This window comes from Cheilinus undulatus, linkage group 21 (assembly GCF_018320785.1).
Source record: "Cheilinus undulatus linkage group 21, ASM1832078v1, whole genome shotgun sequence".
NCBI lineage: Eukaryota > Metazoa > Chordata > Actinopteri > Labriformes > Labridae > Cheilinus > Cheilinus undulatus.
The window spans coordinates 3,942,030-4,228,397 of NC_054885.1; the positions used below are offsets into that span (position 1 = coordinate 3,942,030).

The 286,368-nt window shown below is 40.1% G+C and overlaps 6 protein-coding genes across 14 annotated transcripts; 4 read left to right on the forward strand and 2 right to left on the reverse strand.

The window, feature by feature from the left end:
* Positions 1 to 24,528: 24,528 nt before the first annotated feature.
* Positions 24,529 to 70,209, reverse strand: LOC121529520 (protein Wiz-like). 5 transcript variants are annotated; one of them, XM_041817440.1, is made up of 18 exons: positions 69,991 to 70,209; positions 64,561 to 64,732; positions 62,785 to 62,974; positions 62,492 to 62,567; positions 59,462 to 59,616; positions 58,630 to 59,358; positions 57,805 to 58,497; positions 54,764 to 55,192; positions 52,361 to 52,768; positions 43,877 to 43,990; positions 42,789 to 43,340; positions 41,963 to 42,424; positions 37,458 to 37,958; positions 36,668 to 37,234; positions 33,521 to 33,732; positions 28,757 to 28,991; positions 27,631 to 27,796; positions 24,529 to 26,685 (listed from the first exon to the last, which is right to left on the reverse strand). In XM_041817440.1, the coding sequence occupies exons 2-18, from the start codon at positions 64,660 to 64,662 to the stop codon at positions 26,340 to 26,342; spliced, it is 5,937 nt and encodes a 1,978-aa protein (XP_041673374.1). In that variant the 5' UTR covers positions 64,663 to 64,732; positions 69,991 to 70,209; the 3' UTR covers positions 24,529 to 26,339. The 5 variants fall into 5 exon arrangements, with proteins under 5 accessions (XP_041673374.1, XP_041673372.1, XP_041673370.1 ...); XM_041817438.1 differs by having other exon boundaries at positions 58,624 to 59,358; XM_041817436.1 differs by having other exon boundaries at positions 57,805 to 59,358.
* A 3,954-nt stretch (positions 70,210 to 74,163) lies between these two features.
* pglyrp6 (peptidoglycan recognition protein 6) lies at positions 74,164 to 80,441 on the reverse strand. The gene is made up of 5 exons (XM_041817442.1): positions 80,354 to 80,441; positions 75,832 to 76,659; positions 75,533 to 75,743; positions 74,332 to 74,626; positions 74,164 to 74,234 (listed from the first exon to the last, which is right to left on the reverse strand). The coding sequence occupies exons 1-5, from the start codon at positions 80,418 to 80,420 to the stop codon at positions 74,220 to 74,222; spliced, it is 1,416 nt and encodes a 471-aa protein (XP_041673376.1). The 5' UTR covers positions 80,421 to 80,441; the 3' UTR covers positions 74,164 to 74,219.
* Positions 80,442 to 85,278: 4,837 nt separating this feature from the next.
* Positions 85,279 to 95,054, forward strand: LOC121503822 (trafficking protein particle complex subunit 5-like). The gene is made up of 3 exons (XM_041778384.1): positions 85,279 to 85,344; positions 90,989 to 91,263; positions 92,146 to 95,054. Exons 2-3 carry the CDS (start codon positions 90,994 to 90,996, stop codon positions 92,440 to 92,442), a joined length of 567 nt encoding a protein of 188 aa, XP_041634318.1. The 5' UTR covers positions 85,279 to 85,344; positions 90,989 to 90,993; the 3' UTR covers positions 92,443 to 95,054.
* A 150-nt stretch (positions 95,055 to 95,204) lies between these two features.
* Positions 95,205 to 112,983, forward strand: mcoln1b (mucolipin TRP cation channel 1b). The gene is made up of 13 exons (XM_041777678.1): positions 95,205 to 95,394; positions 98,936 to 99,189; positions 99,283 to 99,444; positions 102,081 to 102,237; positions 102,854 to 102,935; positions 103,026 to 103,122; positions 105,638 to 105,737; positions 105,828 to 105,934; positions 106,014 to 106,163; positions 106,252 to 106,353; positions 106,441 to 106,563; positions 106,998 to 107,204; positions 108,399 to 112,983. The coding sequence occupies exons 1-13, from the start codon at positions 95,358 to 95,360 to the stop codon at positions 108,531 to 108,533; spliced, it is 1,713 nt and encodes a 570-aa protein (XP_041633612.1). The 5' UTR covers positions 95,205 to 95,357; the 3' UTR covers positions 108,534 to 112,983.
* A 17,788-nt stretch (positions 112,984 to 130,771) lies between these two features.
* Positions 130,772 to 188,051, forward strand: wu:fb95e10 (flocculation protein FLO11). Its single transcript, XM_041817535.1, has 5 exons — positions 130,772 to 131,081; positions 164,166 to 164,885; positions 165,259 to 165,337; positions 182,152 to 182,378; positions 184,058 to 188,051. Exons 2-5 carry the CDS (start codon positions 164,273 to 164,275, stop codon positions 186,937 to 186,939), a joined length of 3,801 nt encoding a protein of 1,266 aa, XP_041673469.1. The 5' UTR covers positions 130,772 to 131,081; positions 164,166 to 164,272; the 3' UTR covers positions 186,940 to 188,051.
* A 13,909-nt stretch (positions 188,052 to 201,960) lies between these two features.
* pkn1b (protein kinase N1b) lies at positions 201,961 to 276,340 on the forward strand. Of its 5 annotated transcripts, none has more exons than XM_041777669.1 (23): positions 201,961 to 202,242; positions 202,389 to 202,560; positions 252,247 to 252,547; positions 252,728 to 252,873; positions 254,457 to 254,577; positions 256,041 to 256,186; positions 258,271 to 258,484; positions 258,626 to 258,820; positions 259,017 to 259,126; positions 261,837 to 261,980; positions 262,153 to 262,228; positions 264,645 to 264,780; positions 265,394 to 265,484; positions 267,816 to 267,907; positions 268,349 to 268,421; positions 270,380 to 270,471; positions 270,579 to 270,755; positions 270,974 to 271,036; positions 271,258 to 271,334; positions 271,964 to 272,106; positions 272,494 to 272,601; positions 272,708 to 272,788; positions 275,356 to 276,340. In XM_041777669.1, the coding sequence occupies exons 2-23, from the start codon at positions 202,534 to 202,536 to the stop codon at positions 275,557 to 275,559; spliced, it is 2,817 nt and encodes a 938-aa protein (XP_041633603.1). In that variant the 5' UTR covers positions 201,961 to 202,242; positions 202,389 to 202,533; the 3' UTR covers positions 275,560 to 276,340. The 5 variants fall into 5 exon arrangements, with proteins under 5 accessions (XP_041633603.1, XP_041633605.1, XP_041633604.1 ...); XM_041777671.1 differs by having other exon boundaries at positions 202,394 to 202,560; XM_041777670.1 differs by having other exon boundaries at positions 201,961 to 202,560.
* The last annotated feature ends 10,028 nt before the right edge of the window (positions 276,341 to 286,368 follow it).

The following is a 286,368-nucleotide window of genomic DNA, read 5'->3' on the forward strand; positions in this document are numbered from 1 at the left end:
CTTTTATTTTAACCCTCATATCTAGATAGGTGTGATTCTTATCCACACTGATGATGGCAGATCCGTGCATCCTCAACTGGCCCCTTTCAGTGCAAATCAGCTCATCTTATCTCTATGGCTAAGCCTAGACCCCTACTGAAGAATCTTATTTGACTTCAGCCAGCAAGTCCTTGTGGGCCCCACATGGGTTACATGTGGGCTACAGTATGGGTCCCATGTGGAATTGTCCGAGGGTTCCATGGTGGCCTCAGCTGTGATTGCCCATGTGGACTGCAAGTGGGGGTCAGCCCATATGAGTCCCATCTCTAGAGATACAAGATAGATCCTACTTTTAGTAAACATGGGCAATTGCAAGGATCTCTAGATATGGCCTATATGGGTCTCTTATGGGCTCATCCACCCTTGTAGGTCACATGGGCAATCACTGGTGGAACCACCATGGGCAAACCCACATAGGACCCACATGGACATGCTGGCTTTGCCTCCTTTCTCAGCTCATGACGCTCACCCAAGAATTGGGATCAGAGCTCACCACAAACTTCTTTGGGGTTGGTTGTCACATTGTCTATGGGGTTGGCTGTCACATTCTCTATGGGGTTGGTCGTCATATTCTATTTGGGGTTGGTTGTCACATTGTCTATGGAGTTGGTTGTCACATTCTTGTTGGAATTGGTTGTCACATTTTCTATTGGGTTGGCTGTCACATTCTCTATTGGGTTTGCCATCATATTGTCTTTGGGATAAGTTGTCACATTCTCTATGCGGTTGGTCATCACATTCTTGTTGGTTTTCACATTGTCTGTGGGGTCAGCTGTCACACTCTCTTTGGGGTGGGGCGTCACATTCTCTATGGGGTTGGTTGTCACATTCTTGTTAGGGTTGGTCATCACATTGTCTGTGGTGTTGGTCGTCACATTCTTGTTGGGCTTGGTTGTCACATTGTCTATGAGGTCAGTCATCACATTCTCTTTGGGTTTGGTTGTCCCATTGTCTACGGGGTTGGTTGATACATTCTCTATGGGGTTGGTTATCACATTCTCTTTGGGGTTAGTTGTCACATACTTGTGGGGTTGGTTGGCACATTGTCTATGGGGTTGGTCATCACACTCCTGTTGGGGTTGGTTGTCACATTATCTATGAGGTTGGTCATCGCATTCTCTTTGGGGTTGGTTGTCACATACTTGTTGGGGTTGGTTGTCACATTGTCTATGGGGTTGGTTGTTACATTCTCTTTGGGGTTGGTCATGACATTCACGTGGGCTCATAAGCAGAACTGACAACCTGTGAACTGTGAAGAAAAAGAACTGTGACAACCTCTTAAAAATATGCAGATATAGAAACAATGTATCACCTTAAGAAATTCTAAGGCATAAATTTTGGCCCACATCCCCACCCCTACAGTCTCTACATGGGACAGCTTGTCGCTGTAGCTGTGGCTGGATGTTCCTCAGATGACAGTGAGGCTGCAGCAGCTAGAGAATAAACCGCTGCCCCTCCACGCGACGGGGGGGGGGGGCTTGAACTGCTTGAACCGCTTGAACTAGCACCACAGCATCTGCAAAAAGCGTTCAATTCTGAAGTCCCCTACCGGAAACTCTCCTCTAGAGACAGAGTCAGTCCCAAATTGCAGAAATCTTCCTATCTTCCAGTAAAATCTGATTTTAGACAGGAACCTTTCCGAGTTTGTTGGCAGTCAGCTGCTTTGCCGGTCCCATTCTATGGAGTTATGTAATCACTATTTAGATATTGATGTCTTTGATTTATCTACAGATGTCAGGAACAACAGCGACAGGAAATTTCACACCACAAACTTCATAACTGCGCCCAAAAGTAATCAGACAGTGTTACTCATATTACCATGCACTCTATTCATCAGACAGCCTCCTAACAGCTCTCTGCCGCTTCATTAACATTTCATCGTGTTTTCTCCTCTCCTCTTCTTAATGCATCCCGGAGCATCCAGACCGGTCGATTCCCGCTGCGGGGCTGAAAACTCATGTTGGCTGCAGGTCTGTAAATGACCATGTAATAAGTTTGGTCTCACTCATTTCTGCTGGATCAGCTCCAGTTTGAAGCGCTCTCTGGATAACAATACTGTACATTTAAATCTGTGTTTCAAGCATGATAAAGCTCGATAAATAAATCACTGAGAGTGAACCACAGAAAACCTGCTCATGATTTAAAGTTTCCAGTCCTGCGTCCAGAGGATCGGCCAGTACTTGGACACCTTCAGCCGTGTGTCGACATGAAAGAAAGGACCACTGAGTGACTCAGAGTTACGAGAAAGCCCAACGTCCCATGATGCTCTTTGTGGAAACAGGACATCAACAGATCCATTAACAACCAGAAGATGAGATACTAATGTGCTTCCTCCTCTTCTTCCTCCAGGGATCAGACTGTGGATCTGAAAAGTTGTTCAGATTTTACCTCTGCACATGTTTGTTATGTTCTCTAAAAATACCAGGAAAGGAAAGGAAAAGGGAGAATGTTCTTCTAAAGTTTACATGACCAAGCCTTTGACATGTAAACTGCTTAAATCCGCCTCTCTGATAACAGAGATTTACACTCATGCTCAGACAGTTCAAGCCAACTCTGAAGAAAGAGGAGGATGTGAGTGTGATGATGTTTTTGGATAACAAAGTCACGCTGCAAACTACTGGGCTGACATGTTTGCTACAGCAATTTTAGGCATTTTTACCAAGATGTGTGCATGGCAGCTGCACAATCTTGATTCAGATTCAGTGTTAACATTGTCAAAGTGGTGACCATGATACAACAACCGTTAGCCGGGTTTTTCACCAGTCAAAGCTTAAAGGGAGAGCCGCAAAGAGAAAGCGACTCATTAAATCTGGATTAGAGTTCACCAAAAGACATGTGGGAGACTCCATGGTCAAGTGAAAGAAAGTTTTTTTGAGCTTTTTGGTCATCAGACAAGACGCCAAACACTGCACATCACCACAAACACACAATCCCCACTGTGGCGTATGGAGGTGGAAGCATCATGCAGTGGGGATGCTTCTCAGCAGCTGGTCTGGAAGACTTGGAAAGGTAGAGGGTGAAATGAATAAAGCAGAATCCTGGAAGACAATCTTATTCAGTCTACAAGAGAACTACAGCTTGAGAAGATTTATCTTTCAGTAAGACAATGAGCTGAAGCATACAGAGAAAGCTACACATGGCTTGAGCACAACAAGGGGAATGTTCTGGAGTGTCCGAGTCAAAGCCCAGACCCCAATCCAGTAGAGAATTTGTGGCTGGACTTGAAAAGGGCTGTTCACACCCAATCACCACGCAACCTGACATAGCTTGAGCAGTGTAGCAAAGATGTATGGAGTAAAACTGCAGAATCCTACGGTGTCCCAGATATGACATGGTAAGAAAAAAAAAATCAAATTGTGGCCACAATAAAGCTATAATGTGTGCACGAAATTCTAATTCATAGCCACAAAATTCTAATTCGTGGCTACAAAAATACCACAAAATACCAATTTGTGGCCATGAATAAGTAGTGCACGTGAAATACTAATTTGTGGCCAAAAAACACTAATTCATGGCCACAAAATACCAATTTGTGGCCACAAAATAAGTATGAAGTGCACACAAAATACTAATTCGTGGCCACAAAATACCAATTTCTGGCCACCAATATGTATAGTGCACACGAAATACTTATTTGTGGCCAAAAAATACTAATTCGTGGCCAGAAATTACCAATTTGTGGCCACCAAATATGTATAAAGTGCACACAAAATACTTCTTTGTGGCCACGAAATACCAATATGTGGCCACGAAAAGTATAAATTGCACACAAAATACCAATTTGTGGCCACGAATAAGTATAAAGTGCATGTAAAATACTAATTTGTGGCCACAAAATATTAATTCATAGCCACAAAATAGCAATTTGTGGCCACGAATAACTATAAATTGCACACAAAATACCAATTTGTGGCCACAAAATAAGTATAAATTGTGGCCACAAGTAGGCATATTGTGTGCATGAAATACTAATTAATAATATTAATATCATTCCTTGGCAGTGTTTTCACTGGACAGGGATAGTATGATTGAATTTTATTTTAGGCTGGGAATGAGCTACAAACCAGCTACCACCGAGAGGCATTTAAACAGAATATTGAGAGCCAGGTTGCTTTACTGGTGGAGTAATGACTTGGACGCCGGGATAGGAAGGTGCGCTCGATTTGCTTACCCAGCTGTCCAGGAATGATATCAATATTATCAATCAGTATTACGAGCGCACGTTATACTTATTTCGTGGCCACAAATTAGTATTACTTGGCCACGAGTTAGTATTAACGAGTGTGGCCACAATTTAAATTTTTTTTTTTACCATGTCATGTCTGGGTCTCCGTAGAAACCAGACGTGCAAGCGTGAATGAGACCTATCCACACAGACTCAGTGCTGTGATTGCAGCCAAAGGTGCATCAGTCACTTATTTTATATCACACATTTTATTTAATTGATATTACTCTGCAGAAATCTGTTTTCACTTTGACATTAAAGAGTTTTGTTTTGTAATTCTTTTCTGTCAAAAAAGCCAAATCATATTGATTGTGATTGATTTATAAAATCAATAAAAGGGTAAAACATCCAAGAAGGTAAGAAACCTTTAATGTCATTGCACATCAGGTATACAATGAAATTGCAATACTTCCCTGGCCAGTGCAGCAGCGAGTAAATAAATAAGTACAATAAATAATAAAAGGGATAAAAGGATCCATAAAAGAACAATCAAGTAAGAATAAAGTGCAATATGGTTATACAGCACACTTTAGCACGTACACACTTTAGGACGCATTTAGGATTCTTACAGCCCAGGGAAAGAAGCTGTTTTTCAGACAGTTAGTCCTGCTTTTGAGACACCTGTACCTCCTACCTGAGGGCATGAGGTCAAACAGGTGCTGTGCTGGGTGTGTGGGATCTGCAGCAATCTGCCTCTCTCTCCTCGCTTGCTTGCAATGTTGTCCACGGAGGGTAAGGGACAGGCAGCGATCGTTTGGGCGTTTTTTTCGACCCTCTGAAGGCTTTTCTTGTCTGCCTCTAAGCAGTTAGCATATCAGGCCGTGATGCAATAGGTGAGGCCACTAGCAGCCTCTCCTCCATATGGTTCCTTCTCAGCACTCTTAGGAAGTGGAGTCTTTGTTGGGCCTTTTTTAACTACTGCAGCTGTATTGGCAGTCTAGGAGAGGTCCTCAGCTATACAGTCATGGACGAAAGTATTGGCACCCCTGGAGTTTTTCCAGAAAGTACACCATTTCTCCCAGAAATTGTTGCAATTACAAATGTTTTCAGTATATTCATGTTTATTTCCTTTATGTGCATTGAACCAACACAAAAAAACAGAAGAAAAATCAGCCTAAAATGACATAATTTTACAAAACTCAAAATGGGTCGGCAGCTGATCAGGGAGGGGCGTTTGACAGCCGTATCCTGAACATGAAGTATCTCTGAGCTTCACTTTAAAGAAATGTGTTAACTGAAACATTAAGAATTAAGAAGTTAAGTTCTTAATTCCACAGGGCAAAGCGCTGCATGCATGTATGTTATACCTGCACCTTAGAGCTCTTTAAACCTTGTTGCATCCTTTATGCACGTCCAAAGCTTCAAACACACTGCCTATTTTCTTTGAGCAGTTAGCTTACTTAGTTCATTCCCAGGAACAGAATTCATTGGTGGTTCTGTGTAACATAATTACATTTTTTAGTTTTTCGCTAGAAGTTGAGTCCCACCAAACATTTCCTGGGAGATTTCCTGATAACCGATTCTTTGGATGCGCAGACTCCTCAGAAATCTGATCGAGAGAACGTGAGAATTCAAAACAAAAAGAAGCCCTGCTGCAGATTCAGTCTTTTTATTTGCCATAAAGTCTGTTTTAGATTCCTAAAAATCCACCAACTAACCCCGAGAGACGTACAAGAAGATAGGCAGACTGCTCCTCTGTGGACACAAGAAGGCCTGGATTCAGGAGGAAGTCAGAGTTTATAAATACTAAAAACTAAACACAGACAGACACCAAGGAGACTCTTAGGATTTGAGCAGCCTGGTTCAGAGTTTCTTCTCCTTTAGGTCTTACTCTCTTTGCGTACATGTAAACTAGAATATTGTCAGAAATGTCAGCCTAAATGCCGGCTCAGACTACACAAATTCAGCCAGATTTAAGCCCGACTGCAACGCCACAGCTCATCGTCAAAACTCAGGCCCGATTTAAGCGGGGTACACACATAAAGATAATTGGGCTGTTTTTGTTCCGATTTTCCCCCTTCCTGACCAAGGACAGCAAACGCCTGATTATCTTAGGTCTTATAAGGTTATCCTATCAGATTATCCAGTGGTCTGAGGTGTGCTGAGAGGGAATTTGTCCCGATAATCAGCTCTGAAAACGGTTGGGGCTGACAATCGTAAAAATTAAACTTGTTCAATATTTACAACCAAAAATCTTCGTGTGTGGGGAAAGCCGACGACTCCCGAGTCATGACTCCGTGAATTGTGACGTGGAACGGAATGTAGCCAATCAAGAAGCGAGCTGACTGAGGAACAAGGAAGCAGGCGTAAATAAAAACAAGCATGGCTGACCTGCTGAAGCATCATAAAGTTCGGTGGACTTCTGAACAACAACAGTAGACTATAAAGTCCCAAGAACACCATCATTCCCTCCTCTTGTATGTCGTCTTCCATGTTGCATGTTGTGTTTTCCGGTTGTTGCTAGGTTTCTTCTTTTTCGTTTTATTTGATCACGTGTGATCAAGTGAGATTTCTGGCTTGGAGGACGAGATTCTGGATCAGTGGTGGGACAGAATCATGATGTGCGTGGTGTGCTGTGTTGAGATTATCGGAGCACACCACACACAGTACGATCAAAACTGTTCAGTGCCTGATTTTTTATCTTCATGTGGTCTCTAACGATAAAATCTCTTTTAAGATTCAGAAAATCCTTATGTGTGTACCCCGCTTTAGAGAGTCAGGAACGACTAACGGTTTTGTAGTGTGACATAATAAATGACGCATCCAAGACGCCCCACAACCACGATTCGACAAAACTAGCGTGTCAGAATTTTTCTCACATCGTCGTCTAGTTTGACACCCCGACCTGACGTTAAAGACGTGAATCCTGACGTCTACCAACAGGAGAGCATTTGCTCCTTATCTTTGCATCTTAATTTACAAGATTTACCACTTTTGATCCCCTTTTATTCCCTAAAACTAATTTGTAAATTTTATTTAATTTACATTATCACATGCTTACCTTAAGTTCTATCTGAAGGAGAGCCAGTCAACATTGTCCTCCTCTTGAGACATCCGTAACTGTTATCCACAATCAATCCATAATTGTGTCTTATTTTCCTTTTTTACGAGCAAAGACCGCTACAATCACTTAGCGCTTCTGTTGTAGAGTGACTGACACTCTTTGACCTACCTCCTTGTCAACCTGTGAACTTGCACTCAGTCACAGAGACAGAGGTGACATCAGCATACGGTGGGCGGTCAGAATCACTCTTGTAGTGTGGCCAGGTTGTCAACCAAGATTTTTGTTGCATAGTCTGACAACGAACGACCGCTGTGAACGACCAAAAAAATCATGTAGTCTGAGCGGACCTTAAGACATGAAGCAGGTTTTCACCTCAGGGCGCTCCCAGTCATCAGCTGGTCAGCTCATACAGACGTTTGGATGCAGTGTGAAAGCGTGCTAGCCGGTCTCCCACATAACCTGGGATGATGAATGACACCCTGGGGTGTTATGAAGAGAAACAGCGCCAGACGGACGAGACTTTTCTGTTCCATCTGAACTTCATCTGAGAAAGTGAAAACAGGAGCTGACAGATCAGGATAAAATGATGGCTGAAGACTAAAAATAGCTTTCCCTGTCACGCTTAGAGTCATAGTTTACCTGAAAGAACGTCACTGAATGGAACAACGGCTTCTGGTGCATTTTTTCCTCAGTTTTAATGCAAACTACGGCTGCAAGTAGCACTGAAGGGCCCTAGCACCCCAGTGCATTTCAGGATGTGTCACTACAGGAGTGTGGGAATTATTGGGTGTAAGCAACCCGTGCAGTGTTCTTCAGCAGAGCACAGGAAGCATGTCAGTCCTCCTTGGACTGTTATTTATTTATCATGTAAAAAGAGAAAAAAACAGGACATTTTTGGTGGAGATGCTTCTGCTTTATTACACTAGGCGATGCATCAGGAAAAACATGTAACACACATTTAAATGTGAAGATAGGCAGACCCCAATCATGGACATGAGATTTGATGGAAATCAGAGGTTTCATATAAGAGTTACAGTGACTTCCTGTGAAACAGCGAGATAATGAATTGCTTGCAGATAAAGCAATGGCCCAATTGTGACACTTCCTGTTGCAAGTAGGGGTGCCACATCAAAACAACGAACTTAACCTTTGAATGTGTAAAGGAGCAGATCTTGATCCTACATGTGAAATTTGAAGGCAAACTAATGTTTTGGATGAGAGTTACATATACTTACTGTCTAATTGGCGAGATATCAAATTGCACAATAAGAAGAATGAAGATATGACCCATTTTTGTCACTTCCTGTTGCCACTAGGTGGTGCTATGATGAGATGTTTGCATGTAGGTGTGTTCAGTGTGATACTGTTGTCTTGGAAGAAAGAGCAGAAGAACACAGAATATTGTGTACTAAAGTTATAATAGGTTGAATTCATTTGGCACCATCAAAAGTGCCTTATTTTGAAATTGAGATGAAGCTCGTAGACTTCCTGTTGGGATTTGGGCATGGGTCCAAGAGGCTTTTTTGTAGGTCTGATGATGGCCCATATGCAGACCAAAAATCATAAGCCTGGGCTGAATGGTGTGAGGGGGCTGAATATTTAAAGGAAATTTTCAAAAAATGAGGACAGAAATGTTCAATTGCCAGAAGGGGGCGCTGTGTCAAAGTAATGATATTGACAGATGAATGTGTGATCACTCCTGTGAAGTTTGGTGATTATTGACATAAGCAATAAAAAGTTATAAGGCATTGTTGGTGTGTTTTCACTGCAAAAGATGTGCAAAAATTACTTTTAAGTTTGGGCTCCTGTCATGACTCCAACCTATGGTGAAAACTCACAGTTTGTACAACTTAAGATCTCCAGGTTGTCTAGTATGAGCAAAAAAAATCTGGAGTCAATCGGATGAAGTCCCTCGGACGAGTTCATGAAGATATGAAACTTATGCATTGCCCAAAAATGCTCAAATTTGACCCTTAGCTTTTTGTAGTGCACTTCGTGTAGATTTTAGAGCATGGCCCCAAGAGACCTTTTTCCATCTCTTCTTGAAACATATGTATGTGTACCCATTTTAATGAATGTAGCTCTTACCCAGCCCCCTATCTCACATTTGGGGCCCCTGATTAGCAACTCTTCTGCCATAAAATGACACCTACAGATGCAGTAGGGTCCTTGTCAACCCTAGGTTGGTGCTTGGGCCCTAATAATACTAAATTAAAGGAAGCTAAGGTAGGACAACTGGCAGCTAGAACTAGTCTGATGTTCCTACCAATGCTGGCCTGCAAATCTGTGCAGGGAATTGGAAATAAACACAAGACTGTGAACGGAAAAGTACTCAGTGAAGAGACACCTAAACTCCAACATATTTATGGGACACTTAAGCTGCTCAAGCATCATCGCTGTCAACAAACCCAGGCTATATTCATGCATGCTGCAGGTAACTACCCTACCACATGTCCCCTATTAGCCCCTACAACTCAACTATGAAGATCCACTGGCAGCTGGAGCCAGGACATGACCAGGGGATATCAGGTGGGAAACGCCCCTCGTAAGCAGGCCGTTTCTTGCTATAAGCGGGCTACGCAAATGCATAGGGCCCCAAAAGCCACTAGCAGAAGGTTCGTTCTCATCTGAGGAGAATTTAAAGGGCATGTCTTTATCCCTAGTATGCCTAAAATGTCAGAATAAAATAAGCCGACATGATAAACTGAGGGTGTTGTTGTACAGATGTCTGCTATGTCTTAGATATTAGCTACTTAACATTACTTTAAGATTACTTAAGAGTACTTTACTAAGTTTATAGTGTATTTTAGAGGCCTAAAACAACTAAACTAGTTATTTATTAAGTGGCTAATAGATATTAGGGCCATTGTTGATTATTTTAGACTATTGTGGCATCAGCTGAGTTAGTTGCAGTCTCTCTCTTTGATTTGAATATTTATTGTGACAATACATTTTGCTAGTTTGAATAATCCAGTTAAATTTTGGACGTAGTATTTGTTTTTATTCAAAAATACCATAAAACCACAAACTTAAGTAGTGTATGTAAAGCATAATGTAAACTAAAAAACATACAGGTTAACAGCATAGATAATTTGAGAGGTTATCGTGACTGCAGTCTGTTTTGCTCATGAAGTGTAGCAGATTGTGGCATGTTCATGGGTTATCTAATGGATTAGGGATTTCTGCATCATAGTTTAGCAAACTAGGGCCCTCCAAACAGCATCTTGCACAGGGCCCTGACAAAGCTAGAAATGGCCCTGCTCGTAGGCGTTTCTTTGATTAGTCATAAGACAGGGACAGGGAGTTCAGGCATCCTGGAGCCATCCGCTACATACTTGCTCTCTCCAGCTGCCAAAGTCCTTCTTTATCTTGCAGTCCCTACCACATGGCCGAAGATTAATGAAGTTATAGCTCCTAAACCCTGATCAGTTAACCCTCAAATCCAAGTGAAGGTTAGTGCCAAATTTGACAAAAATCCCTCACTGGGTCACAGTGACCTTTGACCTTACACCCTACAAATGTGATCAGTTTTTCCTTGAGTCAGATTGAACATTCGTGCAAAGTTTCAAGAAAATCCCATAAATCTTTCATGAGTTATATCAGATAAGAAAATATCATGTTCACATCAAGAATGGTTCAGATGTCAAACAACCGGGAAACATAAAACCTCCAGCCCTGGTTATTGCTGGTGTGAAAAAAAACAAAACAATAAACACCGGTTATGAGACGGTGTGTTGGTGTATTTGTTTGGAAAATATTAAATGTCATCTCTTTTCTTCTGTAGAGGATAAATGGCATACATATTTCTGTGCTTTCTCCTTATTTTTGCTGCCAGCTAGCACACAGAGATGGAATAACTGAGCCGAAGTGGAACCGTCTTCTTATTTTCCCATAAATCCCTCAGTGTCCTCCATGTAGACTAAAGTGCAAACACATGGTGCACAAATGTTTCTGTCCAGACATACCAGATGACAACTCAACTCCCTGAAATGATTATTAAATAAGTAAGGGAAAGGAGCAGCACCAAATGACTCTCTCTTAAACCTCACTTCAGCAGATGCTTTGCAGTCAGGCCCATGCACAGAAGCTTTCAAAGTGGGTGGCCGGGTTCAAACCGGCCTCCTTCCCCTCCTATCATCCCCCTCTCTCTCCAGGTCTCTTCACTGTGGTCCGTCCACGTCTCTCTAACCCTTATCCATCACATCCACCTGTCAACAAACACCTGCCTGGACAGAGCTGAGGCTGAAGTGTTGTTTTGATGGATCCTTTAGTCACACAAGTTCAGATTTATGTCTTCTGTGCTCTGTAGAGAAAGTTCTCTCTGCAGGGAGATTATGGCATTCCCCTGTTTGTCCTCTCTGTAGAAAATTCGAACGCTCTCTCTCTTCTTGTGTGTTGTTTTTCAGGACTTTGAGTCCAGTTGAAACGTTCATGCAGCGCCTGCGGTGGTCCAAGGATCTGATCTCTGAGCAGAGATATGAACTCTTCCTGTCACTGCCCTCAGCCCCCTGTTGAAGTGACCTCTGAAAATTCAAAACAAATGTTCAAAGAGAAAGCGAGGAAGTATTCACATGAAGGAGGTTCAAAAGGAGAGCGTTTCCTTTATTTGATAAACTCAGCTATTAAAATCAGTCAGGACTTTTTATAACTTCAAAGAGGGTCGCTGATTTTCCCATAAATAGAGAGTAACACTCTTGTACCAAAAAATTAAAGCATTATATAGAAAAGTTTAAAAGTTTGCTACATCCATTCAAACTTTATTTTTCAAAATAACTTTTGCACATCCATAAATAACCAGAAATGTATTTGAAATATAAATAAAGTCATCCTGAAATCTACAGCACTGTGACTAACTTTTAGGCATATTTGTGCCAAAAGTTTAGGCTGGAGCACGCCAACAAAGTCCACACCTTCAACGGGGAGCAAAGGGTGGATGTGACGAGTAATCACGGCTTAGGGTAACTTATGGGTGGGTAGCAGAGTTGCCACAAGACCCTGGTTGTGCTGTAGATGTCCCAAAGACCCAAAAACCGCCGGCGTATTGTCAAGCCTGACCTTGGCTGCTGAGCAGTCAAGGCGAATGTGTCAGGCATAACTCCGCCCTCATTCAAAACCCCGATTTGTAATTGAATCCTTCGTGTCCCACGCTATACATGCAAAAACTTTCAACATAAGATAGCTAGCTATGTTGGTATGTTATCCATGTAGCCACTTTAGCTTTAGCTATGTTTACTAAAGCCAATATTTCTAAAGCTAACTAAGCTATATATAATGGAGCTATGGAGCATACATAGCTAAAGCTAAGCTCACAAAGCAGCTAAGTAGGGACATTATGTAGCAATTTTAGCTTTAGCTATGTTAGCTAGAGCTAACATAGCTGTAGATAATAAACTTTCTGAGCTAACGTAGCTAAAGCTAAATTCACAAAGCAGCTATGTAAGCTACAGAGGTACATTGCCAAAATAGCATTCTAAGTTTTAGAAAAGTTAGCCACAGCTAAATCAAGTATGGATAATGGAGCTACAGAGCTAACGTTGCTTCAGCTCGACCCACAAAGCAGCTTTTAACGCTCTGAAGATACATTTTCTGTGTAGCAATGTAAGCTTTGGCTAAGTTTGTTAAAACTCACTTTGCTAAAGCTAACTAAGCTATGGGTCACAGTTCACAGAGCAGCTATGTTTGCACATTATCTTTGTAGCACAATTAGCTTTAGATAGGTTGGCTAAAGTTGACATTGCTAAAGCTAACTCAGCTTTATATAACAGAGCCATGGAGCTTATGTAGTTAAAGCTAAGTTCAAACCACAGCTATGTAAACTATGCAAGTACATAATCTATGTAGCAAAGTTAGCTTGAACTATGTTAGCAAAAGCTGTGTTATCTAAAGGTAACATTGCTTCAACTAACTTAGCAATAGATAACAGTGCTAATGTTGAAAAGCTCACAAAGCAGCTATATACGCTATGTAGATACATTATCAATGTAGCAAAGTTATCTTGAGCTATGTCAGCTAAAACTGTGTTAGTTAAAGCTAACATTGCTAAAGCTAACTTAGCTATAGATAATGTTGTTATGGTCCTAATGTAGCAAATGCTAAGCTTACAAAGCAGCTATGTTAGCTAGGTAGATACATTATCTATGTAGCAGAATTAGCCTGAGCTATGTTAGCTAAGTCTAACATTGCTAAAGCTAACTTAGCTATAGATAATGTTGTTATGGTGCTAATGTAGGAAAAGCTTAGCTCACTAAGCGTCTATGTTAGCTACGTCGATACATTTTCTATGAATAGAATGATATATGTTAGCTAAAGCTCACATTGCTAAAGCTAACTTAGTTACACAGGCCTATATAGTAACATTAATTACGTAGCTAGCGTAGCTATGCTAGCTTTAGCTTAAGCCAACAGGGCTAAGGCTACCTTATTTACACAGACCCATATATTAAGTTAATTATGTAGCCAGTGTAGCTATGTCAGCTTTAGCTACAGCTAACACTGCTAAAGCTAACTTAGTTACACAGGCCTATATAGTAACATTAATTACGTAGCTAGCGTAGCTATGCTAGCTTTAGCTTAAGCCAACAGGGCTAAGGCTACCTTATTTACACAGACCCATATATTAAGTTAATTATGTAGCCAGTGTAGCTATGTCAGCTTTAGCTACAGCTAACACTGCTAAAGCTAACTTAGTTACACAGGCCTATATAGTAACATTAATTACGTAGCTAGCGTAGCTACGTTAGTTTTAGCTTTAGCTAACAGGGCTAAAGCCAACCACCATTCGTTCATTTACTTCTAAAACAGGTCTTTACATAATTTAATCCCAGGTTCGACCTCTGACCTTTTTCACCGTTTCATCTATGAGACTTTTTTTGTCCCTTATCTGCAGGCTTTGAAAGTTTAATATCCTGTTGATATTTGTTGTAATCACACATTTTTGCAGCAGTGAAAGAAGCTGAATGACTGAAAGCTTTTAGAGAAGAGAGACGTTTGTTTTGGCGTCATCAATCTCTGTAACATCTTAACAACGAACAGAAGACTGCGCTGTGAGCGGTCGATATAAATCTCCTGCAACAACAGATGAAAACAGACGGCAGGTGAGTTAAAGAGTGGAGGAAAACAGCTGTCAGTGTTCCTGTTACAGAGAAAGAGGCTGATCCAGAACAGCTGATAGCACAGCTGTAGGTGCAGGAAGATTTCTCCAGTCACAAGTTCGGCTTCATTTCAAACCTCTGAGTCAGCAGATATCAAACGCTGTTCTGTTCACTCAGAGTGGTTCTAGGATGCTGCCTGCTGGATATAAAACCATCTGGAGAGGCTTAGTCCTCCACACTTTGATTAACATCACAAAACAAACAGCTGCAGATCATTTAAACATGGAAAGTTTGAACATCCTCCGATTAGAGTTAGAGCATCTTTTTCATATTTGTTTGGATGATTTCGTGCCTGAGTCTCTGATTTTTTCCATTGCTGGTCGTAAATATGTCTGCAGAATGAACCAGTGACCCTGTGGATGATGGATGAGCTGATAATTCTCCCCAAAATAGTTTCTGTTTTTGTCTTTGTCACTGTGTCTGCATGTCTGAGGCACATGTCAGTGGTCAGAGGATAAATATTTGCTAAAATGTGTCTTCAGTTTCCATTTAAAAAGACTCGGGCAAAACATTTTTATTTCTGTTTTTGAGGGATAAAACAAAACACACATGCTCTGCAGAGTTTACCAGGTGTGTTTCAGTGGTTAGACTGGAGTTAGCATGGTGTTACTGAGACCTGAGGTCCTCTAAGTAACACTAGCTAAGTAAAATGTGGGCCTGGAAAAACTGCATCAAAAAGTCAGTGACATAAGGAAGCCCCCAGGGGTCAAAAATGTGTTTATCTTCCTAATTCAGTTGAGTTTTGTCCTAACTACACCAGTGAAGTTCTTGCTGCAGCCGTGTTTCTTATTTTAGATTCCTCCGCTACATTATTTGTGTGTTTTTAGATAGTTTGTGTTTTGGCAGGTCAGATCAACATCTGCAGCCGTCCCAGCGTGGTCCTCTCTCTCTCTTCTAGTCAGAGTCCAAACTAAATAATTGCTAACAGCGTGATTGACTCCTTTAATTCAAGAGTAAAGCAGATCCAGGCGTATTTCCCCAGGAGAACCATCCTGTCGTTTGTTCTACATCTGGTCTCAGTTATTCAGGACAATCTCAGAAGAGCTAATGGGGGTGTCACTGCGGTTGATCCCTAATGCTGCAGAGCAGAACACTCAAAAATGAACATGTGGCTTTTTTAACAATGAAAAAATGAAAGTTTAAAAGAAAAGGGAGAGAAAGTTTAATCTTTAAATACAGTGCTTGTGTTTCATGGATGTTTCACATGATGAGGGAGAAAAGCTGATGACTCTGGATGTTAGTTTAGTGTTGCCCGTTTCAAAAAGCTTCCAAAAATGGTAGAATTTTTTTTTTCTCGTTTTTAATGTTAATTTTGTGGAATAAATCATCTGGATGTAACGTCAGACTTCACAGCTAATGATCTGCTCAAAGTCAGGATGCTGGAAAACAAAGAAACTGAGTCAGCTGTAAGGAACGTTTGAACCCAACGTAACCTGTCCACAAACTTTCAGCTCCAGGAGGAGGTCACTCTACCGGTCACGGCCCAGAGCTCATGTGTGGTCTGGAGAAAGTTCAGCTGATAGATGGAGAACTTTGCCTTCAGTCTCAGCTCCCTCTTCACAACAACAATCTGGTACGATGCCTGCAAAACTGATGCTACACCAATCCACCGATCAATCTCACGCTCCACTCTTCTTCCCTCTCTCATGAACAAGACTCAGAAACGCTAGAACTTTTCACCCATTTCTTGCCACCTTTAAAAAATGTTAATTGATATTTTAATCCCATTTTTTCCCTTTTAAAGGTACAGTGTGTAGAATTTGGCTGCATTTCGCCGAACACAAACGGTGTAAACGGTATATAATGTTTATATATTAATGTGAAGTATATTAAAATAAGTGCACAATCATCCCCTTTAAACTTTAGTTTTCTTTTACAAAATTAGAAAAAAGCTTTTTAAATTTACATTACTGCGGGTCGCCCTCACGGAGGCCGACATAACGAACCGCCATGTTGTCTACGTCAACATTTTGGGGACAGAAAGAGCGAAATGCGAGTTTTAAATACGAACCTGCCCACCGGTCCTGAAAGCGACCTGGAAGGCAGGTGGAGAAGAAGACTTACCTATAAAAATAAAAATAATGGTTACAAAAATGAATGAATAAACCCTCACCTCGTCACTGCTGTAAATGATGTCCGGCTCACGATCCTTTTTGGTCCTCACAGGCTCTCGTCGCTTAGTGATGTGATGTTTTGATAACAGATCAGCTCATTCTAAAATCTGAACGCTAGATGTTGCTAAAATTCCCAGTTCTACATATTGTACCTTTAAGCCCATTTCTGTCACTTTTTAATCACTTTGCTAAGCTACTTTTTGTACATTTTGCCTCTTTGCAATTTTGCTGCATTTAACAATTTCTTGCCCATTTCCTGCCACTTTCTGTCTCTCTTTGCCTATTTCTTGCCATTTTTGTCTATTTTTTGCACCTTGTGTCTGTTTTTGACACTTTTTGTCCATTTTTACTACTTTTGTTCCATTTTTGCCCATTTCTTGTCAATTTTTGGGACCCTTTTGCCACTTTCCGCCAATTTTTTGCCACTTTTTGTCCTTTTTTGTCACTGCTTTCCCATTTCTTGCCACTTTTTGTTAGTTTTTTTAGGTCCTTGTGTCTCTTTTTAACACTTTTGCCCCTTTCTTGCCAATTTTTGGGACCCATTTGCCACTCTCGGCCAGTTTTTTGCCACTTTTTGTCCTTTCCCATTTCTTGCCACTTTTTGTTGGTTTTTTTTAGGTCCTTGTGTCTCTTTTTAACGCTTTTGCCCCTTTCTTGCCAATTTTTTGGACTCTTTTGCCACTTCTTGTCACCTTGGCCATTTTCTGTCCCTTTTTCTGCCTATTTCTTGCCATTTTTTTCTGTTTTTGCCCCTTGTGTCTTTTTTTACACTTTTTGCCCATTTCTTGCCAATTTTTTGGACCCGTTTGCCACTTCTTGTTATCTTGACCACTTTCCACTCCCATTTCTTGCCATTCTCTGTCCCTTTTTGCATTTTCTGTCCTTTTTTGCCTATTTATTGCCACTTCTTGTCCTTTTATGCCACTTTTTGCCCATTTCTTGCTACTTTGGTTCTATTTTGCCATCATACTTTAGTAACCCATTCTGCCTCTTTTCACACATTTTTGTGTCTTTTCACAATCATTTAATTTCTACCTTATTTTCTGGCCTCCTGACATTTGTGTACATCATGGCCTACATATAAAGTATGACGTACTTTTCTAGCATTCAGTGTCTATATACATTGTTAACTTGACTAATATGATAATTCTGCTTTAATGAAAGGCTTTATTGTAGTACAGCATAAATAAATGAAATTCATGTTTTGTTCTTTGATTAGAGTGGTTATTATTCAGGTTAAAAATAAAATATGGTAATTAAAGCTTCACTTAAAAATAGGATGATTTTGTTGACCCCCCTGAAAGCCCTTCCGTTATGGGCAACCTTAGTAATGAGTCAACATTGTTCAGTAACTCTGGACTGTACAGAAACATTGCTACATTGATACCGTGGGATTATAAAAAGCATTTCTAAGGTTGTGCCTCATTCTTGGATGCTGCAGCAGTGAATGGGACGTTCCGTCTTTGTTTCAGGTCTCATGGACCCTCCTCACCGCTTTGTCCGTTTCCCACCACTGAATGAACCAAAGGGAATTCAAACAAAGACCTCCTAACAGATGTTTGCAGCCATTGTGCTCTGGACGAGCTCAGGAGCTTCAGGTCCAAATAAAACAAAGAGGAAAGCTCTTAATGGGTCTCAGGACGGTTTCTATCTCAGGACTGGTCTACATGAACTGCTTCAGTTTTATCTGAACAGAACATACAAGGCCGCGTATCGATCAGCTACGCTCTTCCTCTGATGTTTATCAATACTGAGATATTAGGCTGTAGATTTGACTGCTTACGCACCATGCTGTCACTCTGCAGCCCCCCGCCCCCCCATCATTGATCCGGATTATTACTTTTTCTGAAGACATATGAGTCCAGCTAATGAGAATTGATCCGGAGAGAGGGATCGGGGAATTAGACTCATAAAACATGAAGTAAAGTCATTGAGGTGTCACTCCTCCTCTTCCAGAGTTTATGAGCAAACACTCTAACAGGAAGCTTCTTCTGCTGGTGTTAATGTCTGATTTAGATAGCTGTAATAGAGAATTATACTGTCTCAACTGTTAACATGTCATGTAGGGTTTATAACATGAATCTGTAGCTGCTATCATCTGTGCAGATCCGTGTTTTCACTCATATTTATCATTGATTTATATTCTCATGTTTGTAGCTATTACAGCGGTTTCCCTGATGTCAGCTCCTCTCTGATCCTCAGTGAGAATCTCCTCGTCTTGGAGCTTCAAACTCAGATTCTGACTGCAGCAACTGCATCTCATAATTTCAACTTTTCATACCATAATTTTGTTTTTTCATCTTATAATTATGACTTTTTATGTCATAATTTTGACTATGTATCTCATAAATATGGTTTTCTATCCCATAATTATGATTTTTTTGTCTCTCATAATTTCGACTTTTTATATCATAATTATACTTTATCTCATAAAAATGATTATTTTCAATTTTTCCCATAATTATAATTTTGTATCTCATTGTTCCAACTTTTTATCTCATAATTTCAACTTTTTACATTATAATTTGACATTTTATCTCATAGTGGCCTCAGATTTTTTTCAAGAACTACCTTACTCTCATAATTTTTCCTTTTTATGTAGCAGAAATGGGCCTCCATGTATTCTTCTATGATCTCTATTATTTCTATGAAAATCTTCTCAGTGATAGACCTTTTTCTGAAATGCAGAGGCAGTAGAATACCTCCCCCTAGTGGCTGAACTCTATCATTACAACAGATGCAGCACAAGCCCACCTCTGACAGTCTAAAAGCCATCTTGTGCTGGCAGAATAAAAGCTGAAAAATTAGAATAAAGACAAGTATTGAATGTCAGAAATTGAAATCACATTTATTGTTTGTTCTGGATTGATTCACCTAAAACTTAACCCTTTGTTTACAGTACGTTTCTGTCCCCAACTGCACCCTTTTCTTCGTTATCCTTATTGTCGTTTGTCTTTTTAAACACACTCACTCTCACACTCACACATTCACACACGGATCAGCCAGTTACACCAGCCGAGGCGTTCTCAGGTGGTCTTAAAAGGAGCTCTGGTGCACGCCGCCTGATTGGGTAACCCAGTCAGAGGCTGCGGCATCTTTAACCCCGGGTATACAGAGAGAGGATCAGCCACCGGTGTGCACAGAACTCTCCTCTAAGACCCATGTTTTAGAGTCCTTTGATACCAGGACGTGACAATCACATTAAAATGGTTTTCCTCGCTCTCAGCACCAAAGTTTCAGCTTGGAGAAACTAACAGATAAAAATAAAAAATACTCTAAGATTCACCTTGCAGGACTGCAAATACAGAAATGCACAGAGCAATAAAAAATACAGAGCATCAAAGGTTGAAATCAAATCACGATAGAGGAATTAAGATCACTTATTTTTTAACTACCTCTGCTAATAGAAGTGCTGATAGCTCTACTAGCATCAACAGTTTCTTAAGTACATGTAGTTATATATGTAGCTATACTCCGTAGAAGGGTGTGGGTACGCTTGGGTCGAACATGGAGACACTTTCAGAGGTCGTCGGCCTACGTGGACGACCCGCAAGTGCCTCAGATGTTCGTGGATATGAAGACAGTCAGACGCAGAAAGAAACAGCCGGAGTGTTTCCACATTCGGACTCAAAGTTCTCCCGTTTCGTTTGTGTTCTCGATAAATTGGAATAATCTACCCTACAGTAACAACACGAGTCCCGTGAAGCCGCTCCGGTCGTCCCGAGTCTTTCGAACTCTGCAGAGCGGCGCAGATCGCCGCCCGATCGGAGCGGGAGGTCGGTCGGGGAACTCGCTGATAGCTGTGCCGAGATCCCTCCACCGTCAGGTCCGATGTAAACAGCTTTAACAGAGGCAAGACGAGGAAGTAAACAGACTCTTTGGCACATCCTCACACTGAGGGATGCAGTAAAGTCCTACGCAGACGACACCAGGGTTTAGCTCTCTGAGCTACGGAGGCGTCTCCACATCAAGCAGTTTGACTTCTGTCTTTCTGGCTAAAAAGGGGAACAAATGCACGTTTCTATACACAGACATAAAAACTAACACTCACACAGCGTGCACCGACGACTGAGTGCACCCTGACCTATTAGCAAACATTCTACGTTAGCTTTAATATGACCTAGCTTACCACATTCAGATGCATTGTATAAATAAATTAGAGTTTGGGTTGAAAAAGGCAGGAGGATGGCAACGAGGTGAACAGAAAACACTGAAATGTTGAAGGTTTTATGGCCTCATTTCTCTAAAACAGAAGCTTCATGATGGCAAATCATTAATGGTGCTAGAATCTGAGTGTGTAGACTCTACATTAAAATGTAGAATCTGTAGGCAGGGAACAAGATTTAAGTTTGTAAAAGGCTTTTAGTCAACCAATCAGCAGGCTTTGGTGTTTGCAGGGAAAACAGTCCATAAGGAGAGCACTGATGGCATCTCAGCTCCTATCAGGGATCATCTGACGACAATATTTCAAATCTGTGTTTTTAAGATTTCTATCTACAGAGATACCTGCATGGAAGAACAGCCTGTGCTAAGTATTAATTTAAGTTACACTCATAACAGCCACACTGTTAGATATCCCTTATGTCCAGTAATGTCAGCAATGATCAGACTGATATCTGTTCAGCTCTTGTTTTGACATGGAGGCTTTTATTTTGAAAAGCTCACAATCCCCAATGGGTCACATGATTTCCTTTTTCCTCAAGTATTTCATTAAATGAAGAAAACAAAATAACGGAAATGGAAAAAAAAATTGGACCCATGTTTCAAAATGTCGGTATTTGTTTTTCCGTTTTTGTGACCAGAATGAAAAAAACTGAATAATGGCTCATTTTCCATTTTTTTCTTTTTGGTCAAAAACGAAAAACGGAGTAACAGGATGTTTCTCCCATTTTTTGAGTCTGGCTTCAACCAGGAAATGGATCTGCCAGAAAATACACAGACCCATTATCAGGGGACTGAAGTATAATCCGTTTTTCTGTCAAAACCAATAAACAAAAAAAAAAAAAAAAAAAAAAGAAAAATGGTGCCCTTTTTCATTTTCAACCAAGCACGAAAAAACATTTTTTATTTTTTTTCTGAACAAAAAAACGAAAAAACAAACAAACAAACAAAAAAAACAAAATCAAATAATACACCATTAGGCTCATTATGATAATTTCAAGAAATAAGAATTAAAAATATATAAAAATACATATATATATTGCGTGGCCACGAGATATATAAATACAGAGGGTTAAATCCTAGACTATGTGGTCCACAGTTAGGGTAAAATTTCTTGCACAGGTCTGGTGTATTTATTTATATTATGACCGATAGTCTATGAAATAGCATCAACCTGAGTGCCACACCACACCCATCGCGAAGGTGAATTAACTCGGAACCACGCATTAACTATCTCATGTCCGTGCATTATCTCATGGCTACGCATGTATTTCTAATTTCTATTTCCTGAAATTATCATAATGAGTCTAATGGTGTATATAATAAACACTGTAACATTGTTCAAAAATAAAAGCGCTATTTAATGTAACTTATCTTTTTAATATTATTAATTTATAAGTCCAAATTTATAAATCCAAAAACCAATATCGGGCCATTATTTAATTTTGGGTTTTGTTTTCATTTTTTGGTTGAAAATGAAAAAAGGAAAAAGTGCACCATTTTTCGTTTTTTCGTTTATTGGTTTTGACAGAAAAACGGAATTAACTTCGGTCCCCTGACCCCATTAGCCTCCAGTGATTTCTGTGAAAGCTGCTCCAGTGGTTAATACAAGCTCAGAAATATCTGCAGCATAATGGCTGTAGATGGGAACGTTTTATTCGCGTAGTTGAACAAGTTTTACATAAAAATAGGCCAAGAAGTTGTGTTTGCTCGCCTGTTGGCCGTGTCGAAAACGTACAAAGCACTTCATTTCTCCCCCCAAAAAATCCTGTGTCAGGCACTAATTTACGATGCAGCTTTAGGCGTTTTGTCTCCTTCCGCCGCACACTGATATCCTCTGATCAGCTGTGTGGGTCTGCGGGCTTCTACGGGGATAATAACACCACACCGAGCTAAAACAAAGATAATATAGTTATTTCGGCTCAAGTCATGATGATGTGCTGTTTACTGTGGATATGAGAGGATGTTTTTGTGAGCTGACTGAAAGAGAGAGCAGAGAAACTTCATTTGAAAGTTTTGAGCTGGAGAGATACTGAGTTACCTGGTAGTGTAGGCGTGGAAAATGTCAACCCATGCTTGGGGTTAAATGGGAAAAGAATGTACAGTTCTAATAATTATCTGTTTTTTTACAGTTCTAAAGTAATAAAAATGCCGTGTGCTGCAGCTCTGAGTAGTGGTCAACTTCTACAGTCCTAAGCATAGCTTGTGGTCAGTTTAAAAAGGCAGTTATAAAATATCCAAAAGCCCTCTATGATTATTTTACTTGTTTGTCTGCAGAGGAAAAGTTGTCTTAAAGCCAGCATTCCTGGGGAGAGCGTCCCCTCTTAAGGAAGGACTCTATTTGGCTTCAATTTTTTACTTTTTGAGAATCTGTTTCCAGAAAATGTTAGTTCAGAAAAAAAAAAAAAATTTCAAGTAAATCACAAGAAAATTAACGTCTTTTCCGGGTCCTTACTGTTGAAGTCAACCAGAGTGAAGCGTTAATGTAACTTACTATTTACAGTTAAACTGAGACACCAGGGGATGTTATGAGCCAAGAGATGACTGTGTTTATTTGCAGAAGCATCTGTTTGTTTCTGAGTTGCTAATTGGACGGTAACAAAGCACAAAAAAGAAAGTCTCCTCTGGAAGTCATTTACACTAAAACTACCCAAAGTTTGGTCATCGTTCAGGAGACGAATATCGTGGTCAGATGATCACTGATGGACTCAGAGATGGTTGGCGTTATAATTTGGGAAATTTGTGTGCAAATATAAGGTTATTAGGTGCTTTAGGCTACATTCAATCTAAATGTATATTTGGGGATAAAACTTGATTATTAAAACTGAACTAGGGGGAATTTCCCTTTTGGGTGTGCTTCCACTTCTTGCTCCTTTCATTGATCAGATTAGGCATCGTTAGATTCAGAAGTGCTCCGTGACTATGTCAACATTAAAAGTGCCCATTAATCACACTATGTGTTAACACGTTTAAGTCTCAACTAGAAGACTATCAGGATTATAAATGTCATTAATCTCAATCAGGACCTTCATGCACTGCAGAAACCCAGATTTTAGCAAGTGTGTAACTCTAATGTCTAGTCTAATTATAGTTTATCTAAGGCCAGGGTCAGACTACCTGTTATTATAATAGCTCAGTCTGACAGCCAAAGGTTTCAGGATGCAGAGGCCGTGAAAATGGATTATTTTGATCTGGTGTAGTGTTTTAGTGAACGACTATCAAGGCCACAACTAGGATGCTGGACAGAAATCCAACGTTTGATTTTTATCTTCTTATTTTATGATTTTTTCCATCAATCAGTGGCGCTGCCATTAGAGGCATAAGGCAAATTAAACTGTTTCCCATTTGTTCATTTCTAGGAAACTAAAAACAAGAAAATGAAAAATGAGATACAAACAAAAACGGTTTTCATTCAGAATTTTTAGGTTCTCAATTTAATGAACTGCCTGAAAGAACCAAGTGCATGACTTTTCCCCTGATTTGCTTCTCAGTTTGTTTACTGATTTTTATGAAAGCCCATTACCGCCACCTAAAAATGAAAAATGTGGAAGGGAGGCAATAGAAAAAAAAGGATATTGAAATCATGACTTTTTAATTGCATAATTTTAACTCATAACTATGACTTTATCTGATAATTTAAACTTTTTAATCCCATAATTTTGACTTTTTTAATCTCAAATTATGACATTATTGTCTCATAATTTTGACTTTTAATCTCATAATTTCAAACTCATTATTTCAGCTTTTTTATCTCAAAATTTTCGAATTTTTTATCTCTTGATTATGACTTTTAATCTCATAATTTTTATCTCATAATTTTCCAATTTTTTTAATCTCATAATTTCAGGATTTTAATCTCAAAATAGAGACTTTTATATCTCAAAATTATGACTTTTTTATCTCAAAATTTCGACTTTTTTATCTCAAAATTTCGACTTTTTTATCTCTGGATTATGACTTTCAATCCCATAATTTTTTTATCTCATAACTTCGAATTTTTTCCCAATAATTTTAAATTTGTTCATCCCATTATTTCAACTCTTTTATCTCATAATTATGACTTTTTTTATCTCATAATTTTAAACTACTAATTTTGACTTTTTATACAACAATTATGACTTTTTTATCTTATAATTTTGACTTTTTTTTTAAAGTCATAGTTATCAATTTTAATCTCACAATTATGACTTAGATTTTTTTCCAAGAATTACCTTACTTGTGCATTTTTTCCTTTATTTGGCGTAAATGGGCTTCTATAGATTTTGAATTTCTTGAATCAAAATAAAAAAACATTTTTTTGTAAAGTCATGATGGTCAGGGACCATTGTTTAGTCTGTCAAGTGGTTAAGACCAGCAAAAGTCACCACCATAGTGTAGTCAGACCTCAGCATAAGCCACATTCACCCAAAGAGTCCAGATAGAAGTTTTATTTCAAGGCATATGGAGAAAAAAATAAAGCCTTGGTTGCCATGAAGTATTTCTGAAAAAACACTGAGTTGTGATTATTTTGACTTACGCTTTGATTTTGATGATTTGTGACAAAATGCGACATTTTTACCATAATTCTCGTCTTAAATTAAAAGAAAAATTTTTTTGAAAGTGTACAAACAGCTGATGAGTACGTTACTTTGCAATTTCTGCAAAAACAAAGGGAGAGGGAGTTGCCTTTCACTGAATCATGGTAGTTGGAGTTAGTTTGGCTTACATCTGTGTTCCAAATGTGCATCGTCTCTGCTGCAAAATACTTACATCACCACCCCAGTTCCAAAAAAGTTAGGGCGCTGTGTAGCATGCAAATAAAAAGTAAGCAATGCAAATCTTATTCCTTTCAGCAAATGGATGAAATGGTAAAATTTCTCAGTTTTTATCACGTTATATTGTTAATAAAATATGGGTTTGTGAGATTTGCATTCAGTTTTTTTTTACATTTTACACAGCTCCCCAACTTTTTGGAATTTGGGTTGTAAAATGGTACTTTAAATTAATCTTTGCATCTCCTGCAATTTGAAAATTGCATTCAGGTCTTATTTTTTTTTCTCTTCATTCCTTGAAATAAGGGGTTTATCTTGGCTGGTCAGGTGAGTGAGCTTTAGATTAAGAGTGATGAGATATGTTAACAGATATGCCTGCTTAGACTGGAGTTTTTGCAGTGCGAGAGGCTAAAACCACAGCTACCAGTGTACTGACAGAAGTGGTCAGACTCTCTTTGGTCTAAGGAGGGTAAATAACGGGGGAACAAGGGGAGAGAGGGGGCATAAATGTAATAAAAATGGGGAGGAGGGTGTTTGATAAAGGGCTACATTAACGCTTGAATCAGCCAGTGAACTGTTCCCACAATCACCTGGACATTCAATCGAAACAAGGCAAAAAAAACAACAAATCATTGGTTCTTTTCGTCTCATAACCTTGGACTCTTCCCACAATCGTCTGTCCCTGGTGCACAGGTAAGCCAGGAGAGCTTGGTTCCCATGGTAACGGGACTTAGTAACAGTCTGGAAAGCTGCTTCAAAGGTGCTCAGAGGGCTCTTTGGAGGGCAAACACTCCTCCTCGACAACACTCTGCGAAGGCCGAAGGAAAGAAACAGATGGACGAGAAAGAAAAAAAAAAAAACTGAAGGAGGCGCGATGGAGGAACGACTCTGAGCTCACACCGTCTGGGCGGGGAGGGGGAGTGGAGCCGGAGACGGGGCGGGCTGCTCCTCAGAGACCTTTACAATCTTTGTGGCAGTGAAAGGCGGAGCAGACTCGGAAGGAGGCGTGGGGGAGCTGCTGTTAGGAGCTGAGGTGCGGGTCGGGGTGGAGGCGGTGCTGGAGGTAGAGGTGGAGGCCTGGACCGGGGCGGGGGCGTCTTCGGTCGAGGCGGGGGGGCCAGCGGAGGCTTCTTTAGGAGCAGCAGGCTTGTTGTAGTTCATGTTGAGGATGTGCTGCTGGAGGTGTCTGATCCAGTCCTCTTGCACCGACAGCGGGCCGTGAAACTCCACCTCGCAGAACCTGAAACAAAGAAAAAAATACTTATTTTACATTCATGAGTCACCAAAGCAGGTTCATGTTAGGGGTGTTTATGCAGGCCCCCCAAGTACGCGGGTGGCCTGGGTTCAGGTCTGGCCTGTGGCACCTTTCCTGCATGTTTCTCCCCCACTCTCTCATGCCTATTTCTGACTCTATCCACCGTCCTCCTCTATAAATAAAGGCCCAAACATTATTCTAAAAATGTAGAATCCTTTGCAACGAGCCTCGACTTGTGACACGCCCCACTTTCGTTGGGAGAGGAAAATCTGGCCTGAAATCATGTTGTGTGGCCAGCCTTAGCCTGATCCCACATAAGCAGAGCAAAGTGGATGGAAGGAGTACATCATGTTTAGCATTCTTTAATAAACAATGACAATTATTCCCATTTTCCAAAGCAAATTGTTCCAAGGGGAGAAAAGGACACATGCAAAAATATTCAATGTGGCTCCTGTGCATGGTGAAGTTAAGCTCTGCAGACCTAGAGTGATCAGTAATCTACTGAGCATGTCTTTGGACCCTGAGGGAACCCATGCATGCACAGGAAGAGTATGCAAGTTCACTCAGCGAGGTCCTTGAGGTTAAGGGTTGAACTCCCTTGCTATGCATTTTTTACATTGCAAAAAAAGGTGTTCTAAAAGATGCATGATGACAGTTTTCCTACTATGGTGCAGCTCTAATACCAACCGTTGATGCTAAACTGAGCAGTAGGCTCTGTTGTACTCTCACTCTGCAGTTATTTCTGTATTTCAGCCCTCATTCATGTTGCCAGAAAATCCCAAATGAGTCACTGTTCTCAATATAGAGCAGAAGCAACTAAAAGTGGAGTAAACCCAGCAGGGGGGCGGGGCTGGGGATTTCTGCTCAGGGCTTTAACAACTATTACAGATACATCTAGTAGCGTTAGCAGCCGTGAATATTTCCACTCACCGGCACTTCAGGGTGTAGAACTTCCCCACCAGTTTGACCAGCGGGTAGGACGGGGGTTTGGGCACCAGGGCGGGGACGGTGCTTGTGCGTGGAGGCTTCGGGGGGCCGCTGTCCCTCTCTGTTCCTTCAGAAAGAGACGGGTGCTTCAACGGCCGACGTTCAAAACCTGAAAAAGAGGACAGGGAGGCGAAGGAGAGGGTTGGTGCAAAGTAGAGCTGCACCAAAACACTACAGCAGGGATACTCAACGTGTGGCTCTGGAGCCTCATGTGGCTGTTTTGTGATGATTTGTGGCTCTTTTATGTCTTAATTTGAAATATCATTCCCCCACAAAACCTTAAAAAAGGGAAACCATAACCTCAGAAATTATCAATTGCAAGTCACATTAATCAGTCTGTTTTCCACACTGTTACACTAGGCTTTTTGTCTATACTTCTATTGACATTATCTGCAAATTTTTTCCCCTTTTTTCCATTTTTTTTTTTTGCCACTTTTAATGCATTTTTAATGCTTTAAGCCCACTTTTGACACGTCTTTTTTTTGCAACTTTTTGCAACTCTTTCCCCATTTCTGCCACTTTTCAAACATTTAAGCTGTCTTCCGCCATTAAATGCCACTTTTTACTTAATTTTTCGCCAATCTTTGCTGCTTTTTGCCCATTCTACCATATTTTGCCCATTGTAGTCACTTTTCACTCACTTTTTTGTCATGTTTTTGACACTTTTTGACCATTTTTGCCACCTGTAACTCTTTTGTTGTCACTTCTCACCCAAATTTGCCACTTTCTGCTCTTTTTGTCACTTTTTCTCCCCATTTTTGTCACCTTTCACCCAGTTTTTGACATTTTATGCCTACTTTTCACCCTTTTTTGCCGCTTTTTGACTATTTTTCCCCCTTTGACTTATTTTTATTACCACTTTAATCCATTTTTTCCACTTTTCATTACATAGATTTTTGGTCTTGCAAAGGTATTTTTCAACAATTGTCCTTTGGTTGAGCAGGGTTGAGTAACACTGCACTACAGCGTGAGCGTGTTAGACCAGGGGAATATTCTCCCTTTCACATTTGATTTTAAAACCACAACAGATTGAATGCTAAATAAAAACATATGCTGCATGATTGGGTACCTCTGGGCAGGCGGACGTTGAGCTCACTGCGTGCCACCTGTGCCTGCAGCGGGAGGCCACCGGCGAGCCGTGATGGACTGGGACTGCTGCCTCCAGATCTGATGGAAGAGCCCTGCAGGTTGTTATCAGCGTCATCCTCGGCCGTCTTGGAAGAGCTGTGGCTGACCTCACGACTCAGCGGCCGCACCAGACCGACAGCCAAAGATGAGGAGGACCAATGGGAGGAGGAGGACTTCTGTGATGACAACAAGAGAAAAATATCAGAAATTTAGAGACATTAAGGGCTGGAAGTCCTGCTGAAAAGCAGCATACTACTTTAGATAGGAAAAATGAAACCTCCAGTTCTGAGAAATTATCAACCAATGCAAAAGTCTTGCTGCAAAAGCCAAATAATCCATGTTAGGTCCAGTATTTAAACGTCCATTTACAGCAGAAATAAATGTTTACAGCCAGGGACAGGGAACATTTAACTGCATGATTAGAGGCCAGGTAAGGCTGACTAACAGGTACAGGACATTACTTACTCTGTATTCAGACCTCCTTCACCTTTTTCATCTTTGTTGTGTTGCAGCCTGATGCTATAGTCATTTAAATTCATTAACAAGCATTCAGACTCTTTACTCAGTCCTTAATTAAGGCATCTTTCCCTGCAATTACATTGTGAAGCCTCTTTGAATATGATGCAAGAAGCTTTGCACACCTGGATGCTGGGATCTTCTGCCATGTCTGAGATCCTGAGCGCTGCAGGACAGGTTTTTAATGAGGATATCTGTGCTTTGCTACATTCCCACAACCCTGACCAGTCTCCCAGTCCTTACTGCTGCAAAACACCCCCACAGCATGATGCTGCCACCATCATGCTTCACTGTAGGGATGGTACTGGGCAGGGATGAGCATGCCTGGTTTCTTCCAGACATAACGTTTAGAATTCAGGCCAAACAGTAAAACAATCTTGGTTTCATCAGACCAGAGAATCTTTTACTCACTGTCTGAGAGTCCATCGGGTGCTCTTATTCAAACTTCTAATGTATATTGTACTGAAAGAAGGCTTCTATCGAGCCACTCTGCAATAAAGCCAGATCAAGGGAGGGCTGCAGTGATGGTTGTCCTTCTGGAACTTAGGTACTTTCCTACGGAGGCCACTGTGCTCTAGGGTCACAACTAATGACAATTTGTTTCACACATCCATCTTCCACAGACAGCATTTGGGAAACGGCAGAGCCTTTGATTAAAAAAAAAAAAAAAAAAAAAAAAAAAAAAACTCGGAGGCTGATTGGATGAACATTCTGTCTGTCACATCTTTACAGGCCAATCAGAGCAACAAAACACGAGACGTCATAGCCCCAAACCGAGGTGCGCTGCAACTGACAAACTCCATAGAGAGTTGCATAACGTGAACCATGGCGACTGTAGACATGCCAGTACACGACTTTTGTCGTCTTTGAAAAGAAAACAACTCACTGCTGTTCTTTGTTCTTCTTTTAATGAAGCAATGTCGTCAAGTTCTGATAAAAGTGGCGCTTAAGCAGCATCCATGCTTATGTCCTTCGCCATAATTGCACTGGTCTCTTGTTGCTGCTTGCTTACGTCACGACTCTGCTGCACCCGAAAGTACTGCCCCTCGACGCTGATTGGTCCTTTCACTTTCTAACAGGGCCCAAAAGGGTTCGGATGGAAGATTTGCAAGATGGAATCGCCACGAAAAACACGGAAACAGGCGTATACATCTGCTTTGCAAGGTTACTAGTCAGGTGGAATTCCCCACATTTACTTGATCGCTGTTATACAGGTAATATGCCATGAAGACTCAAAATTATGCTTGCATTGCTGTCATGCTAGATGATCAGCAAGCTCCACTATACATGTATCGCAGATAATCTTTATGTTATAGAATCAAAGCTCTATTTTTTAACAGTTGAAGACGAGTGAGGAGCGACTGTCACACACATAACCTACATAAACAAGGATGAATGTCCCGTTTCAGCTGTGAGAGCGACAATAAAAGTCCCAACTTCTCCTGTGTCTGCTCCTTGCTTACAGCTAACAGTTGGCAACAACCCTGTAATCCCATTTCTACCCCTTAGCCCTTATCTTAGCCCTTCCCCTTGGTTTTGCGCATTCACGTCAGGTGAAGGGGTGTCCCAATTCTCTTTTGATTCAAGGGCTAAGAGCTACATAGCCCTTGAAATGAAGATTTTTCAGGACTGCACTTGAAAGCAAGGGGTATGATGAATTTCCCACCATGCACTGAGTTCACTTGCAAAATGGCACAGCAGACTACAAAGGAGGAGTGTAAATGTAAATATTTTCAGCACAATTCTTATGGAAAATATAACAGTTGTGTTTTCACATATATTCAATCTTTGGCTACTAGGGATGGGAGTTTAATGTATTTTTAGTATCTACACGTGTAAACGAGGGCTATTAACTGTAAATAAATAGAGAAGATGAACACAGAGATCCACAGTATGAACGAGATGGTCGAAACTTTAGTGTCACCTCTGATTTAGCACTGTTTATCGACAATGGCCGCGGTTACAAGATGTTTTTTTATTCAGAATTAAATAATTCGGAATTAAAGTATTCTCCTTCACGTTAACACGGAAATAGTAATTCTGAATTGAGGTTTACATGGAAAACACGTTTAATCGCCTTTATTCAATTCCACTTAAGGTCTGGGGGTTGTGAAGGATTCTGAATAGACAGGGGGCGGACATGACGTATTTACGTCTACCGGGAGAAAACAAGCTCCGTCTGCTTCCACCCAATAAATAAATAAATAGTCTCGGCTTGAGTCCAACGCTTGCTTTGGGCGGCCATCCTGGAATATGTGCCCGCTAGCACGGAATATGTGCCTCATCACGACAGGACAAGGGAACCAGCGTGCGCAGAACGACCAGAATAAATCTTAAGCGGAATGAACGTATACATGATCGAGGAATTATTCAATTTGGATTAAAAAACAGAATAAACCAGCCACTAACTTTGGATTTAAGTTCAATTTGGAATGGTAATTTTCATTTGGAATAAGGTGTTTACAAGGTCATTTTTAATCTTTTTAAAGAGGATTTAATTTTTATTCTGAATTAAAGGGAAATTAAAGCTCTCATGTAAACGTAGCCATTGTGTGATGATGATCAAGTGGCGCTCGTTTCTTAAGGGAAGGTTTTCACCCCTACCCCTTACTTCTCTGTTTCAATGGTGAAGGGGAAGGGTTAAGGGGTCCAAAGTCTCTGCTGTACTTCCTGACTTTTGTCAGGACTATGAAGCAGAAGTTTAACACCTTCATTTGCAGTGTTGAGCATAAACGCTTGTTGATGTTTATACATTTTGGGATGTGGCAATGATGCATCGGCCCCCTCCGTAAAGCTGTTTCGCGTCACAGTCGTTGATTTGCATGCAACTCCAAACAAATATTGCAAGGAGGTGAAATGGCTTACTGCATATCAATCTCCCCGCTGGAAAACAACGCAATAAATGCATTCAGCGGGAAAAAAATGCATCAAACAAATCATCAACAATGACATCTGTTGTCTACAAATGCTGACGATTTGTTGCATCTTTAGTGTGCATCAGAAATGTTTCTGTAGCCTTCCTCAGATCTGTGCCTGTCAACAATCCTGTCTCTGCAGCTCCTTCGACCTCACGCCAGGTGTGAGGTCTTCTACAGAGAGGTGTGTGCCTTTAAAATCATGTCCCATCAGGTTAATTTAGCACAGGTGGACTCCAGTCAATGTGTAGAAACATTTCAGCAAAGATCAGAGAAATGGGAGAAGCCTGAGCTACATTTACAGTGTAGCTGGAAAGGTTCTGAATACTTACATCAATGTAAAACAAATATCCAAAAAACTAATTATATATGCTTCTGTAATGGTCATTCAATTTCAAAGTGTAGAAGGACAAAAACATGGCTTAAAAGAAGTCCAAAGGCCAAAAACATTGAGTTAAAGCTCACTAAAGTCTAATAATAAATCATAATTTCCATTGAAAATAGAATAATGAGTCTTTAAAATGACAGATGACTCATTTTCCACTAATTGGCTGCATCATTGTTGGTCTCTAGCGTGAGTATACGTTCATTCGGGCTCTGATTCCTGCTCGGTTACAGACGTCAGAGAACAATAACTGCAGCTCAGTGAGATTCAGAGAAAAAATCCTTTTCAATATGATTACAAGGACGTTTAAATTCATTCTGTATGTGTGTCACACCTCTGCAGGGGAAAAGGTGTGACAGTGACGCAAATGCACCAGAAAGTAATTCAGCGGGGAGAAAAGAAAAAAAAAAAAAAAGTACATTTTCGTCTATCAACAGCTCGCCATAATTTATCTTTGTATGAAACATAAGCTGCCAGGCACCCCGGTTACTATGGCAACTATCAAGTCAATAGCTGAGCTGTTCTGGCATCTGTCCCCACAGTGATTTTTAGCTGGGTGTAAAGACACCGAATCTACAGTAATGCTCAAAGCTGTTAGACAACACGTCTGAAGCTTTCCAAGACACAAAATGTCTGTCGAGCCGCCAGCTGAGGCGTGTTAGATCTGCGAGCATGACGCCTGTTCAAAGACAGTGTGAGGAGAGTGAGCGTGTCAGCGAGGCAGCACACTGTGTTAGGATCCTGTATTATACCGTCTGCACTCAGGAAACTCCGCGCCGGCAACAAAAGACAGCGCCGCAGTGTCAGAGAGCAGAGATAAAGCCGGGTAATAACAGCGGCCGCTCTGACCCCAAGCATCGCACTCGCTCCAATTACTCTCTCTCCTCACCTTCTTCAGGGTGGAGCGGCTGCCCTGCATGTAGCTACGATGCATCTCCAACACCTTCTGAGGCCTGCTGCGCATCCAGGCGCTGAGCGTCTCGATGGGGGAGCCATTAACGCACCACTCGGTCACACCGAACTGCCTCAGGTGGGCTCGCGCGTGGCTGGCCAGAGCTTTACGGTTCTCGAAGAAGAAGCCGCACAGCTCACAGCTGGGATCTGAAAACACAGAGGAGGAGGATAAGAAGAGAAAAGTCATTTTAAGGAGTAATAAATGCACAGCAGAAGGGTGCCGGATAGCCTAAAGTAGTGGTTTGCAACCTTTTCAGCCCTCGACCCCCAAACTAAAGGTGACCACCACTGTACCTGAGGGTGCTTGAACACAGCCATGCATATTCAAGAACAGTCATGTGCAGACAAGGCTGTCCATTAGTGGGATAAAGGGGGAGGTTTCTGGGGCCCAGCGGGACTGGGGGTCCATATTAAGCTGTGATATCCATATTTTATATCTAAACTGAATAATACCCATTCTTATCATAGCAATATATATATCTTTATTTGTTAATTTGTGCCTAAGTATATAGCTTGCTTATAAATATAAATCCCTTTTCTTAAAAACAGAATTATAATGGTTTAAAAATGGCTAAAATGGGTAAAAATGGCTCAAATTGGTGCAAAGGTGGCGAAATTGGATAAATAAAGGTAGCAGAAATATATTAGAAGTGGCAAAAATTAGATAAAAGTGGCAAAAAAATAAGCAAAAATTGGTTAGAGCATCAAAAACAGGCATAGAGAGTGGTAAAAAGGGATTAAAAAGTAGCAGAAATAGGTGGGAAATTCAGTGAAATGGGATTTAAAAGTGGGGAAAAAATGGTTAACACTGGAAAATAATCATTGGCTGAGGCAGAAAAATAAGCAAAATGGGCAAAAAAAAGTGGTAAAGATGGGTCAACAGAGGCAACAGTTGGTGTAAAATGTCAAGAATTGGCTTAGAAATGGAAAAAATGGGCAGAAAAATATGTTGAAAAGGTTTAAAATGAACAAAAATGGGTTACAAGTAGCAAAAAATGATGGGAAATAGTGACAAAAACAGGTTAAAATTTGGCAAAATAGGTGTAAAGTGGCAAAAGTTGGTAAAAAAAAAGAGGCAAAAATGAGTCCACATAATACAGTATTGATAATAAGTGGAAAATAATAGTGTGTGGGAAAAGTGGTTAAAAATTGGCACAAGTAAATACTTTTCACATCAGAACCAAATAACAGTTTGATACACTTTTCAGCTCCAAAATGAGGGAACTGTTAGCCAGGATGCTAGCACCAATGCTACTGATAAAACACACACTTTAAAGCTTTTTTGAACACTACACCTCCTTAGTGAGGAATCTTGATCTAAATACCAGAATGTTTTCAACCACTCAAAATTAGTTCTGGGTGGAAAGTGACCCAATGATGAGTAAAAAGTGGCAAAAACATTGCAAAATGAGTGAAAAGTGACTTAAATGGGCAAAAATCAGAAAAAAAGGTGGGGGAAATGGACAAAAAAATGGTATTTAATAGCAAAAGGCAGCTTAAATGGGTGAGAAGTGTCAAAAAGGGGAGAAAAAGTGACACAAGTCAGTGGCAAAAATGGCCTTAAAGCAGCAAACACTGGAAAAAGGTGTCAAAAAAGGGCAGAAAGTGGTAAAAAAAAATGAGTGACAGGTAACAAAAATGGTCCAAAAGTGGCAAAAACATGGAGAAAAATTAGTGAAAAGTGACTAAAATGGTTAAAAATCAGAAAAAAGGTGGAGAAAATGGGTGGGAAGTGACCAAATAATGAGCTAAAATTGGCTTAAATGGGCAAAAAGATAAAAGGTTGGGAAAATGGGCAAAAAGTAGCATTTATTTGCAAAAGGCAGCTTGAATGGGAGAGAAGTGGCAAAAAGGGGCAAAAAATTGCAAAAAGCAGGATAAAAGTGTCAAAAAGGGGAGAAAAGTGACAAAAAGCAGTGGAAAAAAGGGCTTAAAGCGGCAAACACTGGAAAAAGGTGGCGAAAGAGGGCAGAAAGTGGCAAAAAAAAAGAGTTACGGGTGGTAAAAATGGTCCAAAAGTGGAAAAACATTGCAAAAAAATGAGTGAAAAGTCACTAAATTGGGCAAAAAGCAGAAAAAAGGCGTGAAAAATGGGCAAAAAGCATGGAAGAGTGGCTCTTAGTGGCACTTAATTGGAAAACACGGCTCAAATGGGCAAAAAGTGGGCAAAAAAATATCAAAAAGCTGGATAAAAATGTCAAAAATGGGCTGAAAGCAGTAAAAATTGAATAAAAGTGGCAAAAATTTGCAAATAAGGGCAATAGAAATATACAGAAAAAAATTAAAGGTTGACAATTAAAGCCTACTGTGTAAGTGTGGGAAACAAACTGTTACTTGCAATGGAGAATTTCTGAGGTAAAATTTCCCCTTTTAAGGTTTTCTAGGGGAATAATGTTTCAAATTAAGGCCAAAAAGAGCCCTGAATATCACAAATGAGCCACACATTGAGTATCACTGCTTTAACGCATTTCATAGAGACTGTGGTGTTTATGACAGACGTTCCAAGACAAACAATATCAAATTTGGTTAATCAAAAATATTACTGGTTTAGCAAGCTTGTCTTAAGTCACGGAAACACTGAGTTAACTGTCAAATGGAGCTCTGCTCATCTAAAAAGAGATCTTGGAGCCCCCCCCAAGCATATATTTAGCAAAAGTAGAGCCCCTTGAGATCCCATGCAAAATAACCCATACATATCTGTCAAAATTACAGATTTTTAAAATTCTATTGATAAGATTCCAACAGAAAATTTAGGTGAAGCAAATATAATTTTGACAACATCAAAAAGACGAGTCCTGGGCCACCCTTGAGATCATTGGTGCACATCCTATGGTAGCTACAGTGGTGGGAGGCTGCATTCTAGTTTAGTAAAGAGTATTTGACAGGGGTTGAGGGTCTGCACTAAAAAACAGTAAGTCTTAGGTTCATTAGTGATTCTGATGCAGACTACCAAGGACCGTTACTGTTAGCATCCCTAGTGTAAATGCTGCAAAAGAACATTCTTCTACATTTCCTTTCATTTCCTGGTTTATTGTAAAAAAAAAAAACCTTGAAAGAATAAAAACAAGCTCTCAGGACTCACCCTGGTGTCCGGGTTTATCCGGGGAGGGTTTCCTCTTGTAGGAGTAGTCATGCGGCACAGGTGAGAAAGTCTTCAGCTGATGTGTCGGAGACTGGCCGGTCCCTGCTGATTGGCTCTCCTCTGACAGCGGCCGTTTTCCCAGCGTCGACATCCTGGAGAAGAACTTCCCTCCAGATGCGCTAACAGACGTCAGACCCTGTTTGTGGAGTCGAGACCCCGACTGTAACAAACTCAGAGGAGATTTTCTGTATTTGGAGGACTGGAAGGCTGAAACGCTGTGACCCTCAGAGCTGCTGAAGCTCGCCGTGGTCTCCCACGGAGGACTGTTCGCTCCCTGGCTCGACTCCTTCTTCACCCCCTGGTCCGAGACGGAGGAGGGGCCGGCCCTTCTCTTGTGCATAACCTCTCTCAGGGTGTCGATGGGCGAGCCGTTGACGGACCACTCGGTGATGCCCATCTGACGGAGGTGGGAGCGGGCGTGGCTTGAGAGGCCTTTACGGTTCTCGAAGTACTCGCCACAGAACTCGCAGCGGATGTCCCGAGTCGGCTCCACGTCGTTGGACATGGCTGCAGAAAGAACGAAGAGTGAAGTTCTGTATGAAAAAAAAACACCTTATCCTACCTTATCTAAATTTACCTTAACTATATTTAACTTGTCATATCTCACTCTTAATCTATCTCTACTAATCTCAACTTAAGTTATCTAAACTGAACCTGTAGAAACTGATCCTTCCCCCTTACTCTCAAATACATAAAATATTGAAAATCCCTGACAAACAGTTGGACTGACCCAGGTTAAGAGGGAACACGCTGTCAGAGTTGCTCCAGCCGAGGGGTTCACTGGTGAGTCCTGCAGACTTCCCCACAGCTCCGGGCGCCGTGACCTCCAACTGCACCGGCTCGGGCTTCAGCTTCAGGATCAGTCCGCTGGACGCCGCCGGCGGGGCTGAGCTGGATTTAGAAGCGGCGGAAGGAGGAGGACTGGAAGGGCGTGCGAAGGCGAAGGGTAGACGACCAAGGAGGGAGGCAGAGGGGGAAGAGGAGGCTGACAGAGGGGAGCGAGGAGGTCCGGGGGAGGACGGAGGAGGAGTTTTTAGAGGTTTTAGAGGAAGAGCACAAGGCAGACCCCGTCTGGTGATGATTTCCCTCAGGGTGTCGATGGGAGAGCCGTTGACGGACCACTCGGTGATGCCCATCTGACGGAGGTGGGAGCGGGCGTGGCTGGAGAGGCCTTTACGGTTCTCGAAGTACTCGCCACAGAACTCACAGCCGATTTCCTTTGGAGGTTCATCTACGAGATCAGAGTTAAAGGCAAATAAAGCAAATGATAAACAGGAAAAGCAGAAACGCTTTTAGTGTCTTAATTCCCTCCAGAGCTAAAGAGAGGTTCTCTCAATTCTGATTAAGACCTCCTATCATCTGATTAAGATTTTTGAATCAAATGTTCAGATCTGTCTCAGGTTTTTCGCTGGTTCCATTCAGTTTCCCTTCATTCACATGGAAACACTCCAAAAACTGAGCATCATCTTCTTCATTATTAAAAAGGCTTTATTATTCATGTATTGACTGATTGATTCTGCTGTGTTGCAAAAAACTGCGAGAATTTGAAAGCGTTGTTTTTGGCTCGAATAAAACTACATAAATCACCGTCATTAACAGCAGGAAGTGATCTGATAACGGGCACCGTTTTCCCAGACAAACATGTTTGTTGCAAGTTCACTGCAAAACTCAAACCTTATCTTAGCAAGTCTCCTTCTCTGATTTCTGCACAAAAATATTTTGGTACATGTTTGAAAAGCCAGACTTATCTGACAGGCCTGAAAAACATCTTGTTTTAAGATCTTAATGCAAAAATACACGTTGAGATGTTTTAAGTAAGTAAACTTATTAGTCTTTTCAAGATACTCAAGTAAAATTTTATCATTACAGAAGATTTTTTTTATATATATAGAATTCAGGCTAATTTTTGCAATTTTACTATCTATTTCGAGCTACGTTGTTGTTTTTTCCTGCATTAAAGAATGACAAAGGACCATATTATGGGTATTTTTCTTTTGCTATTCAGACTTTGTTTTATCAGAGCTCAAGCTCCAAACAGGGTAGAACTGTACTGGTCTTATGCAAGTTTTTTAGTTGTATTGTAACTTTTCTGTTGAAAACAGATTGTGACTGATTGATTGTGCTAGAAACATGAAACCTGGCAGCGCAACTGGAAATCCCTCATTTTCCCTTCATAAGAAATATGAGTCCAAACGGTTAGATCGGGGTTGTCAAACTCCAGGCCCAGGGACCAAATCCGGCCCCTGGCACAGTTATAAACGGCCCACCAGATCATATATTTTTATTTTAACTGGCCCACCAGTATGAGGTCTGCAGATTTCCTGTCCTGAGTCAAGAGCAAAAATAATTTGATAAAAGTCAGGAATGTGGTAAAAAAAAAAAAAATTCTGTTTTCATTTTGTATTTTCTAATTTGCCTCTCACAATTAGGACCTAAAGTTGTTGTTTTAACTTTTTACATCATATTTTGACCTTTTCAAATCATAATTTTGACTTTTATCTCATATTTTGACCAATAAATTCACACTTTTAATTTTCAAGTCATATTTTGACATATTAAATTCATGAATTTGAATTTAATCTTACCTTTGACTTCAGTCTTCAGTGATTTTAGTGAGCGTTGCCCCTTTAAGAAGGACTTGCTAGTCGTACCGACAGTAAGCTAGTCTGTACAGTGTAACAGATGGGTACAGGTTCTCTGTGGTATTTAGAGTTTTAAGTAAAAATGGGCTAAGAAACAACATTGGCTCAAATCTATCCTTTATCAAAAAATCTTGTGTTTAATGTGTTTTTAATGTGTTTTAAGTGTTTAAATTTTCACCTAGAAAGCTTTTGTGTGGCATTATTTCTCAATGCATCATTTGACTATGTGTTCTTCCACCACAGCAAATTGTAATTTCCTGATCAGCTGTGCTGCTTGGCCATGCAGGCTTCAACAGAACTTTTTTTAAATAGAGCGTATGTTTGAGCCAAAGTTGCTTCATGCCCCATTTTTACTTAAAACTCGCAAAATTAAGCGGACAAACTGTACCCCTCTGTTATACTGTATAGACTAGCTTCCCTGTCAGCACAGCCAGTGAGTTCTTCTTAAAGGGGTATTGCTCTGAAGGCTAGTGCCACTGCTGATGCCAAGTCCCTCATATGAACCAACTTCAAAAATACCGAAACGTCCCTTTAATGTGGTTACTCATCACTTCAGTTGAGTAGTTGTACATCAGTATAAACCTCAACAGCCCACATATAACTTTACACCCATTTTCTTGTCCAAATCATCGCTATACAGTCTAGTCCTATGACCCGGTTATTGTTAAGTCTCTCATGTTTACGTCTGGCAGGGGGGCAGTGGAAAGCTCTGACAGGAAGGAAGTGGCTCTAGCTGAAGCTACAGTTGCTACTAGTTGTGGGGGGGGCTTCATTTGAGTGGGGTTTCAGGCCTGGATTTCAAAAATTGGAGATAAAAAGTTTAACGGGCTCTTAAAAGATTTAACATCCCAGTTTAACCAGCTACCCAGAGGCATCTCTAGTAGCGGGAGGTTAACAGTTGACCACGTTTAGCTCACTTACTCAAAAGTGGCATTTGACCAAGTGAGGTTTCCTGTGTTGAGCGCATTGGCTGGCTGTTTGTGAAATAATCTGTTAGTGTGGGCTGTGTTGGTCTTGCATACCACACACTCTAAAAACAAAACTGTTCAAACTGTTATAAACTCATCATGTATGGGCTCTCACATTTTCAAAATTGCATAAGATTTTCAAGATCTTTTAGCATGTGCCTGACTTAAATAGTCTTTTAAAGTCCCTGTAGAGTGAAATCCAAACTTTGTGTCTTAACACACTAGATATGTTGGAATACGGTATCTGCAAACATATGAAAACACTGTGTGACTGAATTTTTTATTTAGAAAGGTGTTTACCTCTTTCCTGGCTGGGTTTAATTTGAGCAGGGCAATTACAGTGACCCATGACATCACCAGTCTTGATGGGGGATGACCCCGCCCCACTCGGGCTTTAACGATATAAAAATCACAGAGCAGCTCATCTTAGTACAGTCGTTGTTAGCTGATGTCACTGCCTTTATTAAAAGATAACAGCCTGCTAAATGCTGTGTTTTTGTTCATTGTGAGGTAAATTTCCCAAATCTATCAGCTGCGGTGGCCTACAGGTCATCAAAAAATATCATAACAGAGAGAACTGTGCCAGAAAACAGTAAATCTAATCCCTGATTTCTGCCTCTGCTCCGGAGCTGAGCTCTGAGGACAGCGTTTCTCCTTAGTGGGCGTGGCTTCAGCTCCTCCAACAGACACGCCCACACCATTTACCGCAGATTTACCACCTTGTTTTAAATTATTTTAAAGCTTAATTTTACAAACTCAGAGATGTTTCTCCTGACTGAAATTTGGCCCGGTGGTTCAGATCACAGAGCCTTTCATAAAACAAACCTGAAATAAAGATTTTTTTTAATCACTTCACAGGGACTTTAAACAGGCACATCACAATGCACTCAAATCTGATGAACAGAAGACAATTGGCATAACTCTGAGTGTGCTATTATTGAAATGCATGTTTGGTTGTTCTCACTCTCACTTAAGACAGAATTAGATCCCCAGAAAGTAATGTTTTTCGACTTTGAGAGTTGTGAATCCCAGTCGCTGCTGTTTGCAACTTTAATGGCTGGCAACCACAACCTGCCAATTGCAGCTATTTTTGGATCTTTTGTATTTTTGTCAGTTACAAGAAGCAGATGCTGCAAATGAATATGCAAAGACAAATGTCACAATAAACTTGGTTCCAAAGTTTGGAAATATTTTGACACTTAGACATCAAAAAAGTCATTTTTTTGTGTTTGGCTTTCATTAAATAAAGGTTTTAGAGATAAATATTGTTTTTCAAGAGCCTTATGCTCTCAACTGGTGGGTCCAGACCCAAAAGTGAGTCACAAAGACATTTCCTACTGGTTGTAGAGGCGTCCAAATCTCTTTGTTGTGCCCACATTGTCCCCTTGGTTTGATTAGAAAGACTTGATTGGAAAATTTTAAGAAGTTTGGGTTGCGATTCATCTCTAAAGAGGCTGTGTTGGGTCCTGACTTTAAATCAGTTCAGAACCACTGGTATAAAGTATCTTTATAAACTAGAAATCTTTGCAAATTAAGTGTTTAGGGTCTAATTACTGCAGAAAAACTAACTTTATTTACTATATTTCTCATGCACTACAACACTATTGGTTCTAATCAGTACTCACTGTGTGGCAGGGCCATGAGCTCCCCGTTGCTCAGGCGGAAGACCCTCATGGAGGAAGATTTGGGACGCTTGGCGGGTGGGCCCAGTAACGCCGAGGCAGAGGAAGAGGTAGCTTTGGATGTGGACCCACCCCCCGCCGTGGTCACCTTATAGAGGAGGGAGGAAGAGGTGGAGGAAGAGGAGGAGAGGTTCAGCAGGGAGGAGTGCTTCGGGGAGGAGAGGGTGGAGGTGAGGCCGTGTGGTTCTGTGTGGTCATCAAGCGGCAGCGATCCCGCTTTGTGCTTGAAGTCATCGCTGTCCATGAGCTGGTGCAGGAGGTCGATGGGAGAGCCCTTGGATTCAGAGTACTCCACGCCGAAGTGCCGCAGGTGGGCTCGGGCGTGGCTGGATAAACCTTTACGAGTCTCAAACCAGGCACCGCACAGCTGGCACACGATGTCTTTGTTTGGGTCGACGTCCAGAGCTGTGGACAGAGGAGGAACTAGCAAAATGAGGCTCACATGAACGATGAACAATGCAGGTTTTTATACAAGTTAGCAGAAGCTTTTTTAACGCATGCACTATGCAAAATCTCAAGACACACTATGCAAAATAGCCTCTTCAGTACTTGTTATACTACACTGACAGTGTTCCTGTAGATTTAAGACAATCTGCAGAACTTTGTTCTGCAGTTTTTGTTCATTAAACAAGAAATAAGACAACAATGTCTAGTTTCCTTGCTGTGGTATCAAACAGGTATCAATACAGAACTTTTACCTGAATCGTATCAAAGATCAAACCTGGCATAATCAAAATCCCTATGCATGGATGCAGATGTGGACACTTACTGAGATTGAGAGGAGCATCGTCGTCCTCCGGGGCCCAGAGTGGCTTGGTCGTGATGGACGAAGAGAGACTGGCGGTCAAACTTTTCATTCCCCCAGCCTTGTGCTCCGGAGAGCGCAAGGGGGAAGACACGGGGAGCAGAGAGGAAATGGGGGCTTTCCTCACCACCGAGGGAGGTGACCCAGAGTGAGGCGGGGCCGGAGAGGCACCTGGAGAAGACGTTGGCGTGGACGAGGAAGAAGGGGGCGCAGACTTGGCGGCTTTGGCCAGGATGGAAAGGGGGATGGGCTTCTCGTCCACGTCCATGTCGTCTAACACCTCATCTTTCTGTGAAGCAGTCGGGGAGGAGTTCTTGGCTGACAGAGGCACAGATACCGGGCTGCTTCGGTTCTTGATGTTTTGCTCCTTGGCGATCTGGTGGAGAAGGGTGATGGCGGCTCCGCTGTTCTCTGAAACACCAATGCCAAGCCGGCGAAGGTGGTAGCGGGCGTGGATAGACAGTCCTCGCTTGGTCTCAAACCGAGCTCCACACACCTCACACTTCAAGCTGTGGACTACAAAAACACGAGAATGTGGATTATTTTAGTGCCACTTTAAATCTGTTTAAGAAAAAAAAAACATCTAGCACAAAAGATGGTGCTGCAGCCGTCACTGCTTCTATCCATCTACAGAGAGGTTTTAACGTGGCACGGCCTTAAACGTGATTCTACTGCCAACATTCCCCTTACATGTACTGCTCTTGCCTTTTCTTTCTAATTGAGCCAAGTGCCAAAGTTTTAAAAGCGACAGCAGGTGGCTGCACATCTCCCAGAGGACATTTCACCTCACTTAGCCTCCTGTCTTCACCCAATCTGCATCAACGCCATCGCAGCGTCGGACGAGCTCTCATCAACTCCCAAACACGTTGGTCTACCTTTCCCCAGGGGAGCGTCCCTCTCTGATGTGTGTCACCACGCCTCATCACCGCCCTCAGGTGGCTTTTATTTTTCAACAATTCTCCCCACTGACAGCTACGATAAGGCTCTGCTGTGACAAATCCAATCCCTTGTCAACACTCGGGGGGTCAGCACTCCCACGTTCTTCCTCTCACCCTTAGAGTCTGCATCCTCCCCAGGAGAGGGGCTGTCTGAGTCCACGCTGCACAGCGCTGCTTTCCCCGGGCTCACACCATCCTGCTCGTCTTCAGCTGTACCGTCCTCCTCACCTACAACAGAACAGAGACATTATAAATTATACATCAAGTTGTTAATTAAGATGCTATGACAGTACATCAGATTTAAGTTTCTGGACTTTCTGAGTAGGGTCGTCATGATACACCGTTAAAAAGTTTGATTCAATACTAGTAAAAGTCAAACAATATCAATATCATTTCTGATGCCAAGACAACAAAACAGAAGTTTTTGGAATCCAATATGGATCATTTTTTAAATTTTAATTACCAGAAATTGCAGGCAAACTCCTTCACACCGTCTAAACTAAACAAATGCATGGAATACATTTCAATGAATTCACGATAGCAAGCTTTGAACTTCAGTACGACACAAGTAAAAGATATTGATTCCTGTTACTGTGGTTAAAATCAATAAGACCTCATCATTTTCAGACAGAATGCAAGAAAAACAGCAAAGTGTTCAACACTTCAGTACTTAAAATGAATCTGAGTTATTTTAGTGGTTGGTAGTTTAAGGTCACATATTGTGCAAAAATCACATTTTCAGGCTTTTCTTACAAAAATGTGCCACCGGCCTGTCCAAAATCCCCACAAGAATCAGACAAATCCATCCAAACTGTTCTCAGATTTTCCCCTCATGATGTCATGTGGGAAGTTAGCCCCGCCCCTAGGTTAAGTTGGCCCTCCCCACTTGGAAGAAAGTCCCGCCCACCTCTCCTGATCCTCCTCTCAGCTGCCAGCTGAGAGGAAGATCAGGAGAGCCACATCCGTTTCCTGAAAGGGGTGGAGTCAGACAGCTCAGTAACATTTAAAGCCACAAACACAGAAACAGCTTGTTTCGAGCAGGGCTCAAACAGAGTTTACTTTCGTGATTTCAATAGTTTCTTAGCAGATGACGTCACACAGAAGTGAAGAACTGTAGGTGGGGGGCAAGCAGTTATTTCTGCATAGAGAAACTCTACTAAAAAGGCCATGTTTGAACTGTTTACAACTATGCTTAGCATTTAAAATGTGAAAATAAAAACATTCTTTATTCTAGCTAGCTAGCAGTAGTTCCCATTAAAGAGCCCCATGGACTCTTGTCTCCCTTCATCTAGCTAGACAACAATAGAAGCTCTGTAGGAATGAGTAATATTGTTTGCCTCCTTGCAGGTAAATCGCTTTTAGAAAATCATTTTTTTACAAAGTGTAGCAATTTTCCTCAATATATTTAGACATTTTCTGATGATAATAGCAGCGTACAGGTCCATTGAGAGCTGTAAAGTTCCTCCATTCTCATTCACTCCCCCACTTCCTGCCCCCATGAAGCATTCGTGCAACATCGGGATCATATGACTGCAAATCTATGCAAATCAAAATAATCTAGACCAGGGATTCTCAACTGGTTGGGCATCAGGACCCACCACCAAAACCTCGTGAGAATTTGAGACTCAAACTTAAATTTAAAAACTTCAATTAATTCATTAAAATATGTTGCAGTTTGGACCTTGGATGCAAATAAATATGACTAAACAGAGACAAATGTTTTAAAAGCACATTGTTACAGAAGGGCATGCATGCTTGCATTATGTTTTCTTTAACTGACCAAGATTGCAGGGAAATTTGGGTAATTTTACAAGAAATAACCTCATTATTTTGGGAAAACCAGTTTTGGTAACTCAAGAAAAGGAGATAAATCAGTTGAAGTCCTTTGAAAGGACAAAAATGTACCCATTATCACAGGAAAACTGAGTAAACTGAAATGTATGGATGTTTGTCCAAATAGGCACACTTTCACGACCCACTGGAGACAGCTCCGCGGCCCACTTTTGGGTCCTGACCCACCAGTTGAGAACCACTGATGTAAATGAAGACTCCAGCCATAATAGAGAAAACTTAGGATGGTAGCAGGAATCCAATACTGTGTATCCCTAGTTCTTTCAGTGGAGGTTAATTCTCCATTACTTATAATTGTGGTCTAATGGTGACCTATTAGCACACTGAACTTGGCACAGAGTGAGGGGGACCAGGATGCAGCTGAGGACCACTTCATACAGACTGGTGCCGCCATATCTCGTCCAATACAATAAAAAATATCTATACATCTATGAAACTACATTACATATAAAATAATTTTATTTTAAATCATGGAGTACATCTTCTCATTTAACTGACAAAATACAAGAAATCAGATTCTGCTTTTAAGTTTCACTGTCAGTTATTATTTCAGTATGCATCATTGATTAGAAATAATTCATTTAAAGCAATTTAATATGATCGTTTGAGCTTTTTATTCTGAACACTTGCACATTCCTTGTCTGCTTGTATTGCATTATGTAACGGACCTGCCTCTAGCAATATGGCAGCGTCATCGACGTCCGGCCAGGTAGCCAATCTCCTGTTGCATATTATGTCTTTGCTCGGTGATTCATGGATTTGGATCGATTCATTATTTATGTAATGTTATCTCTGTGCTTGTTAATCTGAACACTCATGTATTTTTCATCTACTTGTATTTCCTTATGTGGCAGACTTGCCTCTAGTAATATGGCAGCGACACACGGAGTAACCAACGAAGAAGACGTTCAGTTCAAGTGACTTCTGCTATTAGAATACAAGATATGGTGGCGATCGCCCGACTTCGGGTGTGAAGTGGAGGTCCTCGGCCATAGGTCACTACATTTGTACAAGGGCCAGTTTTTACTTAGAAGACACTGAAGGGGTCGGACGTCCCAAAAACTAAATTTAAGTAAATATTTTGGCCCAGTTAACATTATTATTAAGTTGTTTTTTTCCTTCAAAAATGTTCTTTTTTTGCCTAGCATCTCTGGGTTTGATGCTAAAATGTTGTGCTATGATTGGTGGGGAAACAGGAAATCAGTCTACTGAGGTGGCTCTCTGGCAGGAAAAATAAAACTCTCAAAGTACATAAAGTGGAGAGTTGGCATGCCGCTTGACTCAAGAACAAATTCATGAGTATGTTCTTATCATGCATCATATTCACTGATTATTACTGGTGTAAAATGGATCAAACATTAAGCCGACATTTAAAGGCTTTTGGTATTTTTTAACTAATACGCCAAATACCACCACATATTTTTCCTCTGCACATTTAGGCCGGCCACACACTACAGGATTTTTAAAATCTGAAATGATTTTAAAACCGTGGGAGACCACAGACTTCAGGATAATTTCCAAAGATTTTTCATCTTTAATCCTCTGAACGCACACACTAGACGACTCAGCCAGACTGTCAGATCACCGGAGACCACACACCTGCCGACCTGCCTATGGCCTCGTGTGATCACATGACTTCAGGAAAAAACAAAACAAAACACGGATGTCTTGCTGTCTCTCCACAACAGGCTGTCCTGGCATGCGTTAAAGGTGAAGCAAAACTCATAATACAAGGGAAAGACTCAGGATGAAATCGTGGCTGAAATTAAGTTAAAGTTGTGTTCATGGTTGTGAGCGGTGAAAGTACGTATGATCTGGCTTTGACGCTACCCTGTCTGCGCCCTCTCATTGGTTGTTGTGGGTACTCCGTCAGCGGCACTATGACCTAGAATCTGATATTTACGATTCGGGATTTTGGAGGCTACGACGCGATTTGGAGCAGTAAAAGAATCGTGTTGACACCACACACATGCAGACACCTCAGACAAACAGTCGTTTGCATGAAGGCTCCTCTCGGGATACGCGCCCACGATCGTCGGGGGAGGCAAATCTTGCCCCAAATCGGGCTTAAAATCCTGTAGTGTGCGGCCGGCCTTACTGATTTTAAAAATCTTCTTGGGGCCGCATTGGAAGATGTGGCGAGCCGCATGTGGTCCCCGGACCGCCAGTTGATGATCACTGTCCTAAGCTGCATCCAGATACTCTTGCAAAGAGTGATTCAAAGAGTCAAAACAGAAAAAATGAGGGGCCTCACTGCCCAGGGGCCTTTAATATTAATATATACTCATTGTTGTTGTTCTCCTGCTCATAACTAGCAGTTTAAAGCAAAAATTAACAGGATTAGTGTGATTACTAAAGTATTGAAATAAGATAATAATCTTGAAAACATGGCAATTTAATATCATGACAACCCTAAAATCATGAGGTGTGTTCAATTTAAACAACCTTATTCTGGAGGAGGGTCAGAGTTAAAATAAAAGAAGCAGAAAATACACTGAGCTTAAATCCATCTCTGCTTTTAATAAGAGCATTTTTGAACCTCCTCTGTGAGGAAATGCAGATAAAAATAATGCAGCGATGATGCCTGTCAAAGAAAAGTGATAATTGCCTGGTGTGTGAAACAAACATGGCAGTCTGAGCTCCCTGCAGTCAGGCATTCCTGGGACAAAAGTGCCATTTTCTGCGACAAATCGGTAAATCAAAGAGACGTGGAGACAGACAATGCTTTTTGTCTGGTGGGCGGCTCTGCGCTTGTCACTTCATCTCCTGACTGTAAAAGAGCGGAGATGTGACACCTCGAAGCGCAGCGTTATAACACCATCTATTATAGAGCAGACAATGCACAAATCAGCACTTTGATTGGCTTCAGACAAAGGCAAGAAAGCAGCAAGTTGACTTTAGTCCATCCAGGAGGAGGAACCCTGACCGAGCCGACTCTTCGGAGTAAAAGTGATACTTCGATGACTTGGTTGATCCGGATAAGTTGTAATAAGATTACAGACTATCTCTGCTCTCTGTCTGTAAAGTTAGCGTGTTTTCAGGAGCATTTTCGCTCCTGTTTTTGCCTCCAAACACGCAGAAATGCGCGCACTTGAAAGCACAGCGTGTCCTCTATCAAAAATCAAAGCTAAGTAAAATGGCGAGGATTGGGCAACTGTAGGTAATTTTAGAGATCCTGCAGCACTGAAATACTGGACGTCATCCCAGACAAGCACAATAAAAACCCCTCAGACATCAACCGGAGACTCCAACTATCGCTACTATTCCACTAAAGCGGATTAATCATTAGTATCGATCCAAGCGTGGCACACGGAAACGGCACAAACAGAACCAGTGACCCGCTTTATGAGCTCTGACATGCATGACATGAGCTACCTGCATTCATGCCCCTCATACAGTATTTAAGAGTTTTTAATGGCTGTAGTCTGCCTACAATGAGGAAGAAGATGCAGCGTGAGAGCGCGCAGAGCCACGCCGCCCGCCGTGTGATCTGAGGGCACGCAGCGCGCCGTACTCACCGCTCCGCAACCGCAGTGCATCGGACTCCCGGCAGCTCGGGCCAGACAGTTTTCTCCTTCTGCTATTGTTTGGGTCTACAGGGAGGTGGAAGCAGCCATTTTGCCCCCATATGCACCGCTAAGCTAAGGCGTGACCAATCGAGTGGAGGCGGAGGTTGGGATAAATGCACCGAGTGAGTGCCACATCAACCATGGGCATGAGGGACGGAGTCTCTCTCTTTCTCTCTCTTTAATACACTCACAAACACTCACTCCCTCTCTCTGTTAGACTGATTTACTGAGCAAACACAACCCTCATTCAGACTCTTCAAACAGCGCTCAAAAGGCACGGAAGGTACGGAAGAGGACAAGGGACAAGCGTGAGAAAGAAATACTGTCAGGAGGGAGGTTTTCAGTTTTCATGATCCACTTAGAGAATTAAAAAAGTCTGCCACTTCTGAGAACAGAGTCGATTAGTCAGAATATTCAGAATATGGAGAACTTTCAACATTAAAAGTCATTCTTAGGGTTAAAGGTTAAAGAATAAAGTTGAAATGTCAACAAAAAGTCAGGTAGTGGATAAAAAGTCAAAATGTTCTTTATAAAGGTTAAAACGTTAATTCAGAAGTAAGTTTAAATGTTGGTGGAAAAGGTAGAAATGTCTAAAAAAGACCTGTGATGTAAAAGAAAGTCAAAATATTGAGGGAAAAACAAAAATGTACAATTTCTGCAAAAGTCAAGAAAAAAACATTTACAAGAAAAACACCAAAGTGTTGAAAAAAACCCTCAAAATGTCAAAAATAATTTTGGATAAAGAATAAATCTGCACAATTAAGTAGAAATGTCAAAAACAGTTTGGAATTTGAGACGAGTCCAATTGTCTAGAATAAACTGAAATTTCATAAAGTAGCGAAAAAGTTAAAATCTCATAAATAAATCTAAATGTTGATAATAAAATAGATCTTCATTTTTGAGAATAAAGTAAGTCAGAACATCTGACAATTGTGTAACCTGCCAAGAGACAAAGTCATTCTATGAATAGAATATCTATATAAAAATATAAAAAGTAGAAATATCTAGAAACAGTACAAAAATGTCCAACATTGTGCACAATTCTGAAAGTCAGGGGGAAAAGTCAAAATGCTGAGAATAGAAAAATCAAAATGTTGGAAAAAATTTCAAGTTTTTGGCAATAAAGGTTAAAATACAATTTCATGGAAATGTTTCAAATATTGTTAGAAAAAGTAGAAACTTCTAGGAAAGACTTGTAATGCCAAAAAAGTCAAAATATTGAGAAAAAAAACCTACAAAAATATACACATTTTTGCAAAAGTCAAACTGTTGAGAAAATTCAAAATGTCAAGAATAGATTTGAAAAAAGAACAAATGTGTAGAATTTAGTAGAAATGACAAACCAGTTTGAAACCAGTAAAGAGTCAAAAGTCTAGAAAAGTCTTGAAATGTCAAAAAGTAGCAAAAAAAGTCGAAATATCTAGAATTATTTGTTTTTAAACATTTTTATGAATTAAGTCAAAATATTCTAAAGTTGGAGAAGTGTCAAGAGAAACTGTCCTCCTAAGTACAATTTCAGAAAATTAAAAAATCAAGGAAGTGAAGTTGAAATGTTAACTACAGTCAGGTAGAAGATAAAAAGTCAAAATGTTGGAAATAAAGTTTATATCAATCTTGCAACAAAACATTTCAAATATCTGTAGAAAGAGTAGAAACGTCTAAAAGACACCTGTAATGTCAAAATAGTGAAAATATTGAAAAACAACAGAAATGTCAACATTTTTGCAAAAGTCAGAAAAAGTGAAAATTTTGAGATCAATGTTAAAACACAGTTTTAAGAATAAAGTCAAAGTGTTGAGAAAACTCAAAATGTCAGGAATAAATTTGAATTCAAGCATAAATGTGTAGAATTAAGTGGAAATGTCAAAAAGTGGAATTTGGAAAGTCAAAATGTCTAAAAAAGGATTGGAAAGTCATAAAGTAACAAAAAAAGTCAAACAAAGGTTACAAAATAGAGAATAAAATAACATTTTCAAGAATAAAGTCAGTTTGTCGGAACATTATACATTTGGAGAACTGTCTAAAGAAAAAGTCATTCTAAGTACAAAGGTAAAAAATTTTGACTTGAAATGTCAAAATAAAGTCAAAATGTAAAGAAAAAACAGAAATGTTGAAATTTCATGAAATTCAAAAACTAAACATTTAAAAAAGTAGAACAAATTTAAAAAGTCGAGATTAATATTGAAATACAAGGTAAAAATATTTTCATCCATAAATACAGCAGTTGGAAAAATACACTTTAATAACAGCAGCTTCTTAACTCACATTAGAATTTTTTAAATTCCTTTTTTAAGTCCTCTACTCGGGCCCCAATGAACTGATATCACAATCAGACCCTCCACCATCGCCTCAGAAAACTCTGACCCAGACAAACCTAAACCCCTGGATCAAATCCTGACCCAGAAATCCCACCTCCGTCACACAGTGACCCTTAAATAAACATTTAAACCATGACTGGCAGAGTTTTCCTCAGGAACTTTCCAGGACTACCCATTTTAAAAAAAGACATCCTCTTTAATTTTGCTGATCAACACAGCTGTGAAGTACTGCAGCTTTAAACATCATTTATTCTGAAGGAAAGCAGCATGAGAGAAAATCAGACCATGAATGACTGCAGAAAACTGCAGAAAGTCTAAAATCGGCATCAAAATTGGGTAATTTACCTTTAAAAGTGGTAAAAAGCTGCAGGCAAACTGTTGCACAGTTTCCAAACTACAAACATTTCAGTACAGGGTTGTCACAAAACCAGATTTTAAAAATTCTACAAACTTAAAAATCTGAATTTCTACTGTATCAAAATTCATATGCAACCAATGTTGCACAAATTTATGTTTTAAATTCTTTAAACTGAAAGGAGACTTCTGCAAACTTTCTTTATTGCACACACTTCCTGTTCTGAAACATTGCCAACATGTTTGTGCAATTTAGACGGCACTCTCTGACTAGAAGTTTGATTGAAAATGTACAGTGTCTTTTAAACTTCAGAGCTTTTCAGTCCCACCAATCATTAAATTACAGATCTATTGATTTAAACCATGTTGTAGAAAAGTTCAGAATATTTTAACACCCTTTTATGTGCCGATATCATCACAGTCATTGAGAAACAACCCAGCAGCCAACTGAACAACCACACCATTAACAAGCAGCTTCATAGCAGGTCTAAAAAACTCAGACTTACCTTCAGGCTCTTCATCGACGTCTTCCTTCTTGCAGTGCTGAGGAGACGCTGAAGAACCTGCGTCATCATCATCATCATCAGCGCTCGGCGTCATTTCACTCATCTCCCCCTCCAACTTCACCTCGATGACTCCCCCCTCTTCCTCCTCTGCTTCCTTCTCCTCATCCTCCTCGTCCTCCCCCTCGTCCCCTTCCTCTTTCGGAGGATCCGTGGGGATGGCGAGGTCGGGCCGGCTTGAGAACAGCTCCCTCAGGATGTGAATGGGCGAGATGGTGACGTCCCAGTTGGTGATGCCGAAGTCACGGAGGTGGGCGCGGGCGTGGCTGGACAGGCCGGCCCGGGTGTCGAAGCCGGCGCTGCAGAACTCACAGTGCATGACGCTGAACGTGTCCGGGTCAAAATTAGCCACTGTGGAGAGACATACTTCAGATATGGTCCTGAGTGTGTATGTGATGTTCTACAGCTGGTGACCAATCCTCTCATTACGCCACACAGAGAATGAGCCCATGCTACAAAAGAGTCATCAAACAAACCAACATTTTAAAAGCCTTTCTGATCCTGGCATGTTCTGGAAGTAGAGCATGACTGATAACACAAAGCCTATTCAGGAAGTACAAGAAGGCCTTCCATCAAAAGCCCTGTCTTTTTGTCAAGAAAACTAGTTTCAGGATCTGGCCTGTTGTCCCTATCCTGCCCACAACTGGTGCCAAACGCTGAAGCTAGGAAACAAAATAATACCTGCCCAAAAACACTGCCAATGCTCTGAACGTCCCCCAGAGTTCAGTTAAATCTATCATCAAGAAATGAAGGAATATGTCACATGTGTAAATCTGCCTAAATCAGACCGTCCTCACAAACTGAATGAGCGTGCAAGAAGGAGACTAGAGAGAGAGGCCACCAAGACACCTATGACTACTCCGAAGGAGTTCCAAGCTTCAGCAGCTGAGATGGGAGAGACTCTGCAGACAACAACTGTTGGCCGGGTTCTTCACCAGTCAGAGCTTTATGGGAGAGTGGCAAAGAGAAAACTCAGATTAAATCTGGACTAGAGTTCACCAAAAGGCATGTGGGAGACTGCACATCACCACAAAGACACCATCCCCACTGAGGAGCACGGCGGTGGCAGCATCATGCTGTGGGGATGCTTCTCAGCAGCTGACCCTGGACGGCTTGTAAAGGTAGAGGGGGAAATGAATGCAACAAATAGAGGAAAATCCTTGAGGACAATCTTATCAAGCCTGCAGGGCTTGGGAGTAGATTTATTTTCCAGTCAGACGATGAGCTGAAGCATACAGCGAAAGCTACACAGAAATGGTTTAAAGACAGCAAGGGGAATGTTCTGGAGTGTCTCAATCCAATGGAGACTTTGTGACTGGACTTGAAAAGGGCTGTTGATGCCTGATTCCTGTGCAACCTGACAGAGTTTGAGCAGTTTTGGAAAGAAGAATGGTGGAAAATTGAAGGGGGTGAATATTTATTTTTATTTAATTGACAATACTTTGTAGAAATTTGTTTTCACTTTGATATTTAAGTGATTTTTTTGCAAATTTTTTTGTTAAAAAAAGCCAAATTATATTGATCTTGATTAATTTATAAAATCAATAAAAGGGTAAAACATTCAAGGCAATTAATACTTCTTTTAGGCTCTGTAGTTCTCAGTCTTTACGTGTTTAAAGCAACACTTTCCAGCACATACAGTGTGTTCAGATAACATTAAATTATTCTTCTCTGTTCTTAAGTTATATTTTTAAAAGATATATTTTTGGGCCTTTCATGCCTTTATTACACAGAGGAGGACAGTGGATAGAGTCAGAAACGAGAGAGAGAGTGGGGAAAGACATGCGGTAAAGGGCCACAGGCCGGATTCAAACTTGAGCTGCCCGTGTAGGCTACATGGGTAGCGCCTTAGACTGCTAGGCTATCTGTGCACCCATGAATTTGAAATATTTACATGCACTGCTGAATGGCCTGCATCCAAAATCTTCCCAAGTTATGCATGCACTTATCTGCTAAAAAGCAGGAATGTTGCCGTGTCGGTAAAAACCACATTTCTGTCACAGAGATCCCTCTAAAGTCGTCACTCATGGCTAAATAAGCTTGCTACACTTGTTAATCAGTTTTTGTTTTCACTGTAAGCTGTGGAGGATGAAAGAGTGAGTGGGTGTGTATCTTCCATCCCCACACTCCCTGTCTTGGAAATTCCAGACTGGATGCCTTTCAGCTGAAACTCCGGGGCTGAGATTCCCTTTAAATCATGAGAACGGCCTGCTCTAAAGAGGAAAATAAAGCTGAATTTGATCTGATTTGTTTATGGTTGGCTTTGACAGGCGTTTAAGTGAGTAATATTAAGATAAAGACAATAAATCTGTAGTACATGCAAGCTAAATTCAGTGAGCCTCTGACCTTTCTTCTTCTTCTTTTGATAGGAGAACTTCTTCTCGATTGCGTTGACTTCCTCAGGGGAAATGAAGTGACGTACGTTGTAGCTGACGCCCACTCGGTTCAGGTGTCCTCTCACGTGGTTGGCGAGCCCGATGCCGTTATGAAATCGATCAGGGCAGTAGGGGCATTTCCTCTCCACGCTCTTCATCGTCTCTGCTTCTTCATCCATGTCCTCGTCGTCTTCATCCAGGACGTCCTCTGAGAGGAAATGTCGCACGCTATCCTCGTCGATGTCGTCCTCGTCGTCATCGCTGTCGATCTCTATGGGAGCCTCAGGAACACGGTGTCTCCTCCTCAGGAAGAAAACTTTCCCGTCTTTCTTTACGTCCAGCTCGTCTTCCTTCTTCTCGCTCTTCTCAGGAGAAGCACTCTGCTCTGCAATGGATTCATCTATGGAGACAAAAAGTCGATGTTAAAATTAAATCTATACATACCATGTAAACATAGGTTATGCAAACACTTGAAAAAAGGCAGAAAAAAACTTTATTTGGCCTAATCAAAGTCAAGTTAATTACTGAATTGATGATGAATGTACTGTAGACTATGGTTTAGGATAATACCAAAAGAATCCATGTCATTATGGCTGCTGGTTATGAAACCAGTCATATTAGGGCGCAGATGGTGGAGCACAGTGGTTTTCAAATGGCCACAGTGTCGCACGCTGCCCATTTCATTGAGATCAGCTGATCTCATCAGCCCCATCAGCTGACTTCCAGCTGCTACAGCGCTGCTCTCTGTCCTTGATTTAATAAAGAAATATTGCCCAGTTCTTAAAAAGCTGCTGCTGTGGCTAAGTCTGAGCTAAACCCTCCACTAGCAACCATTGTAGGCAAGCACTCACACAAAAGCTAACCCTTTCCGCCCGTTACTCTAAGACAGTGGTTTTCAACTGGTCCAACCTCAAGACCCACCAGTCTGCCTTACGACAAATCACGTATTTTATCTTACGACTCAAGTTTCCAAAGCATTTACAACAATGCATGTTTACTTAATTGAATACGTTGCAGTTTGGAGCATGATTAGATGAAAATGCATGACATGAAAAAGACAAGGGGCAAAACAGACAAGTTTAATACAATGTTTCGCCACCATTATGTGTCAATTTTTTACCAATTTTCCAGAGATCTTGAGAATTTACTTCATTTTCGTGTGAAAAGTGGCTTTTCCATGGCAAGAATAGGAGATAAATTAATTGAAATATTGATCAAACATTTAGATTTACCCAATTTCACAGTAAAAGGGGTCAAATAAAAGGTATCGATGTATGTCCACTAAGGACTTAGGGACGTTTTGCAACCATTTTTTTCACAGACACTAAGTCGCGACCCACTGAAACCTGCACCGCAACTTACTTTTTGTCGCGACCCACCAGTTGAGAACCACTGCTCTAAGAAACTCATGGCAGAGCAGGTCGTCAGAGAAGCGAAAAAACCGCTTTCCCATCATGAGAAGCTTTTTTGTGTTTTTTTTCTTTTTTATTTCAAACAGAAACGTGGTCCAGTTCTAGTAGAACTGATGCTATGCTAAAGCTACATCCGAGCTACATCTCCTCAGCTGAAGTAGAGTGAACAGTGTTTCCTTCAGCATCAGCGTTGTGGATTTTTAAAGAGCTTTAAAAGATGGATTTTCCTTATGACAGAGATGTAGTCTGGCAAATCCATGTGCTTTGCAAGGTCAACAGAGCATGGCGTCAGCGGAGGTCCTTGTGCTCCATAAACCGCCATTAGATGTCGCTACATCTCTGCTGACGCAGCACTATGAATCTGAAAGTATCATCACTCACTCAGTTACCCAATCAGTCAGGGACATACAGACCCATGAGTGGGGCTGACCTCCTAACACCCCGTCTAACTCACTTTTACTTGAGCTTGTACATCACTTTTCTTGATGTCTGACTACTTTAAAGTGTCTCCAGCTGAGCCCCAGTTGCCTTGAACTGAATCAAAAGAGGGTTTTTTTAAGAGTAAATAACAAAACTATATCTTCAATATAGTTATATATAGGGCCCAATGATTTGCAAAGATAATCTAATTGCATTTTTTGTGATTGGGATTTAATATACAACTATTCTTAGGTCAAACTTATGTATTTTTTGACAACTTCAAGCAATAAGTAATTCCACAAATAAGACCATGTGCATTGAAATCAATGACATTATTTCTAAAGCAATTAATCCATAGTAGAATGAATCTGAATATGGGTGTGCCAAGCTTTAAGTGATAAAGGAGGCGGCTGGGGTGGAGGAGATGAAGCTGGCTATCAGCTGAGGTATGACTTTTGCAAAGTAGTGCTAGGCTTCATCAGTTTAGATAGAAAGAGCTAACTTTTTTTGCTCATGTTGCAAATGTGATGTCATTTGCTTAGTTAAAGGGCATTATCATTTTTATGTCACTCATTTTGATTTTGAAAAACATACATAAAACACGAAAAGGAGGATTTTTGTAGACCATTATTAAAAAATGACACTTGAATGTTTGCATAATGTGCATAAAATCTCTGCGGCTGCAAAAAATGATTTATTAAACTGGTATTTTGACACATTTCAATTTAAAGAAATATTGCAACTTCTGCGATTTGTAAATTGCAGCAGGCCATATTGGGATTTAATCTAATCTGCGATTAATTGCCCAGCTCTACACTGCTTGTCAGCAGTTTGCGATGACTGGAAATGAAAGCCTCTGTGATAAAGTTTGTTATCTCTTTACAGAAAAATAAATCCCGAGGAGCAGGTGGCCTAGGGGTTAAAGGAGCTCCCCATGTACGCGGGCGGCCCGGGCTCGAATCCAGCCTGAGGCCCTTTACTGCATGTCTCTCCCCACTCTTAACCCTGTTTCTGACTCTATCTACTGTCCTCTACTGTATCTAATAAAGGCACAAAAATGCCCAAAAATAAATCTAAAAATAAATAAATAAATAAATAAATCCCAAGTTACTCTGTGTATCCCTGTTCAGCTAATTAATATGAAGATATAATTTGAACCTCAGACAACTCTTCGCCTCACCATTGCTTAGTCGTGCTCTGTTGGACTGCTTCACCTCCGCAGGTGAGTTTGCTTCACGTTGGGAAGTCTCTGCAGTCTCATCTCTGTCCTGTTCCTTGTCTTCATCATTCCTGTGAACCCCTTCAGCATCCGCTGCATTTGGATGAAACTTGACCATACTGGTCCAGGTCTTCCCTCTGCGGCTGAACCTCCGGTTCCTCACGCACTTGAAGACCACCTGGCTCTTCGGCGGTGCTGCAGTGATGTCCGTTATCGTGCAGTCCTCAGAGTCACTCACTTTTTCCTGGCTTTTGCCGGAAGATACATTGAAGGGAGTTTCTGATTCCGACCCAGAGAGATGGTCCGAATCTTGGCTGCTCTTTGAAAACCGAACACTGACCTTAGACCTCGAAACCTGCCTGGTTTCATCACCCTGCGACCCGCTGACATGTCCTTGGTGAGCGAGTTTCTGGTGCTCCCTCATTAGAGCTTGACTCGAGGTCTGAAAGGCACAGAGACCACAGGAGAGAGTGCATGACGATGAACCGGGGTCAGCCTTGGGAGCCTGTTTTTTTCTGTTGTGGGTTTTGGAGTGATTGGCGAGTGCCTGCGGGGTCCTTGTGCTGAAGTTACACTTGGTGCAGACGAAGCGGCGGCGGGCCTGCGCTGCAGCTCGAGCTGAGTTTGGAGGAGTTGCGTCAGAGTCGAGAGCGGCTGCAGAAAGTGGGGAAAGAGGTGGAGACGTGACTATTTCTGGGTCTGACAATTTGCCTGTAATCAAGGTTGTTCCTGCATCTTGTGTAACGTCTAAGTCTGAGCTTAAATGCTTCACCGCCGCACCATTACCGCTCTCGTTCAGCTTCTCAATCTCCTCCAGGATCTTCACGCGGGACTCCTGGTGACGTCTGTGGTGGTCCGCCAGCTCCAGGCGACTTGGCAGATTCCATCCACACTCCAGACACTGAAATCGCCCGTCTTTTTCCGAATTTCCTCCTCCATCTGTGTCTTTCTGACAGTGTTCGACCATGTGCTCCTGCAGGTGCTGCTGCTTTTTGAAGTAAATGCTACATTCAACACAAGTGAAGATTTCTTTACCTTGCATGACCCCGCTCTCTTCGTCTTCCTTCCCTCCTCTGTCTCTGAATTTAATTGGTTCATCCACTGCTTCAAAACCCTCAAAATCGTAAACCCCTCCACCTCCGTCCAGCTGAGTCGGATCAGCAGATTTCTGAGGACTCGCTCTTGCCCGTTTGCCGCTCGCAGATGAAGAGCGTTTTAAGGTGCCGAGACCGGAGAAAGGCCTGAGCAGCACCCTCTTCTTCCTGCACCGCTGGATGAATGTGCAATGAGCCCAGGGTGCAGGAGGGGGGCTCTCAGGGTCTGAGTCTCCAGGGAAGCTGTACACATCTCTCTCCGGCTCCTTAGTTTCTTTTCCCCTGGGCTTTTTCTCGTCCTCTCTATTGTCTGCCTCCTCCTCCTCCTCTTTCTCGTCTGTTTGGCAACCGTCCTTTGGTTTAACTTTGGACAGAAACAGCTCGGCTCCCTCAGATACATTCCAGACTTTGCTGTCTGACACTGTGAAGAGAAAACAGCAGAATTATCAATGAAAGGAGCCTAAAAATAACCGCACTGATATCGAGAGTACAGGCAGGTTTTGTCTCCTCCTTATGGTTCTTACATTCTGTTTGGCAGAGCTGGGATGTATTTGGCTCGTCTGTCTTTGTGCTCTCATTGTTGTTGTTGATATTGTGCTCCTCTTCAGGAGCTGGTGAGTCAGTTTTGCTGTGCAGAAGTGGCCATTTTTCAGGCTCTTGGTCCTCTTCACTATCAAGTCTGGACAGCATTAGAAAGGACAACATTAAACATTTATGCTGGGTGAACATTAAGGAAGTGCAAAATGGGTGACATGCAATATATGATGTCTTTGTTGACATTGGTCAAAGCCTGTTGGGATGTTAATCGTTGTATTATCATTTCTCAAGGTTGGCAATCTAAATAGGGCCTATAATTAATGCATTAATATTTAAAACTGCAGTTAATCGCATGCATCATTGTCCCTTTCAGCACACTCTCCCTGCCGCCAAAATAATTTCACCACTGCTCCTGGAAGTCTCATTCACTTTAAAAACTCAGAGGACAAGTCAGACGTTATCTGCTCCTTGTTTTATCAAACATTTACCTTTTTTACCGTTTTCTTATTTCACAACAACTTCCTTTTTCTGTGGTTAAGTTTAAGTCATAATCTACAGTCCACCAAAAGTTCCTCTTTTTTTATTTTTAAAAATATGAGCAGGTCCGTATCTAAACAGGAAGTCAATTACACTTAGCCTAAGATAGTAAAAACATCCTAAATGAAACCAAAACAGTTTTAAATGCAAAAAAATTCTTTCACATCATGTTGAATTGTATCAGATTGTACTGATTGTATCTTATCTTATTCTACTCTCCTGTGCAGTCTCCTATCCAATTCTGTTATAACCCTTTAAAAAATAGGAAGGGTGAGACTTCGAATCTCTCAACCCTCCGCGCCTGAGCTGGTCGTACCAGCCGTGCGAGACGCAGCGCACATGTAGGCAGTCTGAAAGCCCTGACTTGTTAACACGCAATCAAAATGAAAATCCACGCATGTCACGGTCGAGACGCACGCGTCACGCTCCCAGTCTGAAACGGGCTTAAGTCATGCTGTATATTTATCACCCTGTTTCAATTGTATCGCATCATAAAGTATTGAATTGTATCATAACATATTATTGTATAATGTATCATTTCATCACGCATGGTGAATCAGATTGTACTGTGCCGTAACACTTCATACCTTATTGGACCGTAATGTAGTTTAAATGTCCTATGATATCATATCCTGATGTTTCCTATCGTGAAGATCGTATTGTGCTGTAACGTGAACTACCATGATGTACCATACTGTATGCGTCGTATTGTAAGGTTACATATCATTACATATCTTAATGTTTATTATTATGTAACATATCGTAATGCAGCATAACATTTCATAATGTATCGTAATGTATCATGTCCTATTGTTACATGATGTACCATTGTATCATCACGTAACCTATCATAACACAACATATTTTATCTAATGTTAACATATCTTAGCATAATGTAATGTATTGTAGAACATTCTAACATATTGTATAATAACATATTCTATTATAACATATTGTTCATAACACAACACATTGTAACGCAACATATCGTGACGCATCATACTGTAACGCAACATATCGTAACCTAACCTATCGTAACCTAACATATTGTAACATAACAGCAGTAACCTAACATATCATAACGTAACATATCATAATGTAACACGTTGTATCATAACACATCATAATGTTATACATCGTAACGTATCATAACACAACAAATCATATTTTATCGTAATGTAACTCATCATAATGTAATGTATCATAACACAGTATAACTTATGGTAATGTAACGTATCTTATTGTAACACATCTTTACGCATTTTATACCGTAGCAAATTGCATTGTGATGTATCATAACATATCGTAACATGTATCATAATGTAACATATCTTAACATAAAGTATTAAATCTTACAATATCATAACGTATCCCATTATGATGTAACATATCCTACTGTATCGTTATGTCACGTATCTTATCATAATGTATCATAACACATTATGATACATTGTTTCGTAACATAACTTAAGATATTATTACGTATCATAACATTTTGTACCATAACGTATCGTATCTTAATATATTGTATTGAAATGTATCAGAACAGAAATTAAGTTAACTAACACATAACATATCGCAATGTATTGACTATAACAGTACGTATAGAATTATAACGCATCAGCACATATCGTATCGTATCATACTGTATCCTAATTTAGAGTAATGTAGGGTATTGTAATGTGGCTTATCGTATTGTTACGTATTGTAACACAATGTTAAGTGTTGTACTGTATCCTTAAATATCATATTGTTAGGTATCGTAACATATTGTATCATATCTAGTTTATCATGACATACATTGTATCGTAATGCATTGCAACCAATTGCATCATAATGAAACGTACCGTACCATGATGCATCGTAACATATTTTAACAAATCATGTTGTATTGTAAGTTATCATAATCATTGTGTCATGTAACATATTCTATCATAACACCTTATCACATAATTTTGTCACATATTGTACCATAACTTATCATACTGACATAACAAGGCATTCTGGGATATTTTCCACAACACTTGGTCTGAAGTGTGCCTCTGGATTATCTCTGAAGAGCTATTTAAACCCTAACACTCATCCATTCTAACAGGGATAGGGACACCAAACCTCTGCTAGTGAAAACAGGGATAGGGCTGAGTGTTTGGGGCACAGGCAGAATTAGGATTGAGCCTATAATGAGGGGTAGGGGTAAAAGTTAAAAATGGGATAGAGCCTTGGTATGTATTGAAAGCACATACACAAGCAATGTGGCCTGTGCCCAATATAAAGACTGCTCAAATGCTTTACCAGGCCTGTAACTTTAGGCTTAAATTTAAGACACTAGTGACTGTTCAATCTTGATTACAGCCCTCATAATACTAAAATAGTCAATGTAAATTAACAATACATTTCTATATTACTGACTTCTCTCTCTGTGTATTGCCCTCTTAACAACTCTCCTCCAGCTTCCTCCTTTACCTCCTGCTCCTCCTCACCTGAGTCCAGCAGAAGGAGATCCTGGGCTGTGAGCAGCTAGACCATGAGGGTTAGAAAAGTGCTGTAGCTCCTCCTCTGACACACAGCAGCACACAAAACACACAACCACAACAACACATCACTTCACAGCTTAAAGGTTACAGTCAAAAATACAGTGCATACTCATACATAGAGAGAGAAGGGAGAGACTTCTGACTACATGCAGACTGCAGACAATAAGGAGACAACGGTGATAAATAACGACTTTTCTTCCTAATCTCTGCTCTGCTGCTTTCTGATAGACTTGTGTTACCATCGAGTGTTTCCTTCTCAGAGTCAGAGTCCCAGCTTAGGGAGGAGGGAAAGGCTGAGGACCTGAATCTCCTCTGTGCGCTCCTCCCCGGGTCTGAGGCCTCAGCTTTCTCGGGGCCCTCATCTCCAGCCGGGGTCCAGGAGCGTTTGGCAGACATGGGGCCATCGCTCACGTCTGGAGAACATGAGGACTGGTGGAGACAAAGGAAAACAAACCAGGATTTTGTCACCAAACTTTACAGGCAGAATCAAACTGATTCCAAAAATATCTATCTATATAGTATATCTGTATTTGATGTCTGCAACACAATACAAAAAAAGTTGGGACAGTAGCAAGAAGAATGGGAAAGTGGTGGAATGCTCAAGAATACCTGGAAAATTCCACAGGTAAGTGGGTTAATAAGTAACAGTTGATAGTACAATGACTGGAGAACTCCTGAGAGGCACAGACTCATAGGCATATGCAGTAACGACAAAAAAGTATTCACCCCCTTAGATGTTTTTAATCTATCATGCTCAGCATAAGTTGGCTTTTTTGACCACAAAGTACAAAAAAATTCTCCTTAATGTCAAAGTGAAAACAGATTTCTACAAAGTACTGTCAATTAATTAAAAATATGTAGGTTAAAATAAGTGAGTGCATAAATATTCACCTCCTTCAAGTCAGTATTTAGGTTGCAATCACAGCACTGAGTCTGCGTGGATAGGTCTCAATCAGGCTCAAACATCTGGACACCGCTATTTGACTCCGTTTGTCTTTCAGAAAGTGCTCAAGCTCTGTCAGGTTGCACAGGGATCAGGTTTGAACAGCCCTTTTCAAGAAAAAAAATTCTCCCAAGCCATTGTTGTCTTGCAGGCTGATGAAGATTGTCCTCAAGGATTTCCCTCTATTTATTGCATTCATTTTACCCTCTACTTTTACAAGCCGTCCAGGGCCGGCTGCTGAGGAAGCATCCCCACAGCATGATGCTGCCACCCCCGTGTTCCACAGCAGGGATGGTGTGTTTGTGGTGATGTGCAGTGTTTGGCATTTTGTCTGATGGTCAAAAAGCTCCATTTTGGTCTCATCAGACCAAAGATCGTTCTTCCTCTTGACCATGGAGTCTCCCACATGCCTTTTGGTGAACTCTAGTCCAGATTGAATCTGAGTTTTCTACAACAATGTCTTTCTCTTTGACACTCTCCCATAAAGCTCTGACTGGGGAAGAACCCCGCCAACAGTTGTTGTCTGCAGAGTCTCTCCCATCTCAGCTGCTGAAGCTTGGAACTCCTTCAAAGTGTCTTGGTGTCCTCTCTCACTGGTCTCCTTCTTGCATGCTCACTCAGTTTGTGAGGACGGTCTGATCTAGGCAGATTTACACATGTTCCAAATTCCTTCATTTCTTCATGATGGCATTATCTGAGCCTTGTTCAGAGCCTTGGAAATGTTTTTGTATCCATCCCCTGACTTTTACTTTTCAATAGCCTTTTCTCTAAGTTGCTTGGAGTGTTCTTTTGTCTCTATGGTGTAATGGTAGCCACAAACAATTGGCTGGACCACACTTAATTGACATTACTTTGTAGAAATCTGTTTTCACTTTGATATTAGAGGTATGTTTGGTCAAAAAAGCCAAATTATATCAACCATGATTGATTTATAAAATCAATAAAAGGGTAAAACACCCAAGCCGGTGAATACGTTCTGTAGCTTATAACAGTTGAGTTATTGGTTTGCCTATTTCAGGCTTTACAAACTAAACCTAATGTGACTGAATGTCTCTGATTATGTTCTTCTTACCTGTAAGGTGCAGCTGAGGAAGGAGTCAGAATTTTGTGCGGAGTCAAAGGCTGGGAGCCCATAGCTGGTCCCTGGGGTGCGGGGTTGCCCTCCTGGCTCCATGGTCCCCCAGAGATCAGTATGGAGTCCCACTGATGACCAGCCGGCCTACATTGTGCTGTCTCCTCTTCTTCTACAACCAAGACACAAGCACAACAACATCTTTAAAGTTAAAAAGTCCACATCCATGGCTCAATAAAAAGCCAATAACTGTAAAACCTGCATGCAAAATTTATTTTACATGAGCCAGCAGATTGTAAAAAAAGAATCAAAAACACATCAGCATTATAAAAGTGTCAAATCTGCAGAATCTCTCGTGCCCCGGCTGTCCTCTGTGTTTTTTCCAGCTGTAGTTTCCAGGCTGTCTGACCTATTTTCTCAATATGTCTGCTCTTAAAGAATGAAACAGGGCGGACAAATGGTTACATAAATAAGAGGGCTTTATATGCAGACCCATGTCCTCTTCTGTTGGTGCTCTATAAAGCGGAAAATGACCCGGTGTCCCCTGGTAAAGTCACTCAAGTCTGGAGAACACAAAGGCTGAACACAATATAAAGAAAAATACCCAAAGATATCAACATTTTCATGAATAATAAATTGACAGGACCAAAAACAGGCCTGCAAAGGGTTCAAAAAGGCTCCAAAAGTAGTACGGGAGGCAGACCTGAAACAAAACAGCCCTGTTTCCTTGGAATCATCTACTAGTGTGGGGTCCAAAGGGCAAACTACCCTTCTATTTTAAGAATGAATAGTTAAAACATTCCTATTTTGATGACTCTGGCTTGGGCCTGCCTCTTTATGTTTCTATAAGCTTCTGGTTTGGAACAATTTGCCTAAATTTGTAGCTGCACAGTCCAATGGTGACTTGTTGATATAAATTCTGTACTCTTTTCAATCAGAATGGTTCCATACAAGGTTGAAAATACTTTACAGATTGATGCGTTTTTCTGATAAATGTTTACGACGTAACAGAGGATAAAAGAAATTAAAAAGTCTCCATATTTCTGCTCCTTAATACATAAACATTGCTCACTAATGCTTTCATATATATATATATGTACATTTCCACCATGCAGTCCAGTAAAATTTGGTTCAGTACGGTACAAAATTATTTGCTTTTCCACTCTCAAAAGTTGTGAAACATACCAGCTTAGCATTTCCATTCTGTTCTGCTTTTCTGGCATCTTCTGTTCAGGTACCAAGCGTACCCATGCAACCCTAAGAGTGGGGTTAAACCCATGGCTGTCTTAAATCCCCACCTATCAAGTGAGTTAATGTTGTCTGTGGAATTGCAAGCAATATCAAGGTTTACAATTGCAAGCTTTACCAGACTGTACTGAACCAAACCAGATCATTTGAAGAATATGAAGACTATTCATCTATTCACCCATTTTCTACACCACTTATCAAGGCTGCAGGGGGCTGAGGCCTATCCCAGCTATTATTGGGCAAGAGGTGGAGTAGACCCTGGACTGGTCACAAGTCAGTCTCAGGGCTGAAAACTCAAGATAAACAACCAGGCACACAACTACAGCCAATTAACCTAACAAGCATGTTTTTGGTCAGTGGGAGGAAGCCAGAGAGAACCCAGCCACACACAGGGAGGACTTGCAAACTCTGCACAGAAAGGCCCTGGCTGGAGTTCAAACCAGAAACCTTCTTGCTGTGAGGCAACAGCGCTAACCCCAATGACATATTTTCTTTAGAGGTCAGAAACTGACAGGAGTGATTTCCAGGACTAAAAGCAGACCTGTCAAAAACTTTCCAAAAGTAATATGGGAGGCAGACCCCTAGAGTTGTTTTGATTGAAAATACCCCTCATTTTAACAAGTGGCCAGCAAGGCTACACAGATGCGAATTCACGTGAATTATTACAAACAGTATGCTTATAGCACATAGCTTGTCTATGGTTCAAAATGTCTCCAACGGTAATATGGGAGGGGAGACCCTCCAAAATATGCCCACCTTTCCTTAAGTAATCTACAAGTTAGGGACCAAAAGGCAGACTGATTTTCTATTTTTAAGAATTAAAAGCCTTAAAACTTTCCTGTTAAGGCTATACTTGTATTTACTGACTCTGGTTTGGGCTAGCTTCTAGTTATGCTGCTATAAGCTTACTGTTTGGATCAATTCACCTATATTTGCATCCACACAGCCTCTCTGGTCACTTGTTCATATGAACTGAAGGGTCTTCTCAATCAAAACAGCTCTGAAAAGGTTTGTTTAATTCACACATTTTTATGGATATAAAAAACTGTATATACCAGAGCATATCTAGCTCTGGTATATGGACATTGCTCAGTTTTGACCATGAGGACTGGACACTTTTCTTTCAAAGGGCAAATAACAGGCCAAAAGTAGTATGGGAGGGGAGATCCTTCAAAAACCACCCTCTCTTCTTGAAATCATCTACTGGTTCGGGTCCAAGAGGCAGACTTTCTTTCTATTTCTAGAATAAATTGTTTAAAAACTTTCTTGCAGTTCCGAAGATCTCCAAAGGTAATATGGGAGGAACGACCCTTTAAAATACAACCCTCATTCTTTGGCATTTTCAAATTATAAAAAAGGAACAAAAATGTCTGTGGCTCAAAATGTCTCCAAAAGTAGTATGGGACGGGAGTCCTTCAAAAACCACCCATTTGCTTGAAAACGTTGTATAATTAGGATCCAAGATCCAGACTTCCTTTTGTATTATAAGGAAAAATAGCTTTTAAACTTTTCTGTGGTTTCAAAGCTCTCCAAAATTAGTATGGGAGTCCAACCCTCCTAAAACCCCAGTTCTTTTGAATCATCTACTAGGTTGGGTCCAAAAGGCAGGCCACCTTTCAATTTTAACAAACAGCTTTAAAACTTTTTTGGGGTTACCAAGGTCTTCAAAAGTAATGTGGGAAAATAGACCCTTCAAAAACCACTCCTTTTTCCTTGAAGTAATATAAAAGTTTAGGTCCATGAGGCAGTTTACCCTTTTATTTTAAGAATCAATACCCTTACAACTTTCTTGTTTAGGTTATATATTTAGTTATAAACTCGGCTTGGGCCAGTCTTTATTTGTGGTGCTATAGGCTTACTTTTTAGAGCAATTCGCCTGGACATGCATCTGCACAGCCTCTCTGCTCACTTGTTGATACTCAAGTCAATGACTGGTTATTTCAGTGCTGATGTTTATCATTAAAACGAAAACAAAAACAGCATCCAGCACTGCATGGCAGCACCTGCATCTGATTGGACTTGAGGCTTTTTGTGTTTCTTACTGATGTTGTTTCCTTCTGTCTAGATCTTTGCATGTGTTGTACGTCTATTTGGACGACAGTATCTGCTAATATTAATCAAGGGGTGCTTTTAATCAGATCAGCCCCACAGAAGGATGACTAACATAACAGTTTAACACATTTTCTTTTAGATGGATGTTTATGACACAAAATGGGAAAACAATTTTTTGGGACAGTTTCCAAGCTGGTATCATGCCAATAATATTGTGCTTTTTCCAAGCACATCAAGGTGCTCCTGGGGACATTGCTCAGGTCTGGGTACCATCAGGACTGGATGCTTTTGTTGAATTCTTAAAGAACAGAATGGACAAGACACATATATGTCTGAGGCTCTAGGTGTCATAAGTAGTATGGGAGGCAGACCCTTCCCAGAAATCCCTTCTTTCCTTGGAAATATCTACTAGTTTGGGTCCAAGAGGCAGACGACCTTTCTAATTTAAGAAGAAACAGCTTCGAAACTAACCTATGGATTAAAAACTCTCCAAAAGTAGTATGGGAGGCAGACCCTCCCCAGAACTCCATTCTTTCCTTGGCATCATCTACTAGTTTGAGTCCGAGAGGCAGACTGCCTTTCTATCTTAAGAATAAATAGCATTAAAACTTTCCTGTGGTTTAAAAACTCTCCAAAAGCAGTATCGGAGGCAGACACTCCCCAGAACTGCCTTCTTTGCTTGGAAACATCTATTATTTTGGGTCAAAGAGACAGACCGTCTTACTATTTTAAGAAGAAACAGTTTCTTATTGTCAAAGCACTTTGTAAACCTCTCTTTTTAAAGGTGCTATACAAATAAATTAAGTTTAAAGTTAAATAAAGTATAAAATTAACCTATGCTTTAAAAACTCTCACCAAAAGTAGTATGGGAGGCAGAACCTCCCAAAAACTCCCTTATTTCCTCAGAAACATCTAGTAGTTTAGGTCCAAGAGCCAGACAACCTTTCCATCTCAAGAATAACCTATTGTACAAAAACTCTCACAAAAGTAGTATGGGAGGCAGACCATCCCCAGAACTCCATTCTTTCCTCGGAAACATCTACTAGTTTGAGTCCGAGAGCCAGACTGCCTTTGTATCTTAAAAATAAATAGCATTAAAACTTTTCTGAGGTTTGAAAACTCCAAAAGTAATATCAGAGGCAGACCCTCCCCAGAACTCCATTCTTTCCTCTGAAACATCTACTATTGTGCATCAAAGAGGCAGACGAGCTTTCTTTTTTAAGAAGAAACAACTCTAATCCTTACCTAGGGTTTAAAAACTCTCAAAGAGTAGTATGGGAGGCAGACCATCCCCAGAACTCCATTCTTTCCTTGGAAACATCTACTTGTTTGGGTCTGAGAGCCAGACCACCTTTCTATTTTAAAAATAAACAGCTTTGAAACTTACCAAGGGTTTAAAAACTCTCCAAAAGTAGTACGGGAGGCAGACCCTCCCCAAAACTGCCCCCTTTCTCTTGAACCATCTACTGGTTTGCGTCCGAAAAGGCATTTTACCTTCAATTTCAAAAAGAAATAGCCTTAAAAGTTTCCTGTTTTGGTAATAGTACCATTAGGTTCAGGTGACTTTATTTGTACCTGTAGCTAGATTTGTTTTGCAAAACTCAGGCTTGGGCCAGCCTCTAGCTATGCTGCTATAGGCTTTCTGTTTGGAGTCATTCACATGAATTTGCATCTGCAGAGTCTCTCTGGTCACTTGTTGATATGAATAGAGTCTTTTTAATCAGAGCAGCTCCACATAAGGCTTATTGACTTTACAGTTGGCATATTACCCTTTAAATGGATGTGTAACAAGGACAAACAGTTGTAAAAACAGTACCTGTGGTTTCCAGGCTGTCTGACCCATTTTCTCAACATGTCTGCTCTTAAAGAATGAAACAGGGCGCACTAATGGTTACATAAATAAGTGGCCTTTATATTCAGGCCCATGTCCTCTCCTGCTGCCCCTCTAAAAAGCACCAAAATACCCACGCACATCAAGGTGTCCCTCGGGTTCGTGTCTAAGTCTTTGGAGGACGAGGTTCGTATCGATCCTCCGTCAGTCAGATGACTGGAACAACAATGCATCCTCTCTCGGTGCATTTTAAACCCAAACCGCCCCGAAACTGCAGCTTTTTAAGTGCAAATACTCACAGAAATCGGCCTGGTTTGCGGCTCGCAGAGGAAGCAGGCTGTTTAAGCTCCCTTCGTCATAGTTTAAGGACGGAACTGAAGCCTTTACGCTCCGACTCGACGCCCCGCGGAGGCTTTCGCCGCTCCTGGGGACAAAGTTGCTCTTTTAATCGCTGCTCAGGTTTTTCGCATGGATCCCTGGAAGATGCCAGACACTGGACTCCATGTTATTTGGCTTGCAGGCACGCCACGGCTGCGTACGTAACGTCAGGGGGAGGGCGAGGAGAAGAGTTGGGAGTACAGGACTAAAGAGGACTTTAATAAGTTCAACTTTTACCATCGCTGGGATTTTATTACAGTTTACGTCTTTTTTCAATCGTTTACGTGAAAATCTTTGAGTTTTTGAAACGATTTCATAATGTTGACACTTTTCTCTGCGACAAATAGAAAACTGAACAATATTAGTGGACTACGGCGGAATGAAAACGTCCGATTTAGTCACTATTCATGCAAGAAAACATAAAATATGAACTAATCAATGTAGAAAATGTATTTTGATTTGTATCACTGAATCCCCTTCTATTCGCCACTTACGTATAAATGATATTCTCTGGAGATTTTATGGATTTGCTCCCTATATAACCCGTAGACAGCACTGCTGATTAATCAATAATTCGGATTAAAAAGATTCTCTTAAATGGGCATTAATGATCACATTATCTGCTCATCTGGCGCCCCCTGGTGGTGAGAAATGGAAGACTGAAGTTTTTGTTTTATTGTTTCATTTCGTTTTGGTTTCTGTTTGATAATCAAGACTTTCTGTTTGGTTTATGTCTAATTTGTTTAAGTTCTTGCTCTTACTATGTCTGTTAAAGCACTTTGTAAACATCTGCTTTTAAAGGTGCTATATTATTATATATATTATATATATATTTATATATTATATTATTTTCTTATATATATATATATATATATATATATATATATATATATATATATATATAATATATATATATATATATAATATATATATATAAATTTATTAGACCACGACCCAAAGTAAGGTTTATGCCAAAGCTGCCCTAAATTAACTCATTGAGTGCCAGCCCTATACGTAGGCACTCAATGAGTTAACAATATTGGTAATTCCAAAAATTATTTTTTATGTTTCTGCAATGGTTAATGCACCAATATGTCGAAGCTCTTTAACCCAAATTATATTTTTAATGCTAAAAATGTAATTATTATTGTTAGCCATGAATTTTCAAATTTACTGATTTACAAAAAAAAACTGAAAAAATAGTAAAGCACGTTAATATTTCTTGATTAATATGTCAAATTATAGTTATTTACTTGCATTCCTGAACAGATAAAGATGAGTGTTAGTGGTTGAATGTTATGCTTGATTCATTTCTGACTTCTCAGGGAAGCCCAGTGAGCCGGCTCAAATTTGGGTATAAAAAGGTGAATTCAGTTCGAAATTCTTCATTACTGTTCAAAATGGTAAAACATGGAGAGCTCACTGAAAATGAAAAAGTCCACATTAAAGCAGTTCTTGATGCTGGGTGGTCTCTGAGACAAATATGACAGATGGTCTAATAAATTTACACACACACACACTCATATATATATATTTATATGAATACAAACAAACACACACACATACACTACTTTTATACTTTCATTCCTTAAAAATAAATAAAATCATTGTGCTTTTTTCTGGGATATAGTAAATTCAAATGTAACACATAAAACAGAAAATATTGGGTTCATTTAGGAAAGGCAGCAGCATGTGTCTGCACTTAAAAATATTTTTTAAATGCACATGTATTACACACAACAAATTTAATTAAACATTCTCAACTACTTTTTCAACATTTATTCATAACAAATAAATAAAACGTGATTTATTATAGTTTCTAGTCAAATAATGAAATAAAGCAAATGAAAATGGGTTTCATAAAGGTTTAGCCACTAGGTGGCAGCACGAGTCTGTGAAATTGTTTTGTGGCAGGAACATCCCAAGAAGAAGAGCATTTACACTTAAACTAGAGATGGGTGATACAAATGTTTTTTAATTCGATATGATACCGATACTTTTGAGGAAAGAATAAAATATTGGACTCATAATAACAAAACTTTCAAAAGGTACACATTTCAGGCAAATAAAAATACATATGCAGCTCATTCAGAAATTCATTTGGGGAGAAACTTCAGTAAATTAAAATGTGCAAGCAGGTAAAAAATAGAATAAGTAAAATATAATCATAGCACAAATTTGTAGATAGAATTAAAATATCTACAACATAAAATGCCCAATTTCTTTTCTTTTTTAAAATTCAGATGGAAGGGCTAAATTAGCCACCTGTAGAGCAAAAATGTAAAAAAGTACAAGTCATCAAAGATTTTCATAGAAATATTTATCTTGTTATGTTTCTATAACTTGGTCTTCATGCATTTAATGGTAATGGCATGTAGTCTCCGTTTATTACCTCCATGAAGGTTATGTGATTGGGTGGGTTTGATCGTTTGTTAGCAACATAACTCAAAAAGTTGTGGACGGATTTTGATGAAATTTTCAGGAAATATCAGAAATGGCATAAGGAAGAACTGATTAGATTTTGGGACTGATCCAGATCACCATCTCGATCCAGGAGTTTTTTAAAGGATTCTGTACTATTGGGAGATAGGGCTAATATCGGAGGTCAGCGCTGTTACCACTTTACACCAGGAGATGGCGAACATGAGTAACTTCGATCCCAGCAGCATTTTTGGGTGTGTTTCTTATCAAAGTTTTGGAGTTTATAGAGTTTGAAAGACGCACGCCCGGTCGAGGAGACAAGTCGGAGTGTAACAGAGAGAAAGACAGCAAATTGTAGTAAAAATACTCACGATGCTGGGAGGAATAGAGGAATATTCACCCTCTGCCATGACTTCCAGTTGTCTGGTGAGACCATGGGTGAGACTGTCAGTGCATCTGTTGGCACCAGCAGGCAATAATTCTGACCTGAAAATCCACCTTCGGAAAAGCCAAAGCTTTGCCTCACTATGTTACCCCCCACTGGGGAGGGAATAATTGATGACAGCCGTGGTGGGGGGCATAAAGGGGCGGATCCAGAAATTTTATAAAAGATTCTTCACCATTGGGAGATTGGGCAAATGGCGGAGGTCTGCACTCTCTGAGTGCTTTTCTAGTTTTTCATATGGGAGTGAATGGAGTTGCTAAAATCTGTTACTCATTAATGATTGATCCCCAAAGTCACATGGTATGGCAGGATCAACATGTCTGATTGGTCTCCAAATTCATGTGACATAGACAAGCAGTAAAGCCAAAACAGTCTGGGGGAGAGAGCCAGGGAGGCAGGGACGCACTCGGCGGAGAAGCGATGGTGAGACATATTTTATAGAACTCATTTGGTATCGATACTTTGCTGGAGAGATTAACACCAAAGAGTACTTTATAAATATCGATTTATCGATACTGTAGTATTGATTCTCCCATCACTAACTTAAAACAGAGGTGGAGAAAGTACACAACTATTGTACTCATGTATAAGTACAGTTACTCTGGTTAGAATTTACTTAGGTAAAAATAAAATTACTGCTCTTTAAATCTACTCAAACTAAAGTTAGAAGTATTTAATAAAAAGTTTACTTTAAGTATACTGAGTAGGACTTAAAATTGACATGGTTAACTAAACTCATACAGGGTTAAATTTAACACTAAAGTATCTCTATCAGTCCACACTAGTTGAACCAGACTCTGAAAGTGTTTGATATTTGACAGTGACAGAGCTGCAGTTACTCTATAAAGTCTTGGTGAGGGGGGTCTGCCCTGGTAAGAACAAAACCGAGATCCAACCTCACAGCAAGCGAATGCAAACTGATGAAGACTACATGCTATATACCCTTTGGAAGCAACTAAAGCCACAAGTGGGAATTCTAACACACTTCACTCATGGTGCAAAAGTGCAGCAATCAACTTGAAACACAAGCAAGAGAGCCTCCCTGATATAAACACTAAAACTGTACAAGAGGAGCTTCATGAATGGGTGTCCATGGTTGAGAAGCTGCATGCAAGCCTCACATCACCAAGTCCAATTTGCAAGCATTAGAGTCGATGCGTCGCTGGAGTGACCAATCATCATGCTTCTCTTTTTCACGGCAATAAAAACATCACAAGACAGCGGGGCATCATAATAGAAGTATTTATTGATGAATGTTGGTTCGTCTTGACAGTCAGATCGTTGTTATTTCTCCACCTCCTGAAAATAAATAAATAAAAATGAGATTAAAAAGACAACAGTGCATATAAATAAATACAACAGATTAAACTGTGCTGTGTCTCTGCTGTGCACGCACCCCGAAGTGTGCCCATCCTCTGATCTCTTCATAGAGAGTGTCTCCAGGACAGGACGTGTCCACCACCTGTCTGTGGCCCTGCAGGGTGAAATCAACCTTCAGTCGCTCCCCAATGACAGCACAGGACGCCAGCCGGTCTCTCACCAGCCCCATGGAGTGCTGGGACGGCAGGCTGGAGGTGTAGTCTCCGATAAAGGACACGCCGTAGCCGACAGAGTTGTGCCCCAGGGTGTGGGCTCCTTGCCAGAGCCACCCTCGGCCCTCGTAGATGTACCCGTCAGAGCCTGCAACGAAGCTTTGGAAATGCAAATCGTCTTAGACACTGTGAAGCTGCAGCCAATATACATTTAAGGCTTACGCGTCTCCCATACTAGATTTTTTTTGCACTGGCTCCTTGAAAGAAGTAATTTTTCTTCATACCAAAGCTCTTGATCACACGCTTAAGAGCTTAGAGTGCTGCTCGCTCCTCTAAAACAACTCTCTTGCAGAATATAAGCCTGATTGTGTTATTAGAAGAAGTCTCCAAAAGTAGTACAGGAGGTACAGTTATACAACCTCTTCCCAAGGAAATGTTTTCTGATTTGGGGTCTTTCTCTGAATTAGCTTTAAATTTCCATTCTGATAAAGCTTACAGCTAGAGCTGGTTCAACCTTAGACCAACTCCTAGTCATGCTGCTATAGGCTTAGAAAACAGACTGTATGTAAAGATTGAGAACATGAAAGCTCCCTGAAATGTAAAGCCAAAATTAACGGAGCTCCACCTTTGATTGGCTGAGTTATAAGGGTATGAGTCCTCACAGATGCTGTTTTTTGTGCTATCAAGGGCCATATTTCTCCAATAACACATTTTTTCTGCACTGGCTCCACATTAGAACCGAGTTAAAATGCTTTTTTTCTTCAGTGAGGCATGCACATCTGGATGCTGCAATTTTACCATATACTTCTTTGTCAGGTTGCACAGGATCGGGCGTGAACAGCCTTTTTAAATTCTCTATTGGACTGAGGTCTGGGCTTTGATTCAGCCTCTCCAGAACATTCCCCTTGTTGTCTGGAACCGTGGTTCTCAACCCCCAAAATAAAGGTGTCAGGTGCCATTTAATCGTAAAGTGTCAGAGGGTAACTTTAGAGTTGATTTTGCTCTTTAAAAGTAATAAATGGTTGATTAATTGGTGGTCAGGAGAGCAGTGTAGAAGCCGTCTACCTGTAGCCAATGTCGTCCCAGCCTCGGTCGTCCTGGTGGAAGCGCTGCATGGAGCGCATGTCTTCAGAGCACTGCTCAAAGGTGAGACATGGCTGTCCAGGTGTGGACGTGTGGTGGATGAACATGTAGGAGAGAGGCAGAGACAGGTTGGTGGGAGTTCCTCTGTACGGCTTAGCTCCCCACATGCAGCGAGGCATGATGGGAGGGCAAACTGAAACAGATTAGACATCCTCAATGAGTGCTCACAGTTTTAAAGACAGTATTCTTTCTTGTCATCTGTGTTTCAGTCTTTTTCTTACCCATGTAGTTCTGGACAAACTCTGTCATTCCCTCTCTCACCAGCGCCCACAGCTGCCTCTTCTCCTTCACTTCCATCTTTGATCGGCCTGTCTGTCTCCTCTGAAGCTCCACCGCTCTCACCACCTGCCTGCTCAGCTCAGAAACATCCACCAGCTCTCTGAAGTTCTCCCTGCGGCGCCGGCTGATGAGACGCGGAGCCACGTCCACACCTCCTCTCTCCAGCTGGTGGCAGTAGTACTTCATCAGCAGGTCGCTCAGCTTCAGAGGACGTTTAGAGCTGTTGGACATCTCCATCCCTAAAACCACGCCATCCATGCCTCCGTTGATCTGAGCCGTGGTGAGCAGGCCGGGGCTGTCCATCAGGGTGAAGACTTGAGGGACGCTGATGCTGTCCCAGCAGCCATCAGGGCCCAGGAGCTGCATCTGTGGGGATCTCTGCAGCTTGAATCTGTTCAGATCTTTAGCCAGAGTGAGCTGCAACAGACCTCGAACTGGCTTGTTAGGCCTAGACAAGAATCCAGCCTCTAAGCCGAGGAGGAGCGGCGTTAGGGCGACAGTGGTGCCATCAGGGGTCAGAAACACGCCTTCCTCTGCAGAACCCGCGGTCACTGTGTGCTGCACGGACGTCCTGAAGAATGCAGAGAGGTTAGAGCTTATTTCAGGGGCAACAGAGTTCGCATCACCAAGGAAGAACTGAATGAAAGCATCATTAAGGCCGGCCGCCCTCCTCAGAATCCTCAACACAGATAAAGGCTCCAGTCCAGGGTCTTCATTCTCCACAAGCTTCACCGCCCCGATGAAGTCCTCCATGTGATGGGAAAATGAGGCTGCAGACAAGAACAGAAAGACACGTTATATCTCTTCAGCTGTGCACAATCAACCAGACTTAACAGGATGGAAAAATACCACACAGGTGGTTTTCCAGTTCTCTGAGAATGCCCAAAACATTCAAACGTGGCTGAAGGAGAGAAAGAGCTCACACAAGTGGAGATTTCACGGCAGGAAGTAAGATATGAGAAACGTACGCTAAAGAATGTGCATTACACTGCAGCAGCAGGCTGAAAAGGTGGAGAGAATTTTCTTTAAAAGTTGCATGAGGTATTTTTACACCTCACCAATATGGCGGATATTCCACCTTTAGAGTACACAAAGCAAAATATAGACGTACAGTTCCTCTAAATTTAAAGGTTGACAAAAGTAGAAGAAATTTTAGACTCAGGTATCCTCAGCAGACGACGGCATGAGGTTCTGAACTTTGTGAAAGATGGCATGGGCAAAGCTGAAAACCATTACTGAATGCCTGTGACCTTTGACCCCACAGGTGTTGCTGCATCAAAAACTGGCATCATTCTATATCAAGCATTACAACGTGGGCTTAGTAACACCTCAGAAATACATTTTCAGTTAGCATAGTTTATCTCTGCATCTCTAAATCTAAGTATCAGCAACATCCAGAAGCTCCGCCCACTTCTCAGGAAAAGTGTGCTGTGATCTGAGGAGTCTGCATTTCTAATAATTTTAGAAATAATGGTGTAAAGACCTCTAAAAGAGGAGAAGAACCATCCAAGATGTGAATGCAAAGATAAAAGGACAGCATCTATGATGTTGAGGGGGTGTTTTAGTGCCCATGGGTCACCTGCACATCTGTGAAGGAAGCTTTAAAACTGAGAGTTGCATTCTCATCTTGCTTTTCTGCACCCCTACCCACCTTCTAGTCCTTTCAAACCTCAGCAGAGCTTCAGCAGAGGGCTGTCAACATGGATCAGGTCTGCTTGTCACCATGGTAACAGAGCTAGATAGTGCAAGTGCTGAGCTCAAGGTGATTAATGCTGGTCTTTATTATAATAGTGTATAGTCTTTATTAAACTAATGATTAATGCTGGTCTTTATTATAATAGTGTATAGTCTTTATTATACTAATGATTAATGCTGGTCTTTATTATAATAGTGTATAGTCTTTATTATACTAATGATTAATGCTGGTCTTTATTATAATAGTGTATAGTCTTTATTATACTAATGATTAATGCTGGTCTTTATTATAATAGTGTATAGTCTTTATTGTACTAATGATTAATGCTGGTCTTTATTATAATAGTGTATAGTCTTTATTATACTAATGATTAATGCTGGTCTTTATTATAATAGTGTATAGTCTTTATTATACTAATGATTAATGCTGGTCTTTATTATAATAGTGTATAGTCTTTATTATACTAATGATTAATGCTGGTCTTTATTATAATAGTGTATAGTCTTTATTATACTAATGATTAATGCTGGTCTTTATTATAATAGTGTATAGTCTTTATTATACTAATGATTAATGCTGGTCTTTATTATAATAGTGTATAGTCTTTATTATACTAATGATTAATGCTGGTCTTTATTATAATAGTGTATAGTCTTTATTATACTAATGATTAATGCTGGTCTTTATTATAATAGTGTATAGTCTTTATTATACTAATGATTAATGCTGGTCTTTATTATAATAGTGTATAGTCTTTATTATACTAATGATTAATGCTGGTCTTTATTATAATAGTGTATAGTCTTTATTATACTAATGATTAATGCTGGTCTTTATTATAATAGTGTATAGTCTTTATTATACTAATGATTAATGCTGGTCTTTATTATAATAGTGTATAGTCTTTATTATACTAATGATTAATGCTGGTCTTTATTATAATAGTGTATAGTCTTTATTGTACTAATGATTAATGCTGGTCTTTATTATAATAGTGTATAGTCTTTATTATACTAATGATTAATGCTGGTCTTTTTTATAATAGGGTATAGTCTTTATTATACTAATGATTAATGCTGGTCTTTATTATAATAGTGTATAGTCTTTATTATACTAATGATTAATGCTGGTCTTTATTATAATAGTGTATAGTCTTTATTGTACTAATGATTAACACTGGTCTTTATTATAATGGGGTATAGTCTATATTATAACAGGGTATGGGCTTTATTGTATTGGCTTGCGTTGGGTGCAAACCAGGTATCTCTGTTTATCCTTATTTTAATTCCTTTTCATAAATCAGTGCTGTTTGTTTCCCCTGTACATTTGGCAGTGGGTTTTAACACATTTTAAAGCACTATAAAATGTCAGAAAGAAACTGACTGTGGAGCACTCAGGTGGTCGAGCGGTTGCGCCCACGGGCGATCCAAGTTCAAGTCTGGCTTGTGGCTCTCCCCAATCTCTCAGCCCTGTTTCTAGTTCTATCCAAAGGCACAAACCGCCCCAAATATATCTTTAAAAATCTTTTTAAATGACTACGACCATTCAGTGTTAAATAAATTGAAAAATACAACTTTTTAAAATGCTTTTTAAATGTTTTATTCCATTCCCTGAAAAGTGGTGATTTTGGGTATAAGAGGTTTTGGCCCTCTCTTTCAGGGGCGTCCCTGCTACAACAGCATGGCTTCACAGTGAAAGAGGGCGGGGCCTAGACTGGCCTTCAGTTCTGTTTCCTATTGAAAATGTACAGAGCAGTGAAAAGACGGCAGAAACCCGACACTGCTGTGCAACTCGAGATGTACATGAAGCAAGAATGGGAAAGAATTCCACTTTTAATGCTTCAACACTCGTGTTTTCAGTTCTTAGACAGTGACAGAGTGTTTGAAGAAAATCTGAGGTAACATGCTACTGTCCCAACTTTTTTGTAACATGTTGCATGCATCAAATGCAGAGTGAATTTGTAGGATTGAACCTTTAATATTGTGTCTTTGTGCAGTTCTATCAATTATAGGCTTAAAAAAGGACTGTAGATCACTATTCTGTTTTTAGTCACTTTTTGCACAGTGTCCCAACTTTTTTGGAATTGGGGCATGTTTATTACTGTATATGTGTACATATACATTAAATCTACGTCTATGCAAAGGACTTTGTACTGCCTTTTTTTTTGCCTGAAACGTGCCACACAAATAACAGTCCACTGATTGGCTGAAAATCATTTATGTAAGAATGACACGACAGTTCCCTTTAACCAGCGGCTCTTAACTGGTGGATCGGGTTGCAGAGCCTTTTTCAGAGGATTGTACCTAGAAAATAACACTAAAAGTCTTTAAAACATTCCTGTTTTGCTCTGCCCTTCTGTTTTTTAATGATTTATATTGTTTGAAGTCTATGAGTGGAACATTTTGCATCAAATAAACTTGATTTGGGTAAAAAAAAAAATCAGAATTTTGAGTCAAGATTTGGGTGAAAAAGTCAGACTTTTCCTTATTTAGGAGTAGATGGAGGGTTTTAAGTCTAGGCCAGATGAGAACCACAGCTCTGACTGACTTAAATCTGAGTTTATGTATTGATTTGTGTTAAATTTATATCAGAAGTAGCTTAAAGATTTGAATTTGAATCACAGAGAATCTTTCTGGGCAGTAAAACTTTGTGAAGTCTTATGTAAAAACAGTTTATTTCCCTTCTGATAGCTGTGATCTAAATACATTACAGTTTGCATCACATTTGCATGTCACACAAACAAGTAGAGATACAAAAATGTCCCTTACCTTCTGCACATGTGCAGACACAGATCAGCACCAGCAGCAGAATCTGTTTCCAGCAGCTTCTCTCCATCCTGACCCTTCAGCTCCGGACTGTGACTGTCCGTCACCTTGTTTCCTCCCTCTCATTTATAGACGTTCACACGGTTATGCAATCACCGTATCCACGCCCGCGTTCAATCTGTGGGTGGGAAACTGACACCTGTGATGTGGACTGGTTTGTCCTCACAGCTCAAGGTCTTTCCATAGACAGCCCTCGCTCGCTGTTGGTACTTTTCTGGGAAATTTTTTAAAGTTCTGCAACAAATCTCAGTCATGTCATGTGTGAAGTTAATGTGGCCTGTGACGTGAAAGTTCTGGGAATAAACTCCGCCACTCAACTGTGCTGTTCACACCACTGGCACTCCTCTGTGTGGCAACAATCATGTTTGTGTTCAAGTCAGAAAACACAGCAGCAGGCTGCAGAAGTGAGGAAGTTCCACAGCCATGAATCACAGAAGTCTATCCCTGCGTTTATTTGTTCACCGTCCTGAGATAATGATGAAAATGCCGCGATGAAGAAGTGGGGCCCAACACTGGCTCTTTAGTGCAGATGCAGCAGACTGAGAGGATGAAACAGGAAGTGGACAGAGAGCTGGAAAGTACATAGCAGAAGGTCCAGCATGCAATCATAAATGTCAAGAGATAAATATCTGTGGTTACTGCACATATTTATGAACTACTGTCTGGTAGAGTCCCACCTCTGAAGTGAAAACATGCTATTTAAAACTGTTGCTGAGTTTGAGAGAGAGCTGCATGACTAAAAAGGCATGAGAGTGACTGAAAATATCAAAACTAGAATCACATGGTGGATATACAGTGGTAGAATATGGTGCAAAGTCATTGAGACCCTGCACCATTGTCAGGTGACCTATGACCTCCAAAATCTGATCAGTTCACCTTCAAGTCCCAGTCTAGGTTTTAGCCAAATCTGACAAAAAAAACGTTGATGCATTCTTAAATATTCTGATGACCCAGAAACAGTCGATCACAGTCTTTGTTTTAACTTGATCTATTGAGAAATATTGTGGCGAGGCTTTGAGCTAGGTGTGCCTTGGGGATTTGTACAACCGTACGTTATTACTACAACTTTGTGACAAGAACTGTAACTAGGCCTGCCCACAGATCTGGCTGGGCCCCTAAAACACCCAGAGAATGGCCCTCCATAGCTGTGATTTATTGACATCAGTGCATGTGTGCTGGATCATTAGCATCGGTGCTAGCATCCTGGCTAACAGGTCCCTCATTCTGGAGCTGAATGTGTGGCAAGCTATCATTGGGTACGGGTGTTAAATTATCTATCCATGCTGCTTTAAACCAAGTTAACCACTTTTTCTACCCATTTTTGCCACTTCTTTTGACACATTTAGTCCATTTTGCTGCATTTTGGTATTTTTGACACTTTTTTTTTGCTACTTTTGACCAATTTTTGCCAGTTTTGGCCCACTCTTTCTATTGCGTTGCCATTTTTGGCTGATTTTTTTCAACACTTTTAACCCCTTTACCCACCTTTTTACACTTTTTGCCACTGTTTTGCCACTTGTAACCCATTTTTGCCATTCTTAGCCCATTTTTTGATATTGTTTCGCCAATTTTTTCATCCTGTAACCCCTTTTTTTACCACATTTTTGCAACTTTTAACCAATTTTGACCCCTTATGCCTTTGGTCATTTTTGCCCAATTTTTAAAAATCACTATAAACCAATTTTGCCACCTTTTTCCATTTTTCCCATGCTTTGGCCTTTTTTGGGTCACATTTTGCAGCTTTTTTATTTACCACTTTAACTCCTTTTTACTACCTTTTTGCAACTTTTTACCCCTTTTGCCCCTGTTTTACCACTTCTAACCCATTTTTTGCCTTTTTTTAACCCATTTTTGGCCCCTTTTGAAAAATTTTTCATCCTTTAACCCTTTTTTTTTAACCAAATTTTTGCAAATTTTAACCAATTTTGCCCCCTTTTGCCTTTGTTTGGTCATTTTCTGCCCCATTTTCCCCCATCACTTTAAACCAATTTTGAAACCTTTTGCCCATGTTTGCAAAGGTTTGGCCTTTTTTGGGGCCTCTTTTTGCAACTTTTTCACCCCATTAACTCCTATTTACCACGTTTTTGCAAATTTTAACAAATTTTGAACACTTTTTTGCCAGTTTTTTTCCCACTTTTGCCTTTGTTTGGCCACTTCTTTGTCATGTTTCAAAAAGTCAGTTTTAACCCATCTTTGCCACCTTTTGGCCATTTCTGCTGTTGTTTGGCCTTTTTGCCATGTTTTGCCAATCGTTTTCACCCCTTTTGCTCCATTTACAACCTTTTTGCAACTTTCAACCCATTTTTGACACTTTTCTTAACCCGTTTAAACCCACTTACAACCTGTTTTTGCCCTTTTGACCCATTGTCTGGCCACTTTTTCCCCTTTTTGGCCACTTTTTGCCATTATTTCATCTCCTTTGCCAAATTTCCCACATTTAAAATAATAATAATTATTTTTTACCAAATTTTTCCCATTTTTGCTACATCGACCTCTTTGCTGTCTCATTCCCCATTTACTCAGTTCTTCTCAGTTAAAGTTGTCTCAGTTTCTTCTTCTTTATCTTCCTGATATTTCTGCACATGATGGCCTAGCTGCAGTCGACATTACTTTCCTCATGTCTCCATCCACATTGATTACATTAACACTAAAAAGGTCATTTTAATGGACCGTGGTTTTGCTGACCTGAATACGGTGTGGGGTGAGATTTTGGTGTAACCTTAGGGGTGCTCTGGACAGAACCACTGATTTAGACCCTGCAGCCTTGTATGCTGTAAAACCATCGTGTGTTTGCAGCGGAGCTGTCCTGCAGCTCATCTCTTAAACATTTTTAAAGCAGTCAGAAATCCAGCTCTGTTTTGTGACCAAATATTTAAAACTTATACAAGGAAACAGTTTAAACCTGGACTGTGAAACTCATCAATGTTGCAATTTGAACATCCGCCGTGGACACATCACAGATGTGTAAATTTAAGTAATCAATGATTTTCTGAACAGAAGCAACCTTGTTTTTTATTCAGCATGTGAACATTTTAGCCATTCAGTAGAAACCTGAGGATGACGTCTGAGCTCTCACAGCATTTATGATGCAAATGAAACTGAAGGTGAACAGCTGCTGTCAGAGAATCTGGCGCCTTTTCAATAGGAAAAGATGTTTTTAGATTCATGAAAAAAATGCTGCAAAAACAAATATTCCTTATTCACGATTAAATATTTCTACAGTTGAAACCATAAATTACATAGACTTAAAGACACAACCTTTTCTTCTCACTGTATGACACTAAATCATTTTCTGTGTTAACACAGTAAATGATATTATTAGGAAAGTAATGTCAGACTTAATAGCAAAGCCATAATGAGCACAAATGTCAGGATGCCAGAAGTTAAAGGAGAAGAAAGTGAGACTACGATTCAGAAGTGAGAAGAGACAAAAATGGATGAAAGGTGGCAAGAATTGATTAAATAGTAAAAAAGGCGGCATCAAAGGGCAAAAAAGTGTTAAAAAGACAAAGAAATGGGCAAAAGTGGCAAAACAGTGGAAAAAATGGGGTAAGGTGGGAAAAAGAAGAGACAAAAAAGATGCAAAAAAACAATGCAAAAAGTTGTTGCACCGTTGGACAAAAAAGTGGCAATAAGAACAACAAAAATGGCAAAAATGGCAAAAGACAGTTGAGTTGTGAGCTAAAGTTGCAAAAAGATGTTACAGAATTGGGATAAAGGTGGCAGAAATGGCAACAAACAAGGGGAAAAAATTGCAAATGTGTGGAAAAAAGCTGTGGGGCAAAAAGCTATAAAAATAAAGTGGGTTAGGGTAAAAAAAACAGGATAAAAATGTGAAAATGTGGCATCAAATGGGCAACATTGGCAGAAGGAGGCTGAAGTAGGTAACAAGCTGTAAGATGTTGCAGAATTGGACAAAAGGTGGCAAAAAAGCAGCAAAAGTGCATGAAAAGTGGCAAGAATTGATTAAATAGTAAAAATAAAATGATATAAATGGGTTAAAAGTGGCAACAATGAGAAAAAAAACAAGTTGCAGAAATGGGCAAACAGTGGAAAAGTTGGGTAAGGTGGGAAAAATAAATGGCAAAAAGGACAAAAAGTTGCATAGATCAATGCAAAACTGAGGGGGGAAACTGGCAAAAAGGGGTTAAGATCAGAATCATGGGGGCATGCAGATGGCCTGGCGTCTCGGGTGCTACCCATGTACGCCCCGGGTTCAAATCCGGCCTGTGGTCCTTTGCCGCATGTCTCTCACCACCCATTTCCAACTCTATCCGCCGTCCTCCTCCGTTGAATGAAGGCACTAAAACGCCCCAAAAATAAATCTTCTGTTTTGTGAAATGCACCATTCCCTTCTTCAGCAAAACACCCCCACAACATGATGCTGCCTCCCCCCATACTTCACAGCTGGGATGATGTTCTCAGGCTTGCAAGCTTCCCCCTTTGCCTCAGAATACATCCACAGGTGTGCCTCCAGTTAACTCAAGTTTTGTCAATCAACCAATCAGAAGCTTTCTGATTAAAGTTTTCAGTTGTGCTGCTTCTCCTGCCAGTCTCATCACTGACGTCAATCTCAAGGAGGCTGTTCTAAACTACTAAACAGGTAACAGGTTTCATGCGGTACAAGGAAAAAGATTTTGTTTCTTTTAGAAAAAAAAGAAAGAAAGAAAGAAAGACATGCATGTTTTTATGAGTTAAAATCCCTACTTATTAAACCTCTGGCACATTAAAATGGATACAGATTCATGTGGAATTTGCACTACCTCCACAAAACGCTGCCTTAGGTGTGTACAGGTCTAATATCCAGCGGTATACTCCGGTGCAGTAGGTGGCGCTGCGCAGCACAATCCAAGTTTCACTTCGCGATTATTCAGGGCGCGAGGAAGAAGAGGAAGCGGAAGAAGAGAAACTGGACAGTAGCTAATCTTAACAAGGTTCGTAAAATTTAAAACACCTCGCCAGAGAAAATGTATGGGTATTTATCTAATCATATATGCTGAAGGAATGCTTTCTATTGCGTATGTTTTACTCTCGTAAGAACTCGCGTGCATGTAGAGCTATGACTACCAGTTAGCATTGTGGCTAGGTGGCTAAGAGCTAACAGCGATCAGCTGCTTCAGTAGACTGGGGAGACTGGGGCGTAAATGTGGCTTCCTCAGATACTCCGTAGTAACACTGGCGTTTATAAGGTGTCATGTGTTTCAGTAAAACGGAAATGCAAACAGTTTAGCTTTATGGCTAACAGGCTAACAGCAGCCCGTCAACAAAAGATAAAACACGGTCCCAGTCAGACAGAGAGACCGTTGTTTTTGTCCTGGCCTGACAGAGACAGTCTGTCCCTGAACTACCGATCAGCCCTGCTATCTTCTTACACTGTAATTATTTAGGCCCTGTTGAATTAAAGTTGCATTTCCGCCCTTTCCACGGTAGAGGGCATGTTTTACCTTTAGCTGATGGTTGCTGATGAGGAGGACATGCAGGTCTGGTTTTACAGATGAGGGCATTTTTAGCCTGCCTATGAAAATTTCAATTTTTCAAGTATTTACCTGATTTACATGATTTTTTTCATCACTTTTAACCCCTTTTACCACCTTCTTGCAGCTTTGTACCCTTTTTGGCACAGCCTTGCAGTTTGTAACCCATTTTTTGTTATTGTTTGGTCACTTTTGCCAGTTTTTTTCATCCTTTAACCCCTTTTTTCACCACATTTTTGGCCTCTTTTGCCCATTTTTGTCATGGTTTTCCCTTCTTTTGGGGTCACTTTTTTCTATTTTTTCACCCCTTTATCTCCCTTTTACCACATTTTTGCACCTTTTAAACAATTCTGACCAGTTCTTTCCCACTTTTGCCTTTGTTTGGCCACTTCTTTGCCACATTTTTAAAAACCAGTTTTAACACATTTTTGCCACCCTTTTGCCCATTTCTGCTATTGTTTGGCCTTTTTTGGGTCACTTTTTGAAATTTTTTCATCACTTTTACTCCTTTTCACCACCTTTTTGCAACTTTATACCTTTTTTTGCCACTGTTTTGCCACTTGTAATCCATTTTTGCCTTTGTTAAACCCATTTTTGGCCCCTTTTGCCAGTTTTTTTTATCCTGTAACCCCCTTTTTCACCACATTTTTGCAACTTTCAACCAATTTTGCCCCTTTTTGCCTTTGTTTTTCATCACTTTTTTGCACCATTTAAAAAAAAATCACTTTAAACCAGTTTTGCAACCTTTCGCCCATTTTTTGCCATGCTTTGACCTTTTTTTTGGGTCACTTTTTGTGATTTTTTTCACTTCATTTACTCCTTTTTGCCACATTCTTGCACTTTTTAACCAATTCTGACCACTATTTTGCCTGTTTTTTCCCATTTTTGCCTTTGTTTGGCCACTTCTGTGCCACATTTTGAAAAATCAGTTTTAACCCATTTTTGCCACCTTTTGACCATTTCTGCTGTTGTTTGGCCTTTTTTGGGTCACTTTTTGCTATTTTTTTCACCCCTTTAACTCCTTTTTACCACCTTTTTGCAACTTTATACCTTTTTGCCACTGTTTTGCCACTTGTAATCCATTTTTGCCATTTTTAACCTATTTTTTGTTAATTTTTTGGGCCCCTTTTTCTCTAATTTTTTCATCCTGTAACCCCTTTTCTACCAAATTTTTGCAACTTTTACCAATTTGCCCCCTTTTGCCTTTGTTTGGTCATTTTTGCCCCATTTTAAAAAAAATGACATTAAACCAGTTTGAAACCTTTTGCCCATTTTTGCTACTAAAATTGTTTTCCTTTGGCCGCAGAAACAACATTATTTCACAAAACTACCAGGATCTAAATGATGATTCCCCCTGATGCCAATAGTCAGTTGTGTCTCCTTTTTGCTGGATCACAGCCTGCAGTTGTTTGTTGTGGTTTTAGTATTAGACTCGTCTCCTGGGGAATTCCAGCCCATCTTTTGGCCAATCTCTCAAAATGGCATGAACCTTAGTCTTCAGTTCACCCCACAGATTTTCTACAGGATATAAGTCAGGACTTTGTGCAGGCTGCTCAATAACACAGATGCTTTGGGTCGTTGTGGGTAGGAAGACAAAGCCGTGACCCAGACCCAGTTTAGCTGCTGACCGCTTGGGGTTTTCTTTATAAATCTTCACATATCCTTCTTTCTTTTTTTTTTTTTTAGAATATGTTATTTTCAGATTTCCAACTTAACAAGACATACGTGAAAATACCAAGACAAACCCCTTCCCTATCCCACCTGTCTACAAACTAAAAGGAGAACAAAACAGACAGAAAAACAAGAGGCAAGACAAACAATACTTAGTACTGATGACCAAAGACTTGTGGCCAAATAAGGCTGCCACATCTCTATAAAAGTACTGTAGTCATTTCTGAGTGTATATGTGATCCTTTCAAGTGGAATACAACTGTTCATTTCTGAGATCCATCTTGCTATAGGGAGTTGGGAGTCAGACTTCAATGTAATGGCTATGTACTTCCTGGTAATGCACAAGGCCAATGCAAGAAATTTCTTTTGGGTCTCAATCGTGCATAAATTTTTGTAAAGTCTCCTAGCAAACAGATTTGAGGACATGATGGGAGATGTAGTCCTAGAAGTTTTGTCATGATGTCCAAGAAATCGAGCCAGAATGTATTAAGTTTTGTGCATGAACATGTGCAGTGCAGGAATGAGCCCTCTTCTATACCACATCTAAAGCACAAGCTGGATATCTCAGGTTTATATTTATGCAATTTCTATGGTGTAATATAGGTTTGATGGAGGAAGTTATAATGGGCCAGTCTGTATCTAGAGTTAATAGTGGCAGTTAAACTTTTTTGACATAGTTCATATCCTTCTTTCTTCATGATTCCTTCCACCTTCACCAGATTCCCAGTTCTAGACTCACTGAATTATCCCCACAGCATAATCCTCCTACTGCCATGTTTCACTGTGGGGACGGTGTTCTCTGTGTGATACGCCTCTCCTTTCTTTCTCCAAACATCACCAACGTCTCTATGACCAACAAACCCTAGTTTGGTCTCATCTGACCCAGTGTTTATTTCGTCAACTAAAACTATGACTAAAATGTTTGTCGACAGCCTTTTTTTCCATGACTATAACTATACTAAGACTAACTAAAATAGATGTGTGATGACTAAAACTGTAGTGATGGTGAGTTGAAGCGTCATGAAGCATTGAAGTTTTCCATCCAGTTGCTTCACTCATGGGCCAAAGCTTCATGGTGCTTCATTTGCTCCACTGTGCCATCTAGTGACAATACATGTATAACAGGTAGAATAATTATAATGATACCATGGCTTTGGTGTGTCAAGCTTTGGATTAAATATACAAATGATGCCAATACATAAATTATAAACTTATTAATATGGTGTCTGTCTTTATAATACAATGGCTGTGTCAAAAAGGAACATGGAAAGAAATTGTTGAGAGGGTTGTGATGTGCTTGTGTTACTTTGTATTAGGGCTGGGCAATTAATTGCAAATTAGATTAAACCACAATATGGCACGCTGGAATATTCTAATCGCAGACAGTGCAATATTCTTTAACCTGAAATGTGTCAGAATACCAGATACAGTTTTTTGCAGTAGATGTTTTATGCTCTACAGCAGTGTTACTCAGCCCTGCTCAACCAAAGAGCCAAATTGTTAAAAAAAAAAAAAAAACTTTGCGAGAGCCACAATCAAAGTGGTGAAAAGTGGAAAAAACGGCATGAAGTAGCAATAAAAATAAGTTCAAGGTGGCAAAAATGGTCAAAAGGCAGCAAAAATGTGTGAAAGGGGGCAAAAATTGGGAGGAAGCGTGGAAAATAGTCAGAAAGTAGCAAAAATGGTCCAAAAGTGGCAAAAAAAAAAGAGTAAAAAGTGACTAAAATGGGCAAAAAGCTGTCACGAGTAGCAAAAATGGGCAAAAAAATAGGAAACAAGTAATATGTAATGGCAAAACGTAGCTTAAATTGGCAAAATGTGGTAAAAAAAAATGGTGAAAAAGGGTGAAAATTGGAAAAAAGAAGAGGCATAAATTTGGGAAAAGAAGGAAACAAGTGATATTTAATGGCAAAAGGTAGCTTATTATAAGAAAAGGAGCAAAAATTGGAAAAAAAAAAGTTTCAAAAAGAAGAAGTAAAAATTTGGGAAAAAAATGAACCAAGTGGTATTTAGGGGTGAAAAGGTAGCTTAAGTGGGGAAAAAAGGATCAAAGTGGAATAAATGGGGAAAAGGTGGCAAAAGAAGTTGCAAAATGGCCAAAAGAAAAAGGAAAAGAGGGGTCTTTAAAGGCAAAAGATAGCTGAAATGGGTGAAAAGTGGCAAAAAAAAAAAAAATTACGTTTTTTTTTGTGGGGGAATAATGTTTCAAATTAAGACATAAAAGAGCCACAAATCATCACACTCTCTCTTGTTGTAGAAAGCAGGGACCCCAGGACTGGCAGAGTGCAGAGAACACACTGCCATGACTTGGTACCAGATTTAGGCGAGAAAATAAATGCTTGGACTAAAAGTAGACTAAAATGTGGGGACTTTTTATGGACCTAAACTAGACTAAAATGTTTTGAGATTGTGTTGACTAAAACTAAAAAGGGCGGAAGTGACTAAAATGTGACTAAAACTAAAAGACGTTTCGTCTAAACACTAAGACTAAAATTAAAAATAGCTTCCAAAATTAATACTGATCTGACCAAAGGACATGCTTCCAGCATCAGAATCTTTCTCCAGGTTGTCCTTAGCATACGTCAGTCTGGCTTGAAGGTGTCTCTTCTGCAGACTTCTTCTTGGTCCTTTCCTGCTCAGGGCTCTAGTGATGGTCTTCTTTGAGACTACAGTTCCTGACATGGCTAAGTCCTTCACTAGAGTCTTGTCAGTTGTTCTGAGGTCTTTAGACACATCTCTCACTAGTTTCCTTTCCACTGTCCTTGAAATCGTGCTCCTCCTCTTCCTCCCTCTACCAGGCTTGTTCTGGACCGTGTGGCTCTGATGATCCTTCTCACTCCTGTTCTTGACACTTGGAAACTCTGTGATAACTTTTTAGACACTTCTCCTGCTTTGTGGGCATCAACAATTCTTTTTCTCCAGTCTAAACTTATTTCTTTGGTTTTCTTGGGATGCTTTCTCCAGTGACAGCTCAAACCTTTACTGAAGTTTTTAGACTGTGTGTCTAAATAAGAAGATAACCCTCAGTCTAACTTGATTTTACAGCTTTGAGCATTACAAAGTTAAAGACCATCATGGAACAACAGTGGTTTGTGCTTGGGCTCAAAAAAAAGGTCATTTCTAAAGAGGGATTATTAAAACCCTAGTAGTTTTTGGTTTTTGTGATATATTTTGGTTTCTGTGGTTGAAGTTGAATAATGTAAGCATCCCAAATAAAACTTGGATGTGTGGAAAAGCTATATAAAAACACCTTGCTCTGTTTGACAGTACTGCATTATACTTTGACTGGGCTGACTGTGTCCCTATTTCTCAGTTTGTGCACCCCATAATTTGTTAAAATCACTACTTCTAGTAAACACTCCTATCTAGATATCGATGATCAGCTTGTCAGTATTACTCTGAGCTGTAGGTTGTCTCCTTCTCCCTCCTGCAGAAAAAATGGACACACGGTTCACTCGAGGGAAATCCAACATCTTGGAGCGACCTCTCACTCGGCCAAAGACCGAGGTCAGCGTCAGCGCGTTCGCCCTCCTCTTCTCAGAGATGGTTCAGTACTGTCAGAGCCGAGTCTACTCCGTGTCCGAGCTGCAGACCCGTCTGGCCGACATGGGGCAGAGCGTGGGAGCCAGCATGCTGGATGTGCTGGTGCTGAGGGAGAAGAATGGGAAGAGGGAGACCAAAGTGCTCAACATGCTGCTCTTCATCAAGGTTAGCACATCGGACACAACGCTGGTGGCCTCAGGTTTTCTACTATTATTTTTATTATTATTCCTTTTTTAATGATACTTCAGGTTTTAAAGAGAAGTGGAAGAAATACGAGATGACCCATTACAGCTAGGTAAAAAAACAGAAAAAACAGACCCATGTTACAAGAAGAGGGATTCAGTCAAGCACTCTTGCAGATTTCCTGAAAGTTTGGGGACAGCCTGCCCCTAAAATCCTCCTGATTCTCTTCTTGACTCAAGCATGTTCCTCCCAGTGTGAAGTTTTACACTTTGGATAGGAGGGGGAAATATCTTATAAGACAAGAGATGATGTAAAAGGAACACACTACAGAAATTCACAATGACGGATGAAGGAACACAGTCTGACACAATAGTGACAGTTTCTGCCTTCACATGCTTGTTTCTGTGCTGATAATTCATCATTTTTATGATCATTTATTCATCTACAGTTATAAAAATCTTCTAAAAGTATTTGTTTCTTTATGGTGAAGTTTAGAAGTATAGACCTGGTCTGTTAAAAGAATTAAGCAGAATAAGTTTAGGAATAGTTTCAGGGTAAAAAAAATTGAAATAGTAGACAATATCCCAGAAACTATGTACACAATTTTCCTACACTTCTCATTTAAGACACATTAGACTTATCTAGCTGAAGTCTTTCTCCTTCTAAAAAGTAAAAAGGAAGTTGTGCTTCCTGGGTCTCACATACTGGTCTCGTTTCCTCTCATGCTGCCACATTAGCTCTGTTCCTTTTCCACTCATTGTTAAAAAGTCCTGGTGTAGTTTGGCAAGGATGCATTAGGTGTTTTTAGAGTTAAAAGCATCTGCGTTTGAAACTTTATAATGTGTATTTTTTCCCCTCCTTCAGGTAAACGTGTGGAAGTCTTTGTTTGGGAAGGAGGCGGACAAACTGGAGCAGGCCAACGACGATGACAAAACGTATTACATCATCGAGAAGGAGCCGCTGATCAACGCCTACATCTCTGTGCCCAAAGAGAACAGCAGCTTGAACTGTGCCGCCTTCACCGCCGGCGTCGTGGAGGCCATCCTCACTCACAGCGGCTTCCCGGCCAAAGTGACGGCTCACTGGCACAAAGGCACCACGCTGATGATAAAGTTCAACGAGTCGGTCATAGCCAGAGACAAAGCTCTGGACGGGAGATAAGAGACTGCAGAGAGAGGCTGATTATCGATCAGTATGTCATGAAGAAGAGTTTTAAAGGTGCAGGGGAGTGTTTGTTCTTGACTGACTGTGATTTACCTGTTTATACAGGGAGATTCTGTGTTTGGATGAATGACTGCACCGTCCTGGACCACACTTAGACCCCGTTTTGACAATGCATTAATGCAGATTTACAGTGGTGTAGCAATGAGTAATATTCTACGGTGGCTAAACAATAAGAGGTTAAACTGTATACCCTGCAACACACCACCATGGATTTATATCCATTTTGTGCATTCAGATAGCAAGTAGTAATTCTCAGTTCATTGTGTGGACACAACCTAATGCGTTATGAAGACAGTTTGATATCTGATAGCTCAGACTGCATAGACATTAGTTGTGTAGATGCAGCACGTATCGTGATCTGTGATGTTCAGCTTGTAAACAAAAAGCATGATTGTATTCAGGTCCAGCCTCTCTTGGATTGATTGGAATTGCAGCTCTTTTTAGAGTTCTGGATTATTTGACTCAGCTCAGGAATAACAGCTAATCTTTCACTCCTAAAAGGCTCCTCATTTTGTTTCATTTTGGCTTTCATGTCCTTAAAATGATGGACAAAAATGGAAAGCAAGGAACTGGCTCTCAAATGGGAGCAGACTCCCATCATTCGCAAGAACATACGACTCTTGAAACCGGCTAGCTTTGAGCTGTCATCGTTATCTAGCCTGTACTACACAAGATTAATTTACTAAATAGTGTTCTTTGAAAGCATGTTTATGGAAGTATAATGTAGAAAAGCTGTTAAAGGGGCCCCACTAGCCTCTTAACTTGTGGCTAATTCAACCACATTGTTTCTTATCAGCAGCAGCCACACTGCAAAGCATGTAGAGACACTAAACAGCTGCTATTCTTTGCATACGAGGCAGGCAATAAGTTCTGATATCAGGTCATCACTGAAGATGAATAGTTAATGCACAGTATGCATCTATGTGGTAGAATGTTGCAGTTACTTGGTATCTGAATGCCCTAAACGGATCATTTATGTATTGTCGAAACAGGCTCAGAGAAAAAACATGCAGCTATATGACTCAACCTAACAAAACAGCTCACTGATGAACTGATGAGGGCAGCCCTGCTTTCTAAACTTAGTACTCAATAGTTTCACATTGCTTTTAACATTAGAAAAGGCTAAAATGTATAAAAAGAAGTCCAGATTTGACAGATTATCTCTTTTTCCCTTTTCTTCCATTTGAGCCCCTGCTGCTTGTTTCATTTCTGTCAGACTTATAATGGTTGCAGCTACTGAGGGGTTTATTGTATCATACAGTGTTTGTTCTGTTATTTTATTTAATGTGTGTTTGTGAGAAGAAGTAAACAGATGACTACAAAGCAGATGTGTCAATCAATAATACACAAATGCTCAGAAACCTTTTCTTCCTCTCTGATACCAAATCTGACATCTTAAATTAATCTTTGGCCACTGTAGCATGTCCTCCCAGACTTGTAAGATTATAAAACATGTTTAACAGTGCTGGGAAAACTGATGGCTGAAATGAGAAAGAGGGAAACTCCAGTGAGCTGCAGATCTTTGGGCCAGAATGCCGTGTTGATGGCAGAGGTCAGAGGAGAACAAGCAGACTGGTTTGAGCTGATATAGACGCAACTCTAGCAGAAGTACAGCAGCAGAGGACCACAGAGTGCCACTCCTGCCAGCTAAGAACAGGAAACTGAGGCTACAATTCACACAGATCAGCAAAAAGCACAGTAGAAGACTGGAATGAGTTGCCTGGTCTGGCGAATCTTGAGGTTCAGAATTTGATGCAAACACCACAAAAGCATGCATCCATCCTGCCTTGTATCAAGGGTTCAGGCTGCTGCTGCTGCTGCTGGTATAATAGTGCGGGGGATATTTCCTTGGCACACTTTGGGCCCCTTAGTACCAATTGTGCATGGTTTAAATGCCACAGCCTGCTTGGGTATTGCTGCAGACCATGCCGAAACCAAATTTGGCTATTTTTCTAACAGGAAATGCACCATGACTCCAAGCTCAAACCATCTCAAACTGGTTTCTTTAACATGACAATGAGGTCAGTGTTCTCAAACAGCCTCCAATCACCAGATCTCAATCCAGTAGAGCAACTTTGGGATGTAGGAGAATGGGAGATTTTCTGCATGGATGTGCAGCCCACAAATCTGAGGCAACTGAAAGATACTATCATGTCAACAAGGGCCAAAATTTGAGGAAGGTCCTAAGCAACATGTTTGATATAAAAAGCAAAGAATTAAGGTAGAAGAGGGTCCAATCATGCACTAGCAAGGTGTACCTAATAAATTGGCAAGTGAGTATATGTTTATTGTAAATTGAAAGTTTTTTATAACATTTAATACCTGAAAATCTGCCCCAAATCCATCTTTTTGTGGGATAAGAATGTTCTTGATTCGTTTCCTAATCCCACTATAAATTTTAAACACCAGGTAACAAAGATTAGGCTTTTCTGATTATAAGTAAACAGCTAAAAACTGGTTATATTTGCTATATTATCCCTTTTAATCCATCTAATTAACCTGTAAAAATGCAAATTAACATTAAAGTTCCATGTGGATCTGTGTGTTTGTTCATGTGGAATAACGGGGGGAAAATAAACCTGCTGTGTGACTCTGAGTCAGTATGACACCAGATTATGACTTTAACAACACGCTATCCGCCTTTATTTATTCCTAACGAAGGCGTGGGTCACATGACTTCATCACGTGACTACCAGGAAGCTGCGGTCTGTTTACCTCTGTGTCATCCTCTGACACTGAACATCCTCTATCTGATTAAACGGAGATTTAATGAGATGAATTCACTCCCTTGTCGATGCTAGTATCGATCATGTCCTTTTACATCTCTCCCGCGTGAACGTGAACGCATCACCATGGCGTCTTCAGGCTACATCCAGGACAGCGCCACAGGTTTGTCATTAAAAACAACGATTAACGGAGGATTACCGGCTTCATGTTGGCTGATAAACTGTGTCTGTATCACTGGTTATGTTTTATTTTAACAGGTGCATTTACTTCTGTCATTTTCAATCGTTACAGCTCCATTCATTTACCGGGATGTGAATTACAGCCTGCAGGTGTAATGGTTTGAAGAGTGACCGTGCTAACGGGTGACATCCGAGTGCGTCCCTGGTTGTTGTGGTTGAAAAAGATGCTCAAGACGGAAACTGTTTGAACTGATGTCCATTTATTTATTTGTTTTTAGTACGATGTCAAAATACTTTGCACATTTGGACAACAACGATCTCAATCACCAATTAACACAGTCACTCTTTGAACCTTAACACCGGGTCCTACAAGGACACGCTTTACATTAACATTAGGGTGATTTCCTCCGCTGCTCCCTATCTGACCCACTGAAAAGGTCCTGATTTAAACAACAGAGACTCATATTTCTTTAAACTATTTACAAAAATACTCAGAATAAAAGCATAAAGGAGCAATCCACCGGGTTTGTTAGGGAGCAATTCATTCAGTTTCATTGTAAACTAGATCAAAATTGCAATTTCAAATGAAATTGCGTGGGGATGCCAAGAGCCGAATTGTGGAAGAACTGCTGAAAATAGTCAAAAAGTACAAAAATAGCTGAAAATAGCATGAAAGTAGCTTAAAAGGGACAAAAATAGCTGAAAGTAGCCTAAAAAAGCTGAAAATAGCTTAGGAATAGCTGAAAATAGCTTAAGAATAGCTGAAAGTAGCCGTAAAATAGCTGAAAATAGCTTAGGAATAGCTGAAAATAGCTGAAAGTAGCCTTAAAATAGCTGAAAATAGCCTAAAAGTAGCTGACATGGCATTCAGTAGTTAAAAAAAAGCATAGAAAAAGCTTAAATAGCATGGAAATAGCTGAAAATACATAAAAGCTGAAGAGTATAATACCTGATTTGTGAAGAATGTGAAATCATTGCTCAAAATATAGAATTTAAAAAGCAAAATAGTTGAAAAAGTATAAACAGTGTAAAAAAGTTTTTAAAATAGCCTAAAAGAGCACAAGAAGCTGAAGAGCGTGATAGTAAAATAGTGAAAATAGCCCAAAGAATGCCAAAGTTATAAGGAGTTGAAGAAAGTGCAGATTTGTGAAATTTGCCATCTGTTTAACATTGTTAAACAAAGTTAATTATTTTAAAAATTGTAAAAGTTAGAAATGAGAAAAGTCATAGCCATTGAATGACGAAGAAACTGGATTTTTTTAAGTTTAAACGGTGTCAATATGACAAAGTATGAAGGAGGAGATAGCGGACACGGAAGAAGAAGAAGAATAGACAAAATGGCCGATGCGAATATCAATAGTTAAGCATCCACACTAATAACCTGTAAAGATCTTAGGTTAGGGCTGACACAAGACCTGGATTTTAAGCTAAAATATGATTCTAGGGAAAACTGTACAATATGCATGGACCTACCTTTTTCCAAACCAAGGCAACACCCACAGAAGTCTTACCAGGTTACAATGGGTTATTTATTTTTCTCAGTGAGGAAAACTGCAGATAGTGCCCGCATATTATATATAGAATTACAGAATTTTTCCCTAGTACAACTTAAAATATTCATTATCAAATTTGAGGCCATTTTTTCTTAGCTTTTATTTTTTGCAAACGAGGAAAGAGTTTATATTCAATTCTTTCAAACTCTTTATTTTAAAGCCCAAAGTGAGTATTCAGCCCTTTCTTTTGTCTTAAAACAGTTCTAAAAATGCCAACACCTATAATCACTAAACATGATGAGGAAAGAGGGCAAATTGTGCATTGGAGCAAATATTTAACATTTTCTCAAAAACTAATTTACTTGAATGATCATCAGTTTGGTTGAAGAATAATTTTCTTGCACCTCTGATTAAAAAGTTGTTCTGCTGCAACAAAGACAAAGTTTTTTATGTATACATTATATTGCCAAAAGTATTCACTCACCTGCCTTGACTCACATATGAACTTAAGTGACATCCCATTCTTAATCCATAGGGTTTAATATGACGTCAGTCAACCCTTTGCAGCTTTAACAGCTTCAGCTCTTCTGGGAAGGCTTTCCACAATTTTTGACCATTCTTCCAGAAGTGCATTTGTGAGGTCACACACTGATGTTGGATGAGAAGGCCTGGCTCTCAGTCTCTGCTCTAATTCATCCCAAAGGTGTTCTGTGGGGTTGAGGTCAGGACTCTGTGCAGACCAGTCAAGTTCATCCACACCAAACTCTCTCATCCATGTCTTTATGGACCTTGCTTTGTGCACTGGTGCACAGTCATGTTGGAACAGGAAGGGGCCATCCCCAAACTGTTCCCACAAAGTTGGGAGCATGGAATTGTCCAAAATCTCTTGGTATGCTGAAGCATTCAGAGTTCCTTTCACTGGAACTAAGGGGCCAAGCCCAGCTCCTGAAAAACAAGCCCACACCATAACCCCCCTCCACCAAACTTTACACTTGGCACAATGCAGTCAGACAAGTACCGTTCTCCTGGCAACCACCAAACCCAGACTCGTCCATCAGATTGCCAGATGGAGAAGAGCGGTTCATCACTCCAGAGAATGCGCCTCCACTGCTCTGGAGTCCAGTGGCGGTGTGCTTTACACCACTGCATCCCACGCTTTGCATTTCACATGGTGATGTATGGCTTGGATGCATCTGCGCGGCCATGGAAACTCATTCCATGAAGCTCTCCACGCACTGTTTTTGAGCTAATCTGAAGGCCACATGGAGTTTGGAGGTCTGAAGCGATTGACTCTGCAGAAAGTTTGCGACCTCTGCGCCCTCTGTGCCTCAGCATCACTTCAGTTGCTGTCGTTCCCAATGGCTTCCACTTTGTTATAATACCACTGACAGTTGACTGTGGAATATTTAGGAGCCAGGAAATTTCACAGCTGGACTTGATGCACAGGTGTCATCCTATCACAGTACCACGCTGGAATTCACTGAGCTCCTGAGAGTGAGCCATTCTTTCACTAGTGTTTGTAGAAACAGTCTGCATGCCTAGGTGCTTGATTTTATACACCTGTGGCCATGGAAGTGATTGGAACACCTGATTTCAATTATTTGGATGGGTGAGTGAATACTTTTGGCAATATTATGTATATTCAGCTCGTGCAGCTATGAAGCATGAGGTGATGTCATGAAACATTTCTATGATTTTGAAACAGTTTGCAAAATCCTAATTTACCATGAAATATTTGCATGATAAAGAGAATATGGGGATTTTGCATTTGAGTAGTTAAAACCAGGAAATACTCCAGATTTCTCTCTAAAATGACTCATCAGATTGATTATTTCAGTGGTAATATATTTTTCTTGCAGCTCTGATTCAAACTCTCATATCCTGCTGCTTAAAGGAAGTGATTATGTCATCACCAGCTCTCTGGTTTCCTTTCTGACTATTGACTGCTGCTCACTCTGGTAAGAGTGTCAGTGGTTTTTACTCACTCTTACTTCAACATTTCTGTCATGTTTTTTTTCTTTGAATTTCCAGAGAAGGACCGGCTCCTGTCTGCTGAGCGCAGTTATGGCTCCAGTGAGGTTCTCGGTGACTGTCGGCCCAGAGTTTTGGTGAGCTCTGATCCACACTGTAAGCAGCACGAGGATGAGGAAGAAGAGGAGGAAGAGGCCCTGAGGAGGAAGCTCAAATACTTCTTCATGAGCCCGTGTGATAAATATCACGCCAAGGGACGCAAACCTTTTAAACTGGGCCTGCAACTGCTCAAAATCATCATCGTGACCGTGCAGGTAGGGATGCGTTCATGCTGGAGGTTTCGTTATGATTCTTTAGTTTCTTGAAGGTTGAAGCTTCTTTGTTCACGTCTGTTTTTGTCTCTTCAGTTGGTGCTGTTTGGTCTGAGTAACCAGATGGTGGTGACGTTTAAAGAGGAGAACACGGCGGCGTTCAAACATCTTTTCCTGAAAGGTTTCCAGGACAACGTTCCTCAGGCCGTGCACACACAGAAGGACCTGTACAGCCACATCTACTTCGCCATCGAGCAGGTAGCTTTAAAATCAAGACAGGAAGTCAGGGTGGTTTTAACCTGCAGATGATTTGATCCTTACATGCTCACCTTTGAGATTTCTTTGAGACCTTTGATTTAATTTCACTGCTTTGTGGACAGTATCACTCTATATCTGATTAAATTCTAACTAAGCTGAGGTTTAACGGTTTGTAATCCTCTTTTAAAACAGAAGAATCAACACTACAGTTGTCATTATTCTGGATATTTAAATTTGGTATTATTCTTGGAAAAATTTAATTATATTGAGGCTGATTTGACTCCAAAGCAACTATAACAAAAGCCATACATTACTCAGTTTCTTGTTTGTAGTTACTATAAACTGCAAGAAAGCAGGAGCTTTCTTGCAAACCCTAACCCCCAATTCCCCAAAAAGTTGGGACACGAAAAAAACACAAAACAGTGATTTGCAAACCATCTTCAATCTATATAAACTTAATAGAGCACAAAGACAAGATGTTAAATGTTCAAACTGATAAACTTACTTGCTAATATTTCAAATAGACACACATTCTGGATTTGATGCATGCAAAATGTTCCACAAAAGTCCAAAAAACAGGAGCAAGAAAAGACTGAGAAGGTTGTGAAATGCTTAGAAACTTCTGAAATGTTCCAAATGTAAGTAGGTTGATTAGTAATAGGTGACAGTACCATGGTTGGGTATAAAAGGAGCGCTCCTGGGTGCCGGTTTAGCTCAGTGGGTGGCGCAGGTGCCCATTTACAGAGGCTGTAGTCATCAAGGCATTGCCCCCCGCTCTTTCTCCCCATGTTTCCCATCTCTCTTCAGCTGTCCGATCTAAATAAAGGCCAAAAAAAGCCACCCAAAAATCATTTTTTAAAAAGGAGCAGCCCTGAACAGCTCTGTAGTTCACAATCAACAATGATAAGAGGCTTTCCACTTATTGAAACACTGTGGGCAAACAGTCCAACAGGTTATGAACAACTTTATTTACCATGCACGACTAAGAATTAAGATATTTTATCACCTAGAGTCCATAATATCATCAAAAGATTCAGAGAGTCTGGAGAAATCTCTGCACATTAGGGGCAAGGCTGTATTTTATCAGCTTTTCTACAGAGGGCTGGATGGAATTCTTTCATATTCTTGCTTCATGTTCATCTTAAAGGGGACATATTTTACCCTTTAAGACAAGTTTATACTGGTCTCAGAGGTCCCCAAAACATGCCTGTGAAGTTTGTTGCTGAAAAAAACCTCCAGTTTTGGATTTTTGCATGTCTAAAAACTCCCTCTATTTCAGCCCTGCCCAGAACAAGCTGTTTCTGTGTCTGTGGCTTTAAATGTTTATGAGCTGTCTGACTCCGCCCCTCTCAGGAAATGGATTTGGCTCTCTTGATCTTACTCTCTGTTAGAAAAGCCTGAAAAATTGATGTTTGCATATTATGTGACCTTTGTGTAGCTTAGCAGTGCAGGGTTCCTGTTTTCATATCTCTTTCTTCATACATTCTGGACTCCATACAGGCCAGCCTAGGCCCCACCCTCTTTCTTCTGTGAAGCCATGCTGTTGTGACTTGTTCAGAATGTGTCTTGGCATTGTCTTGTTAAAAAGACGTCTGGATGGAAGCATATGTTGCTACAACACCTGTATATCTCTCAGTTTTTATGGTGCCTTCACAGATGTGCAGGTGACCCATGCCATGGGCACTGATACACCCACACACCATCACAGATGCGGGCTCTTGGACCCTGTATTGATAAAAGCCTGGGTGGTCCTTTTCCTCTTTAGCCTGGAGGATGACCATTAAAATGTGGACTTGTCAGACCTCAGCACACTTTTCCTCTTTAGGTCAGTCCATCTGAGGTGAGCTCAGGCCTGGAGAAGTGGGCGTGGCTTCTGGATGTTGATAAATGGCTTTGTCTTTACATGGTAGATTCTAAACTCCCATTTGCAGCTGATGTGAACTGCTGTGTTAACCAAGAAAGGTTTTCTGAAGTGTTCCTGAGCCCACATTGTAATATCCATTTTAGAATGATGCTAATTTTTAATGCAGCATCACTTTAGGGGTCAAAGGTCACGGGTATTCAATGTTGGTTTACAGCCTTTCCCCTTACATGCAGAGATTCTTTCAGATTCCAGATATTGTGGACTAAGGATGGGGAAATCTCAAAATTCTTTGCCATTCAATTATGGGGAGCATTATAAATAAACTGTTGGACTATTAAACCATGAAGTCTTTCACATGACTGAATGAATGAAAGGCTCCCAATCATGATACTATCACCTGTTACCAGTCAACCGACTGACAAGTGGATCTTTGCAGGTGTTTCTGAGCATTCAGCAACTTTCCCAGTCTTTTCTTGCGCTTGTCCCAACTTTTTTGAAAAATGTTGCAGGCATATAATACAGAATGTGCATTCATTTCCAAAAAAACAAAATGTGTATCAATTTGAACATTAAATATCTCGCCTTCATGTTGTTTTCAATTCGAAATAAGTTGAAAATAATTTGCAAATCACATTTTACGTGTCCCAGCTTTTCTGGAACTGGAGTTTTTGTATTTTACAGAGGCCAGAGAAGCTAATATAGGGAATGTAGTGGCTGTTTGTCTATAACTCAACCCATATCCTCTGTAACTCCTCGCCTCTCTCCCCGTCAGTACTTGGCTCTGCCTCAGCTCTCTCTGGGTCGCTACGCCTACGTTTTGGGCGTCGGTGCAAACGACAGCGCCCTCTCCCTTTGCCAGAGGTACTACAGGAAGGGAACCATCGACCCCGTCAATGACACCTTCGATATCGACCCTCACGTCGTCACCGGTAGGTTTGACATTTATCTTTTTCTCTCCTTAAAGTCTGGTGAACTAAACTCTGGATATTCTGTGGTAAAACCAGCAGCGCTGCTTTGTTTGAACTCATCCCTTCAGGAGACGATCGTGTCAGTGAATCATTGTGTTCTTGCTCCAAATATGTCAAAAAGTGCCCCGCAACTCTGGCCTACTTTTTAGGGCTGAAAATAGTTTCTGTCATTACTAGATGCTGGCTGCTGGTCCAAACAAATATTGTCTTTATGGTCTTCAATTTGCAGGGAGGAGTTTGGGAAACAACAAGCTAAGGAGACAAAAAAAGAAGTTCCTACTAAATTTTAACCAACATAACTGCTTTTTTTACCTGCATACTTCAGAAGTAACGGCTGAGTTTCTGACTCAGGATGTTATTTTGATGCATTTTTAAATAATAGCTGATTAGCAGAGATATTTTTTTACAAAGCATGATAAATAAAAATCACCAACTGGGCTGTTAGAGTCTGAGAGGAAGTGTGGAGAAGACGTGTGGGTTTTTGCTTCACATGATGTGGAAAAAGTCTTTTAGTGCACTTAAATGCCCTCATGTGATTTATTTGACTTCCTCTTCTTCTATTTTTGGATGTTTCCAGATTGTTTTGGACTGAATCCACTGAACTACAGCGCTGCTGCAGGAGTCAGTGACTACAAGAACTTCACTCTCAAGTTCTACAAGTCAGAGGATTCACCTCTTATTATAGTAAAATTATAAATATGGTGTTTTATGAGCTGTTTGAGTCATTCTTTCTGTCTTTTTGTTTCCAGGCTGATCAATGTGACGATCGACTTCCAGCTGAAGGCGATCAACATTCAGACCATCATAAATAATGAGATTCCTGACTGCTACACCTTCGCTATCACGGTGATTATCTCCTCAGTCGTTTCTGTTTGAGTGAACATCATACATCAGTGAGACTCCTCACCTAAAACTCTAGAGTTGTTGGTTAAAATGATCAAAAACCAAAGAAGACGCAGGTCTGTGGGAACCTCCACAACGTACTAACATGAAGGGCTGGCTCATAGATCCTGTTTTTGGTGCTGGCAGTCTCATTTACAGTACAACACCAGTATCATCCACTTTCAGCCATCAGCAGTCTGAGCATGAAAAATACTCTCTGCATCAGCTTTTTAAAGAAAATATTATTTTTCATCTACTTTTCTTTTGTCCAGAAAACAATAGTGACAAAAGCTTTGTTCAAACATTGGCAGGCATTTTTAAAACAGAAGTTCTCAACCCACATTTTCAAAAATAATCATGTAAGCAGTTTTCAAAAACATCTGCAACCACATGAAAATGCAGTAAAACCATGCATACCTGCCAGCATTTAGTTTAAAAATCTTTTTTGTGGAGGGGGGTGCTAAGAGATGTGCCTCAATGCCATGGACAAAGCAGAGCTTATCTGTCAAGGCACACTGGTGCAGCTTTAGCTTTGGTCTTCAGTTTTGGTGGGGAGTCTAGGGACGTACATTTCTTTAGTTGGGCCACTTCTGTTCCAGAAGGGCGCTGAGGGTCCTATCCAGGCCCGCCCCTTCGTATACGTAGACCATGCATGGTGCACGCCTCATCCTATGTGCAGGTTCTCACTTTGAGCATTTTTTCCCCTCCCTCTCTGCACATCAGCTGGTGTTTGCATGAAAAATATTATCAAGGTAAAACTGGCCAAACATAAACTTTAACTGGGCATCACACATAAGTAAATAAACCTTTAAGATATCTATTTGTGGAGATCTGTATGGAAGCACTGCACTGACAAATAAGCACATTTAAATAATAGTTAGACTTCATGAAGCAAAAATGATTCAGTCAAACTGATGCAGAAACGACAGTCTGGGCTGGTTTTCTTCTTAAATTTCCCAGACGTGAGCTGAACAACAACTGCTGGAGCATCTGGAGCGACTCAGCTGTCACTCAAAAACTCGATGGCCAGTAGGGATAGGGAAAAGCCCGCCTACATGTGACATTTGTGTCAGAACTGCAGGCAGAAACTCAAACAAAGGATCAGGCTGCAAAACTGAGGAGTGAGAGCAAAAGTCTGATCACTGAGAGAAAAAAAACGGAGCTATGTACAAAAAGATAATAAGACTAATAAATAAATAACAAAAAAAAAAAAAAATAATGAATGATAAAGATATTAATAAATAAATAAAAATAATAATAAATAATACAAATCTAAATTATTAATAAATTTAATAATAATTAAATAATAATAAATTTTTTTAAATGATAATAATTTAGAATTCGACCCCTGATGTGAACTTTTTTTTTTGTTTGTTTTAAATTGGATCACATTTTTTGCTTATTTTTGTTTGAATCTTTCTGACTCAAAATTCAATCCATAAATCAGTGCCATCTGTGATCGATTAATAAGCGCTCGGTGTCCGCTCGCTCACTGACACATGCACTAGCTGTAAAGAAACACCAAGACATGCAGAGTATTATTTGAACAATAAGCTACAGTGTTATGATAATGCTGAGACAGGAAAAAAAACAGAAGTGTGGTCGAAAAACAAGAACAGACCTCCGTCCTGTCATTTTTGGCCTTTCTCACTCTTTCATGCAGCTTTCATTTCCTCTGTCCGCTCCTGCAGAGTTAAGCTCAGCCGTCATAGAGATACAGGTTGGCAGAGAAGAGTTTAGATTAAGTCAAGAAAGTTTGCATCCAAACATGCTGCCAGTCCAACATTTTTGTGTGAGTGACCCAAATGCACCTTTAGTGTTTTTACTGGAAGTCAAGAGGAGTTAGGAGAAGGATGGATAAACATTTGCACATATCAACCCACAATTAAAGGGAATATAGGCCGATATTTACAAAAAGAGGCTTATATTTACAACAGATGTAGCCCAATATTTACAGCAAATACAGGCTGATTTTTACAGCCGATATAGACCAAAATGTACACAGATTCTAGACTGATATTTACAGCTGATGTATGCCAGTATAAGCAAGCTGATATAGGTCAATATTTACAGCTGATAAATGCTGATATTTACATCTGATTTGGGCTGTTACACACAGCAGATATAGGCCAATATTTACAGCTGAAATATGCCATTATTTATGGCAGATATAAGGTGATATTTACAGGCAGTTCAGCCAATATGTACAGCTAATGTAGACCAATATTTATTGTGGATATAGTTTGATATTTACAGTTTTGATATTTAAAGTAAATATAGGCCAAAGTTTTACAGGGAATATGGGCTGATATTTATGGTAGATCTATTTGTTTTAATCTATGGATACCAATACCATGCTGATAATACTGTGCATCCCTGTAGTTAAGAAAAGTATTTCATTTAAAGTCATGATAATAAAGAACTTTAAATGACCTAAAATTTTAGCAACAACAATCGTCATGCTTCCTTTTTCTCTCAGATCGTCATGGACAACAAAGCTCACAGCGGGAAAGTGAAGATCAGTCTGCAGAACCAGGCGACCATAAAGGAGTGTAGGGACCCCAATGTCAAAGGACACGGTGAGGAAACCATGTTTGACCTTTTGTTTGTGCAAATATTAATCCATTTGGCTCCTAAAATTCTGATTATGTGTGATTCTCTCCTGACAGCGGAGAATTACGCCCGGGAGTTCTTTGACGTGTTGGTGGCGTTCGTGTGTCTGCTGTCTCTGCTGCTGTGCGGTCGCTCCATCCTCAGAGGAGTCATGCTGCAGAACGTAAGAAGAGACAGTACGCCAAAGTGTTTTTATAATCATAATCTGCATCCTAACTGATGACTTCCGTCTCTGTCTGCAGGAGTACGTGCACTTTTTCAAACATAGGCTCGGCCGCAGTGTGAGCTGGGGAGACCGGATGGAATTCATCAACGGTTGGTACATCCTCCTCACCATCAGCGACATGTTCACCATCATCGGCAGTTTCATCAAGATCGGCATCGAGTCCAAGGTGAGAGCAGAAACGAGCTGATGTGGAACCTTTTTTAGCTGCCAGGTATGATTTTCAGCTGCTATTCTAACTGTTTTTTTTATCCCAGAACATCTCCTCATACGACATCTGTGGCATCCTGTTGGGAACGTCCACCCTGCTGGTTTGGGTGGGAGTCATCCGCTACCTCAGCTTCTTCCAGAAATACAACGTAGGTGAAAAACAGGAACTAAACAGACACAGGCTGCCTATCCGGAAGAGTTCTAATTTGTCATGATCATCTTTTTTGATCCCACAGATCTTGATTGTGACCCTCAGAGCCGCCTTTCCCAACGTCATCCGCTTCTGTTGCTGTGCAGCTGCTATCTATTTGGGATATTGCTTTTGTGGATGGATCGTGCTGGGGCCATATCATGCAAAGGTATCTGAGTCACTCTGACCTCTGGTTTATGTCTGATTATCATGAAGGGCCCTCCAGCCAATCATTTTTGTAGCTATGAATTATAAATGAGCAGAGAAAATTGACATTCATTAAATATGAATCATGACAGGATATTTTGTTGATGCTTATGCTGATAGGAAGGAGTCACATATCTGTACATGTAGAAGGTAAAAGACTTCATGACAGCAAAAATCCAGAGCATTCAGCACTTCTGAAATACCTGAAACAAATATTTTAATGGATATTTATGCCAACTTTGCTGAAACGGTCACTTTATGCAGTAAGATGTCAGAATAGGAAAGCATCTGTGTAATACTGTTAATAAAAACACTTTTTAAAGCAGAGCCCAGACATTTAACCCAGCATACAGGCCCTTCTAGTGATTAACTATTTTGTTTTTTGCTGATCTTCAGTTCCGCTCCCTGTCCATGGTCTCCGAGTGTCTCTTCTCTCTGATAAACGGAGACGACATGTTCGTGACATTTGCAGAGATGGAGCAGAGCGGCACGCTGGTGTGGATCTTTAGCCAGGTCTACCTCTACACCTTCATCTCCCTCTTCATCTACATGGTGCTGTCGCTCTTCATTGCACTCATCACTGGAGCCTACGACACCATCATGGTACGCTTTCATACAAGGAAAGAAGGTTCAGCTGAATCAGTTCAGTTCAGACAACTTCATAAATCCCGCCAGGGGCGATGGGTTCAAGGGTTGACCTGCTTAGCTGCTGCCACCGCAATATAACCCTGTAAAAAAAGGGAGGAAAATGGATGGATGGAACGGATAAAAATACCTAAACAAGAATATTTGGTTGGATTTTTGAAATATCCTATATGCCAGTAATTACAAATTTATTTAGGCTGATACTGACGTATAAATGTTGTTTAGATCTAAAACTTTTATCCTTAAAATACACCTAAAAGTTTGAGGACTGAGGATGAACAAAGAAAAGGACTTCAGCAGGTGTTGGTCTCCCCAGACTTATTTGGACGTACAGCTGAAATGTACAGCAGACATAGGGTGATATTTACAGTGGTTATAGATGAGATGTACAGCCTATATAGGTAAATATGTGAAGCAAATATTGGTCAGTATTTACAGCCATTATAAGTGGATTTTTACAGCAAAAAAAGGTTAATATTTAAAGCAAATATCGGCCCAAATTTACAATGAATTTAGTCCAATATTTTTAGTGGATATAGCCTGATATTTAAAGCTTATAAGGCCAATATCTGCAGGAGATATAGACTGGTATTTACAGCTAATATAGCCGTATGTACGGCTAATGTGACCAGGATTTACAGGGAATCTAGTCCCATATTCATAGTGGATATAGACTGTTATTTAAAACTTACAAAGACCAGTATTTACAGATGATATTGGTTGACTTTTACAGTGTATATAGGCAAAAATCTACAACTGAAAGAGGCTGATATTTACAGGTAGTATAGCCAATATGTACAGCAAATGTAGGCCAATATTTATTGGTGATATAAGCCAAATTTACAGCTCATATAAGTTGATATTTACAGGTGATATTGGCCGTTATGTACAGCAGATATAGTTTGATATTTACATCCTTTGTAGGCCAATGTGTAAAGCAAATATTAGTTGATATTTACAGCTATTATAAGTGTGTTTGTACAGCAAATTTAAAGCAAATATAGGCCCAAATTTACTGGGAATGTAGTCTAATATTTATTGTGGATATCAGCTGATATTTAAGGCTGCTTTAAACCAAAATTTACAGCTCATATAAGCTGATATGTATGGATGATATAGCTTCATGTTGTTTCATCTTTTGTCTTCCTGCAGGCGCACACACAGGAGCAGGTGCGTGTCAGCAGCCTGCACACGTTCATCGCAGAGTGCACGGACACGCCCAGCTCTGGAAAGTTCCGCGGGCCCGAGGGGTCGTCATGCTCCTTCCTCTGCTGCTGTGAGTGGTGAAGAAGAGGAGGAGGAGGAGGCACAAAGGGAGTAAGCAATTTGTGAGCGTGTATGAAGAGGAAAGGGAGTTTTTTTTCCTCCTTAAAACCACTTTATCTCCACTCCAGCGTCAGCCGGCTGCAATTTGGTTCCTTTCCTCCAGACCCCCCGCTGGGACGCTAAACGCCTGGAGAGTGAACCGAACGACCTTGGACCGAGCTGAGCTGTCCTCGTGTTTGATTTTTTAATTTCAGTTTCTGCTGAAGCGAGAGGACGGACCTTCTCCACAGTCACAGGCCACATTACCTGCTCTTTCTTGAATAATTTATCGGGTCTTTATGAAACATCAGTTTGTGTTTTTAAAGCCAGTAAACATCCTTGTGTCTTTGACTCAACTGAAGAATCCGGATGCCAATTTTCACTTGAATGACCAGAGATTCTGCACAGGGATTTTAGCACCATCTTATTGTCCACATGGCTGCACACATGACGGCGTTTTTGCACCTCATGATTATGTAAATATATTAATGTCCTCTGAATCTGCAGATGCAGAAAAGACAAAAGGGAAGCCATGCAAGCTGAAATCAGAGCGATCATTAACTGCTCTCTGTACGCATTAGATCCAGTATTTTCAGTCAGACTTCGATCCTTATTCCTCTTTGTTCTCGTCCTCTGATGGTTGCTGGAGGAAGCCCTGCAGCCAAGCGGCCAGTCATCAATATGTATGAACTGTTTCTGCTGGAAGGAGCCAGGTGACGATGCAGGAAAATACACCTCAAAATGAGCCTTTTTACTCTTTTTAAATCTGAATGCTCTGCAAAAGGCTCCAATAATGTCCCTTAATCTCCAGTAGCATAAAAAAATATTATAAGGGATAGGCATCTGTAAATTTACAGTGATCCATACTGTGCTGGATTTAAAAAAATAAGCAGAGAACAGCAACAGTACTAAAAAAAAAAAAAGTAAATTTGTATGTTTACGGCTCCGAATCAGCAGTACTTATTGTAAGGGAAGTCTTATTATGATGCCAAACCCTTTACATAAACGCTAAAACACTTTTTGACTGTGCAGAAAGAGGAGCTACAGAAATAAGGGATAGATTTTAAATGTTTTTTAAGCTTTTTTAACCAACTCTATATTAACTGAACACAGGACTAGCATATTAATATATGCAACTTAATCTATTGCATCCATTCAGCCAGTCATGCTAGCTTAATTTTAGCCTTTTAGCAGCGCCGGCTGTTTGCTGTTCAGGTTAAGATGCTTTCTAAGGCTGGAGATATACTTCCTGTTTATCCTTGCATTTGCATTCTGCTGCATCATGAGCATTCCTGTAAATATAGTTACCCATACTTGATGTGTGCTACTGGAAGAAACCTCTAGAGGGCACACAAGAGCGCTCAGGCCATCTGATGTGTGAGACGTAAACTAAAGACATGGAAACACTCAAGATTAATCAGCTCAGACTGAGCTTTTTCCCTCCATGCATGGACCTAACGCACCCGGTGTATCAGTTTAATTCAAGACCATGTTAGCTGGTGACTTTCAGCCACTCTTATAAGCTCTTATTGGGCCGTACTGTCAAACCAACATGTAGGATGCATGGCAGCCATGATGTGTCCATATACATTTAGTTAACATCAGGTTTATGTCTAGCCTCTACATTTCTAAATATTTGCTGCCACCTTCATAAACGCACTTTAAGTGGAGTATAAGCCCTTAAAGGTGGACGTAAAGATTCAATAAGATGAATGAAAAAGGTGAAATAGTTCCAGCCCAGCCCCTCGCTGTCTCCTGCTGCGTGGAGGCGTGTGAAGGTCACAGCTAAACTGAGAGTTGTCTCTGCACGAAATGTGTTCCAGGGCCATAGGGCACAGTTTTACTTTGACATTTTTGTATTTATATTTAAAGGACCAGTGTGGCTTTAGGTTAAAACATTTGCAACAACATTAAATGCACAAGCTGAAGATTTAGGGCGTGATAGTTCTAAGGAGCCATAATCCAACGGGAGTAAATCTTTAAGACTGGCTTAAATCTGGAAATCGGGTTGTTAAAAACTAAAAAAAAATATATATCATGATCAGATAATATCAGGTTATGAAATTCTGGTTTTAATCCTGATAAGATCTGGTTGGTATTGATAAACTTTTGAGGATTTTTGGGATTATTTGATCCTTAAAGTCAGGATCATCCTGATCTCAGCAGAGGGCTGGACTCAGTCTGGATTAAAGAAACAGAAAACATTTTTGCTACATAGTTGAGACAGAATGCTGTTTTTAATCCTTTATTTTTGCTGTTAAAACTCACTAAGGCTGACAAATTAATCAGAAAATTTACCTGCAATTTTCAGATTGCAGAAGGTGCAATATTTCTCTAACCTGAAATGTGTCATAATAGAAGTTTAATGCTTTTTTTTGCAGCAGTAGCAGAGCTATCATGCTCTACAGGTCATGCAAACATTCAGATACCATTTTTAGAATGGTTTGCATAAATTGTGCTTTTCTTTTTTTGCATTTCTTTCTTATTAAGAATGAGAATGACATCAAATTGATCATTCTCTTCAGTACAAGTAATCACAAACAATTTGCAATATGAGTCAAAATGATCCCGATCAGATTTATTTTCAAAAGTACTCAGGCTTAGAGCTCTGACACTCTAGGGGGCGCCCTGCATCACTACGATAAAAGACAATAAGAAAAACATATGACAGATAAAATAACTCCATTCATAAACACATTAAAATCCTTACAGACTTCTACCATAAGATCTGATTTAGGGTTGTAAAATTAAGCACTTTTTTGCTCATAAAATTCACCAAATTTTATGAATATAAAACATAGAACTTGTAGTTTAAAGCAGCAGTGAGGATCTTACAGTTTGTGTGGATTTGGCGCCCCCTGTGGTCAAAGTATGCTGTTAGTTTCTTCTGTGGAGTTCTGGTTCGGATTCGGTAATCCTTTAAGGTCTGTTTCTGATCAGGATGATTCTACGCAGCTTATTTTACAAACTAAGACAGGGTTGTGTAATCTGGGAAGAAAACAGCTGATCACCAACCATTTTTATCTGGATAAGAACTTTTGAACAACTCAGCTTTGGAGCCTGAGAACGGATTTTTCTTCTTTAATCTGGTCTAAATCAGCTTTTGCTTTCTGTCCCTGCTTTGCATTTGTTTGTTATTTCTCGAGAATCATTTACTCTCCTTTCCTCACATTAATACACTCTTCTTTGGGTACTATCATTTTAAAGAGGTCCATAATCTTAGTTAATGTTTATTGACTTATTATTTGTAAAGTCATGTGATTGCAACTAACAGAGCTGTGTTACTTTTCAGACGTGCACATTTAAAGGGAAATTGCTCCGTTTAATGTCTGGGAATGAACACATTTATCTCTGCAAACCAACAGCTCCTCATTTAAGAATTTTTAGAGAAAAAGGCCAGATCAGACTACAGCAGTTTAGCCCGATTTTGGCCCAGTTGCACTGTCACATTGTCAAATATTAACGTCTGGTGTGTCAACACTCTCATACTTTGAAATAATCAACAATGCATCCAGGACGCCCCACAACCACAAGACTGGCTTCTCTGAATTTTCCCTTGTGTACACATACAGCGAAGCTAGCATAGCTAAGCTAACTGGGGACGCTATCACCTGTAGTGTTGCCACTCCAAGACAAGACGAGATTTTTGTGCATTGTCTGACATGGTGCCATTGTTAAATACATAAAATAGTGTAGTCTTATCCAGGTAGAAAATCAGTGTCTTTAATATGCAGCTTAATGGGGACTGAGTCACTTCTAGAGCCAGCCTCTAGTGGCCACTAAAGGGACTGCATTTTTTAATTGTATTTTTGTCCTGGCTTAATTTCTGAGCCGTATGTAAAAGGAAATATCTCTGTTAAATACTTCGGTGTATCTCCATCAACCAGCAGCTCTTCATTTCATGATTTCTAAATAATATAAACATTTATAATAGACTGATATATGATCATTTCACATGTTCAGTTATTAAATAGTCACACAAATGTGTTTCAGGGCTGAAGTGTGCCATTTTTGCTGTTGTTTCTCACTATTTTCTCCTCCTGATATTGTTTACAGTCCTAACAGCGTGCTATTTTTACTGCATGTTTATTTATACGTACTTGTTTGCACTCACTGAAGCCTGATGGTGGTTTAAAAGTCACGGGGGAGCCGTAGAGCACAAATGAAGCACTGTACTGTAAATGTAAAATGTATGACGATGTTCTCCTGACACCTAAGGGACGCCTCTTTATTACCTCTTTGATTTAGTGCTAACGTTGGTGTTTCTCACTACATTTGTTTTCTGATATTTTGTATGCTGTTTAGTTTGACCTCGTTGTAAAAATGTACAGGTAAACGGGATCATGAGGAGGTTTTTACCTTCATTTGTACTGAATCTTCTGTGTGAAGTAGCTGCCTTCTGTATGAGAGAACACATCAGCGAATAAACAGAAGAGACTGAAACGTGTCCAAACCGTTTGGTTAATTTTCCAACTTTATGTTAAAGATCTTTGTTGGTCAAGTCAAGATGCCCTTTTTTTTTCTTTTTATTTCATCCCTCAAAGTTGATGGTAGCGGAGGTCAGAGGTGTCCTTTATTCCAGTGGTTCCCCTGTGTCCCTGTGGACACTGTTGCCACTTTACACCAATTCTGTCAAATTTTGACCCATTTTCATATTTTTTCCCACCAATTTTAACACATTTTTTGTCATTTAACACCTATTTTTGTCAGTTTTAAACTCTTTCCACCACTTTTTTTCTGCCTGTTTTTGCCTCTTCTAAACCAATTCTTGCAGCTTAAGCTTAATGTTGCCTCTGTTGACCCATTATTGCCCCTTAACCCATTTTTTTTTAACCATTTTTTACACCCATTTTTCCCATTTTGACCCCATTCCACCATTTGACATGCCAATTTTTGCTACTTTAACCAATTTCTGCCAATATCTGCCTATTTTTTCTAAGTTAACCCTTTTTGCCAATTTTTTAAAATCAATTTTTCATTCCATTTCACCAAATTTTCACCCATTTTAACCAATTTAAAGCCATTTCAGCCACTGTTTAGCTCCCTTTTACCTCTATGTATGCCCATTTTTGCATTGTTTATTGCAATTTCTAATTTTTTCCACTTCTAACCCATTTCAGCTATTTTGCCATTATTAGCCCATTGTAGCAATTTTTAAACCAATATTTACTCTTTTTTTAACAAAGGGGATTTACATTTTTAAGAAGGCTATTTACTCCACAAAACAATACTTTTTTCTTTGATAAGAGAGGTTATTTTTTCAGGTTAGATATGAAATATGGATATCACAGCTTAACTTTACAATGGACCATGGTTTTGCTGACTTACATGGACCCCCAGTTTGGCTGGGCCCCAGAAAGCTCTCCCATTTTTCCTCCTATATGGACGGCCTTGTCTGCACAGGCATGCACATGTTCTTGAATGTGCATGCCTGTGTTCAACCACCTTCAGATACACAAAAATGTCACAAAAATGAGAAAAAGTAAATTGTAAAAATGATTTGATAAAACCTCAGGAATGGAAGAGAAATTTGTGTTTTCTTTACATTTTCAATTTTGCATCTCACACTAAAAATTATGGTTGTGACCATTTATTTCATATTTTAACCTTTACCTCTCATAACTTTGACTTTTTCTCTCATATTTTTACCTTTTAGATTTATAATTTTACATTTGAAATACTATTTTGACCTTTTAAAGCCAAGATTTTGACTTTTATCTCATGTTTTGACCCTTTTCAACCCCTAACTTCCACTTTTAAATAATTTTTTTTTACCTTTAAAACTCACGGTTTTTAATATTATTTCATATTTTGACTTTTAAAACTCATTATTTTGACTTTTATCTCATAATTTGACTGTTTAAAATCATGGTTTCAGTGTTCTTTCTCATATTTTTCCCTTTAAAAACATTATTTCAACTTTAAATGTAATGTTTTTACCTTTAAAACTTGTAGATTTGACTCCTTATCTCAGATTTTTAGTTTTTAACTGATCATGTTGACCTTTTAATCTCAAAATCATTTAGGTTAAATATTGACTTTGTTCGGCCCTCAGGTTAGACCCAAATTCAGAATCCGGCCCTTGCTGGGACTGAGTTTGACACCCCTGATCTAGAAGGATGCTTTTCATGAAGCTGAGGCGATGCTGTGTGAGGGTGGCACCAGTAGAGGGAGAGAGCTCTCTGCAGCCACCATCCCAACAGAAGGGAATCAATACAACCTCAGAGCCATGAAGAATTAATGCCAGCGTTAACACAGGAACTCAAAGGATGACGAGGTGAAACAGAGACAGAGAAAGGTTTGTTGACTTCATTAAAGTTCAAAACTGCTGAGCCTAGAGGTGAACTACTTAACCTTCAGGTGCACCATTATCCCAAACTACCTCTCAGCACAAAGTGAATCCAAGTCGAGGCCAGCTGGAGAGAAAGCACTGAAGATGCAAATGGACAAAAAGAGAGGATCAAGGCGGACGTGTGCATACTCAGTCCTCTTAAAGCAGAGGAGTGGTAAAGCTGTCCAATATCCTCAGTACGAGCATGCATTATTTACTCCAGGATGCTACCAGGCCCAAGACCGAGCACTTACAATCAGTCTGCATGCTCTGGACATCATCAGGTTTCAGGGTTAAAGCTGATTAAACAGTCCCACAGAGAGAGAAGAAAGCAGGGCAGAGGCGTACAGCTGGTTTTTCATCCTGGCTAACCGCATTTTAAAGCAACTCTGCAAATACAACATCCAGGCTGCAGGTTAAGAGGGTTTCTAATCTGAATTTGCATTAAAATCATGCTGCTGTTGATGATCTGTGCAGATTAAGTCAAATGTACTGCATGTACACAGTCTGTGTCTGGCCTACATGCTGCAGAATGATATGTACATCTAGGGCCGGGCAATACTGACTAAAATCACACCTAGATATTACTGCTAAAAGAAACAACAAATGATAGCCACAATAAAAGGTCTCTGTGTAAGCCCCGCCCCTTTTAGATCGATGCAATATGAAAAATAAGACTAAGATGCAAATATATCTTAGACAGTAAGGATGTTTCAGTGTGCATGTGTGTGTGGGTTCTCCCATAGTCCAGAGACATGCTGGTCAGGTTAACTGGTGGCTTTAAACCGCCCAGAGGTCTGAGGGCTGTGAGTGCAGCGGCTCGTTTGTCTCTATTTGTCAGCGCCGGGTGACAGAGAGAGACAGACTGGCGGCTAGTCTAGGGTACACCACCTCTCAGCCAATCCCAGCTGACAGGATATGCAGTGAATAAAATAGAGGGCATGATAAAGCCTCATTTACAACCTCAATTCCAGAAAAGTTGGGGCGCTGTATAAACAAAAACCCCACAAACCCATATTTTATTCCCTGTAGAGCATAAACAACATATCAGATGATGAAACCGAGACTTTTTACTATTTCATAGAAAAATATTGGCTCATTCTGTATTTGATGGCAGCAACATATCTCAAAAAAGTTGGGACGGAACCATGTTTACCATTGTGTTTCATCTCTTCTGGGGTCTGGGGAAGTGAGGAGACCAGCTGATGGAGTTTTGGGAGAGGAATGTTGTCCCATTCTTGTCTGATGTAACATTTTAGATGCGAGTCTTTGGTGGGCATTCTTTTCATGATGCCCGAAATGTTTCCTATTGGTGAAAGGTCTGGACTGCAGACAGTTCAGGACCCAGACTCTTCTCCTGTGAAGCCATGCTGTTGTGACAGTTGTGGTTTAGCATCGTCTTGCTGAAATAGTCAAGCCCTTCCCCGACAGAGACGTTGTCTGGATGGGAGCGTATGTTGCTCTTAAAGCTCTCTCTACTTCTCAGCATTGATAGTTCCTTTCCAGATGTGTAAGCTGCCAAAGCCATAGGTACAAGTGCAACCCAGTGTTAATTTCGTCGGCTTATGCTGGGCTTACACCAAACGATTTTCACAGTCACAGACTAAAAACTGAAAGTCTTGAGTAAATTTTAGGAATCTTACTGGAGTCACATCGCGCTCCAGTCATCTCTATCGTTAAGTTTAAGGTGGTAATCTGCGCTGTTTTATATCAGTCTTTTCCTAGTCTTTGACTCGCGATCATATCAAACATGTTGATATGATCGCAAGTCGCAGTGACGTACACTATGAACAACCAACAGATGAGCTCTGACAAAACCAGAAACAGGAAACCTGCTGGTCAAAACAACCACAAAAGCCGCAGAGCGGCATGGACGAACACGAAACACCGGCAGTGAAACGTCGAAGGTCCCAACCAATATGGACCATCCAGAAAGAGGAGAGGCTGGTGGAGCTGTGGGCAGATCAGCCCAGCCTGTTCGATGTGAATTGTCCAACATATCATGACTTTGAAAAAAAAAAAAAAACATTCATGATGGGAAAAATTGCTAAAAGAATATAGTAGTAGTCTTGTAAATAGTGACCCTGCAAGATTCACAGTTTTTGTAAAATCTCAGTCTGAGACTAGGCTGTGACTATAAGCTAAAAACTTGTCTTTAGATGTGAGCTGATAGTTTTCCAAGAGTCTTTTCCAAATCTTTTCAAAGTCTTCTGATGTATGGGTAGCTTAAAACTCTGACTAAAAATGTTCGTCGACAGCCTTTTTGTCAATGACAAAAACTAGTCTCATGCTTCCCATACATCAGAAAACTTTGAAAAGATTTGGAAAAGACTCTTGGAAAACTATCAGCTCACACCTGCATCCTGTTTCCAGTTTTGTCAGAGCTCATCTGTTGGTTGTTGATAGTGTTACGTCACTGCGACTTGCGATCATATCAAACATGTTTGATATGATCGCAGCGCAGATTACAACCTTAAACTTAAGATGATGGGAGCACGCCGTGACTCCAGTAAGATTCCTAAAATTTACTAAAGACTTTCAGTTTCTAGTCTGTGACTGTGAAAATCCTTTGGTGTAAGCCCAGCTTAAGACTAACAAAAAAAGATCTGTGATGACTAAAACTGACAAAAACAAAGTTTAGTTTTCGTCAAGATGACTAAAACTAGACTAAAATGTAACATAGTTTTCGTTGGACATTCAAAATCTGTGATATTTTTCCACTGTGAGTAAATCTGACAAAAAACAATGCATCTGTAGCGATTCTGCCTCTCAGCTGTAGAAAGCAGGGACCCCAGGTTTGACAGGGGGCAGAGAAAACAGTACCATGATTTGGAACCAGATTCAGGGAAAAAATAAATGCTTGGACTAAAAGTTCAGACTAAAATGTGAGGACTGTTTATGGACTAAAACTAGACTAAAACTAAAAAGGCTAGAAATGACTAAAATGTGACTAAAACTAAAATGCAATTCATCTGAAGACTAAACTAAGATGAAAATTAAAAACAGTTGCCAAAATTAACACTAAAGCAATGGAGCATTTAGAACTGAGCCAGGATAACAAAATTGATGGTCCCTCTCCTCCTTAGTCCTCAGGATGTGCCATCTGCGATTTCCAAAACCAAATTTTGCTTCATCCGACCACAGAACAGTTTTCCATCTTGCCTCAGTCCATGTTAAATGGGCTTTGGCCCAAAAAGACGGTGGCGTTTCTGGTTTCTTCTTTCATTATCCAGCTTTAACTTGTATTTGTGGATGGCACGGCCAACTGTGCTGGCAGACAAAGATTTCTAGAAGTGTTCCTGAGCTCATGCAGTGATTTCTAGAACAGAATCATGCCTGTTTTTAATGCAGTGGCCCCCGAGGACCAAGAGTTCATGTGCATCCAACACTTACATTCAGCCTTGTAGCCCCACATTATGTAATAACACAGCATCATGTAATAACCCTAACCATAGGACTTAGTGTGGGCTCCAAGGTATGGCCTACCAAACTACCTTGCCCTAACCCTAACCGCTTAGTGGCTTACAAAATGTGATGTTATTACATAATGAATTGAAATTTATTACATTATTACATAATGCAGCGTTATTACATAATGTGGCGCTACAAGCCTTGCCCCTTGCTCACAGAGATTCCTCCAGATTCTCTGAATCTTTTGATGATATTCTGGAGTGTAGATGGTGGGAGATTTAAAGTCCATCCATCCATTTTCTATACCGCTTATCCTGTTAGGGGTCACGGGGAGGCTGGGGCCTATTCCAGCTGTCATTTGGCGAGAGGTGGGATACACCCTGGACTGGTTGCCAGTCAAACGCAAGGCTGACATATAGAGACAGACAAGCAGGCACGCTCACACTCACACCTACAGTTAATTAAGAGTCACCAATTAACCTAACAAGCATGTTTTGGGTGCTGGGAGGAAGCCGGAGTACCTGGAGAGAACCCCCGCATGCACAGGGAGAGATTTAAAGTCTTCACAATCTTATTTGTTTATTTTAGATTGGTGAACCTCTGCCCATCTTTACTCCTGAGAGACTCTGCCTCTCTAAAATGCTCCTTGTATACCCGGGCATGTGACTGACCTGTTGCTAATTAACCTAATTGGTTGCAAAATGCTCCAACCAGCTGATTCTCATTAGTGCCGCTTACTTTTCCAGCCTTTCGTTGCTCCATCCCAACTTTTTTGAGATGTGTTGCTGCCAACAAATTCAGAATGATCTAGTATTTTTTCCTGAAATGATAAAATGTCTCAGTTTCAACATCTGGTATGTTGTTTATGTTTTATTGTGAATAAAATATGTTTTTTTAATTTCATACATTGCCCCAAGTCTTTTGAAATCAGGGTTTTAGATTTAATCTTTCAAATCAATTATCTTGGGGTCACTGATGTCATTCTTACTATTCACAGTCTTTTTACTGAGCAGTAGGAGAGGCCTTTATTGCTTTAAATCAACATGGATATAAACAATCATGTCTGACCCTTCATCTCATTAAAAATACATCGGAATGACTTAAAAACTCAATACATTGCCCAGCCCTACTGATATCCACTAATGGCTTCCCTCCGGCCTTTATTTTCCTCCGTGCTTCCTCACATGTTGCCTGTGGGGGCGTTAGCATCCTGCCTGTTAATGATATTCAGTGCTGGCACTTTGTCCATGCTGTGCAGCAGCTGCACCCACGTGTGCTAACCTGTATCTGCCAGCTATTCATGCGCACACACCCAGCCCAGACGTGATAATACCGCTGTTATTAGAGAGCAGAGTGTTACACCTCTGCAGCGTTATGTGTTCAGAAGGGTTTGATCTGTGAGAAGAAAAAGATGGCAGCATGTGTGAGGTGATGGGTGTGTCCAGCAGTCGACTCAGAGCGTGCTGAAGACTGAACAACAAATGTTGTGTAAGAGTCTGTCAATCGAAGCTGATTGAGTGCCAGCTCTTTTTGTGCACAGTCTGTCCCAGCTGGACCGAGGGCCAGGGGGGAAAAAACAATAAGATAAATAACAGAGGAACTGTGCGGTGGGGTACACGGCCCTGCCCCTTCCTGTCTCCGCTGCTGCACAGCACCGCCTGTGTGAAAAATAAAAAAAAAACAACCTTCCTCTCTTTGTTGTGCCTGGCTGACCGTGCCAACACGTCCACGCCAACAGGCATCAGACCCTCATCAGAGCCCCCACCCTCTTCCTGGTCTCCTTAGTGAACATGCACAAACACCTGCACTCATGCTGTTTGTTTACAGAGAATAAAACATCAAATCTCCTGCAGGAGGCCGTCAGACTTCAGTCAGGCTGAACCACTGGGTGAATATTTAGATCAACCCTGCACTTATTTCTGCAGCTGCATGTTAATCTTAAGGACTTTTCTGAGTACTTCTAAGTTAGAAAGGTCGAGCTATGAGCTTTAACAAGGATTATTGATTAAGCTTATTTATTTTATTTTATTCAACTAGAAAATCTCATTGAGATTTAGAATCTAATTTACAAGAGTGCTCTGGCCAGGACAGGCAGCACATTCAGCTCAGCTGACAGTTACAGATATAAAACAGGGAACACAGATCTACCAAATCCTGAGTCACAGAGCAAAAAGTTATCAGCCAAAACTGATGCATCATCCTGCAACACTTTTACCAACTTTTAACCCTCGGAAAATGTCCATTTTGAGGACATTTATCATTTTTATCATCATTATTTTGAGTTGATAGTCACATTTTTATAGATTGAAGCATCAAATTTGCCCAAAGTTATGATTTTTCTTCATATATTAAAAAAAAAGTGTTGCCCATAGAGCTCTACTGACGCCAGGGTGTTTCTATTCAAAGTTTTGGAGTTTATAGAGTTTGAAGACGCACGCCCGGCGGAGGAGACGAGTCAGAGCGTAACACAGAGAAAGACAGCAAATTGTAGTGAGAGTACTCACAATGCTGGGAGGAATAGAGGAATATTCACCACCCACCTTTAGTGTGGTCTGTATTATTTGTGTTGTCAATACCTTTTTGCTGTTAATGATGCAAAAAAACATAAAAAATGTTTAATTACAAAAACAAAAATTACACATTTACCGTTTTACACCAATTTTGCCACATTCTAATTCGTTTTCATCAGTTTTCCCACCAATTCAACACATTTTTTGCTAATTAAAACCCATTTTTGTCTATTTTAAATCTTTTCCATCACTTTTTCGGCCTATTTTTGCCATTTCTTGCCACTTCATGCCAATTGTTTCCTGCTGACCCATTATTGCCACTATTAACCTCTTTTTATCAATGCATTTATGCCCATTTTGCCCATTTTTGCCAATTTATCCAATTTCTGCCATTTATGCCTATTTCTCTGCCTCAGTTAACCCTTACTTTGCCACTTCAAACCAATCCCGGCCACATTTTAATCCACTTTTACCACTTTTTATGCCTGTTTTTGCCACTTTAACCCGTTATTGCCATTTTTGCTTACTTTTTGACACTTTTATCTAATTTATGCCACATTTAACCCATTTCTGCTGCTTTAAAAATCCCATTTCACCACCTTTTTCATCAATTTTTGCCATTTTGTTATGCCATTTTAATTCTGTCTTAAAGCAAAGGTTTTTACATTTTTAAGAAGGCTATATACTACGACACAAAATATTAAAAAATATTTGATTAAGAGTGGTCATTATGCAGGTTGAATATAAAATATAAATATTACAGCTTACCTTTACAGTGGGTCATGATTTTGCTGTCCTCCATGGTTCCCCATCTTGGCTGGGCTCCAGAACACTCTTCCCTTTAGCTCCCTTATCGGCGGCCGTGTCTGCACGTGACTATTCTTGATTGTGCATGTCTGTGTTCAGCCACCTTCAGGCACAGTGGGGGTCCCAGTCTCTGGCACCTTTATTTTGGGGGTTGCAGGCTGAAAAGGTTGAGAACCCCTGCATTAAGGAGCCGTGGTGGACTTATCACTGTGGCTGCAGGGAAACTGACACTAAGGTGTGCTGAAAGAGAAAATAAAACACGAAATTAGTGGTAATTTAATGCACTTATGGATCTTGATTATTTGCAGATAATCATGTAATGCAGACAGTCCTAATTTCATTTAAGCTTATGCTTTTTTTTTATTGTGGTATCGATAGATTAGACATTGTGGATGCATGGAGGGAACTTAGAAACTCCATTAGAGTTGAAATTTCATTTAAAACCTCCCAACTTCCTTTACCTTTGTTATGTTTGAACCTTTCTCTGATTGTTCTGCCTTCATCATGTAGACCCCATGGTCAGTGTTTATCTTGGTTTGATGATTTTAACGTCCACTTTTGTTTTCAGGTGCTTTATTTTGTCTTAATTTCTTCTGTTAGTGACTCATCGATATTCTATATGAGGGTTGCCCCCTCAATGATTTCTTGAGAATAAATATCAATTAATTGATTGATTGATTGATATTGTGTTATGAGTATTATGCAGTTTGCATGGTTATCAGCAGTCATTTTGTTTCTATCACTAAAAGTCAGGGGCGGCAGTTGCTCAGTCTTGGGTTGGAAACTGGAGAGTCATGGATTCAAGTTGAAGCCGGTACAAATTAAGAAACTGGACTAGTAGCTGAGAGGTGCCAGTTCACTTCCTGAGTGCTGCTGAGGAGCTCTTGAGCAAGGCACCAAAGGACTAAACCACTCTTCAATGCAGCAGCCTCTTACTCTAGCATCTCTCCATCAGTGCAGCTACACAGGATCCTAAACATCAGGGGTCATCAAGTACATCTGCACAAGGGCCAGATTTGGTCTTGACAGAAACTCTGGGGGCCCGACTTTCAAGTACACAAAAATTTAATAAATATTTTGGTCTGGCCAACAAATTATTTTATTAGTATTTGTATTTTCTTTCAAAACGCAGGACATTTTTAGGCATTACCAGTGAGATCTATCTCTATTATCTATTATGCAGCAGGCCACAAGGAGACAGGCCTGACAACAGAACTAGCTGGGCCCCTGAAAATCCCAGAGAATGGGCCCTCCACAACTGTGATTTAATACCAGTATTAGCTAATTCATTTTAACCCCTTTTTGCCTATTTAACCCAATTTTAGCCATTCTTTAAACCTTTTAAACCACTTTTCCTGCATGTTTTATACACTTTGTGCCACTCATCAATTTTTGCCACTTTTCTTTTACTTTTGCCACTTTTTCATTACGTCTTTTAACAATAGTTGCAACTTTTAACCAATTTTTGCTACTTTTCACCTATTTTTTTGCTACTCTTTAACCCCCTTTTGCAACTTTCCTGACAATTATTTCCCTTGTGTGCCACTGTTGAACCCCTTTTCACTAATTTGCCAGGCTATTTTTGCCACTTTTAACCAATTTTTGATAGTTTTTGCCCCTTTTTGCTTCCTAAACCAAATTTATGCCAGTCTTTAACCCATTTCAACCACTTTTCCCACATATTTTATCCCCTTTGAGCCACTCTTTTATCAAGTTTTGCCACTTCTCTTATATTTTTGCCACTTTTTAATCCATTTTCATTGTTTTTTTTTAACTAGTTTTGTAATTTGTAACCAATTTATGACACTTATTGCCCATTTTTCCCTCTTTAACCAATTTTGCCACATTTGAAGCTCTTTTCACCACTTCACCCAGTCATTTTTGCAGCACTTCTGCCAACCTTAACCCTAATTTTAAATATCTACTAATTATGACAGTAAAAGTTAGTAAAAAAAGATCAAATGTTAAGTCATTTCTCAAACTATTTCAATATTCATTGTTTGTGGGATGGATTTAACAGCTGCAGACATTTAAAGCCAAAGGATAATCTTAAAACCACAGCATCTTTTCTGAATTAAATGATCCTTCAGGGGCCGGACAGGAAGCTTTGGGGGGCCTGATATGGCCCCCGGGCCACCAGTTGATGATCAATGCTATCCGTGCATGTGTGCTGCAATAGCTGAGTGTAAAAACTGAATTTCCCCTGAAGGGATTAATAAAGTAAATCTTCTTCCTCAGCTTGGTTCAACAGAAAAGCTTCTCCTCTCCTCTATCTCAATAGAAAGCAAACAAAACTCCACCACAAAGATAATGCATATCAAACATGTTTCAAGGATAAAGGTGCATATGTTTTGGTTGTTTTTGCCCTGAGCTCAAACAAGCAATCGCTGAACTGAATCCCTCTCTGCAGCACTTGGAAAGAGCAGAGTGCACCGCAGGCTGGACATGAAAGAAGCCCGTCCACAACTGAGCAGCACACAAAGCCCGGCTCATGCAGACGGGGGCAGGCGGCCGCAGACAGACAGACCCACAGATAAGCAGACAGACAGGAGAGCAGACAGGCGGCATGCCCACCCAGACTGCCTCTGATGAAAAGCCGAGTTCTGCTGAGGAGCTCGGCACACAGAAACAAAAGCTGGCGAGCAAAGAAACAACGCCCTCAATGTCTGATTGAGACTGAGAGAAAACAACCTGACTGTATCTGTTGATCTCCATCTTTCTATCTTTCAGGCTTTGTCATCCTTTCTGAAAAAAATCAGCTCTGTTTCCTGACAGACTGAACCTGCAGACAACTGTCTCTTCTCTGTTATCTCCTGTCTGGTGCTTGCAGGATATTTGAATCTTCAGACAAAGAAACGTCAAAAATAAGTGGAGCTTTCAGTCTTATTTACATTTCCCAGACAGCACCAAATCCTGAGTTAGAATTAGCAACGTAAGCCCTTCTTTAGAGCCAGAATCAGACAGAAAATAACATTTTCTGCAATCAACAGGTCAGGAGTGAGCTCAGACATTTGAAATTCTGGATGCAACAGTCACATAGAAGGCAGACAATGCCGGCAACTTGATGCATGTGGGACAGCAGTAATGCACCGTTAAAGCGTGTGTGTCACCGAGTGCACTGAGGCATGGAGAAAGGAAGAAAAGGGTTTGAAGAGGAGAGAAAAGGGGGTGCAGGGGCCTAAAGGGAGGGCAACAGACAGCCGGGAGGAACTTGGGCGAGGGAGAAGGGTGACTTGCATGAGGTGACATCATCCTTCATTTGAATAATCCCCCAGCCTGGGAGGGGATTGGCTGCATTTAGAGAAAGCAGAGTTCCCCCTGCTATTCGCTGTTCATCCCTTTCAATTTCAGCATGGCGCGCTGGTGAGGAATGCTGCCTTCAGGGACCCGTAGTAACATCCAGTATCTGCGGTTTTAAAATGAAACGGTTATACTTTGAAAACTGGGATCTCACTGCAACTGTGTGATCCTTACTCATCACCAACACCATGCACATTAAGAAAGTTTTTTTCTAGTTTGCACTATTTTAGTTTTATTTATCATCCTGGTATGCTCCACTGCTGCCTTATTATTAAATCTATGCATACACATATAAACTACAATAGTTTCAGCTTTTCAGTGCAGCTTATTCCTGCCAAATCTGCTTCACTGTCTTACTTTTGGCTCTGTTTATCTACTTTTCACTTGTATATATAAAACCCTGATTCCAGAAAAGTTGGGACGCTGTGTAAAATGTACACAAAAACAGGAGTCAATGATTTAAAAATCTCATTAGCCCATATCTTATTTGCAATAGAACATAAACCACATATCAGATGTTAAAGCTGAGACATTTTACCATTTCATTAAAAATATGAGCTCATTTTGATTTTGGTGGCAGCAGCATATCTCAAAAAAGTTGGGACGGAGCCGTGTTTACCATTGTGTTTCATCTCCTCTTCTTTTAACACAGTCTGGGGAAGTGAGGAGACCAGTAGCTGGAGTTTTGGCAGAGGAATGTTGTTCCATTCCTGTCTGCTCAACAGTCCTGGGTCTTCTTTGATGCTCCAAGAGTTTTCTATTGGTGAAAGGTTGTTCAGGACCCAGACTCTTCTCCTGTGAAGCCATGCTGTTGTGACTGATGTGGTATGTGGTTTAGCATTGTCTTGCTGAAAGAGAAATTGCCTGGATGGGAGCATATGCTGCTCTAAAACCTCTCTCTACTTTTCAGCATTGATAGTTCCTTTCCAGATGTTAGAGCTGCCCACGCCATAGGCACTAATGCAACCCCATACCATCAGAGATGCAGCCTAGTGTAAATGTTCATCGACTCAAACTCTGACTAAAAATGTTTGTCTACAGCCTTTATTTCCATGACAGAAACTAGACTAAGACTAACAAAAATAGATCTGTGATGACTAAAGCTGACAAAATGAAGTTTAGTTTTTGTCAAGATGACTAAAACTACACTAAAATGTATTTTAGTTTTTGTTGGACATTCAAAATCTGTGATATTTCTCCACAGTGGGTAAATCTGAAAAAACAACGAAGCTGTAGCTATTCTGCCTCTCAGCTGTAGAAAGCAGGGGCCCCAGGTTTGGCAGAGAGCAGAGAACACACTACCATGACTTAGTACCAGATTTAGGCAAGAAAATAAATGCTTGGGCTAAAACTAGAGTAAAATGTTTTTGAGTTTTTGTCGACTAAAACTAAAAAGGGCAGAAATGACTAAAATGTGACTAAAACTAAAAGACATTTCATTTAAAGAGTAAAACTAAGACAAAAATTAAAAATAGCTGCCAAAATTAACACTGAGATGCAGGCTGTAGAACTGAGCCAGGATAACAAGCTGGATGGTCCCTCTGCTCCTCAGTCCTCAGGACACAGCGTGTGTTGTTTTCAAAAAAGGAAATTCAAATTTTGACCATCTGACCACAGAACAGTTTTCCATTTAGCTTCTGTACATTTTAATTGAGCTTTGGTCCAGAGAAGATGATGGTGTTTCTGGATCCTGTTCACATTTGGCTTCTTCTTTCCATGATCCAGATTTAACTGTCATCTGTGGATGGCACGGCTGACTGTTTGGATTTCTGGAAGTGTTCCTGAGCCCATGCAGTGATTTCCAGTACAGAACCAGGTCGGTTTTAATGCAGTGGCCCCTGAGGGCCCAAGAGCACCAGAATCCAATATTGACCTTCATCCTTCTCCCTTGCTCACAGAGATTTCTCCAGATTCTCTGAATCTTTTGATGATATTATGGACTGTAGATGGTGGGACATTCGAAGCCTTCACAGTTTTGTGTTGAGGAACTTTATTCCAAAATTGTTCCACAATTTTTAGACACAGTTTATAGACACAGTTTTTTGCAGATAGGGAAAACACTGCCGATCTTTAAATCTGAGAGACTCTGCCTCTCTAAAATGCTCCTTTTATACCCAGTCATGTTACTGACCTGTTACCAATTAACCTGATTAGTGGAACAATGCTCCTCCATCTGATTCTCATTCGTAACACTTACTTTTCCAGCCTTTTGCTGCCCCATCCCTACTTTTTTGAGATGTGGTGCTGTCAAGAAATTCAGAATTAGCTAAGATTTCATGATGAAATGGATTTCTGCTGCCGTATTCAGATGGTAGGGTCAGAATTTGGCACAAACAATGTGAAAGGGTTGACAGACCAATAACATCCATGGCAGTTTCTATAATTCAACCTTCGTTCCTATATAGATGCTCATTTTGAACTTTAGCTCGTTGTGTTGACCATGTCTATGTGCCCAATGTGTTGCAACGTGATCGGCTGATTAGATATTTACATTAATAAGCAGTTGAACAGGTGTACCTAATAAAGTGATCTGTAAGTGTATTTCTTGCATTTAGATGCTATCTATCTATCTATCTATCTATCTATCTATCTATCTATCTATCTAGGTAAATGTTTTTAGAAGGCAGTTACACCCTGAGTATCATCAGACAAATATAAATACAGATCACTTTGATGACTGGCAGGGCCTCTGTGTTCTTCACATGTACTTTCTTGTTTGGTGGTGTGAGGATGTGCCAGCTTTGCCACACATGACACGCTGAACAACCATTTCACCCTCCATCTATTTACCATCCTATCAGCAGGCCTAGACTACAGAGGAAGCTAGATGGACACAGCCTTGATAAACATAATCCTAAGTGTTTGCTATCTTTCTCTGATGATAACTATTTTGATTTCACTGACACACCCAGGAAAGCTTTGCAGGGTGGATCCCTGCTGCGCAGAGACATCACTCATGATGGATGTTTGAACTCAACAAACAGGTGTGACTGATGATGGTTTAATAACTTCTGCATTTCATTTGGGTTTGTCAGCACCTCTAGGCATGGCTGGCATTAACCTGACATGGATACCAGATGAACTATTAACACCCTGTCCTTAATTACTGCTTTAGTTAAGCTTACATATTAATTTCCAGGTGCCAGTCAGACCACTTAAATATGTGCTTTGACACACTCAGTGAATTTAATTCAAGTGTTTCCAGGTCAGTTTTATTTACCTGAAGAGCTTAGGGGGAGGGTAGGTACTGGTTGCTCCATGACCAGGTTCTGCAGCCTTCAACTGTCACAATCTGCACCAGGATATCCCACAGCAAACTGTAACAATCCTCAGAGCACATCCTCTGCATCATCCAAGCAGGAGAGGAGCCACAGCGTCACCTTAAAACCCAGAATGGGCAGCATGGGACTAGGAGAGCTTGGTTGACCCAGGGAGACAGCCAAGGCTCCTCGACTTTAGCTGTTACCACCGTCAGCCCTGACATGGTTCCATAATGAGCTCGTCCCATGGGAAGACCGGAGGGATCTGGTAAAGAAAAAGGCAAAGTATTCAGACATGGGAACTGACAGGGATGGAAGACTTGCTGTATACCTGTGGATGTGAGGTGTACAGAGGTCGGCAGGGAAGTCTCACATAATAATACAACCCCAATTCCAAAAAAGTTGGGGCGCTATGCAAAATGTAAATAAAAACCTCAAAAACTCATATTTTGTTTACAGTAGAACATGAACAACATGTTAGATGTTGAAACTGAGATATTTTACCATTTCATGAAAAATACTTGCTAATTTGAATTTGTTGGCAGCAATATACCTAAAAAACAGGGACATGAAAAATAGCTTGATGAGCATTTTGCAACTAACAGGTTAATAGACAACAGGTCAGTAACATGACTGGGTATAAAAGGAGCATTTTAGAGAGGCAGAGTCTCTCAGAAGTAAAGCTGGTCATCAAAGCTGGATAATGTAAATAAGAAGCCATATGAGAACAGGATCCAGAAATGCTGCCATCTTCTCAGCACCAAATCTCATTTTAAATGGAAAACTGTTGAAAGCCTTTTTAGAAACCACAGATGCACAGTCCTGCAGCCTATAGAAGAGCGGGACCATCAGGCCATTGCATCCCTCAGGGAAGGCCTTGACTATAACAGTAAGTCAATGCCGCAATCCATCACAGCAGCATGGCTTCATCGTAGGAGAGTCCGGCTGCCTAACTGGTCTGCTTGCAGCCCAGACCTTTCATCAACAGAAAATGTTTTTCCTGATAAAACAAAAAATCTGACAAAGAAGACCCAGGACTGTTGAGCAGCTAGAATCCTACATCAGACAAGAATGGGACAACATTCTGGTCTCCTCATCTCCCAGATGCTTACAGACCAAGGGTTGATATTAACCGATACTGGTTTTTATGGGCCAGTTTCACTGCCAATCATTAGTAGTGCATGAGACCGAAAACCAAAATTTGGAATCAATATGTATTTGTTATGGCAAAAAAAGTACTAAATGCAACAAAAGGAAAACTGTATGTTAAAAAAAAAATTAGCACTTTGTCAGCAAAACAGGAAGTGATGCTGTACACTTCCTATCATATTTGTAGGACACTAGCCATAGACAGAGTGATTGTAGTTCTCTTAACCTAACCTTGGTGTTGATGTTTTGTGGGTGACATTTGTTTTATCTTTGACAGAAATTATTGTATAATTTCAATGGACATTTTAAGTTTCTGTATTTCTGTGAACTTCGATTGTAATTCTCTTTCCTATATGTGATGGTTTGCACAGACTGTGCTGCTTTCTTGTAAAGTTAAATGTATATATGATATGCCTGTAAATGTTTGTTTTTAGCCTGGACCCCAGGGAGACTAGCTGTGCTCTAGGGTACAGCATCCAAATTAAATAAACAAATAAACAAATATGTCAGTGCCACCCAGGCCTCAGTGCTGATTGGCTGATAGTTATGGGACATCAATCCATGCAGGGAGCCAGACCTATACAACATGAAGTGACACATATCATAAAGGTTAAATAACTTTTGAACAATAAATCCAAGCCTCTTACTTCCCTCTTTATCTTTAAGCAGGCCTTTGTGCATTGCTAATAACGCTAACCTCTGCCCATCTCCACTTCTGAGAGACTCTGCCTCTCTAAAATGCTCCTTTTATACCCAGTCATGTTACTGACCTGTCACCGATGAGCTGAATTAGTTGGAAAATGCTCTTCCAGCTGTTTTATATTAGTGCCTCTTACTATTCCAGCCTTTTGTTATCCCGTCTCAACTTTTTTGAGGTGTTCAGAAAGAGGTAATTTTTTTAATGAAAGGTTAAATGTCTCAGTTTCAACATCTGATATTTTTATGCTCGCTTGTGAATAAAATCTGTATTTTTGGGATTTAATCATTGCATTCTCTTTTTATTTACATTTTACACAGCACCCCAACTTTTTTGAATTGCATGTAAGTGGCATATTAACCAGTACAGCTAAGCTTTACTGATTTGTATGACAAAGACTGTAAAAATAAGAATTTTGTTATCTTTTGGCAAGAGCTTGCCTAGCTTATGGCTAGTCAATGCTAAGCTAATTCTCTTTTCATATTTTTCATCATGGCTGTATAAATGTTTACCAGTTTCACCACAATACACTTTGACATATTTCCCATATTTTCAAACTGTTCAGTTACATTGGTCACTAAGAGGGATAGCTTCATTTTCGATGGTTAACTACTATTTTAATGTCGTTTTTAATGCTACAAATACGAACATGCTACAAAAATGTCAGGTGTTAATGTTTCCGACATTCTCCGGGTGCCCTGAAGGCGGCAGCCCCGGTCTCTCCTCCGCCTGTCCCTCCATCCGTCCTCCGGTCTACTATCGTGTTTGTGAATTTGAGCGGAGTGGAGCTTCATTCTCCTCCTTTCTTCCTTTCAGTGAACGCGCATCACTTGAGAAACACAGCGGCGCTCGAGACTCACAAGTTTCTGTTCCGTCGGCTCGGCTCTCTCTTCGCTCCGTTCAGCTCAGCTCTCGGTGCTCTTCCCGTTTTTTTCTTCCTCCTCCCGGTTTCATTTTTATCCTCACTTTCTTTTTTCCCTACTCGAGGATTCAGTCGGGGTGTGCTGCTGCTAACACAGGGCGTAGCTGGGAGAGGATTTTGCTAGCACGCCGCGGCACTGACTGGTAAGAAGGAGAGGTTTGTTTTAGCTTTAGCTAGCATGCTAACGTCAGTTTGTAAGTAAATGCCAGGCTAATTAACGTCATTTTTAAAGTTAACGTTATAACCGTTGTGGGCGTTGGAGCTTCTCTTGTACTTACACTGGTACTACATGTGCTTCTTCGTCTTTACGCTCAGCAGCACGTCGGATTTGAAGAGTACTTCTGTGTTTAATTGTATTTCTTTAAACCCAAACACGTCTAAAATGCTTTGTTTTAATGTTAAATGATGTTTTTGTCGGTTTTCAGGCTCATTTTAATTCCTGTTGTAAGGGGCTGATGGGGCGGTGGCAGCCTGCATGGTAACATGAAGTGCTTAACAGACCTCTCAGGCTAAAACAAACCAGATTAATACCTTTAACATGAATTATTTGTGATTTTTAGAGCGCAATGCCTCTTTGTGTAATCATTTTTGCCTGCCTTTTCCCTCCTTCAACTTTTTTTTTCCTCCATATCTCCCCTCCTTCTCCATCCTCCATCGCGGATGCCCATTGTTCTGTGATGGGCCAAGTGCTGAGAAATGTTTCACTCGCCTCAGGGGGGAAGAACCGGCAAATTAAGCTCTTATAATTGTGCAGATGCCCATTCTGATTTCATATAAACAGAATAACTGTGGGCCATTTGTGCCTTTTTGAAGCTATAATTTCTTCAGACCCTGGAGGGGGGTGTGTAGAGCTGAAACATTTCTTAGTGTGATTTTGCACAGACTCAATCAGAGGTGATTAATGTTACCCCCAAAAGTGATGAGCTATTGTGGTGTGAGAGTTAAAGCTGGAGGCGCCTGTAGCTGCGCCTTCACTTACTCTGTTTGGTGGGTGAGTGAGTGCAACAAGACAGATTACACTCCCCTCTATAGAACAATGGAGAGGAGAAACACTGCCAGTTCCCAAAGCCTGCCCAAGAGCATTTAATAAACTGCAAACATGCAAGCATTAAAAAAAACCTTTATCCTTAACCCACAACCTTTTTCTCCTCCCCCCAAAGCGGGACAAATTGTCTTCATTTTTGTGGGCATGTGCTGGTCAATAACGTGTGGCCATTGATCCTGAGGTATTGATTTTATTCTGAGTAAATGGCATGCCCTGGCCACTATTATGAGCACTTTTCAGGAAGGCTTGGCTCTCCAGGCTCTCCAGGACTCTTAAGTCAGAGGTGGGTTAAGCCATCAGCGAGTCCGCCTCCTCTGTGTGCATGGATGAGAGAATGGCTGACTCACAGTGTTGGTGGATGAGGCAGGAAAATGGAGGCGGTCTAATGCAATCAAATGCAATTAAATTTAGCTGCTATAAAAAAATCTGTTTTCATTAAGTTATTGAAGATGGTCCTAAAAAGATTATTTGAGGAGGATGTGGATTACACCCTGGGGGAAATTTCTATCTGGAGGGGATTTGTCTCTGAGAGGGACCATACTTGAATAAATGAAGCAGATTATTTTAACTGAGAAAAAATATGTACAAAAAATGGGTCAAATCATCTCCTTCCTGGGCGAGATCCTCCTGTAGTTTCATCTTCTCTTTGTTGCTGTTAGTGTGCTTTAAAGGGGGTGTTTCACTTTGTCTCCTGCCACTATCAGATCTATGGAGCGAGACAGAATGAGGGATCTACAGCGTCAGCTTCATCACAGTGAGAATGAAAGCACAATGCTGGTGTCTGATAAAATCCTACATACAAAAATGTAGATTGTAAAGCTGTAACGGGGATGAAAGTAATCCTGGAGTGGCTCTAGAAGCTATGATGTAGTCATTTTTGTTCTGACCAATCAGTCGATCTATAACCTCCTGAGACCTGAGCCTTTGTTTGGAGATTATTTTTATTTTCTCCCACTTATTTGGGATAAATACGGTCTGATAAGTTAAAATATCAGTCTTGTTGTTGAATAAGAATTTTGGGAAATTTTCCTTTCCAAAACCCCCAGAGATTCCATAATTTAAAAAAAATCATATTTTTAAAGTATCTCATGAAAAGTACCCAAATATTTCTTTAGATTAGGGGTGCACAATCTATTGGGCCGATAACAGGAAATTATTACGTTATTCCGATAAGTCCGATATCATGACGACTAGCCCCGATAACATATATATTTTTGTTAGTACGGCAGTGCTGGTGTTTGTTTTCTTTCTCACGAGACTACACATTCCGAAACAGCAGGCGGCGCTGCAGTACACGACCCGCTGTTAAGTACCAGAGAAGAAGAGGAAGGAGCCCCTGTGCTAAAATGCTAACAACATGGCTGTGTGTGTAGAATTTGCCCTGCACAGGTTGCAAAGAGTAGAAAGAAGTCCTTGACGGATCTTAGAAGTCACTTAAGAGTCATCTTCCTAACAACGTTAAAACGAAGCGGCAGCAGCCACTAGCCTCAGCCGCAGGCATTAGGACCGAGTCAACGGCTAATACCAGGCACAGCACTGATCGTAAGCAGGCATTGAAAACTGCTGAAAATTTGCCAGAGCCAAAAGGCGCAACGTTATAATAACAAAGTCAGTTTGACAGTCTCCTGATCCATTACTACTTTCATAAACGTAAACCTGCCTGCTCTGTTTGACATGGTTTTATTCAGTCTGATTGACGTTAGGAACAGAAGTTTAGCCACAGACCACGGTGGACTTTACATTCTTCACCTATCCCTGATATGATTTATGTAAGGGCATATTTTTAATCTTTATGTAAAACATCAGCTCGCTTAAATTCTGGCTTCAGCAGCAAAAAAAAAAAAAAAAAAAAAAAAAAAAAAACCCAGACCCCCAAATATCTCCATTTGTTAAGCATAACAGCCAGTTATCATTTGGTTTTTATGGGGGGAAAATTGTCAGTTGTTTGTGTATGTTGTACTTGGTACAAAAATGTTTAACTAAAAAAGCTAACTATAATAACAGTTACAAAGTCAGAATAGTTCTTTGTCTTTTGAAAAACACAAGTAATATTAGTTAAAATTAGTTACAAATATCTTTGCTCACTACATATCAACCCCTTCTTACCCCCAGATGTGCATAAACACATCAGATAAACTTCTTTTGTTAAATCAACAATTGAAAAAAATGTATCGGTTATCGGCCATCAGGAGTAGGAAATTATCGGTTATCGGTATTGGTTCAAAAAAATAGTTATCGTGCATCACTACTTTAGATAGTCCTCAAATCTTTCAGTGAAAATTCCTCATAAAGCCTGAAAATTCCAATAAAAATTTCCCAGAAAATTCCATGCAAATTTCTAAAAATTGCAAGGAAATGTCCCAAATTTTAAAGTAATTTCCCCCTTAAATTTATTGGCAAATTCTTGAAATTTTCAAAAACATTCTCCAAAATTCCGTGAAAATGATGGAAAAAACCCCCAACCCCCCCTAAAGTTTTCAAAGAAAAATGCTGAAAAATTTCTAATGACAATCATGAACCCCAAATTCCCAATCCAGTTCCCCCAAAATTTGATAATAATTTCCCCATATTCTCATGAAAATGCATTTAAAAATTTAGATAAATTCAAATCCACGAAACCCTCCAAAAAAAATACAAATGTATCCTCTTAATTTCCATAAAAATACTTTGATAACTTCCAAGCAGATTCCCTGAAATATCCAAAAGGCAAATTATCCCAGCATTTCAAGCAAATACCTTCAACTTAAATGGACATTTTGGACAATTATGACATCAATTCTAATACCAAAAATCATTGCTATAATGTAGGAAAGCCAAAATGTAATCTCCTCATAGGTGGACGCAGGGTCTTAGGAGGACAATGATGTTCAAAGTAACGTATTATTCTCATAGTTGAATTAATAGACTCAGAAACACAAAGAGATATTTGTTCAACACTAAACTGTTTTTGCTCTGACAAATTCATTTTTATTCATTGGAATTTGCTAGTTTAACATATTATCTATAAAAGGGAACACTAAACTGGCTATACATGACAGTTTTTAATATATGACACCACCTCTTTCTATGGAGGCATGATAGTGGATTTTTGCTGATATTAGATATGCCAGATTGACAAATTAATTTTATTACAGTTCAGATCTAACCTGAGTCCTTAAAGGGGATGTATTATGCAAAAATCACCTTTTCAGGCTTTTCTAACAAAAATATGTTCCCCTGACCAGTCCAAAATCCCCTCAAGTACCAGAAAAATCCACTCCCTCCCCCTCTCTCTTCCTCCACCTTTCAGAAAAACTGTGCTGAAACAAGCTGTAGTCAGATTTCCCCTCATGATGTCATGTGGGGAGTTAGCCCCGCCCCCAGGTTCGGTTGGCCCTCCCTGCTTGGTAGAAAGTTCCGCCCCTTCTCCTGATCAGCACAGCCATACCCATTTCCTGAGAGGGGCGGAGTCAGACAGCTCCGTAACAGTTAAAGGCACAAACACAGAAACAGCTCGTTCTGAGCAGGTGGTGGTTTTAGACATGCCTATCAGAAATGCCATATTTATAAATTCATTTTAGTAAATACTGATATCTGATTATAGCTCAGATCTTTAACTTCAGTCCTGACCCTCGAAGCTGATTGGTCCTGCCACTTTCTTACATGGCTCAATCTGTTCAGATGGGAGTTTGCAAGATGGATAAACCCGTGAGAAGCATGGAAACGGGTGAATCAATCTGCTTTGCAAAGTTAAAGTTCCTGTGCATTGATAGTATGGTTGCAAGATGTGCAAGAATGCTGACTAGACATGATTAGAGTATAAACATAAGTATGTGGGCAGTTTTACATGAGATAGACAAGAAAATTTAAGATGGTTTACATCAATTAGTGCAAATGTGAATATAAAGTGAGTTTTGACCACAGTGAGCTCTCCTCACAGTATTGGAGCCACAGTAAAGCTGTAAGAAACAGTGTAAGATATTGTATATAAAGCAGGGCTAAGGTACTTGTTGAATTAAAATTCTAGTTTCTGTGACTGTAATGCCAATTTGCAAAAGCAAACTGCTACTACAGTGACTTCAGAAAAACGAACAAACATGGAGGACCGTTTATATCCTCCTATTTATGTTCATCGCGATGTTTATTAGCTGTTCAAGATGCAACATCTGGTTGATGCAAGCCTGCCCCACTGAAATTGGGACTAAATCGTCTTGTCTGTCTAAGGGGTAACCATTATTAATTGTTCAGGGCAGATACTTATTATTATTAGGTTTTGAGAAAGATAACTGTTATTTGGGACATATAATGTTGAATTTACAACATGTTGCAGAACAAAAACAATCCATTCAAAGAAACTCTAGAAAAAAATGTACAGCAGCATACAGTGAGATTTTAGATACAATGACAAACTAAAGTAGTTTCAGGAGATTGTAAATTTACCCTGATATAAGTTTTGCATTCAAGATTTGACCCAGATTCGTAATTATGACTAACAGAATAGAAATAGATCGAGACTTTGGAGAGTGAAAACAGAGCTAGTGGGAAAGACACTTAAATACGCTGCCAAAGTGTGACACTTTATGATGAATTATTTTTATTGTTGATGGAAACATATAATGATAATTGGCCAAATAATGACTGCAGGCTTTGTTAATCTGCCAGGCTGATAATCAGTCAACCCCTGGTGGGTAGCCAGTTGTATGTGGCATGTATTTGGAAAATAAGTTAATTGTTAAAGTTTTTATTTTCCCTTAGAAAATCCTTACCTTTCAGTGGTTCCAGCTAATAAATCACAAGGAATTGCCGCTTTCCTTTGTGACTAAAAGCTGAATATGTTGGGATTTCAAACTTGCCAGGTAAAAAAATCGATTTGAATAAAGCCATCTGGATTCTGGGAACCATTTGTCTTAATTTACTGACATCCTATTGACACAGAGATAAATGAATTAATTGGGAAAATGGTTGGCAGATTAGGAAAATAAGGAGTCTGTGCCAAAATGCAATTAATTGATAATGTGGCTGACGGTTCTTTGTTGCACTTACAGCTGCACAATGATCAGAGCCTTTATGGTAATGGGCCTCTTCTGTTGGGATAATTTTCTGAAGAATATGCTTAAAAACTGTTGAAGAATATTTTCACCATGATTGTCTGTCTGTGTCTGTGTTTCTGGGCGATTTAATCTCTAGTAATGGATTTCGCCTCCAGCTGGCCTCTTGACTGCCTCGGTCATAAGAGGGTAGCTGATTGTGGCTTTAATAGACCTGTGTGTCAGCCGCCTCTCAGCCTCAGGACTGGTGTGGGCTGGCTGTGTGACTCAGAATGAAATGCCCTCCGCCATCCCTCAACTTTTCAATTGTGACAAGGGCAGGCCTGTGCCTCTGGTCCTTGGGGTTTTTTCACTCTGAACCACTGACCCTTGCACGTCTTGGCGCTATTAAAAATTACCAGCATCATCACAAGCCTTGTTCTAATCCTGGGCAACAGCAGCACAATAGGGTCTTGTTTAGAGATTAACCAAAACAACAACAGACACTTTATGTTCCTCTGTTGTCTGGGTGATTGAGGCTTGAAGAAACTGCCCCTGACACTGCAGTGAAGATAAAGCGGAGATAAACTGTGCTGTCGTCTGTGCTCCCAGTCACAGTTGTCAGGGCACGCAGTTGGCAGCTGGCGGCGCGGTTTTGAGACTGTATTTGCCAGCAGCTGCAGTAATTTGTTGTATTTGGACGCCCTGAATTCCTTTGGTGGGAGGATGGATAATGGATATGGTTCACAGCCGTGTTGCTAGGCTCCAGCACCAAATTTTCATGGCACAGTGTGTCAGCGGTGCCTGGTTGTTTGGTGTCATGCAGCCTTGGAGATGGTAAAAACTGGCTCACAACAGTGGCCGCTCTCTAGTCATTATAAGTTAGGTTAACCACTTGTGGCCTACAGATCGTGTGATCATAGATCTCTGTGGTGAAATAAAGTCTTTAAAGGAGCGTGGTTGTATATCAGTGATAACAAGCACGTGATGTTGAGCTGTGGGCAGTTGCAAGGCAAGAAGCACCCTTAAGGCCCATTTATTCTCCCTTTATGTACGAAAATGCATACGTCCTTTTCAAGCCATGTTACCGTCACTGCTCACGTACTTCAATGCGTCCTTTACGTTGGCATGGATGTTAACCAATACATCCACCGGGGGGGCAGCCCAGAGTCATAAGTTTATGACAACAACAAAGTCAAAAACAAACATGGTGACTGTGGAGGAGGTATTGATAATGTACCTCATGCATAAAAGATAAAAACAGAGGCAGCGTTTCTAACCATCTCGCACAACTTTTCCTCAAAAAGTTCCGTCATTGTTATTTCTTCTTTGTGTCTCACTAGAGCTACGTATCGGATATTGACAGCCAGCAACACTGCCCCCACGGTTTCTGGGTACTGCTCTGTTTGGCCCGTATCCATGAGCTTTATGGAAACGTGCAGAAATACAGAAGAAATGAACGTGGAGCATGGACAGAAGGCCCTTTAGGGGGCCTTTAGTGGGCACACTGTGTCCATCGCTGTATTTAAGAGCTGCAAAATTAAGGCAGAAATGGCAAAAGATTGTTTTGATTGATTCTGAACGATTTGCAAAAATAATCTATTTGCGATTTTTTTCACAATATTGCGATGCAATTTAATATGCGATTAACTTATGAATCAACTTGTGCATTTTTCAACAAATTCAAGCAATAAATCAATATTATAACGTACAGTCAGTCAGGAACACTCATTATACATTTTACCATGTCAATGCAAAATGAATATAGCCTACAGTTTTACTTTGCAGAGAAGGCTCTGCTCTAAAGATGCTACCTGGGTTAGTTAAGCAGCATGCTTCCAGGGAGCACATGGCTAGAAACCCCCATATGGATAGACACATAAATGACAATGTGTATTGAAAACAATGAAATGCATGATTCTGAATATGAGGATGCAACAAGCTTTAAGCTATAAAGGAGGCAGCTGGGGTGGAGGAGGTTAAGCTTGTAAAGCTGCTGCAAAAAATGAATGTCTTAAACTGCTATTTATATTTCAAGTTTAAGAAATATTGCAACTTCTGCGATTTGGAAATTGCAGCAGGCCATATTGCGATTTAATCTAATTTGCGATTAATTGCCTAGCAGGGCAAATAGGGCACAGATTAGGACTGGGCAATTAATTGCTTTTCTTTCTGAAAATCTAGATTTTCTCTTGGATTTCTTTCAGCACATTCCTCAACCTTTTCTAATTTTATGAAGACAGACTGGCTGGAAATGTGGTGTCCAAATGAGCCACATTTGGATCATTTGTACATTATTTTTCTCCCTCTTTTTAGTATGTTTAAAAAATATTCATCCACTAACCAATGAAGCTTTTCTGTTTTATGGCCGCTCTCTGTCTTCTTTCACTTTTTAAACTAACTGGTGTATGTGCAGTGGCTCCCTCTGCTCCTCACTTAGATTAAATTGAGAGCTGTTTTGGTGGGAGGGGCAGAGAACCATCCATTTACCACGCATGATTAACAAATGGATAAAATAAGCAAAACATGACATGCAGTACAGTCTCGATTATCAAGTTTTCTTGACTGTAAAAAGCTAAAATTGTAAGTTAAACAGAAATGTGATTAATTGCCCAGCACTGACTGGTAGCATTAGAACTGGTAACTCTTTTTATTTGGACAATTATTGAATATAGAATAAGTATATCATCATGTAAGAAGCCATATTGCTCAGTCCTTTGTCTATAGGTTGCACCTTGCATTGGCAGAGAAGCTGATGTGGTCAGAATTATGTCAGAGGAGACGCTGCCCTCACCACAGTCTTATGTGGAATGAACGGCATTTGTACCCGACACAGCGCTGACAGAATGATATAGTCCGTTTACCATAGTCAGCTGTGGGCACTTAGATCAGTTTCCCTGGTTTAAATCTGGATATGCTGAAGACGGAAGCTAATATTTTGGTGAAGTAAATGCTTTATTACTGCTGTGGTAGAGTAGAAATGTAGCCAGCTTTGCAGGCAGATGTTGTGATGCTTAGAGGCCAGCTGTATGTTTTTGTTAGTAAAAAGCTGTTCTGGTTTGGACATCATCCTGTCTCCTGTCCTGCGAGAGCTAGATTCCATCTGGAACGTGGCTCTAGCACTTCAAACAGGAGGACTAATCCTCTTACAATGGACACAATCGTTCGACTTGTACATTGCGTGTGAAAGTCGGTGCCCCTGTGCAAAAGCTCAAGAGGGAGAAGCCTCTTGGGGTGTGTTTCTTCTGCCATCCTGTCCAGATGCCTCGTCAATGCCATCTTCCTCTGCCTCTGTCTGAGCTCGATCTGGTGTCATTGATCTGAGCCACCAGCTGGTGCCGGGCTGGCCTGATCTCATTTACCCCCACAGAGGAGCTTGTTTGCGGGCTGACGGCCCATTGTGGAGATGTTCCAGCAGCTCTTTAGTTACAAATTAGCCTTAATTTCTGTGTAGCCACTCTGTTGGGTCTGCTGTCTCCCCTCTTGTCTCGCTCATTCTTGCTTGCCCACTGTCTCTGTCCCTTTTAACCCCCAATTCTTTTTAATGTCTTCTCCTAAAACCTTGTCACTATTACCTCTCTTATCTCCCAGGGGAGAGCACTAACAGCATCAGAGGACCCTGACTCACTAATGCACTTCCTCTGTCTGTCACTGTCCTCCCCATCTGTGGAGCAGCACGCCTGGCTCCATCACTTCCTCCTGTGCGATCAATAGTCGCACAGTCGAGCTCCGCGCTGCTCTGCTGGTCGTCCCTGCAGGCAGCGGTGCTCTGCCAGGCTGCAGTCGGGCCTTTTGCCGTTGGGGCCTTGTTTGTAGATGGGCCGTTATTGTTTTGGGGTTGATGGACCCTCTCGCTCGTGTTTCCCTGGAGTATTGTCTAGTTTCTGGGACATACCGACGCCTCTGTTACGACTGCGTATGCCTCCCTCACTCATTCTTGTCTTTCTTGGGCTTCTCTCTGTCCCTCTCTGTGGCTCTGTCTGTTTACTGTTTGAGGACGGTCAAGGCCGACTGTACAAGATTAGCATCTCTCTTTGTCCAGGGTTAACAAGCTCTGTCATGTGTTAATCTGCCCGTCCCCAGGGGGCCGAGTTTCTCCGAGCCTGGATGCACCATGGGAAGGATGGAGTCTGAATGTTTCTATTTGTTTTGTGTATCAGGTTCTGTGGTGTTTGTAATGACGGGGTGGTGAACAAATACAATGTACCACCTTAAATTGGGCAGATTTTCATCTGTCTACAGTCAAACTTTCACTGATCTTGTCATATCAATACATGAAAAAATCAATCAACAAACTGGCCTGCTTTTATAGACTTGAAATACTTAAATGCCAGTTAACTTCCTCATTGGAGGACATTGTAAAATCTTTGTAAGGAGCTCATTAGGATTAGTGCCAGCCTTCTGATCACATGTTTCTGTGATCCAGGTGTCTGTCACACAATCTGTTGCTCCTTCTCTCACACACACCAGCAGCCAAGTTCAACAGGAGACACAATCAGACTGGTTCCTTCCTCTCAGTGGGCCCTTTGTTCTGACTGGGTCTGTCTCCCTGAGCATCCCAGCAGCCCATTTAACCACTCCAGATCGATTTGTAGGAATGAAGGTAATGTGCTCCATTAAGGAGTTCAATTGGCTTTCATTGTGCTGTCTGGTGTTTTTGTTTGTTGTTTCCTCGTTGTCCGCACGGAGCAGATCTGATTAACAGAAACCAAAACCAAATTTGTACTTCAATTTTCAGCCCAGCCCTTTTTCTGTATCTTTGCAATTGCATGTAAAACACCTGGTTTTGAATTTAATAACAACTTAAACATGGCAGATGCAGTTTTTTTATTTGTAAAATCTCAACAATGATCTGTTATTTTTGCCCGCCATAAGAGTGATCTTCATAGATGATGACAATCTGTCAATGGTTGTACTCAAGTTAATGAGGAGTGAATAGTTTTGCCCCAGGTTTTTGCCTCCAAGGCTACATCCAGTTTGTCCTTTCCTATGGTTAGAGGTTAATTGAGTTGTATGGAGCCTAAGGAAAAGTCTTGGATACACCCCTCAGAGTCGATCAAGGTGCACCAGCTCCTCATCTTATTTTGAAAGGGAAGAAAATCACCTTTATTTGACAGAATTTCTATTTCTCCAGAAAAGGAAACTAGTAAAGCTTTGAGAGCTTAACAGTGAAGATGCAAATAGATTACATGCCATGAATGTTAGGGATGCACGATATCATCAGCATGACATCGGTGTCAGCAGATAGAAACATTTCTGTTGTTATTTACAGCCAGTAAATATCGAAGCTCGAACTAAAAATGACTACCAGACTGTAATTTCCCAATCCTCTGTCTTCTGGGCTTGACTCAACCTCTATTTACAGTAAAAATAAAAGTGAATATATTAATATTAGTATCGGCAAAATGAGTTTGGAAATGTCAAAGATTGGCAAAAATCCGATGTAGTGAATTTCTGATAAACATCTCAATAGAGATGTTTGAAAGAGAGAAGATTGAAAAAAAATGGGGAGTGAAAGGACCGAGCATCCCATCATCCATTGCACTAACTTAGAGTAATTGCTGATGATAGCTTTTCAAACTTTGAAAGTTTATTGTATTGGAGATGCACAAGATAAGCCAGCTGAATGGTTGAAGTTGGATCCCTTTTTCATCTCCACCAGAAAAGTCTGTAAAACTAACCATTTTTTATCAGAGAGGTCCGCAATCCTGGACAAACACCTCGCCTAAACTGTAATGCAGCAGCCTGCCATTAGTAGCCACCGTCGTTCTTCAGGACTACTGCCACTGAAAGAAACAGTCGCCAACTGCTAGAGCACTGATACCAACTTGTAGAAACAGGATGGCTTCGCATTATTTCAATCTAGGAAACAGGGATAAAGTTGTCCAGAGGCTGTGCCAGGTTATACTTGCGTATAACTGAAGAACTGGGTGTGGGCATTAACCTGCAGAGAGGATCGCAGTGCAGTGCTAGCACAGCTAACATTAGCCACATCCTGCAAATCAACTCTGCATTGTTGAGGTGTGACGCCATTGTACCGTCACAGTGAGAAATTGGTTTATAGAACATATTTATTTGATTATTAAACTTTAGACTTGTCAGCTAAACGCAGTTATATTTAGCATCTAATTGCCTGGGAAATTATTCACCTCAGAACATGTTTAAAATGTCAAAAATCATGCTGTAATGTATTGTAGTTTGTGTATAGTGTTCCATAACGTGTGTATAGTGGGTATAATGATGACAGCTGAATTTCATATCAGTGCTAGGATCCACCAATCAGATTTTGCTCTGAAACAAAAGGATTGTGGGTAGTGTAGTTATTGTCTCCAAAATCACAAGTAAACCATTTTTTTTAAACAAAGTTATGTAATACAAACAAGAGCAAATACTGTACCATTGTTAACACTCTCAGGTAGCATATGATAGGTCTGCCTTGGACGGTTATGACATTATGGCATTTTTACTTTGATTACAAAACGATGGGTTCTACAGAGAAACTCATTATATGGTTAGCATGTAGGCTGTAAATATTTTTCTATAGGGGAACATTTGTTTAACATCATTACCCACGCCGATGAAATCGGCAGGGTTATGTAAAGTGTACAAGATAGCTCAAGAACGAAAAGTCGGATCTTCACCAAACTTTCAGGGAATATTGGGATAGTGACAGGGAAGAATCGATTAGTTTTGGTGATGATCTGCGCACCCCTTCAGTTTTTCATGGACTACGAAATTTTGAACACCATAGTAATCGATGGGAGCATTCCTCGGTGGCGCTACTTAGGCGTGGGTCTGCCGCCTCAGATGGCCATTCTAGTTTATAGCTAATATTGACCTTGCTGATAAACATCAGCCATAGTTAAATAATGTGGCGTGAACAGCTATCAGTATCAGATGTTTATTTGTTGTGTCGAATCAGTTTAATGCTGGCATCTGGTGTACCTAACCACTGAATCAAGTAGATGTTTTACGGGGCACAAGAAGCACCTGTTTGATAAACGGGGATCTTTTTTTTCTGGTCAAATATAAGAGAAGATGTTGGCATAGTGGGATTGTTACAACGATATCTGCCCCATTTTTTATGAACGATGCAGCATCAAAGCGTGTAAAAGAGATAAATGAGCAGAGCTTCCCAGACTGACATTTTTGGGGAAGCCCTCTCTCTCTGGCTCCCCTTCTTTGTTGGGACCACCCCTCCTCTCTCTCCCTCTCTCCTGCTCGCTCAGCCCTCCCACAGTCCATGAAGAAGGCCGTGGAGCGCAGCGGGCTTTGTTTGGAGTTTATTTGTGTGCAGGACAGAGGCGGTTTCCTGACCTCAGGTCGGGGGTGTTTGTGGAATGTGTGAGCTGTGATTAGCATCAAGTTGATGGAGGCTGTGGCAGCACCAGGAACTCCCAGTTGGATTTTAGTGGGTGACATGTACAGGGGTGGAGGATGACTACCAAACTGTCATGTGGTGATGTCTATGGTGATTTATGCTGATGGAGGATGACATGGTTGTTGGTTTTTGGAGAATGGGGGTTGACATTCTTTGTTTCTACTGCAGCTCTCAGGCAGAGGCTCAAAATGATGAAAATCATCGCCTGTGATTGGCAATGCTATCATCAGCTGACCCAACCTGATCATTTTCCTCTGACTCCTTCACATAACACCAGCTTTTCTCTTCCTCCATCCTCATCAGCGGCCTGTTTTTGCTTCATTATAGCTCTTTGAGGCCTCCATGCCTTGCTGAGATCAGTAGCTGTAGTGATGTGTGCTGAAGCTGAGGAAGAGGAGCAGACACGAAGCAACTACATCCCACTAAATGTCACAGTAAAGCCGGTGTTGTCAGTGATGATGGTAGAAGTGGCTTTTAAGGGATTGCTATAATCCTGGAGCACTTTTTTAGAACAATAACAGATTTAATGAGGAGAGTGGGATGGCTTTATTTGATAGCTGATAGTCTGATATAAACATCCTCATTGACTCCAGATCAGACACTGAACTCGTTGTACTCTACCTGTTCAAACAGTGCAGGCCTGTGGGAGCTGGTCGATGATAAATCTGGTAGTCTGTTGCAGGTGTTTTGCCCAGATTAGATGAAACATTTGCTGATGGAGGCCACTGCTTCACATCTTTACTGCAGGTTTATCTTTCTGAATCGCTCTCATTCAGTGTCAGCACCTGCAGCTGTCATCATTTAGCTTCCCTAATTTCAAATCCTTTAATATGGTTGTGTTGTGAGCACACAAAGCAGCTCCAAATTTGTGCCATTTTGTTGTTTTATCATTTTGAACAATACTTGTCTGGTTTAAGAGGAAAAGATTTCACTTTCTGTGGTTTGTGTCGTTTAATTTATACTATGAAAGCCATGAGTCTGAGTAGCTCTAAAAGGGGTGGAGGGTTGGCTGAGACTATTGTTAAGATTGAGAGTGGGCTGAATAGACAATCTCAGGCGCCATGCCAGCGTGTGGCATCTTAAGTCTGACATTTTCCTTCTTGAAGGAAGGGGAGTGACACAGAGAGGCACAGACATGAAACAATCCCACCTTATTTTATCATTTCTGGCCACCAATAAAACTAAACTAATAAAGCTGCATCTAATCTGAGGTCACCAGCGTTGGCCCACTTGCCTGTGTGCGTTTGTGCCGTAAGCAAAAAGCTGTGAATTATTGAAGCGGTGCTACTTAAATCTTGTAGAGTTGTTCTCATTGAAGAGACAAGTTAGAAAGCTGCCGTGCCATTTTACATGTCAACGAGACGGACAGAATGAAAGTTTAGACTGAAGTACAACACATGAATATTTATTAAACCAGTGTACTGGGTTTGTTTGGTATTAAAACTAGGGCTGTCAGAAGAGTAACGTTTTTAATCCAGTTAATCTCAGGATTGTTGTAGTTAATTGCAGTTAATCTTACCCTTTTCATCACACTCTAAAATCCACTATTTGAATTTAAAAGGGTTTTTGTATCCCATTGGATTTTTCTACTGTCTTAAACTAATGGTATATATAACTTCCTGTTTCAATACAAACCTGGTTTTTAGAGGTAGATTACAGATTTTAACATGAATTTATCACGGAAAAAGGAACTTTTTATGAATGGAAAAGAAAATATGTGAATAGTAAAACGTTAAATGTTTGATAACACCTGGATCAGGTTATTTTTGACTTATTTTACATCACTGTGGCTAGTTACAGGAAGTTACTGCAGCGGCTTAACCATGTTTGTTGGAAAGGGAAATAAAGCCTGCAATTAATCCAGATTTCAAAGAAGAAAGAATTCAGTATTGATTCAGCAAGTCCCCTCCTGGCCAGTGGGGGTCACTGTGCGCGTGATTCGCGTTGTATGGACAGAGGCCGCACTCGACCAAACAACAACCAACCATAACCATGTTATGTGAGGTTTATCACAGTTTCCAAGAGGAAAGAAATATTATTTAAGTTTACATGCACTTCACTTTCTCAGTGTTATACAGAACTGTTATGTTTTTACTTTTGTACTCCATTTGTACAAATAAGTTAATGTGCAAATTTTTATTTTCAGATGTTTTATTGCTCAAAAATGTGAGATGACTTACCACATATGTTCACATGGGCAGGAAAGTAATTATAAAAAAATTGTCAACGTGCTATTTGTGTATTTCTACTTCTTACTGAATTGACATTGAAGCATTTAAATCGAATCGAATCATGAGGTTCTTAAATCTTAACAATACCCAGCCCTATTTTCAGGGATGTACTATGCTGGATTTTTGCCAATATCCGATATGAAAATATGTGTTAACTAATTTTAGCCAAAACTGATGTGGATGCCAATATTTAAATGTAGTTCAAAACTAAAACTTCAGTTGTTAAAACATACAATTTAAAGTTGAAGGATGAAGGAGAAAATGTACACACTTTAAAGTTCAAAGTTTAGAGTTCAAGGTCCCTTGTTGTTACCCAAAGAAGCACATTTGTTGTGCAGACAGGTGTTTGGCATCCCAGAGATAAAAAAAAAACTAACAATGACACTGATTCACAATTCAAAACTAACATAATGTTAAAACAAAGATTGATGATTATTATGATGATTGGGAGTTTTAAAGTGAAATGAAACATGAAGGAGCAGTGGTGGACTTATTTTACATCCCTGCTACTGCAGAGAGACGCTGACGTGACTTAACCAATGGGTGCTGAAAGGTACAAATCATGCAATAATTGCAATTAGAAAGGGCACTAATTGTGGACCTTAATTATCCACAATTATTGCTGACAGCCATACAGAAAATATAAATACAAATATCCAAAATGCTTTGTTAGAAGAAACTTTAAAAAATGGAACTTAGTGGAAATGAATGGGATTAGAACAGGAAATGATTTAGTCTTCATGTAGGAGTAAAAAACACATTTTGTTCTAGAGAAACAGTTAAGACAGTGAAGACCATGCTAGCATTTTCCTGCTTTTGCATTCTAAAATGTCTCTTGTGATCCTACGCTGGCTTTGTCAAAGAACGACGGTTTATTAGTGGTGTCAAAGAGCAAACATGGCAGTTCAGTGTTTCTGCTTGCTGCTTCTTGAGATAAAAGCACGTCAATTACAGGGTCAGAGGCCACTGGATGCTCATTAAAAGACCTCCAAACACAAGATAGGACCCTTCAGAATCCTCTGCCCTCGCTGCGCTTCTCCTCTCAAACCACCGTCTCTCTTGTTGTTGTGTCTTGAGTTATTGTGTGAAGCCTGCCCTGGTCCATTTCAGCATTAGCAAAGGGTAACTTGGGCCACAAACGCGCACTTTCTTTTTGCATCTATTCTACAATCCCTCCACTGACCCACCCCCACCCCTCAGCCACTGCCTCCTTCCCCCACAATGCTTCGCTTTGACTACTATTTAGAGTAGGCCCTGGGGATAGAAGAAGGCTCACAGTATGCACATGTGTGCACAGTTGTATACTGTGAAAGCAGCGCGGGCTTTCTGCTCAGATTCGTGCATGTCTTTGGACGCTTGGTTGGATAAACTGAGGGAATGAGAGGGGGCATTTTGATTTAGGTCTTTGTGTTGAGGAGGCCAAGAGTCTCTTGTTTATAACCGACCGTAGCTATGATGAAACACGAGTGTGCACCACAGCCTTAAGCAGATTTGACATTAACATTTAGCTTAATAACTCTCGCTGCAGCCTCCAATTTAAATCTGCTTGATGATTCACAGATAGCCTTTAAACGAGACATTAATGTGGCGTTTTCCCATGAGCACTTGTCCCATAAATGTAAACTCTTGCTGCACTCTAAACAGACATGCACACACAAACAATAGTAGATTGTACTTGATAGAAAAAGGGGGTCAAAGGAGCAGTTTTTTGTTAAAATATGCTGATGACCTGATTATTCCAGAGCTGCATGTTTGTGTCTAGACAGTGAGAAAAGCTTAGATCCCTCAGTGGAGTTGGATGCCTTCCAGTTATTGACAGTATAGGCACCAACACTGCTGGGTTTCAGTGATACAGGCAAGTGAAAACCCACACACATTTTGTTTACGTCCTAGAGTGGGTATTAGGAAGGGATGATGCCTGGGAGGATAATCTCACCTTGCAGAGCTGGCCTGCCCATTATTAGCTTACTGCCAATCTAGAGTTAGAACAATGACAACAACAGAAATGAAACATGCTGCACATGCCTGAAAGCAAGCTCTGCTCCCCTTCTTAGAATAAAATGTCAGTTATATGCAGGAAAGAACCCTCAGTGTTGAAAAATAAAGCCAATGTGACCAGTGAGCATAAAACTGCAGTTCCTCAGGCTGAAGAAGCACCAGAAGTCACATGCCCACCTTATGCTAAAATGACAGTTTTAACAGCAGAAATAAACATGTTTTTAGCCTGGTTTAAAATACATTTTAGTTGGAATAGTTCATATCTTTATGGGCAAAAACTGCAAGAGGTTGAATCTTTGAAAATGACCTGACTTTTGACTTATAGAAAATTTGCAGCATTGCCGATGTGACTGCAAGCCAGCACATTGTCACTGTTTATCAGGACGTATTAGACCCACAGAAGCTTCATCTCTTTGTCTGTTTTCAATATAGTGACTCTTAGAGATGCACGCTTTTGGATTTTTGCCATTACCCAATATGCTGATAATTACAATTTCATTTAAGCCAATAAAATAATACAAATGCAGTGTAATAAATGAGGATGAGCAAAGAAAAAGATGATAGCTAGGTAGGTCTGTTGATCCAGAAACATGTTTGCAGATACTGCAGATATTTACTGCTGATATATGGCAGTATTTACAGCTGGTATTGGCTGATATGTACAGAAATATAGGCAGATAGTGACAGCTGATAGAAATTTATAATTACAGCTGATATAGGCCCAAATTAACACCTGGTGTCGGTCCATATATACAGCTGATATAGGCCCTTATATACAGCTGTTGTAGGTCCATATTTACAGATGATTTAGACCATTTACATCTGATATAGGCTCATATTTACAGCTGATATAGGCTCATGTTTACAGCTGATATATGCTGATATTTACATCTGATATAGGCTCATATTTACAGCTTATATAGGCTCATATTTTCAGCTGATATAAGTTCATATTTACAGCTGATATAGGCTAATATGTACAGCTGATATAGGCTTATATTTACAGCTGATATAGGCTAATATGTACAGGTGATATAGGCTCATATTTACAGCTGATATAGGCTGATATTTACGGTTGATATAGGCTGATATTTACAGCTTACATAGGCTCATATTTACAGCTGATATAGGCTCATAATTACAGCTAATATAGGCTCATATTTACAGCTGATATAGGCTCATATTTACAGTTGATAAAGGCTCATATTTACAGGTGATATAGGCTCATATTAACAGCTGATATAGGCTCATATTTACAGCTGATATAGGCTGATATTTACAGCTGATATAGGCTCATATTTACAGCTGATATAGGCTCATATTTACAGCTGATTTAGACTTATATTTACAGCTGATATAGGCTCATATTTACAGCTGATGTAGGCTGATATTTACAGCTGATATAGGCTCATACTAGCTGATATAGGTTCAAATTTACAGCTGATATAGGCTGATATTTGCAGCTGATATAGGCTGATATTTACAGCTGATATAGGCTGATATTAACAGCTGATAAAGGCTCATATTTACAGCTGATATAAGCTCATATTTACAGCTGATATAGGCTAATATGTACAGCTGATAAAGGCTCATATTTACAGCTGATATAGGCTCATATTTACAGCTGATGTAGGCTGATATTTACAGCTGATATAGGCTCATATTTACAGCTGATATAGGTTCAAATTTACAGCTTATATAGGCTGATATTTGCAGCTGATATAGGCTGATATTTACAGCTGATATAGGCTCATTTACAGCTGATATAGGCTCATATTTACAGCTGATAAAGGCTCATATTTACAGCTGATAAGGGCTCATATTTACAGCTGATATAGGCTGATATTTACAGCTGATATAGGCTCATATATACAGCTGATATAGGCTCATATTTACAGTTGATATAGGCTCATATTTACAGCTGATATAGGCTGATATTTACAGCTGATATAGGCTCATATTTACAGCTGATAAAGGCTCATATTTACAGCTGATATAGGCTGATATTTACAGCTGATATAGGCTAATATGTACAGCTGATACAGGCTCATATTTACAGCTGATTTAGACTTATATTTACAGCTGATATAGGCTCATATTTACAGCTGATATAGGCTCATTTTTACAGCTGATATAGGCTTATATGTACAGCTGATATAGACTTATATTTACAGCTGATATAGGCTAATATGTACAGCTGATATAGGCTAATATGTACAGCTGATATAGGCTAATATGTACAGCTGATATAGGCTAATATGTACAGCTGATATAGGCTCATATTTACAGTTGATATAGGTTAATATGTACAGCTGATATAGGCTCATATTTACAGTTGATATAGGTTAATATGTACAGCTGATATAGGCTCATATTTAGAGCTGATATTGGCTCATATTTACAGCTGATATAGGCTAACCCTCAAAGCTTATTCCTGCCAATGCCAAGATCGTGTCTATAATACCATGCATCCGTAGTGGCTGCCCCAGAATGGCTTTTAAAGATAGATTTAGTAACCAAAGGGGTAACATCACTTTATTTCTCTCTAGTCTCAGGTGTCATGTAATAAAAAAGGGATATCTTTAAATTTAAACTGAAAATATAAGCTGAATGTTGTACATGCAAAAGTATTAGGATTGTCCGCCTTAACCTATTAACCCCAGTATGATTTAGGTCAGAATTTAATGTGTTATATTTTTTTTAATCACATTTATTGCATGCAATTTTGTCCCTTTAGGCACTATAGTTAAACTCTACAGCAGCATTCTTCAGCAGTGATGGAAAGAAATGAATCCACTCTGCTTCTAATGTCTCATTTCACTTTAAAAACTCATAGAAAGCTCAGTGGATATGTCAAATATAATGTGCAGCTTATAATATCAATCAACATTTCTTTTGTCATTCTTTCTTTCCTCCATGGTCAAGATAGTGTAACTTTTCAGCTGAAGTTCCTCACATTCTCTAAAAAAAATAGAGCATTTTCTTCTCCAAGGAGGAAGTAAAATACTCTTAGCTGAAGACGGTAGCAAATTTTAAAAGAAAAGCAGAACAAAGAACTGTTTGTCAAGCAAATCCCTTTTCTAAATAGTCATCCTACACCGGGTTACTTAACAGAGAAAGTAAATAGTAAAACTCCTGAAGAGTGTTGCTTCTTTCACGTTAACAAGGGAGTCATTTTGTACATGCACTTCTGCATGTTTCATGTAAAAACAGTGTATTTGACAGGACAAGCTCTTTGAAGCTGTCCCTTACCTTTTCATCATGGTTTCACAACACACTGACGGCACTCATTAAATAATCAATCTAAGTGACAACATCATGAAATACATCTCTTTGGCTTCATTTGATTCATTCATAAACACACATGAAAGAACTGATTCTTGGACTCAAAAATGTGTTTTGCAATACAAAATAATTGAATTTCAAACAAGTAAATCACTAGATTTATGATTAACAACAGAAACTATGCTATGAGTCTAATAGTTAAGAAAGAGGAAGTATGAACATACCATTTCTCTCATAGAAACAAAGGCTGCTATATTGAAGCTAGAAAGTGTTGGAGAGAACAGACCCTTATCACACACTGAGATTAAACAGCCTGTATGATTTTCTCCGTCTGATCTGTTGTTTCGACCATTGTCTTTGCTGTTTTTGTGGTTTTTCTTTGTTCTCAGAGACAGTTTAGTTCACCATTGAAGCTTGCAGAGAATTTGGAGTGGGACTGCTTGGACGCTGCAGCCACATGACTGTCGCTTTGTGTAGGCCAACAGACACATTTTTGCAAAGTCAATACATTCAGAAATTTACAGTGAAAAACCTGCCAAACCTGAAGAGCGCCAGGCAAAAGGCTCACACTCAGTTTTATACCACTGTAATCTTTTTACAGCTTCTGTTTTTGTTTTTGGCCGACTGAGTAGAACAACTGCAGCCTGAGGAAGTTATTGTCCTCCACATCCTTTGTTTGTATTCGGGTGGTGTCCTGGCTGCAGGAGGTCACGACAGCTGACTGGCAGTCTGGTCTGGGGTAGCTTGTCCAGAAATCCTCTTCAGATTAAGCTTTTTATATTTCTAAACATTTCACACATTGCACTTTTCCTAAGTGTTGGACCTAATGTAGCTGACATGACCATCTGTTTGGAATCAGCTGCACCAACTCACAAGCCATTATGTATCAGGTCATTGAATATGCTCTGTCCCTGATGGTTTTCACTCTGAATTTAACATAGACAGAGTGGCCTAAATACCATAGCTTTTCTTTCTAAATTACAAATGTACACTTAAGACCTAAATAAATGTTAACTCAGTACCTATACACATGAAATATTCAGCTTTATTCATTGTTGACTGGTTGTTTAAAGGCTGCAGTTTGGCTTAAGTTCTGTAATCTTTAATAGAGGGTATTTAGGTAATAGAACCCCAGTGTTTACATTGTAATATAATGTATGGTTATGCAATCCTTTTGTAACCCCCTGAGTAATCCACCATCAGCTGCTGTAGTAAAGGTACCAATGACCCAGCAAAACATTTAATCCCTAATTGGTTTACTGAAGCTGCTTAGTCGATAAAAGAGGGAAGTGAAGCTATAACATGGGGCTCTGAGCTCAACAGTGGGTGATTATATGAATGTGAATCATAGGGATGAAAAATAGAAGATTCTCAGCATAACTCTGCTTTAGTAGAGTTATGCTGTCAAAGTTGAATAAACAATTTAAAGAGGAGAAGAAGAGGTTTATTGTCATATGAGACAGAAATGTCTTTATTTACTTCCCTCCAAACTGTTGATGCTACCTATTAAATCTCAGTTATGCAGAGAAATTTTCCTTTTGGTCAAGCTCATGATTCACATTGCAGAACTCCTCATACTGTTTATTATTGTAGAAGGAATAAACTGTGAAATTTAACATTGTTCTTAGAAACAATTATGACTTTACAAATAAGGATATGCCAGTGATTTTGTCTATGAGTAGCCACTGAAGGCCAACCAACTCAATCATACAGAATACAATAGAGGTAAAGGAATTCAGATTTGTTATCAACCTCAGAGCATTGGTTCTCAACCTGAGTTCTGGTACCTCCAAGGGAGTACCGGAAGTCTCAGGGGCGAGCTTTTTCTGCTCTGAGGTATTTTCTCAGAGCGTTGTCCCTAAAACAATTAAAATTGATGATTTTTGACAGCAGTCTATCTCTTTTTTTTTGATTCGTGTGGGTCTTGAGGGGCTCAGCTTTTCTTAGATGCAAGCAGGGAGGGCTCCAGGGAAAAAAGGTTTGGGAACCACTGCCAAGAAAAAGGTTGTGAGGTTTTACCACAGCTGTTTTTAGAAGGGGAGGATGACTGAAATGTTTTTTTATTTTTTATTTTATTATTTTTTTTAAGTTAGCCAATTTAAGTGCTGCATTTCAGTTTTATTTAAATTATGATGCCTATGTACTAAATGCTTAATGGCAGGCAAGTAAGTGTGCGTATATTATTAAGGATGCATGTTCTTGGATTTTGCCAATATCCCATGTACTGAAATTTTAAATGTCATTTTAGCTGTTACCAGTATCAGTGCCCATAGATAGATGGAGTTTTAACCTAAAATTTAAGTCTTTAAACAAACTTTAAAGTTTAAGGAACGAGGATTGAGAGAGGCTAATATTTACTGCTAATATATCTGCTGTAAACACTGACAGAAACTTCCATACCTTCCAATGCTGATAATAAGCTTTTCAAGCTAATATCTGCTGATATCATGCCAATAACATCATGCATCTCTACACTGCATGTGCAGTCCTGCTCAGGTTTTAGCCATGTAGGATACTAAGGCTTCATAATGGGGTCTGATGTGCCACATTCTGGGGCTTGGCTATATGATTTGCGAAAATAATCTAATTGCAATTTTTTTGCCCCAATATTGCGATTGCAATTTAATATGCGATTATTTGTAGGTTCCTTATATTTTGGATTGTTTGGCAAACACAAGCAAAAAAAAAAAAAAAACATTCTTTATTATAACCAGCACAATGTTAGAAAATTAACCTTGGGATGAAAGCTTAAAAAAAATCTAATTGCAAATTTGGCTTACATAGCAAATTTGACATGATTTTTTTTTATGTTATTCTTGTTTTGATGAAGAAATAATTACATGAACAGGAAAGGTAGGATTTTGTAAACTATTCTGAAAACAGTAATTTGAATGTATGCATAATGTGTAGAGCATAAAATTTCTGCTGCCAAAAAATGTATCAAACTAGTATCTTGACACATTTCAGATCAAGGAAATATTGCAGTGTCTATAATTTGAAAATTGCAGCAGTCCATATTGTGTTCAATCTCATTTGCAATTATTTGCCCAACCCTATCCACAGCACAACCAGGGGCTCATAGCAACCTTACCTGTGTGGGTAGTATCCTAGACTGTGCTTACCCACCACATCCACCCCTGACTCTCCTCTAAAGGTGTAGACATTGTTACTTTTTCAACAGATTTTCCCCCATGCCCCTGATAATATGCAAGGACATCCAGAGCACAACCAGGGTTGTTTACCATGGTGCCCTCAGGCAGCTTACTTGCCATTACACACCTTATTTCCACCTCATTTCTTTTGTCAAAGCATGCCTAAAAGTTCTGCACAGTACTGTACTTCTCTCTGTCACAGACATCAGAATATTAACCATATGTGGTTTTGGTGATTAGACTAGAAGCATTAATTCCAGTCTAATGAAAATTTGCTGATAACGACAAGTTGTGCTCAATCAGGGAATCTGTATGATGACACCCATGCCTTTTCAAAACCCCACACAGCCTGTTAAAGCAAATAACCTCTTAATCTCTACAGCCAAATTGGGTAAAATTAAAAACCTGTTTTAACACAATGAGTCAGAGATGTTTACGTTGGGACGTCTGCATTAATTAAAGATGCAATTAAAGATGATTTCAGCCTGTTGGAACCCAATGAAGTAACAGTTTCATGTTTGACCAGAGCTTCTCAAATGCAAACACACATCATAACTTCAAGAAAAGTTCAGATTTCAGTTTGGCTGTCAAACTGGCTTGATTCATATTTTAAGGAGTATAAAAGTGGCTGAACAGCTGCAATAAGAAAGCTGAAATTATAATAAATGTATATAGCCGTTGTCCTTCTATGCTTGAACCACTGACTGATGACCAAAATGAAATCGAGCGAGCAACAGAGATGTACGATCTCACAGCTGCCTGAAGACTTGCAGGACATCGAGAAACGCTCATCTGGCCGTGGCCGTGCAATCAGGATTTATCACTTTCTCTCTCACACAGACATCAACAATGTGTGGAACTTTGGAGAGGAACAGTGAAATTAACTGCCTGGCCAGATGCTGTAGCCTGCTGTGGGAACCCGTAACATCAGAGTGTGGAAAGATAGAAATGATGATTGGAGAGATTTCCTGGTTCATGTCTTGGTTGAATTAGGTCACGGTGTGTTTATCTTTATAGGGTTTTAGTCAAACAGTGGGGTGTTTTTGTTTGGTTTATCAGCTGGGTGGAGCTGCATGGGTAAAAACAACATTGTGCTCTTCTGTTGCAGTTTGTCCCATGCATTCCGTGCAGAAAGTGGTTAAGAATAACTTATGATCTGTTCTTGACTAATCGTATTGGAGTGTGAACCCTCCTCTAAATTTTCACTTGTATCTGAGTGTTTCTTTTTGAAAACGAGTGCATAAAGGCAAGGGAGTGACATGAGCGGAAAAGAGGGCTGAAATCAGGAATATAACATAACTCGACATCCGTGTTTGGAGCTGTCATTTTAAACCAACGTCATGCAAACACTACGTGTGGCTCAGCTGCATCATCTTGCTTTTGTTTTGTCAAAGTCAACCAATGTAAATGTTCCAGATTACTACATTGTTGCACATGACTGTTTTTGTATTTACAGCTCCATAATCCAGTGTCTCACCCATATTTTTTATGTCACACATGTGGAAAAGACATCCACATAGATGCACTTCTTCTTCATCCTCTTTCAAAGCTACTCCAGCAAACTTCTCTCCCATCTGCTTCCTCCAGTGTTACATTTAAGTCTGGAAATATCCTACAAGATGGCTTTTAATTGGATTTGGGAAAGTTTAGACACCAGCTATCCCTGCCAACATCAACAACCTGAGATAGAGCCGCCGACATGTGACGTTTAATCCCTCTATTATGAAAGGCTTTCCTCTTTAAAATGTTAGATCATAAACAATGTAGCTTGAATAAAAACATTCAGGCTTGCTGAAGCAGCTGTACATGTTTTTTATAAGACAGCCTGATCTCCAGTTTTTCCTTGGCGTACGTACACTCTTTTTGACAAACACCATCATAAAAGAATTCTGGGAATGCCCGATTTTTTTTGGCTGCAAATATCTAGCTATCTGGACTTTGCTGATGAGGCTGTGATCATTGCGGAGACTGCAGCCTCTTAGGAGGCTCTTGACTTGCTGAGTGAGGAGGCTGAAGCTCTGGGAGTGCACGTCTCCTGGGCCAAAACAAAGATCCAGCCAAATGGGGATGCCTTGGGTGCTGCCATCCAATCTGTGTCTGTGAATGTTGAGAGCGTGGAAGTTGTGGAGCAGTACACCTAGCTTGGTAGCGTAATCTATCGATCCACTGACTGCGAGGCTGAGATCAACTGCAGACTTGGACTTGCTAAGACAGTGTGGGGGCCAGAAGTCAGAGTCCTTTGGCCCTTCGTCTTTCTATACTGTCGTGAGGCCTGGACATTGACTGATGGGCAGAGGCGCCGACTGAACTCCTTTGTGACAACTTCTGTGCATATTTGGGTATCGCTGGCAAGACCGTGTGTCTAATGCTGGCATAAAGAGTAGAGCGAGGATGAGAAGGGTCGGCTGATACAGGAACGGTGGGTGCGCTTCCCCAGGCCTGATCAAGCTCACCACAAACTGGGCGCCCAGGACCCCGGGGAGACTGCATACATTGTAGAGGGGGCAGCTGGGAGTATACCTGGAGAGATGATGCATGGGCCTGGAGCAGGCCTGGACCATGGCCATCAGAAGGCCAGAGCAGTATAGGACCAAGGTTGATGCGGAGAAGTGCCAATCTGGCATATGCTCCCCTCCCTGATATGACCTTAACTGACCTATTTTTAACTAATGAGACTTGTGCCCATTCAGACTGGGTGTGTGTTTTCTGTGTGCAGCTGCAGCACGTGTCTGCTACAGCTCACACCATCCTGACTTTGTGTCTCCCTGCAGTCTTGGCCTTGTCTTTTTGTTGTAAGTTCAGCCTCAATAAACCTACCTACATGTGACTTTATCTGTTGTATAACTGAGCCAGGAAAAATCAGAATAGAAGCAGAGCATTTACTTTGAAAAAATATAGTTTAAAGACCAGCTTTATTCAACCAACATAGTCCAAACATAGTCTACTTAACTGGAAAATCATATCTGCTAAAACAAGGTACATGTGCCTCTCTGTTTATCATTTTTCTGTCTGTTTTGGCCAAGACGCTTTAGCTCATGGAAGAAATAGGTGAGCCTTCTATTCTAGATGCTTTGCGTGTGAGATGCAGGTCTATACAGCCAGTCTGACAGCTCCGCCTTGTTAACATGCATGCCAAAATAGAATTTAAGCCGCTGCAGAGACATGGCTGCCATGCACGCAGTCTGAAACGGCTATTAGTACAATGTTTGAGGATTTTACCACGGCTGCTTTGAGTGGAGGAGGATGACTGACCTTCAGCAGCAGCAGACGAGTTGACCGTTTTTTCCAGGCTGACAGTCAAAGGTGCTGCATTTCAGTTTAATTGAATTGACATTGCTGATGTGCTTAATGCTTACTGGCTGACAATTCACTTAGCCTATATAAGACTTCCCTCAGCTGCAGACACCAGAGTATTAACCACAGGTGAGCGGTTTTGGTGATCAGTAACTAGCAGCATCTGTTCTGATCTACTAAAAGTTGGCCAGTAATTATCAGTCAGTTTCTTATCAGTCAGGTGGGACAAAATTTCTGTTTGTACTTTTTGCATGTTCTCTAAAGGCTCACTGATACAGACCAAAGGCTGCAATGCCACTAGTAACCATGGGGGCAGTGTTGAGCAATGAAAAGCAAACAATTAAGCAGCAAAACACTGCAAAGATTAATAATGTGCAAACTGGAGGAGCCTTCCTAAAGCTTTCTAAAGTGATATTGCCAACTGTTTGTGTAACTTGTTAGAAACTACAACCTCAATTCCAAAAAGTTGGGGCACTGTGTCAAATGTGAATAAAATGGGAATCTCATAAACCCATATTTTATCCACAGTAGAACAAAAAAAATCATATCAGAAGTTGAAACTAGGACATTTAATGAAAATATTAGCGCAATTTGAATTTGATGGCTGCAACACTTAAAAAATAAAACAGGGACAGGACAACAAAAGGCTGAAAATATAAGTGGTGTTAATGAAAAACAGCTGGAGGAGAGTTTTGTGACTACTTAGATTAACTGGCAACAGGTCTGAACATGACATGGTATAAAAGGAGCATTTTAGAGAGGCAGAGTCTCACAGAAGTGAAGATGGGCAGAGATTCACCAATCTATTAAAAACTGTGTCTAAAAATTGTGAAATAATTTAAGAAAAATGCTCTTCAACGTAAAGTTGCAAAGACTTTGAATCTCCCACCATCAACAGTCCACAATATCATCACAAGATTCAGAGAATCTGGAGAAATCTCTGTGAGCAAGGGAGAAGGCTGAAGGTCAATATTGGCTGCTCGTGATCTTGAGGCCCTCAGGGGCCACTGCATTAAAAACAGGCATGATTCTGTACTAGAGATCACTGCATGGGCTCAGGAACATTTTCAGGAATCATTATTAGCACAGTTCACTGTGCCATTCACGCAGAAGAGTTGAAAGCTGGATTATGCAAAGAAGAAGCCATATGTGAACAGGATCCAGAAACATCCCTGTTTTCCCTGGGCTAAAGCTCCTGTAAAATAGACTAAGGCAACAAGGAAAACTGTTCTGTGGTCAGATGAATCTAAGTGTGAACTTTTTTTGGAAGAATTAAGTTTATGAGATTTAAAAAAAAAACATTGCATTCAGTTCCTTATTCACATCCTTAGTGCCCCAACTTTTTGGATTTAGGGTTGTAAATGCATGATGTTAGCTCACCTGGGTGCAGAGACAACTGCAGCACAACAGCTGGGTGGAGCTCTTGTCTTAGCTTTTCATGCCCAACCAAACTTTCGTTGAGTATGTGGGCCCCGATGGCCATATTTAAAATGTATGGATCCATTTTCAAACATAAAGGGAGCAGGGATGAGTCTCTAACCCTGTCAGGTGCCACTAATAAAAGGATGTTTCTGTAAGTCGAGGATGCTGGGTTCCTAGACACTTTAAAAAGGTAAATATAACTTCAGAGGGTTAATCAGATAAAATCTTTACAGGTTTTTCTGAGAGACAATTGAGAACTGTGTCAGTCAGATCTTTTTCTTTCCCACCAGTCTCTGCCGTCTCTCCTTTCAGCTGTGACAGGTTGTGGTTGGTAAAATAATTAAGTCAACTGTTTACATTTTCAGCCTCACTGGCATTTAAAAACCCCATGTGACCAAAGGGTGTGGTCCAAACTGCTACCCGTCACCTCCCTCTCACCCTGGTCGTCTGTTTTTGGTTGCAGCCTGTTGCATTAGCTTTGTGCATCCGGTCTTGTGTGTTGTTTGGGATACATGCTTATTTCCTTCTCAGTTTCTCTCTTTCCCCCTCTGGCCCTGCTCAGCTGCTCCGGCCATCTGTGTAATGGCAAACAGAGAACAGAGGGATGAGAGTGGGGGTGGGAGTAGAGGGGAAGGAAAGATATCAGGAAGAGAAAGAGGAAAGGAGAAAGGGGGGATGAGTGGAGAATAAAAGACGGCATTTTGGCATGTGGGGTTAAGATTAGAGGATGAGTAAAGGGCGACAGAAAAGGGAAAGAAAGAGTGTTAGAAATTGTTTCCAGCAACCCAGCGGCATAAAGATGATGTGTGTACTCCTTTAGAAATAGGACAGTGAGTGTGTGCGTCCAAGTTAAGGTCAGTGGAAACTGGGATGACTAGTGATGTCTGGATTTTAGAGCTGTACCAGCAAACATCAGCCAATACTGAGCTCATTTTATGTCTTGTTTTTTCCCTGCCTCCTCCGTCCCACCTCCTCTTTCTGTTCCCATGCTCCTCGGGCCAAGCCTCTTCCTCTGTGCCGGCCTCGGTGTTGCCTCAGAGTTTGTCTCACCACTCTTCATCCTGCGCAGTCGGCTCCTCGCTCTGTTTATAAACTCTGACAGGACGGTTTCCTGCTACTCCCCCCTCCCCTCCCGCCTCTCTGTAACTAGTAAAAACCTATCTTTATCCTCTCATCCTTCCGTTTCAAAGTCACTGCAGAAACAAACTTGGAGACATTTGTCTAATATTGATGCAGACATTGTGTGACAGCCCATATTACAGATGGTTGCCCATAGCAGGCCTCATATGCTTCATGTCCCAGTTCTATTCCTCAGTTGCTCATGTCTGTGACTGCTCTGTTTGTGGCCTCTGAGTCAAACTGTCTGCCTGTCTCTGGCTTTATTGTGCATGCCTTGACCCACTTAACAAACACATCCAAGCCTTTTTTCCCACCTCAGCCTACTTTTCTTTTTATAGCCATTTGTATTAATTTTATGAAGCTTTCCCCTTCCATGTGCAGCTTTAAAGGTTGCATGTCTTTTCTTTGTTTCATGTCAAACTTCAGAGTTCATATATGTGTCTTTGCCACTCGCGTGCTTAGCTTTCTGTCGTCCCTTAAGTGTACCATTGCAGCAAAGTGGTCTTCCACACTAGTGACTCTGATGTACTGAAGAAAAAAACAACCCGTCACAGCTACACTGGCCAAGTGTGTCACTGAGCTTTTTAGTGCCACAGAGGGATCTTTAGCCACTGCAATGACATCAGCACTGATATAAATGAGGGCTATTTGTAGAAAGTGTTGTTTCCTGTTGTCCTCTCCAACCCCTCCCTCCGAGGACTGAGAGACAGAACGTTCAGCTCGTCTTAGAATAAGCAGATCTGTGTTTGTGTAGAAGTTAGCCTTAAAGGAGGGCTGCTAGATCAATTTAACATGATTTTAAACTGATTTTATGTCTGCATGAAATTCAAATGATTAGACCCCAGTTTTGCTTTAAGAGGCAGCCACAGCTTTGTAACACATATTGTTGAAGTTTTTTGTTTTCTAAATTTCATCTTTAAGACCAGCTCTCTATAACAGGAAAGGTTAAAGAGATGTTTGCTCTACTAAATTATCATTATTGCCCTTTAATGAAACATAATCATCATATTCAGTCTTATAAGTTTGTCATACCTTACAGCAATGGTTGAAGTTATTGTAATGACATTAGGAAAACAATGTTTTTCTACTTTAAAATATGTGAGCTTAGGAAATGCACAGGGGCAAAAACACTGCATGCACTGCAAGAGTCAGAGAAGGAGATCTTACATGATTAAAACCACTGCAACCTGATGATTTCAATAATTCAAATACTGTGTGCAAATAGTCTTTGTAAGAAATGACTGGGGGAAAGTTTAACAGGAGCCTGAAGAATGGTCTGTATAACTCTGCAAAGAGCTTCAATAATGATATAACTGCCCCAGAAACAACTTCAGAATAAAAGCATTGTCTTAAACGGTAAAATACATTGCATCTGGCATTTTTACCTGAGATGTATCAACCAGCAGCATGTATGCAGAGAATCTGCTTCAACAAATGCTGGTTTTCAACTCTCTTTACCTCACAAATAAGCTCAATGCTCACATTTTTTGTGCATGTGTAAAATAAAATTTTAAAATCACTAGTTATTAGGGATGCATGATAATGGATTTTGCCATTTACAAAATAATTTAAGTTGATACCAATATCGATACTGATATTTAAATGTAGTTCAGCCCTTAAACTTCAGTTTTTAAAACACATGATTTAAAATTTTAGGATGAACAAATTAAAAAACAACAAACTTTAAAGTGTAAGGAATGAGCATGAATAAAGAAGAAGACTTTAGCAGACGCTGGTCTGTTGATCTAGCCTAAATCTCCACAAACATATCTGTCCATATGGCCATTATTATGGCTGATATAGGACGATCTTTATTGACAAAATATTGGTTGCAAAAATATTCATATCCGCTGACAATGATGCCATACAGATAATGTTGTGCATCCCTGCTGGTTACTAAGCATGTTAACCTTTAAATGGAGGGTGCGTGCCATGCGCTGCGTTTACCACACATAACAGTGTTAATATTGGCAGCTATTTTTAATTTTAGTCTCAGTTTTAGTCTTTAAATAAAATGCATTTTAGTTTTAGTCACATTTTAGTCATTTCTTCCCTTTTTAGTTGTAGTCTAGTTTTAGTTGATGAAAAGACCTCACATTTTAGTCTTTACTTTTAGTCCAAGCATTTATTTTCTTGCCTAAATCTGGTACTAAGTCATGGTAGTGTGTTCTATCTCTCTGCCAAACCTGGGGTCCCTGCTTTCTACAGCTGAGAGGCAGAATAGCTACAGATGCATTGTTTCTGGACAGATTTTACCACAGTGGAGAAATGTCATGGGTTTTGAATGTCCGATGAAAACTACATTACATTTTAGTCTAGTTTAAGTCATCTTGACAAAAACTAACCTTCCTTTTTGTCAGTTTTAGTCATCACAAATCTATTTTTGTTAGCCTTAGTCTAGTTTTTGTCATGGAAAAAAAGGCTGTTGACAAACATTTTTAGTCATAGTTTTAGTCTGCAAAATTAACACTGAAAAATAACAAAAGGCAGTTGCAATAGCAATCATGAAGTCAGGCTGTGCAACTACATTACAACATAAAAGGCTGAATTATTTTTTGATTAAGTAGTACTTAAAGGCTTACAAAAATGCTGCATAAAGGCCTTTTAAGTTTACAGTATAGTGCTACTGTATTTGCACTTAGTAGAAGTACCTTTGTTTTCAACGAAACAGATCATTTTGGAAGATAAATCATTTTTCAAAGCAGTCCTCTTTAACTTCAGTCTTTGCATTTTTATGCACTTAAATAGTTGTGTGTTTTGGGCTAAGTACACACTTAAACATTATCATTATTTTCTGTTTTCCTTGATGTGAAAGTAGAGACATGGTACCATTTATGTACTATATTTTGCAATCTCAAATAACAATATTGTCCACATCGTGCAGCACTAGTTTGAAGCTAAAGTCAAAATCAGAAGTGAAACTCAATTAATTGCCCAGCTCTGCCTCAGAGCATTACATATGAAGCTGTGACTCATGCTTCAAGGCCTCTACAAGCTTCCCTATTGTCCTCTATAGTTCAGTCTCCTTTACATTAACATGGTGTGTTCTGTTTCACATCTTTCCTTCAGCTAGTTTGCCTTCAAATGCCTGTAAAATTACATAAAAATGTCTGTGTGTGTGAGAGAGCACAATGCTGAAGCTGTAAAAAGACACGTGCCAAATCTTTATCTTCTCTCGGGGCTGACAACATTCCTGGGGCTTTGTGCCCTGATTGGAGAGACAGCAGACTGCTCTTCATGTCTGATCTTGCTGTTGACTGACTGTGTTGTACTTTTTTTCATTTCTCTCTCCAGACCAGACCTACCAGTCTCCAGAGAGCCTCTAGACCTGTGGCCATCCTGTGAGATTTAAGTAAACCAGCCCTGCCCTGCAGAGACGGACCACTACCACGCAAGGGGAGATGAAGCCGGATGGTGTTACCACGGCAGCGCTGGAGCCAATGGAAACATTGGAATCCAATCCAATGAATGAGGCAGCACCTGCAGCAGGACAGGAGCCTAACCAGGCAGCCAGTCCAGCAGAGGGGGAGGTTCCACAGCAGCCGGCTGAGGAGACAGGCCAGCAGGAACCACAGCCAGATAAGGCCAAGGACACCAGTGCTGACAAGACCAGCAACAAGACCTCAGGGGACCCAAAAGCCAAGACCACCAACAAGACCACGCCCAAGACAAAACCGGGTACCAACAGCCCTGCTAAAGCCACAGCTGGCTCACGGACCAGCACGCCACAGAGCCGTCTGTCAAACGGCGTGGCCAAACCTCAGACCAATGGAGTGGCAAAGAAGACCCCGCCTGCAGCAGTCAAAAAGGCCACCCCCACTCCAGCTCCGCCCAAAAAAACAACCACAACCACAGCCCCAGCAGCTAAGAGCAAAGTGGGTGAGAAGAAAACCACCCCTGCCACCAATGGTGCAAAGCCAATGACCGGAACAACAGCGGCCAAGAAGACTCCATCCACAACCGCTAACGGTGTTAAAACCAGCAGCACCGCGGCCGCTGCCAAGAAGCCTGCAGGTTGGTGGAAATGTCATCCTGAAACAAAGAGTCAGGGTCAGATAAAAAGATGCAGGCATTCACAGTCAGTGTAGCATGAAATGTTTTCACAGCTCTTACTGTAATGAGGAGTGTTCAGTCTAATGTGATGACGTGGAAAGATGCACAAAGAATAAATTCAACACATATATTAGACATGCCACAGTGGCTGCTAATCTACATGCATTTGCCCTAGATCCTCCTGGCTCACTGTATGAGACATACATCTGTCTGACCTACATATGGAATATATGTCACTATATTATACTGTACAATGAACCAATGTTATTAATCCTATTTAACCATTATTAACTTTTACCCTCTCCTCTTCCTTCTTTCCTCTAATCTTCTTCAGCTCCCAAGCCTGCCTCTACAGCTGCCACCAAACCGAGCTCCTCTGCCTCACCCAAGCCCCCTGTTTCCAAGACAACCAGGTAGGTGTGACATTTGTGGAGAATTGAAGCCTTGCACTAAAGTGTCTGAAAGAGATTTTATGTCTACAGGCAGCTGTCTGCAATTAGTTCTCTTTTAGATGTCCATCAGGCTTCAAAAGCATTTCAAATGTTACACAGTACACTGAAATTTTGGTACCTTTCCATTTCTTGTTATCCAAAAAATGTCTGAATTTCTGACATTTGTAGATTTTAAGTGGTTGAGACAAGCTGAAAGAATTGAATATGCACAGTATAAGCTTGGTAGTCAGACTGTTGATGATCAAGCCATGAGAAAGGAGCATTACCTCACAAACCTTGTACCCATGACAACAGGAGCGAGTCAGGATACTTCCCTGTCCTGTAAAAGTGAACAGAATGAGCCACCAAAGTCTTCTAGGACTGTGACTCGATGCTTATTCTGCAGACTTATTGCACCAATATGCAAAAGGTGCAACAAAACAGTGCCAAACAAGCAAGCAAACTGTTCAGGCCTCAGTATGACCTCAGTGACTGACACCTGGCCTCTCCCAGAAGTACAAAACTCTACAGATTAGTATTTGACTTAGTCAGCCCGCCAGCAGGATGACGATGAGCTACCCTTCTAGCTGGCTGTATGATAAAGGAAAGCTTAGGGCAGTGTTACTCAACCCTGCTCAGCCAAAGAGCCAAATTGATGAAAAATACCTTTGCAAGAGCTGCAAAAAAATGAGAGAAAAGTGACTAAAATGGGCAAAAAGCATTCAAGCGTGGCAAAATGGGCAAAAAATAGGAAACAAGTGGTATTTAAGGACAAACGGTAGCTTAAATGGGCAAAAAATGGTAAAAGGGGCAAAAATTGGTATATAAGTGGCTTAAAGAAGTTGCAATAATGGGCAAAAAGAGGGAAAAAAAGTGGTATTTAATGGCAAAAGGTAGCTTAAATGAGCAAAAAGTGGCAAAAAATGGTGAAAAAGGGCAAAAATTGGATAAATGTGGCAAAAATGGAACCATTATGTTTGACAATCAAAGCTTTCTGTGTAAGTCTGGGAAACAAATTGATTAATATAATTAACCTCTGAGGTCAAAGTTTCCGTTTTCTAAGGTTTTTTGGGGGAAAAATAATTGAAATTAAGACATAAAAGAGCCACAAATAATCACAAAAGAGCCACATGTGGCTCCAAAGCCATACTTTGAGTATCATTGCCTTGGGGTATCAGTGGCACATCAATATCAAACCCACCCTGCATCTCAAATAGCATGGCAGGCAAATTAGAAGATGTGACAATATATAGGTTCCTGGCGTTGGACCAAAACCTCCTATCTCCAACAAGCCCATTTTCAAAATGTGACCAACGATTGTGGACATCCTGTTTTGATTTATAACATATCAAATATTGCACTAGTATCACTGAAGTATTGGTAAACTTGCTCTGATGGTTGAAATTTTGGTGTTGTGACGGCACTAGTCTGTAATTAGCTCTGTTCTCAGACTTCCATCAGTCTTCTCGTACAAAAGCTCTTTCAGTGATTGGCCAACAAATCATCAGAGAGCAGCAGCAGTCTGAATAAACTGACAAATAAATTAGAAATAGACTGATTAAGTTGAGCCTAATAAAGCCCCTCAGTGCCTGTGAGGAACTGTTGGTTCAAAAGGCTTCACTTGGCTTCAGGTTCAAAGAAGACCCTGTTAAAGAAAAAACCCACCCTTGAGAAATGATAGACAATGATCCTTCTCATAGAAGCTCGGGAGGGCCGTGTTTAAGTAGGCCAGCGCTCAGCCAATGTCAGAACAGGCCTTAGAGGAATGCCTCGCAGTGTTTGAGCAGAGCAGGCACTACACAGCAGAATTATTAATAAGACAAGTTTTGGAGAAGGAGAGAGGAGGAGTGACTGAGAGGAAAAATCTGAGAATAACTGAACTCTCTAAATGTTTGTTTGTTTAGTTTTAGTGTGTGTGTGTGCGAGCAGATCAGCATGTGTTCTTCACCTGAGCCTCACTGTGTGCCGGGTGTTGGGCCCTGAGGTGCTTTGGTGAGGAGTCTGAAGGAGGCCTTTGTATGAAACGGTGATGATCCTGATCAGATAAAGAGTCTGGGAGCGTAACCCGCCTCCTTTTCTTTCTGTTTGTTTGAGAAAAGCACCTTTTGTCCTTCATGTTTTGCTCCCATGTATGGTATGATGCTATACTGCACCATGATGCTACCAGAGACATTTACGTCACCAAGTTTGCACCAGTGCCTCCTTGTTTTTTAGTAGATTTTTGACCACTTCTATAAATCTGACAACAACATACTTCAGGTCCCGCCCTCCTCCACTCGCCATGTGCCATGGATAGCAGCTGGATTTTGGAGATTACTCTCAGATTACGGCTTTAGCGGTTGATGTGCAAACATCTAATTAAAAAGAATTACCAAGGGCATGTTTATAATCACTACTTTAGTACAGAATGCTCTTTGTGCAACCTTTATGAGCTGTGGTCGGTTCATTCATAACTTCATGTTCCACTAGTTTTATGTTGTAAATGAAGCCCAATGGATATAAAAATACATGCAGGCAAAATCAATATTCACACTATCAGAGGTTAAATCAACTTTGGTAAAGTGTCTTCAGGAGATTGCTGCTTTGTCCAAAACACTGTGTAGATTAACTCTTGTTTTTTTACCGCTGTGATTAAGGGATTAAAGTCTTTCTGATTTGTCAGCATTGAAGATGTGAGGTCATGTAGGCATACTAGTTTCAAAAGATAACTCTTCTCATTTACTGTAATATTGAGTTTATTAGATGGACTTTTAATATATTTTTTTAAAATATAAAAAGTCAGCAGTGTTCCACATACCAGTGAAACCATTATATCAGTATAAAATGCTGAGATGTGCACTGTCAGCTCAACAATGTTGTACAAAGGTAATGGTCCCATTCATTTTTTCATAGTGGATTTTATTATTAGCCATAATGTTATAACAATCAAATGTAGGCTTACCAAAAGCTACCCAAGTGTGAAACAATGGTGTATGCTGCTGTAAAAGACACACATTCAGCATTGTTATTAGGAAAATACAGTTCATTCTAGAGAACATCGGTATCAGACGACATTTAACCTTACAAAGCCAATGGATCATCAAGATTCTACATCTGTCATCAGGCAAAGCTCCAATCTGACATAATTTGCCACTTCAGAGAACAAACTGGACCAATCAGCTTCATTTGAAGAGAGCGAGGCGGTAGCTATGGGCTGCCACTGGAGACCGTCCCTCTCTGACGGCCACTCTAACAAACCATTTATCAGAGACAACGTATATCTAAGAATGGAGGTGCCGTAATTTGCCTTTAACGTATTTCCAGTTTCGATTTTTTTTTTATTCAGCTTTATTTATAAACAAAGTCTATCAGTTACATTCATTAAATAGCAACACTGCAAACATTACAGAGTAAATTTTTTATAAATAAAACAAAGGAAAAGGTCAGAGGTCTAACTTGGGATTGAAATATGTATAGACTAGGGCTGAACGATTTTCAAAAATAATCCAATTGCAATTTTTTAATATGCGATTATTCTTGGGTTAATCTTATATAATTTTTCGACAAATTAAAGCAATAAATAATTCCATAAATAAGACCATGTGTATTGAAAACAATAAAATTATTCCTGAAGCATTTAATTCACAGTAGCATGAATCTGAATATGGGGGTGTACCAAGCTTTAACCTATAAAGGAGGCAGCTGGGGAGGAGGAGGTGAGGCTGGCTACCAGCTGATCGCAACTGGGCTATGACTTTTGTGAAGTAACGCTAGGCTTCACCAGTTTTAGATAGAATAAGCTAACTATTTTTGCTCGTATTGTGATGTCATTTGCTTTATTTTAGGGTTCATCATTTTTATGTCACTCATTATAAAAAATTGACACTTGAATGCTTGTATAATGTGCGTAAAATCACTGCCATTGCAAAAAATTGATTTATTAAACTGTTATTTTGACATATTTCAAGTTAAAGAAATATTACACCTTCTGTGATATGAAAATTGCAGCAGGCCTTACTGCGATTTAATCTAATTTGCGAATAATTTCCCAGCCCTAGTTTTAGGGCCCGTTTTAGTTATAGCTACACCAACGGTGGCTTGCTTTAGCTTTATCAGCATTAGCTTAAGCTGACATTGCTATGCTTGCTACGTAATTAACGTTACTATATAAGCCAATGTGACCACGTTTCCTTTCGCGAGGCTAACTTTAGCAAACGAAGCTAAAGTTAAATTAGCTACATAGATAACGCATCTATGTAGCTTACATAGCTGCTCTGTGAGCTTAACTTTAGCCACCAATGTACTCCACCATTCGTAAACTTTGACAGTGCTAAGCTCACATTACTTACCCAGCTGCACATGCCTACTACCTCATTTTGTCTTCTCGCTCATTGGCCTGTAAGTAATATATCACACAGAAGTCCCAAACACTTTTCATGGGATGTTTACCAGATGTCTGGATATGTGGATGTATGAAGCAGTCCATCATGTGTGTCAGGTTAGATGTCAGTGGTTCTGTTTATAAATATAGGCCAAATAATGTGTAATGAAAAGATATTAGTAACCAATGTTGATCTATTTATGTCCAGTCAGTTTTTATGCTGGTAATATCTACCTGCTGAATCAAACTAGATTTTTTTACAGGGCAGAAGAAGAGACCAGTTAGACAAACTCTGATCTTTTTTCATGGTTAATAGACTGACCTGTATGAGCTTGCATTTTTAATCAGATGTAGCTTAAAATGCAGTATTTAGTGTTGTTAGTGTGAGTTAGCTTTACACATGTAGCCCAGAGAAGGATGGAGCTGCAGTAGACCTACATATGAATCCCCACGAGAGAGCTTGAACCTGATGATAGGCTCCTCTGACAGCACCATGTACCCTTCTAGGCATACTTTGGTGAGAGTGTGTGCGTGTGGGGTTGTTCTAGTCAGCATTTGTGTATGTGATCTGCTTTGACAGGCCCATAAATTTAGGCTTTAATTAGATTTTGTCCTTCTGCTGCCTCACTCAATCCTTACTGCAGGGCTGCTATCAGCAGAGTGGTGGAGAAATCAACAGACACATTAACCACCACATCAGACACACCCTTCTCCCTCTCTTACTGTCAGGCACTCACACCCGCAGCGGGCTCTCGGTTTACTTTGTGTTCCTCTGAGGCAGCTGATTTAATTCCATCAGCAGCAGGTTCCAGTAATCAGACAAATAAAGTGCAGAGCAAATGTGGGCTCACTAAGTGACACCAATCTCATTTACAAACAAAGTGGTTCGTTCCTCCTGTCCAGCTCGAGGTTTTAGCTAAATTAGATTTTTTTAGTTGTTGCTGCCAGTTACTCCTCATTATAGCTCAGTTTCTTTCTACCGGTTTTAAAGAGGCACTTTTACTGGCTTTGATTTGAATTTAAAAAGGACAGTGCACTTATGGTTTTAGGTGACAAAAGCCCTGTTCCCACAGGATTCATGTTACTGTGGAACCTTTGATCATTTGTCATGATTGTGGAGGATATCTGTGTTTATATCCTGTGTGAATCAACCATGTCTGTAATGAAGTAGTAGGCTAAATTGGAATCATTTTGAGGTCTATGCAACTTTGCCGGTCAAACACCTCACTCACCACACCTCCTATGACTTCTCTCTATCTGTACCTGATCCTATAAGTCTTTTTTAGTTGTACACTCTATATTTGGATTGTTGATGATCTGTTTCCCAACAATCCAAAACTGGATGCATGGCAGCCATGTCTTGTCGCATTTTTATTTTAGCTTGCAAGTTATCAAGTGAGGGCTTTTAAACTGTCTACATGAGTGCTGCATCTTATGCAGAGACTAGACTAGAAGGCTTGCCAATTTTTCTGTGAGCTGTGGCCGTCTCTTGGCCAAAATAGACAGGAAAATAACAGACAGCCATATTTACCTTGTTTTAACAGATATCTATTCCCACATCAGTAGAATGTGTTTGCAGTTTGTTTCCTGATGACCCTGATGAAGGCCACAAGCCGAATGCCTCAGTCTAATAAAGTTGTTCTTAACTTCACCTGTTGCCACATTAATAGAAAATGCAGTGAAAACTCAGTATGATTACACTTTTGGTTTGCACTTTCAAAGTAAAAGCCCTGTCAAGCATTTCTGAGGAGAAACTCACCTTGTTTGTACAGAATACTTTTGTTCTAAAAATGTCACAGCTCAGTTTGGCTGCGAAGACAGACAGAGTTATGACAGCAGGTAGACGCAGCTAACATGCAGCACACATGCACCTGCTGTGGAAGCCGTGATGGTGCCAGCTTGGGAGCTGTACACAGCAAACACACAGCCAGTCTGAAACAAGTATATCAACGTGCAACAACAGCATCAGCTGCAGTAAATCAAACATGGTCTCCAAAAAGAATATATATTTTTTTTTATTAGCTGAAGACAGAACAGTTTTCCATTTTGCCTCAGTCCATTTTAAATGGGGTTTGGCCCAGAGAAGATGGTGATGTCTCTGGATCCTGTTCACATATGCTTTCTTCTTTGCATTATCCAGCTTTGACTTGCATTTGTGGATGGCCTTGCAAACTAGGGCCGAACAATGTGCAAAAATAATCTAATTACGATATTTTTCCCAAATATTGCGATTTATTGTGGGATTATTCTTGGGCTAAACTTATATAATTTTTCAACAAATTCAGGCAATAAGTACTCAATAAATAAGACCATGTGTATTGAAAACAATAAAATTATTTCCAAAGCAATGAATCCACAGTAGCATGAATCTGAATATGGGGGTGCAACAAGCTTTAAGCTATGAAGGAGGTGGCTGGGGTGGGGGAGGTTAGGCTGGCTACCAGATGATAACAGCTGGGGTATGACTAATCACTCATTGTGATTAAGAAAAACATACATGAAACATAAAAAGGAGGATTTTTGTAAACCATTATAAAAAAAATTGACACTTGAATGTTTGCAAAATGTGCATAAAATCTCTCCCGCTGCAAAAAAAAAAAAAAAAAAAAGAAAGATTTTATTAAACTGATGACATATTTCAAGTTAGAGAAATATTGCAACTTCTGTGATTTGAAAATTGCTGCAGGTCATATTGCAATTTAATCTAATTTGCAAAATCTTGGAGGAGATAATTTACTAGTTTACCAATTTTGAATAGTGTTCTAATGCAGTTAAACACAGAAATATTAAAACGGTTGTTGAATGTGCATGGGCACAGATATGGTCCAGTGAAAGCACTGGTTAACTGAGTAGTAAGTACAAGTAAATTACTGACTTTGCTTTTCCAGAGTGAATGGGCAGCACAAGGATTGGGTGGTATCCAGTTCTTAATACGGTTAAACCTTCCCCAGATTTTCCTGTGGTACGGTGCTATTTTTAAATACCCCGGGATACGGTGTTTAAGCCCAACCTGACACAGCACCAACACTGACGTCAGGGGGGATTCCCAAATTGCCAGAGGTCCAAAGGTAAAACTAATCCAGTGTGAATAAGGCTGTAGATTACCATGATGATGTACACCTCATTTTGACTACATGATAAAGTCTATTTAACTGCTAAAGTGAGGTTGTTTGTATTTAAATGTGCTATGTTTATGTGTGTGTGTGAGATGGTGCATGTGTGTAAGTGTGCGGGCGCCGGGGCGCTGCTGTTTGAAGCCGATTGCCCACAGCAAAAGCAGCTTGTGACAGGAAATGTTTGAGCCTGATTAGTGTTCAAATGGAGAAAGTGGAAATCCTGATGGGTTGTTTGAGCAGGATGTAAATGCATGCTGTGATGTATACCAACAGTGGGACCCTGCTTGTGTGCATGAATTTATACCAGTTCTTGGCTTTCTTCTCCAGCTGTGCCGCTGATTTGTGCCTGGCGATGCATTGATAATTTGACACTGCAGCATGCAAACTGCCCGACAGGACAGAAAGGCCGCTCTGCGCTTCTCATATTGGTGCTTAGAAGTGTGCTTGTATGTGCTGTTTCACATGCATGTTAAAAGCAGGGCATGTGTAATTAGGATGCAGAGCATGTGTTCTTTGCTGGTATATTCCTCCGTATGATGTGGAGGTATAGGGGGAGGGGAGGTGTACGTGCAAGTCAGCTGAACACGTGGTACAGGCACACGTGCCGCTTAGCTGCATCCTCCTGTTTGCCCTGCTGTCTATGGATTCAGCAGAGTGAAGTGAAACAAAAATGGTGGCAGTGGGGTATGAGAGCTATATGGCTGAATAAGTCATGTGTCCCTGCTGAGCTCCCATCACTGCTGCCAGAGGTACATAGAGTGTGAAGGCTGTACGTGCGGGATGTGAGAACTGAGTGTTCGTGAAAGAGAGAGGCGGAGGCAGAGGTGGAAAAAAGAAGACCAGAGGGTATCTCTGTGTGAAACGGAGGGAAAGATTGCATGATAGATCAGAGGACAGAGGAAGGGTACTCAGTCCACAGGAGGAAGTGGAGGGTCAGGTGGATTGTGATTTTTTACGTCTTTTTTGTGCCATCCCCTCAGCCCTGTGTGTTCTCACATTAGTCATGCTGTTTTCCTCATTGATGGTCCCTCAGGGATGATAAATTTTTATTGCAGCGACTGAGTGCAACCCTCCTCATGATCTAACAAATGACTGCTGATGTAATGAGCCAGCAGTCGTGGTCCATGCCTCAGACACCGTTTACAGTCCAGCATGATGCCGACGACATGTTGCGCAGACTGTAAATCTTGTGCTCTGGGTGTGGCCGACGGCTCTGTGATGCAGCCTTTCTCTGCCGTGTTTTATAGATTTGCAGCAGCAGAGCCAATTACCAAATGGACTTAATGGGAATGAAACGCAGAGAGAGACGGATAGACTGACAGACGGAGGCGTACATGTCTGAATCTGAGACAAAGGTTTCAGTGTGAAGAGGGTGTGTTTGTGGGTGTGCTCGCTCATGCTGCAGGGACATGACATGATGTAACAGATACTGGAGGAAACGTTTTAAGGAGGGCTCAGGTTTGTTTGATCCAGTTCTACGTAGGTCCATTTACTCAATATAAACAAACAAAACACCTTCTCTTCAGATTAACAAATCATCTTTAAACACTGCTTTTTTACAGTCTTCTTGAACTGAACATTTTAAAGGTTGACTAAACTCTAGGGTTTAGGTTGAAGTGCATCTAGTCTGAAATAAAAAAAAAAACACCTTAAGAGCATCACTGTATGTACATGGACTGGGGGGGGGGGGAGTAGGACACACCCACTTCTTCTTTGCTGGCACCATCATCCGCAACATCATTATTTATTTATTAAACAGCTTATTTGTCAGGGATAATGCATTGGCATTGTTGCATTTACTTACAGTGCAACCATGGCGAATCTGCAGTCCTTGTCCCAGGTTAGGCTTTAGGTGTACCATCCATGAGACACATATATAAACTGATTAACAAGCATAGTCAGAGTTGCATCAGTTTGAACTGTTAGCACAGACAGCGAGTGCTGAGACAGCTGATGGTGAGGGCATGGAGGGGCAGGACAGGATGGGGGTTCATCTCTGAGTGGCAGACCAAGCCCTCCTGTGGATTTAAATGATGGACCTTTGTCAGACCTTTGTCACTATTATGAAATCAGTCTCCACAGTGGAAGACAGAAGGGCCAGGGTGGACGCTAGGCTGCTTTGCATTTCAGTCAGCTGTTATTCTGGGTGTATTTGGGAGTAATAAATGTAAGAGAGCATAACAGACTAGACTTAGCCTCCTTCTTATAAATATCAGTGACAGCCAAATGAAGGGATTTACCTTGAGCATGCTCACAGAGAAACTTGTGAAAAACAGACAGAAAGAGGAGTGTAGAGGTAGTGATCTTAAAGGATAGAAAATCTTGAGGCCTATATAGCTGTCCACATAAATACCTCTTTAATTTAGTGTTTCTTTCAAATGTCAAAACATGCTCATCAGACAGAAAGAGGCATTTGCATGCACTGTTTTTAACATGTCATTCGGTTTAATGCCACTTCTAACTATGGGTCGACTGATGCTGATTTTTCAGAGCTGACACATAGCCATTATTAGGAGTCCATGAGATCAATAACCAACATTTGTAAACAGTATGCATTTATTATGGCAGAGAGGTTAGCAAGAAGATTCCTGGTTTGCGTCCTGGTCAGGGCCTTTCTTTGCAGAGTTTGTATGTTCTCCCTGTGCATGCGTGGGTTCTCCCAGGGTGTCCCGGCTTCCTCCCACCAAGGAAACGCTCGTTAGGTTAATTGATGACTCATTATTGGCTGTAGGTGTGATTGTGAGAGTGCCTTGTTGTTATGTCAGCGCTGCAGTTGATCGGTGACTAGTCCAGGGCGTACCCCGCCTCCTGCCAAATGACAGCTGTGATAGGCTCCAGCCCCCCCGCGACCCCAATCGGGACAAGAGGTGTAGATAATAGAGGATCCATTTATTATAAAAAATGTATTAAATTGACAAGACATGGCATAGAACAACCAAATCACTGCAGGAAAACAGGAAGTGATGCCATACTCCCACTGTAGAGGCACCCAGGCCTCATTGCTGATTGGCTAGTACTCGTATGATGTCATACCAAACAGACAGCTTTGTCAGCAGAACAATAGATGAAACAGTGGAGAGGGAAAACATAGCCAAAGGTGTGCACTTTTGGATGAAGTTTTTTTGGCAATCAGTAATAGAGGTAATCAGCCAAATGCTGAATATTGGATGATTGGCCAGGTCAGTAATCAGTTGATTCCTATTTCAAACCATAATACTTACATTTGCAAGTGTGTACCCATTTAGTGTTTCCTTACAATCTCAATACATTGGACCCTCATGTTGGGACTCAAATAGATCAGCAACATTATTTAAAACCTGTACTCATTTGGTTGTCAGCTAGAAAATGTTGTCATGCTTAGATACTCTTTAAATACACAACAGCAGCTTCATGGGTCTTGAATTGTCATCACAATAGTGTAATTATATCTTGTGCTGTCTATAAATATGTCTGACCTTTTTTATTTATGATTTTATTCTACCATCAGAAACACTTGAATGCTTTCCAGTAGATTAACAACTTAAATGATGTAAAATAGACCTCCAGGGTCTGCACTTTCTGCAGGATATTTTAACAGGTAGGTGGGTAGAGGAGACCACCAGCAGAGAGAGGAGGGATCTGATCAGGCTCATTTAACAGTAAAATCACCAACGTGCCCCTTAGTCACAACACTACCCTCCCTATGATGGTTGAGTGCCCTGTAACCATAATGTAGCCCCTGCCTTCATATTTATGGGGTTTAATTAACACAAAATCATCTATAATCTGCTGCCTATTCTGAGAGGAGGGACGTCATTCCTCCATAGTTTGTCGACTTTGCTGCAGGACAGACCGCCTGTTTGCCCGCTCGGCTCCTGCTTACTCATTTGGCCCGTTCACAGAGCATCTCATTATTTAAATCATAGCCTGACTCTGTTCTTTAACAAAGCAGCACCAGCAGGCAACAATGATTTTACACATAACAGTCCTCTCTGGTGTCTGATAGAGGAGATGCAGTAAATGTTATTAATGATCCTCAGGCCAGAAGGAGAACTTTTAAGTATTGTGCTTTATGCACCAGTGCGCCTGTAGCAACCACCGTCATCTGATTGTTCAGCTCCACTGCATTTCTGGGCTGTCTGTTTAACATTTGATTTAACCAAATTTAATGTATAATGCTTTTCTCTCTCAGAATAGCCTGCGGTAAAATATATGAACGTGAACACACCTTTTTCCCAGCTACAAGCTCCCAGCAAAACAAAATGAAGACACAAATTAGCGTCATTTAAAGACAACAATTACTCGTGCGGTTTTCTCTGTCATTCAGCTGACACTCAGCTTAATTACAGAATAAATTAAAGCTTTAAATAACTCGAGCACCAATACATCACTGTATTTAAGCATCATCACAATGGTCACTGTTGTTAAACAGAGCACAAGAGCTTATTCTGCTGCAGCCTGCTCTCTTAAACGCTGTAATAGGATCTAACTGTGTACACTGTCCTCTTTAATAAGCAAGAAGAAGACAGTGATGTAAGATAATATATAATCAGATTAATATCATCTCCCCCACATTCCATCCCCCTTTATCTTCAGCTTCTTCTCTTCTCTGTAGTACTCCGTGAAGTCAGCCTGCCTTCTGGGATCACCCATTTTCCTTTTATCAGACAGATTTTTGTGAATGCTCTATCTAAAAAAATCCCCTCAGCGTACTTCATCTCTAATGCCACATTCTGTAACTTTTCATGCTCCCCATTATCCTTTCCCCGGTGTTTCCTTTATCCGCTCCTTTCTGAGTGAAGCACCAAAAAGTCGAACACTGAGCTCTTTCTCTTTTCACCTTTTAACATCGTGTTCACTGAAGAACAGTTTTAGGATTAAATTCTTAAAGTTTCACTCACAGATTCCAAAATAAGCTTCAGACTTATGGCAGGGCTTTGAAGTGCAGAGTGTTTTAAAGAAAGGAGATGTTTCAGAGATTTATTTTACCTTAGCCAGCAATGGAAAGAGCCAAGGATTTGTCCCTACAAAAGCCTTCATGTCACCAGCTGAGGATCTTTATTACCTGTGTCTCATACTGTCACAATAGTTTTTAAAACGAAGGTTCTTAAACCACTAAGGATGGTTAATTTGGATGAATGGAGTTCAACAGCCAGCGTTTTTATAGTCAGTAATTCTATTTTTCGTGTAAAACAGATCCATATTCAGTTTTTTGTAGTCTAACACTTTGTTTATGTCTGCAGGAAGATTGAATCAGTGACTGATTGCAGTGTTAATTTTCAGCAAAAATATAAAACATCAATCAAAGACAAGCTGATGATGAAGGAAGATGCTGCTGCATGCTTCATAAAATTATGAACAGGTATCTGATACTGATACAAGCCATAAGCCTTCTTAACTTTCCATGCTTGACTGGATAGGCTCCAACCCCCACAAGGAAAGTGGTGTAGAAAATAGATGGATGGAAGGAGTTTGGCTGTAAAAAATACTGCCTGCACCAGCTGTTAATAGTCTATAAGAACAGACCTACATCATTTAAAGTCTTTTTCTTTATCTATCACCATTCCTTACATTTTAAAGTCTGTTTTAAGGGCTGGAATTAGTTTATTTGTTCATCCTCAAACTTTAAATTGTGTGTGTTTAAGGGACTGATTAGGCCTGAACTTACATATCGATATCAGCTCAAATGATTTTGAAATAGGGCTGGGCAGTTAATCACAAATTAGATTAAATCACAATATGGCCTGCTGCAATTTACAAATCACAGAAGTTACAATATCTCTATAACTTGAAATTTGTGAAAATACTAGTTTTTAAAATCAATTTTATTTTGCAGCAAATATTTTATGCATATTATGCAAACATTCAAATGTAATTTTTTAAAATGGTCTACAAAAATCCTCCTTTTGGAGTTTTATGTTTGTTTTTCTTAACCAAAATGAGTGACATAAAAATGATAAGGTCCTTAAACAAAGCAAATGACATCACATTTGCAATATGATCAAAAATAGTTATCTCATTCTAAATAAAACTGATGAAACCTAGTGTTACTTAACGAAATTCGTACCCCAGCTTCATCTCCTCCACCCCAGCCTCCTCCTTTACAGCTTAAAGCTATAAAGGAGGTTGCACCCCCATATTCAGATAAATGCTAGTGTGGATTAATTTCTTCTGAAATAATTTCATTGTTTTCAATGCCTATGGTCTTATTTATGGAATTATTTATTGCTTGAATTTGTCAAAAATACTTAAGATTGACCTAAGAATAATCGCATATTAAATCACAATCACAAGGGGAAAAAATTGCAATTTGTTTATTTTTGCAAATCGTTCAGCCCTATTTTGAAAATATTGGTAAATTGGAAAAGAATCAAATATGGTGCATCCCTAGTAACCAGACCATGCCAAAGGTCTAGAAAGCTCAGCTCCAGTTCCAGCAGGATGTTAAAATACCATTTGTTTTTCTCCAGACATAATGTCACAGCCAACAAAGGTACACTTACCATAAGCTGCCTGAGTTTGAAATGATGGTTTATGCGTCTGTTGGTTGATTCACAATCCCAGAGGCATGAACTACACTACCCACAATTCTAGGGTATCACAGCAATGCCTCTGATTGGTGGAGTCAATCCATAAATCTACCAATTCAGGACTAAAATAGCACTTAATTCAGAGACAACCAGCATATGCCCACCTGTACTCATATAAATCCTGTGATCACAGCATGATAACTATTTTAGAACTATATACAACATAACTTCAGATCATTGTTTTTGTCTTTAAACATCAGCAATTATTATTACAATATTATAAATATAGCTGAGACAGGAATGCCGGGTACATTCACAGAGGTTAACTGTAGATAAAGTCTGCAGGTAAGGATATAAAGAAAACTTTGAGGGACCAGGAGGCTTCACTGTCTCCCCTGCTCTCTACTCTCTCTGTAACAGACACTAACATTTGTGTGTGTGTTTTCATGAGATGATAAAACGACTAAATTAAACATAAAACAGGCTGTGGATGTAGAGGCTGTGACGGAGGGTAGCAGAGACACTTTCAGTACCACCTCAATACAAACCAAACCCTGCACCTTTGTTTTAAACTGTGGGTGTGTTGTTTCTAAGTTCTTTAGCGTATAACTGCTGTGAAACAATCAGGAAATAACATCTTATTTCTCTGCGTCCCTGCTTTGATTGTTTCCCTCTGTACCTGGATTACCCACTGCTGTGTGCTCCTGTCTTTCATTTCCTCCACTACGTGCTCCTGTTTCTCCCTCCCTCCCTCATTTTTAACCCTCCCTTGGGCTTTTTGTAAATTTACCAGCAGTTGCATGAAGTCAGCACAGCTCATGAGTTTTTTTTAGTATCAAGGATGATGTTTAGTAATCACTGACAGCAGAGGGCTGTATTGTACCTCTTCACATAGCTAATTTATGCAGAGTATCATCCACTGCTCTTTAAAAAATGTGCCACCCTATTACAACGTTATTGTGTGGGGAAACTAAAAACATTATTGGCCAGATTTCCCAACCCCTCTCACCTTCCAGTTAACACAGGCAGCTCTGAACACGGTAAATCAGTGAATCACAGATGAGGCCGTCAGTGTTCTGAAGCGCCTGGAGGGCTTTAGTAAAACTGCATTGACATGATTCAACCATCTCAGTTTCACTGACATACCTTTCACGACACCAAAGCCAAATTTGATGTGGATCAACTTTAAAAGCATCTGGTGTGACCACTCCTCCCTTGTGCTGCCGTCCTGTTTCTGTCTGCCTTTAATCGTATTTGGTATTACTGAACCTTATTCCATCACATTTGCCAGGTAGAGGATAGCACGCATTTCTTCATGGGCCTTACCCAATGGGTTTTCTTTAAACACAGCGCTCTGTTCCAGCTGGAGGAATTTGAGAAGTTATTTCTGTCCTCCTTTCAGTATAAAAGATTAACATGGACCCAACCACCTTCACTCTCCTTCTACCTCCCTCTTCTCTTTCTGCCAGAGCTAGCTCAATTCTTTATTTAGAATCAGGCAGTTAGTGTGGCCCGGGCCCAGGAGATTGCACACCACAGCCTTGTCAGGAGCACTAGATGTAGGTTACTTCACTCAGACGTGACATCCAAGCCAACCTCAGGGCCCGGCAGGCCACCAGAGCAGGGTTAGGCTGATGCATTCAGCCTCGAGAGTGGGAATAGTCGAGACATCCAGGGCAGGTTAGACCGAGGCTGGGATGCTTCTAGAGGGTCAGCTGTGATTCACCTCCCACAGTGCTTCACTTCTCTCCCTCAGGGGAGTTTGTCACAGGGCTGTGGGACGTGAGCTGGGACTGTTGTTGCCAGTTTTTCAGATATTAATACACTGAGGAGAGTTGAGATGTGTTTGGTTGAGCCTACATGGGGATGGGCATCACATTTTTAAGATGAATTGATAAAGGATAAGGCCATTTATTTAAATTGAGTATTATAAGTAAAAGTCTAGCCAACAATTGCAGGCACACTCCTTTCACAGTGTCTAAATTGTGCAAATATGTTGGCAACATTTGAAGAAGTGGGTCGGACTGGCAAGGAACAAGGGTCCCCCTCACTCCTTTCCAGTTGCACCCACTTTTCCAAACGTTGCGAACGTATTTGTTCAGTTTTCACAGTGCTCTCTCTTTTTTTGCTTAAAAATATGACATGAATTATTAAGACGTTATGATGTTGATACACATGATAGAGGATACAAAGTTTTAACAACCTTAGTATACAGGATTTTTTATAGATGTTTTCAAGCCTTAATGCCTTCATTAATGGTACAAATGATAATATGTGGGAAAGGAGTCCTGCTCAGACCCACACCTTGGCTGTGACTTAACCAGTAGGTCATTTGCAAGAAGGATGTATTTTTGTATCATTTAGACGGCATTTCATTCTTTGTTAGACTTACAGTCTTTGTGCTGTTTCTCTGCATGTCCTCTGGCAGGACAAGTGTTGAACGTTTGACATTTTAGGGTTTCACTCCCTGTCAAAATCATTTTGAGACACTTCCTTTCGCTCGCGGCTGACCAAGACATGCCAAGGAGAGCCTTAGCATTGAAAGAGTTAACATCTAGGAGGCCTGAGTCACCTTCAGTTATCTTCATTTGTTGTGTGCTTTCCTCAAACTATCTTTTGGTAACATGCATTAGATGTGTCTGTCATGGGGTTGCGTATAGGTTTAAAATTATTACACTGGAGTAGGTGAAGAGATATTCAGCATTTTCTAAAGGTCATCCCTGGTTCTCTGGGTCTCTGAGCTGACCCAGATCTTTATGCTTTAGCACCTCTCAGCATTTCCTAACCTTATTCTTTTTCTTGATTCTCCAGGCCTGCAACTGGCACGTCAGCGTCACCTCGTCCTGCCACAGGCTCCAGCCGGCCCCCCACAACCAGTACGACCAAGAGCTCCGCCTCAGCTACGTCCAAACCTGCCACCCCTAAACCCTCTTCCACCACTGCCAAGCCTGCCGCCTCCAAACCAACCTCCACTACTCCCTCTGGTGGCAAACCTCCAGCATCACAAACATCTAGGACTACAACTCCTGTCAAAAAAGGTACTTTAAAGATCATTGATCGGGGGTATGCATGCAAGTGTACATCATTCACTTCAATTTTTGTTTTGTTAGGAGTATTAATCATGAAATATAGTTGTAACAATTTGCTTAGGCTGCAGAGTCTGTCCCATTTGGACTTCTATTGATTGGGGCAGATGTGGATCAGTGGTGTAGAGTTGGTCATAAACTCTACTGAGCATTAGGTTTTGAGTCTTTTTTTCTCCAGTCAAGATATTAAAAAAACAACAACATTCATATGTAAGTATCAAGTTACTCATGCACTTTATAACCCAGTGGTTCTCAGCCTTGGGGTTGGGGCCCCCTTTGGGGTCATGAGACACTAAGAGGAGGTCCCCAGATTCCCTAAAAAAACTAAGAATTTTTTTTAAATGATGCTGTTGCTACTTTACACCAATTTGAACCCATTTTCATCAATGTTCCCACCAATTTTAACACATTTTTACCATTTAACACCTATTTTTGTCCGTTTTAAACTCTTTCCACCACTTTTCCTGCCTGTTTTTGCCACTTCCAAACCAATTCTTGCCACTTCAGCTTAATGTTTCCTCTGTTGACCCATCATTGCCACTGTTAACCCCATTTTTTTTAACCACTTTTTACACCCATTTTTCCCATTTTACCCACATTTCACCATCTGATATGCCCATTTTAGCTAGTTTAACCAATAACTGCCCATATCTGCCTATTTTCTCTTTCTCATTTAACACTTTTTTGCCAGTTTATATACATTTTTCATCCTGTTTCACCAAATTTCTCCACATTTTTGCCAATTTAAAGCCATTTCAGCTACTTTTTAACTCCCATTTACTACTATTTATGCAATTTTTTTCCACTTTTACCAATGTTTTCCATTGATATTTCTTTGCCATCTTAATGTTATTGTTGCTACTTCTAACCCATTTCTGCTACTTTGTTGCCATTATTAACCCATTGTAGTACACTGTAACCCATTTTAATTTTTTTATTTTCAACAAAAGGGATTTACATTTTTAAAAAGCCAATTAACTACACAAATGATGAAAAAAGATATATATTTCTTTGATAAGAGTGTTTTTTAATCAGGTTAGATATAAAATATGTATATCACAGCTTAACTTCATAATGGATCATGATTTTGCTGACCTCCATGATCCCCCAGTTTGGCTGGGCCCCAGAAAGCTCTCCCATTTATCCCCCCTTATGGACAACCTTGTCTGCACATGACTTTTCCAAACTGTGCATGGCTGTGTTTAACCACCTTCAGGTACAGTGGGGGTTCCCAGTCTCTGGCACCTTTATTTTGGGGGTCACAGGCTGAAAAGGTTGAGACGCCCTGTTATAACCAACAGAAGCCCAAATTCAGAAGCTTGTGATCAAAGTTATTTGTATTAACAGACCAGTTGTTGGACTGTTGTATTTTATTGGAGCATTGTTTTCATATATCAGTGAGTTCAGTCCACCCATCTTTTGTTTAAAAATATTCCACAATACTTTTTCATTCCAGAAACGGAATTCAATAGTAGAGATATCTAAAATGGGATAATTTTTGTACTTCCTGAGGATGATACTGGTTTACAGAATTTATCATTGAATGGATGTCTGAATATTTGCTGTTAATGTTAATTTGTGCTGTTCTACTCCTTATTACTTAACCTTTTCCTGTGATGTTTTTCCCACAGATGTCACCAAATCAGCCACTTCAGCAGCCAAAAAGCCTGCAGAGTCCCCTCTGTCTCGCCCATCCCCAGCATCAAAGTCAGCAAAACCTGAGACCCCCAAAACAACCTCAAAATCAGACACCACCGCCAAAAAGCCCACTGCAGGAAAGGCTGCAGACACAAAGACACCAACCCGCCCTAAAACACAAGACAGCAAGCCCACACCTTCCAAGGATGCTTCTAAGACCCCTGCCTCCAAAACAGCCAAGGCCTCCAGTCCCAAGAAAACTGTTGGCAGCAGCACTCCGACTCCTGTCAAACGCGGCCCCAAGGCTTCAGAATCAGTTAAAGACGCAGCTTCTGCTGTAGCTGCTGCAGCAGCCATCGCAACAGCAGCAGCAGCCATCGCTGGGCCAGGAGAGCCTGAACCTGCAGCAGACATAGCTGTGAATCCTTCTGCTGAAGAGGCTCCAGAGCTGATGATCAGCCATGCTGAAGAAAAAACTCCAGAGGAAACTCCAGAACCAGTTTCTGCACCAGAACCAATACAAGAAATGACTCCTACACCATTACGTGAACCCAGTCCAGAACCAGTAAGAGAAGCATCCCCACTTGAAGCTCTCTCTCCACCATCAGATCTGGAAGCGGAACCAATCTCTGAACCAGCCTTCGGCGTTCAGCTGGCAGCCCAGATGGACTATAAATTCGAGGAGTCTGCAAACAACTCAGTTCCTTCCCTGGGAACTACTGTCATGTCTCCTCCCTGCTCCCCACCGGCCCCTGTTTCTCCTGTCAGAGAGTCACAAAATGCCTCATCCCTGCTGGACATGCACGACCAGTCTGATCCCTGGGACAGAAACCCTTCCCATGCTGCAGCTGACTTTGCTCCCCAGAGTCTCGTCAATGTAATGGATTTCCAGACAGAAGAGGAAAAAGAGACAGGAGAGGAAGAGGACAAAGAAACGGATGACCTGTTGATGCCGTCCCTCGCTGCTCCTGCAGATGCCTTCAGTACAATGGCACAGCCTCAGTTGCTAGGCGCCCCTCTCAGGGATGACTTCACCGCCAGGGACCTGATGTCCCCTCATGAGAAGGAGGAGGCGGTGGAGAAGGCTGATGAGGAGATAAATGAGGATGTTGATGATGAGGAGGATGATGAAGATGAGGAACAGAGGAGACTGGGGCATCAGCCATCATCCATGATCACTGAAATGAGCACGTCTCAGCCCTCAGAGGAGTTCCAGGTCCGGTCCTCAGCGTTTGGTGGCTCTGCCGGTTGGCATGGTGACGACATGCTGTCTGGGATGGATTCCGACCTTAGCAGCTGCACCAGCAGCCGGCAGCACGAGATCTCTGACCTCAGCAGCACCCAGCATACCGCCATACTGGAAGGCACCCAAAGCTCAGACGCACTCGTCGACACAAGCTTCCGTGGCTCTGAGGGAGACGGTAACCTCATGGGCTCTCCAAATGTGGAAACCCTCGCCAATGAGGAGGAGGAGGAGGATGAAGAGGATGAGCGGGTGGATGATATGGACCTGAGTTCAGAGAGAGTGGAGGAGCAACAGAAGGTGACCCAGCAACAGGAACATGAAGACGAGGAGGATGAAGACGTGGAGATGCACAGTGAAGGAGTGACAGAGAGCTGTGGGAATGCAGAAGAAGATGACTTTAATGAGGAGGAGCGTTTAGACAACCTCAATCGCTCTGGTCCTCCACCCTGTGTCCCCCCCACCTCCTCCTGGGGACAGACCAACCCGTTCACAGACACCTGGGCTCAACCAGCCTCTCTGCTGTCTGTGTCGTCCCCCAGCCCGATCTCTGACCACGGCGCAGCTGAATCAGAAACTCCCACCCTGTCTCCTGCTCAGGCATGTGTGGACAGCACTGCCCCTTCATTTGCTCCTCAAGGCCATGAGGAGGAGCTGAAGAGCTCAGAGCAAGAGGAGGCTCATGATCTACTCGCTGCTCCAGCTGGTGGCATGTCTGAGCCTGGCAATCTGAGTAGCACAGCTCCAGCCGCTCACAGCGGCAGTGAGACGAGCACTCCAGAGGATCTGCGAGACTACGACAGCAGCTCTGGGGTGGAGTCCCGCTCTGACAAACAGCAGACCCCAGTACCTGCTTCAGTCCAGCCTGACATGGAGCAGGACCTGGGTATTCACTTGGAGAAAGGTGATGGAGAAGAGGAGGAGGCTGAGACACTCCCGGCTGATGAGGTCCTAGGAACTGGACCTCCAACTGCTCCAGCATCCGCCCCATCCTCCCCCTCCACCTCAGGAGACGAGGCCAGCGACACAGAGGGTGAAATGCAAATAAACGACCCCGACGCACCAGCCATGGTGGACGAGAGTGCTGGGTTTGAAAGCCCACCTCCTGCCCGTAGTCTTCCTGCTCTCGAGGAGGACGAAGAGTCAGCAGACACAGCAGTCGCAGAGGGTGAAGAGGACGGAGGCGGGGCCACCCCTCAGTCTGCTAACTCTGTGGCATCTTATGGCTTCGACTGCACAACATCCAACTCTAACGCTCACTCCATGGCTGAAAGTTGTGGTAAAAGCCCAGGGATCTTCTCCCTGGAGAATGAGGAGCAGCTACCAGAGGAGGCCAAAGACCCCTCCCTCATCAAGGAGCTAACCCTGCCATCAGCTGCAGCTACCGCCCAGGTTGGGGACCTGCTGGGCCGACCCGTGGACCTGATGCCTGTGGGCCACCCACCAAGTCTGGATGAGCATCACTACATGTTCGGGGGGAAGATTGGAGCAGACCATCTGGAGGAGGTCGATCCGTTGGAGCCCACTCGCCAACTCGGGGAAGGAGATTCTGAAGACACCGGCGACAGCCAGCCACCGTACTACTCGACCATATGTGATAAGACTGATAGTTTTCTGGCAGGTAATGTATAAGTCCCTCCTATTACCCCTGGAATGCACCTTTCCCCCGCAACCCTCCCCCTTTACCTGTGATTTGTTTTCTCTCCAGTTGGGTTAGATGGCTTAGAGAAAAAAGGAGAGCAAGATTGTAGGAAAAGAATTTAAAAAATGAACCAAGGAGATGGAAAAAATGACTGTAGCAATTTTTAATTGAAGCCTCCCTCTTTCATACTGTTCTGGTCGTGGTTACGAGTGTATGGCTTAAACTCCTTTATGTACAATAGTTACTACCATTTTCTAGTAGAATGTTCTTTTTAAGTAACACTGCATATTCTGTAGCCCCTGATGGGGTAAAGACTGATTGGTCCAATGTGACTGAGCTTTTAAACCGAAAAGAAAAAAAAAACAGATGGATTGAAATGGACTCATTGTGTATTTATCCTACTGTTTTTACCGAACAAATGTCAATGATTTTTTTTTTTTTTTGTATTTGCTTATTTGTTGTTTTTTTGTTGTTTTATTTTTCTGTTGAAACCTGGTCCTCCCTACCCTGTGTACACACGCTTCATGTTCAGCAGCACCATAGCGATAGTCAAATGCTCTTTTCAAAGGTTTGTGTTCTTGTTTCAACTTTTAGCTATCAAAATAAAGGCTAGGTATTAACACGGCTGTTTGGCAGATTTGTGCAGGTAGTTATCGGGAGACTTAGATTGCAGTTGGTGAAGTTTTTAATGTGTGCTTCAAGAGGTTCTTCGCTCTTTGCATAGATTGTTAAGGTATATAACGTGCAGTCACGTACAGTATGTGTTTCAGGCATTTGGTTTAAAGTGGCTAAGCTTCAATCCTCAGTTAGCTGATCATTTGTGTTCAAGAACAGACTAAAACTAGCCTTTTATTTGTGATGGGATCCTGCAATCCTCTCAACACTATCACGGAGCTTTACACTCGCTGAAACATTTCCATAGTGGGTGTTTGGTTTACTATTTCAACAGTATATTGCATGTTTAACTAACATTAAGACTGTGTACTATCTTGAATTTGAAATAATTCTACACTAGACGTGTTCATAAATGAATGGTTCACACTAGGTTATCTTTCAAAATTCCATTAAAACATCATTGCAAGGCATTTTGTTCCTGTTTCTTATTTTCCCTATGAATCCAGCATGCCTGAACTTACTGTCCTCGTGTCCAAGTCTGTGTTTTGTATGTTTGCACAACTATTTTCCCATGGCGTCTCCTACTCCTCACCATGGGAATAACCGGTAAACAGGATGTGATGCAACAATCTACAATGGTGTTGTGTCTAAAATGGAATTTTGTTCAAATCAATGAGGTATTTTGAATGGTGTCCCTGTTCTCCAGCATGCCTCAGTCCTCCAGACTTTTCTGATTTTACACTAGACCAACATCACATTCAGACCACACGCACAGCAGGTGGCGCTCACTTAAAGGTACCCTGTGGAGGTTTCTTGAGACAGGCATTCACAACTTGTATTTTACCAAAATGTATTCTTGATGCTAAGAAACCAATGCATCCAAAGGTGTTTCACCCCAACAGTTCTTCTTTTAGAGGAATTACCCACCATGAAGAGCTGCAGACATTCAGAGTCTTTTATTTAAGTTGCATTTGTTCCAAACACTTCACTGTGGACCCCAGGAGCACCAGCTGTGCTCAAGAATAGAGCTAACAGAGATCCTAACAAACAATAATCAAACCCAGCATTCATCTCTTAAACACTATTTGCATGGGATTAGTATTAGCTAGACTTCTGGCAATTTGTAATAGTCATGCAGGATGTCTGCGTTCTTAATCCTGCATGAGTCGACCATGTCTGTAATTTGCAGAGTAAAAATTCCAGTGCAATTTACCGACAATATTTCGGCGCACACAGAGGTCCACAGGTTATACTAATCCCATGCGAATCAACATCTCTGTAATTAAGGGTGATCATTGTGTTTTTAAGGTTTTGACACAAAGGATATGAAGAACAGGAACAGAGGGCCAAGTCCTTTAAAGTAACAGCTCAAATGAATTTGCATTAAGTGACAACCAAATATGTCTGGGTGCAACCACACTGTCGAAAATCACCAATAGTGATGCTATGCCTTCCAAACAAATGTCCCACAATGCCTTTGTCGACTGGTGAGGGGCCCCAAAACCCTGTCAACTGAAAACGTATAGTAATTTTACCAAATTTTGTACTAATATAACACTGTGTGCATGTGGAGTTTATGCAAACTACCTATCCAATAGCATCAAAGACAGCTCAGCATTAACTTCCTGTTTTGCCTAGATCTCACTGCCACGTGAAAGCCTGTGCAGTGTTTCTCTAGTCTGGTCCAGTGTTAATTTTAGCAGCTGTTTTTAATTTTTGTCTTTAGATGAAACATCTTTGAGTTTTCGTCACATTTACTCACTTCTGCCCTTTTTAGTTTTAGTCTAGTTTTAGTCGATGAAAACTCAAAACATTTTAGTCTAGTTTTAGTCTAGTTCAGTCTAGTTTTAGTTGATGAAAACTCAAAACATTTTAGTCTAGTTTTAGTCTAGTTTAGTCTAGTTTTAGTTGATGAAAACTCAAAACATTTTAGTCTAGTTTTAGTCTAGTTTAGTCTAGTTTTAGTTGATGAAAACTCAAAACATTTTAGTCTAGTTTTAGTCTAGTTTTAGTCGATGAAATCTCAAAACATTGTAGTCTAGTTTTAGTCCATAAAAAGTCCTCACATTTTAGTCTTTACTTGTATTTAAAGCATTTATTTTCTTTCCTAAATCTGGTACCAAATCATGGTAGTGTGTTCTCTACACCCTGCTTAACCTGGGGTCCCTGCTTTCTACAGCTGAGAGGCAGAATAGCTACAGATGCATTGTTATTTGACAGATTTACCTACAGTGGAGAAATGTCATGGGTTTTAAAAGTCCAACGAAATCTAAATTACATTTGAGTCTACTTTTAGTCATCTTGACAAAAACTAAACTTCGTTTATGTCCGTTTTAGTCATCAAGGATCTATTTTTGTTAGTTTTAGTCAAGTTTTTGTCATAGAAAAAAGGCTGTTGACGAACATTTTTAGTCATAGTTTTAGTCGACAATATTAACACTGGTCTGGTTTGCTTAATAGATCAGCATCATCTGTTAAGCATCCTCTAACATCTTATAATCTCAACTAGTGTATAAAACACTGCCATGACAGACTAACTGGCTTCTTTTTAGCTAATAGCTGGTGTGTGAACTACACAGGTCCTCTGTGGTAATGGAATAGACACCATTGAAAATTATCATGCTATTAGATCAACTTTACAACTATTTCAAGGTGGAGGAGTTACATATTTTTTGTAAGCTGTTCTTACAATTAAGAAAAGGCTCCTCTTCACATTTGCAGGCTTGCGATCTTCCTCTTCCCGTCTTTGGTGCTGATGAGTTATCTTTGCCAACCATTGAGCTTTCTAAACTTTTCTTGATAGGACTAACAATGGTCAAAATCTTCACTAAGTACCTTTAAGACCACCTTAACATTCAGTACTGATGAATGCATTCAGATGTACTGGAATTTCTCTCTAAAGACCACCTGAATGTCTCTGAATGCTGAAACTCAAGAGACAAAACACTCACCCAAAACACTTGTTTCTCCTTCCGTGTCCTTGACCTGACCTTCCTGCACTCTGTTATCCAAATCCTGAATGGATAAAACACTACAGACTCAGTGTGTTAGTTCTCTAATTTGGTCTTTAGACTGCCAGTTCTGTTTCAGGTTGTGCTGAGGGGCACAACTGCTTTCCTTTTAAAATAAAACTTAAAAAAGTTGTCTTTTATGTTTTTGTTGGTTGGATCCCCCATGTTCCATGTGTCTCTGCAAACACCCGTATGTCTGTAATGTACTGTGACTGATGTCTTGCATGGTAATCGACATATTCACAAAGGACCAAGCAGCAGATATGAGTGTGACACCAATGTGCAAAAGTTTACACGATTAAATCAAGGGAATTATTACAGAGAGAAAGAAAATGCAACTTTAGAGAGAAAACATAATGCAGTATTACCTCATGTTGTGTTCATGGATGTCACTTTATTTTGAGACTTTTTTGTTACACTTTTTCCCTCTTGTCGAATGTCTTCTGAACCCTTATCTTCCCGGTCCTTGTCGTGGTACCACCCGTTCTGTTGGATGCATGCATCTCTAACGGACGTACCAAGTGATGTTGACTGTCTCACAGGAGACATGAAGACGGGTGCAGCGGGTGAAGATTACGAGCTGCGAGCGCGTTCACAGGAAGACAACCAGAACCAGAACCACACCTCCACGGTCCCCATAGCCAACGGACACTACTTAGCTTTAGTCCCAGGCAACAGGAGGCCAATCGATCGGACTCTTGAGGCACATTTCGCAAAGATGGCACCTCCACCTCCTCCTTATATCGAGACCAGTGAGAGTCGCACTGGTGGAGAGCAGCTGAGGAGGCTGGAGCAGCACCAGGAGAAGCTGAGAGAGATGCAGCACCGTCAGGAACAGGAGCGGCAGAAGAGGCAGTGGCTGGAGGAGGAGCGTCTGCGGCTGGAGCAGCAGAAGCAGCTGGAGAAGCAGCGCAGGGAGCTCCTCCAGCTGCAGCTGCAACAGCAGCAGCAGGAGCATCGACAGCGCAGGCAGGTTCTGCAGTGGCAGCTGGAGCTGGAGCAGCAGTACCGCATGCAGCAGAAACAGATCCAACAGCAGCAGCAGCTGAGGAGGAGCCCCACCGGAGTCATGGTGTCCCCATCCTCCGGGCTCTGCACCATCTATGAAGCCATGGAGACGAGCGACGAGGAGGACGAGGCCAGGGGAGGGCAGAACAGGAACACACAGGTGGTCGGGAGAAGGATGCCTTCCTCTCAGGTCGTCTCGCAGGACTTCCAGAGGCAGCTGCGTCCGGTTCCTCCACAGGAGCTGGAGTGGAACAAGAAGGTGGACATGGTGCAGCAGCTCATCAACCAGACCCTGATGCTGTCTGGTGACAGAGGCTGCCCCCCTCTCCTGCTCCTCCCTGTGGGGTCTGGCGGCACATTAAGCCCATTGGAGAGCAGCATGTGGCCTAATCTGCTGCCACAGTTCAGCCCTCCTGCTGCTACGGTCACCTCCGTCAGCAGCTACTCCCCTGACAGCCAGGGCAGCTCCCCACCTGGAGACTGGACTGTGGTGGAGGTGGAGACCCAGCACTGAGGACTTCATGTCACAAAGATGCACAACCATTCTACATAGCAAGTAAAAGAATGGTTAGGCATTTTGGGGAACAGGCTTAACTGCTTTCTGGCTGATGTGTGCAAGTGAAGAGAATATCCTTCTTATGTCGAAGCATTTATAGTTAAGTTGTAGCAAGCAGCCAGTTAGCTTAGCTTAGCATGAAGACTGGAAACAGAGCCCGGCTCTTACCTAATGACAACAATTTTCTATCTTTGCGGCAGTCAAGGATAGTCCATGCTCTTCATGACTATCAGAATAGGTTTGTTTTTAGGTCCTCCAACACTGAGCGAAAAATGGTCTTTGTGGGGGGTTCAGCCTGGATGAGTGACTGTATATTAAGATGGATGACAAGCCTTCATCGCCTCTCATTGTACAAAAGTGAAGCCAAAATACTGCTACGATAGGGGCTGGCATTTTGGCATTTGAAGTCAGGAGTCAGTACATAAGAGATCAGCTGGTGGAGCAGTGTTATCAGCGTCCTGCCTATTACGCTAACTTTGCTAAAATGTCAGAGCTCCCCCTGGTGGTTACAGTCCACAGCAGAACAGATTCTTTAGATCACTGATCATCAATGGGCGGCCAGCGGGCCTAATCAGACCCCCAAGGCTCCCTATTCGGCCCCCAGAAGATCATTAAATCCAGAAAAGGAGGAAAAGAAGATTTTGTGGTTTTAAGGGTGTATTTTGGTTTTAAATCTCTGCAGCAGCTAAATCCACCAAAAACAATTAGTACTGAAATAATTTTACAACATTTTATCTGTTTTTACAAAAATTCAGTTGCCAGCCATTATTAGTAAATATTTTAAAGATATATTTTAAAAAATGGGTGAAGACTGGTGGAAATGTTGCAAAAATTGCCAGACAAAGTGGTGAAAAAGGGTTAGAAAGCGGCTAAAAGGGACAGAAATTGGCAGGAAAAGCTGTGAAAAGAGGTTAAAATGGTAAAATAGGAACAAAAGGGGCAAATTTTTTAAAAATTGGGTTAAAAGTAGCAAAAATGGTGGACAAAAAGTAATTGAAGGGGATTAAAAAGGGGCAGAAATGGATAAAAGAGTGGCAAAAGGTGATGTAACATGAAGGGAAAGGGGTAAACAGGGGGGAAATAATGACAAGAATTGGGTTAGAGAGGCAAAAAGTATCAAAAATGTGTTAAAAGTGGCAGAAATATAGCAAAAATAGCCTGGCAAAGTAGTGAAAATGGTTTGAAGAGCGGTACACGGGAAATAATTGGCAGGAGAGGAGCTAAAAGGGGTTAAAGAGTGGCGGAAGGGGCGAAAAGTGGCAAAACTTTGTTTAAAAGTGGCAAAAATGATCAAAATGGGTTAAGAGTGGCAAAAAAAATTGCAGAAATAAGGGCAAAGGAAATATACAGACAAAAAATAAGCATGACAATTAAAGCCAACTGTAACAGTGTGGGAAACAAACTGATTAAACTGTGACTTGCAATGGATAATTTCTGAGGGTCAAAGTTTCCCTTTTTTAAGGTTTTCTTGGGTTACAAATTTTATATTTCAAATTTAGACATGAAAGAGCCACAAAGCATCACAAAAGAGCCACATGTTATCACTACCATACATAGAGCAAGGCCTAACTGTTAGGCCATTTGTGCCACTCGTTACTTGTTGTGTTCCAGTCTGGACAAAACTGCCGCTGTAGCTACATCCAAGCTAATCGCTCCACAAACAGCCATTACCCACTAGTACAACTAAACCCTGCCTGTAGCAATTCCAAATTCATGCTGAAACAGGTCGGGAGGATAGCGAAAACATCTTTTCAGTCATGGAAAAGCCTTCAGTTAGGTTCTTTGCTTTTAATAAGAAATGTAGCCCAGTTCGGATAAAACTGACACTATACGCTAGCCACATTCACGCTACTTGCTGCACCAGCTTCCAGCACAACTACACCATGCCTGTAGCTACGGCCTCGTTCTTAAATGGCAGTGATTGGTCAGGTCCGTCCGCCTGATGACAGACATGGAATCTGGACAGTCTATCAACTTTGCAAGGTGAAGAGAAATCCTAGTTGTCACCAACTGTGTCCTGTCTTCATGCTAAGCTAGGATAGCTAGCTGCTGGCTGTAGTCTTATCTAAAAGGTATATCTGTATTTTCATTCCATGAACCAAGCCCTAAAAAGCTAATACATACTACAGAATCAAATATTCATGCAAATGCACTGCACTCAAAGACTGACCCTTAGAAACGGAATCATATTTATATTACTGAAACCTATCAAATATATATGCAGTCATATTTAAAGCCATAAAGGGATTTTAACAGTCCTACTAGCATCACAACACAACTGATCCTATGACCACCCAGACTGACTCTGAGCTGATTTCACATCTACATCCTTTTTCTCACTCGGACAGATTCTCTGTAGACGCGCTGTGTCATTGATTTTTATGCCCTTATCTGCATATCACACACTTTAACCTCGCATTAGAGCATGTTTCCATTCCAGACGCATTGAAATAGCTCTCCCCTGCCTTTTTACACTGATATGCACCGTACTTCCTTTAGAGACACTCCACTGTGTTGCTTTTTATATATCACAAGAAGATACTGAGACCAAATATTGGTCACACTCTCAAATGAGAGGCTAAGCTATGACAAATTGCACTTGTTTTTCTTCTATTTGTTGTTTGGATGGAAATATTTATACAGGTAAGTTAATAGGCTTAGTTTTTTGTGCACTTTTGACCCAGAATCCTCCTGGTGACGTGTGAAAAAATACTCAAAACAACCCATTTGAGTGTATTGTGTAAATCCTTGTATGCAGACGACACTGTGATTTATCCCCTTACCCCCCCCCCGCCTTAGTTCCCGTCACCCGCTGGCCTGTGGTCAGTAAATGTCTCGTGGTGACTTCATTGGACAACCACGGTTTCATGGACTTAATAGAGTCGTCAGTCATGGAGGAGGAGGAGAGGAGGGGCGTGAGGGAGAAGAAGGCCCTCCTTGTTCGGCTGCAGAGAGACGGGAGGACAGAAGGGTGCTGGGCTCGTGGGGGTGAGGACGCAGAAGGTGAAGGGAGGGAGGGAGAGGGTGCTATAGTTGTTGCCCCCCCCCCCTCGAAATTCCAAAGTTGTAACCTCATTTCCTGGGTCGGCCGATTTTCTGGGAGTATCCGGGGTTACCGATGATGTCATGCATGGTGGGAGAGAGAGATGAGACAATGCCCTGCACTGGGCGGGTTCATGTGTCCGTGTGTGAGTGGGTGTTTAAAAAGCCGCCATACTCCTCATGTGTTTGGCTAAATAATAGTTTTCTACTCATTCCTCGTATATTTTTTTCTTGGTGATTAGTGCAATATTTCATAATAATGGTTTATACTCAGAAATAAGGAACATATCAGAGTAACACTTGACAAGCTGGTACACGAAAACTGGCAAAGTTACGAGGTAATGAATGAACAGCAGTCTGCTGATTAACCGAAGAGAGAAGGAGTAACTAACCGCTTACTGACAGGAAAATAACAAGTCATTAACTTCTGTTAACCAGGGAAATAAACATGTAACTAAAGGCTATTTATCCAGGAAATAAGGAGTAACAGAGAGCTATTTAAGCAGGGAATAAATGGATAAGACTGATAGATAATCAGGAGATAATTTAGTAAAATACTGCAGGAAATAAATCAGAACTGAACCTGCTATTCACCCAAAAAAGTAAAGAGTAACTGATTGGTACTCAGCCAGGAAAACAATGGGACACTGCTAGCTAACCAGGAAATAAATAACTGCTATTTAAGCAGGATATAAATCAATAACTAGTCCCTGCTTATTCAGAAAATGGAGAACTAACTACTGTTTGATCAAAAAACAGATGAGTAACTAACTACTAGTTAACCAGGGCATAACTAAGTAATTTACTGCTATTAAACTACAAAATAAACAATTAATTTCCTGCTTTTTACCAGGGAATAAGGGGTACCATATTCACATTTTATCAGGAAATAAATGAGCAACTAACTGCTGTCCAACGTAGGAATAAGCGGTTAACTTACGGCTAGTTGACCATGAAATTTATGGATAACAGACTGATATCTAACGGGGTAATACATCAGTAATTTACTGCTATGTGACCAGGAAATAAACAAGTTACTATTTTCTATTTAAATAGGGAATAAATGGTGATAAACTGACAATTTTACAGATAATAAAAAAGCAACTAACTGCTATTAGAGCAGGGTTATAACAGGTTAGTTATCTATGAAGAAAATGCTAACTAATATCTAGTTAGTCTGGGAATAAATGAGCAAATTACTGCTATTAAAGCAGCGTTATAACGGATTAGTAATCCCTGCAAGAATGAGCAACTAACTGCTAGTTAACCAGATAATAAACAGGTAATTAACTCCTATTAAAGCAGGAAATAAATTGATGACTTACTGCTTTTTAACCAGAGGGGGGAAAAAAGAAAAACCTTCATCTATTTAACCAGGAAATACACTTGTAAAAAAACTACTTTTTAATCTGGAAATCAATAAGAATACCTGCTTATTAGTCGTACAATAATCCAGTAACTAACTGCTATTTAACCAGAAGAAGAGTAACTGCTTATCAGGCAGAGATTGAATGAGTTTCTAACAGTCGTTTAATGCTAGTTAAACAGGCAGAGAATGAGTACATAAAAGCTATTTAATCAGCAAATAAACGAGTACCTAACTGCTATTAAAGCATGAAATAAATTAGAGATAAACTGCTACTAGACCAGAGAATAAAAGACCAATTAGCTGCTTTTTAACCAGGGACTGAATGAATAAAAAACTACTATTTAATGAGGACAGAAATGATCAAGTAATCTCCATTCAACCAGGAAATGAAGAATTATCTCACTACTTTTTAACCAGGCAATAAATGATTTACTAACTGCATGTTACTAAGGCATTAGCTGCTATTAAAGCAGGGAATAAATGAGTAACTAACTTCTTGTTAACCTAACTAAATGCACTTTGAATTTGGGGACAACAAATAATGAAAAGGTGATGATGAAATAAGATTTGGGATCAAATTACTATTTTATCCAAAATGATTTTGGGATGATTCCCAGGCCCCTTGCCTGGTGATTAAGCCCCTATGTTCAGGAATCCTGAGATTTGTCACAGGATTTTTGTAACTAACTGGAGTCTCAGCATCAAGGAAATAAATCACAGCTAAACAATCAATCTCCTGATGACACATTAGTTCATTACTACTTCATAGTTATGCCAGTCTCCCTGTACCTAATTGTCAGGTATTTTCTATATCAGAGCATCATTATATCAGTGTGATTTTAAATGTGTCAAATGTGGAGAAAAGCACCTGTTGTTCTCTTTGTGTCTGTGAAAGTGAAGTCTGTCTGAGAGCAAATAATGATAGACAACAGCACCACCTGCTGGCTGCACAAGTACAACACTATCCCTCTTTTATATTCAGATCTATAACCTGATCATATTTATGCACTGAAGTTAAAAAATGCACACTTTTATAAGATTCTGAAGTCACACAGACCCCATAATGACTTTAAAGGCAGCATGTATAAATATATAGTTTTCTAAACCAGTCAGGAGTTTATACTGCATGTTTGATAAGATTATATGTGTAAGTTTGCTGCTATATGATCATATCTGAGAGTTTGTACTAGTTTATCATTACCTATATATGAGCACACCTGCATGCATTTATAAGAGTGGATTTCTATGTGCACCTTTAATGTTAATGATAGTGCCTCAGAATCCTTAACATTGATATTTTTGTGGAACTTTGATATTCATTTTCATATAAAACAGAAAAGATATGTGTTTACATTTTTAATGGTTAAATATTTGTGTTGTGAATGTTTGCCATCATTTTCTTTTGTATTGCAGAATCTCTTTGTGCTGATGTTGTGTTGGTGGACACTTGAATTCAGTCTGAATTGTGTTTGAGAGAATCACTGCAACCAGTATGAAATAAAACTGCTTGAAATGGACTGTTTTTGCTTCATTGTTTATGTCAGAGTGTAATTATTCATGACGATGAAAGAAAGACTTACACTGCTCCGGGCGGGTTCACCCTGGACTGGTTACCAGTCAAACACAGAGCTGACATGCAGAGACAAACGAGCAGAAACACTTCCCCACTGGCAGTTTAGTTCACTTAAGAGGCACGTCTGAGATCTGTGGGAGGAAGCAGAAGAGACTATGAATGCACAGGAAGAAACTTCTCTGTCTACCTACAGCTAGCTCTCATGGTTATAGTATGTTAGGGCTGGGATGTCAGACTCAGTCACAGCAGGAGCCCGATTGTGAATTTGGGTCTAACCCGAGGGTCTAACTGGGTCAAAATTTCCCATAAACTGTCAACCTCATCTTCGCCAGTAATGAAATATAGGGAAAAAATGTAACATTTTTGATAGATGATCTTGTGATTAGAAAAGTCAGAAGTTAAAATCCTTATTTTTAACAGTTAAAGTACTAAATAAAATTCAAAATCATGAGTTTAAAGGGTCAAAATATGAGATAAAAATTAAAAAATATATTTTCAAAATGTCAAAATAGGAGATGAAGTTGAAAACCATGAGCTCAAAAGGTATTTAAAATTATATTTAGGAGTTGAAAAGGTCAACATCTGAGAAAAAAATCTAAATCAAGTGAAAATATGAGATAATACTAAAAATCAAGAGTTTTAAAGGTCAAAATATGAGATAAAATTCTCAATGATGAGTTTTACATGTCAAAATATGAGGAAATTTTTAAAAATACTGAGTAACAAATGCCCAAAGATGAGACAAAAATTCAAGCTTTTCAATCAAAAAGGTTTATATTTGGGATTAAAATTCAAAATAAGGAGTTGAAAATATCAAAATATAAGATAAAATTCAAATTTACGAGTTTAAAAACATCAAAATATAACTTAAAAATTAAAATTGGGAACCTAAATTGTCAAAATATATGAGTCAAAATCGTGATTCCAAAAGGTCAACATATGATATAAAAAGTCAAAACCAAACCTTTAAGTCAAAATTGTGAGATGCAAATTAGAAAATATGAATTGAAAATACAAATTTCTTTTCCCACATTCCTGACTTTTTAATCACATTATTTTTACTCTTGACTCTTTCTATTTCTTATGACTTAACAGAGATATTTTCAATCATCAAGGTTAGGTTTACATTTATATACTGGAGGAAATCTGCAGACCTCATACTGGTGGGTTAAAATAAAATATTAAATGATCTGGCGGGCCTGGTATAACTGCACCACTGGCCGATTTGGCCTCCTCCAGTGACACAACTGGGTATAGAGTCTCTCAGAAGTAAAAACTGGCAGAGGTTAACTAATCTGCAAAAAAAAAAAAAAAAAAAAGAGTAAAAAAAGTGGAACGATTTCAGAAAAATGTTCCTCGGCGTAAAATTACAGAGACTTTAAATACCCCACCATCAACGGTCCATAATACCATCAAAACATTCAGAGAATCCGGAGGAGTCTCCAGTATTAGATACTGGTGATTTGGGGGCCCACAGGGGCCACCGCATTAAAACCAGGCATGATTCTGGACTGGAAATCACTGCATGGGCTCAGGAATACTTCCAGAAATCAACGTCTGTCAACACAGTTGGCCGTGCCATCCACCAATGACAGTTAAAGCTGGATCACGGAGAGAAGAAGCCACAAACACGATCCATCTCTGTATGTATAACACATACATTCTATATATTCTAACATATACAGCGGTGACCCTCTGTGGTGCACCCTTCTATTGAAGAGTGTCAGTGACTGTCGTCTGAACATTTGTCGAGTCTTCCCCATGATTGTGGTCGTGTGAACCTCAGAGAGGAAGAATGAAGGCTCAGGAAAAGTTTGCACACTGGGCTTTTCAACAATATTCTAATATTTTGAGATAGTTCCTTTCTAATTTTAATGAGCTGTAATCATCAAGATTAAAACAAAAAAGACTATGGAAAAGGTCTATAGAAGTTATGGAAATTTAACTTTCTGAAGTAGGTCAAAGGGAAAAAAAACTTTAACGTTATACTCCGTCTTTTAGATGCACCTGTATAATGAGCTTGTGTTGATATTTTGCAACACATCCAATCGCCAGCAGAGGGCGCCATTGCACATACAAACGTGCAGAGAGAGAATTAAAAAGTGTAAATATGACCTCTGAGTCACATTTTGTTATGTTTTTAGACTTTTGAGGAACTATATAAATGTACAGTAATATGCTTTAATTTGTGCACTTTTGAAAAAATTTCCAGGGTTATTTATGTCGCCATAATTATTATTAACACATGCTTCGTTTCTTCGTTTAAGGGGGATTATTTGGATCTAAAAAAGGAAAAGCTCTGCCATGGTAGGTCTATTTTAACTAGTGTAATGTAGTTTTTTTGTTCCATTTTGATTATTCATTTGTATTCAGTGCATAGTTTCATAAACATTCCATGAAACACTGGTTGTTTTAAAGAAAATAAATCTCATGGCATATTTTCCTTCTAAGAGGCCAAAATGCTGTACCTACCATCATGTTCAGACGTGATCAACAGGTCTCAGGTTGAAGCAGGAGGGCGCTCCGGTGCCGCAAAGGTCTGCGCTCCTTCACAGGTGAGTCAACCACAATACAGACACAGGAAATGAGGCTTCGGTGTCAAAATAAAAGCACACGAACTCACAAACAAATAGTTGCCGGGTTGAAAATTTTGAAAAACAAATTTTAGATCAAAACATTACTTAATTATATATTAATTAGATAAAATAAATATTTCATGCATACCCTTTTGAGTAGCCCCTGCAGAATTAAGTGGTAAACCCCAAACAAGACGGGTAACTGAATTTTCCTTCACAGTACCTGTAGGCTGTACTAATGTGGAGAAAAAGCTTGTATTTTAAGTGAATTTGTGTATTTAAACTAAAATTAAGTTATTTTGTGATATTTTTGCGTCAAATTCACACATAGAAGCTTCAAAAACATGTTTTTCTTCAACATTTTGTTGTGACACTAGCATGCTGAACTTCAAGTTGTTTTTGGCGCCATTAAAAGGACAGAAAGGTGCATCTTTTCGAATTTTTATAAACCTAATACATACTAAAATAATCACCTATGAACAGAACGAGCTGTCAGTTGTGTTGCTATCTTCATATCAGTTTAACGTTTGTACTTAAGAAACCCACTTGCGGTGTAGTGCAATGATCTGCTGCTATGTCAAATGCTACTTTAGCACGAACTGCTAGCAAAGGCTAAAAGTATCACCATCAAAAATATGCAACAGAAGAATCACCATGATAGACCAGAACTTACGCTCATAGAACTATACGGAAGAGAAAAACATAATAATTTTTGTGACAAACGATTTCTTAAGAGTCCAAGAAGAGCATTTATCTAATCGTTGTCTTTGAAACGTCACTGTGCGCATGCGTACAAATAGGCATAGCACATCTTGTTATGGTAGCATAACTCAGTGTAACACCAGCTTCCGTCCAGAGATAGATAGTTCGACATCCACCCTGTGGCAACAGAAACGGGCGTAAAAAGATATTTAACTTCTAATTTAAGGTCAAGTTAGCTTTTGTGTCAAGCAGAGACATAAATATTACATGTCATATGTTTCATATTGTTTTTTTTTAGCTATTTAGAGCGGGTTTTACACATCTAGAACTGGAACTAACTGACTTAGCTAGCTTAACTTTCTTCGTTAGCATTGCCGGTTCGTTAGCATTAGCGCATTTGCTGATACTAGTGTATTTGTGACGACATCAAATTCATCATAAGACACTATTTTTATCCTGTCGTTATCATTTATAAGCAGAATGTATCGACGTACACTATAAGTTTTATTCTGAAGGCTGTAACCGGATGTTGTGTTGTTGTTATAGTGCGGTCTTGACACTTGTGCCCTCCTCCCCAGCATCATTCACCGGCTCTCAGCTTTCCGCATAGCCGAGCAGCAGTGCTCCTCCGCGGGGGAACATGGCTTCAGTTTTCTCCGATAACCAGCGGAGCGGAGAGTGTCGGTGAATCCCGGAGGGTTTCGGGTTTCCTCGGAGTGTTCTCCTCTCTGATGATGATCAAACAGCCTGCAGCAGCTCCAGCTCGCACTACTACTACAGCTCACACTGCACTACGTGATGCCGATCACAGTCCAAGAGTTGACATCCTGCTTGCCAAGAGGTGATGGTCTCCTCCTCTTCTCTCTGCTCACCTGCTCATCTGTCGTGCCTCCAAATGTCATTATGGTCACATTTCACTCATTAGTAACTCAGTGCATGAAACTGCGCCTTCACCTGGACTATTAAGTGTAATTTTTCCTCATTTAGAACAGGGGCTACAAGGCTTGTCTGTTTGTACTCAACACTGGAGTTCAGCTGCTGTTTCGACAATGATCTGACGGCGATAAAGTGAGAAAGAAACGCTAAAAGAAGTCTTCTGGCCTCTTCATCTAATCGGCTGAGTGAGCTGCACATGATGGCCAACAACAACGAGCTACAGGTGAGTTTATAAACTTCTTACTTAAATGTTCACGAATCTGTGTTGCCATAACTTAGAGCTGATAAAATCTTGAAGATGCAAAGTTGTGCTGTGAAAATGACCTCTTTTGGTAGTTTCACTGATGGGAGGTGGTGTGTGGTGGAAATATTCATACAATATCTCATTGTTCATAGGTCAAAGTGTACAATAGGAAAGAACAGTATTGGAAAAAAAGTGCTTTCAAAGCATACAAGACTTATTTTTTTATAGACCAGCACTATATGTGGAAAAAAAGGGGTTTTGATTGTGTTTTTCTGATATTGTGTTAATAATTTAAAGTTAGATGAATAGTTTAGTACTTAACGTATTAGATGTAGCCAAAGTTTTTAAAACATGTCTCTTGTGAATCCATAGCACTGCAAGCTTTTGTTTTTTTATTGTTAAATATCTAACACTTTCTCTGGGGGTAGCTGACAGTGGATTTGAGTTTCATCTGATGGCATTTAAAGTGTATGAAAGCAAGTAAGATGTGCATTTGCTGAGTTAAAAAGCATTGCTAGTTTGCATACAATTTTCCTCATTTATTGTGACAAATTCAGAACTGTTTGATTTGTATATTTCTGTTGCAAAAGCTTATACAGTAATACTGTGTAATAGTGATTTGTCGTGCAGCCCTAGTGTGTCATGTGTTTTGCAAGATGTGCTATTTGCAAATGACAAATTTTTAAACATATTTTTTTATCTGCAGAGAACGACATAGCTAGAATTCTGTAAAGGGTTCACAATATTATAATATAATAGTATAATATTGATATCAACAGATATTAGCGAATAAAGTTAATGGTCTTCATCTGCAAATATTTCAGACAATATTTTAAACTTTTACATTAACTATAAATGTTGGCTGCAATATCAGCCTATAGCCACTGAAAATTTCAGCCTATGTCAGCTGTAAATATAAGTACATTTTGGCTGTAAATATCAGCCTATATCAGCTGTAAATATGAGCCTATATCAGCTGTAATTATCAGCCTATGTCAGCTGTAAATATGAGCCCATATCAGCTATACATATAAGCGTGTATCAGCTATAAATATGAGCCTATATCAGCTGTGAATATGAGCCTATATCAGCTATACATATAAGCGTGTATCAGCTATAAATATGAGCCTACATCAGCTATACATATAAGCGTGTATCAGCTATAAATATGAGCCTATATCAGCTGTAAATATGAGCTTATATTAGCTGTAAATATGAGCCTATATCAGCTGCAAATATTAGCCTATATTTGCCTATATTAGCTGTAAATATCAGCCTATGTCAGCTATAAATATCAGCCTATATCAGCTGCAAATACAAGCCTATATCAGCTTTAAATTTTTGCCTACATAAGCTGTAAATATCAGCCTATATCAGCTTTAAATATTAGCCTTTATCAGCTGCAAATATGAGCTTAAATCAGCTGTAAATATGAGCCTATATCAGCCTTAAAATGAGCCTCTATCAGCTCTAAATATGAGCCTATATCAGCTGGAAATATGAGCCCATATATTAGCTTTAAAATGAGCCTCTATTAGCTGTAAATAGCGGCCTATATTAGCTGTAAATATGAGCCTATATCAGCTATGAATATAAGCCTATATAAGCTCTAAATATAAGTCTATATCAACTGTAAGTAACGGCCTATATCAGCTGTAAATATGAGCCCATATCAGCTCTAAATTTTTGCCTACATCAACTGTAAATATGAGCCTATATCAGCTATGAATATAAGCCTATATAAGCTCTAAATATAAGTCTATATCAGCTGTAAATAACGGCCTATATCAGCTGTAAATATGAGCCTATATAAGCTGTAATTATCAGCCTATATCTGCTGCAAATATGACTCTATTTCACCTATAAATACTTGCCTATATCTCCTTTAAATATATCTGCATATATCCACTGTAAATAGCGATCTAGATGAGCTATAAATTTTGGCATTTATCCGTTTACTGGCCGAAATTGGCTGCAATACCAGCCTATATCAGCTGTAAATATTAGCCTATATCAGCTCTAAATATTGGCCTATATTGTCTGTAAATATTGAAGTATATCAATCTAAATATCAGCCTATATCAGCTGTTAATATTTGCAGTATATCCATCAAAATTTCGGCCTGTATCAGCTGTAAATATCAGTCAATACTGGCTGTTAATATCAGCCTATATTGGCTGTTAATATTGGAATATATCTTTCTAAATATCTCCCTTTATTGGCTGTTAATATCTGACTATTTACTTCTAAATATTGGCTTTTATCAGCTGAAAATATTGGCCTATATTATCAGTAGATATTAGCCTATCGTGGCTGTTGATATCTGCCTATATTGTCTTTAAATATCAGAGTATATCCGTCTAAATATTAGCCTATATCACCTGTAAATACTGGCCTATATCGTCTGATAATATTTGCCTATATCAGGTATTAATATCAGGGTATAGCCTATGTATCTAAATATCAGTCTATTTTGGCTGTTAATATTGGAGTATATGCATCTACATATTGGCCTATATCGGCCTTTATCAGCTGTAAATATTGTCTGTTTGTACAAATATGCTTGTGTTTATAGATGTCTGTCTGCTAATGGTTTCTGTAAAATATGAGGCCTTCCTAGCAGTAGTGAAGGTATTGATGGCATAGACAGATAAGTTTATGACTTAAGCAGATGATTTAAAACCTGTTTTGAGTATTTGTCTCTCAGTGATCAATGGGTTGAAGCCAGAATCAGGGCTTGCCACAACTAGTTATCTGTTGAAATTATCCTCAAGTGTGTGGTCTCAATACAATTATCTTGCTGTCCTGACTGAGTCAGAATCTCCTCAATCAAACATCACACATGTTTGATATCCATGATTCCAGATTGGACTGCCCCTGAAGGGATACCTGCAAAAGGGAGTGAGAGCAAGCAGAACGGGAAGCAGCACCAACAGGATGTTGCATTCTTTAACAGCTAACAAAAATCGCAGCAAATAGAAACACAACCTGACCATCTTCTCAGACAGGAATGAATCCTCATCCAGTTAGGGTTTTTTACTGTTTTTCTACAGCCAGCTTAAATGTTACCCATATATATGTTTTTATGAAGTCAGGTTTGATCAGACAAGTTTCTTTGAGATCTTGCTTTTGTGGAATTGCTGTTGGGAAATCTTGACTGTAAACAGCAGGTGCTAGATGGTTGAGATTTTGAAATGGTCTAGTTTGCAGCCAGCCTTGCTTCAGTGTTAAGGCAACAGGCATTAATTCATGTCACTGCTGACTTGAAGAAGAAGGTGGAGAAAAAGTTTGTTTGGGTGTGTTGTTTTCGTCAAGAGCTTTGCATCCATCCAAGCATCCTTTAAACAATTCCAGTCTGTAGCTGTAAAAACATTTTACTAATAAACCTAAAAATAAAACTCAATGCAGCTCTGCTCTCCTCGGTTAGCTAAATAACATGACCTCCTGTTTGTGACACTCTTTGTAGCCTTGAGGTTGAGTCTGCTGTGAGTCATGGAGTTTGTTGTGGTGTCAGGGCCTCAGGTCTAATTTAGAGGGGGTTTTGTTACCGTTACTCTCTTGTTGTCCAGGATGCAGCGAAGCAAAGTTTTAAAAATTAAAGCCCCGCTCAGCCCAGCTCATGCCAGAAGCCTGCACATCAGTCTTTGGTTAATAACAGGAGTCAGGAGGTTAAACCGCTGCAGGAAGCACATTAGCAGTTTGTTCATTCAACTTAATTCATAAAGCACCTTCAGTACAATCATTCAGCCCAACAAGGAAACTGTGCAGACAAAAATCTGCATTATCAAATCAGTTTAATTGACAAAGCACAATAAATTAGACCGTTGGAAGTCACTTAACTCCCATAAAGAAACAGGTAGCATAAAAATGAAAACAGAAAACAAATGCCTCAAGCTCAGCCAATAAATGACAATGAATAGTTTTAAGTAAATTTGACCACTTAGACTTTGAACGGGCCCACAGAGCTGACATAAATACAGCTTAGTTTGACTGCATGTAATTACAAACCACTCATATCCCTCCTGATGCTCTTCATGTCGACCTGTGTGGGTTTGGTTACACACTCGTCTTTCTTGCACTGTGCAACACGTTAAAACCAAAAGTCAGTAACTGTCAGATATTTTCCATTTCCTCAGGAATCACTTTACTCACTCTCCATTCTTTAAACAAAGTGTGGCTCCTTGTTGACACTTCTGAATCATTTGTTTATGAGTAAATCCTCCTTGACATTTATTGGTTTCATGAACAGGAAAGGATCCCCGAGTGTTTCTTGGAAATCCATGCTGTCTGTGGTCCCACTGTGATCACCATTAACGCTTAATATGGGCCGTACTCTGCCACCATAGCCATTATTTACATCCTCTTGACAGCTAATAGATGCTTGGAGAGCTTTTCTGTTGTAAATGAGGATGGATCATAGAAAGCAGGCACTTAAGGAACTGTTATTACACTAAATCGAGATTAGGCTTCTTAAAAAGGACACATAAATGAAGATAAGGGACCAAATTTACAGCAGCATCCGGTACTCAAGTCTTATTTGTGTTAAGCTCCCTAAACTCTGGATACTACATTTCCCATAATGCACTTTGGTGATCTCCTTGTTTGACTTCCCTGCAGAGAAATACCTGTGTCCTTCAAGAAATGTTCCTCAGTTTGTACTGCAGTCTCCAAGATTCTGAACCCTCATTCAAGATTTCAGCATCAGCAGTATTTAGTTCTGTTTCTGTCCCAAGCTTTAAAAGTTTCCTCCAGAACCGCTGACATCTCTATGATTTTCTGATGTAAATGTGTAAGCTAAAAAATAAATAGATATTTTTCCACTCAGCTGACAGTGAAGGAGGCTCAGTTATCAAAAAGGACTCAAAATCCGTAAAACATTCCCTGATGCAGGGATTCCTGAACTGGTGCCCCACGTTAAACTTATGTAATGTTTTTGGGTCAAACAGAGCATCTTTTCACACAAACCTGCTAAGTACAGTCGCTAGAAAAAGTATGTGAACCCCTTTTTCACCCTGCACTGTCAATGTTTCCATGTTTTTTTCATTAAAAACATAAAAACATCTAACTTTTTGTGCAGTATTAGTTTAAGCAGACTGTGTTTGTCTATTGTTGTGAATTAGATGAAGATCAGAACAAATTTGATGACCAATTTATGCAGAAATCCAAGAAATCTCAAAGCGTTCACATACTTTTTCTAGCGACTGTATTAAGGCTAAAACTAAGATTTTGCATATACGTTTTGATTTATAAATGCGAAAGTCTGTGTGAAAGTGTATCAGAAGATTTGCTAAATGAAAGGGAAACCCTCCATCTACATAAATGCTACGGTCAAATAAAGCTGTAAAACAGTGGTAAATAGGTGTTGAATAGTACTTTGTTTGTAAAGGACCGCTCTCAGCCAATCTTAAGTACCAACCAAAAAAATGTATACAGCATGGACATGTTCTCTGTGATATCCCCCATAGGTGTCTGCAGAGGCATTTTGAAGCTGAACAATGACAGAAACCATATTACTGTCACAAACAACCTTTGAACCAGCATGCAAAGAGGTGGCTGAAGAGGGCCTTTAGCCTCATGCTGACAGCTAAAACACACCCACCTATCTTACTGACAGATGAGTACAGTTTTATAATGCCTTGAGAGCTGCTTTGTTCCTGCAGTCTTCCTCAAAGAGTCAGGTGATGTTGCTGTGATGTGTCTTATCAGCTGATCTTTTTCAGCCGATATTTAACTCCACGGTTATTCATCCAGAGAGCAACAAGTACCACCAATGGAGCAGAGAAGCCATCGAGATTTGGAAACGGTCCTTTAGTACTCTGAACAGGGATGGGGGGGTGCTTATATGTCGCTCTGCACCTGGGATGCCATCCTCAATAAGATGCCAGACACCAGGGGGTGTGGTCAGTTAAGACAGGAGAGTAAATCTGGATAAAATCAGCTGATCACAGCAACAACACAACTCCTCTGATGAAGACTGCAGCTCAAAATTCTAGAAAACAGAACAATCAAACTGTTATTTTATGATGCACTTTTAAAATCAATAATCCATTAAAAATCCTTGCAGGCTCAGTCTGATGCTTTTGTAACTATTCATTGTGAAAATTTGCTGGGCAAAGCCAACATTGGACTTGTACTGTGAAAACAGGCAGGGAAAATAATTTTGTGGCTCTTTCACTCCTTGAAAAAGAAAAAAAAACAGGTCCTTCCTTCCTGACACAGCCCTACAAACATTTCGGCGTTTTGCACAAGCTCATGTGTCAAGGTGCTGTGCCAAGTTGTAGAGAGAGTGCAGCTTTTCAGTTCAGTCTTTTTGTTACTTGGCTAAGAGTGAAAATTTTGTCCTTTATTACATTTCATGGTAAAAGTCCACATAATAAAGGGCAAAGTACGGTGTTTAAAGTGAAGTTTCAGTGTGAGGGAGAGAGAGAGAAATAGCTGCAGCTGCTGCACTAAATAACCAGACAACCATTCATGACCTGAATGGATGCAGTAAATGCAATTTAGTGAGAAGGGTGTATCTGCAGGCTTGCAGGCGGCAGTTTCAGGACCCTGCTTGCATCTTTTAAATGGATTGCTAGCTATTGCTTCTACTGACAACAGTGATGGAAGACAATCCACATTATTAAGCAGGCCACAGGTTTCAAGCAATATGGGAAAAAAGAGGATCTCTGCTGCCGAAAGTGTCAAATAGTGTAATGCCTTGGACAAGGAACAAAAACACGAGATATTTCATGAAAAATTAATCGTGATCATCATACTGTGAAGAAATTTGTGGCTGATTCAGAGCACAGACAGGTTCGTGCAGATAAAGGCATAATGAGGGAGGTTTCTGACAGACAAATTCATCAGATTAGGAGAGCAGATGCTAAAATACCATTACAAATCATAAAGCATCTGCCTATTAAAGTTGTGCCAACTCGAGCAGAAAATACGGGTCCTAGATCTATGGTCCTAAGTCTGCAGTCCTGAAACTGCTGCAGCATGTTTAATAGCAATGCTCCTCCACTTTGTTAGGTCCCGCTGTTGTGAAAAACATCGGTCCTAGAGCTACGGTCCTGAATCTGCAGTCCTGAAACTGCTACCTGCAAGCCTGCAGATGGGTATGATTGATTTTGGTTAAAAGAAAACAGACTCAGCGTGCAAAGGCTTTAAGCCTCAATATAATCAAACAGATTTAAAGTTAAAAATGTGCCCCAGTCTGCAATAACCCTAATAAAGCCTGCTTTATTAAACTAGGCTGCTTATTTCTGTTATAAAAATGTATGTTTTTAAAGGGAGGCTAATGGCACTTCCATGGCTCCTGCAGTCTATCAAGAGTCTCATTGCAGGAGTCGACTAAAGCCCGACGCACGCTATGAGATAATTCTGCTGGTCTTGTTCCTGATTCCCCCCTTCAGACCGAAGTCATCAAATACCTGAGTATCGGATGTTTCTAAATGGGGAAAATGCCAAGGATAACTGAGCATGGATGAGCAGTGTGTTTACATGGAGTGGAGCAAAAGGAAGCAAGGCGACTGAAGGAGGAAGCACAATAAACACAGCCATGACAATAATACTTAATATGAAGCATAAAGTTAGTTGGATGTTAAAAATGGAGGAGCAACAACACAAGAGTTTATGCAACGTGTCCTCTAAAACAAACCACATTCAAACTAACGAGGAGAGAAGAGCTGGACTGAAATCATAAACACAACGGATGTAGCAGGTAGCAATTGCTAGCTCCATTTAGCTTGTTTGACCTTCAAAATCTGTTAAGACTTTAAAAATCGCTCAGTGTTTGCAAGCTCCAGAAGTAGTTAAAGCTAAAGGTAGCTGTTTTTAAATGCTAACGCATGGGTTTTCTTTTATTCTGAAGCCTTTTCAGCTAAAAATGCCCCACAGGTTTCCTTTCTCTCCATAATCAATAGCCTTCAAAGTTTCTTTTCGATCAGGACTGGGTGAGATGAAGGTGATTTGTCAGGAAACCTGTGTGTTTATGTCTTGCAAACCTTAGCGCAGCGGTACACTTTAACGACAGCACTTAAGCTTCCCAGCTTGAGAAAGAAAATTTACAGCACCATTTCCTCCCCATTTCTCCCTCTCTGCTGTGTTGTTGACTCATTTAAACACGATCACGGCCTCATGACTGATTCTCTAACACCTTGATGGCTGCCTGAGCTGCAGCGGAGCAGTTTCCTGCCTGGTGTGAATAATTCAGCCTCCTTCTGTGACAACGACTAGGGTTCAGGCATCATTACGGCAGGCCAGCGGACAGCCATTGAGGGACGGCTGATTGAGATCAAGAGGCCTGTCGGAGTGGACCTGGCACACTCAGCGGTGTGATGATTGAGCTCTTTGGCCGTTCTCTTTCCTTTATTTCTCCTGAATAACTCATCAAGGCCGCTCCGTGGTCACCACTCATTCTATTGGAGTTCACAACTCAGAGGAAAACAACTGAAATGACCCGTTCTTCCTGCTCTTCCTCTCCCCTCCTCCCTCTGTTAAAAAATACATTATCCATATCCACAGACAGGAGGCCATCAGGGTAAAGCGTAGCTTAACCATTAGTGCTTCTCTGCCCTTCTTTATCTCCAGCGCTGCTCCTAAATGAATGTTTACCTCCTCCTCCTGTGGATGGTTTGAACGAGTGTAAATCAACTCTCCTGCTGAGGACGTGAGCTCTGCACCCAGCTGATAACATAGCACACACTGTGAGCTAGCTGCCCCCTCATGAATTCTTTATTTGTGTTGGTTTCCTGTACTTATTATCTGTAAGAGTTCTGCAATCAGAGGAGCTTCTCAGCGGGGAGGAGTTTCACGTACAAATGACTTTTTTATTGATCAGAAGAGAGAGAGGAGGAAACTTGGTCCATTTCTTTAATGGCGTCTGAAAACACTCGTTAGGAAGTGTCCTGATATCACAGGGAATGGGTTTTATAGCAGATTTGAACCCTGATGGGGTGAAGCAAGATCTTATACTGAACAGTTTAAGTGCAGGACTCCAGGTACAATGCGGATGTGTACCTATCAAAATGCAGAAAAGCAAGTTCCTCGACGGAGCACACCACTGGAGCAGAAATATATCAAGTCTTGCAAAGGGAAATGGGAGCAAAAGCTTTAGGCACAAATAAGTTTTAGGTAGATTTAGGGCTCAGGCAGCCAAAAATGCTCTGTTGCTCTGCTTGTTTTGTCTTTTTCTGCACCGTCCCCATGTTTCTTAGATAAGTCTGGTTCTACTTGAGGTTTCTGCCCAATAAAGGAGTCACAAAGAAGTCTGTGGCTTGACATGACATTGGTGATGAAATGGGGCTTTACAAATTAAGGTTAATTGATTGATTGTGAATCAAATAAAACCCGTTTTCATGTTGCAGCCTGATGCAACACTAAATGCAGCTCAGGTTCCTCCCATTTCTCTGATCTTTGCTGAGATGTTTCTACACCTTGATTGGAGCCCACCTGTGCTAAAATAAATTGATTGGACATGAGTGGGAAGGCTAAACCAATGACACCGAAGCTTAATGTTGCCTCTGTTGACCCATTATTGCTACTATTAACCCCTTCTAACCACTCTTTACACCCATTTTTTCCATTTTAACCCAATTTCACCATTTGATATGACCATTTTTGCCAATTTAGAGCAATTTCAGCCACATTTTAACTCCCTTTACCACTATTTGCACCAATTTTTGCCACGTTAACCAATTTCTTCCCTTTTTTGCCATTTTTATCTAATTTTTGCTACTTCTAAACCATTTCTGCTACTTTTAAAATCCAATTTCACCACATTTTCCACCATTTTTGCCATCATTAACTAGGGATGCGCGATATTATTGGTCTGGTATCTGTATCAGCAGATACTAGCTTAAAAAGGGAAATATCGGTACTGGCAGAGATCAAAATTTCTGCCAATATTTACATCAGATATTTTGTCTGTGTATTTCAGCGTGTATTGACTGTAAATTTTGTCCATATATACTAATAAATTAGTGTAATTTTAGGCTGAACTGACTGACCTATGTCAGTATAGGTCTGTTTCTTTATTTATCCTCATTCTCTAAACTTAAAAGTGTTTTTAAGGACTAAAGTTTGTTTTCTTGGTCATCCTCAAAACTTAAAGTGTGTCCAAAGGACTGAAATTTCTTGTCAGAAGAGCACATTTAAATATCGGTATTGATATCGATATCGGCTAAAATGAATCTGTCAATATCGGCATATTGGATATCGGCAAAAATCCAATATCATGCATCCCTATCATTAACCCATTGTAGCATTTTTAAATAATTTTAATTACTTTTTTAACAAAAGAGGTTTCAATTTTTAAGAAGGCTATTTGCTACACAAATGATTATAAAGATTATTTCTTTGATAAGAGTGGTTATTTTCTCAGGTTAAATATGAAATGTAGATATCACAGCTTAACTTTACAATGGACCATGGTTTTGCTGACCTCCATGGGCCCCTCCCATTTATCCCCCTTTATGGATGGCCTTGTCTGCACATAACTATTCCAAATTGTGCATGGCTGTGTTCAACCACCTTCAGGTACAGTGGGGGTCCCCCGGTCTCTGGCACCTTTATTTCGGGGGTCACAGGCTGAAAGGCTGAGAACCACTGGTGTAGTAAATAGCCTTCTTAAAAATGTAAATCCCCTTTGTTAAAAAATAATTAAAACTAGAAAAGCACTCGGAGAGTGCAGACCTCCACCATTAGCCCTCCCAACAGTGAAGAATCCTTTAAAAAAATTCCTGGATCCGTCCCCGTGTGTCCCCCACCACAGCATTCGGCGATTACTCCCTCCCAGGTGAGGTGGACGTGCGGTGAGCCAAAGCATTGGCTTTGCTACGGGTGCCAACAGATGCACCCATGGTCTCACCGGACGACTGGAAGTCATGGCAGAGGGTGAATACTCCTCTATTCCTCCCAGCATTGTGAGTATTCTCGCTACAATTCGCTGTCTTTCTCTCTGTTACGCTCCGTCTCCTCGACCAGGCGTGCGTCTTTCAAACTCTAAACTCCAAAACTTTGAATAGAAACACACCCAAAAATGCTGCTGTGTTCAACCACCTTCAGGTACAGTAGGGGTCAGCGGTCTCTGGCACCTTTATTTTGGGGGCTGTGGGCTGAAAACGTTGAGAACTCCTGCTCTAGAAGGCCTCATTTGACTTGAAACACTGTTGCATCCCGTGTCATATTCATCTGAGTGTTATAGTGGTATAACTTCTCTAGATTTGTTCATCATCTGGCTCTTTTTTGTCTCTCTCATTTCTTTGCTGCAGTTTTGTTTTACAGCTGAACGGTAAACAAATTCAGTTAAATTCTACCTGACTTCCTTTTGCAAATTGGTGTGACTCAACCCAGCCGTGTGACAAAGTGTTATAATACACGGTGATGTCTAGCATCACGCCCACCATAATGTGTGTCTCCAGCTGCTGCTGCCACAGATAATAGGATTAGGAAACTGCGGACTTCACCGTGTCTCTGACCTCCCAGGAGGGTAGCATAAGTCCCCTCAGTCACCCACACGCACACACATGTATACAACCCCCCAACATCCCGTCCCTCCTGCCTGAGTCCAGGATTACACTGTCTCCCTCCCAGACGAGCTTAGAACTGCTGCACTACAGCTTTAAAGCATCGATGGGACATTTTAATGGTGCTCATCAATAAACCCGATGGATGTGTCAAGCCCCTGGCTTGCTTATTATGGGATGCTGATATCTTAATAGAAAAAAAACAAAGTCTAAATTGCCCCTAAGGCTAGCATCCATGCCAGCTTAATGTCTGACCCTTTACCAGGCCCTGGCCCGTTCAGCTGACCACCAACACCAGCTGTTGTTTCTTTATGCCAGGCCTCCGTCAGGCTTTCAGGGGATTAGTAATCACTGATACCAGGCCCAGAGAAGAAGGAAGATAAAACCAGACATGAAACTGGTGACAAGCTGCTGGTTATAATGGTTGCTTGTTTTCAGCTCCAGTTTTCCTTTTTCTAAGCTGTTTCTGTGGCTTAGAGGGATTGTGGTATTACAGGAGGAAGAATGTGTTTCCCAGAACAACTTGTGAAGAAATTTATGGTTCACTGACAGTAGGAGCAGTGTATCAAAAATAACCTGGAAATGATATTTTTTCCCAGAACGACTCTGGGGTAGTAAGGTCACAGAGGATGGGAGCCAGTTAGCAGCCGTGTGTTTGCCTGAGAACTGAGCATTGATTGGATGTTTTGTAATGCCACTGGGCACTGAGGCTCAGTGGTGCTTGTGAAATAGCTTACACTGTGGTGTTAGGCCTTTCTTTGACCCTAAAAAACACCAGGAGGTAAAGAGACAAACAAAACATGGTTAAATAGGGGGTCAAAAGAATTGGATTAGAAAAGAGGTGATCAATGCTGACAGAATACAGTAAGAAAGTTTGAGAATTAGCACCTTTTAACTTATAATTGAACTCCTTTTTTTTTTGATGCACTTGATTTTAAACATTTGGCTTAAAAGTTAAGAAAGTTTAGGCTTATAAACTATTTAAAAATTTGCAGGAAAACAATCATTAAAAGGGGGCATATCAGACTCTTGTGGTTCTCAGCTGGTGGGTTGGGACCCAAAAGTGGGTTGCAAAGCCATTTTAGTAAAATGCCTGGAAAAAATGATGCTGCAATAAGTTTAAGATGTGCTTTTATTTTGAAGGACATGTCTCCACCTCTTTTGTTGCATCTTTTATTCCATGTCAAGTCCAAACTAGTGTTGCACGATTTGGTAATAATGTGAGATTGCAAGCATATAGGACACTGTTATGATTTGTGATAGGGGTGAAAATTTTGCAATCTTTCCCCCCAATATTGTGGAATAATACGCGATTATTCCTTAACTTTCTTTTTTTTCCTAATTTAGGGCTGAACAGTTCTTTAAAAATATCACATTCTGATGATTTTGACTCGTATTGCCAACTGGATATGAAATGTTGCATCGGTGGAGTTATGTAATTCTCATATTTAATAAGAAAAGAAGTACAAAATTGAAGCAGGTAGGGCTTTTTTGTTGACTATTCTAAAAATTAGCACTCTAATGATTGAATGATATGTCATGCATAACATCTCTGCTGCAAAAAAAGTTAAAAACAGGTATTTAACACAAGTTTCAGGTCAAAGAAATATTGTGCCTTTTGCGATTTGAAAACTGCAGCAGGCCATATTGAGATTTAATCTAATTTTCGATTTATTGCCCAACCCTAATTTGCGATGACAATATAATCCATAAATGGTATCATGAGTCTGCTTGCTTGGTTTTCTAGGAAAATGCAGAGAATAATGATAGTCTTGGAGTGTGAATTTCTCAACACACAAATATTAAGTTGCATTAAAAAAAAAAACAAGGTTTTATTTTTTATTTTCCAGAAGAAAATCAGCAGCTTTCACATCAATATGACATGAAAGCATGCAGCTAAAAAAAAAAAGAGAGGGCAAGTGTGTCAGTTCCTTCCTTCGGTCTGAGCTTGTTAGGGCTGGGCAATTAATCCCAAATTTGATTAAATCGCAATATGGCCTGCTGCAATTTTACAAATCACAGAAGTTGCAATATTTCTTTAACTTGAAATGTGTGAAAATACCAGTTTAATAAATCAATTTTTAGCAGCAGCAGAGATTTTACGCACATTATACAAACATTCAAGTGTCATTTTTTTATAATGGTTTACAAAAATCCTCTTTTTTTAATCAAAATAAGTGACATAAAAATTATAATGTCCTTAAACAAAGCAAATGACATCACATTTGCAATATGAGCAAAAATAGTTAGCTCATTCTAAATGAAACTGATGAAGCGAAAGTCATACCTCAGCTGGTAGCCAGCTTCACCTCCTCCACCCCAGCCGCCTCCTTTATAGCTTAAAGCTTGCTGCACCCCCATATTCAGATTTATTCTACTGTGGATGAATTGCTTCTAAATTATTTCACTGTTTTTAATACACATGGTCTTATTTATGGAATTAGTTATTGCTTGAATTTGTGGAAAAATACATAAGATTGACCTAAGAATAATCACATATTAAATCACAATCTCAATATTGGGAGGAAAAGAAAGCGTTCAACCTTAAAGCTTATAGCAGCATAATTTGGAGCTGGTCCAAGCCTGAGCCATTCTGGCTACAGGTCTTATCAAAACTGCAATTTTAAAGCCTAAACACAGAGACAAGTGCCTTTGCACTCTGATTGGATGATTGCTCAGCAGAAGGGGGCTATGATTAAAGACTCTGCCTCCCATACTACTTTTGAAGACTTGAATAGGACATGTAGGCCTGCATTCATTATTTAAGATATTATTTCAAAATAAAATATGATGGCTCCTGACCATTATGAGCTTTGTCAGAGAGTAGAATAAGTTTTATTTCTGTTCAAGATGTAATTTTGAGCCAGTGCAGATGATCTAATACGGGACTAACGTGATCTCTTCTCCTAGCCCTAGTAGTCAGTATACATACCACAGCATTGTGGACCCGTGGAAAGCCTTAAGAGGCTTACTGGGACAGCCTGATGAAAGAGAATCACAGCAACAGCAAGGACTAGTTTTTCTGCGTCACTCCAAAACCAGAGGTATCTGATTTTTTTGAGTCTTGAGAAGGTGAAATAAGGTTCTTCTTGAATTATCGTGTCAGAGTGAAGAGTTTTAGCCTACTCTTAAAAATAGAGAGGATGTCTGCATCCTGATGAAGTGGCACCCAATACCTGAAGACTTATACCAAAACCCTTTTCCCTGTTATATGAGGGAAAAAGTTACTATGATTTTTAAGAGCAGTAAGAGCTTTGCAGATAAAAAGGATTTAAAGTTCTATAATCAAAGTGAGTGCAGAGAAGCTCATTTGGGACAAACATGGCCTCTTTTCTTAGTTTTGGTCAGGACACGTGCAGCATTTTGGACCTGCTAAAATATTCAGAAATCTTTTAGATCAGCCTGATTAAAGGGAACAGGAATAATCCAGCCTAGAAGTAACCAGTGCATGAACTAGTTTTCCCACTGTGGGGCTTTTCTGCAGCTTTTTGTGTGACCTGTTTGTGGTTTACTCCTAAGGCAGATGATTTGTCCTTCCACTGCACTGAGGTCATGTGATAGCTCATGCGTTTTGGTGTTGGGTTTAAAGGCAGAGCAGATCTTCATAGGTGCAGCAACGTGCCCGGCTACGATGCTGCCCTGAACAGTGGGCTGTCTGTTCTGTCAGCCCAGGGGCCAAAAAAGTGAGAAAGAGCGGGAAGAAAAAACAGCTATTATTACCTATTTCAGGAGGGAGACAGAGAGGAAGGCAGACAACAAGCCGAGCCTTCAAAATGTAACCTAAACTGGAGCTATTGTCGTTATTAAAGTCTCTGAGGCTGAATGCTACAACAGTGGGAGACGGAGGCACAAATAATAGCAAGGTGTCTTTGTCAGTTTGCTTTTTTACCCACCATCAACAATGCATGGTAAATTACCAGATTTGTAACTGGAGAAGTATAAATAGTCTTACAGCACCCACAGAGGGAAAGCCCAGAAAACAAACTGAAGAGAGAAAGTTTTTAAACTGCAATATAGAATATGTCATGAAACAGGTGGAACAGTGTTTGTATTCCTGTTAAATAAGTGCTAGCAAACAACAAACTAAGTAAAAGCATGCACAAACACAAAGAAGAAGAAAAATTACGTGCATTACTAACTAGCCTGAGGGCAGTGATTTAGTAAGAATAACCCCCACAGCTGCTGCTCTTTAACAACAAGACGACTGCAGACTTTATAAATCATGCATATAGTTTGTTTGCAGCCACGTGATCCAAATAATGTTTGTTGTTCCCAAGTCTGATCAGAGTTTGAAAAACAGGCTTTAAGGTTTTATACACCTTTTGCTTGGAACAAACTGTAGACTGAATTTGAACTGCAAATGTTTTTAAATTCTTTGTGCTGCATGGACCTACATGCTGCAGTTATCAGAAAACCTCTAAATATATAAGGTGTGATCCCTACACTTTACAAAACGGTGACATCAGTCAGGAACAATCTCGGCATACATTTTAACATTTTATTGCAGAAAAGATCTACAGTTTTTCTTGGCAGAGAAAGGCTCTGCTCCAAAGATGCTCCCTACATTAGTCTAGCAGCATGCTTTGACTTTCCAGGGAGTGCACAGCTAGAAAAAATAAGTTCAAAAGCAATTAATCCATAGTAGCATAAATCTGTATATGAGGGTGCAACAAGCTTTGTGCTATAAAGGAGGAGAATGGGGTGGAGGAGGTGAAGTTTTGTGCTATTGGAGGAGGAGGCTGGGGTGGAGGAGGTGAAGCTTTATGCTATAAAGGAGGAACCTGGGGTGGAGGAGGTGAAGCTTTGTGCTATAAAGGAGGAGGCTGGGGTGGAGGAGGTGAAGCTTTATGCTATAAAGGAGGAGGCTGAGGTGGAGGAGGTGAAGCTTTATGCTATAAAGGAGGAACCTGGAGTGGAGGAGGTGAAGCTTTATACTATAGAGGAGGAGGCTGGGGTGGAGGAGGTGAAGCGTTATGCTATATAGGAGGAGGCTGGGGTGGAGGAGGTTTATCTCTGCCAGCAGCAGCAGCATGGTGCATCAGCATTAATACAAGCAGGGATTAATGAGAAGTTCATCAGATTTAAATACACCACTGTGTTGAGAGGAAGAGCTGTGATTGGCTGTAGGAGCTGGGAGGCTGTATGACGACTGTGTCCTGTGTGAACTAATTCTGAGCTTTATTTTTCATTTTGGTTATCCAGTTCACATGATGAGAAGGCAATCAGTATCACAAATTTCTTAGTCATGCAGACCTCCTACTACAAATCTAGTCAGTCAGATGATGTACTGAGCTGAGAGGCTGGCTGCACCTTTTTAACAGCTTTTCTTCATAGTTTTTTGCCTTTAATGGGAAAGCTGATACACTGTTAAGTTGATAAATCTTGTGGGTTAACAGTGGAGTAATGATGTAGTCTTTATGAATAAGCATTTTTTTGGGAACCACAGGTTCTGTCTCCCATTTGAAAACAAGTTCCTTTTCCTCTATTTTTGTTGTTGTTTGATATGCATAACACACTTTTCAGACTTTTCTAGCAAAAATATGCACTGCTGGCCTGTGAACAATCCTCAGAAAAATCAGAAAAATCCATTCCCTGCCCCCTTCTCTTTCTCCACCTTTCAAAAAATGTATACTAAAACAAGCTGTTCTCAGATTTTCCTTTTATGATGTCATGTGGGGAGTTACCCCCACCCCCAGGTACTGTCGGCCCTCCCCACTTGGAAGAAGGATGAGGAGAGCCACATCCATTAAGCCACATCCATTTCCTGATGGGGTGGAGTAATGGGTGGAGTCAGACAGCTATGTAACATTTAAAGCTACAGACACAGAAACGGCTTGTTCTGAGCAGGGCTGAAACAGAGGGGTTTTTAGACATGCAAAAATACAAAACTAGATTGTTTTTTCAGCAACAAACTTCACGGGCATGTTTTGGGGACCTCTGAGACCAGTATAAACCTGTCTTAAAGGGGTAAAATATGTGACCTTTAATACACATTTGAAAAGCCAAATTGGTTGCTAAAAAGGAGCAAGAAGACTGACTCTTACCTCTAAAAAGAGACAGTTTTCCTATCCCAGTGAGCAAGGCTGGACGGACAATTCCCAGAATTTAGATGAAAGCTTTTAATCCATGTCTGCCACCTCTCTCTGAACTTTTTGAACATCTTTTTTTCCCCTGAATGTGCCTCTACTTTCAGGACACAAAAGGAGATTTTGTGCCACAAGTTGAAGAAACCTTTCATTGCACTTCTTTATGCCGAAATCACTTCCTCCTCCATCTGAGGTTCTTCATCACTCAAGGATGAACATATTTTATTATCTGGAGATGCTATTCGTTTCTGTCAGATTTGGTTTTGCTCTTTTATGTTTAATGTTCTCTACAGACCATACAAACTATCACAGGTAGTTTTAAACAACACAAGATGGGACAAACTGGAACTGTCACTGTTCAAAGTCATGAATAGTTTGATAAAATTATGCATCTGGGATCTGAAATTCATTTATTTCCTGTTGAGCAAGACTCACACTGAATCATGACCCCAAAACCCTGGTATGACCCATGCCTGTGAACCATTACACCCCTAGTATGAAATGATAAAATACCGTTTCTTGTCTTTACATGAATGCTTCATCATATTTAATGCAGAAATAACTTGCATCCTCCACTATTAGCAGAATTTTATCTGCACTGTATAGACCTTTAAAACAGCCTTCTTTCATCCCAGCTAAAGTAACAGATATGTTTGGTTCTGTGCAGTAACACATTGTAAAGATATGCATAATTGTGGATTTGATTTGTGTGTCTTTCTCCTTGTCCCAGCTGCTGTGTTCACTCTGACAGTACCTCTGTCTCTACACCGCTCCTACCACGCATTCTCATTCCTACTACATCTTGTGTTGCATTAATTTTTGAAGACTTGCACAGCCGACGTGCCAAAGCGACACAGAGGGACCCGTAGCAGCCATCACTAAACAGCAGATTTCTCCAGCCTTAGATGGAAGTCTGACCTGTTTGACACCGTTTGATGCAGTCTGATGAAGCTCAGTCTGGTTAGCAGCTACCCTCAGATTAATTAGTCCTAATTAATGGAGAAAATAGTCACATTTGGATGAATTTTGGATGCAGGAGTAGCAGCTTTGCACTCATTCATATGCTTTTGTTTGCCTCACTTTGTATTGATACTGAAATTCTTCATTTTATCTCATGTTCATGGAACTCTTGTCTGCAGTAGCCTTAAGAAATTATGAATGCAGGATATGAAGATAGTCTCCTTTTTTATTAGCCATTGTACTTTCTATAAAAAAGGAGACTAGGATGGCTAAAATTTCACTGTCCTTTCTGCGTCTTTCCTCGTGTTGTTCCGTGTCTATGAGTGCCATGCTATCGTAATCAACAGCATCAGAAAAGAGGATAATCATCTGCATTATAGAATGGACCTCTTATCCCACTCAGCCCTTCTGCCATCATCATTTTTAATCTGCTTTCCATGTCCATTACCATCATGCCTGCTCAACCATTCCATCACTAGGTGAAGAGCTCTTTCTGCTCCGTGTCCCATCCTGATCGCTGTAGGTGACTTGGAAGCATATTGCACGCAGAATAAAGCGTCTGCCATGATGCGTGTCAGCCGAGCTGATATCTGGCAGATTCAGGAGCAGCAGACTGATCGGCGCTGTAGGAGGAAGTCTTAATAACTCAGATTTAAATCCCAGTGTTTGGTGTCCTGGTGAAATCTCTATCAGAGATCCGTGTTTGATTTACGCAACATCCGAGTCTGGATGTGTCCCAACGACTGGAGGTTATGGTTTGAGTTAAATCCTGTGACCGGTTTACTCATTCATGTTTTGGGTTGTCGGATTCTTGGGAGATTTCAGGGATGTTTAATGCTGAATTATGCAACATGTATGACTGAAAACAACACTGGAAAATGCATTCAGTGCAATCTGATGCAGCTTTTCCTGTGACTTTCTCTTACATGAAGCTCTCTGTGTACTTCTTCATCACAGGTGGATAAATCACAGATATAGTCAGTATTATACAACTTTATCTGTTTGTTAGCTGCCCCTTTGAAGGTTCGGGTCAGTCTTTTTGCCCCCACTATGTCATCTTTAACATGATTTTTAGCCACAAGTTACCTCATGTAGACAAGAAGGTGGAGCAGAAGGGGGTTGGTGAATATTTAGTTATTAAACTACGCCTGCAGATGGTTCAATGATTGTGAAAACACCAGTTAAACTGAGTTTATTCCAAGGATGCTGAACAGTAAAGCTTGCTCCACAAACTTGCAGTTTTTGAGACAAAAATGAATGCACTAAGGATCTTAAAAACAAGAAATGAAGTGCAACTTACTTGCAAATTATGGCTTAAATATCAGTAAAATAATCTTTAAATTTAACTTATTAAAAAAGCTTTGACACAGGCTATTTGAACAAAAAGATGGTGTGATAAATAGGAAAACAAGCCTTACAATTTGTCTGCTATTTGTATGAAATAAACCCAGCCTCTTAGCCAGGGCTGTTCAAACTACAGCCAGCCTCTGGTCTATTTTTAATTGGCCTGGAGCAAATTCTAAAATAAAATGAAATACAGTTTGTATTGGGACATACGTAAATGTTGTGCTGGACTGTGTGGTACTTCTTGGTTTCAACATGACTCAGGGCTGCTGTGTTAATTCTGTAAAAGAACACTTTAATGCACTGATATGATTTTATTATAAATTTGGGACAAGTAAATAGTTTACACTTTGACAACAGGGACGCCCAGATGTATCCAATATGGCGATGTTTCCTAACTCATTTTTTGTACATGCATGGCTTTTTTACTGTACAAAAACCCCAAGTGTCTTTTGTGTAAAGAGAGGCTGGGTCAAGCAGAGCTGAGAGGAGCAGGGAAGTATTTAATTTAATTCAATTGAATTTTAGTGATGTAGCACATTTCTTAGAAATGTAAGCTCAATGTGCTTTACAGAGGATAAAAATAGACGCAAACAGCAACAAAGATACACTATTGAATCAAGAAAAACAGAAATTTTCTGCAAAATGAATAATGATCTTGGACACAACTTGCAACAATCTGTACATTTTGCATGTAGTAATGTTGGGATCTCCTAAAAGGAGCACATTCAAATCCATGAACAAGTTTGCATACAAAGATAACCTAACAGCCAAAGGCTTGCGAGAAAAGCAGCGTTTTAAGGCCACTTTTGGAGATACTGTTTCAGCAGCTCTCAGGTCAGCATGCAGTTTGTTCCAGAGGACAGCACCATAGTGACTTAATGCACCGTTGCCATTTTTAGTTTTAATTGTAGGTACATTGAGGAGACACATGCCTGATGAGAGGTCTGATGGGATGGTAATCAGTGAGAAGGTCAGAAAGATATTGGGGTGCCATGTCATTCAGAGATGTATAGACTAGAAGTAATATTTTTTCAATTCTGTACTGAACAGGAAGCCAGTGAAGATATTTTAGTACAGGTGTAATGTGTTCTGTTCTCCTTGTAAGCACTCTGGCAGCAGTGTTTTGGATGAGCTGGAGCCTTCCAATTGACTTTTTAGGAAGTCCAGCAAAAAGGGCGTTGCAGTAATCTAACCTGCTGGATATAAATTCATGAACCAGCTTTTCAGAGTCCGATTGTGACATGAAGTACCTTAGTTTAGATTTTTTTTCAGGTGGTAGAATGCTGTTTTTGTAAAAGCTGTTATGTGATTTTGGAAGTAGACAGTCTAAAGGCTGGTTTATGCTTGCAGCTTCATTTAAAATGTTCACAGCTCATGGTTGGACTCCTTGAGAGGGTGGCACCCTGGGCAAAGGATTCCCAAACTATTCAGCCGGCGACCCTCAAAATAATGATGCTGGAGACCGGGACCCCCACAGTACCTGAAGGTGCTAGAAGCATACCCAAACATAGCTGAGCAAATGCAAGAATAGTCATGTGCAGACTTTGATTGTAAGGTTTTTTAAAATATTACTTTATATTCTACCCAGTTCTGGAAGTTTCTAGAAGACACTTCGTGACCCCCTCCCAATGTCTTGCGACCCCCTCTTTAGGAACCACTGCCCTAGGCAATCACCTATATCTGATGGTGGATTTCTCCACTATGGTTTTTTTCAACCTCAAGCGTTTTCCTGCCTGAGAATCAAATCTAAAGACCATAATAGCATCGAACTCTTCAAAGTAAATATTCAAATTATTCAGCTAAAATATCTCAATCGCCCCCTTGTGGATGGACACGGTATAGGGACTGATCTCACTGTTAGAGATTAAAAATGGCAAACGTTTGAAATAAATTAAAATATTTTTAAAAAAACATCTGTTAATTAGACTAAAATGTCTCTTAATCTAAGTTTATTTGAAAGTCCTGGCCCCCAAAGCATCCATCAAAGAAAAACCCTGGCCCTTTTACAAATGTACAACATGAAGTTACTGGTACTTCTGCATGGGGCTAGTTTTCCAGCCTTCATTATTCCAGTGATGTTTGTTGGTCTGCATTTATTTACTTTTTGATTAAAAAGATTCTAAACTGAAGCTTGTGCTGTTAGAAAGAGGAACAATAGAAACGTTAACCTGACTGTGAATCTCTGCTCTGCATCCATCTCTCCTCAGACATCATGGCCTCATCCTAGAGCGCTCTGACAACTTTCCACTGAAAATAGAAGCAACCAGAAATGAAAAACCCTCTACATTAAACATTTAACAACTTTTTCACATTACTGTATTCTCTATGCTGACATCTATGACAGCTTAGGTTTTATTCTGATTTGATTCTGCGAGATAGCATGCGCCTTTAATCCATGGAGTCAGTCCTTTTTCTGGTTCATCTTGACCTTTATTCCTTTATTTACATTTATGTTTATTGTATGACTCCTACTGGGGCTTATTTAGTCTTTTTTAGCTGAATGGTGATACATGACTTGTGTATTGATATGTCTTTTCTGTACAGAAATAAGAAATGTTTTTCATGATACCAGAATTATGAGCTTTAATATGAATTTGGTAAAAATTAAACCATGCTGAAAACACTGCAACTAATGTAAGAGTCTTAGACACCTAATGATGGACAATTATTCACTTTAATAATCAAAAAAGTCTAATTTTCTATACACTTATATACAGTATTATTCAAAATGGTAAAATCCCCATCATTTTAAGCATCAGTGGTACCAAAAACACAGAAACTTCATGATTTCAGTCATATTTTTAACCTAATCTGAGACAACTGTCTAAACTGCACAAATACGTGGGCAACATTTATAAAAGTGGGTGGACCGGACTGTTCCAGGGTTTATTCTGCTCCTAGAAATCCTTTCAGTATGATTGCATTATAATGTTGTTTTTTAAGGTTTAATGAATGCTTGAATTTTGGATAGAGTTCTTGAAATTGTAACTGTATAGCTCTCATGATCAGAATAAACAGTTTGGCTATTAGATAAAGAAAAAATATAAATTTAAGGGTCTTTCACACAAAATATTAAAATTACTGATAAAATAATGCTTGAAAAAAATCATATATTCTCTTAAGGCAGTAACCAAGTAAACTTGTGGTATCAGTGATCATGTCAGGGGTCAACTTTCAAATTTACATAAAGAATTTCTAGTAGGGTATACTATTTGTTTGGACTCATGTTTTACATTGACTCAACTTTATTACCCCTTAATTTGTTATTCTGTCTATAGGATAGTTGCTAAACATGATTTGGATCATTTATATATTGATAATTTCTAAGTTTTATATGAAAAGGAACTGAAATGATATTTCTATTTGAATACTGTCGGTCTTTGTACAAGTACAGAATTTCCCACAGTTGTGAAGTGCTGAAAAAGCTTGAAAAGGCACCTGTTAAGTACCTGAATTTGAACACAGAAAAGGTCCATAAACAGCTTTTCAAACAGACTTTTGCAGTTCAGACAGTGTTTAAGCCTTAAGGCCTTTTTACACTACATATTTATTTATTTTTATCTTTTGTATGCATGTGATTAATTCTCACAAAATATTTTTTTGGCCAGTGGCTAGTCAAAGCAAGCTTTGCCATCAAAAACTGCTGCTAGTATTTTTTTGAAACCATGGCTGATTTTTTCAGTCTTACTTCTGCCAAGTTTGCATCCGACCAATCAAAACGCTCGTTGTTGCCGCTGGTAAAAGAGTCTTGAGGCAGATGTAACAGAGCAGCAGAAACACACTCCTCCTTACATCGTTGTATCATGTAACGTTTTCCTTTTCATGTGGTTGTTTATCTCTATCCAACGCTAAGTCATTTTAGTATTTGGTGTGATATTATGTAGCCTAGTAAATGTTAGTTAGGCAATCCATTCACAATAATATGAATGAACCGAATGTGATATATACACAGGTGCTGTTTCCAACCAAAGCGGACTTTACACCATTCACATTTAACAGCAAAGCTCCTCTGACCTCAGACACATGGCTAATAACTGCTCCAGGTCAGTCAGCCCCTGAAATGACTTCTCTGAGCAAACATGAGCCCTTAATATTGTTAATACTATTGATAATTTGATTTATAGAATGAGCTCTGATTGCTTTTGTGAAATCACTAGAGTCCCTTGCAGCCAAGGTTGATTACCAGAAGGTATTTGACTTGGTGAGGAGAGATGCCCTCTGGAGCAGAGTTCTTGTGAAGTGTGCTGGCTCCATCTCAGACTTCTTCCCAGTTAATCCTAGGGTGAGGCAGGGGTGCGTCTTAGCACCTATGCTCTTCAGTACCTGTATGGACTGGATAATGGGGCGAGTAATGGGGCAGCGAACTGTGGTGATGTTCAGATCGCTGATGTAGACTATGCTGATGATTCTGTGGTCCTTGCAGAGACTGTAGATGTCTGTGGGGGCTCTGAGGAGGTGAAGCTCTTAGAATGCACCTGTCCTGGGCTAAAACAAACATCCAGGTATTTGGGGACGCCTTGGACGCTGCCATCAAGAGCATGGAAGCTGTAGAGCAGTTCACCTACCTTTGCAGTGTAATCCATCTATCCGTTGACTGAGAGGCAGAGCTCACTGCAGACTTGGACTCGTGCATAGAGCGATGAGCTCGCTGAGCAAGGCAGTGTGGTGTTTCTGGTATCCGAGCATGCAGACTGAAGCCAGAGGCTTTCTGTACGTTGGTCCTGCTGGTCCTACTATACTCTTGTGAGGCCTGGACGTTGACTGATGGCCAGAGGTGCCAGCTGGACTCTTTTGTGACGACTTGGGTATCGTTGGCAAGACTGTGTGTCTTACACATGAGAGCAGGGACTGGAAGGGTTGTCTGCTGGATACGTGACCGGCAGTTGTGCTTCTGGAGAGATGGGGGCATGCCCCCTGGAGCAGGCCAGAGCAGTACAGGAGCAAGGTTGATGGAGGGGAAGTGCCAAACCAGCATATGCTCCCATACCTGACCTGTAGAATGAGTGAAAGTCAGGAAGTGGCTGAAGAAACGGAGTGGTGCTCAGTGTCATTCTACTCTAGTGTATTTTAGCTTCCAGTGAATAAAATGTTTTTAGGATGTTCCTACATTATTTGGAAAATCCTGCAACTGCTGATATGAATAGACGCACGTCAGACTTTGCATATGAATTACTTTCAGTTTAATGTTGTTGGTGCTGTCCTTAGGACTTGAGCCTCCAACTTCTGATTAAAAACTATATTGTCCAGTATTGGAACTCTGCTTTGCTTTAGTGGGGATTTTTTACAGTCCATTGTAGCCAGATTTCTTATATTGTTTGAATTATATTGTCTTATCCTTTACCTCACAAATATGTGTATCAATTTATCTTTAAAGCTTGATAAATTGCCCGTCTTTAGTTCCTTTTGTATCTTTTCTATCCCCCTTTCCAGCACCACCCCCTAACCGCAGAGATAACGTCCGTGGAGATTTAAGCCATAAACCGTCTCATTAGTTTCTCTCTGTAACACCTTTATCAGGGCTGACTGTTGTAGGTCAACAACTTTGTTTGCTGCCCTTTTTATATGCAGGTGGTGCTCAGTGAAGCATTCAGAGAAAAGTGGGCTATGTCCGTTTTAATTCAACTCCAGGGCCGTTTTTTCAGCTGCTCCTTTCTCCTGGTTCTATTTTCAGGAATTTTGCAGCCTAAACGTTCTCATTTTGGTGATTTCGAGAAGATAACATTCAGAAATGTGTTTGGGATTGGCCTGTGCTTCTGAAATTGTTTCAGTGCCCCTCATCTGCTGTTACACGCATGTCAGAAGCAGATTAGGTCCGTGGACTATAGAGCTTTTCTCATTGGGGGTTAATGCCGCTTTATTCCTCCGAAGCCTGAAACACAGCGAGTGTTTGTTTGTTGCTGCAGAGCTCACAATGAACAAAGCCGGGAACACAAACACATAAGCATTTAGTGGAGTCTCTTGAGAAGATCCAAGCCTTCACAAAGATGCCATTGATGTAGATGTGCTCCACCTCCAGCTGTGGATGCGACACACAGACACAGACAGATGTGCACACAGGACACATCCTCTCTTCACAGTCTTTCTTCTGTTTATCTGGACTGAGGGAATCCTCTCCCCTCGTGCACGTGATGCCTCCTTCAAGCCTTAGAGCTGCAGATTTATTCATACAGCCATGTTGAACTGTACAACGACGAAAGGCGATTTGGCAACAGAATTTACCCTGAAATATGAAGGATTTTAGGGATTAAGGGGCAGCACACGTTCAGTCCAAGGTACATGCTGAAAAATGTTAACTCTTTCATAGATGGCCGGGGTTGAAACAGAATATAAGAGTCGATATCAGTCAGAAAAATGGCTATAATGTTGTTTTTTTTAAATTTTGCTTTTCTTTAAAAAAAAGTTAAGAGATTTGTTTGCATTTAGATTTACAAGGCAGAAAAAATATTATGAAAAATATATTTAAATAACCTTGTCTCTACCAGGAAGATGAGACAATGATGGGCTAAAAATAGATCTTTGGTGATGAGAACTGACAAAAAAGTGTTAGAGAATAGGCGAAACTAAAAACCATCTAAAAAGCGTCTCATGACCCCTACCTTGATGCTTGATGTTTCACAACCTCCTTGTGGGTCCCAACCCCCTCTTTGGGAAACAACTTTTGAAACAACTTTAATGTTAGCATTTTGAAATGTTCAGAAGAGGTCTGTAATCTAAGAAGTACAGTTTAAGGTCATTTAGTCCCTCTATGTTTGAGTAATTGAATACTTCCTGTCTAATGGCAAGACACCAAAATTTGACAAACCGTCACAGCCATGCACTTTGAATTCTGTGCAAGATTTGAAGAAATCTCTTTTTGTCTCTTCTAGCTCTATAAAAAATTTGAAGTGGGTTTGACTGACTCAGTAGGAAGAGGCCTGAAAATTACTTACATTAACAACCCATTCAGGGTCTGGAGGCTGGAGCAGTGTTAATTTCGTCGACTAAAACTATGACTAAAAATGTTCATTAACAGCTTTTTTTCCATGACAAAAACTAGACCAAGACTAACAGAAATGGAAAAGTCAAAGTCAATGGAAAGTCACTATGCCTTGAGCTCTAGCAACACTGTTCATCTGATTGTTCCTCGTGTCAGGACTGAATTGGGGAAAAAAGCATTCAGTTTTGCTGCCCCCTCTGCATGGAATACTCTCCAGACTGACTTGAAATCGTCTGAATTCATTTCACTTGGAGCATTTCTTTCAGTCTTAAATGACAGACATCGTGAGCCCACAGAACAGTGGCTGTGTTTATAAATTTGTTTCTGTGAGTCGTTTTCCAGCACTTTATCTGCAAATACCGATGCACTTTCAAAAGTACTGTTTTTTTAACCTAATGTTGCAATCTGGCACTGAAATGTATTTTTTTATGATGTGTGTTGTTGACCTCTTGGCCAGGTTGCCCTTGTAAAAGTGATCTCAATCTCAATGGGTTTTATCTGGTTAAATGAAGGTTAAATAAAATAACCCCTATAAAGAGTTAGTTCAATAAAAACCTTGGGAAATGGCCAAAAACACTAAATTTTTCTTGTTTTCCAAATGAGTATACTTTCTGTTGGGAATCCACCATGATTACAAACTCGTGCAGGATTTAGGATGCTGGAAATACCAAATTTTATTGTCACAGTTGAAACTTGCGCTGGGGCTGCCACTTTAAAAGCTGTCAGGGAGGGCGCTATTGTGCCAGTTTTCCCCACCTCTATTGGAGACCTAAAGAACATAAAAAAATTTACAAGACCTGATTTGCTTGCGAAGTTTGGTGAGTATTTCAGCATGTTTAGGCACTGAAAATCAAGAAAACTTGTGGAGAAAAATAAAACAACAAAATAATCCTTTGCATTAAAAGAAGGTCCTCCACCACACATTTGGTGCTTGAGCCCTAACAGGTCATTGCTGCCACAAATCTGTACCACTACGGCTCAGCATTTTAGCTCACCATGGCAGATGTTTGAGACTCTGCTGCCTCCTTGCACAGTTTTGCATCATCCTTATTCTCCTTTTTTCAGGACTCCATGTGTGATAAAGGTCCTAGATTAACTGAATATAAGGATAAGGTGTCCTGCTTTTTCCAGAAGGGTCGCTATAATGACCACAAAATAAAAGTTCCTCCCAGTGTCTCTAACTCTGCTGAGTTAGCCCACTTCCCAACATCACAGTGGGTTGGGTCTGCTCCTTGAGTGTGACACTGTCCTGATGTTAACTGTGCCGTATGCAGACTTCCCTCTGAACTGCTGTGTTGACATAATGAGGAGCAACATTTCCTCCTGCTAGTACTCTCCTCATCCAGCTGACAGAGCCTTACTGTGCTGTTTTATTCATTACCAGCCAGTTACAGTACATTAGTCCGGGGAGTCTGTCTGGATGCATGTACAGAGCGAGTGCTTTTATATCTTCCTGCTTAAGCTTCTCCTCCATCCCAGTGCATGTTTAACATATTTCCTGATGTACGTGTTTATTTAATCTGTGGTGCAGTGGCTTAAAGACATGAGCGTGATCATGTGTGTCTAAGAGGGATTAATTAAAAATCACTATTCAACCCCCCACCTCCTCACTACTCCACCTCAACCTCTACTAACCCCCACCCCACCCTCTACCTCCACCCGCTCCTAACCCAAATCCCAACCGCTGCCTCCTGAATGTGGCGGTGTGCAGACGTCAGGATGTGAGGAGAATGTAAAGTTGTCTCTACTAAATGCTGCGCCTCTCTCTCATTACACACAGTGTTTCAGTGTAAAAACATACTTCTCAGAAGGGATTTTCTGTATTTTTAACACTGTATTTGTTAGTTTGAATGGAAATTTGCTAGGAGTTTCATTTTGATATAGCTGGATTCAGCTAGCAGCCATGTAAACGCTGCAGTATAAACTTACTGACAGCCACCAACTCTTTTCTAGAGTTATTTTGCCAATGGCAACATATACTGTACAAAGTTCTGTCTTAAACCCCACAAAATTAATGCTAGCCTTACAAGGTGAAGGGGCATGATTTTGCTACAATAAAAATTATAAAAAAAAAAAAAAAAAAAAGATTTGATGCAGATATGATCTCTGTTAAAACTAGATTCTCTCCATGATTCTTACTGGTAGCTGGTTTTGATGCCGTATCCATGCCAGACAGTGGCTGTAGCAAATCAGACAGATTTTTTTTTTTTGGCTTTTTATAACAGAAGGAGAGGGAGAGTGGTAATGTCAGATGGCACGGCTGTAGTGCTAACTGATGAAATCATCTGTTTTAATGCACATTTTTATCTAAATGATCAGTCTATTTACATAAAACACATTGTTTCTTAAGTTTAAAAAGCAACAGTGCTAAATCTGTTAGCCCCTAAAATGCAATTTCCTTTATATGTTAGCCAGCAATATGCACAATTATCCAGCTAAATGGTTAAAGGGGACATATTTTACCCTTTTAAGACAAGTTAAGTCCTTGCCTGTGAAGTTTGTTGCTGATAAAAACACTCCAGTATTGGATTTTTGCATGCCTAAAAACTCCTCTGTTTCAGCCCTGCTCAGAACGAGCCATTTCTGTGTCTGTGGCTTTAAATGTTACTGAGCTGTCTGGCTCCACCCCTGACTCCGCCCCTTTCAGGAAATGGATGTGGCTTAATAGATGTGGCTCTCCTGATCCTCCTCTCAGCTGAGGATCAGGAGAGGAGGGCTGAACTTTCTTCCAAGCAGGGAGGGCCAACCAAACCTGGGGGTGGGGCTAACTCCCCACATGACATCATGAGGTGAAAATCTGAGAACATTTTAGAGCAAGACACTAAGAAAGGGTCTCCAGCTACCCTAAAAAAATATAAATATTTTTAAAATTCCACTGTTTTTCCCATCCACTTTTCCCATCAATTTTAACACTTTTTTACCATGTAACAACTATTTTTATCGATTTTAAACTCTTTCATTCATTTTTTCTGCCTGTTTTTGCCACTTCTAAACCAATTTTTGCTACATGAGCCTAATATTGCCTCTACTGACCCATTTTTGCCACTATTTACCCCATTTACCACTGTTTATGCCCATTTTTTCCCATTTCAACCACATTTCACTATCTGACAAGCCTATTTTTGGCAGTTTGACCAATTTCTGCGAATATCTGCTTATTTTTTCTTTCTTAGTTAGCACTATTTTGCCAGTTTATATCGATTTTTCTTCCCATTTCATTAGATTTACACCCATTTTGCCAATTTTAAGCCTTTTCAGCAACTTTTTAATTCCCTTTTACCACTATTTATACCCATTTTTGCCACTGTAACCCATTTTTGCCTTTTTTTTTTTTTTTTTTACAAAATAGATATACATTTTTAAGAAGGCTATATTCTGCATGAATGATTTAAAAAAGAGGTTTATTTCATTGATAAGTGGTTATTTTTTTGGGTTATATATAAAATATGGATATCACAGCTTAACTTTACAATAGACCATGGTTTTGTTGACCTCCATGGGCCCCCAGTTTGGCTTGGCCCCCAAAAACTCTCCCTGTTATACCCCCTTATGGACAGACTTGTCTCCACATGACTGTTCTTGAAGGTGCATGTCTGTGTTGAACCACCTTCAGGTACAGTGGGGGTCCTCGGTCTCTGGGACCTTTATTTTGGGGTGCACGAGCTGAAAAGGTTGAGAACCCCTGCTTTACAGAATGGTGTATAATGTATGCATGCTGCTCATTGTGTTGTTTAATGGAAAAAATGGCTTTTGGGAGGAATCCAACGATGCATAAGATTAACATCTGCATCAATTGATTACAGTGCTGCCAAATCAAATATGAGATCTTTTACCAGGCTGTACAAACTCTGGTCTGAGTGTTAGAGAAAATGTTGGCACAGTGAGAGTCTTACTCTAAAATAAGTGATGACAAAACATCACAATTGGCTAAAGGCTCACTTGTTATTTTAAATTTTGGTACTGGCTCTCATTTTCACAATCGCTGCATCTCTGAACCATAGCTCTTAAAACAGAGGCCAGGTTGAATAAAGAAACAGAAATGCCCGACTCTCATTTCCCTAAATAAATAAATGTATTTGCTGATCATTTCATACTGTAGGAGGAATTCTCAAGGGCACACGTTGCAAATAGGCTCACAGTTTAATCCACGTCTTCCTGATAATCATCATCACCAGTAACTTCCTGGAAATCTAAAGCTCCCCATTTCCCAAAACAAGTTCAGCCCTCCATTTAAATCATGCTTATGGCACATTATTTAATGATGATTATTTTCAGCAACACATCACTGAGACAATCGCATTAAAATCAGGTCCTGAACCACATCAGCGTTTCTGCAGCGTGTGGTTTGGAGGGTTAGAAATGACACAGTAAAGGGCTTATAACTGGTCAGTTTCCCCCACCGCCTCCACACCAACACAGTGGATTTCCATCTCTATTTATAGACAGAGATGGGCTGACGGACCATTAAAACTTAATCAAAGGGATGGTTTCTCTGTCACACAGCAGCAGCACAGGACTAAAGGCTGTTAGCCAAAATGTGTCACACAGGACAGCAGAGGATGGAGAGGAAATGAGAGGAAGAGAAACAGGGAAGATGGAGGAATTTAGGAAAGGTTGATGGTGTCAAAGAAAGGCAGAAGAGATAAAGGAGGATGAATAGAGTAGCAAACGTGAGAAGGACAATTATGACTGAGTGAAAATTGTTTTGTTAGCTCAGACAAACACTTGTTAACATCATTGCCACTGACAGGTTGTTCTGTAAGGGATTCTAGTGACTGGTTTGGGCTGTAAAAAGTAAAAAAAAATAGCAGAAGAAAGGGGCATTCTTGCATCATTTTTATGTCATTGTAATTGCGCAGCTCTTGCCTGTTGTTAGGTCAAATTAAAGATAAGTAAGAACCATTTTACTGCCATCAACAGGCTGCAGAAGTCTCTGTCAGCAGCCAGACGGCGATGCTGCCTATGTTCCTGTAGAGTCTGTGGCTTTTATGTCCTCAGATTCATGTTTTCATACCACTTAAATGTGTTAGCCTGCCTTGTGATAGGTCATTTAAGGTAATTGAAATTAGCAGAAGCAGAAATTGTGTCTGTCACTAAAAATACCATGATTTTGTGAGTATTAAAAGTGTAATAATGGAGTGTTCCCCTTTGTCTAACAGTGCAGGTACCACTGGTTTAACCCTTGGCTGACCCTGCCTGAAATATTTTAAATTCTTGAGAAGAACAGGCTGGAATCTGGAGATTGGACAAAAATGACCTGTAACAGAAACACTGGTCATACCATGGGCACTGAAACATCTCATGACTTCTTAGATTTATCATTTTGGAGATAAAATGTTGAGCTTTCTCAACTGTGGTTTTGTGATAAACTGATATTTCTAGTTTTTGATCCCCCTGTCTGCATCTTATCAGTGGTTATAAAACAAGCCTTTAGGTGCCCACATCACTCACATGTGTGCTTCCAAATGTATGAAATAAACAAACTAAACAGTCCTTTTCATGCTGGTTGTAGGTGTGACTCCACTAGTCACCTCATCCCCCACTCCTCTGTCACATACTTCCTGTCTTTCTCAAGCTGTCCTATCTGATTAAAGCACAAAAGCCTCAAAATATCTTAAACAGACCCAGGCTATACAACAAAAAACCCAGGTTAAGCCAGCTATACAATACAATTTGGATGAAAAATTATAAGTAGCTATAGCAGGAGAAATTAAAAAAATAGATGGTTGGATTTTGATTTAGCAGATGCAGGACATTCATTAAACTTTAAAACAGTCTGGATGCTTTTATTTTGTCGTGTTAAAGGGGAAGTATGAGAGCAAATATAGGAGGTACTTATACAGCATGTGTTCCCAGTCATGTCTATTTATGGTTGTCAAAATGTGCTATGCTTTCAGGATTTGTAGGACCATGTATTTTAAAACAATGCAATTTCTGATATTTTAGTCATCAATCGATCAAAAAATGACAAAAAAAAAACGTTATATTTTTAGTCAGATTTTAATCAAAAGCTGCCAAACGAGAAGGAGAAACAGATGTGTCTAAATAGCACAAAATACAATGGCAACACTTTGGCTGCTATATACTGCCTATTAGGGATGCACAGTACTCCCTCGTTGTTGATACCTGATATGCCAGGATTTACAAATTCACCCTTCCTGATACTGATATTGATACAGATCTCTAAATGTAGCTCAGACCAAAAACAGCAAACTAAATAATGCACCTCTTAAAAGTGATGAAAAAGAAGCAGAATTCAGGCCTTTTAATATAGTTAAGACTTTAAGCAGCAAGGATAAGCAAAGAAAAAAAGGCTTGAAATGGTGGGAAATGGTTAAAAAGTGGCAAAAATGGAAAAAGAGGAATAATTGGGTAAAGATAAAGCAAATAACGGGTAAAACTGGGAGGGAATGGCGAAAATTGGTTAAAAAGTGGCTGAAACAGGGTAAGAGTGGGGAAAAAAATGTCCAACAAAGACAGAAGGGTGGGAAAATGGTGAAACATGGTTAAAAAGTGGCAAAAATAGAAAAAGAGGCAAAAAAATGCTAATATAAAGCAAAAAAGGGCATGTATATGAGAGGAAAATAGTGAAAGTGGTGCAAAAGGGAGCACAAAAGAAAACAAAAAGGCAAAAGGGGGCAAAACAGTATGAAAACGGTGGAAAGTGGTTACAAAGTGGCAAAAATGGGACAAGAGTGCTATGAAATTCTAAAGAAAGGCAAAAAAGGGCAAAAAGGATGGGAAAATGAAGGAATGCTGTTAAACAGTGGCAAAATTGAAAAATTGGGTAAAAATGGTAAACTACGGTGTAAAAGTTTCAATTAAATAGGAGGATAAAGTAGTTAAAGATGGCAAATACTTGTCAAGAAAGGCAAAAGAGGGCAAAAAATGGATGGGAGAATGGTGAAAACTGGTTAAAAACAAGTGGTAAAAAGGGGTAACAGTGGAAAATATAGCTAAAGAAAGGCAAAAAGGGTGGGAAAATGTTGAAAAGTGGTTGAAAAGTGGAAACAAAAAGGTATGAGTGGAAAAAAGGCTAAAGAAAGGCAAAAAAGGGTGGGAAAAAGGTGAAAAGTGGTTGAAAAGTGTCAAAAAAAAAGGGTTTGAGTGAAAAATATGGCTAATGGAAGGCAAAAAGGGGTGGGAAGATGGTGAAAAGTGTTTAAAAAGTGGCAAGCCAAAAAGTGAAGAGCCAAGATGAGGTGCCCTGTCCAGGGCTAGCCCCAGCCCCTGGTCTGGGCCGTTGATTAAAACAATAGATTATTCATATTGGGCGTCTAGTACCTCTGTTTTTATTGGTGTGGTACACAAAATCCTGTCAGTATTGTTTGAATTTAACTGGAAGTTTAAAACCTTAATGATGTCTCCCCTGTTCCCCTCCAGGTGACCATGATGAGCCTGTGCCTTTAAGAGCCATATTTAAAAACTGATGTGATCTTAGTTCCTGCTCACTGTGGTCAGCTCACTTTTAGTCACTGTATCTGTTTCAGTCGCACACTGAGCGAGGCGGTTTGATGCTGCAGTTATCGTTGAGACTTTGTTGAGTTAGTTTTTAGCTTCATCTCAGTGGATCTGCTGATGACAGCTCAGCCATACATGCTAAGGTGAGACAGCATGGACGTATGGGGGCTGCTTTCTCTGCAGCCACCGGCCCGTTCCACAGAGGACCGTCCCGGAGTCCCAGCTGCTCGGTGAGAGAATATTTGACTACCTGCTCACAGATACGGGACATTTATGTCCCCATTGATATGATGCCAGAAGCAGCTTCTGTGTTTGCATATTCTATCTACACTTCATGCTATTATTTGACTTCCTTTTCTCTAAAGCAGAATGACAACAAGAACAACTAAATGTGTTTTGGTGCCTCTTTTGCTTTCACATTGTCTCTTTGTGTTTCTGTACTTCTCTGTCTATGAGTGTATCCTTTAGTGTTAGAGTGTGTGACACAGAGGGAGATATGGAGCCAGAGAAGGCCAACTGCAGCACAGCGAGGGCTCGGGGGGTCACTGACCCCTCACTGCTGAGCATCTGAGTCAGATAAACCTCTGACCCCTCTGTCTGTCAGTGAGAGAGTGACACAGCACTCTTCAGGAAAGGAGCCGTGATCCGTCTGAGCTGCTGGTGTTTGGTCTCTGAGGTCGTATTTGGTTCAAACTTTAAAAAAATCTGCTCAGCGGTGGACGTCTAGATAATTTTTCAAGCTACTTTTAACAGCTTTTCTCCCTCGTTATGTGTACTCTATCCATGAAACCAAAATGGGGGTTTGCTGTAGTGGGGATGTAACATTCACAGTACGTACCTCAGTTTTAGGGTCATGGTTTGGTACAGGTTTGATTCTTTAACATAAAAGCATGTGGTTGTTAGTAAACAGCCTGTACAGCAGGTACTTGTGGACAGTGTTTAAGGACCCCAGACTAGCTTATGTGACACGATACGATGCTGGACTTGTAGCCGGTGTTCTCTACGTCTATATATCTGCGTTTAGCTTTGAAACGCATTGAAATCACTACTGTCTTTGACATTCTCTGCTTTCACATCCACAGGCTTTTTAAGATGAGATACTCCTTTATTAGTCCCACAAGGGGAAATTCCACATTTATCGCAGCAAGAGTGGTGTAAACACAGCACACAAGAGAGTAAGAAGAGCCTGCATTTAGTACAATTAACAAATAAAAAATAGGAAATATAAAACTAACTTACAAGTTAAAAGATTATGAATTATAAATAGTATTTAGAGGGATTAGACGCCAGCAGGTCTCACAGCTCTGCTGCTCTTGCTTCTGAATCTGCCTTTTCTTCTTCGTGTGTTTTGTTGTGTCCACTTCTTCCTCTTCTTAGTCAGTTGTTTAACAGCAGTTAGCAAACGTTATGATGGTACTACCACCTTAATTTACACATAAATACTGTTTAGATAGTACACTGTGTCAGGTGGAGTTCTTGATGAAAAGACTTTTCTATTACCTGCAATTTCCACATACAATGTCAGTGCCGCGGTTTTTGCTCTGACCAAGGCGAGCGACCTCATACACAGGAGGTGTATCGAGAGCACCAGGAATAGTATGTCAACAGTGGATTGTTTTACCTTTTTGAGGTTAATTTTTCATCCCTTCCAGCATGAGTTCATGATATTATTGCTGATGCCATGGATGAGTGCATTACATAAATTAAAAGGTTTATGTTGAAATAAGGATGTGTGGTTTTATTTAGCATTTTTTGCTGAATGTCCTCAAAAGTTGACTTTTCCTTGTCAATGGCGCTGTTGTAGCTCGTTGACCCACTGACCTCCCAGTGACCTTTTGCTCTCACTGCAGGATGAGGCGTAATGTTGATATAGTGATGATTTAGGATCGGAAGTCCGTGCATTGAGTCGTTTTTACTTAACATCTTGTGGTGGAGCAAGAGTGGCACACTGCTGAATTAAATGATTTTGGCTGATTATCAATGAAATAAAATGCTGACACTGATGCCACATAACTGGCACCAGTAACTGGCCAGGCTGGGAAGAACTCAACTCAAACATGTATAGAACATGAACGTACGTCTTTTTAATTCTTTCAGTTTGTAAACTGTACATATTGTGTCTTTTAGGCTAAATATTTCAAACAGATTATCTTGTGGTCAGTAGGGAAATACTTGTGTTTCATCAGGACCGACATCTAATTTTTATCAGTTGATAGGGGTGTGACGAGATCTCATAAGTTCAAAATGTTACAAGACTTCTCGTCGAAGTGAAATCCATCTCGCAAGATCAATAATGTGCAGATACCAGGAGCAGCAGCTTTACTGTCAGAAACAATACCAAAAGTGGAAGTTATAAAAGATCTCAAAGATGCCCTGGACACTTTAAAATTGTTGGTTTGACAGCTAATAAAGAAACAGAGCTGATCCATGACCCATTAAGATCACCGCTCCAATCCCCACCCCCTACTTCGTGAGCACTACCTGGGGCCATACGTGATCCGCCTATGCATAATAAGTTCATCATAACGGTGTGAAATGATGAAATGCTGCTGCTGGAAACCTGTGCAGTCTTGTGAAGAGGATCCAGGGTTTATTTAGTTCATGTATGCACGCAGAGTCACACATAGTGCCGGTATCTGTGACTTTGTAATGCTATCGTCTATCAGTCACACATCCATCAGCTGTTGGCTGTGCTAGCATCAATCAGGAGCTTAACATGCTTAACAACATGAACTGTTCTATACTGCAATGGTAAGCAAAACAAACTCTGTTTGAGCGCCATAGAGTCCACTGTTAGCTCCGAACGAGGTTATAGCCCCAGTTAAACGTGTCCTGTTTGTTGTCTGACAGCAGACAGAGCAGAGACACACACTCACTCACGAACGCACACACGTTAACACATACGCTCATCTGTGCGTCGTGTCCAACAATGAAAAAGCTCATATGAGAAACAAGTCCCCAAAATGATCAAATAATCTATTTCTGTAAATTACTGTAAAAAAAGCAAATGTGTTATTTACTAAATGATTTCTTTAGGGTGTTTTAAATATGGATGTACTTAAAGAGGATGAGAAATAGTTTGATTTTACTGATTCAGCTCTTTATATTTAGCTCTGTTGTAAACAGTTTTTAAAGTACTTTCAAAATAATCTAAATGCTTTTATTATTATTGAAGTTGTAGCAAAGAGTGCATAGTGTAGTAAAACAAAGATGGGTTAGACTATTAAAATGAAAGGTCTGATTTGAAGATCATTCAAATGTACAGTTTGAGTCAAAGCTAGACAAGATAAACTTAGATAGCTTATTCAGTACAAGAGGAGTTAGCTTAAACATTTCTGAATAGACCTGAATGCTTTGTAATCTTGACTTTCAGCTGTATAAAGAACATATTTTCTGCTCATGTGTTTTTTTTTTTTTTTTTTTGTCAAATTTAAAAAAAGGTTTAAATTCTGTCTCATCTCACTCGTCTTGAGAGATAAGAACCTCATCACACCCCTACTATCCAACATTAACTGTATCAATATGAACAACTGGGATGCACAGTATTATTGGCATCATTATCTGTATCTGCAGATGTTAGCTTGGAAGGTGAACTATTGGTATCTGCATGCAGGAAAATTTCTGGCTGTATTAACAGCTTATAAATGGTAATGATATAATATGATAATATAATATCTCATTTAAACCAGCTGATAAACACACAAGATGTCAGCATTAAATTGAATGGACTCAGCAGATAAACACTGGTAACTGATGCCTGTAAGTGCCTCATAATTGAGCTTAGGGGTGTCAAACTCAAGGTCCAGGGGCCAAATCCGGCCCCTGTTACAGTTATATATGGCCCTCTAGCATGAGGTCTACACATTTCCTCCCATATAAAAATGTAAACTTGCTGATTGAAAATATCATTTTTAAGTCATAAGAATCAGAAAGAGTGAAGAGTTGAAATAATTTGATAAAAAGTAAGGAGTGTGGGAAAAGAAATTTTGTATCTTCATTTAGTATTTTCAATTTTGCATCTCACAATTATGACTTAAAGTTATGGCTTTGACATTTTCAAATCATAATTTGACTTTTTTTCTCATATTTTGACATTTAGATTCATATTTTTACATTTTCAACTTCTAACTCTGACTTTCAATCCCAAATATTGACATTTTTTATTTAAATCTTAAAATTTTATCTCATATCTTGAACTTTAAAACTTAAAATTAAATATTTCTCTCATAACTTGACATTTAAAATGAATGGTTAGAGTTTTATCTTATATTTTGACCTTTAAAACTCTTGATTTTGAACTTTATCTCATATTTTTGCCTTTTTAACTCATTATTTTGTTTTCTTTCTCATATTTTGACCTTATCAACTCCTAACTTTGACTTTTAATCCCAAATATTGACCTTTTAGATTCAAAAACCTACATTTTTATCTTATCTTTTCACCTTTTAAACTCTTGATTTTAAATATTGTCTCATATTTTGACATTTAGAGCTCACACTTTTGAAATGTATTCACAATTTAAATGTTAAAAGTCACTTTTTTTTTTTTTTAAATTTGTCAACTTTTAGTCCAAAAATCATTTAACATCAATGTTTAATTTCTTTTCCCTATAATTTTTTACTGTTGAAGATGAGTTTGACAATTTATGGGAAATGTTGACCCTGTTAGGCCCTCAGGTTAGACCCAGATTCACAGTTCGGCCCCTGCCGTGATTCAGTCTGGCATACCTGATTTAGCTGATGGCTGATGTTTGTAAACAGGGTTGATATCACGTGATACTAAAGTTAAACTGAAGCAGCGATGCAATCCCTACTGTCTATATAAACAGTGCATGTGTCTATGTGTTTGGAAGTAGTGAATTCAGACTACTTCCACATACATAAACACATGCGTTCATAGTCATATAGGCTATTTAACATGAAGAAAGTCAACCACAACAGCCTGTCTCTCACTCTGAAGCTGCAGCAGCAGGAAGCAGAGTGGCTGTTCGCTCTCTCACTTACTAAACCTCTCAAATGTGTGTGTTTGTGTGTACAAAGTTGCATGACGCCTCAGCCTCTATCAGGCAGAGAGCAGAACAGGAAGCAGTGAGGTGGGGCTCGGGTCTGTGCTGTTCTCTCTTCCTGCCCTCCGCCTCGTTCACTCGCTCCGCTTTTAGACCGGCTTTTGATTCCTGGCGGGAAGGACATCCTGGATTTTAAAGGCAGGCAGGAATAGCTCTCTGTGTGTGATTGGCTCTGCTGTGAGGGTGAGGTATTAGTGTTCAGTTTGTGTCCGGTGACGGGGTTGGGAGGGCGCCGGGCCCGGAGCCAGAGCCAGAGAGGCCAACCATGGCCAGTGAGGACACCCAGGAGAACCTGGCAGGGGATCATCAGGTTGATTCCCCCATGCACACAGAACTAAGTGACACTGAGTGTTCGGTAAGCAGGCCTCAACATGGCCGTCTTTTCTTACCATCCACGTCTGTGGCCTTCTCTTTCAGTCTGCTTCCTCATTCACTTCCTGCAAAAACATCTTCAGTCTGAGGGTGAATCACATGTGAGTTTTTATCCTGTGATTTGGAGCTGTGCTGCCCCTTGCTCCAGAGGTTATTTGTCCTAAAACACGGGGGATTTAGTCGTATTGTGTTGAACATGAGTGCGTCACAACACAAACTCTCCCTTCCTGTCGTTCATGGTGCCTCTGCTTTCTCTTCTGACTTTAAAGGCTGTGGCTGCTTCTTACACTCGAAGACGTCTCAGGCTTTATTAGGAGGGACTTGTGCAGAGGGGTTACCAGAATTTTTAATCTAACATAAAATAATAGTAAAAATTAAATGATATCAATGCTTTCTTTGATAGAACGGCAACAAAAATAAAGCAGTAGGTGGTCAGTATTTGGAGATTTTTAAAGTTGTTTATAATAATGAAAAATTTCAAGCAAACTCCTGCACACTGTCTGAATTATTAAAAAAAGTCCATGTTCACACTATTACCTCCCTGAGTTTGTTTGTCAGAGCCATGACGGCCAAGTCAGACTGGATGTGTGGTGTCATTGTCATTTTAGCACAGATGCTTTAAAATCAGGGCTTTCCAGCGTGAGCACTGAGTCACATGCACCAAGAATCTAGAGATTAGGAGGCTTGCCTTTTAAGCTTTGCAAGTTAATTGGCCAAAAATTAGCTGATGGGAGAATAAAAGCTGACTGGTTATCGTAAATGATTCACAGAAATGTCTTTAGAAGATGCCTGCAGAGCATGGAATAAGAAGCCAGTGTCCTTTATTTAAGAGGTCCTAGCAAAATTCCCACACAGGCATTGCACCAAAGGTAAACAATAAAGTAAATGTGTCAGTGTGATTATTTCCTTGGTAGGGAAATGCAAGCAGAGCAGAGACATTACTCCAGACAGCAAAACAATTTCGAGACAGTCATGCTATTTCTTGCCTTTCGTTTCGTCCTAATATCTGTGTTGTAACTTAATCTGGCAGGTATTGGATGTGCTGGTACCAGTACCAATGTCTCTACTGGAATTTGTTACTCATCCCTATATCAGCTGTAAATTCTGGCCGTACAAGCAAATAAGTTAGTGGAGTGTGAGCCTGAACCAACAGACCTACAACTTCTTCACACGCACTATCAGTATTTGGATTTCTGTATATGTCATCCCAATTTCGGGTTATTAAATCATTCTTAAAAGCAGTTAGGGATTCTTATTAGGGCTGGGCAATTAATCGCAAATTAAATCAAATCGCAATATCACCTGCTGCAATCAAATTGCAGAAGGTGCAATATTTTTTTTTACCTGAAATTTGTGCCAAAATGCCAGTTTACAGCTTTTTATGCAGCAGAGATGTTATGCATGACATATCTTGCAATTATTCAAGTGCAATTTTTAGAATAGTCTACAGCAGTGGTTCTCAACTGGTGGGTCGGGACCCAAAAGTGGGTCACAAAGCCCTTTTCAGTGGGTCGCAGATGTGTGCCTGGGCAAAAATTGTGCCAAATTATCTAGAGACTTGATAAAACCCGCGTGTTTTGTCCCGTTTCAGTGTTTTATTACGGCTGTTGTACAGTCTTCCCGTCGAACGTGACATCAAAAATTAAGACACGCACCTTCACGAGGGGTCCCGTGCAGCTGACGCGGCAGCTGCATTTTTGTCAGACGCGGCAGAGGTCAAAATGGCATTAAACACGCTACAGACGTGATTCTTGAAGACACTGCCCCCTAGCTTTTGGGAGAATATCAGTTTGCAGCGAAGAGGACGCCGGCGCTGTAAATGCACCAGACGTTTCTGCATCATGATTCCACATCAGTTTTTGTCCGTTTGGTCGTCTACGTGGAAAGCATAACTGAGCCTTAAGGCCCACGCTCTATTATTTTTTATAAAATACATCTGATTGACCCAAAAATCTCCAAAATCTGGGTCGCAGTTCTCCTTGAAGAGTTGATGGTAGGTCCCGGGACCCAACCAGTTAGGAACCACTGGTCTACAGAAAAATTCTTAATTTTTGTATGTTTCTTATTGAATATGAGAATGACATAAAGATTGTCACTCCCTTCAATACAAAAATGCATATCTGATTTTAAAATACAGGTTAAAATCATCACATTCATATTTTTTAAAATTGGTCAGTCCTTGTTTAATCTAATATTATGTTGGTTGTAATACAGAATGATTTATTGCTTGTGTTTGTTGGAAAGTAAATGAGATGTGGAACTTCTGAAAAGATTGCATATCAAATCGCAATGTTGGAGAAAAATATTCGCAATTCAAATATTTTCCCCAGTCGTTCAGCCCTAATTCCTATGTTCTGAAAATCTGACTGCTTTTGCATCATTTCATCTGACACTCTTGTATTGCACTGTCCTGTTTATTTTGTGCAAAACTATTTTTATTATTTTTCTGACCATTTTGCTCTTTTTTTACGTATTCAAATTAAATTACATTTTTCAAATTTCAGTATGTCAGCTGAAGTCTTTTTGCTTAATTCATCATCATTCCTTGTGCGCTAAAGTTCATTTACCCTCAAGCTCTAAATTGTGTCTTGAGGAATGAAAATTTAGGATTGTTAAATATTTGAATATTTCTAAATATTTCAGCCTTATTATGCTGATAATATCATGCATTTTTTTTTCTTTAGAGAACAGCTGGTTCTCTAAAGATAATCAGGAAGTTCCTCGAGAAATTATCAAATTTCTATGCTGTCTTATAAAATCACCGAAAAATAAGATGCATACATGCACGTTTCTCTGTAATGATGTGCTTTTTAAATATGCTTGTCACATCCCGTCTCATCCTTGGGGCGACTGTGGATCAGTAGGTAGAGTCCTACAACCAGATGGTTGTGGGTTCGATCCCCAGCTCCTGCAGTCACATGTCAGTGCGTCCTTAATCAGTGGCATGTCAGTGGGTATGGATGAGTATGAATGGGATTGGCTAAAACTGGTGGCCAATTATCTAAAACAGCTTCTGCCATCAATGTGTGGATGTGAAGGCATGACCTGTGGTATTAAAGCACTTTGAGTAGTCAGATGACCAGAAATAATTTTCTTCGTTCAGTTATTTTTTGGTCCAGGCAGTGATTAAATAAATAAGGACATTTTTTAAAATGTGTGTGGTGATTTCTCTTGAGGAGGTGGTGGTGGTTCCTCAGGGTGTCTGGTCTGCAGGGTCTGAAAAAGTATTAAAGATAATACTCACTTTTTGACAGTCAGTAAAGATTTTAAAACTTGTTTTGTTTGAGGCTTAACCTCACAATTCCCACTCGTGTTAGTTATGATCAGATGATAAAAGACCTGTTGCATTAACTTCTACATCTTGTGACACCTTACACTCATTTTCTGGCTGTAGTAGATGTGTTAGCTCTTGTGAAAGATGCTGCTTATGCAAAGCCGACTTTAAGGTCAAACTAACACTTTTTCGCAGTGTTAAATGTCTGTCTAACTTATGAGGGTAAAAACATGTTTTCATGGATGTGCAATGACGTTGAGTAAAAAGTAAAAACCGTGCTGGAGCGTGGCGTGTGCCTCTGTTTCCTGAGCGTAGTTCTGTATTGTGTTGCAGATGGATTATGTCTTTAATGAGAGCAGAGCTGGAGTCTCAGCCTGCATGTAGCTGGATGGACACACTCAGCTAAGATGTTGTAATCAGATCTGCTAAGCTGGAAGCCTGGCTGCACGGTGCAGTGAAAGGCCCCGAGCGCTCCGTCATTATACCCTGCAGAGGGGAGGGGACGGCCCTCGCTGACCCAGTGTGTGTGGCGTTTGGCCTGATGAGATCAAATGTCACAATATTAAATAAATGTACGACATCTTTAAGCCCCTTGTCAATAGATTTATGAAAAATATGTTTGGTTTATGGGAATAGGAACAATAATATGAACAATGTGAAATCCAATCTCTCTGCAGCTTACTGTACAGCCCTCTGTTAAGGCTTAAAGCAATGATGTGCAACTTTCCGCCTTAAAATAGCAGTATTATAGTTGATGATGTGGTGACTGTCAGCAGTGAGAATGCAGGGCTCCCTTGGCTCTAAACTTTAGAACCTCTTATGGTTGTATAGTTGAGAAAAGGCCATTCTAATTTAGACAAACAAATGCACCACCACCACATATCTCTTACTATAGAGATATCATATTAGGGGATGCATGTACTGGATTTCTGCAGATATGCAGCTCCAAACTCATTTTGTCCTCTTACAAAGTGAAATATTTTGAGACTTTTTAAGATTTGATCTTGATGATTACAGCTCACAAAAATGAAACATCCAATATACACTCATTTATGCTCCCAGTACTTGGTCGTGGCTCCTATTGCACAAATTACTGCATCTTTGCAATGTGGCATGGAGCCAGTCTGTCTGGTGTCTCTCAACTTCCTGTTGACACTTCCCCAGAGATTCTCTATGGGGTTCAGGTCAGAATCAAACTAATACCATAGTAAACCAGCAGTTTTGTCTTCACTGTGGGAGGGTGGAGAGGAAATCACAATCTCCATAAAGCTCATCAGATGGAAGCATGAAGGTCTCTAAAATCTCCTGGTTGACTCTGGACTTGATAAAGACCAGTGGACCAACTGCAGCGGATGAGATGGACCCCCAAACCATCACTGACTGTGGAGACTGGAAACACTGGACTTAAAGTACTGAAGGATTCTGTGCTTCTCTGATCTTCCCCCAGACTCTGTGTCCTCGATTTCCAAAAGAAATACAACATTTACTTTCATCTGAAAACAGAAGTTTGGACCACTGAGCATTAGTCCAGTTTTTCCTCCTAGTCTAGGTGAGACGCTTGTAACATCTGTGGTTCAGGAGTGGCTCAACACTAGGAACACCACACTTAGAGTCCATTTCCTGGACGCATCTATGTGGTGGCTCTGGAACCACTGACTCCAGCCTTAGTCCAGTCCTTGTGAAGCTCCCCTAAGTTCTTGAATCTGCTCTGTTTGACAGTCCTCTGAAGGCTGAGCTCATCCCTGTTTTCTTGCCACATTTTTTCTTCAGTCAACTTTCCATGAATCTGCTTTCATACAGCCCCTAGGAACAGCCTGACCTTTCAGCAGTGACCTTTTGTGGCTTACCCTCCTTGTGGAGGATGGCACTGATTGTCTCATGGGCATTTGTCAAATCAGAAGTCTTCCCCATGATTGCAGTTATGTGAACCAGTGGTTCTCAACCTGGGGGTTGGGTTGGGGGGAGCCAGATGCCTTGAAAAATGGAAAATACTTTTGAAATTATTTTTTTCCTCACCCAATTTTGTTACTGATATTCGCCACTTTTAATCAGTTTTGCACAGTTTGGACCCATTTGTGGCACTTTACTCCATTTTTGCCAAAATTAACCAATTTTTATCCCTTTTTTACCAACAACTCTTTCCAATTTCAACACATTTTTGCTACTCTAAAACCATTTTTATCAATTTTAAACACTTTAAACCACTTTTTACTGCCTGTTTTGCCACTTCTAAACCAATTCTTGCAACTTTCTGTATATTGTTGCCTCTGTTGATCCATTATTGCCACTATCAACCCCTTTTTATCGCATTTTATGCCCATTTTTGCCCATTTCAACCACATTTCATTGTTGGATATGCCCATTTTGACCAGTTCAACCCATTTCTGCTAATTTTTGCTTATTTATCTGCCCCAGTTAACGAATCTTTGCCACTTTAAACATATTTCTGCGACTTTTTAATCCTCTTTTACCACTTTTTGTGCCTGTTTTTGCCACTTAAAACCATTTTTTGCTCTTTTTGCCACTGTTATCAAATTTATGCCACTTCTAACCCATTCCTGCTACTTCTAAAATCCCATTTAACTACCTTTCCCACCACCTTTTTGAACATTTTTTAAAATAATTTAACTGTTTTTAAAAAAAAGGGATTTACATTTTTAAGATGACTATATACTAAGGCACAAATTACTTTAAAAAAGAAATCTGTTTCCATGTTAAGAGTGGTTATTATTAAAATATGGATATGGATATCTAGCTAACTTTACAATGGACCATAGTTTTGTTGACCTCCATGGCCCCCAGTTTGGCTGGGTCCCAGAGAGTCCTCCCATTTATCCCCCCTTATGGGCAGCACTGTCTGCTCCTGACTGTTCTAGAATGGCATGGATGTGTTCAACCACCTTCAGGTACAGTGGGGGTCCCCGGACTCTGGCACCTTTATTTTGGGGGTCGCAGGCTGAAAAGGGTGAGAACCACTGGTATGAACTGACCCAGCGTGAGAGAGGAAAAGCTCAGGAAACCTTAGCAAAGGGACTTTTCCACAATATTCTAATATTTCACTTTATATGAGGTGAATCGAGAATATATGGGAGTTTAATTTTTTTTTATGGAATCACAGGTAAAAATGAACTTTTTCATGATATTCTAATTTTTAGATGCTCCTGTATACACACCTTTTTCATTCTAAAACACTAAGGGTCTCCAGTGGAAAGAGAGGCTGAGAGAGGAGCAGGGAAGTCGACAGTCTGGTAGATGTTTTACACTTGGGGCTTCATTCAGAATGTTCAGGGCCGACGGTGGGCTTTCTTTAGTGTGTGCCGTCCTATGCAACCATCTGCACTTGGTGTTACACCTGACTATTATGCCAGTATTTAAGGCTGATGTGAGATTGTACTGTCGATATGTACAGCCAGTCTATCAGCTGTAAACAGAGGGATGTAGCAGAAAGTACATCCCTCTACATATCATTCATAACAGATAGTGATGTAATGTTGATATCATGTTTAGCAGCTTTACTGTGTTTTGTGTTTTTTGTGCATAAATATGCACAACAAATAAACACTCCCAGCTAGGGCTGGGCAATTATTCGAAAAATTAGATTACATCGCAATATGGCCTGCTGCAATTTCCAAATTGCGTAAGGTGCAATATTTCTTTGACCTGAAATTTCGGTCAAAATATTAGTTTTAAACTTTATTTTGCAGCAGAGATGTTATACATGACAAAGCATGCAATCGTTCAAGTGCCATTTTTTTTTTAGAATGGTCTAGTAAAAAGCCTATCTTCTTCATTTTTGTTCTTTTTTTTATTAAATATAAAGATGACCAAAACCCTTCAATGCAACAGTTGATATCCAATTTGAAATTTGAGTCAAAATCATCAGAATTACATATTTTTAAATAATAGTTCAGTCTTTATTTAGAAATAATCATTGCATATTAAATCGCAATTAGACTATTTTCCAAAATAGTTAAGCCCTACTCCTAGCATGTAAAAGAAGCCAATCTTACACTAAAATTAAATGCATCAAATGAAATCTTTTTCCAATTTGATGGCATATTTATAAACTTTAATCTTGTGTAAAAGAGTGGTGATAATGGTGATAATTCAATATTCTGTTGGTCTTTAACTGGGAAATTTTGGAGAGTGTCTTAGCTAAACTTGTTGTTTTTTTAAAGCTACAGGAGATAAAATAAAGACATTTTATTCTTATATAGGGACATGAAATGTGGGTGAAATTGAGCAAACATGAAGCAGCAGATCTTTGTGATATTTCATGTAAAACCACAATGATGGAGTCACAAATGTCTGATTGTGTTTGTTATTTTCACACTTATCTGAATCTTCTGCTCTTATCTGTCCCTTTGACCCTCCCTGAAGTGGACACCAAGCAGATTGATTTTAGTGTGTATTAATGCTGATCTAATCTGCTCTAATCTGGTTAGTGTTGATCAGTAAGAGAGCTGATGCAAGCACTCAGCTCTTTACACACTCATCTGATTTAAAGCATCCTCACCAGCTCAGATCGGCACTGAATTTCTGTTTTCACCTCTTTTTTATCCCGGGAGTTTCCACTTTGTCAGAACCGTTCAGGGTGACTGTTGAAGGCTTTCTCTGTCACCTTGGCTCTGCAGTGTCACCTTTTTATTCAGTTTCTCTTTGAGGTCAGAGAGAAAAATCTCCTCAGGCACAGAGGACTACATTTTTGATCGCTCTCTATCGTTTCATTTCTTCTTTTATTATGTATAAAGTTTAACTGCTTATGAAACAGACTGAAACTGATTGAAATATTAACCTACAAAAATAAATGAGATTTTCTCCTAAAAGACTGACAATTTCTGTATAAATGTCTTTAATCCCTTTCATTGCTTTCTTAGGGCCACTTTGCAACAGAAGCCCTGTTTACACAATGCATTAACAGGGATTTATTTCCTTTTTGGGCAATCGGATACCAAACGTTTGTGTGGATGCACGTCAACTAAAAAAAAGGTTTGACATCCAAATCAATGTCAGTCTGTACGTTTGTGCCCCTAGCAAGCAAATTAAGTATGTGATCAGAGGATGTGTGCATGTAAATGATCTGTAAATGCATGTTATCAGAGAATTGGTTAGAGGAACAGGTGTCCGGCTGATGCTTGTCAACATTTTGCAGGAATTTGCAAATAAAAAACAGCATGTGACATTATCAGGCTTGGCATGGTGCATTTCTGCTGCCCAGCATTCCATGCTAGCAACATCAATAAAATCCAACAACCATTTCTGCACAGATTATAAATGGGAGATCCTGACATGCTGTAGCTATATGACAGCTTCATTAGTTTTTGGTCCATCCATGGGTACTTGGGGTGGATGCTTGAGACTGGCTGGGTCGTGGGTGTGGGTGGGGCGTGGTTGATTTCATTTTTCTTATTTTTGTATATTTGTGTTGTGATGATCAGGAGCAGGACAATCCTATCTTGGTTTTCCTTGCTGTTTCTTTGGCCTGCTGTCATCTGTCTTCTGATATTGCCACACTTGTATGCAAATAATACTGCTCCTGTATATTTTTTTTTAATGTGGCATAACACTGTTCATCCTCACTGTGATTTTTCATTAAAAATAATTAAAGAATGATAAAAAAAGAGGAATTTGCAAATAGATAGAGGATTTGGAGTGAAGATTTTGCCCGGTATAATACTAGTATAGAGTCTGGTAACGTTAGCTCTGCAAGCATCTCAAAGAAAACTTTATTTGCATACTACAATAACAAATACTATCTGCATTTTCTTAACTCTGTTTTTACATTTCTTATCTTAGAATCTGCACAAAACACGCACTTAGTCGCCAATGTAAAGGGGTCTTAAAATATAACGAGAGGGTTGTGCGTCCTTAGTTGAACCTGTTGCATGCTATTCTTTTGCTGCTTCAGCATGTCACATGAGATGCATGCATGTGCAGAAATAATTTATGCGCAGCAAAGATATTTGTTAGATTACCAAAAAAAATCTTAAAGCTCTACAGCTCAGTTGGTGCTGTTTTCAGACCTTGACTATTGAAAGTCATGGCCCACCTCTGTTATTGGGACAGATATAACATGGGGTTAGAAAAAGGTGACTTAAGATCTGTAGTACACACACACAGAAATGTTGATGCTATGATGCTTTTGCATGTCACATGTTTTACAATAAAACAGTCTGTCTTTCTAACAAGAGAGGCATATTTCAAACTTAAGTGTGCAAAGAAACAGATCCCCGTCTTAAGTGCCTAACCGTGCAAAGCAGATGGATCTGCCAGAGAAATATATCCATGCAATATCTGGCATGTAATAAATTGCCAACATGCTTGCATTGTGCAGGAATTTCCTAACTTTTTGATGAATAGAAACAAAGGACTGTCTCATTCAGGGTACTTAGAACGCATACTTTTTTGTTGCCACGTTATTAAAATATGTGTCAATATCATTTGATTTTAACTAGAATAATATTGCATTGTGGCAACCCTTCTGCATATACAGTTCATTTACAGAGCTGGAGCTTCAAAGAGTCTGATGTACCATTATTTCACATGGGTTACTAAATAAAAGTTGCTTCCATTTTTCTTAACCATCTTGTCTTCCTTCATTCTTCCTCTTCCAGAGCGACCCAGGCGGGCTGTCGGTGCTTCAGCAGCTCGGTCTGGACCAAAACACCGACTTCTCAGACTCCAGCGTGCAGCAGCGCCTGGACGAGCACCGCGAGAGGATCCGCAGGGAGATCCGTAAAGAGTTAAAGATCAAGGAGGGAGCGGAGAACCTTCGCAGGGCCACCACAGACAAGAGGAATGCCCAGCAGGTTGACTCACAGCTCCGCAGCTCCAAACGAAAGCTGGAGTCTCTCCACACTCAGCTGCAGGAGCTGGACGCACACATCGTGGTCAAGGGTCCAGATGACAACAAAGGTACCATAGTCACCTTTGAAAATGTTTTCTCCCACATAAGGCATTTGTCTAAAATGAAATTATTAAATATAAGTCTGTTTTTGAGGCTTTTCACCATGAATGAGTATCATAAACATGTCAGTTCTCTTTAATGTGCTTCTGCCACATTATAAAAGTAGCAATGTTTCATTAACTGCACAGATACCCCGAAATCTCCTGGATCACTTAATCGGACTTCAGCAAACCAACACCGCATCGCAGCTTTGGAGCGGCAGCTAAACATCGAGCTGAAAGTGAAACAGGGAGCTGAGAACATGATTCCAATCTATGCCAACGGAGGAACCAAGGTTTTTATCCCCTTTGTAATTCACTTTTACCCTGTTTGGACAGAGCATTAACAAGGATTCTATCTTTTATGAGTATTTGGATACTGAGTGGGACTCTTAAATGCTTTGTGTGGATACACCTTAATGTAAACTGAAGATATTTGATATCTGATAGCTCAGTCTGCATACAGAGGTGTGGGAAGTCTTCATCTAGATTGGGTTTTAACTGACATGATCTGCAGTATTCTGCTTGCAGATCGGGACCTAGAAGTGGGTCAAAAGCCATTTTCAGTTGGTTGCAGATGCCTGGAAAATTATGCAAAAATTCTCGAATGTGCCTTTATTTTGAAGGGCTTTTATCCATCTCTTTGCTCGGTTAGATCTCAAGTCCAAAATGATTCATTTTCATCACAAACATAATTGTAATCAGTGTTGGGTGCAACCAGAATGGAAGTACAGAAAAAAAAAACAATTCAAGCACCCCTTTTAATGCACACTCATGCAACACTTGCTGATTCAGGTGAGGGACACATTAGCTTGAGTCGATTGTGGAGGGAGAGGGAAAAGGTTCAAATAAGGTCAGCGGTTATAACGGTTAAATAAAGTATATCATTATGCTCTTTAGCAGTATGTTTATGACAAACAAGGGGAGAAAAGCTGTTAAAGAGGCACTCTTAGCTTGTGACAAAATGGCTATCATTCATTCTTATTGTCTTACTGCACACAGCATGCAGGGATAGCATGCCACAGTAAGAGAGCTGTGAAAATGATGTACAGGCTGCTGTTTGCATGAGGTCTGGTATCGGGTTGTCCATAAATGTTGTTCATTGCCCATGCATCCTTAAACCTGCATTAATGCACTGTGTGATTCCAGTGGTTCTCAACTGTGGGGTCGGGCCCCCCTTTGGGGGTCACGGGACACTACGAGGGGGTCTCCAGTTGCCCTAAAAAAACTAAGAATATTTTTTAAATTACATTGTTACCACTTTACACCAGTTTTGTCAAATTTTTACCCCTTTTCTTCATTTTTTCCCACCAATTTGAACACATTTTTACCATTTAACACCTACTTTTGTCAGTTTTAAACTCTTTCCACTACTTTTTTCCGCCTGTTTTTGCCACCTCTAAACCAATTCTTGCCACTTAAGCTTAATGTTGCCTCTGTTGACCCATCATTGCTACTATTAACCCCTTTTAACCACTTTTCACACCCATTTATTCCCATTTTAACCCTATCTCACCGTTTAATATGTCCATTTTTGCTAGCTTAACCAATTTCTGCCAAGATCTGTCTGTTTTTTCTTTTTCGGTTAACCCATTTTTGGCAATTTAAAGCCTTTTCAGTCACTTTTAATTCACCTTTACCACTTTTCATGCCCATTTTTGCCACTTTGACCAATTTTTACCTTTTTTGCCATTTTATCACAGTAAAACAAGGTAAAACTGAAAGGTATTGGTGCATGCCCACTAAGGTGCTTCTCTAATGTTTACAACTTTTGGGTCCCGACCCACTAGTTGAGAACCCATGGTCTTATCAACCCCTTTGTGATCATTTGCAGATTCTCTCTCTCTCTCTGATATTGCATCTTCTGTCTCTTTAACAGGACAAGAAGCTGCTCCAGACGGCGCAGCAGATGCTGCAGGACAGCAAGACGAAGATCGACATCATCCGCATGCAGATCAGAAAGGCCATGCAGGCCACGGAGCAATCTGAGGACAACCAAAGTACCCATGATGCTTCAGTTTTTATCCTCACTCTCATCTCTATACTCCCCCTTCATCCCACCTGTCGATCTTTCAGCTTATAAACACTGAATATTTTATGATGTGGGTTGTAATGGATCAATTCCTGCTTCAGAACTTCACAGTGTTCAGCCTTCCAGTCAACACACACACACACACACACACACACACACACACACACACAGATGGTCCATTACAGACCTCTCCCTGGCTCAGGTTAGAGCCTTATTGATGTTCCTGCATCCCCCTTGATGTTGCCCAACAACTAAAAGCCACGGCTCATTTAACAGAGGTTAGAGAAGAGGCAGGACAGATGCGGGGAGCCAGGAAGGGAGTGAGACAGAAAGGTCTGAGTCAGAGATGACGACAGAGCGAAGCAGAGGGGAGGAAAGAGTCAGAGATGAAAGGGAGGAGAGGCTGAAAGCTGCAGGAAGAGCAACAGAGATCACGGAGAGGAAATCCAGATGACTGTTCAGGAAAAAGCCCCAGTAGTACCGTTTTCACACAAAGCAAATTTACTAAAGACTCAGTATTAACTGTGCAAAGTCGGCCATGTCATCAGGAGCCATCTGGCAAACAAGCTGATACGCTTGTTCCCACAGAGAATGACCAGATCAGTCAGCATCATTGAGGAGAAATAGGCATAAGCTTTGGTGGTTTAGTTGAAGTGACTGAAGCCTGTTAACAATAGCAGCTGTTGAAGATATAAGCCTTTGTGCAGCTACAGCAGTTTGATCAGAACCAGACCACATGTCTTTATTAACCTCCTGAGACCTGAGCTTTTGTTTGCAAAGCATTTTTATTTCCTTCCACTTATCTGGAATAATTAGGACCTGACACATTTAAAGCTCAGCCTTATCTTTGAACAGGAATTTATTTTGGCCAAAAATGTCTAATATCAACACAAATTCCCCTAAATTTTCTTTAAAAATCCTTAGACATATTATAAAGTTTCCTGTAAAAAGTACCCAAAAATTTTTACAAATATACCTGAAATGTTTCAGTGAAACTCCATCATAAAGCCTACATTTTAATAAAATTTTCCCCCAAAATTCCAAAGCCAATATACTTCCCAAAATGTACAAATATATTTCCCAAGATTCCATAAAAATGATAGAGAATTCCCCCAAATATCCTGTCAAATTCCTTGAAATTTCCATAAAATTCTAGAAATTTCAAGGGACACCCTGCCCCAAAATAACTGCCTTATCTTAGCCAAATTTACAGTGTTTCTGCAAGGGGTCTGAATACTTACATTAAGACATTTTTAGACATTTAGAGCTATACAAATAAAGAGACCACGGGGATAAAGATCATTCTGTAAATCGAGATAAAGCAATCCAAACAGCCTGAGTCAGAGAAGAGATAACGTTAACAAATGCTCAGATATCTCAAGTTTGCATACTGTTCTCATGTTGATAAGTGAATCTATCATTCTCCTCCAGGTAAGCCAGACATGTGCGGGGTAGAGCTGCGTGTGGAGGAGCTGTGGCATCATTACCGTGTGGAGCACGCCATGGCCGAGGGTGCCAAGAACATGCTGAGACTGCTGGGCGCAGGAAAAGTTCAAGACAAGAAAGCTATTGCAGAGGTCAGAGAAGGATGTTATCCTTGATAATTATCATGTAATTGAGATAAATCATTCAGAGGTTCATGATAAATAATGTAAAAAGTCATGCAATTTCCTAGTAAATATCCCGGTTTGACATTTTAAATTTGATTACAGTTCTTCCCAAGGTGGTTCTAGTGCAGGGGTGTCAAACTCAAACATAGCAGGGGCTGGATTCTGGATTCAGGTCTAACCAGAGAGCCTACTAGGGTCAACACAACCTTAAACTGTCAACCTCATTTTCACCAGTGACTCTATATGTATATATATATATATATATATATATATATATATGTATATAAACAGCACTGATGCTAAATCATTTAGATATTCAAAAAAAGGAAAAAAGATAAGTGGAAAAGCTCAAAATCTGAGATAAAAGTCCAATTTATTAGTTCAAAAGGTCAGAACACGATATTAAAAATAGAAAAATAATGCTTTTAAAAGCAAGTATATGAGTAGAAAGTTGAAATCACAAGTTTAAAAGTCAAAATATGACTTGAAATTTTGATTTGTGAGTCTGATAGGTCTAAATATGGGATTAAAAAGCCAAAATTACGAGTTGAAAATATCAAAATATGAGCTAAAATTCAAAATAATGACTTAAAAAGTAAAAAAAATATGTCTTGAATTTCAAATTGTGAAATTTATTTTAAGACAGTGGCAAAACTTTCTAGTAAAATCTCAGAACTCTCCCTCTAAAGTTAGATGATCAAAATGAGGCCACTCTCGTTCCTTCTGATAAATTTAATCCTACAGCCAGCGGCCGACCAGCTCAGCCCGACTGGGAAAAGAAAAACAAACCTAGATCCAAAGGTGCGATGCCCTAATGAGGCTTTACGTATTTCATTAGGAAGCTTAAAGGTGCAGATAAGTCGATTTTGAAGACTTTCGACTGAACCAGGCTTTCTGTTTTCGCCTGATTCCAGCCTTTACGCCAAACTCGGATAACCTACTTTTGTTTTAACCTAAATTCACAAGAAAGGTTTTGATTTTAAACCCGCTGCAAGAAAGTGGGTTAGCACATTCAAGTTTTCTTTAAAGCAGTTATTTCTTTTTTTTTCTTTTAGTTGCAGAAGTCTTCAGTACTTTTCTATATATTTTATTTAAATGCAAAGAGAAAAAATGCAAAAAAATTAGGTGAACAGCCCAGAAGTAATCAAACAAAACAATCACTAACAATCAGCTCATGCTGTCAGTACAGATTCAGTACAGTCATTTCCTGTAGCTAGTTTCTGAAATAGGTCACTTATTTATGTATTCAGAGAGTTAATGTAGCCCTTTTTGCCTACAGCCATGCCGTATTGTATCGTCTTTTGTTGGAGTTGAGAGAGATTTTTTTTTCTAGGTGTTGACCTCTGCAAAAAATGACTTTGTGAAAGAGTTCGGTGTGATTTTACAGTTGTAAACATTAGAGGAGCACCTGAAAATATCCAACCAGAATTTATTTAGTTTGAGGCAAGACCAGAATAAGTGGCCCTGAGAGCAGACGGTTAAAAAGTGTTTCTTGGTGCAGAAAGTGAAACTTTAAATTGATTTGTTTAGTGTCAGGAGATTTGAAACAACGACCTTTACTGTCTTTTAAATACAATACAATCCTCATTTTATTACGACTCGTTTCATAGTTTTAGTTTCGTAGTTTTTCCTCAATTTTTATGAAACCACAATGAATACACTCAGTTAACCCTTATTTTCCCTCATTTGTGGTGTGTAAAATTGTCTTCATTAGTAGTTCTCTTCCTGCCTACAAGGAGAGCCTGAGGCAGGGAGAGAAGCAGCAGTAAACCCAGAGCAGAGAAGACATAAATGACACTGATTAAGTCAGATAAAGCACAGAGCAGGAGCTGGGGTGGAGGAGGGTTGCAAAAAGCAAAGCATAGCCAGGCTAGAGCAGTTTAGATATGGCAGCATGAGTGCAAATAGCATGCTTAGAGTGAATGTGCTGGCCGTCAGCTGATGATGACTTGTGTGAGATCAGCTGATCTCAAATATTTGGCAGCGCTCGCCTCTGGCCTGCCTGAATTAACCCTGTACGCTCAATTTGTGATATTGACTGGTTCCTGCAGGCTCAATGCGGTCTGAGCGAGTCGTCCCAGCGTCTCGACCTTCTCCGATGTTCTCTGGAGCAGAGGCTGGTGGAGCTCCCCGAGGATCATCCCAAAGCCTGCCTCATCAAAGAGGAGCTGGTGCTGGCCTCCTCCTCAGCCTTCAGCTCCCGCCACAGCACCCCCTACGTCCACAACCAGTACAGCACCCTGAGCAAACCATCCCCTCTCACAGGTAGACACAGAAACTACAACATGCAAACTGTAAAACAAATACAATGCTTAACCTCCAGGTCACTTTTTATTTTTTTAGTGTAGTATATCCAGATGTATTGTTGTTTTTCAGGCGTAAATCTTTATCAATCTTTCCTTCCAGGTACTCTCCAGGTGCGTCTCTTGGGCTGTTTGGGGCTCCTGGAGGTGGTTCCAGGTCGGAGCAGAGGGACTCCGGTGGTTCTTCCTTCCTTCACTCCTACAGATGGACGCTCATCCTTCAAACTGAGCGGCCTCTACAGCCGCAGCACCAGCAGCATGAGTCTGAAGATCCCCGGGAAGAACGAGGAGCTCTCCAGTGAGTGATTTCATCTTTTTTATTTCTACAGGATGTGTTTTAACAGCTGTATGCTTTCTTTCTTAAGGTTAAAGCAGCACGCCTCTATTACAAGGTTAAAAACCTTGAAGAGAATAAATCAGTGAAGAAATAAAACATTACATGAGTATGGTGAGCATTTTGCTTTAAAAGTAAAACCTCTTTTTGTGTTTCTCAGCGGAGGTGAGCACAGTGCTGAAGCTGGAGAACACAGTTGTTGGTCAGACTCTCTGGAAAACGGTTGGAGAGCAGGCCTGGGACCAAACCTTCACTGTGGAGCTGGAGAGAGTAAGAAACACCACACTCACAGCCTGTTACAGTGGCATTTTACTCTATTTTACCAATCTCACCTTAACTCTGCTTTTGCATGCATTTTTTCTCTTAGCTAAGTAAACATATCCAGATTTTGTAAAGCATGACAAACAGGTTTTAAGTAGCTGTATACTTCACTCATCATTTTATGGCCTCTGCTCTTAAAAGGTGTATTAAAAATAAACTTGACTTGCTAACTTGCATCAGAAAAACTGCTGTTTTGTCTGCAGCTCAGAGTTAAAAGTTTTGCAATGCAGCCTGTTATAAAAAGAGAGGAACATGCTGAGCAAGTGAAATAAAGTTGCTGAGTTCACAATCCTCTAAAAAAGCCAAAATATAAGATTTACACCCTGTTTGTTTCAGTGACATACAAAACAGCAAAAGCAGATAAAGACTACAGTAAATACTTCTTCAGGAGCTTTGAAGGGTGTATAACTTTTCATTAGAAAGAAGTTAAAGATTTAATTTTCATTCATACTTTGTATCCTTTTATTTGTGTATATTGGCTAAAGATGAAAATTTAGAGTAGAAGACTTTACATGCCTTTTCGTAAAGTTTTCTATAAATTAAAAGCTATAAACACAGTACCTAAAAAGAAGTTTGAAACTGTTATCAATATGCTTCTGAACTGACTTACTAAAAGTTTTAAACAGCAGCAGGGCACAGTAGGGTACAGTCAGTTATCTTGACTAAAAAATGAGCAGCCTCTCACCTGAGGCTTTTATTGAACCAATTTATTTTATCACTTGTTCCTGCAAAAGTTCAGGCCTGTATTCACAGCTGCCTTTTTTCTGCTGGCAGCGCTCACAGCCTTAGTTTCAGAGCACTTCTTACCAGTACCTGTCTGGTTACTAACAGTGATTTCTGCCTTGCTAGGTAGCACACACGTGCTCAATATTTTCCGTCATTTAAAGAAAAATAATTTGAACATAGGAATGGACAGTAATATGGTAATACTGTATCCTTGGGTATTTGATAACAGCCACAGTTTTGCTTGAAATGCTGTCATAAAGACTGTGCTGCATAATCAGCACATGTTTATAATAAATGCCTCAAGAATGTGTCTGTTTCCAACAGCAGCACCACTGCCTGTTTGTGAAGACATTAAATTGAGATTACAGAACTCCTGCTAGTAATAATTCACCAAGGAGCCGAGGATCTGCTTATATAAACCCTATAAAGTTGTTATGGTTCTAATGTGATCAACAGCAATGAGTTTAAAAACCCTTCTTCTAATTCTTCTTTCTGGGGGTAATACAGTGATGGTTAATGAGCTTAAGTTTATTGATAACCCTTTATGCTGCAGCAGCAACATCAGGAACAATTAAAACCATTGTTGTGTTATATAGATGAATTAAATCAGTTGTTGTTGGTTATTTTGGGAGCTTATATAGGCTGTCACTTTTTAAGCATCTGCAAAGCAACATTGTAGCTGAATGGAGCTAACCATCATGCACAGTGTGAAAATAAACAATATTAAAGATCTTTCTTCTTTCTTCTATCTGTTTAAAAGCACACAGAGCATGACTACACATTCCTAGATGCTGTCTGATAATAGTTTAAGACTAATATTTCTCATATCGCCTCAAGAGCAGGGTTTAAAAGGGTATGCATATGCCCATTAAACACAAAGACAAGGGGAAATAACGAGGCAGACTTAATTTGATCCCCTGTCCTGATGCAACTCAGTCTACCTGTGAAGTTTGAGAAATAATGCTGCAACTATAAATCCTTCCAGCGCCTCGTAATGGACCCTAATTGCTTTTTTGTAGACTTAAACATTTTGTAAAGGATTGAATGAAAGACTCTGCTCCCTGTGCATGTGCGTGCTTTCTGGCAAGTGTTTGGCTTAAACTGCTGCTTTGAGGTGGTTTTTAAACACCTGGTTATGATTCTATATACAGCGCAATAAAGGTTTGATGGTATTATAAAATGGTAATGGCTCTATCCTACTCAGAAAACATGAAAAAAGAGTACATCAGTCATGTCCAGGCATTTACAGCAGGTGTAGACGTGGAAATTACTCTTAAAAAGGGGAGTCAGATCATTATTTGCTCTACCATTGCTGTTGACAAAGCTGGCATCATAAGTCCCACCCCCTTCTGATTCTGATTTGCCAGTACAGGAAGAGTAACATTGACGAATACAGCAATGTTCCAAGAGATAAACTGTTTTCAGCTCTGAGGTTGTGGCAACAAAAATAAGTGATGCAGAGGGGTGACTACATTAGTTTGCATTGAAATAAGACCGCTTCCAGGCCAGCAGAGAAAAATGAAGGCTGTGGACACAGGCCCCAAAATATGCTCTCACAAAGAAATGTCACAAATACTTTACAAACAATATCTCTTACATTTTGCAGGACACTGCAATGCTTTTGCAAGAACTGATTCACCAAAAGTCAATAAAATAAGCCATTAGATTTCAGATAAATAAAACCAAGGAGTTACACATAGTAAATGGTTATGATCGAGACAAACTTTGACCAATTTTGTATTAAAAAATTTAAACCCACAATGATTAACCTATGGTTTACATCTGTTTAAACCATAAAGTGTCTTTAAATTCCTCTAATAGGAACCCTCAATCTGACAGGGAGCTACAGACTAATCATTTTAGATATTTAACAGCTGATTTCTGCCTGATTATCAAACATTCTTGTTCCATCCCTGGTGTTTTTTGTGTTTAGTCCAGAGAGATGGAGATTGCAGTGTACTGGAGAGATTATCGCTCTCTGTGTGCTCTCAAGTACCTGAAGCTGGAAGAGTTCCTCGACAACCAGAGACACCAAGTGAAGCTGGAGCTGGAGCCACAGGGGCTGCTGCTGGCCGAGGTAAACGACACACAAACGGCAAACACACTGTCAGGATGTATTACAACACAAGCTGCATCCATGAAATGCCCAAAAAGCAAAAGTAACACCACTTAATACAAAAATATCAGCCTGTAGAGTTCATTGAAGTATGTATTTCCTGGCATATAATAATGTTGTTTTTGTTTTTCAGGTGACTTTCTTCAACCCGGTTATCGAGAGAGGACGGCGACTCCAGAGGCAGAAGAAAGTCTTCTCCAAACGCCACGGTATGTTTAAGTTTCCACACATGGAGGCACAGAGAGAAAACCTTTATCAATAGAAACAAGTCAGGGAAGTGGATGCTGTGCCATGGCAAGTTTTCATGGAAAATGAGCCCAAATCAACCCCTGCCAAATGCACAAAAAAAAAAACCCAACCAAAGGTTCAGTAAAAGCGTGGTTATTCTCACTATTTCTTCTCTAATGTTTTCTGAGTCATTTCAGGCTGAAACAGAAAGTTTTAACTGTGTTTGCAGAGCGTAGTTTTCAGCCAAAAGGGTTGTTAAGTGCTGCTGCAGAAAGCTTATAAATGGCTCCTGGTATTTTGAGGAACTGGGTTTGCAAACATTTACTGGAAATGTAAACTGGGGTCACGCAGCCCAGCTCAGCTGTGTCATGCCATTAAAGCTGCAGGAGGTTTTCATCCATCTGTCGCATGCTAACGAGGTGAAAGAGCGCCATTTTCCAGCTCAGAAACACGGCTCAAGTGCAAGCATTATAAAACAAAATAACTGAAAAAGGCACAAATATATTAAGACGATACGTTGGTTAAATGTGCTTTTCACTGGGAAATCTCACAAACTTGAACACAAAAAGGAATGAAAGCAAATTAGTTCAGTTTTAGATGGACTAAAACAACACAGCTGGTTTTCTGACGTCTAGAATTGGTTCTTCTTCTCTTTTTTCCTTCATAGGGGAATTTAAAGGTGCATTGTAACTGCATATAGCATGCATATAATAACACTACAGGCACACATAGGTTGGTCAATCAGGTCTTATTAGGAAACTTATCTCTCAAGGTAAACTAATAAGTACAGAACATCTTTTACTCATCCTGCCTCACATTTATGCAGCACTAAACTTATTTTAAAACTTAGAATTTAACCAGGTTTTATGCATATTTTGCTATCATATTTGTTTTTGCACAGTCTTACCTCTCTGATCAAGTGAGTTGTTTTAGATTCTGTTCTATTTTTTAAGTGCATTTTCTCTCTCTTGATGTGAAGCAAGTGGTGCAATTATTTTCCTTATCATTTTTACAATGATGATATGCAATAAGCTACAAGCATTATTACCTCAGGGCTTTTCTATGATGAGTTACAAGCTTGACTCGCCTCAATTCCACTTGTTTTATATATTTTTTTGATTAGGGATCATACCTGGTACCTGATACTTTATTTAGTATCACCCCTGCTGAGGTTCCAATCCAGCATAGCTCTAACTGAAATATGACGTAGACACCCTGCCTACCACTGATTGGTCAGAGAGTACCGTCAGCATTAGCATCACTAGTGGGATGTCCGACAAGGGAGTCAAACCTCTCCCACTGTCAGCTTGATACTGCTGTAAATATCTCTAGACGCTCTTGTATTTTTCAATATTATTCTGCCCCGCTCTTTGCAACCATTTGGGATCTTGCAGTCTGAGAAGTAGGCACACTATTGTCTTAATGTTTTCCATCCATGTTGGACACCATGGTAGTCACACGTAGCCATGCTGGGACCACCCCAACTATGTTAAAACAGTTCTATCAAAGTGTATACTGTCATGGGAACCAAAGTGCCTGATTCCAATGCTAAGTAGAGTGGAGTGGATACCACACACAGAAATATACCATTATTACATGTGTTCATCTTTTTTGGGGTAGTATAGTTAATTTAGATTTATTTAATACATAGTACTGTGCAGAACTTAAGGGCATGTTTGGGCCTAAAGTTGAGGCTGAAGTAAGACCTGTAATGGCGAGTAAGCCAGCCTGAGGATACCATTGGGAAGAGGGGGGAGGATTGACACAACCCCAGTCGTGCTGTGGATGTCCTTGCATATTACCAGGGGCATGGGGAAATAATATCTTACCAAAATAACAAAATCTGCATCTTAAGGTTTACAGTAAGGGGTGGATGTGGGGAGTAAGCATGGCCTAGGGTGCTGCCCCGGCGGGTAGTTGGGTTGCCACGATCTCCTGGTCAGGCTGTGGATGTCCAAAAGGCCTGAAAACTGCCGGCGGGCATATCACTGTTTTTAATCTCAGTTTATTTGTTTTTATGGACTTCTATGTCTGCTAATAAAGATGATGATGATGATGATGATGATTATGAGGATGATGATGATGATGTATAAACATTTTTTCATCACATGTTGCATAAAAAAAAATGTCAGTTTAGCATAAAGAAACTCCTTTTTATTTAGAAGAATAAGCAGTTAGATTAAATACATTTTAATTCTCCCTTTCACTCATCTGAGATGCTTAAGGGTTTGCTGGTGAAAGTTATTGTCTTTCTTTCTTGTTCTTTTTTCATGATTTTATGTTTTCAAAATAAAGACATTAATCAGCTCTCCAAAATAAACTCCTTTCTTTTCCAAGCTACAATCATTGCCTTCTCTTTTCTTCATCCAGTTTTGTTCTGGTTTGTGTGTTTTCCAGGTAAAGCTTTCCTGCGAGCTCGTCAGATGAACGTCGACATCGCTACCTGGGTCCGCCTGCTCAGGAATGCTATTCCCAGTGGAGGCAACGCTCCTGCTTACACACCGAGTTTCTCAGGAAACACACACAGCACCGGGTATGTAAACAGTGTCTCTTCAGCTTTTCAATGGCTGAAAAATATTCTGAAGAAAAGGGAGCAAATATTTAATCTCCTTAGAAATAATTCTCACGATTTTTTACCAGTTTTGATTCATCACTTCATGGAATTATCTCTTATTTAAAAAAATTACCTCAGCTTTTATCATTGTCCATGCTTTTTAGCATCAGTCACTGAATTCAGATGAATCTGCATGTATGCTTCAGGATTACTATAGATGTTTAAGTTATTACAACAGTAATAAGAACAGTGAGTGAACCCTAAAACCTAAAAATTGTACACACTAACATTGGCATTTATGTGCTTTCTGGTTATAATTTACCTTTGGTAACCATGGATATAATAAGAAAAGCTTGCAATAATCAACAACCAGGAATATAACAGTAAAACGTGATAAAAAGCACCTTTAACGGTCCGGCACAGGAACATGACCACCATCAGAATCTGGTCTGTTAAAGTAGTATGGTCTATTGGCTCGTAAAGCAAACATTTCCCCTCATTCTGTTATGCTACTGTCACAGTAAAGTCCTTTAATTTCAAACTTTGGGACAGTAAGTCTGATTTATTTTCTATCCATGTTGTTGAACTTCAGAGAAATCTCCGTGGAGAAGCTGAATCTGGACAGCGACTCTCCTCCCAAAGCTGAAAACAGGAGAGACGTGGTGGACGCACCTGCTCCTCTGGTGAGTTAAAAAAAGGAGGGAATCAGACGGGACATTCTCAGAGCGGGAGGAACAGATCGGCATCTTAACACTATCATGTTTCTGTTTTGCTCACTTCTGACCTGCAGACTCTGGTGTGGAAACAAACGCTCCAGTCATACTCTGCTGAGCTGTGAAATCTAAGACAGGCAGAGAGAGAGAGGAGAGGGAGAATGATTAGAGAAAAAAAGAAGAGAAAAACTCAGGGAGGCAGATTTAATGAGACACAATTGGATGGAGGGGAGCTTTAATTTGATCAAGGCCAAATCCCTGTTAGTTTCCCAGCGTGAAGAGAAAACAATCTGCAGAGGGCGACGGTGTGAGAGAGGTCGCCTGAGGAGAGGAGGGAACTTTAGGGAGGGGGGAGAAAACTTTACCAGCTTAGGAAAACTTCAGTTAAAGGAAAAGAAAGAACGACAGCATATAGCTGCTAGCCTTTTCAGACTTTTTCACACTTACTGTAGGATTTAGAAAAACATCAGTGGGCAGACTTTTAGCCAAGCTGACTGAGCAAACAAGCCTTAAACAGTGACTACAGACACCCTTAATTTAACATGAGTTTTTAGCATCTCATCTTTGGCCTGATAGAGTTATGATTTTCAAAATGTATGGTACAGGATGGCCTTTTTTTCATCTCATGATAATGAAGGGGCTTCCTTTAACCCTTAAAAGTCTATTTGATATCCTGATGCATTTGTCCCTAAGGACAAAAGATGTTTACTTCCCAGAAACAGCTGTAAAAATAATATATATCAATATTTCTTCCATTTTAAACAAGTCTGTTTTTTAAAAGTAATGTAGCCTCAAATGTAAATATCAATTTTATTTTAGGGATTTTCACCCTTTAAAGGCCAGTATGTTTAACCAACTCTACTGATTTTTAATTGAAAAAATAAAATAAAAAAATTTCCATAAAATACATATCAGGGAGTATTTATTATTATTATTATTATTGTTATTATTATTAAAAGACCCTGAGATTGGTCAATAATTTGCAGCAACATTGAATGTGATCCATTAATTTTTTAAAATTTATTATTATTATTTTTTTATTATTATTTATTTTTTTTTATTTTTTTATTTTTTTTGGAATGTCAGATTAAAAAAAAACCTGACACTCATGGTCCTAACAACATAAAATATCAGCTTCCTAAAATCAGCCGTAAAAAATACATAAATTTTTCTCCCCTATAAAACTACTTCAGCCTCAATATACATATCAAATATCAATTTCATTTTAGGGCTTTTAACCCTTTAAAGGCCAGTGTGCTTACCGAACTCTACTGATTTTATTATTATTATTTTCTTAATAAAATTAAAAATTTTCCATAAAATACATATCAGGGAGTATTTATTATTATTATTATTATTATTATTATTATTATAAGACCCTGAGATTGGTCAATTATTTGCAGCAACATTGATTTTGATCCATTAATTTTTTTTTTTTTTTTTTTTCTTGCAATGTGAGATTGGAAAAAAAAAAAAAAAAACACCTGAAACTCATAGTCCTAACAACATAAATTGTCAGCTTCCTAAAATCAGCAGTAGAAATGTTGTATATCAATATTTCTCCCCTTTAAAACTACTTTAACCTGAAATAAACCTATCAGATATTAATTATATTTTGGGGATTTTAACCCTTTAAAGGCTAAAATATTCACACACACACAATTCCACTGATTTTATAAAAAAAAACTAAAAAAAAAAACAAAAATAATTTCCATAAAATACATATCGGTTTTTATTCTTATCTGTTGGATTTAATTGTTGATAATTATCTTTTAAAAATGGGTTAAAAAACAAAACTGGGCCGAACGTAGAGCCTTGAGGAACCCCCTCATATTCAGTGTCATTACAATAGCTTAAAGTGACTTTATCTTGGTAATAATTTATTTAAAACCATTGGAATAAATGTTTTTACATCCCTATGTTTGCTTCTATTCGTGCCATAAAGTCAAATTTGGATTGCAGAGACCAGAAGCAGAACAGGACACAGAATTAGAGATGCTCTGTGGCAGATGGTGTGATCAACCGGGCTGAAGTATTAAAGGATTAATTACACTGATGTTTTTTACTGAGGTAATTAGCTGTGAGGAGGGCATATAGAGGAGGAGGGAGCCTGTTGTCCAGCAGAGGATCTGGAACCGGGCCATGATGAGCCTCGGTGTTTGTCTGTTTGACTGAAGGTCGTTGCAGATGTTAGAGACCAGTTTTTTTCCTCCTTATTCACTCTTTTTGTCACCCCCTCTCTGTTGTTTTCCTCCGTACATCCTCTCCTCCCTCCTCCTTCGTCTCTGTGGTGTTTCACAGGAACAGACGCCGGTCATTGAACCCCCATCGACACCGGATGTCCCTGTTCACGAGCAGCCGACCAGATCGCTGTCCCAGAACTCTTTTCGCAGGTGAACACACACACACAGACACTTTTATTCTCACACACAAAAAACAAACAAACCTGAAAATATCATTTCCAATATGGCCGACACAGTTTGACACCAGGAACACCCCCACACACAATATGGTCCTGTGCTGGACACTCTGCAGCTGAGTCAGCATTAATGTGGATGACAGCATATGTCGCTCCAAATAAAAAAAACACTTGCTGTTAGCTTCAATAATACAAACACTGCTTAGCTCGGTCTAGATCTAAGATTCAGGGAGAAGGCTGCAGCTTTGTCACAGCTGGTTAAATCTACAATTAGAGTTTTCCTGACTGAACAGTTGTCCTTTTTCATAATGAAACCTCACACAGATTATAAGGGAGCTTTATTATCTCTCTCTTAAGCATATGTTGTTGTTTATGTTGCATGCACAGCCCATAATCTGTCTTTTTTATGTCTCAGATCCAGTGGTAGTCCTCTCTGCCTGCAGGACTTCAAGCTGATAGCCGTACTCGGACGGGGACACTTCGGAAAGGTAAATTATGATCACAATATTTCAAGAATGCATTGAGGAATATGGGTGAAATTTGGCTCAGGCTTTCACTTGGACTTGAGGGTAAAATAATTGGATTTTGGAGGTCAAAGTTACCTTGCATCACAGACCTTTTGCAGACAGTTGATTACTATGCCATCTCTCATTGCTGTGCATTTCAGTTGACAGTGACAGTATGTTTGAGCTGTGTTTGGAACATGTAGAGGAAGAGACTACAGAGTAGAACCAGCCTTTTTCACACAAATGTCATTGACTGTTATCAAATAACGTGAGTCACCTCAAGGGTGAGATACAGGACTGGAAAGTTGCAACAAAACCTTTGACGTCTGTGTAGCCGTTTACACCAAAAACCTCTTTGTTTAGCTTTCCATTAAAATGTCAGAATATGCCCTTCAGACTGCACAAAGAGGCGAGTGCTCTCTCTGTTTTCAACATCTCATTCAGTTGAAAGTTAACAGGGTCACGGTTTGAAATGTGCAGTGTGTGCTGCTATTAGCATTAGACCATTCAGTGCTTGTGTTTCTAATGAGCAATTGCTATGAAAAATGCTTTTTTATGCTTTATAAAATGATTTGCAGGCATTTCAGGCTATGAAAGCTGTCTGTGTACAAGCTTTGCACTATAAATGTCACTACTACTGTGGGGAACTTGTGCACAAGAGTGTGTGTTCAGGACTGGTATCCAATCAGAGGCTGCTTTAGCTGTCCAGGAGGGGGCGGGGCAGAGCTGCATAGACTGTGTGATGGTATATGCAAAATGTCTATATGTGCTTGACCCACAGCTGTAGTTTCACTGTCCAGAAACTGACCAATCACTGAGCCCATGTTAACTTAGATGGCAGGCTTTAACTACAGTCTTTGGCAACAATCAACACTGATGTGCAATTATCAAAGCATAATTTGAAAGGGCGATATGATGAGCTAGTGTCTCGAAGCTGAAGCGAAATTACCACAGCGTTAATACAAAAGTTTGCAGCTAGGTGATGTTATCCAATATCCATGATGTTACCAATAAAGTGAAAGAGCTTCTGTACTTGTGATTTTGCAGACACACTATGTGCACACATAGCTTCATCCTAATGAGAGACTTTCCTGTGTTTATGTGAGGGAAAGGGAAAAAATGTATTTCATTGTCCAGAGGGACGGGACCCAACAGTGGGTCGTGGAGCAGTTTTCAGTGGGTTGCGAATGTGTGTTTGGGAAACAATGGTAGCAAAAGTCTATGAAGAACATGCATACTGTTAATTTTACTCAGTTTTATTGTGATAATGGGTGAATTTATTATTTTTTTCAGTATTTCAAATCATTTATCTCCTTTCCTTGCAATAAAAGAGCTGCTTTTACCCTGTTAATGAAGTAATTTCTCAAAATGTCTGGAAAATTGGCTAAAATTTACACGTTATCATGGGGAAAGAGGGGTGTAAAACATGTCAGTTTTGATGGCTCTTGTTCCTGTCATAAATTCTGTTCCATCCAAGATTTTAAGTGGAACATTTTTATTTACTAAGTGACGTGCATGATTAAAAAATTTTTGAAATTTGGGTCGCTATATGTCATCAAAGATATTGGTGGGTCCTGAGGCTAGACTGGTTGAGAACCACTGGTCTAGAGTTTCAGGATACTTTGTATCAGTGCTGCATTGACCCCACACCCATCATTTAAACATTTTTCTAGGTTGTAACAGTATAAGTTTCAATAAAACTGCAGAAAGATCAGTATGTTTATGCTTTTCTGTGGTGACCGACGAGCTGGATGTCGGTGCATTGCAGCAATGGAGGGCGGGGCTTAGGGATAGGGATTGTTTACCTTGCAGAGGCACATAATAATTTAAATACAATTAACAATAACAATTAAATAATAATTTTGTTTTTAATCAGCATTAGATCTGTTTATGAATATTTTTTTATGATTAAGGTAACTCATAGATTTAATTGTCTTTAGGTGTTACTGTCAGAATACAAACAGACAGGCAGCCTGTACGCCATCAAAGCCCTGAAGAAAGGAGACATCGTGGCGAGGGATGAAGTGGAAAGGTAGAAATACTCCACCATGGTTTCAGCTCCAGTAAATCATCTCATGTCTCCATGTTGTAAAGTTTTCACTGTCTCATACACTCATCCTCCGCTCGGTCTGTCTCCAGTCTGATGTGTGAGAAGCGGATCTTTGAGACCGTCAACGGCTCCCACCATCCCTTCCTGGTCAACCTGTTTGCATGTTTCCAGACGCCAGAACATGTCTGTTTTGTCATGGAGTACACAGCGGGAGGAGACCTCATGATGCACATACACGCCGACGTCTTTTCAGAGCCTCGTGCTGTGTGAGTTCTGCTGTGTGTGTGTTTGTGGTGTGTGTTAAAGAGGAGACTGTCCTATCAGCCATGCTAGTAACAGTGCATAAATCCTTATATATGTCTGTATTTAACCAATAACTCACAGAGTATAGAAAAAGCTCAATATGGACATGATAATTTGGATGATTTTGACCATTTGTTCTAGACCTGTGTAAAATCTGGATTGTTTGTTTTTCTGTTCATAGGTTCTACTCAGCCTGTGTGGTTTTGGGTCTGCAGTTTCTCCATGAACATAAGATCGTGTACCGGTGAGTTCTTCATCTTCATCATAATGATAGTCCTCATGCATAAACTGTTTCTCAAGAAAGGGCAGTCTGGCTGTGGATTTCCATTCATGTGTAGTTTTTTTTTTCTTAATGCTCTAGAGGTTTTGTAAACAGAATATTTCATTAAGGCCTTGCATATTGAAAGACCATTTTTCTGATCATACAGATGAAAAGACATCAAAGATTCTTTTCTGGTTTTTCAGAGATCTAAAACTGGACAACCTGCTGCTCGACACAGAGGGCTTCGTGAAGATAGCAGACTTTGGTCTCTGTAAAGAAGGTAAATTTATTCTAACTATCTGTCAGTCCATCCATCCAACTTCCCATCCATCCATGCATCCATCCATCCATCCACCCACCCAATAAGCCACCCATCCATCCATCCATCCATTCATCCATACATACATCCATCCACCCAATAAGCCTTCCATCGATCCATGCATTCATCCATTCATCCATGCATCCGTCCATCCATCCATCTACCAGAAGAGCCATCCATCCATCCATTCATCCATGCATCCATCCATCCACCCATCCATCCATCCATCAATCTATCCATCTATCCACCCAATGAGCCATCCATCCATCCACACATCCACCCATCCATCCATCCATCCATCAATCCATCCATCCATCCACCCAGTGAGCCATTCATCCATCCATCCATCCATCCATCCATCCATCCATCCATCCATCCATCCATCCATCCATCCATCCACCCAGTGAGCCATTCATCCATCCATCCATCCATCCATCCATCCATCCATCCATCCATGCATCCATCCATCCATCCATCTAGCTGTATTAGTCCACTTTCACCAGTTCATTCCACAGCCACAGTAAATTATTTCCTGTCTGCTCCTCTCACTGAGGTTCAGGTTTAAGTCTACATGTGATTTTCTTCCTGAGGTATGGGTTATGGGGACAGGACGAGCACTTTCTGTGGGACCCCTGAGTTTTTGGCCCCAGAGGTGCTGACAGACACGTCGTACACCCGAGCGGTCGACTGGTGGGGGCTGGGCGTGCTCATCTATGAGATGTTGGTCGGTGAGGTAAGAATACAGAGTTAATAAACTTTACAACAGTATGATTATCTTTTTTTATAGACTAAAATGCTTTTTTTCTCATGAAACTCTGTGAGAAGCATTATTCTCTAAATGCTGACAGATTTCTATTATGATGCTTTGGGCACAAAAGGAAGCAGAGATTTTAGAATAGGAAATACCTTCAAATATTATGTTTCATTTTTATGGGAACATGATGTGAGGATGAACTGTTTGGCAAAGTGGACAGCGTTGATGCTTCACAATAGTCTTAGTTCTTTGGCAGGAAAAAAAACAAGAATCACCAGTTTCTCACCAACTCATTCAAAGATTTTTGAGTCTGAAAGGAGCTGCATCAAATGTGAAAAATAAAATTCATGTGTTGTTTTCCATCAGTCTCCATTCCCTGGTGATGATGAGGAGGAGGTTTTCGACAGCATTGTGAACGATGAAGTGCGCTACCCTCGTTTCCTCTCCACTGAAGCCATCGGCATCATGAGACGTGTGAGTGTAAACTTATTGTACTCAAAATACCCCTGCCATATAAAGTTTCTGAATGATTTTCAGGTTTTATTAAAGCTCCCTGTGTTTGGTTTTCTCCTGATTGTAGTTGTTGAGAAGAAATCCAGAAAGACGTCTCGGCTCTGGAGAAAAGGATGCTGAAGACGTGAAGAAACAGCCGTTCTTCAGGGTGAGTTTTCTGTTTTTGTTAGTCCATGGCTGTCAGTGTTTAATATCAGCTGTTTTTGTCTTCACTGCAAGAGCAGAGAGTGCCCATGTGCTAAATTTATTTTCATAATTTAACATTTTGCAGAGAAGATCAAACATTGCATATTTGAATTAATACTTTTTAAGTCAGGGGTTTTTGCACATTTTTTAACCCATGAGGACCCACCATAACACAGGTGTCACATGACCTTTAAATGTTGATTCATGAAGTACCTGAGTGAAACACACGGAACATTCTGGAACATTCTGATCATGTGACTGGCCTAGAAGGGGGGTAAAAGGGGAGGACTTTCTTGGGCTCAGCCAAACAGGGGCCCATTCAGATCAGCAAAATTGTGATCCATTCTCAAGTTAAGCTGTGATAATCATATTTTATATTTTTGAAAAATATATACATTTAAGTATATAAATGGGGTACAAGTGGCAAAAAATTTGCAAAAATGGCCTGATGTAATAAACAGGGCGAAACATCAACAACAATGAGTCAAAAGTGGAAAAAAAATGGAATAGATGTAGGAAAAAATTGGCAAAAGGAATGGAAACAGCAGTGAAAAGGGTTTAAAAGAGGAAAATAGGATTAAAGTGGCAAAAAATCTCTACAAAAAAATGCAACAAGGGGGAAAAAATGGGTGGAAAATATTGTAAAGTGATTAAAGAGTGGCAAAAATGGGTGAAAATGGACCAAAATGGGTTGAAGAGGAAAGATGGGCATGAAAGTGTCAACAATGGGTTTAAATAGCCAGATAAACCGGTAAAAGGTTAAAAAGGGGTAAGAAATGAGTTTATATCAGAAAAGAAGAGCTAAAAGTAGCATACAGTCACAGAATTTTTATTTTTAGATGGTTACAGAACTGCAAAAGGGATAAAAATGGTTGGAAAATGTTAAAAAGCAGTTAAAAAGTGTTAAAAATGGGGATACAGTGGCAGAAAAGTTGCAAAAATGGCCTGATGTCATAAACAGGGCTAAACATCAACGACAATGAGTCAGAAGTGGAAAAAAATGGAATAGATGCAGGAAAAAACTGGCAAAAGGAATGGAAACAGCAGTGAAAAGGGTTCAAAGGAGGAAATGGGATTAAAGTGGCTAAATATTTGTACAAAAAAGTGCAACAAAGGGGAGAAATGGGTGGAAAATGTTGAAAAGTGGTTAAAGAGTGGCAAAAGTTGGTGAAAATGGACCAAAATGGGTTGAAGAGGCAAAATAGGCAACCAAGATTAAAAAATGGGTTAAAATAGCCAGATAAACTGGCAAAAAACAGGTTAAAAAGGAGTAGGAATTAGTTTATATTAGAAAAGAAGAGCTAAAAATAGCATGCAGTCACAGAATTTTTATCTTTAGATGGTTACAGAACTGCAAAAGGGATAAAAATGGTTGGAAAATGTTGAAAAGCAGTTAAAAAGTGTTAAAAATGGGGATACAGTGGCAGAAAAGTTGCAAAAATGGCCTGATGTCATAAACAGGGCTAAACATCAACGACAATGAGTCAGAAGTGGAAAAAAATGGAATAGATGCAGGAAAAAACTGGCAAAAGGAATGGAAACAGCAGTGAAAAGGGTTCAAAGGAGGAAATGGAATTAAAGTGGCTAAATATTTGTACAAAAAAGTGCAACAAAGGGGAGAAATGGGTGGAAAATGTTGAAAAGTGGTTAAAGAGTGGCAAAAGTTGGTGAAAATGGACCAAAATGGGTTGAAGAGGCAAAATAGGCAACAAAGATTAAAAAATGGGTTAAAATAGCCAGATAAACTGGCAAAAAACAGGTTAAAAAGGGGTAGGAATTAGTTTATATTAGAAAAGAAGAGCTAAAAATAGCATGCAGTCACAGAATTTTTATCTTTAGATGGTTACAGAACTGCAAAAGGGATAAAAATGGTTGGAAAATGTTGAAAAGCAGTTAAAAAGTGTTAAGAATGGGTATCAAGTGGCAAAAAGTTGCAAAACTGACCAGGTGAAGTAGGAAAATTGGGTTCAAAAGTGGCAAAAATGAATTAAAAGTAAGAGTAGAAAAAAGTGGCATAAATGAGAAGGAAAAGTGGTGAAAATGGGTTAAAAAGCCCCCATTCTATGAATCCAGCACACATGCACTGATGTCTTCAACAAATCATGACTCGGGAGTGCCCATTCACTTTATTTTTGTGTCCAAAAAAACTGAAAATGACTGTAGTTGTTAAATCTAATTGATTTTGACCTATGCTGTATAAATATAAAGGAAAATGTATTGTTAGTGTTTTCCCCTTCATAATTTTTCTATCCGGAGAACTGGGTATATGAGTCCTTATGGGTTGTTTATATGTGTGTGTTTGATAATAATGCAGCAGAATAACATGAAGTGCAAAATAAATCATGGTGTCCTCTCATACCAGCTCTGTAATGTTGGTCAGAGTGCTCTGGAGTATTTTGTTTTTTAGCTAAGATCAAATCACAGAGAGGAAGACTTTGGTGGCTGTCAGAATCTTCTTAAAACTGTTTCGGAGGGTTTTAAGAACAGTTGGTGGATGAAGCCCAAACTAAACTCTGTTATTTTATTCAGGGTATGGACTGGGAGGCTCTTCTCCAGAGGAAAGTCCCGCCCCCCTTTGTCCCGACCATTGGAGGAAGAGAGGACATCAGCAACTTTGACGTCGAGTTCACCGCCGAGGCTCCCGCCCTCACACCACCCCGTGAGCGCCGCACCCTCACCCGCAAGGAGCAGGACCACTTTAAGGATTTCGACTACATCTCCGACCTCTACTAGGCCCCCGCGGTTATCAGCCGGACTCTGAAGGAGACTGAGGGAGAGAGGAACTTTGAGACTCTTCTTCTCCTCTTCTGTGTGCGTTGGGTTCATGGACAGACGGCGCCCAGTGAATGTGAACGGGGATCAGCGGAGTCTGATGGCGTGATGCACACATATGCGATGTCACAGATCTGCCAGAGGTCAACAGATCTGTGACACCGCGAGGCTTTTAGAGGAAGAGGAAGTCAGGATGATAATCCAGATTATGTAAGAGAGGGGATGATGAGAGGACGGACGCTGCTGTGTTCTGCCTGGCAACAACAACAACAACAAAAAAACTAATCAGAAATGGCATGAACCCCCGGAGAGCCGCCACGTCCTGAATGAGAAGTGATTATTCTGACAGGATCTGTTTATGTGTGTAGTCTCGTCCCTTTATCTCTGCTGTCTGTTGCTGCTACCGTCAGTGTGTCGCTGTGTTCGCTCCCCACGCCTCTGTCATGAATGTACCCACATCAGCTGCAATCATGGACCCAACATGAACACAAGGGGGCGCCAGAGGAAAAGGAAACTCCTCATGATGCTGGAGAGTCTGGAGCTGTTTGTGTGTCCGTGTTTCTCTTTATCGTCTTTTCTTTCGGTACAAACAGATTTTAACTACAATCAGTTTCCAATGACAGGCTTTTACAGATTTTCTTCTTTTTTGTGATTTATAGTTTTGTTTCTATTTGTGTTTCCTCCTCTGTCATTTGCTGGTGAATTGTGTTGGAACTGTGACCCAGTAAAGATGTGAACCCAGCTCTGTTTTTGAAGCTTCTTTATTTAGTTTATTTATATTTTTAAAGAGAGGAGAAATTCATCAGGCTCTCAGTGTCGAGCTTTTTTAACATGTTGGATTTCAAAAACCTCTCAACAGTTTCCCCTTTACAAACGACTTCCTGAAAATCCTCCCTGAGCTGCTCTGTAGGCCGTAGATGTACTTTCTGTTTACATTTTCATGCATGCATCCGGCTTGGGGACATGATTTACAACCCCAATTCCAAAAAGTTGGGGCGCTGTGTAAAATGTGAATAAAAACAGAAGTTAGTGACTGTCAAATCTCATAAGCCCATCAACATATCGGATGTTGAAACCGAGACATTTTACCATTTCATGAAAATATAAGCTCATTTTAAATTTGATGTCAGCAGCACATCTCAAAAAAGTTGGGACAGGGCCATGTTTGCCCTTCTGGGAGAGGAATGCTGTCCCATTCTTCTCTGATGTAGGATTCTAGCTGACAAGCAGTCCTGGGTCTTCTTTGATGCTCCCAGTGTTTTCCCGGGACTCTTATCCTGTGAAGCTACGCTGTTGTGATGGATGTGGTATGTGGTATAGCATCGTCTTGCTGAAGGAGAAATTGTCTGGATGGGAGCATATGTTGCTCTAAAACCTCTCTCTACTTCTCAGGATTGATAGTTCCTTTCCAGATGTTAGAGCTGCCCACACCATCGGCACTAATGCCGATCAGAGATGCAAGCTTTAGAACTGAGTCAGGAGAACAAGCTGGATGCTCCCTCTCCTCTTTTGAACACAGGACACGGCATGGTTTTTAAAAAAGAACTTCAAATATTGATTTATTCGACCACAGAACAGTTTTACATTTGCACTCAGTCCATGTTAAATGAGCTTTGGTCCAGAGAATACGGCAGCGTTTCTGGTTTCTTCCCTCCAGCTTTAGCTGTCACTTGTGGAAAGCACGGCCAACTGTGTTGACAGTGATTTCTGGAAGTGTTCCTGAGCCCATGCAAGGATTTTGGGGGTGGCTGTGGCTCAGTAGGGAGAGTCCGTTGTCTCCCAATTGGAAGGTGTTGGGTTCGACACATGTCAATGTGTCCTTGGGCAAGACACTTAACCCCTAGTTTGCTCCAGTGGTGCATAAATGGGTATGTATGCGTACCAGTGAGATTAGCGAATACTAATGGCCAATCCTCAATAGCAATCTCTGCCATCAGTGAGTGAATGGGTGTGAATGAGAAGGTCAGGGGTGTCAAACTCCGGCTGGTGGTGTAGTTAAACCTGGCCCACCAGATCATATCATATTTTTATTATAACCGGCCCACCCAGAATGAGTATGATGTAAACTTAACCTTGATGATTTACGATATTCCAGAGGAGTCATAAAAAATTATAGATAGTAAGGAGTAGAAACAATTTGATTAAAAATCAGGAATGTAAAAAATAAATTTATATTTTGACCTTTTAGAATCACGATTTTAAATTTTAAGTAAAAGTTTGACCTTTTAAACTCATAATTTTTTATTTTATCTCACATTTTGACCATTAAAACTCATGATTTTAAATTTCATCTCCGTATTTTGACCTTTTAATCTCATAATTTTGACATTTTCTCTTATATTTTGACCTTTTAGATCAACAATTTTCAATTTTGAGCAATATTTTGACTTTCAAAACTCATGATTTTGACTTTTTTCTCACATTTTGACATTTTCAACTCCTAAATTTGACATTTAAATCTTAGTTTGACCTTTAAAACTAATGATTAAGAATTGTATCTTATTGTTTTGACCTTGAAAACTTGTGATTTGGAACTTTATCCCATATTTGACCTTTTAAATTCATGATTTTGACTTTTAGCTCACGTTTTCACCATCAAAACTCATGATATCAACTTTCTATCACATATATTTGCCTTTCAAATATATTGTTTTGTCTTTAAATGTCATGTTTTTACCTTTTAAACCAATAAGTTTGACTTTTTCATCTCAGATTTTGAGCCTTTAGACTTACCATGTTGACTTTTTTAATATCAAAATCATTTATAATCGGTGCTAAGTTTTTTCCCCCCATAAATTATTTCTGTTGAAAATAAGGTCGACATTTTATGGTTAAATATTGACACGGTCAGGCCCTCAGGTTAGACCCAAAGTCAGAATCAGGCCCCTGCTGTGGCTGAGTTTGACACCCCTGGTGTAGGTGACACCTGCAGAATAAAAGCATTTTGAGTCGTCGAATGCACAACCTCAAGTCTATTTACCGTTTCCAGTACAGAATTATGTGTGTTTTTAAGGGACAGCCTTGTCCCTTGCTCACAGAGATTTCTCCAGATTCTCTTAACCTTTTGATGATATTATGGACTATGAATGGTGGGAGGTTCAAAGTCTTCAGTGAGGAACATTTTTCTGAAGTTGTTCCCCATTTTTAGTCACGGTTTATCACAGATTAGTGAACCTCTGCCCATCTTTACTTCTGAGAGACTCTGCCTCTCTAAAATGCTCCTTTATACCCAGTCATGTCACTGACCTGTTCACATTTAATCTAAGTAGTTGTAAAATGCTCCTCCAGTTGTTTTTCATTAGCAACACTTTTCCAGCCTTTTGTTGTCCTGTCCCTACTTTTTTGAGATGAGTTGCTACCACCAAATTTAAAGTGAACTAACATTTTTAATGATATGTCTCTGTTTAAACATCTAATATAATAAACAAATATGGGTTTATGAGATTTCCAGAACCTTGCATTTTGTTTGTGTCCACATTTTACACGGCGCCCCATTTTTTCTGGAATGTTGGATGTTGCGTAAACCAGCAGTCTTGCGCTTTTCTTACAGCTACAGCCTTCATATCAGTGCTATGAGTGTAATTAGATTTTTCCTCTATCATGGATGTGTCATGTTTACAGGCATGGGCTGATTATGAGGCCCAGTGACCTTTGACCTTGTAGTTCAGTTCATGCTTGAGTCAGAGTGGACTCTGCTGATGTCACAGAAATGAAATTGAAGAGATGAGGAAGAAATTAAACAGATTATTCCCACACTGGCTCAAAGGTGGGATTTTCATATTGAATGTAAAGGAAGTTTCATTTCATCTATGAGTCATTTTCTCATCAAGGCTTTAAATGTTCTTTGTCTCTTTGTTGTCACAGACACGTCCGAGTCCTGACTGCTGATTGAACCGATGTTTGCTAAATTTCTCTGAGCTGATTTGAGTGCAGATGAACTTTTGAGTGATTCGGACCAAAGGTCAGGCTGACCCCAGGACGGTGACTCATGGTTGGAGTTTGGGCTGCAGAAAAGAAGTTTTAATTCTATCTGAATGTCTAAAACGTGCAGCCCATCTGCAGCCGTTTGGGAAAATATTTTCCATCTCTCAGTAGCATTGTCAGACGGAGCAAAGTAAATACGTCTGTGGCCGGGTCCCAGCTGCTTTTATTAATAAGGACCTTAAATAATCATCATTTCAGACATTCCGGGAATTAAAGAATGAAGTCGGAAAAATGAAGACAAATACAAAACAAATTCACATGATGCATGAGCAAACAAGAGCCCTGGACTGAAGGAGAACAGTGATTTACATTAATGTGTTTACAGAGGTGAGTAAACCGGAAGACCGTTCATTCTTACGGGAATCTCGGATATCCAGTCTGCCTGTGAATCTCCCCTTCATCAGGAATGAGGTGTTAATGTTTTACAAAGTAAAAAATCCTCATTCTCACTATCTCCCCTGTATAATGAAATTAGCTCTCTTTTCATACTTCTGTGTCTACCCCTTAAACTGTTTTTATTGTCTTTATCCCTCATTTAGCCTCTGCAGGCTCTTTTTATGTGTCACACTTTTCCACAGTTGGGACAATTTTATCGGCAAACCTGCGATATTTGGCTCGATGATTTTCTCCACCGTATTTATAGCGTTTTCTAATGTCCAGCTGGGGTTTGACCGTGTGACGCTGACTTTATTCACCGACCCTACTGCTAAGTTTCATTTACCAGCTTCTTTCATGCCATGTAAATCCACACCATCTCTGTTTGCCGCCTTTCAAAAGTCAGTCGTTCCTCCGCTGTATCCTGTCTTCATTTGTGCCACGGATCAAATGACCTCTCTACTGTCAACGAATCACCAGAGTCACAGTCCTGCGCCAGCTTTCTCAGTTCTGGGAATCACCCACATTTTGCACATAACTCTGGTGCCCTCTGTTGGCACTAAGATGCAACAACATTACGCAGACACCTCATAACATAGTGGAAGTCCCAGAATTTTGACAGTTCATGATTTTATTTCAAATCTGTACATATTTATGATTTTTTTTAGGGCACCGGTTTTAAACCAGTTTACCCAAGAAGTCTTCTGGGAGGAATCAAAGACAATCGGAGAGACAGTGTGGCGTGCAAATCAACACAGACAGACCGCCAATTACAGAATTACAGTAGTAAGATGTGCCTTGAATATGAGGGAAAAATGTGATTTTTGTATTGGATTCTGCAGCTGACACAGCAGATAGACCGTTAGAATTTAAATCCATCTGAGCAACAGACCTTAGACAGTTTCTGGGAAGAACAGAACCTTCCTGAAAAACTTAGACTATGATTGGACAAATGTTTTGTCTCACATTCATTACAGTTCAATGATAGCAACAAAACACTTTACATATTTGGTGTTCACCACTACAAATGCAGGCTTGACAGGCCGACATTATCATTGTTAACTTTCAGTGGAGCCAGTTGGTAAATTTAATGCTAACTGAAGTCAGGAGAAGACAAAAAAAAGTTTTTCCATCACTTTCAGTGTGATTCTTTGCACTAATTCAACGTAGAAATGTCCCATTCTGATCAAACTAATCCAAGCTAAGCTCTTCAATGCCATTGTTTACAAGTTTGCAGTCATTTCAGCTAAACTACTAACATCTGATTAAAATATTAGTGCTAGTGAACATTAAAACTCCCTCCACTGTATGTTTTAGGTACATCAGTATTTTCATCAGTGAATTTTAGACAGAGGTGTCAAGTAACTAAGTACAAATACTTTGTTTCCTTACTTAAGTAGAAATTTTGGGTATCTATATTTTACCGGAAAAATTATTTTTCAGTCGACTTTTTACTTCTACTCCTTACATTTTAAAAACAGCCTTGTTACTCCTATTTCATTTCAGCTTGTTTTCATTCTGGCCTGTCATCGTTCAAAAAAACACACAAAAAAACAAACAAAAATCTATCCAGATAAATCACGTCATCCTGATAGAGTGAATTTGATTGTGGTTGGATGAGAAGTATAAACATAATACCATTCTGACACCCTGTTGGTTTGTACGTGATCCATCGCACCTGCGCACAACAAAAATCACGTCACAGTCCAGCAAGGAAATAGCAGACGTATGTAGCCTAGTATGAAGATGTACGTGGCAGAGACTGGAGTGAAATGTCCCAACCAATCACCAGTGAGGAGGTTGCTAGCACACATACATGTTCTTGAATGTATTTACATTGTACTAAAATGCATTTATTTTCAAAGGGCATAAATGTGGTACATCCCAAATTTTTCAACATTAACATTTTAATTAGGGCTGTCAAAATTAACAAGTTAATGTGGATTAATCCATCATCATGATTAATCTGATTAAAAATTTTAACGCAATTAACCCATCTACAGCGCACAATGACTCCAAATCCCTATAATGTCTCTGGCAACGCATTTTGGGCAGTTTGTCCAAGTAGGGTTACCGTCAAGCACGCCGCTGCGCATTCGCAAATGGGCCGTTGATCCGGTAGTGACCAACCAACTCGATATGGAAGACGCTAAACAGCACGTCGGCCCTCTTGATGGGAAATTTGAGTACGAAAAAAAAAAAAAAAGATGGAACAAAAGTTCGGTCCAGTTGAATTTGTAGTTGAATAGCCCTGGCATATATCCCAAATGCAAAATGAAATGCGATTAATATAGATTTAAAATGAATGATATTTAATCATGATTAATCAAAATTAATCCACAGCAACCCTGTGATTAATCTGATTAAAAATGTTAATCGTTTGACAGCACTAATCTTAATATAACATTATAGTTGTTATGGCCTTTAGAAAAATGTTTTTTGGGGGGGTGGAGTAGTGCACTATAGGCCCCTGTGGTGTAAACTTTTGTCCTTAATGGCATTTTCCCCCTTACATTACTTTTACTTTTATACTTTAAGCAGTTTTGAAACCAGTACTTTTATACTTTTACTTGAGTAAAAAACTTGATTTGATATTTCAACTTCTACAGAAGTCTCTTTAAACCCTAGTACCTATACTTCTACCTGAGTAATCAGTGTGAATACTTTTGACACCTCTGATTTTATAAAAGTTACAGTATTGATAGTGCATTAATAATAGTGTTTAAGATGTATATTTATTTTACAGTTTGGCTGATTAAAGTAAGTCAAAAATAATAAATGTACCAACTCAAAGTAAAGACTTAAATATAAGGACTTTTTATTGACTAAAACTGGAGTAAAGTTTTTGTTTTCCTCGATTTAAACTATAAAGGTCAAAAATGACTAATCTAAGAGTCATTTTGATCCAAACACAAAGTCAAATAAGAAATACCTGCCAAAATTAACACTGACTTGTTGATTGCAGTTTTAGGCTCTGATGCATCAGGAGCAGTGAAATAATCTGGTGTGACACCGGCTCAAAGTTACACCACAAATATAGGAATGCTGTCATTCTGTAAACATGTTTGTTCCTGCTTTGAAGCTCAACATGAGCTCAAACAAGTGAGTCCAGTCACTGGTTCATCAGTGTTCCTGGCTACCATTACACCATGAAGACAAAAGAACACTCCAAGAAACTCAGAGAAAATGTTACTGAGAAGTCCAAGTCAGAGGATGGATACTAAAACATTTGAACATCCCCATTCTGAACATCCCCCAGAGTTCATGTAAATCCATCATGAAGAAATGAAGGACTATAGCAGATAAATCTGTCTAGATCAGACCGTCCTCACAAACTGAGTGAGCGTGCAAGAAGGAGACTAGTGAGAGAGGCCACCAAGACTCCTATGACTACTCTGAAGGAGTTCCCAGCTTCAGCAGCTGAGATGGAGAGACTCTGCAGACAACAACTGCTGGCCGGGTTCTTCACCAGTCAGAGCTTTATGGGAGAGTGGAGAGGAGAAAACTCAGGTTCAATCTGGACTAGAGTTCACCAAAAGGCATGTGGGCGAAAATTCTTTGGAGCTTTTTGGCCATCAGACAAGACACCAAACACTGACATCGCCACAAACACACCATCCCCACTGTGTAGCATGGTGGTGGCAGCATCATGCTGTGGGGATGTTTCTAAGCAGTCAGCCCTGGAAGGCTTGTAAAGGCTGAGGGTAAATGAAGGCAGCAAAATATAGTCAAATCCTGGAGGACAATCTAATTCAGTCTGCAAGAGAACTATGGTTTGGAGGAAGATTTATTATCCAGCAAGACAATTAAACAGCATTTTTCTGGTCAAAAAAGCCAAATTATATTGATCATGGTTGATTTAAAAAATCATTTAAAGTTTGGAACATCTAAGGGTTGTAGCTGCAGCAGTGTTACTCAACCCTGCTCAACCAAAGAGCCAAAATGTTGAAAAGTGGCAAAAACGGCTTGAAGTAATAATAAAAATAAGTTAAAGGTGGCATAAGTAGTCAAAAAGCATCAAAAATGGGTGAAAGGGGTGAAAATGGGAGAAAAGGTGGAAAAATAGTCCGAAAGAAGCAAAAATAGGTGAGAAGTGACAAAAATGAGTGGCAAAAAAGAAGTCAAAAGTGGCAAAAATGGGCAAAAAAATAGGAAACAAGTTGTATGTAATGGCAAAAGCTAGTTTAAATGGGCAAAAAGTGGCAAAAGGAAGAGGCAAAAACCTGGGAAAAAGGAAACAAGTGGTATTTAATGGTGAAAGGTAGTTTAAATGGGCAAAAAGTGGCAAAAAATTGTTAAAAAAGGGGCAAAAATGGGAAAAAAGTGGAAAAATGGTGGAAAAGTGGCAAAAAGAAAGTGCAAAAATGGGCCAAAAATAGAAAAAATAAGGATATTCAATGGCAAAAGGTCGCTTAAATTGGCAAGAAGTGCCAAAAACAATGTGAAAAAGGGCAAAAATGGGAAAAGAAAGTGGCAAAAAGAAGTTGCAGAATGGCTAAAAAATAAGAAAAAGGGGTATTTAATGGCAGAAGTTAGCTTAAATGGGTGAAAAGTGGCATAAATGGTGAGAATGGCAAAAAAAGTTTCCCTTTTTTAAGGTTTTCCGGTGAAATAATATTTAAATTAAGATATAAAAGAGCCACATGTGGCTCCAGAGCCACACGTTGAGTATCACTGAGCTGGACAGTGGAGTAAATCAGTGCACACCATCAGCAGGTTGAAGCGCCCCCATATAACCATGCATAACTCCACTGTGATGCTGTTTGGTCCCCCGCTCATGAACTCTCCTCCTCCTGTCAGACAGACATCATGATAACCGTCACTGTATAGCTGACACAGTTACATGTCTACAACTGGGCTGGCACCATCTGTGACCAGCAGCTGTGGACAAACAGCTGTTTTTACGGGCTGAGTGCTTCTCTCTGATCGGTACACTGACATGATGTCAAATCAGAAATTGCTTCATGGGAAATAGTTTTAATGACAGGACATCATCAAAACTCACAGCGTGGACTCAGGTGTTTTTTTGGAAAAACATTTTAACTCAACGGATGAAAAAACCGGAAGCATCCTTCATGTGATTAAAGTCTGAGGGCAGGAGTGAGAGTGTGTGTGAGTGTGTGTGTTTTAGTGCTAGAGCAGAGGTAGTGTTTTTTCATTTAAAGACTGATATGAGGCTCGCCTTCGTTTTTCTACCATCCGTCCAGGGAACAGAATCACTGAATTAAGCCAGATCTGAAAGAACTTCACGCTAGAATGTTCCAGATCATCGAACTAATTCTAATATTAGTCAAAGATAACCTGAGTAAATACCAAGGGCACTTTTCATTATGATTTAATTTATAAAGGGGATAAAGCCATCCAAACCCACCTGGCCCTATGTGGAAAAGTCATCACCCCCTAAACCTCTAACCTAACTGGTTGTTCTCATCACTGTGGAGGAATGTTGTCCCACTCTTCCTTGCAGAACCTCCTTAATTCAGCCACATTGGAGGGTTTTCCAGCATGAACAACCTGTTTAAGGTCATGCATCAGCATCTCAATCAGCTTTAAGTCTGGACTTTGACAAGACCACTCCAGAACCTTCATTTTAACCCGTTCAGGGTAAATAGTGGTAAAAAGGAGTTAAAATGTGGCTGAAATTGCTTTAAATCGGCAAAAATTGGTTAACTAAGAAAGAAAAAAATAGGCAGATACTGGCAAAAATCGGTTAACCAATCCAATCATGGGCGTAGCACAGGGGGGAAAGGGGTACTGACTACCCGGGCCCTTGAGAAGCCTGCAATGAAAAGAGTGTTTATATGTATATTTTCTTAGTCATAGGTGTCATTATTGAATCAAAAGCAACTTAATTAATCAGTCAACAGACCTAAATTGTACCAAATAGAATAAATCAAACTGCCAGGGGGCCCAGATGGTGTAGTCCAACAAAGAAAGTAAATTTAATATAACCATAGTAAAAATATTGCTCATAAATGAGAAAATTATGGTGCAAAAATACATTAAAATGCTTATATATTTGTAAAACTGACGCAACATTTGTTGCTTGGCTAGCCAGTTAAGGGGGGGTCTGTGTAATATTCTTTGTGGGGCCCCCAAAATCCCTAGCTATGCCCTTGTATCCAATGGTAAAGTGGGGTTAAAATGGGAAAAACTGGGCGTAAAAAGTGGTTTAAAGGGGTTAATAGTAGCAATAATGGGTCAACAGAGGCAACATTGAGCTGAAGTGGCAAAAACAGGCAGAAAAAAGTGTGGAAAGAGTTTGAAATGGACAAAAATAGGTGTGGAATGGTAAAAATGTGTTAAAATTGGAGGGAAAAAATGATGACAAGGTAAAACTTTTGAAAAAATTGATGTAAAGTGGCAACAGTGTAATTTCAAAAATATTCTTAGTTTTTTAGGGCAACTGGA

Excerpts from the sequence above, each read along its gene's own strand:
- LOC121529520 (XM_041817436.1), bottom strand. The coding sequence starts at position 64,662 with ATGGAGCCAGGAGGGCAACCCCGCACCCCAGGGACCAGCTATGGGCTC. Across the intron at positions 62,568-62,784 it reads TGAGAAGGAAACACTCGATG|AGGAGGAGCTACAGCACTTT; the intron begins GTAACACAAGTC and ends GCTGTGTGTCAG. Across the intron at positions 43,341-43,876 it reads GGAGGATGCAGACTCTAAGG|TCCACAGCTTGAAGTGTGAG; the intron begins GTGAGAGGAAGA and ends GTGTTTTTGTAG.
- pglyrp6 (XM_041817442.1), bottom strand. The coding sequence starts at position 80,420 with ATGGAGAGAAGCTGCTGGAAACAGATTCTGCTGCTGGTGCTGATCTGT. Across the intron at positions 76,660-80,353 it reads TGTCTGCACATGTGCAGAAG|CCTCATTTTCCCATCACATG; the intron begins GTAAGGGACATT and ends TCTTGTCTGCAG. Across the intron at positions 75,744-75,831 it reads GTTTGTCCAGAACTACATGG|TTTGCCCTCCCATCATGCCT; the intron begins GTAAGAAAAAGA and ends AATCTGTTTCAG.
- LOC121503822 (XM_041778384.1), top strand. The coding sequence starts at position 90,994 with ATGGACACACGGTTCACTCGAGGGAAATCCAACATCTTGGAGCGACCT. Across the intron at positions 91,264-92,145 it reads ACATGCTGCTCTTCATCAAG|GTAAACGTGTGGAAGTCTTT; the intron begins GTTAGCACATCG and ends CCCCTCCTTCAG.
- mcoln1b (XM_041777678.1), top strand. The coding sequence starts at position 95,358 with ATGGCGTCTTCAGGCTACATCCAGGACAGCGCCACAG. Across the intron at positions 102,238-102,853 it reads CGACCCTCACGTCGTCACCG|ATTGTTTTGGACTGAATCCA; the intron begins GTAGGTTTGACA and ends GGATGTTTCCAG. Across the intron at positions 102,936-103,025 it reads TTCACTCTCAAGTTCTACAA|GCTGATCAATGTGACGATCG; the intron begins GTCAGAGGATTC and ends TTTTGTTTCCAG.
- wu:fb95e10 (XM_041817535.1), top strand. The coding sequence starts at position 164,273 with ATGAAGCCGGATGGTGTTACCACGGCAGCGCTGGAGCCAATGGAAACA. Across the intron at positions 164,886-165,258 it reads CGCTGCCAAGAAGCCTGCAG|CTCCCAAGCCTGCCTCTACA; the intron begins GTTGGTGGAAAT and ends AATCTTCTTCAG. Across the intron at positions 182,379-184,057 it reads TACAACTCCTGTCAAAAAAG|ATGTCACCAAATCAGCCACT; the intron begins GTACTTTAAAGA and ends TTTTTCCCACAG.
- pkn1b (XM_041777667.1), top strand. The coding sequence starts at position 242,252 with ATGGCCAGTGAGGACACCCAGGAGAACCTGGCAGGGGATCATCAGGTT. Across the intron at positions 258,485-258,625 it reads CAAACCATCCCCTCTCACAG|GTACTCTCCAGGTGCGTCTC; the intron begins GTAGACACAGAA and ends CTTTCCTTCCAG. Across the intron at positions 261,981-262,152 it reads AGGGGCTGCTGCTGGCCGAG|GTGACTTTCTTCAACCCGGT; the intron begins GTAAACGACACA and ends TTTGTTTTTCAG.